This window comes from Macrosteles quadrilineatus, unplaced genomic scaffold, assembly GCF_028750875.1.
Source record: "Macrosteles quadrilineatus isolate MER2022 unplaced genomic scaffold, UCM_ALF_1.0 Scaffold_8__2_contigs__length_117827958, whole genome shotgun sequence".
Classification (NCBI taxonomy): domain Eukaryota; kingdom Metazoa; phylum Arthropoda; class Insecta; order Hemiptera; family Cicadellidae; genus Macrosteles; species Macrosteles quadrilineatus.
In genome coordinates, this window is record NW_026542601.1 from 69877520 (window position 1) to 70082832 (window position 205313).

At 34.6% G+C, this 205313-nt stretch overlaps 4 protein-coding genes across 7 annotated transcripts; 3 read left to right on the forward strand and 1 right to left on the reverse strand.

Moving 5' to 3' along the window:
- Positions 1–577: 577 nt before the first annotated feature.
- On the reverse strand, positions 578–32189 carry LOC129001669 (la protein homolog). 2 transcript variants are annotated; one of them, XM_054429047.1, is made up of 10 exons: positions 32151–32189; positions 27360–27439; positions 26998–27126; positions 26313–26483; positions 21055–21237; positions 13408–13553; positions 5567–5657; positions 5064–5252; positions 4013–4193; positions 578–1055 (listed from the first exon to the last, which is right to left on the reverse strand). In XM_054429047.1, exons 2-10 carry the CDS (start codon positions 27423–27425, stop codon positions 964–966), a joined length of 1248 nt encoding a protein of 415 aa, XP_054285022.1. In that variant the 5' UTR covers positions 27426–27439; positions 32151–32189; the 3' UTR covers positions 578–963. The 2 variants fall into 2 exon arrangements, with proteins under 2 accessions (XP_054285022.1, XP_054285021.1); XM_054429046.1 differs by having other exon boundaries at positions 32125–32161.
- On the forward strand, positions 17438–20013 carry LOC129001670 (zinc finger BED domain-containing protein 4-like). Its single transcript, XM_054429049.1, has 2 exons — positions 17438–17955; positions 19178–20013. The coding sequence occupies exons 1-2, from the start codon at positions 17602–17604 to the stop codon at positions 19811–19813; spliced, it is 990 nt and encodes a 329-aa protein (XP_054285024.1). The 5' UTR covers positions 17438–17601; the 3' UTR covers positions 19814–20013.
- Positions 32190–39444: 7255 nt separating the features above from the next.
- LOC129000455 (retinal-specific phospholipid-transporting ATPase ABCA4-like) lies at positions 39445–51330 on the forward strand. Its single transcript, XM_054427419.1, has 5 exons — positions 39445–39683; positions 41309–41420; positions 46501–46594; positions 48844–48979; positions 51171–51330. Exons 2-5 carry the CDS (start codon positions 41355–41357, stop codon positions 51328–51330), a joined length of 456 nt encoding a protein of 151 aa, XP_054283394.1. The 5' UTR covers positions 39445–39683; positions 41309–41354.
- Positions 51331–61932: 10602 nt separating this feature from the next.
- LOC128999487 (phospholipid-transporting ATPase ABCA1-like) lies at positions 61933–186748 on the forward strand. Of its 3 annotated transcripts, XM_054426039.1 has the most exons (44): positions 61933–61976; positions 62545–62724; positions 63693–63820; positions 65025–65192; positions 67793–67951; positions 69541–69718; positions 71090–71202; positions 73096–73183; positions 73824–73978; positions 76427–76648; positions 79419–79641; positions 82914–83135; positions 87678–87882; positions 88621–88737; positions 94943–95126; positions 95725–95856; positions 97529–97720; positions 98414–98499; positions 113711–113874; positions 121661–121694; positions 122275–122468; positions 125876–125924; positions 127255–127368; positions 128472–128516; positions 138056–138198; positions 140146–140363; positions 155133–155268; positions 155594–155682; positions 156461–156635; positions 157184–157347; positions 158061–158238; positions 164060–164175; positions 164601–164745; positions 167907–168030; positions 169311–169459; positions 170162–170272; positions 170475–170594; positions 172992–173189; positions 174922–175056; positions 180625–180700; positions 180992–181112; positions 181660–181888; positions 182048–182156; positions 185020–186748. In XM_054426039.1, the coding sequence occupies exons 4-44, from the start codon at positions 65029–65031 to the stop codon at positions 185040–185042; spliced, it is 5799 nt and encodes a 1932-aa protein (XP_054282014.1). In that variant the 5' UTR covers positions 61933–61976; positions 62545–62724; positions 63693–63820; positions 65025–65028; the 3' UTR covers positions 185043–186748. The 3 variants fall into 3 exon arrangements, with proteins under 3 accessions (XP_054282014.1, XP_054282016.1, XP_054282017.1); XM_054426041.1 differs by lacking the exon at positions 128472–128516; XM_054426042.1 differs by lacking the exons at positions 61933–61976; positions 62545–62724; positions 63693–63820; positions 65025–65192 and adding an exon at positions 66172–66204.
- Positions 186749–205313: the final 18565 nt, after the last annotated feature.

A 205313-nucleotide genomic window follows, 5' to 3' on the forward strand; every position in this document is an offset into this window, starting at 1 on the left:
ACGTAAAGATGTGCCAAATTCCCTAGTTTTAATGCAAGATGTTTACGCCACACTACACTATTTTGACAAACTTCCCATGCAAGGATTTAGTCTAGAAAACAGCAGTTTGCCACCAGCTTATTCAAATGGGGTTTCATTGCATACTACTGTACTGTAATGAGTTTTACCGGACACCAATCAGCTGATTATACTGTTTTTAGTAGGTGGCAATGAGTGGTTATAAACAAAAACATAACCTCTCTTAGAGGTTATGACTAGTGATTTTCAGCCCTTTAGTTGGTGGAAATATATAAGGATTTGTACGGATTTAGTAGTAAACTATCGTACGTAACTCGTCCAAAATGTGTGTACCGGACTCGTATGGTAGTCCCACTTAGTTTCAGGACTAGTAACATTATATACTATTCTTTATTTGACTTGATGAAACAAGATCCTTACCATGTTAGATTTGTAGCGAATTTTAAATGTAAAAGAATGAAATTAGTTGAATGGAATAAAAGGCTTTCCTTAAAAATATAACTAACGTACGAGTAAATGGTACACCATTGCATAGTCAAGGAAAGAAAAAAGTTAAACATCAAATAAATAAAAGATATTATTTCTTTGATAACTTTCAACATTATCAACATACATCTCTCATACAAACACCATTCCACAAATATTTACAGTAAACAGCACAAATACTAATTACTTGAAGTTGTTAAAAGCATTTAAAAAAAAATCAGTCATAACAATTTAAAAAAATTTACATCCAGTTTGTTTAGCTAACAAAAAGTTTTAACAAGGTTGGGTTCTTTTCTTAGAAACTAAAATATTCAACTACGAAATCATAGTAGGGCAAGCCAAATGTAACAATTTCTCATCTTAATGTGAGATCTGTAAACTAGTGGAGTTCTAATGCAAATAATTGACAAACTATAATTACTGGATATCATTAAAAACTGTTTCTGTTGGTCAGGTAGTTTAGTCATCATCATCAAACGTTGTTTTGACTCCTTTTGCCTGAGGTTCACCCGAACTATCATGTCTTCTTCCTCTGCCCCAACCACCTCGGCCTGTTAAACAAAAACAGCTTGGATAAAAACCTTGGCAATGCGATACATCGATATACAGTTCTGATCAGTATAGTATAACTGTTTTGTTAGAACAAATTTCGTTCGATACAAACTGCAATACACATAGTTATAGGCGACTGACGGGGTCCGCGGAATTGGCTAACTCTGGAACTCGCTAACCCCATGTTAAACGCCCTATCTTCAAATTTGGTCGATGAGAGGAACTCGCTAACTTGTTCGGTTTCGGAATTGGCTAACTCCGGAACTCGCTAACCCGCTCTAGAGCCGGGTATGCGAATTCCGTCCTCGCACGGAAGTCGCTAACTCGGTCCCTCGGCGGAACTCGCTAACTCCCAATCAGAAGCCTCGGGAGCCGTCCAATGGGAGCCAAACACGAATATTTTTGGCCAGTGTTGCCGAAAGTGTAGTACCTATATCGTATCGGTACCATAATGTCGTATCTATCTATTAATAGGCAATCCTACAATTAATTAGGAGTAAGAGCTACGTAGTCGATAAAATAAATATATTTAGAAGTATGTTTAACATTATTACTATGATTATTATTGTGGAAAATGCATTTTAATCTTACCATAGACTAACCAACACAAGTAAACTTTACATCCCATTGTAAACTTTGAAGCTCATTTTTCGTGTCTAGTTCATGTCCGGTGACACTGATCGCTAGTGTCGACAAAAGTGTGTCACTATTATTTTATAGTTAACTTCATGATTTGTTTTTTAATGTTTGGTTATATAACTAGGGGACGTGTTATTAGTTGTGATTAGAACGTTTTATTTGGTTAAACGAGGTTTTAAATTACTGAAAACAAGAAACAATTGTAAAGAAAACACGACCTCTAAAGACAGTGCACCGGACAGAACTAACAATAAAACTGTCTTCAGCTGATCCATTAGGATGAGAAATCTACTAAGGGAGTATGTTTTATCTATGATAGTAGCTTATTGGTATGCAAAAAGATAAAAATGCACATTTAATTTGGATCTATTACATGTTATGAAATATCTATTTTCGTAGTCCGCCATTTGTTTCTTTTATTCAAATAAATACCATTTTGTAAATTTCTGCAAATAAAATTATTGAGTTCGTATTTATATACTGGGCTTGTAACCTTGAATCATAAATCATAATAAAATTTACACGTTAAACGTAATTAAAGAATTACATTGTAGTGGTAATGTATTTTTAAATAGAGCTATTGAATTTAAATAAATATTTATCAATACTTTATAAAGTGGTAGGCCTAATGTATTCATGGATTGCATTAAAAGTTAGTCTATGCATAAATACAACTTGTAAATTTCTGTTATCGTAGGCTATTAGTTAGAAGTCGGGTCATCCTCTTAATTTTGTTGAATTAATATTAATTTTACGTCTTTCAGTAGGCTTACTTTTTAAAAGTCTGGAGTTTTTCTCTAGGCTGATGCTAAATGGATGCAGGCGTTCTTGTTTGTTACAATTCTATGAATTGGTGGTCATAGCTAAAATTACTTAATCTTATCCAAAAACAAAGCTATTGTCTATTGTGAAGCTCAGTACTGGGCAACGGTGAACCGAGCAATGGCTTGGTATAGTTTATATCGATTGTGAAAGCAATATAAAGGAAACCCAACACTCAAATCAGGAAAATCCGTCAATTCGTTTATTAAGAATCGTGAATTAAAATTACTGTGTCACGTTTTATTATATGAATATTATATCTTCTACTATTTTTTACTACTGGTGCTTAGGTGTACAATCCAAAAACGGTTTTATAACATGTAACATAAATCTGTTTTCCGTGTTTAAGAACTTGCGTGTATTTTAGCTTAGTTTCGTAAAGGTTTAACTATTTAGTACCAATTAAACTGAAATTTCAATATTTTTCATATTCTATTATTTTATTTTATACTGATGGCATTTATATTTAAGATCGAAATCATAAACATTTAACTAACCATTGTACAGTTTAATAAAAAAAACACTTTTTCATGATTTTTTAATTGTCTTTAAATTACTTTGGGCTAGTTATCTGTTAAAAGTGGAATTGATAACAAAAAACAATAACATTTACTGTATCTTTATTGACACTGACATTTTGAAATACGGCAGTGTACGATTATTTTGTCGTACAAGGTTGGCAACGCTCCGTGCAGTGGGCGCGGCCGGGTTAGCGACTTCCAGAGTTAGCGAATTCCGCCGCGAGACAAAATCGAGTTAGCGGGTTCCGGAGTAAGCCAATTCCTGACTGAGACGGTTAGCCAGTTCCAGAGTTAGCCAGTTCCGACACACGACCGAGTTAGCGAGTTCCTGAGTTAGCCAATTCCTACGTCTCGACTGACGCCTATTGGGTCTGATGATGACTGGAGTGTCCAACCAAAATCGATCACCATTTACCATCTTTTTTGTATATTTACCGTCTTGTGAGTAACAGTATAAGCGTGAATATATGTTTTAAGTGTTATAAGACGTTTCTTTTATTCACTTTCAGTTAAAAGCTGTAAACAAATGTTAATCTGTTAGTGTTCTAAAAATAGGAGGTAAATGTAATTTAAATTTGAATGTATACGCAAAATTTGGCCGCCATTTTAAAATTTTCAATTGGACCAAGGTAAAATGTTTTCTAACATGGGTCTTTTCTACTTTAACATAGATACCAGTATCATTAAGATTGGTTGAAACAATCCAAAGATAAAAATGTGTATGCAATAGATACAAAATGGCAGATATCAGGTTAACAAAGCAATAATAGGAAAAGTTTTTTTCTTGATTTTTCAAATTTTGACCCAAGGAATCGCTACATGTCCACACAATTTTAAATACCCTGTATATAAAGATATGAATGTTAAGTTTATGCAAAATATAACCCATGTTTTCCTAATTGTTCCCCCACCCCCTGATTTTTTATAGTCAACCATTGTTACTGATTGGTCTAAAGTGAATATTTCCAACCTACCCCTGCCTCTACCTCCCCCACGTCGTCCTCTGCCTGGCTTGTTATGTTTAGATCGACGGTCCAGGATGGATTTGCGGGCAGACTCTAAGAACTTCTCTTCCTCCTCCCCTTCCAGAGGTTTTAACGTCACTTCCTGTCCATCCTTGAGCTTCAAAATGCCATCCTCACACTCCTTCATAACCTACAGGATAAATTACATCTTATTAACTTTATAGCCATGTGACTGCTACCCTAACTTTTTGCAGGATAACAGATAAAACAAAATTAGAGAACATAACAATACCAAACATTTCCAAGATTATTGATCCAGAGTTTAGAACCTGGAAAAATCATATAAATATTTAAAATCCACACAATACACTTCAGTTTAATCTGAGTTTGGAGTGAGCTTAATCCCTACAAATCCCAGAAATATTTGTAGATAATTTGCACCAATGTAGGCCTAGAAATAAACTTTACAAAATTAAATGCGGTAAGCCTATCGAGAAAATTGTGTTAATGGTATTTCTTAATCAGTGTGTGTTCAAATATGACAAGACACCTAAAGTCACTACTATATGTTAAAAAATCATTTAATAATAAATAAGTAGATTATTTACTATTAACGTAACAACCTCCACGAGCTCATCGAGGGGGCCCCACAGAACTCATGAAAAATATGAAAAATTTTACCTGGTTTTCCAGACACCAATAGTGTACCTTTTACTGTCTATTGTTTAAGTATCACAGTTCTTTGTTCATAACAACAACAATGTAATTAGTTTTAAGTATAAAAATTGATAAAACCTCAGATTTAATGTCAATTTCTAAATCCCTAGTAACTTATGTAAAACCTGCTAAAATGGGGGTTTTCATGTGCTAACAGTGTTTCATATGCGATTACGAAAGCAGATACAGAACATTGCTCAGTGATTAAACCCTTCTTAATTCATCTTAGATCAATAATACAAAGAAATGGCATTTAAAAGTTTTCCCTGTACAATTTCAAAACTCGCCCATAATACCCGGTCTAAGGCTACTCTGATTATCTTATTTTGTTCAAGCAACCTACCTTCTCAGCACTGCCCTCCTCAAACAGTCTTATCCACCCCTCAGAATCGCCTTTGTTGTAGTCTATAAATGCCACAGATATGCCTAATCCCTCAAGTTGTTCTTTCACTGTCTCCCGAACCAGCCCCTCTGGGATCTTGGTCATATGCAGAGTCGCGTTCTTGGGAAGTCCCTTCTCATCTGCCTTATCCTGAATAATGACAGAGAATAATGGAATATTACACAATAATGACGCTGATTGTTCAGAAGCACAAAAGGATTAGGGTGATTAAAGAATAATTCTCAAAACTATTGGCATTCAAGATATTGGTATTATTAGAATTACACAGCATCTTAGCCTCTAGAATCCAAAAAGATCTAAACAATTATAGTTTATCTTGTTTCAAAGTAGTTCAATATTTGGTACAAAGTCAAAACAACAGTAACATACATTTTGATAATATCACTTTAAATAAATCAGAGACCTTAACTATAGGCTAAATCTTAAAAATATATATCTCTTACCTCCATTTCGGATTCTGGCCTCTTTCGCTTCAACATCTTTTGTTCTTTCTGTTCAAGTCGTTCTTTTCGTTTCTGTTCGATGTACTCTTCTCTATAAAGTAACATATTTCTTAAATATCTCAATTTTTTATGTATGAAATAAAAAAATAAGGAATATTTTGTCTAGAAACCAATTTTTTAGAGAAAAATAATTATAATTAATTGTTGACATTGCTAACAATAAACTTCAATACAGACATACCAAGTTATTTTAAGAAAACTTTGAAAATAAATTCAGGCAAACGGAATGGACCAACTTACCTAATAAATGAGTTCCACCTGACAGACAACCCTACAGTTATGCCCCTACAAGATACTTTAACTATTTTCTTAGGTAAGTTAGTTATGTATACCCACCTCTGACTAACTGTTCTAGCTTAGGTGAGGATAAAATCATTATATTGTAATCCTATACTGTAATACGAGCAAAGACTGTGTGTCTGTCTGTCTGTAACATATGTCTCAAAATATAGTGGAAGGATTTTGATTAAATTTTGGAATTAGGGACTTATACCCTTAAAAACGTGACAGCCACTAAAGAAAATTTGTATTCGTTACAAAACACATTTGAAAATTAAAAAATGTAACATTGGTCTTATGGGTTGCCTTTGCCTAGTAACTATGTTGGTTGAACAAAATAACAAGTAAAAAGTTAAATAAAAGACTTGTAACAACTTGTGTTTATAACAAGCCATCCACAGAAGACTAGCAAATTATTATACAATACAGTACAAAGTGATAAACGTCAGTTGTTGTAACTATTGAGCAAATATTATACCACTGAAGATAATTTGATATAAGGGAAAATAGAGCAAGTTTTCTTTATGAGTGTTTCGCGTTGGTGACGTTTGAGTGCAATGGTGTCAACTCAATGTTTCACTCTTATTTAAGGGTGGATTTTACAATTTGTATACTGACTTTTTTATAGTTTACATAATTTGGACAGCTGTATTCAGTTGAATTGAAGTAGTTAACTAGCAGAAAATCCCGGCTTTGCCCGGGTAAAATTATACAATGTGCAATAAGTGGTTATAGAATTAATGTTTTTTTTACTTTTTGCATGGATGTACACTTATCGTGATACTATTAAATCTAGAATTTTTCTTTTCCTACAGTCACCCGACAAAGTGGGCTTCCTTGCACTGATTATAGTGGATGCATTGCACGACATCCAAGTGCCACGACGTCCAATAATATTTATTCAGTGCCACGACGTCCAAAACATAATTTTTGAGTTGTTGCACGACGTCCAAGTGCCACGACGTCCAAAAGTACAGTAACTGCCAAAAATCTGTATTTATACAAGCTTTGGACTTCGTGACACTTGGACGACGTGAAACAGCGCACTATAGAATTGTAAAAAAGTATCATTTGCACGACATCCAAAGTCGCTGCCAGTTGCACGACGTCCAAGTGCCACGACGTCCAATAAATATTTGACTGTTGCACGACGTCCAATATAGCTCAGCGCTGTTGCACGACGTCCAAGCTCCTTCATGATAACCGGTTACGATGACCGGCTACTTGCCGAACAGTGTTCTCTCGTGTAAAATGCTTAATGGAACGTTTATTAGTTATATATACATGGGTATATGTTCTTGTTCAGAAATATATATACTATGAATATATGAACCATTAATTGAAACATCATAAAGTAAAAAAAAAAAAATTAAAAAGAAAAAATAAACAAGGCAACAGTTGGAAAACTATAAGGCTTACATGGTTTGAAAAGTGATGACATTTTGTTAACAACCGATAAACTTCATTATGTTTGGAGTAAGCTTTTAAATACTTATTTTTTCAAGACTAGATGAATGTACATTGATCAACATGATCTTTGAAAACTATTTTTTATACCCTCATTTTAATTTTTACTAGTATAAAGAATAGAATGCCTTTTTAGAACTGTTTTTTAGGCTTCAATTAAATGTTCTTATGTCGCAAATATGTTTATTAATAGTATTCACTTAACATTGACTTAGTTTTATTTCAATAAATTTTGTGTTTGTGTTTTGCTACACCACTTATTAAATTGCAACCAATGAGAATATCATATAAATAAGTTGTACACAGGATTCTTTTGTCTCCCCAACTCTAAAATACAACGCACATGAATTGAAAATGGCATTGTATTCTAATAATAAATACCTTTAATTTGATGTGCATATCAACCTATGCTTCCAGTCAAGATTTACTTCCGACTCCTTGTGGGCCGTCGCCCTGAAGAGTTATTTGGATCACTGAATGTGAAGTTATGGGGATCATTTTAAAGGGAATTTTAAGCAAAGAAGAATGCCGCAAACCGTACTTCAAAAGGACCATCCGTTTAAAAATGACAGTTGTTTAAAGATTTAAAAAAGTGTTTTAATTTAAAGAAATTGGCTAATTTTTAAAATCTTTGAACATCTGCCATTTTGCGCAGGATCAACCTTTTGAAGTGCGGTTTGCGGCATTGTTTTCAGTTGAAGTAGACCTTTAGAATGATGTACAACTCAACATAGGCTGTCATTAAAGATTTTCTTCTGACCCCCGACGGGCCGTCCCCCAAAGGTGATATCCGACCACCATGTACACAGAAAAGTAGCTTACAATTTCCAGTAACGGTATACCAAATGTGGTTGTGATATCGTTTGTCGTTTAAAAGTTATAAAGCCGACCTAAGACTTAACGGTCACCCTGTATATTAATAGGCAAGCATGTTTCTTTAAAACCTTTTTTCTCAGCTTGTGGGCATCGCAGGAAAAATCTTCGCATACTGTTAGAAAGATATTTTTCTGTAGGTGTGCAGAATCCCTTTAAAATTAAAATAGGCTCAGAAATAAGCACAAGACAAGAAATGAATTTGAAATTTGAAAAAAATTAACATGAGCTTTATGGGTTTCCATGCCGGTGACGAAATGACAACGAAATATAAACAGAAAATCAAAACAAATTGAAGAAACTCCAATCACATGTTTTATTTACAGTGTGGGGTGAAAATAGAGAAGTCTGTACATTACAAATTTTTGGTTGAGTTTCGACCACTGGACGACCTCTAGTACTAATGAAATTACATTAACATTTGGTTTGACAGCTACATTTAAGTAATGTAAAATAATGTTTACATTCGGACTATTAACATCATTATTTTAAATTTATAATCCTTTCCCTCTCTGTTCTGATATTCGAGCATTATTTAATACTAGTGTACCTGTTGCTCGAATTCGAGCAATTGCAAAGTATTGCAGGCGTTATTTTAAAACTAATAAAAGTCACAATTTCCGTTGACTTAAAAGAGTCAACTCAAAGATAATGTAATCAATCACTCCACTTCAGTTATCGAAACTGAAAACGAACTCACTCTGAAAACGAACGCTCACTCCACTATTATCGAAACTGAAATGACAACGAACTCACTCTGAAAACGAAAGCTCTTGAGTGTATAATGTGTTTACTATGAACAGCTGTTTTAGTATTATATGCACTTAAAACGAATTATTCGTCTGTTTAAGTAAACAAAATTTTTTCTTCATAAGAAATACATTGGGATTTTGATGGCCTGTGGGGCAAAGCCCGAGGACTTTTATAAACAGGAATTGGTGAAAGGGGGAGTCTACACAAAAAATACTTAATTTTGACACCTCGTTTGTAAAAATCCGTCCATTATTAACGGAGGAGTAGTGTTTCGTAGAAATCGCCTTCACGTATTATATATAAGGATGTTTGAACCAGCTGTGTGGAATTGTGAAATCAAAATTCATTTGACAGTTAGTTCTGGTTGTTTACATTTTTAAATTATGTAGGTTTGCTCTTGTTACCATGGATACCATCAATCAATATTTTAAAATCTCTCACCTCAAATTTTTGAAAGCCCACGGGGCAGAGCCCTAGGACAATAACGAAGAGGGAATAGTTGTATAATATGTATCCTCGGAGCTGTAGCTTCATTTACGTGCAATTTGAGCCCAGTCGGTTCAGTACTTTTTGAGATTAGGCTATCTCATACAAACACACAGACACACACACCCACACAGACACCACCTCTTCTTTATAATAGTATAGATAGATAGATAGATTACTATTATAGTATTATATATTGTCTGTGCTATGGCTAAAATTCGTTTTTATTACTGCATCAGCTGGAGACACTCTCTGAATATCTGCTTCAACCATTTGTTGTTAAACATTGATCTCGTAAAATAGTGAAATTATTTTTCGTATGCACTAATAGAGCAAGGTTTGTACTAAAAGAAACCCTTCTTTTAGTTTAAAAAATACATGTATCACATTTTTGACCATTGTAGTAACATCATTATAGCTTAAAAAGTTGATAAGTTATAGTTTACATAATATTTAGCACATTTGACGGATAAACCTTTTTTGAATTCGTCATATTATAAGTGTATGAAAATTCATATATCTGTGTATCAATATCTACTTATCTCATTTCTGTTCAATGGAAGTTATACAATTTCAATGATACCGGTACTTAAATGGGAAGTCTTACAGCTGTTATAAAACTGTGCATACATTTGATCTTACGAGTAAATTTGCTACCAATTGATATAGTATGACAATTCTATTCTCCTGAAGTACTTAGAACTCTACCACTACTCACATTAAACCTACCATATTTACTTTTGGGCTAGTGATTAATTTATTGTATTAATCATACAATATAGTGAATAGTGTAGTCTTTTATTTATTTCGCTTCTATGACATAGCTCTATTTTGTAGGAATCAATTATGCAATCATAACAACAGAAATACTGCATCATTACATTTTACGGTGACATAGTATTTATTTTACATATAAAAAATTTAAGCTAATGCAATAACTAGTTCAATTAGAACCATTGAATATTGAATAATTTAAACATTAATCGAAGACGAAGCGGTTGACAACTTTCAAACAGTTAACTAGGCCTAATCGCCTTCAAAACTAATATTTCAATAATTGCAATGCGAACTGTATGCACTGAGGTCGGCAAACAGTGTTCACTGTGTGCAGGCACTTTGGACGTCGTGGTACTTGGACGTCGTGCAACAGTCAAATATTGATTGGACGTCGTGGCATTTGGACGTCGTGCAACTGGCAGAGGCTTTGAACGTGGTGCAAATGATACTTTTTTACAATTCTATAATGCGCTGTTTCACGACGTCCAAGTGCCACGACGTCCAAAGCTTGTAGAAAGACTATATTTTTGGCAGTTACTGTACTTTTGGACGTCGTGGCACTTGGACGTCGTGCAACAACTAAAAAAATACTTTTTGGACGTCGTGGCACTGGAAAAATATTATTGGACGTCGTGGCACTTGGACGTCGTGCAACATTCCCATTATAGTACATTCTGCTGATTGCCGCTTTTGCCGCACACTTTTTACCGCACAACAAAAAAGTGTGCTTTTATTATGCACTATTCTTTGTAGCACATCTATATCTATCTATATATTAATATACTTATTTAATACGCAGGCAGGTTTTTTGTGACAATTACTCCTCCGAAACTACTGAACCGATTAACATGTTTTTGGTGTCATTGGAAAGAGCGTAATGTGAAGTTGAGTAGGAAATAATTAGAGAGTGAGTGCCTGGGGCCCTTTAAAGTTTTGTATTTCTCCATAAGATTAACATGGGAAACAAATATTGTTATGAAACTCCAGCTGTTGTCAGAAATTGAAATTACAGTGAGAAGAAGAACATATGTTAATTGTAAACAGTCAATAAGTTTGCTAATTTAACAGTTTGCTATAAACATTTATTGATTTGGCGAGAGAGGCTGGATAATTTGATAAACTAAAAAGAAAACTGAATTAACACTGTGCTGCATTTCTTAGTAGTCATTAAAAGAGCCGATTTGTAAAGTATAGAAACATAGGAAAGTCATAGAACAACATCAAGGAGAAGAAATAGAAATAATGTTTTTTTTTTAGAATTTACAATCGTTATTATGGACAACCCTAATGCGGCTATGAGTAAGGCTATTTGTAGAAAACACTAAAAAACAAGATCAGCTTTTAAAAAATGATAAGATATTTACAAGAAATGTTGATTTTATCGATCTGTTATGTACATCTTGAGTATTTTCATAATCTTTGAGTGGAATCTTTCAAAGTTATCAGAAGATATGACTGTTATTCGTTTTAAAATAACGCCTGTAATATTAGCAATTGCTCGAATTCGAGCAACAGGTACGCTAGTGCTTATTTAATACGCATTCAGGTTTTTTGTGACAGTTACTCCTCCGAAAATACTGAACGGATTGACATGTTTTTGGTGTCATTGGAAAAATCGTAATGTGAAGTTGTGCAGGAAACTTTCTTTATAGGGAAATAATTAGAGAGTGAGTGCCTGGGGCCCTTTAAAGCTTCGTATTTCTCCATAAGATTAACATGGGAAACAAACATTGTTATGAAACTCCAGCTGTAGTCAGAAATAAAAAGTGAGAAGAAGAACATATGTTATTTGTAAACAGTCGATAAGTTTGCTAATTTAACAGATTGCTACAAACATTTACTGACTTGGTTGAAATTAAATATTTTCTATTTGAATTTGGGTTGGCGTAAATATTACAATGGACAAAAGCGAGAGAGCCTGGATAATTCGATATACTAAAAAGAAAACTCAATTAACACTGTACTGCATTTCTTAGTAATCATTGATAGAGCCGATTAGCAAACTATGGAAACATAGGAAAGGCATAGAACACCACTAAAAGAAGAAATAGAATGTTTTTTTAGAATTTATAATCGTTATTGTGGACAACCTAATGCGGCTATGAGTAAGGCTATTTGTAGAAAACACTAAAAAAACAAGACCAGCTTTTGAAAAATGATAAGATATTTACAAGAAATGTTGATTATATCGATCTGTTATGTACATCTTGAGTATTGCCATAATCTTTGAGTCGAATCTTAAAGTCATCAGAAATTATAATTGTTAGGTATTCGTTTTAAAATAACGCCTGTAATACTTAGCAATTGCTTGAATTCGAGCAACAGGTACACTAGTGTTTCCTTAAATTGCAACTAAAATATTAACAGCAATCAAATTATCCAGCTGATCATAATGTAATCAAATATGTTCTTCATAAGGATAACATGGGAACTTTTAAAAGCCACTGGGGCAGAGCCCAAGGGACTTTTTCACAAATGTAAGGTCAGTTTACAAATCTACACACCTAGATGAACATTTTGGTAGGCCTACATAATATGTGGGGTTGAATCTTAAAACAAAAAAGCCTTATTGTTCACAAAGTTTCATGTAGTGCATTAATATTATAGATAGATAGATAGATTGTATTACAATAGTTAACAATATACGCTTGAAGCGGACTCATCTGTCTTCAGCTAAATCATTATACAGTAGAGTCCCGCAAACTCGGCACTCGATAACCCGGCAGTCTAAATAACTCGGCCATCACCTGGCTCAGAAAATTTGTGATTTTTAGTTAAATATGTATGTACAGTATACATTTTTTTATTTCCTAACGCACCAAGGACTTGTTTCACTATATCTGATGACTTAATACCGACTTGTAATATAAATATAAATAAAAAAGGCGGTTGAAAAGCTTCAAAACTGTATTGTTAAGCCTAGTTCCCGATAACCCGACATTTCGCAAACTCGGCACCCTTTCAGTCCACATTACGCCGAGTTTGCGGGACTCTACTGTACAAGAGTATTTTAGAGAGTATGCTCATTCTGAAGTTTTCCCTTAGATTGCTTTTACAATAAAAATAAACTATACCGAGCTATGGCTCGGCCGCCCGGTACTGTTTTTAGTACACTTAAAGACTGCATAGACAGGCATTGTACTTACTGGAACATCTTGATAAGCACCTCATCACCATATTTGACATCCTCTCTAGCTAAAAAAGCTGAAGCGGCCTCCCGAGATGGAAACTTAACAAACACCGACCCCTTGAACTTCCATGTCTTGGTGGCTTTGTCTTGCCAGAATCTCAACTGTAAACAAGAAAAAACTATATTTTTAAATTGTGGAATGGGTAGAAAGAACGATAGACAGAAATCCAACATTGATGTCTACTAAATAGTTCAGATTCTACCCTAACAGACAATGGGATTTTCGTAAGTGTAGGCCAGTAGAAACGAGGATACATAAGAGAAAAAGATAACCTGTTAGGAGACACTTAAAGTAGGCTATGGATATAGTGGCACATGTTGCTGGGACCAGTGCTCAATTTGAGATGAAACAACAAAAATGATGTACTGTTCACATGAGCAATTTAAAAATAGCCAATATTATTTTGTTAATAACTGTGATTCCGACGTAGGCATGATAATTTGAAATACCAACACTCGCAACACACAAGAGACAGTAAAATTTAGGTTTGCTACTACTGTAGTGATGTGCATATCGATATGTATCATTTCTAATATCAATACATGGACCGGAAAATTTTCCTCCCAGCTTCCTCCCCTTAAATGTAGTAGTGGAAATTTGATGTTTTACTCTACAATCCTCAAAAACACTGATAATACCCCCGCCGCAGCAAACCTGCAGACTAAGTGAATTTTGATTTGCCTGATTAGATTCTCAATTAAATCTATTCAAATAACATTAGGTTTAACGAGTACCTAGGTTTGCTGCCTACAGGGAGGGTAATAAAGAGTTTTTTAGTAAAATATTAATAGGTTAGTATAAAATAAATAGATTAGCCAGGTTTGATCCAAATATATCCATAAACAAGCAAACTACAACAGTTTAGTAATTCTCCATAAGAATAGAAAAACATTGGAATTTTTAATTTACAATTTTCTCCGTAACCAATAATCATACAGAAACACTTCAATATGGCCTACTAAATTATTTGTTTTTTAAAGGTCCTCAAAATGGTCTAGAGAAATTTGGGAGATTTTAAGTTTTGAGGGTCAAAAACAAGAAAAACCAATTTTTACCCCATAAAACCCCGTCCCCATGGTCCGATCATGCTGGTTCGCGAACTCGTTTGAATAAACGTAGGTTTACACAATTGTACCAAATTTCATCGTAATCGGATCATTTTTGCTCGAGTTATCGTGCTAACGGACACAAATATATTATACATTGTAAACATATTTAATTTGTATTTTATTTAGTCTGAAATCAGCCATAAGGAAACGAATTAATATATAAAAACAAAGTGATAATAGAAAGATTAAATACACATTTTACTGTACTACAAACGGTTACGATTATTAGGAATTCGTAAATACAAATAAATAATGAACTATTACAGCTGTGCAGTACGAGATCTCAGGGTCTCGTACAATGACGTCATATTCATTTCCTGGGCTGGCTGAAGATTGTCAACATTAGGGATGAGTCGAATCCGAATCTCGAATCCGCCGAATCTCAAGAAAAGATTCGGATTCGAGATTTGAATGATAGGATTCGAGAATCGAATCTCGAATCTACCAAGATTCGCAAGCTTAACGAGATCGAGATTCTAGGCCAAGAACGAAAACGAAACGTTTGAGTTGAGTGAGAGAGAACGGTTTCCGGTCCGGTTCAAACAAAGACCCTAACGGTAAACAATAAACATGCAGTCGTCTGCATTCTGCAATGTAACACAGCCCAAAATGATTGCCTTCTTAACTTCTTACTTTACTTCTTTTCTTATTAAAAGTCCAGTGTTGCCACAACCATTTGTTTCCTACACGAAAACGGTGCATTCGTTCCAATATTAGAAGAGTTCTGTTGGTTATTGGTTAACGCTGATCAGAGCGTATTGAGCGTAAGGAGAGCAGACTGACTAACTAGACTAGTTTAGTGGGGGTTGAGGGATGCGCGATTGCGAACTGCGAGGTTTCAGTTGGAATGAATTCCTTTATTGAAATGTTCGTTTTCGATTGTTTCGGATGATTAATTCGAATGGATTAATTGGAAAAATCCATTCGTTTTTGCTAATGCTATCAAGTACATAAGGATAATTAATAGCATAAGTTTCTTATGTTATTAAAATCCGTGTATATTTTGCAAACTGTTTAAGTCAGCTATATTGGCAAATTGAATGACTTTAAATTGCAATATTAATTTGTGCGGATAAAATGAACCATCGAACGGTAATTTTGAATGCAGCATAAGCCTTCGATCACTTTTCGAATGGATGAAACAATCGATTAATCGAAACGTTTGAGATCGCATCAATAGCAGACAGCAGACGCATTTTCCAATACCAAGCAATAATCATTCCAATTTCTTGACCCTAGTCTTGTCGTTGTTTGGATTGAGATTGAGAAGCTTCGTATTTTACAGTACTGTGTAATGTAACAAACTCTTTGTCAAATAAAGCAAGTTACTATTTTCCGTATTCTGTTCAGTTCAGTTAATCTTTTTCAACTTCAATCGGCAATATTTTGTTGCCAAATGACAATCGTAATCGTAATCGTTCTTGCTAGTGAGTGTTAGTTGAACTGAACTTTAAATTTGTTCGTCGTTCGTCTTCTGCTGTTCTGCACGACTGTAGCCTATTACCGTAGTAATTGGACATCAAGACTTTTAATGATGTTATTGCTGACTATAAACGAATAACTTACTTTGTTAGGTATTTTTCCAGTGAGTGAATATTGTGTGAAGGCTTAGGCTACAAGTTATTGTTTCTATTTGATTTGGAGCAATAGGCTAGGCTTAGGTTAGAGCCTACTGGATTTTCTTTTGAAATTTATTCGTCTTCTGCTGTTCTGCTCGAAGTGTATTATCGTAGTGTATTATATTAGGACATCAAGGCTTTTAATATTATTTCTGACAATGACCAAATACTTTGTTTAGGTTAGGTGTTTTAGTGAATATTGTATGCAGGCTTAGGATAGGCCTACAAGTTATTGCTCTGTTTGATTTCGAGTAAGTTAATAGGTTAGGCTTAGGATACTGGATTTTCTTTTTCTAACCATGAGTTCGGAGGTTTGGAAATATTTTAAAATTTGCTCAGACAATACTAATTTTGCTAAGTGCAGTTTGTGTTCAAAGGTGATATCTCGAGGTGGTACAAGTAAAACAACATCAAGTTTATCTAAACATCTCCGAACCATGCATGCAACAAAAGTCACCAAACCCAGCTCTAAAGTAACATTCTTTAAAGGTAAGAAACAAGAATCAAAGACATTGCCTCTATCTTCACCATCAACATCAGCTGTTAAAGAACCTGTGTTTGGGCCTACTGAAGAAGAGATAGCCGTGGACGATCCAATGGGACCCCAAACACCATGGAATGAACCTTTATCAATTGACATTGACACTAGTTCAAGTAGTATTGACAATGTGACAGGGGGAGATTGCTTGACTTCACCTGAATCAACAACCAATATTTCACTAACTCCAGATTCTGAAAGTTCTATCCATAGTTCAACTCCACTTCCATTTTCTCAACTGAGTCCTCCAGCAGTCCCAATCTATCCAAAAACAATAAAAATTCCGCAAAAGCAGACTACTATCAAAGGGATGTTTGAGAAAAAAACTAAATTCACACCAAATGATCCAAGGGCAACGCAAATAGACAAGTTAATTGCAGAAATGATATGTCTAGACCTGCAGCCAATTTCTGTTGTCGAAGATGTAGGTTTTCGGAGGTTGCTTAACCACTTTGAGCCAAGATACAATGTCCCATCTAGAAAGACATTTTCAAACAAAATACTTTCAAAAATGTTTGATAAAATTCAAACTGAAGTGAAAGTAAACCTTCTTCATGCCAAACACGTTGCAATTACAACTGATATGTGGACGTCGGTTGCTAATTGTGATTACATGGCCGTTACTGCCCACTACTTTAGTACAGATTCTAATACTATGGTCCACAAATGCTTGGAATGTGTGCCATTTCCAGACATCAGTCATACCGCTGTCAACATCCTAAACTTTTTAAACCAAGTATTCGAAAACTGGGGGATTCAGGACTCAATTGTTGGCATTGTTCGAGATAATGGTGCTGACATAACAGCTGCGTTAAATAAGAGCAAGTATGACGCTTATCCATGTGTTGCACATACACTTCAACTTGTAATAAAAGATGGATTTATGGAAAACGTGAAAATAGCAAATCTTGTGAAAAAGGCAAAAAAAGTAGTAGGTTGCTTCAAAAAGTCAGCGAAGAACACAAAATTATTGAAAGGACTTCAGAAACAGCTAAATATTCCAGAGCATCGTCTTATTCAAGATGAACCTACACGCTGGAATACAACGTTTTATATGCTAAAGCGGCTTGTAGAGCAAAAGGATGCTCTTACACTTATGTCAGGGAAGCCTGAAGTGAGTCTCCCTGTCGAGCTGACATCTGATGACTTCAGAACAATGCAAACTGCAGTTGAGATCCTTGAGATTTTTGAAACCGCTACACGGCAAGTCAGTAAAGAATCTTCATCAATTTCTGAAGTAAGTTTTAGGTTAAGAAGCTAATTAATGTTATATTATAATGTACAAATAATAATAAAGAATTCGATGTAGGTAATGTTTGGCAAAATACATACCGTACCGGTAGCCTATTTGAAATAGGCGCATCGGTGATCTTAATAAGGTAGGCCTATCTAAAAAATTAAACTGGTACAGTTTCTTAACTGGGCTACGCAGATATAGATTGAACGTAATCATTGATTAAAAATATCGAGTAGGCCTAATAATAGATATTTTTCGAGTAGGCCTAATAATAGATATTTTTCGAGTAGGCCTAATAATAGATATTTTTAACTATAGGCCTAAATTATAAAAAAATGAAACCAAACCTAACTAACCAAACTTGCTGTAAAAATAATCGAATGAAGGTTTACTAATCAAATCGATAGTTTTAATCGATATTAGCGTAATCATAGTCCAGTTAAGAAACTGTACCCAATTCAACTGACTTAAAAATTTAAGTTAGGGCCTACAAATAAGTTCAAACATAGCCAAAAGAAAAAACACTTGCTTCAAAAACATTTTGGCAGATTTTTTTACCATATATAGAAATCAATACTTTTCAAGTGAAGTCTAGAATTTTAAGCTTCACCTAACCTTTTATTACTAGATCAACTTTAAATACAAAATGTTACATTAAAAACATTAACACTGTACGGTACATTGTTTACTGTACACTAAAATTGTGGTTTTTCTTAGTGACATTAATAATAAATACAAAACCTACCTGCCCAGCGTAGGCCTACTATTTAGCTCTTTAGCTCCACATTTGTTAAATGTTAATAATAGGCTATTTACTTTCACCAAGGTAATATTAAATTTTTATTTTAACAAATTACTGATATAAAGTTTGTAGGCCCTATGTTTCACTGTCCGCTTGAATAAATACAGTACCGTAACAATTTAAGTGGAAATGCAATCTTACTCACAGTTGTCTAGGGAATAATATGTTTAATTGAGATAGGCTTAGTCTACTCAATGCACATGATCAAGCATTTTTTTTTTGTACTAGGGTTAGGCATAGGCCACTAATTTCCGTATAATACACAAGCAACTGAAGCAAAGCAACCATTTGGAAAGTTTGGTTAGTCTTGGTTGGGTTATAACAAAACAAAAAGAGTCTAAAATCAGTGGCCTAAGCCTGACACATAAGTAGGCCTAATGTTTTCCTTTCCTGATTTTAGGCTTATTTGTATTGTTTCAGATTATACCATTAATAAACACAATTGCCCATTTCTTGGAAAATTTGAATGTGGCTGGATCTGGATTAATGGGACTAAAAAATGACTTGGTATCGTCATTAAAACGCCGATATCCAAACGTAGAAGAAGATTCCAGCTTTGCCATTGCGACCATACTGGATCCACGGTTTAAATCAGCTCCTTTCCAAAATGAAAGGGCACTGGAGGCGGCCAAAATAAAAATCCTGGATGAGATGGGGAGATTGGAGGAGGTCTTGTCAGAACCTCCTGCCGAGGATGAGCAAAGCAGGAATGAAAACCAGAAGAACTTTTGGAGTCATTACTCATTATTCACAAAAGCAAGTCAAACTGTGTCAGTTCCTTCTTCTGAAAATTCAACTTTAAATGAACTGCAAATGTACTTGAGTGAAAAACTGGTTGAGCATACGGAGGACAAAAATGCAGTATACACCTACTGGAAGTGTACACATTTTTTAAAGTTAAAAAAAATTGCGACTAAGTATATGTGCATTCCCCCTGCAACCGTATTCAGTGAGAGACTGTTTAGTAGTGCTGGGCTAATTTGCGACAAGAAACGAAATCGGCTTGATCCTGAAAGAGTGAAACAGCTTGTATTCTTGCATAAAAACTTGCAATAGGTTTGGTTGCTGTTAGCATCACAGACTACAATCTATCTGACAATTAAATTGGTCCATAGTCTTTTTTAGCATCTAACGTTTCTCTACATACACATTTAAAGCACTGTATTTCAATTAAATGGTACTTGTTTTTTTTATTATAAAAGGTTGGTTTGTGTTTTGGGCAAGGTTAAAAAATAAATTAACTCATTTGTGTTGAATTATATGTTTTATTTCTTCTGTCTCCTTCCAATTTGTGGATCTTGATCATTTCATGTTTGTAGTTAGGAACATGGTAGCCTACTTATGTTAATTATCTAATAAAGGTACCTACTAACCATGTTATTTTTTGACCAAAACATAGTTTTACTTAAATAATACCAAACATAAGCCTATTAGAAACTGAAACAGTAGTTTGAGTTTGAGGAGTATTTTTATTATTCAAATTAGGATTTTTGAGAGGATTAGGTTAGGATTCGAAATTCAGGATTCGAGACTCGAGATTAGATTTTTTTAAGATTCGGATTCGGATTTGAGATTCGAAATTCCTGGATTCGACCATCACTAGTCAACATTGTACTGGTTCACTTAAACAAACACTCAGTGCTCTCTCTCTCTCTCTCATTTCTTTGCTAGGTTATGATGCGCAAAAGATTACTGCTCAACGTAATCTCGGGGTCTCGTATCGCGGGTCTCGTAATCATAGCGGACGAACCTATCGCTCGTAAAGCACCATTGGAATAATGCAGAAAAATATACAAGCGAATGTGTCAAATGAGCATATACCTAATTTCCTCCTTGAGTTAGCCAATTCTGAAATAGATAAGTAAGTGGGTTCTGCACCGAATTAGGAGATGGGACATACATTTTATTTTAAGTGTTTTGTGTTGTCTTTGTCTATACATGGCTTAGGCATTTTTATTTTTTAGAGTTTTTAAAATGTTACGGTCCAAACCCTGGCCTTGTTTCTATCTAACATCGACCTTTCATTAGATAGCACAGCTTCTTACATAGCTTAAGCCAAGTATTAATGGAGATGAGTGTATGATGATTGGCGCGATCTTGTAGTGTTGTTAGTGACTAAGACAGACTTTTTTCCTTAGACACGACTGTTAATTGATAGCCCATACAGCCAATGGAAGAGCGGAAGAGTCAAAGCTTCTTTCAAGCTATTGAATCCAGCATCTCAACTTAAATTAAATGAAAATTTGAAAACCATTGTATCTGATTCCATGTCACCAGGAGCCCCATTAAGAACTCACCACAACGTCATCAGTGGGTCCAAACTCCTCAAAGTAGTCGAGTGCGTTGTCAATGGTAAAACCCTCCTCTGGGAACCCCTTCACATAGACTGTTCGTTTCAATATCTCTTTGCGTCTAGCTTCACTTTCTTCTGGCAATGGCTTGTCAGGGTTTCGTCTCACCTCCGTCTTGTCCTCACTGATCTGAAAAAATATTGTTACAAACATAATATTGCATTCTACATTTCTTGGGAATGAGGGGAATAAATTAATGAATTCATGTTTGAAAATGAAAAAGAATGAAGTTTTAAATTTTTTGTAAAGGTAGCTTACAAATCTGGTTAACATAAGCCTATTCCTATTATAATATTCCTTTTGGGCTACGCTCCATGGGCTTCCAAAGTTTCAATGTTTACATTTTGGAAGAATGTAAATAATCAAATATCAATTGAAGTCAGCTGTAAATACTTTAATTTTACAGTTTAAAGAGCAGAGGTTAAGAGCTCAGAGAGTTATAACTGTATTCAGTGTTGGGGAAGCTACTTTTAAAATGTAGCTAGCTACAACTACTGCTACATTTCCAAAAAAGTAGCTTAGCTACAGCTACAGCTACAGTTCCGAAAAAGTAGCTAGCTACAACTACAGCTACAATGAAATGTAGCTACAGCTACAATTTTAGCTACTTTTCCAAAGACGTTACTTTTTATTCCACGCACATTTAGGTAAATGTAAAATTAATTGCAACTATATTTTTATTGAACAAACATTTAAACAAAAAATGTCAGTATTGTATCTAACATTACTTGGAAAACAAATTATTCCTAGATTGTATTTAATTTGTTGGCATTGTAAACCTAGCATTACAACAACAGAACCAAATAGTTGGGTGTCCCATCACATTTAGTACTTATTTTTAAATATTGCATTATTTTTAAGCATCTATGTAAATTTCATTAATTTCAAAGGACATAGCCTACAACAAAACTATATTTCAAAAGCTCATTTTATTTCTTTAATATAGATTCATTTATAGATGTCTAACAATTAGGACCAATAAAACTGTAAAACGATTATTTAAAAATACTTTTTTGTGTTACAGAGCCTAGCCTACTGAAATTGGAGTGTATTGCCTTTCTTTACTTTTAATGTTAAAAACGACATTGCTATAACTTTTAACCATAGTGATAAGTTACTTGTTCTATGAATAACACTTTTAAATGTCAAGAAATCGTCCTTTATTGTCATTATGCATAGGGTAAATTGTGCTTCAACCTAGTTGGTACAGAAAACAGTATTTTAGCAACTTATCCTGAAATCGGCTTTTAATTTAAACATGTTTGTAAAGTAAAAATAACATGTAACTTAGGCCTACTTGGTTATGTAACAAGTTGGCTATAGTAGGCTTGTTCTTGCAAGGACTAAACAGATATATTCCTAATAATTGAACTTGGGACTTGGTATTCGTCTTAAACCATAGCATAGCCTAGGAATAGTCCTATACAAGAGCTGCTAGCAGGAGCAAACTATGCTATTTTTTCAATGTAAGTTTCATGTTATATGGAGATTTTTTCGTTACAATTATCATGTAGTCTAGGCATTAATAAATCTCATCAGGTAATTTCCTCTTTGTTAATTTAGTAAACCTTTGAAAAATCTTCGTAATCTAACCAAGGAAGGGCTTGTGATGAACCACAATCAACAGCTGAAGCAAAGGTTGATAGACCAGCTTTCTCATTATTTTAAGGTTTGTGTTGGTTTCCATTAAAACCCAAGTTGAAACACTATCGATATAATAAAGAAACTAAATTGATTACTAATTTCACTGTCAATCACTTGCAAGCATTCAATAGCTTCTCTTGTCACCGGTAACGTTTAAACCGTCGTCTGCATCTAGCGATTTTATTTTATCTGACAATCATAGAGTAGTAAATTAAGGAAATGAGAGCCAAAATGTGGATAACACTCATTTAATGGCCTCCATGTCCACACGACGTTGTAATAGGGAATAAAACGGCTGCAACCAGCTGTATGAAGCCAAGAAAGTAGGCCTAATCGTTTTGAAAATCTCAGTTTGAAAGAGGTTGTTTCACGTAAGGTTGAGGTGGTTGAGGTTATGTTAAAAATCACTATCTCAAACAATGTTAATGTAGCGAGAAAAGTAGCTAAAATTCCGCTACAACTACATTAACAATGTAGCTAGCTACAGCTAAAGCTACACAATCTTAAAAGTAGCGTAGCTACAGCTAACGCTACAAAAAAAGTAGCGCGCTACTGTAGCGTCGCTACTTGTAGCGCGCTACTTCCCAACACTGACTGTATTAGCGTTTTCATACAATTTACCAACTAAATTTCAACTATACCACAGTTTTTTATGTCCAGAGGTAGCTACTAATTATATTTTCTTTTCTTATATTATATAATTTACTTAGGATACTAAAACTACTTGGAGTCTACACTTTTCATACTTTTATAAAATCAAAAGCCTTTTTTGACTATTTATTTCATGCGTGTTTACGATTGAGGCAAATTACTTTTATTTCACATAACAAAAAGTTTTGTGTTTTACTACAAAACTGCTTTAATAATTAAACTATGGCGAAAATCACAAAACCTCGCTGTATGTAACTAACTTTTGCTTCTAAAATCAATTAAATATTTGCAACTATGTTTCTTCACTCAATGGTTAGCGTGTACGTAATTAATGTTAATACAATTAACTATGAAACGAGTAAAAATAAGAACTGTTATGTATTATATGTTGTTATAGTAGTTTACGCAACGATTTTGTAAAGATAGCGTTAACGATATGAGTAGAAAATTAAAGGTACATGAGCCTTGGCAAGTGCCTTAAAAATTTCTAAGTGTGTTGCAATAACAATTTGTGCAAGTTGCGTTCACTACTTTACCTACAGTGTTTTAATTACTAAAAAATCACTACTCATAGCTTCTAAGAGAGCTTACGTTTTCATTTATAACCCCTCATTGCCACTGACAGTGATGCAATGAAACATTGTATCAAACACTAATTGCACCACTCAACAATTAAATTGGCTTGAACAGCTGATCAGTTGAAGTTCGAATCATAACAATTTTACTTCTTCTCTCTCAATCCTTTAATCTCATTGGTCTGTTACCCGTGCTGTTATGAGTAAAACTATGCTGTTATGTGAAACTTTTAAATTCTAAGAACTGAACTGAAACGGCTACTTAAAAAAAACCGCCGTAGGTTAAATTCTTATATACATTGATGAATTTTGGCCCAGATTAAAAATAATTAGTAGGGGTTGGTTTTCAAACAAAAGGTAATACAAGTAATACAATTAAATAGAAACTCTTTTTGTTTTACTTAAGTACGCTATGTTGTGCGATTCTTTTTTACCTAATGACTTTATATGTAAGATTTTCAACTAAATAAGCTAAGTATCATTTGAAAATTAAATCGTATGAGTACGGTATTTTCATACTTGCATCAGCAACACAGCACCTCATATAATAATTTGTACTTAAGTTCATTGTAGTTGTTAGCCTCCGGATTGCCAAATAATATTAAAAAAGGTTCAAATACCTGCTATTATTAAGCAATCCAAATTTGTTGTTAGAACAACTAGTTTCTGTGTCTGTGTGACACCATCATCAGGCTGCACAAGGACAGTTTTCTTTCTTCATACGAAGAGCGTCATATTTACACGAAAATAAATAAACATTTAAAGACGACACAAATACGAACACGAGACATTTATGGTAACTGATCAGTTAAGAAACAGACGACGTTAACCCGGCGGAGTTTGAGTCCAGACTGCGGGTGGTCAGTGCAGTGGTGTACGTCCGTTATCTTATCATCCCAGGTTGCGTCCTATCAATCACACCTCCCCTCTCCAGTAAACCGATGACACTGCCATCGGTTTACTGGAGAAGGGAGGTGTGATTGATAGGATGCAACCTGGGATGATAAGATAACGGACGTACACCACTGCACTGACCACCCGCAGTCTGGACTCAAACTCCGCCGGGTTAGCGTCGTCTGTTTGTTAACTGATCAGTTACCATAAATGTCTCGTGTTCGTATTTGTGTCGTCTTTAAATGCTTATTTATTTTCGTGTAAATATGACGCTCTTCGTATGAAGAAAGAAAACTGTCCTTGTGCAGCCTGATGATGGTGTCACACAGACACCGAAACTAGTTGTTCTAACAACAAATTTGGATTGCTTAATAGCAGGTATTTGAACCTTTTTTAATGTACTTAAGTCATTCAAGAAAGATTTTTTTTTTAATAAGAGGTCCAATTAAATTTTGTTTCTGAAGAAGGTAGATGTGTAGCTATTTTATATAACAGGTTTAAAGATTTTTTATCTTCAGTGTAATCTCCTTTGTGAAGCACGGGTACAGCAGCTAGTTTGCTAATGAAAACAAGCAGCTGTTTAGTAAGTAATTCAATCATTTTGTCTATTACGAATGTGTTAGTGTACATTATACTATTGATATGTCAAACTATTTACAATTAAACACCAATTAACTACAATCAATTAATCAATCTATACATACTTTTGATACATGCAATTTTGTTTACAATCGAAATTTACAACTGAGTTGACATCAGCCTATTATTACTCCATTACTCTATTTTTTGGCTAAAAACGCTGTTTAATCACTAGAGAGTAAAAATGATACTTTAGACCCACAAAACTTACATTAAAACCAGCTGTTCTTGCTGAAATATGACGAAAAGTTTTTAAATTGCATTAACAACCGTCAGAAAATACAAGTTCTTCCATAAGAAATTTTAAAATTAGCCGCCATATACAAAAACAGCAGCCTTTAGCCTTTTTTAAAAAGTGGAGTTCATATTTTTAAATAGTTTAGGTTCTCTATTACTGTGTATGTTTTATCTAGGCCTAAATGGAACCGTTTCTGAGAAACGAATTGTGACACAGTTGTTCACCCTGAGTTAAATTTTGCTGTAGACTAGGCCTACATGAAATTGTAAAAAAACTATAAATTTGTTATTTGTTTAGCCAATTTTTTGTACAATATTAATCAGTTGTTTTATTTATCCATTTGAATTTTATTTTTTTACTATTCCAAAAAAGCAATAAATAAAGTTTGTTCATAAATTAGGCCTATAGCTTGTTGACTAACAGTAAAAATAACTATATCATGGCTTCTGTTCAACACAACTGAATTATCTCATTACGATGCCACATCATCATAAACATAGACATAAGTTAAGGCAAAAAAACTAGGGACTCAATTTCTCAAATCTAAATATGATGATAGGTACCTGCACAAGTTCTGAACCAAGCAGAGCTTCCACAATGACAGCTGGATCTTGGGTAAGAGATGCCAACCTTTTGAACTTGAGCATCGTCTCAAGAGCTACCCAACCATCCTTCTGCTTCACCTCTTCTCTCAGAAATTTGTCAGAGGGAAGATTGAAGTCACCAAAATAATACTGCAATAATTATTTCAACATTAAATTGATTCATCTGAAAATGTTTAGATGAGGTCACAAAAAACGTGGGCAGCATTATGTGCCCTGCGTGTAACACTGTCTACATCAGACAAAAAGTAAAAACAAATTTAAATGTGACATCGAGTCCTGATCTAAAACCATAGCCTATTGTGTTCAATTGAAAAATGTTCATCGCCTATTATTCACGTTTTGGAAAAAGGGGGAAACTCACAAAGAAAAGAATGCTAGTTATCAGTTTAAAATCAACCCTTTATGAAAAAAGGTTAGATTTTCCAGCAAAGATCATCTTGTTTGGCTGGCCTGTTTTCCATTTGTTTTTTTTCTGTTTGTCGGAAACGGAACAAAATGTTACAAGAACTTAAAACTTAACTTATTACACATGTAGCTAAATAACTGATTTTAACTAACGGTTCATCATCTTAGCAAATCCTGCCTTGAAGAGAAGTAAATACTCCGTTTGGCAACAAAGTAAGTTATAAAATATCAAACCTACCTCGATTTGTCTTTTTATTTTTTTAGCCCGCAGTTCTGGATTTAGTATAACTTCTGCTTTAACATCTGCAGCACTTTCCTTTGCAGGGGTTCCTTCCTTGTTGGTATCACTCCCGTTTTCATTGACCTCCTGAAATTCAAATTTCAAATACGGTATAGGTTATTATAAAAAAAAAAATTGTATAGCCTAGTTAACTTTTAAAAAACCCAAGTTAGGGCCTACTTAAAAAGGAAGCTTAACTTTTTTAAAGACATATCAGTAAAAAATTAAATTGAAACAAATAATACCCAGGTTAGGCCCTAATGTGAAATAATTCAAACAATTTCCTGTATCACTTAATTTAATATCCAGTATTTACTTACCTCATTTACTTTTGTCTCTTCATTATTCTGACTGTCAGTGTTGGTAGAACCATTAACATTGGCCATCTTAAAATTAGGTTCTGCAACAACAAAAATTTCTAGAATCAATCAAGGCTAATATGAACAAAAAAATAAACTATCACACTATCTCAAAAAGGATAAATGACAAATACATAACAAATATTACTAGGTGAAATCCGTCAAAAAGTGCAGCTCATTAAACTAAAAATATTCATGTTTAGGTTAATGTTTCAAAGATGACACTTCCATCAAAATATCGAATGAGTCTCTTGACGAATCATTTCATTTCTATTTAAAGAAATAAAAAAAAAACTTCAATTGACGACCTACGAACGAGAAAATTCCTCGATTACAGTCACAGAAGATTTTACCTTATAAATGCTGTTAGGTTATGCAGAATTTCGTCTAGATCACATCTGTATTGGTTTTTTCTGTCCCTCTTAAAGGAAAGTGTGTTTTTTTTTACTTTTTTTGTAATAAGTTAGATTTCATGTTTAAAATTGCCATGTTTGACAGATGGAACTGTTTACATTTGCGATATTTGACAGATAGAACTATACGAAGTGCATTCTAGTGGATAGGCTATGGATACAACCAACCAGAAAAGTCAAGGCTATTCCAATTATTAAATTACCTCCCCATTTAACAACATATTTATCTCAACACTCCATGACGGCAGTCATGACAAGTCTGCCCGTGCCGCGTCTTGTGTGGAGCTAGTTCCCGAATTTATGTTAATCGTCTTTGTCTGTCAATATGTCTTGTGTTTTATTTATTTAAATGTTAGTGTTTTTGTGTGTTTATAAAACTCGACGATCTCACAAGAGTGACAAGAGCCCGATGATGAGGTTATAACCTTGAAACCGGTTGCTCAATACAACAAATTTAGGTTCACAGATGGAAACAGGTAATCTTATACCATTTTAATATTCAAGAAGTGATCCTGGACCAAAGAACATCAAGTTATGTATTTTTCTGAAATTAAAAAAATTATAGGCCTATTATGCATAACATATCTTAACTTATTCATCTTTTACAAGAAATAACTTATTACTTACATATTACTAAAAAGCTCGTGTTAAAGTACCTCCCAGATAGGGGGGTAACAAAACAATGGCTCAGTACCCTATGACTATGTTCATCTTGCCCATTGTCCTCATCAAGAACAAAGCAAAAGAGGTGACTGGGCTGCCAAATTCATATGTTGCGAATAATAAATGAAGATGAGGTAGAAAATAGTAGGTTATTCACAGCAATGTAGTAAAGTGTGATAAATGTGGTTAGGAATGTTTGTTCAATTACAAATTTAATTAATTATCTGGTGCAAGCGTGTGAGCATCCATCTGAAGAGACAGAAGCCTACGAGGTATAATGGGATAGGCTAAACGTACGTTCACACAAATCTTTTAGCCTTGAATCTTATTTTACAGTTTTATTTAAGTTTACCATAATTTTTAACGGAAATGAATATTTCCAGCTGATCAAATATAGGCTAACATATTTTATACATCTTTCAATCAAAAATAGCGTCACTTCACTAACTGCTAACATTCATTGATCTAAATCTAAATCTAAATTGATCTAAAATCTTCCCAGGATTTAATAATAGCCTATATCGTTGATTAAAATTATTGACTATAGAAACACTTCTTAAAGGTCCTGTCACACATAGCGAGTTTACTTGCTACTTTAGTCCCCACTCATACTCGCAGGCTTGAAAAACAATTCCAGTCACTCAGTCACACATGGCGAGTTGTAGCGGCTACTTCAGTCTGGTTGTGTAGAATAAATTAGGCCTACTGTGCTGAGGAAAATGTCATGCTTGGTATTTTAGATGGAGGCTTTAAGACGTCTGTTGCAGATTTGCCTAAGTGATCTGTGCAAAAATCAAGAAGATGAATAAACGCAAGTGGGTTCGGAAGTGGATAGCGAGACGAGAGGGTGCTTCATCAATACTTATGAAAGAATTAGCAAATGAAGGCCTCCAATCATATTTTAAAATAGGCCTAACGAGGATAGCTGTTCCAAAATTTGATGAGTTGTTGGATACCTATGGCATCACCACTGATGAAGAAAAAAAGATACATTTTGGAGGAAGGAAATTTCATGCAGGAAAAACTAAAAATAGCTTAAAGATACATGGCAAGTGGGGACAGCGTTGATTTCAAGGTCGGATACTAGCGACTAAGTTACTCGCCCCAAAAGTTGAACATGTCCAACTTTCCTAAGTTAGCGAGTGAAATTTGATTTGCCGGTGAATGCCTGCTGCCGCTACTTACCATGTCACATACCTAGGCCTACAGCGATTAGTAGCCGCTACTCTAGTCGTGGCGAGTAAACTCACCATGTGTGACAGAATCTTAAAAGTGATTCATTACCGGTAGTCAATGTTTCCTTTAAAGAAAATTTTGTCTCACTACGGAGATATAAATGGGATACAGACCACTTAGGTAGCCTACACCTAACGTGGGCTAGTCATTATTTTAGCATGTTAGGATGGGGGGTTGTTCTTTATGTTGATTCGGGGCTGTACTTAAAGTGTCTTGAAGTTAGGTTGGATTAGGAAGGTAAAGTTTAGGTTACAACGAATCAAGTTGTTAGTTCATGTTAACTTATATCCAGACTTTTTATGTCAAACTAAAACACTGGGTAAGACCCTGTAAAATAGTAGCCTATTTTGATGTGTTTTCCTACTGTTTAATTAGGCCTATTAAGTTAGACTAAGTTAAAAAGCCTGCAGTATGACATAAACTAACAGCACTGTTCTTTAACACGTTGACTGCGCGTGCCGACTTTAGTCAGCGTCACCAGCGCTCCCAGGTGGCGCGCGCCGACAAAAGTCGGCACCAGACCAACAGAAATATATTGAGTCAGTGTGAGCTTAGCCTTAGACGGAGACGTTATAATCGTTGCCAGCCTGCCAGCTTAGAATGCGAGCTTTACTTTGGTGTAGGTTGGTACTAAAATTTTCCGTAAAATCCTGTCTGGCAATGCTTTTGTCCCGGTTTCGGGGATTTTTTCTCTTCAACCCACATTACAAAGACACTGGATACGGATCCGTGAAGTGCTGCTACCTTTGGGTGTTTCAGTGAACTACATCCACTCTTGGGGTAACACAGCACAGTCACCACTGCTCTTTTGTGATTCGTCAGACTGAAATATTTGAATGCCAATTGCGTTCGCTGATTCGGTTGCGTGCCGGGGCTTCGCCTGCCACTGGGGAGCGCCTGTAAAGTCGGCGCGCGCAGTCAACGTGTTAACTTTACCGGTACCTTACCTAATCTAACCTACCTTCAAAGGACTTAACCCTCCAAGTGTCCATAGTTTAGGCCTTAATGTCCACTTATTTTTGGCGCATTTGCAAGGTTTTATTAAAATGGATCTGAGAAGCTTAAAACAATGTTAATTCTAATGTTCTGTATACCATTTTGTTTGGAAAATCACGGGCTTCAATATTATATATAAAACATAAGGAACATTTTTTCAAAAAAAATTTTTTTAGGTAAAAACAATATAATTTCAAAAATTTTCAAAAAAAAAATACTGCAAGTTCGCGCTTAATGAAATTGTATAAATTATAGGCCTATAAATATTTGAAAATAGCCACTTTGTTCTAAATTTTATGAGGATTACAAATATATAATAATATAAGGAAGTATATTTGCAAATAAATAAGTTATGGGCAAAAAACTGATTTCAGTACATAGCGTTTAGCTAAGAATGCATAGCCTAACCATAGCTAGGAATCTGGCTGATAATTTACATCAATATCACTACCTACTTCTTCAGGATCATCAACCAGCACTTCAAAACCACTTAAATCTTCTTATAATGCACCACGTATATCACTACTTTTGATTTTTAACACTAAAACAATGATAAACGTAATAAAACACATCAGTCATCGGTCCGGGGGAACCTAGCTGTTTACAAATACACGCACGTCAGCTGTCTGCTACAATATTTTCGGAACTAAAATGAATAGCGCTTAGAGACAGACCTCTGGAGAAAGCTTAGAATATTACGGAAAGAACGATACCTAACTCGATCCAGTTCAATCCGATTCAGTCAGTCATAGAGCCTTCGCCGTAAACGATGTCTGCGTGTCGAAAAATCGACAAGTAACACTACACATAGTGTGCTGCTTGTCGAATTTTCGTCAAGTAACACTGGGAGGGTTAATGCAGGCACGAATTAACATAAAGAAAGACCTTCCGTCCTAACATGCCTTTTCTGGCATCAAAGGGAATTTGCTGATTGTTATAGGCCTAAGTTTGGTTTTGCTAGGCCTAGGCTATGTTAGGTTAGGTTACATTAGATTAGGTTTGAACAAATTAGTAAGATTTTTTTTAGTGCAATAGGCCTACACGTTTTACCCCTTAAAAGAATTTTCCTCAGATTGTGTTTTCCCCCACCCAAAACCCCCGATTTCATAAGGCATAGGCCCTAAGTCCACCGGTCCCCTCGATGATAAGGGGTTAGGGTTGGTAGAATAAGATTTCCGATTTATTTTGGTTGCACTATGCATTTTTTACCTTATTTTAATCGAAATTACTTAAAATCTCATGTGGCTGTAATCTAGAAATTTACCCCTAGGACTACTGTAGGCCTACACGAAATGTTATAGGCCTAGGCATGGCCTAGGCCTGTTCATAAATTCAACCACATTCCTAAGATTACCCTAACTTCTATTAAATTACTTGCTTCAAGCTATCTTTCCAGCTTAATGTTATAGTAACTTTACCTATTTTTTAAAACAGATTAACTTACAATTCCACCACACACGTGTAGAGGCTATACACTTTTATACGAAAAAGTCAAGAAAACAACACACCGAACCACACCAACTCAGAGCAAAAACTAGAATGAAACGAGCGAGAACGAGAACGACAACGACAATGAGAATGAGAATGAGTTGAGGACTGAGGAGATTGAGAATGAACAATGAACGGACGAACAATATAATTTTGGGAGGGGATATAAACATTGATGTTTTAAAAAATAACCCTAATCATAAATTACTAAAAAGAACACTAAAAGTTCATAAAATGAGGTATCTGGTCAATTTCCCAACCAGAGTTACTGAGGAATCTGAATCAGCAATTGATAACTTTATAATTAAAAATTGTCATGATTGCAAGGTGACTGTTGAGGGAATTGTAACTTGTCTATCAGATCATGATGGGCAAAAATTGCTCCTTATAAAAAATAAAAACCTAAGTAATACAAAAGAGGTTCAATCAACTATAAAACGTACAACTCGTAACTTCAATATTCAAAATTAGAATTTATTTAAAAACCTCTTGGAAACTGAGATTTGGGAGAGTGTTTACATGGCTCCTGTTGAAAGAAAATATGATGAATTTTATAGTACATTTAAGCACTTTTTTGACATTTCGTTTCCCAAAATTACTGTAACTGAAAAGAAACGCAAAAAAAATTGGATCTCAGAAGACCTGAAAAATGAAAAAAAAGAACTACTACAATTGGCCTTAAAACTTCGTAGGAACAAAAATCCTGCCTTGAAATACGAGTTAAAACAAAACAAACTGAAATATAGGGCAAAATTAGTCAGAGCTAAAACAAATTATTTTGAAAATAAAATAAGAAAATCAGCCAATATACAAAAAACAGTATGGCAGATTATAAATTCTGAAGTTGGGAAAGGAAATGGAACAAAAAATAAAAATATTACTTTGAAAGAGGGAAATTGTAGCTTAAGTGATCCTAGAACTATTGCCAACATGTTCAACAATTATTTTACTAATGTTGATCAGGATGTCAGTGGCAACCAATGTGAGAGCAAGATTGAAAATCAAAGTCTTATTGAAAATGAGCAATGTATTAAAAGAGGTTTTGATTTTAAATTTATTGATGCGGGGGAGGTGGAAAAAGTAATTAACTCTTTAAAAAACAAACATTCTGTTGGACACGATGATGTCCCTATTAAAGTTATAAAGCATGCCAAAAAATGCCTGAGCCATATTTTAAGTCATTTAATAAATTCATCTTTTGTATCAGGAATTTTTCCAAATCAATTAAAAAAATCTAAAATAATACCAATTTATAAGAAAGACGACCTAGAAACTGTGTCAAATTACCGTCCTATTTCTCTCCTACCAGTAATATCAAAAATTTATGAAAAAATTGTTAACTGTCAGTTATTAAATTATTTAGAAGAATTTAAACTATTAAACAATACTCAGCATGGATTTAGGCCTGGAAAATCTGTAATTACAGCAGCAGTGTCATTCATAGAATCTATAATTGAATCGGTTGATAAAGGGGAGTTCACAATTGGAATTTTCATGGACCTAACTAAGGCATTTGATAGTGTCAACCACACCCAACTGATAGATAAATTACTCATTTTAGGGGTTACAAAAAAATCAATAAAATGGTTTCAGTCATACCTAAATAATCGTTGTCAGTTTGTAGAAATCACACATAATCATGATAACAGAATTACAGCATTTTCTTCTGAAACTGAAAGGGTTAAATGTGGTGTACCCCAGGGGTCAATCCTTGGCCCCCTGTTGTTTTTATGTTATATAAATGATGCTGGTGGTGCACTCTCATGTTTACCTCAGAACAATCTTTGTTTTTATGCAGACGATACAAATCTCAAAGTATCGGCTGAGTCAGTGCAACAAGTTGAAATTTTAAGTTTTGTTGAATTGGCAAACATTGGAAACTTTCTAGAGCAAAATAAATTGAAGCTTAATCCTAAAAAAACTAATTTTTTAACTTTTAAAACAAATCAAAATAAAAAGTTAATTAAACCAAATATCATGTATAATGCAGAAGAAATTGAACATAAACACAGTACACAGTTTCTAGGTCTAACTGTGGACCAAAATTTAAACTGGGATGAACATGTTGATAAACTCCTTTCAAAATTATGTTCAGGACTATATTCACTCTCTAGAATGTCTTATTTTTGTAACCATAAAACATTAAAAAACATATATTATGCTAATGTCCATTCGCATTTATCCTATGGTTTGTGCCTTTATGGTTCAACTACAATAGCAAATTTGGATAGGATACTTAAACTTCAAAAAATAGCAATAAGAATAATTTTGAAATTAGAACACAATGAAACAACCAAAAACAAATTCAAAGAACTGAAAATTTTAACGGTATATGGCCAATATATTTACGACACAATTATTCTAGTAAAAAACTGCTTGAGCACCTCTGAGACAAATTATCACCCATACAACACTCGGCATAAAAAATTCCTTATTTCAAGTAAACATAAATTAAAATTCTATGAAAAAAAACCATCCTATATAGGATTAAAATTTTTTAAGCATCTTCTTATGAAATCAGAAATGAACAAAGCAGGAAGAATTTCATGAGAAAGCTAAAGCTATATTTAGTAGAGAAAGCATTCTATTCCCTGGAAGAGTATTTTTCCACCTCCCCTCTTAGCGTTAGTACATAATTGATTCAGTTTTGATTATTTCCATTTCCTGATTCTTGGTTTTTTATTTAGATAATGATCCAAGATATGCAAATCTGTAAATTATTAATTTAAGATAGATTTAGTTGACACCATTCAATGTACAACACTGTACTTTATGAATAAAGCATATTTGATTTGATTTGATTTGAACGGTGGGGCACACGGAAGATTTCTCAGGTGCCGTTTGACGTCACTAACTACTGACGTCACTAACTGCTGCGTCTGAAGAAACAGACAATTTTATAATTTTTCTATATTATTAAATTAAACTGTCATAACCTAACCAAACTAACCAAACGTGCTGATAATGGAAAAATCGAATGAAGGTTTACTAATCTAAAAAATAGTTTTGTTCATAAAATAAAATTATAAATGCCTAAAATTCAATTTTATAATTTTTTTAATTATAAAATTAAACCGTCATAACCTAACCAAACCAACCAAACTTGCTGATATGAAAAAATTGTTGACAAAAAGTTAGTGCTACCGGCGGGATTCGAACCCGGTACATTAGGACTATTAGCCCGCCACGCCATCCACTACACCACCGAGGCCGATGGCTCTATATCGTATCGTTGCGGTATTGGTGTTCCCTCAAAGTGACGTCAGCAGTCAGTGGCGTCAAACGGCACCTGAGAAATCTTCCGTGTGCCGTTTCGACGAACGGTAGTAAAACCAGGAGGCCACTTCTTCACATGTACAGAAACCTTATAATGACGTCACATGACTATCGACTACTTTTCAGCTATCGGAATCGTGATGGTTTATGCAATCGATTATCGAAGGCCGAAGGGACACGGCTTTACAACGTCACTTATTCACTTTGCTGTGCCCGATGACCATGTTAATAGACTCGTTCTTTTCAGAAAATATCACAGATAATAAAGAGGAAAATATCAGACTCTGAAGAATTTGGTGATGCAACCCTTTGTATAACTAATTGCAACTAGTAATAGTAAATCAAATATATAAATTAATACACTCGATATATAACTCGTTAATTCAAGATTTCTTTTTTTAAGATTCTTAAACTTGCATTGGTTGATATTTTATAATCGACGTTTCCCCAGATCGTAAACAGATTTAATAATTTTAAGTATCTAATTAGTTAAATCTAAATTACGTTTAGTATTTTATAATATTTGTAAGTTAATGTATAAAAAAGCATTAATTGAGTTAGTTTAGGTATCGTTATAGTGTATTGTTATGCTTTTGTTCAGTTATCTACAATTGAACATTTTTATCCTGATAAATTTAAATATTTAGACCCTATTATATAAAATTCATTCAAATTTCAATTGTTTTTTTCCAATTTTCAAAACTCAAACTTTAAAAACATTTTTAAATTGAACTGATCAATTTATGCACTCTAATCTAATCAAGGTTTATTTCCACCAAAATACAAAATTAACAAATAATGCAAGAAAGCAATTATATATGAAGCATAATATATATATATATAAATAAAAGTAATTGAGTAATGTTACATATGAAAGGTCTTATGGTATATAACTAAAATGAGAAAATTTTGATTTATTACATTGAATTCATGTTGCATAATTAATAAAAAAAAATTAAAATGGTTCCTTAACGTAAAAATAAATTTGATAGGAAACGGAAACGAGACTATATGGGCACTAGTGGCCTGTGCGTAGGCTCGAGTTGAATAATATAGAATGTGGTACGATCAAAAAGTAATAAACTATCCTACAAATTAATCGGATTACTACTACTTAATGTTTCCTTACTTATATTATGTCCCAGTACTTTCATTTATAAATAACAAGATAAGGCTTAGTAAGTATAACGTTATTGTGAATTAAATGGAGCCAGAATAATATAATTGGGTAAAACTTATGGTGTTTTATTAAGATGTACTAAAGGGGAAAATGAGAAAAAAGCTCTACTTTTTTCTGTAAACCTAAACCATTGATTAATATGTACTCACAGTACTTAGTCAATGGTTAAACTGTAGGGCCTATTTTACGTGACTGTAAATTCCATAAAATAATATATCTAAAACAGTCCTCTTGGGCTTCTTAAATTGTCACCTTACACTGATGGGCAATATCTGTTAGTAAATCATTCCCAAACATTAACATAACGTTTACATGTCAAAGTTACAATTATTATTTCACTCTCTTCTAGAATCGATAATAATTCCTGTAATTCGTCTACTTTAATTACAGTTATTGTATTATTGTGGATGCTATGAAATAAATTCTTAGTATTCAACGTCCTGTGAACTCAAGTTTTTATTTTATAAGTCAGGTAAATACGAAAACAATTGCAAACATCTTGGATGTTCAATCCAAAGTATCAGTAATTATTTTATTCCCAGCCTGTAACGAATATTATTGTATTTCTACTATTTGATTTATAATGGAAAACTACCGAGAGTATTCAATTCGTCATATAAAGTGTTACAAAAAAAAACTCTTTACTTATTCGGTGCAACCGATACTTACATTCCGAAGAAAAACCCGTAACCACCCGGTACAATCGATATATACATTCGATATTTATGACGTCAGTATAAGGTTTCTGTACATGTGAACTTGTGCTCTCCGTAAAACCATAGAATAAATCACGAATCGTGGAATAAATAAACGTAAAACCGACGCGAGGGAGGAGGGAGACGGACAAACAAAACGCAAAAAGTGTTGCCAGCTTGTTTTTGCATTTTGATCTAGGAGGACCATTGATTATGTTTCTCCCTAGAGATGTATAATCCTTATATATAATACGTGAAGGCAATTTCTACGAAACAATACTCCTCCGTTAATAATGGACGATCTGTTCATAGTAAACACACAAGGGCGTATGTTTTCAGAGTGAGCTCGTTTTAAGTTTCGATAACTGGAGTGGAGTGCTTGATTACATTGTCTAAATGATGACTGTTATTCGTTTTGAAGGTACGCCTGTAATAATTTGCAATTGCTCGATTTCGAGCAACAGGTGCACTAGTCAGTTATATTAAGTAACCGAGGCGAGAAAGAGAGGTTCGGGTTTGTATTTGTGATGTGGTGGGGGGGGGGGGTTCAAATTTTAAAATCGTTACAGTGTGCTAAACATCTATTTTCAAAGTACCACAATGACAAAATTATCAAACAGTCTAGTTTGGTTAGCAGTTTACATTTGTCATTGTTTATTTTTGGTCTGTATAAAATATTAGTTCTTATTGAGGCTAATTTTTAACAAAGATTATATTACTTCATCTATGGTGTTAGTAGCCAAGAAGAAGATGTCGAGAATCATCACTAAAACACTGACACAAACACACTGCAAACTTATTTTTAAAGGAAAATTTAAACAGTAATCAATCTGTACATTTTGCATGCTTCTTACATAAAAATAAACACTTAAACACTCTCATTCTTTACAGAAACGTACACAACCATGTGACACAAGGTTAAAACAAAATCTGTAGACCCTCACAAGACTGACCAAAAGATTCCAACACGAAGCTAAAGGTATTGACCTTTTCAATTTGCTTTCCTTTGTACTCAGATGTGTCGTTTTTTCTAGCCTAGATAGTTTTAAAAATGTGATCTATGCATGGTTGATTAAGGCCCTCCTACAACCTTAAAGAATTTTTTGGAGCAGACTGCTTTAGCTCTAATTAATAATTTGTCATGATATTTAAAAAAAATAACTACTCTTATTTATAGTTTTGTAGAATGACCCCTTATTTAGCTTTAGTGTAGCATGTCTGTTGTATGACTGACTTGTAAATTTCAAATTTCCATGACAAGATCGATTGAATTGCCTAAAGATCAATATGTCTTATGTTATGCATGCCTTATTACCATAACAATATAGGCATGCCGTTGCGACGCTGTCACACGCCCCGAGGTCTTGTACTGAGTTTCATTTATTGAGTTTCATTTATTCTTTCAACGGTAACACCATTTTTACATTGGAATATACATTAAATAGGATTAATCACTTTATAAACATAGCATAATTAGGTAATAAATATGAGCAATAATAAGAATGAATTAGAAAGCAAACATGACATGATGACCATGATGTACTAGAGGTGGAATGGCTCATTTTGCGTTTGTTGTGTGACGCAAGCCTTGCATGTATATATGTTAACTGACAATAAAGGAATATTTGATTTGATTTGTTTTGGCAAGTAAAAAAAAAACTATTCTCATTTTCCTGTGCACTCGCCATTAATAAAACGTACCGTACCGTACCATGATGACTCCAATTTAGTAAATTAGGAAAATTGGCTGTGGGAATTGGGTGATTTCTGAATGACATTATACATTAAGAGATTATTTACTACGAGATTGTATATTATGAGATTATGGGCTACAATTTAACACTATACGAGATTAAAAGCAAAAAGACGTTAAAGAATTGTATGACATTACGAGATTATGATTATAAGTTACAAGAATACACGTTACGAGATTATACATAACAAGATAATATCATTGACTATAAGGTATATATAGTCAATGATTATATGTTATGAGATTACATGTGTATCAGGTAGTGTTATATAGTCAATGGTATCAGACATCAAATCAGCTGAGTTTGTTGACTGTCAATTGTCAAGTCAAGGTTGAGTGTAGCTGAGGTTATCATCATACTGTTGCTCTTTCAAAACAATTGATTATCTTTTGTTTTAAAGAAATTCGACGAGTGACAAACTGTAATTTGGCCTGATAAAAAATAATCTGCTTAATAAAGCCTTTAAACTTGAAATGAAATAAACATTTTTCTATAGGTCTTCAATCTTTTAAGGTTACATAAAAGTGACGTTTTTGGTAACAACCGGATTGATTGCACAAGACCATGGCCCCATAGATTGTTAGGTAAGCTACAACAGAGTTGATATTATATTAGAATACATTTAACGTAAGTTACTAGGCCTATTGCTCATTAGTCTTTTAACATTTATTAGGCTGTATAGGCCTAGTGTTATGTTTGGAAGGAAAGTAATAATTTATTGTACTAGACTAGTTTACTTGGTTTAACCCTACTTATTCGGCCTATTCATTACCGGTAGGTCTACATTTCCTTTTTTCGGCAATTACATATATCGATCTCCGGATCTCACCCAAAATTAAAATATTGTTTTTCAAAAATGATCGAAATTTCACGCTGGTTCCAAAAATGATTGTTGTTTTTCGCGGAAACGGCCTGTTTACCAGGAAAGTCTGAAAAATCTGAAAATTTTTTAAAATGAAAAAAGACACTGTGAGTCCTTACCTAATCAAATTGCCTACTCAAATTGTTTTGGATTTCATCCTGATTAAGATTATGTAATATTTTTATTTTGATTGGACCGCTACTAAGTTAAATATTACCGGAAAAGCGGGCTGTTGGCTACTAGTTCAGCTACCGCCTAACTTAGCGTTAGCGTGGAATGTAGGCATTGTTCTGTTAGGCTAGGTAAGGTTAAGTTAATATTAATAAGATAAACTTAATAATACCCATTTCATTGATAAACTAAGATAACCAAACCCATCCTAACAAAACGATACCTAAATTCCACAATGGTGTATTACTTATTACCTTATTACCTATTACCGGTTCTTTATCTCTTACCCCATGGGGGATTGATGGTGTCATTGAATAACATGAAAAACACTTGACTAAATTATATAAGTCTACATTATTTACAAATTTCAAAAAACATATTTTTAACACTGAGGCTGTGGACTGGACAGGTGTACTTCAGCCCAGGCGTAATAGAGGGTCATCAAAATACAACCTCAAATACATCAATAACATTTCGAATAACCACATCAACAGCATCGGTTGATGACCTTTCTGTGCGATAAACAAACTGTGAATTGCATAAAAGATCATGACAGTCTAAAAACTTACATAATTGGGATTTTACAATTAATTAAAAAACCTTATCTATAGTAGAAACTAATGATATTGACATGGAGTTTTGAGGCAACAGCCGTCTACCACTTTTGTGGTACCATATCTAGTCGGTTTGTTGTTTGCAAAGTGGCAATTAAAATGCTTCAATAACTTTTGATCTTTAATACAGTATGATTAGTAGGATTGGGAGGCCCCTAGCACTCAAAATCAGTAATACTGTAAATTAAAATAAGAAAAATCTTGATACTAGGACAGGCTGCATTTGTCAAAAAACTATCCCTTTAAATATAGCCTAAAAACTGCTGAACATTTTTCTACACCCAAGAACAATATTTGAGTTTGCTGGAGTTTCTTCAAAAATGTTAATGACATTGAATAGAGCTACCGGTACAGGTATTAATACCTATCTCCCTCAATGGCACCTGCTAAGAATAAATTACCTACCTAAATTATCACAACACCTTGCATATTTAATTTTATTTAATCAAGTTACTATGTAAAACTTGCCTCTAGACCTGTATTTTTCCTTCTTTGCCAATTTATGACCTCTCTATAAATTAACTGAATGCTTTACATTTGTCCATTGGTTTTTTTCAGATAGGTTTCATCTTTCTTGACATTAAAGCTGCAAACTAAGATCCAGGAAAATGGCTTTCATGCTCCAATTGCGCATGCTTATGTGGAAAAACTTCCTTCTTAGAAAGCGTCAAAAGGTAAATAACTTACTATTAATATTTGTTGTACCGTATCTAGTTGTTGCTCAAGTTTATTTATTTTGTTACCGTAGCTGCTCTTCATTTCATTTCACTTTTTGCTTCATCTGACAAATTGTCCAAGCACGGTTAAGGAGGCTCCAGACATGCATCATTCATCAAGCACCGAACGGCAAATCGTCGAATCGCGAGTAATGTGGATAGGTGTTTATCTATTTAGTATTTGGCAAGCAAACATTCATGCTTGTGTTTTCCTGTTCAATGTCAGTATTTTTGCGCACATCAAAGTGAACAAATATTTTTGCTATTTCCGAAACGAACATTTGCTCGGAAAACAACACATGTGTTTAGATGTCTACTCGTTAATTGGCGAATAGCAAGACAACTAGATCGGCGAACGTCAAATATTTCATGCTTTGCGAATGGCGCATGTCTGGAGCCGGCTTTAGGCTAACCATAAACCAATATGAATTAATGTACCACTGTTTATGTAATATGTAATTGGCCCCATTGTAATCGGCGTTTGCCATATGCATGAAATAAATAAATTAAAACAGATTCATTATGTAGGCTAATAGGGGAGTTGACTAAATTATAGATCTCTATTATAGCATTGACTACTGGATACTAAAATAGACGTCCCATCTATATGGACCAACTGTTGCCAATTTTTATTAAAAAGAACATGGTTGTGCAAACAGCCACAGTTAGTTTCTAAAATTATATTTTCTAGCTTAGTTAGTTGACGGATGATAACAGTTGCTATAGAGCTCATCATAAGTCATTCCATGAGTTTGACTTGGTAAAAAGGTTCATGTATTTGACAGAAATTAGTAATTTAGATCAGCACAATCTGTCGGTGGCTCATATAAACTACGACGATTTTGTATAAAAAACCGGCGACAACTTTAACATGGTGATGGAAGTCTAGTTGTATAAATAGTTAACGATTATAAGGCTAAGGATATTCATTCTGCATAAGGAATGAGAGACATTGTAGGCCTACTGCTTTTAGCCTGCCACTTTACTAGGAGTTTAAATTTTACAAAAAAAATATTGGGGGGGGGGGGGAGACACTATGACAGGGTTGCCACCAGCCATGAAAACCTTGAAAAGCTTGAATTGTGCATGAATTCTTGTGACCATGAAAAAAGGCATGAATTATGCATGAATTTCTCCATTGGACTATGAATTTTCAAAATCAGGAACAATTATTCAACCAATATAATTAAATTTGCCAAATATATATATTTTTTTTAAACAGTTCATAGAAACCAACACCAAGAGATTACTGTCTGGTCTGGAGATGATTATTTAACATTTTCCACGATCAGAAACAATTGCTTAGTTAGTTCATTCCAAGTCATTTGAGGTTATATGCTGATGTCAGCTGAGACTTTCCGAAGACTAATGGTTCAAAAAATCATTAGTAGGCCAACTCCCACGTAGTTTTTAACATCCACACACATTAAAAACTAAAAAGTAGAAAATAATTTATAAATAAAAAACTTTTTTAAAACAAAACGTTTTTAAATGCACTAAAAAGTAGAAAATAATTTATAAATATGTGGAGAGTATAAATACTTGTAAGATTTAAAACGAAAAACGTGGGGTGCATGCAATAGATAATTTACAATTACCTTCACCTATTGAACTAATGTATTATTATCAATTGCATGCACCCCACGTTTTTCGTTTTAAATCTGACAAGTATTTATACTCTCCACATATTTATAAATTATTTTCTACTTTTTAGTGCATTTAAAAACGTTTTGTTTTATAAAAGTTTTTTATTTATAAATTATTTTATACTTTTTAGTTTTTAATGTGTGTGGATGTTAAATCTATTTCATGCATCTATATCATATTAGGACAGAGGCATGTGGGAAATCTAAGGTTTATTTGAGTTTCTTTTCATATAATTATGTATTAGATTGAATGTATGACCTACCTACTAACTATAAATATATCAATCTATTTAATTTATTGTTTACTTTATAGAATCTATACATATAATACGCTAAGCCGATTTTTGTGAACAGAACTCCTCCCTCATTTTTGGACCGATTTTGATTATTAAAATGTCAAAAGAATTGCCCTGATCTGTAGTTTTGCAAAGTGTTTTTTGTTTTTTGATATCTTTATTAGTTTGGGCATGATCTTCCATCAAAGTTGGATTTTCTCCCATAAGATTAACATGGGGGAATCTAAAAATTTAATCGGAAACTTTGTCTCCACTAATTTGAGAGAACGGCTGGGCGTAGAAACTTGGTAGGGGTGTCAAAAGAAAGGTCTTGGTCTGTAGATGGGTTATCAAAAGAAAAACGATGTAAATTCCCTTAGGGCTCTGCCCCAGAAGCCTTTAAAGATCCCTCTACAGATTTGTTTACATTTTGGCCATGTGGATAATACTTTTTAATGAAACAGCTGTTAATTTGTAAATTGTATTTTAAACAAGACACATTAATTAATTGGGAGTTACTGAATTGTCCAAAAGAAGCATTTGCAATGTTATTTTCTGATTTTAAAATTAATTTTTTTCTGTATCATGTTATGTTTTGCAATATATACCATGACGAAATCAGTGGAAAATCCTTTTATCACAGTAATTCTTAAAATTATTTCTTATTGACCTTATATCTATTTTACGGGTTGATGACTGCCCTTTTCACCATTTTTGTCTTTATTTTTATCATATTGTTTTAGACAGATCATCATAGGTTCATGAGATTATTGTCATACATGTTTTCAATCATTGGAAAAATATTAAATTGTGTAATACAATACAAAATAATAGCCTACAAGTGCAGAAGGGCACGGTGCCTATTTGAGCCGTGTCCATATTTTGTTAATTTAATAGTAGTTTACAGCAACTGGATAAAACATTTTACAATATTTATGTAGAAATATTTGCATGATAAATAAAGTCATTAAGCTGGAAAACTGCAATATACTGCAGACTTTTCAGAGAGGTTACTTCGATGTATTCATTCAGCTTAGTGAAAACATAATATAGATATGTACCTATACAAATAAGAACTCGAATTCTTAGAGTGCCTTTGAATGTTATTAGACTAACGAAAAGGGTTGTGCATGTTTACTAGCGCTACTCTGCAACAAAAACCATTTAATTTATCTCCAAAATATATATTCTTAAAGTGCACTGATCAGCAGCAAAAAAAAATCTATGTAACTTACCCATATGTTATTGAAAATAACACAACATTTTGGCTGTAAATATGGCCCAATGAGTAAATAATATTTAAGCAGCTACTGTCATGACAGAAAGGTCATATTCCTTTTAAACTAGACCACATCATCCTTTATAAGATACGTTGATTAACAATGCATGTAAACGTCAATATTTACGTAACAGCAAATTTACAGTATTTTTGCTTTTTGGAATTGTCCCATTGCTATGTCATTTGCATTATTTGTTGTCAATGAAGCCGCATATAAATGAGGAGGCCCGTAACAGTTTAAGAATAAAAGCCAACTTCACTTCATGTATATTCCACTACACCTCACATTCCGTAGAGAGGTTATATTGACAACTTTATGTAATTGATATTGCTGAGACAACTAACTGACATCCCCTATGTCAAGGAATTCCAGCTTTAACAGTAACCCCACAACAAATTTCTCAAAACTGTGATAGAGGGTTATTCATTAGCACAGAAGTACGATATGAACTGACGCGACGTGACAAAGGAAAAATCAAACTTACACTGTAATGGATATCTCCCTTTGAAGTTAGAACGTATCTTCCCAACAAACAGATATTTTTTTCAAATAAAATCATAGATTAATCTGCATTACACTGATGAAATCACGGAAGTGTTTAACTACAAAAGATCCACCAATACGATTTTAATACTATTTAAAGTTTAATCCAAACGATGAGATACCAGATAATATACTAATAACTCCGATGACGTACAGTATGGGAGATATTTCATTCATTGAATGATCAACCATATTTGGTAACTATCATTATTGTTTTTACACTTATTAATCTTTAAACAATGCTAAATGCTTAAAATATGTACAATTTCACTCAATTTATCGCAGTTAGATGAATTAGCGTAATCCTTGAAAATAACCGTCAATTTCGACAGGTTTCACCTAGTACTAAATAACTAACAAAAATGACATTATTAACAAACACCTTTATATCTGCAATCAGTTTGTTTATCTGTATTTTGAAATGTTTGTTTATATAAATAATCACTTGGGAGCAGAACCTGAACCTCTTAACCTCTGCTTTTTGAGCTGTCAAATTTAAGTATTTACAGCTGACTTTAATTAATTGATATATTTACATTCTTTCAAAATGTAAACATGAAAATTTAGAAGCCAGTGGGGCGTAGCCCAAGGGAAATATGAAAATTAAATGCTATAATATTGCATTGTCATCCACTTGTGAGCTATGTTTCAAATTTCAAGTCTGTAGCTTATCGAGAACTTCGTTTAAAATTGATATCAAAATCTGTAGGAAAGTGAGCTAATAAAAACAAACCCATGGAGCGTAGTCCAAGGGAAATATGAAAATAAAATGATATAATATTGCATTGTTATCCATTTGTGAGCTATGTTTCAAGTTTCAAGTCTCTAGCTCATTGGGAAGTTAGTATAAAATTGATTGCAAAATTTGCACCGGACAAGAAAGCGAGCTAATAAAAACGTTTTAAAAAAGAATTGAATTGTGGTTTTGGCTTATGGGCTTTCTAGATATAAAAGTGGGCCTAAGTACAGTAGGCCAGAATTAAATATGTCTTACCTTAAATTTGACTAATAGAATAGATACTTCCATAATAAATAAATGATAAATAATAAATAAAAAATAAATAAATGGAAATTTGCTAAAAGAAAATAAAATTTTCAGATTTGTAAATATTTTTACTTCCCATAATTAACAAAATTACTTCTACAGTTACTGCAACTCTTTATACAGAGATAATAAATGTATGTTGCCCAGTACAGAGCTTGTTATTTGCAATCAATTCCAAAGTATAAAAATTAAAAATCAACATTAGGATATGAACTGCAATTTTGTGATGTTTACTTTGTTTTTTTTCAGTTCAGACTCCTGGTTGAGCTGGTATGGCCGTTATTTTTATTCCTCATTCTTATGTGGGTGCGCAGACGAGGACTTCGAGTTAACATTCAAGAATGTAAGTTATTTGTAGCTAAGTGAGGTGGTTTACATAAGCCTTCAAATCAAATGCTATTTATTTATATTTTTATAGTAAATACAGGGTGGTTACAAATTGCACAGCAATCTCTTGAAATACAATTCTTCAGTTAAAAATAAGAAAAAGGTCCACACACACACACCACACATAGGTCCATAACACTTTTATTATTTAGTTATTCCCATCCAACCATTGTGCTCAAAATTTGGTTCTTTTGATTAAAATGAGGGTTTGCCACAGAAAATTGCAAAGTGAATGTAAATAACACACAAGTTTACGATTTATACTAATTTTATTTAACCACATTTTTAAACTCAACATTTTACTCATTCATCTTCTACTCCAAAACTCATTATAACAAAATAATCCACATTATAACTCTTAACACATGAGCAGCGCTGTTATCAACTTAAATTAAATAGACCTAAAAAAAAAAAAACTAATAATGAACACAATATAAAAAATAAAAATAAAATCACATTTAACCCTTCCCAGGATGGCCCGGGATATGGATACAGGTATCAAAACTAATACAAAAAAAAAATATCTTTTTTACAACTGTAATTTATAGAATGTTGTAAATGTTGACCTATGGAACACTTTTGTCTAAAATATATTTTTTTATCTTAAAAAAAATATATATATTAAATTCTTTTATTCTTCTTGTAAAACATTCCTAGTACATTCTAGTACATTCCTAGCATTCCTAGTAACATTCCTAGTAGTAGGTTAAAGATGATATAATTGAATAAAAGACCGTTTTTACAAAGATTAATGTTGTTATATATAATCAATGATAACAATAGATGTCGTAATAATCGGCGGATATATCCGCCTACCGTCCACGGAGCCAAAATAGATGGGCAGATATATCCTATAGTCCGGGAAGGGTTAACAGCCAAGAGGCTCACAAACGCTTTCTTATCAAAAGATTTTTGGTATTTGCATTCTTTTAGTCGCTATTATGAGTATCTTTTTTGTAGGTTTTTTAATTAATCAATTACCGTGTGGGTAATCAGACAGATATTTTAGGCACATATATCTGAACCTTATTTTATTATTGGCCTTCAACCAAAATCCTTTTCTTTTTTTTCCCTTGTGGGGTTGGGGTAATAGCCTACCCCTATCTACTTTGGCCTGGAGACCTATTGTAGCACCCCTTGAATCATTCTGACAGCCCTAGGCTTCTCAAGTAGCCCAGGAGCTGAATCACACCCAGCTTCCTTATCTCTGTTGGTCCCAGAAATGACCTCCCCAGAGATGTAAGCCTTCTTTGGGCCAACGCTGGATAGTCCAGCCATAAGTGTTCTGAGGTTTCTACCTCGTTCTCGCAGAACCTGCAGAGGTCTGTCTGTGACCAACCTATGGTCCTGAGATGTTTCCTGATAGGACCGTGCCCTGTTAACACTCCTACTAGTAGACTAATGTCTTCTTAAGGCTCAGCAAGCCTTTCCAACCCTTATCAGTGGGGTCAATTAGTGTTTTAGACGTCCTCATTCCTGGGTAGTTCCTCCAGGCCAAAGCCTTTTGAGCCTTGACCCAGTCTTGGACTTTGGCTACTCCTGAGCTTATGGGGGTACCACAGTAGGGTTCTGGTCCTGACAGTTGGTCTTCCGCACCCTTCCTGGCCAATGCATCAGCTTTTTCGTTCCCCTCATGCCCCGAATGTCCAGGGACCCAAGACAGTTTGACTTGGTTCTGCTCTGCTAACATTTTGAGGGTGATTTTGCACCCTTTTACTGTTCGTGACTCTTAATGTTTTAAGTCTTAATGTTTATATGTCTTAATGTCTCATGTCTCTTAATGTTTCTTCGTGACTGTTCGTGTATTTTTTACTCGAAATACACAAATTAAATTGGTTTACAATATAATTGCCAGGTTCTTGAAGATTGTAGATTTCTATGTTCGATGTACATTATGCCACAAGTGTGGCATCTTCAAGAGCTCTCGTGCTCGGATTCCTACAGCCGCGCCGTAGATCATCCACCGTAGATAATGTAAATAGTAAAATAGTGTTTGTGTTTTAAGTAATGTGATAAACTTTGCTCTTGAAGATGCCACACTTGGGGCGAAATGTACATCGAGCACATACATATACAATCTTCAGGAACTTGGCAACCATAAGGTAAACCAATTTAATTAATCATTCATTCTTGAAACTGGGAATAACAAACAAATTATTGACGTACACCTTCCTTACATTGTTGAGTTCTGGATGATTTTTGTAGGCCATTTCACACCAAAAGCGATGCCGTCGGTCGGTCAGCTACCTTTTCTGCAGAGTTTCTTATGTTCCTTTAACAACACCTGCTACAAGTCAGATGAGGATGCTCAGATTGACGCCTCTAATCTGCGAAGTGCCAGGTGAGTCGATGGAGGCTGTGGGACTCGTTCCAAAACCAGTTGTATTTTTAGTTGGGTTTACAGAGGCTGCATAACTTATACAAAAGGCAGTACTACATGTTCAGTAGAACCTCGATAAGAAGTGCCTCAATGTGTTTAGTGAAACAGTTTTGTTATTGAAGTGCTCTTCTTATTGAAGGCATACAATCAAGGTAATTTCGGCTAGCAGTCGTGTAAAAAATGTAATGGAAGCACTGAACATCTTTATAATGAGTGCATTTCAGATCAACGCTTATGCTAACAAGTTTTTGAAATCAAAATTTCCTAGGGCAGTACTGCTGATATTGTGAAACAAACAAGTCAGGTCTTATTGGAGTTAACAAAAACCTTGCAAAACACGACTATTCTAGTTGCGCTGCCAGTTGGAGGGTTAATTTTTTTTTAATTTTGAATATTAATATAATTAATTGTTATTATTATTAATTTTTCTCTGCTTTGTGAGAATGCATGCATGCATCGGCATTTCACAGTGAGAGATTATGTTCGTTCAAACCAAACGACTTCAGTTTCAGGATTTTTCTTCTTTTTTTGTCAGTCTGCCATGCAAACAAACAGTTCAAACATGGTCTACAAACCATGAAAAACAAAGAGGACCAAATATGAGCAATCCAAAAAGTATTCCGTAGATTATAAAGCAATACTTATGTCATTACATTTTAGATTTTTTAGTGTGCTGCCAACTACTTTGTTTTAAGTTAAAGTGCCTGCTACAAACCGCCGTAGAAATATAGTATATTAAGAAAACTTTGTTCTAAAAAAAAAAGAAAAAAAATTCACACTATTTGTTTGTTAGCCTTATGCATCAATTTGAACCTCACCGACAAGTTTTAGCGAATTCCCCCTATAGGGAATAAGCTATTACTGTAGTACTCATGGTAAGACCTGGACCCGGGACCGATTTACATTTTCTTTTTGAGGTCCCTAGAGACCAAAAACACCATCCGTTCAAATTCATATATATATATATTTATATATGTGTCCGTTAGCGCGATAACTCGAGCAAAAATCTTCCGATTTTGATGAAATTTGGTACAAACGTGTAAACCTACGTTTATTCGAACGAGTTCGCAAACCAGCATGATCGGACTATGAGAACAGGGGTTTATGGGGGGTTTTATGGGGTAAAAATTTGTTTTTCCCATTTTTGACCATAAAAACTTAAAATTTTGCATTTTCTTTCCAAACCATTTTGTAGAGCTTAAAAAAAAAAATAATTTAGTATATTGAAGCGTTATTATGCGCCTAATGGTTACAGAGAAAATTGCAAAAAACTGTAAATTTAAAATTCCCATGTTATTCTTATGGAGAATAAAAAACTGTTGTAATTTGCTTGTTTATGATCATATTTTGATCAAATTTGGAAAATGCATTCATTTCATACTAAACTATTAAAATTTTACAAAAAAACACCTTTTTTACTCTCCCTGTTGCAGCAAACCTAAGTACTCGTTAAACTAATGTTATTTAAATAGGGAATAAATGTGATATTTTTAAGGAGACATTTTAGTGTAAATCCAATCAGGCAAATGGAAATTCGCTTAGCCTGCAGGTTTGCTGCGGCGGGGGTATTTTAAACTTGGTGAGGCCAAGCTGTTGTAATTTCCATAGTAAATATATTTGAATTTGAATTTGAATGGTGATTTTCCAATAACAACCCATAAAATAACGGAGAAATCAGGTTTTTACAAAAAACGGCCCAAACGATTTTGATAGACATTCAGTATGTTGTATTTTTTAAATTTTTAACAAAATGGTACAAACCCCATATCTGGAAAAATAAGGGTTCAAAAGTTATTGTAACTTATGTTATTTTTCTATTAAATAACTGTAAAATAACAAAATAATTAATCAGATTTTAGAAAAGAAAACCGTGTTTGATTAAAATTAGTATGTTATGGTCCTTTAAATCCTGAACAGGCTGTAACATTCCCTCCAGTAAACTGCTGAAGGATGTGCTCAGGCAGACTTCCCCCATGACCGGGTAAAGCTTACCCTTGTCAATCTTTTCAATTTAAATCTTCATATCATTAAAAGAATTAACTGAGCATTTTTTCACACTAGTGTAATATTCTAAAATGTTTTCATGAGCATCTTGGTAGAATGGATAAATATCAGCATATTGGATCTGTCTAAGGTATTCCATTGACTGCAGGTTGCCACAGTTGGTTGACGAGTACGCACAGCTGTTTGAGAGCAGGATGGACCAGGAAGTAGCCATTAATGTGGTGAAAGACCTGGACAGGTTATCTAACTTGGTGCAAAATGTTGCTTCTCGCAGAGTGCAGCCTACAGGTACCACATCAAACTGTTGAGGAGTAGAATAATATAAATATCTTTTATTAATTTGCAAATTCTTATCGTTATGTCATTTAATTTCCTTCCCTGAGTAGGGATGGGCCGGTGTTTAAAGTCTGTTGTCGGTTTCAATGGTTTTTAGCAAAAACCTAAACAAATAATTAGTGATGGGTCGATTCCAAAATTATTCGATTCCGATTCCGATTCCGATTCTGAAATTTGGGATTCGATTCTCGATTCCGGGTTCGATTCCGAATACCATGGTTCAGGATGACAAAAAGGTTTTTAGAAATTAATTATTAAATAAAACCCAAACATTATTAGAACGGAACACACAATTTTAATGAGGATAAACACAATAATAATAATAATACAATAACAGTGAAAGAAAACGAATGAACGTAAACCGTAAAATTAAACCTACAGCACATTTTTCAAACATTTTTAACAATGACTTTTACTTTTAAATATAGGCCTAGAGCTTATAGGCCTACAAGTTTACAATTACCACTCAACGTGAACAAAACTAACAATCACAATACGATAACTAAAAACAAGGCAAGTTCAATACGTATTACTTTTGGGGTTTAATTTGATCTTAAAAATTGACGACTCTGCCTATCGGCCATTAAAATACCCAGTGTTCGAAGATTTACCCGTTGATTGCAACACTAAACAAGTTTATTTACAATTTCACGCACTTGAACATTTATAGGTTGTTAAAACCTTCCAATTCACTGTACAAAATTATATTCCCAAGTCGCTTTTAGGCTAAATAAAAAGGACGATCGCTCTAGTCTCGTTCAGTAGTGACGTTTCGGGACCGACGGACCGACGAATACGAATAGAAGTGTTTTGTTAGACTTTGGTAATGAATGGTAGCTCAGCAGTCGGCTCTGTTTAGGGATGAGCATCGATAGTCGATGTTTTCGCATCACCGATTTTTTCTATCGATTTTCGTTGTTTTTCACATCGATGTTTTTGACCAAGTATATTGAGATATCGATGCTTTCCGTTACTGGAGAGTACAGAGACCAGACGAAAAATTGAAGAAAAAAATCTATGTCTTAGTCCCAAAGGCCAAAAACATCGATTTTTTCACAACGATGTTATCGGTTACTGATAACATCGTTGTACCGATGCAATGCTTCAGTTAGTAGCACGAATACTAGAAAAATACCGGTATGGATCATGAACATAAACAAATGACGTCGTTGGCCCGAATCCTATACGAATAGCATTGAACATATGTTTAGGGTTTGGCAGTTCCTTTTAAGCAATGTGAAATAATGTTTATTTTCGGGCCAAAAATGTCATTTGTTTATGTTTATGATCCATAACAGTATTTTTCTACTTTTCTAGTATTCGTGGTTAGTAGCCTTGGTACCGCTGGTTGATCTAAATCGATGCTCATCCTTTCCTTGTATGTCTTGTGAGCTGTGACGCAATGCTTACTCGCTCCAGTCCAGTTTGCCCGAATCTCCAATTCCCATCGGTTAACTGTTTCTCATTGTACTAAGCCTCTGTATTGAGTTCGCATCTATTATTTCATTTGCAATACGCTCGCTCTAGTCTCGCTGACTTAGTGCCGATACGACCAGAACTTGTTGTTTGCTCAGAGTTGCAAGCAAATCATTAGCAATCTGAATTTATTTTGTTTCTTTGTTGCTTTATATGACGTTTGTGGCTGATTTTAACCAATTTTATGAAAGAATCGAAGACAGTTAGAATCGATCCCAAACCCACGGAGATTCGAATCGAATGCTCGATTCGATTCCGGCGGAATCGAGAGTATTTTGGAATCGAGAATCGGAATCGGCCCATCACTACAAATAATATATGAAAAATATCTGTTTCGGTTTATTTGTTATTAGGCCCTGCTTTGTTCCTATAGCATGATTGCGATGTCTTTGTGATCAAGGGGAATGTAGGTAAATGATTTTGCTGTGATTACAGGCAGTAATGATGATCTAACAAAAAACCACTAAGTGGTAACACTTTCCCCGCCAAGTCAGCAATCCAAAAAAGATAATAAATCATTACTTTTTCCGCCAAGAAAAACAATGTAATGTATGTAAGTTTGGCAACTTGCTGGCAGACTTTTGCTCGATCACTTTAAAAATACCATAAAACTAGTTTCATTGAGCAAGTATCTCTCCCATTAGTACATTGCTAGGTGACAGCTTATTTTACAAAACTTGACCTTATTTGTGCCACATTTCATAAAATCATAATAGTGATGGTTTTATATTTACTGATTACCTCGAAATTATTATACTTAGTTGGACTAATTAATTAGAGAAGTTGATTTGTGAAATTATCCACGAACGTAACTTAAATGAAAAAAAAAAACCAAGCAAAAGTCTGCCGCCAAGTTGCCAAACTTACATACATTACATTGTTTTTCTTGGCGGAAAAAGTAATGATTTATTATCTTTTTTGGATTGCTGACTTGGCGGGGAAAGTGTTACCACTTAGTGGTTTTTTGTTAGATTTTATTTATTTTTGTAGAAAATTAACCGTTCAAATAAAAATACTCTTTTCTCTGAAAAAAAAAATAAATTTTAATGCTAAAGTTGACTGAACTCTCGATCTTCCGGTAGTCTTTGCAGAGGGTACCGGTTTTGTACTCTCATCCTGCACTTTTTCGACATTTTTGGTCTGGCACCACTTCCTGTCTCTCACATAAGGATCCGAAGAGGAGTCACAACTTGTGTTGTAAAGTGGAAGGTCAGACCGGTACTTCTGCCTTAGTCTGTTGTATTCGAGAATGGCGGATTTCTGAGGCTTCACATCTCTTGGGTTAAAGTTAATAAGATGAAGCCCTTCTAATGAAGTCACTCGTGACAAGGCAACATATGATTGGCCACATGTAAATATGGACTCCCCAATATCAATTATTACGCTATTTAATCTGAGGCCCTGGCATTTGTGAATTGTAACCGCGTAGGACATCGATATCGGGAATTGCTCTCGATACATAAATGCGTTATCCATAACTTGAAACTTGACGTTTACTCGCTGTAGGTGATGGGTAATGCCACAATCAAAGTTAATTGTCACTGAGTCTACGTCATCAGAATTGTCTGTATTAAACCTCAACCCCGTTACTGTTCCAATGGCGGAGTTAACTAGCCCCACAGTGACGTCAATGTTTCTAAGCAACATAACTTTAGCACCAACCTTAATAGGAATAATTTTCTCCATACCAGCCGTTCTGCTGCAGTCAGAGTTGTAAGAGGACAGTATCTTTTTAACTTTGTTTTGTTGACGAGGTAGACAGTAACTGAGTCTTTTGCAACCAAGTTAACGACAGGACCACTTATTCTATTGACCATTTCATCATTTATTATGGAGCATTGGTAACCAGTTGAACAAAGACACACAGAATTGTTGGGTAAAGCAGACAAGTAATCTCCTAATAGAGAAAGGTTTTCACAAGCAGTTTTTCCATTAAGATGTATTTTCTTGCTTTCAATTAGACGGATGTCCTCAACGGTCATATTGCCTACTCTGACTTTGCTTAACACATCAGCAAACTTAGAATCTTGAGCTTGTCGCATGTTTGTAGTAAGTTCATCATAAGAGAACTGTTCAGACCAGATGTTAACACAAGACAGAGAGCCAACAAAAGAACTAAGTTTGCTACTGTCAAGTTCAATGAATGGGGAGTCTTCGTGTACTGGTGGAAGTTGTAAAAGGTCTCCAAAGAGCAGTATATGTTTTTTACCAAACCAGCCGTTACTTTGGTCTGAGGTGTTGAATATTTCACACAATCTGAGATTTATGTACATCAATGTTAGATTGGAGACCATGGACACTTCGTCTATTATGAAGAGCACCACATCTTTCAGGTTGGATCTCAACATTTTTAAAACATCATCAGTAAGAGCTTTGTACTTTGGAGTTTTTCCATGCTCAACTGGCAGCTGAAACACTTTGTAGATCGTAGAACCATTGATGTTGTAAGCACTTAGTCCTGTGGGAGCTGATATTGATGTAGAGGCTTGAAGACATTTTTTAGTCCAAGAGCTGATAGTTTTTATGAGAAAACTCTTACCAGTACCTCCCACACCACTTACAAAATGTCTGAGAAATTTATCTGTCCCATCAGAGTTTGCAACAACTCGTTTGACATAATCAAACACTCTCTTTTGGTCGTCATTGAGTTTTTGGTATTTTTTCTCAAACGGCTCGTCATTCGGCGACCAATTGCTGTCCCTGACAGGCTGGGATGCGGGGACAGGTTCATTAAAGGGCTGAAAGGCTATATTGGATGGATCAGCAACCTCTCCTTCTTCTGCATTGATCTCTTCAACTCGGTTTTGAATTTTGTCTCTTGCATTCTCCGATGCCGCAATAATGTCTTTTAAACGTTTGTCATAGTTGAAGGCTTGAGTGAGAAGTGTCCGCTTGGCCATAAAAGCATCTGTGTATGTTTCATGAGACTCTTTCAGCTCATCAGTAGATCTCCAACAAAGAAACATAAGAAGTAATGCATGGTAGTATTTTTCAGGATCCTGAGTGGGGCTGTACTTATAGTGATTCAGTAAGCATGGTCTGACTCTTTTAGTGAGGAATTTGCCTGAATTCAACTTATGCACTTCACGGTCGCCTTTAGGTGGTTGAGCAGCTATATCGTACCATCTCACAAAGTCGTATAAGTTCATATCTTCTAGTTCGTCTGGTCTAGTTGGGTAGTGGTCATCAACCCACGACTCGTAGAATATGTTCGTTGAACTTGGGTCCATACTTCGTATCTTGTCGATTTTTTGTAGTCTTTTGCGTCTGGTCATGCCTACATCCAACCATCTTATTGTTGTCTCCGGGTCCGTGCCGTACAATGGAATGCCCAACAGTGTGTCACTAGCTTCTAAAGAACCACACTCACGGTTGTTTAAAGCTCTAAGGCCAACGTTAAACAGTCTACTAGCTAATGATTTTGTAGAATTAATCTCTGTAAAAACTTGGCCAGCATGACTTTGTTCACTTTTGGTAGTGTACTTTGTGACATACCAATGTAGGATAGAAGTGCTTTCGCCTACATACTGGATGTCCACGTTTCCATTCCAAGCTAGCAACACGGCCGGGTTGTAGTCATTGACAAAGCTCTCGCTTGGTGTTCTGGGTAGGTCATAAAGACGTGACTTAGACTTGAGAGCTTTTCTGCCAGCTACAGACTCGACAACGTCACGCAGAACAAGATTCCCTGTGATTGGCCGGGGGAACCCGAAACGACAAGCCTTACGAAACCCGGTTTTGGTTTTCTTTGTCCGCATACAATACGAGTTGTGGTGATGCATTTGGTAACTTTTAACTCTGTTGTTGAGAGTAGGTGAAACGGATGCATTTGGAACCTTGCAAGTAATGTACTTAAGGATAAAGTCGGCTACTTCTGCGTTGCTGGACGTCCCCATTACAGGAGCATTTTCTACCCACAGAAGAAGATGGAAATGTTGGAGACCTCTGCTTTGGTATTCTCGCCTGTAGAAGTAGTGACTTACTTTTCCTAAAGGAGCAGCATCAGAGACAATAAAATCCAACATTGCCTTGAACTTTATATGGATAAACCGTGACGCACTGATAGGATCCATATCCACAAGTTCACTAGTTTGTTTTTTTTCTGCGCCTGGAACACTCCGGTTAACTTCCCTAATGAACAATGCCATGTCATCCCAGTTCCAATCGCTTGGGCTTATGGTTAAAAACCATGTAGCTGGTCCATAATGCTGAGCCATGCAATTGACATCATTTCTAGGCTGTATCCAGTACTGGCTAGTGTTCCTGAGTTTGGAGAATACTGATGTCAGGTTCCCCTCTAATTCTCCCGATGCAAGGTTGTTCAAACAGTCTCTAGCACTAAGAGAGCCACTGAATCCAGTGACGTTGAGCTTGTGGAATACTCCTTGTCTTAACTGCCGAAGGTTTGCATCGTGCAGCAAATAAAAAAGGTACTGCTGATTCAGTCTGAACTGAGAATGCTTTGAAAGCAACCGACATTTGATAAATTCAGCAGAAGAGAGTTTAGTTTCTCTGGAATGAAACTGGCCAAATTTACCTTCGGGATACAAATCAGGGAAACAAAGCGCGTCAATCTCTTTGTTTTCATGACTAATCGGAGGTTCATTCACTTTCAGCATCTCATAGAGCTCGGTGTCATCACTATAAGATTTTGATTCATGAAGAGCGTGGATTGTATAGTGAGACTCTTCTGAATCCCATTCCTCGTGAGTTACCTGAGTTAATATAGCACGTCTATGTAGTATTTCCTGAGGTGGCAGTTCGTTTTGATGGGTAGATTGAAATAAATTTGTGTCATCATTAAGGTTGAAGAGTCCTTCTGGATCTGTAGGTAGTACGATGCTACCATAATGAGCGTTGTTTTTCTTTAAGAAACTTAAGGCTGCGTGTACCTTATCCACACTAACCAACATTTGCCAAACATTCTTTGCTTTGGTTGGTACCCCTCTGACCAAAACGTACAGCTCGTGGTTTGGATTCAGAGGGTCACTTGGTTTGGGCAATTTTTGCAGGGTTTCTTGAAGGGGTAGTGGCAAATGAAAACTTCTTCCCACGACTTTGGAAATTTGTTGCTGAGCTCGACTTGTTCTTTTTCCAACTGTGTTCATTTTTGTAACAACCTGAAATGCTTTGGCTCTCTGAATTAAGACTTTTTCATAACTTTTAAGGCAAGTTAGCTCTTTCGGCTGCGCACAAACATAGAGATCGTTAAGAATGCAAGTAGGAGGCATCTGACCTTTCCTTAGTTTTTCAAGGCAGCCTCGACAAATCCATCCCGTTTTGCACTCTTCTTTCTTTATGTCTTTTATTCTTTGCCATATGTGTCCTACAATTTGATTTTTTAGGTTTTTCAACAGGCTTACTTGCTGTTTACTGAACAACTTATCGCATGAGACACAGGGAAACACTGGCGTTTCAGAAGATCGCTTCTCCAATGCCTCAAATGCTTTGTGATATTTTGCAAACAACTGAGACTCAGATTCAGGGACCTTGCTTTCACTTGTGTCATCTGTAAGAAAGGCTTTTGTTTGCTCTTTAAATTCCCTTTCTATCGAAAACAACACGTTTGCCTGCACGTTAAGAATGCCATTTTTAATTAGCATAATCTTCTTAGCTATTTTCAACAGTCGGTAAATTTTGGAGACAAGACTACGAATTGCAGGAAAGTGAGGATAGATTGTTCTCAGAAAAGGAAGTTTCGAAACACATGCTCCTGAGTAACAGTCCAAAGAGTGAGGATGAACACCTACACGAGATGATACACCACTTTGATATGAGTGCTCTCCCATGCTGACAATAAGCTTAGAACCTTTAGTGAGAGAGCTTGAAACTATTTCATTGTAAAGAGATTTAAGTTTCTCTAAGTGGTCAGGCTCAATGAAGCATATATCTGAGTTGCATTTCCACTTTTTCTTTGGTGAACTATGAGCTGTGCTGGGCTCGTTACCAACAGTTATTTGTTTACCAGGAAACACTCTATAGGTAAACTCCCAGAAATAAGGCTCCGACGTGGAAACATGAAGACTGTGCCCACACAACGCATCAACATTGTCCTCAAACGTGCTTGTTGCAGATAGCTTAGCAAGAGACTCTTTAGCACGATTTTGCAGGCTAACAAATAGCTTAAGGAAATTGTTTTTGTAATTTTTATAAGCATGCAACACCCATTTCAAGAGCTCTTTAGCTCTTAGCAACCTTTTAGTATAACCTTGTTCAGGTATTTTCTTTGCTATAAGTCTGGCTATTTTCTCACAATTTATTTTCCCCAAGAAAATATGTGAAGCTGCAACACTTTTTTTGGTTTTCCTTTTTACATTTTTTACTGATTTTCTTTTCCCATCAGATCTATTTAAAAAGCGTCGGCTTTGATAGGCTGCACACTTTTGCACCCTTTCGTGAAAAACCTTAAGTTTATATCGCAAGCGAAAGTGGCCAGGGTATTTAGCACGAAGTACTTTGTAACGTCTCCTGCGATTAGATTGTTTCATTTCTTGTTTTGCACCGTAGTTTAAACGTTTTTTAGCTTTATAATATTCTGGATCAGTAGAGTATTTCTGACGCATTCTAGCCTTGTGTGGCTCAGGATTAGCAGAATATTGTTGCCGCAACCTAGCTCTGCGAGGTTCAGGATTAGCACTGTACTGCACACGTGTTCTTAACCTCTCAGTTTCAATATTAGCTAGATAACGTTTTCTCGCTTTGGATTTTTCTCCTTTAGCATGTTCAAGGTACCAAGCTTTAAAAGTAGAACTCTTATTAGTGGATTGTATGCTAGCTTCTTCTGTTTTTCTTTTTTTTATAGCAGGGGCGTTATCTAAATACCATTCTTGTTTTCTTTTTCTTGCCAGTCTTTCTTTAGAAGGCATACTGATGATAGATTAGATTGATAGATGGATTAGAAAGAAAGTTTAATGCAATTAAAACATAGCCATGGTATCTTACCAAATGGTCCTAAGAAATGTTCTCAATGTTCTTAAACTAGATCTCTTCACTACACATAAACGATGCTGCTCTTTTTGTAAACATGAAAAAGACAACAAACACGTTTTATTTACAGCTGTTAAAATTATTAATACAATTTTAAAAGACTTAAGTTAAATAATTTAGCTAGTATCCTAGTATATAATTATATAGAAACATATGTATAAAATGTGATTGCATCTGGTGGCCTACTTAGCACCAATTTATAGTTGACTTAAAATTCGGGCAGATGAATATATTTTATTCTTTGTACTTTATATTTCATTGCTAAGATTTAATTATGATTTAAATGCTTATTGTTGTGAGTTCAATTGTAAATAAAGGTGTTGAAAGTAATAGCCCTCTGTTTTAACGTTTTTAAAGCTTTTACCAACTTAAATAGAATTCAACCTAATATTGAAGTGAATTCCAACATTACTGGCAATGCGTTGGTGTTACATAAGTGTTCTGATAATTAAACCCGTATATCTAAAGACTAGTGTAAATTGAGCCCTTGGGTGACTTTCTACAGCCAGTGTTAACGTCTAGAACTGTGTGCAAAACCTCCCATTTCCCCATTTTTATTTGTCATGAATAAGTAGACATTTTAATACTAACTATGACGATTGCATTCATAAAATCTCAAAACATATTGTAGGCTACGGCAATATTGTCCTAAAAGCTGTTTACTGACTTTCTAAAGCCATATTAATGTATATAATTGTGTCCAACTAACTAACTTTCAATTGCCTAATATTGTTTTATTTGCTGTGCTATTGTCCACAAAGTTGATCTATGTGGAACTTAATACTACTCCTGCTATCGCTTATTAAGTTTAATAAAATCTACATTGATGTGTGTTTAAGACATTGCGTGTTTTAAGGACGAAATGAACGTTTAAATTTATTTTTCCAGGGTCCAAGGAGGGGGGGCTTTAGCCCCTGTAGCCCCCCCCCTTGGAACCGTCACGGGGGGAATATCTCTGCTCTAAGTAATTTTATATAGTAAGTAGTTCAAATCATTCGGTATACCTGAAAAAAATACTTTATAAAAGTTTTAAAATAATTATCAGCTGTTCCTATAAATTTCTCTAACATTTAAATTTATTGATATTTAATCGCAGCTGGTCCTTCTTTTTATTTTGATTTGTTTTGATTTTAATCCCATGTTATTTAAATGGGCCAAAATCGTACTTTGAGGGCTTGCCAAGGGTTTATGGGTCAACGTACCGACTTGAGACCCTCAAAAGGCACATCTACACGCTAAGGGCTTTCACACAACATAAAGAACATTAAAATTGAGCCAGTGGTTTGGGCTGTAGGTCCGTCAACATTTAAGGAGAAGAAGGAGAACACGGAAAATTTGTGAATTTTCAAACTAGTTTTTCTTTGCTCAAACACAACCGTTTTTTAAATTCTTTTTTTTATTTTGTTGAGAATGATTGCCCCTATCCAGTAGATGAACAATTATTTTAATAGCTTTTGTTTCTTCAGAGCTATAGACGAGTAAAAAAGCCACTTTGTCACGTCATGTATATATACACTGCAGCAGCTGTGTACCGCTGGGGGACTTGGCGGGGCGGAACGCTGCCGCGTTCCTTAATAGCTTTGCAAAAAATTCATGTCGCAGAAGACAGTGATGATGTCCTCAAGACTGCAGTTCATATTCATGATTTTAGAAATGTGACTGCATAAACATTTTTGTACAGCAACTTATCAATCGAAAACAAAATTTTACAATGAATTTTTATTTTTATTGATGGTTGTAAAATGACGTAATACGTTGAGTCATTTGTTATCATTACCATTATTATTAATATTATTGGTATTATTCCAATATAATCTGGGTTGTAGAAGTATTCTGGATTTTTAATTATTGATATTGAGACCATTTAAAAAATGTAAAATAAGGACGGGACAAAAATATTTGAACAGTGTTTAGTTAGAGGTCTTTAACCCAATAAACTATTATCCTGAGGCAAATTAAAAGAGGATTTACTGTATATAAATCAATATTTCTTATTACAGAACATTTATTATTTCCAGGCAGAGTAAGAATTCCAGAACTTCTCAATAACACTGGTTGGGTGAAGAGAGAAATATATCGACAAAACATATCCCTGCCTGAAGACTCTGTGGATTCGCTTCTTGGAGCTGACTTTGCTCCTCAAAATTTAACCTTGGTTAGTTTGAGTAAAATCCTCCAAAATAGTAAAATCTTTTAATTTCTAATTTCCAAAACAGTTTACTTTTGAGTTTTGATCATAATTGGTTGCGTATTATGTGGGCAAACAATGACCAAGTAATATTGTAGAAAGTAGATCTTAGATGTAAGATGCTGTTTTTTAATGCCGGATAAGACTAGTTCAAAACTCAGGGTGTCTACGCAACTGTAAATACGTAATCTGCGGCCATTATACAGGTTTTTTGTTCGGCGGCGTAAATTTCTAAAAATAATATTGGAATTTTGTTTAAAATGTGGATGTTTTATTTCCCTTTAATATCCATCATAAGTTTGTTGCTAATCTGAAGGAGAATTTCAATGCAGTAATTGTATATGGGTTTTACACAAGTAATAGCTTATAGAATCTACATACAAGTTTAGTTTAAGTTAAGCGGTGAGAAATATCTTATGGTAATTCTTTAAGTATCGGCAGGAAAATACAGGAATTGTACGTTGGATTGTATCTTTTAAATACACGATAAAATTAACCAGATACATGTATAGCAAAAATATTTTTCTAATTGCAGGGCCTTGTGGGTCTTCTACAAAGTAATGTTTCTCAGCTGCTTTGCGAAAGTCAGCTGAAATTAGTTGCAAATGTGCCGTCTGCTGTTTTTGATCAGCTGTGTAAATTGCCAACAGAACAAGCAGAAGCTTTATACTCCATCTTCAGGCAATCTCTCACTGCATCAGGAGTCTATGATGAGGTAAAACTGCATCAATAAGTAGGTACTCAATATTAGAAATCTTTGATTAGCTTCGATTCTAACTTAAAAATGATAAATTATAAAATAAACAATTTGGTATTCTTCTGTTATACTGACCACATCAAGTTAGGTTTTAAGCAACCAAAAATTTGAAATGAAACCTAACCTTATCCATCCTGGTGTGGTGGATATTTATTTAATTATTTATCCATATCAACAGATACACCATTTACAAAATATATGTGTTTTTAAGCACATGAGCAGAATGAATACATAAAAAAATAACAAGATAAGTTACATAATGACCATAAAGACCATAATGACTGTTGGTTATAACAGACAACCCCCGGTGTGTCACTATAACAAAATAGTAACAATAATTGTTTTAAACTTGTATAAGCCTAAGTTGCTTAATTGGTTTTACTTTGTTTTGGGAACATTCTCTAACTTATAATAGAATAGCTATTTCTTAACTATTGATATTTTGGGAGCTGTTTATCAAACTTTAAATCAATACTAAATACCAACCCACGATGGGCGACTAGACTAGTAACTTTAGAAGTCTAGTTAAGTTGAATTTTGAAACAGCCACTCGAGTATCGAGTTAAGTCGAGTAGTAGTGATTCTTGGTCATGCCTTACTTGACCAGCTTACAAGTTCTAATCTATCACTTACATATTTTTAAATACTATACTTAAATAACAGTTTTTATTATCATCTCTTTGTAATAAAGGGAAGAGAGAATTAATAAAACTTTAAAAAAGTCTGAGTTTATCAAATATTTTTACTCCCTACTCTACTCAACTGTCTTCAATAGTCTTATGTACTCGCCCAAACTTCTGAGTATATAAAAATGCCCTACATATACTAGGGTACTCACACACCCCCTACTACTAACCTTGTTGTTAAATCTTAAGAGAGTGATGATCATTAATTTAGGGTCAATTAATCAAGGCACATATTTTCAGATTGTTAAATATGTAGAAAGTAATCTTAACGGAAATTTATCCTGGAGCGATTGGTTGGAGCTAAGAAATATCTCAACCCAAGTGTTGCGAGAATTCATCACTGTAGAAAACTACACTCAAGCTGTTCGGTGAGTAGCAGACTTTTATCATCATGTAGCATACTGAGAAAGTGGATAAATATGGCAAGTGGAAATGTGCATAATGTATAAAGTCAGAAACTTAAAGGACTTTAAATTGTAACAATTTTTAGTCTTAAGACAATGAAGTGCTATTTTATGGTACAGTAGACTCCCCTTATCCAGATACCTTTTAACCGGACATCGGTTTAACCGGACTACACTCGGGGGAAATGAGATCTCTTTAACCGGACAATTTTTATCAGCACATCGGTTTAACCGGACTAGATCGGCAGGAAGTGGGCGGTAATGAAATGACTGCTCTCGTGGGAATGATTTGAGACTAGTGATCACATGTCTAAATACAATGCTCTCCTAAATTTAAGTCAACTACTGTATACAGTATGCATTTAAATGGTCCGTTTTAATGAGTCTTTGGGGATGTCGGTTTAACCGGAAAACCCGTTATACGGACTAGCCTCGGTCCCTAGGAGTCCGGATAAGAGGGAGTCTACTGTAGGACAAAAAATATTTTATTGCCTTCATATTTCGCCTTTATATTTTATGATAAAAGATTTTACCACAAATTACGTGAAACTGTTACAAAGTAATAAATCGATAAATGTTTATTTAAAAAAAAGTTATATGTCATATAAACTAATTAATCTTTGTTTTCATATTTTATAAGTACATTAGAGAGTTGATTATCCAAAAAAGTGTTAGATTGGGGTTTTTTTTGGATAACAGAATTTTTGGTATGGCTGGTAATTGAGGGTATAAATAAAATACAATATTTTTACTTTGATTGATAAAATTAAAACTTTTTTTACTTGGTTATATGTAATTTTTACTGACTTCAATTGTCTTTTGCGGTTGTAGCAACATCCATGAGATTTACTGTCTTGGTGACTCAAGTCATAAACTCTCATGATTGGGGCAACACCCATACGCATTTCTTGCGGTGATTAACCTTTTAGGTAACCAACGTCAGTCAACCATTGTTTCGGATGACTGAGCATCGGATTTTCATCGCTGTACTGAAAATGTATTTAATTATTTTACCAACCTGACGTACTTTTATTTAATTTCCATTTGTATATACAGTGTAATAAATGAAATGTGACATCATTCATTCTTGTAATATAATTGAATAAAGGGGGTTTTAATGAATATTTGCTTTAAAATTGTTCTAATTACGATTTATTGGTGTATCTAGGGAGATGTCAGCGTTGAGTATGGAGTTCACAGAACTAAGTAGTCAGATGACTGCAGCAAACATTTCACAGACGGACCAAGCAATTGTCATGTTCAACAGATTCTTCTGTGGAAACCATTCAGGCGACCTTATAGGCCAACTGCTCAGTGCCGCTAGTAAACCTACCCAGTGAGTATAGACCAACTGCTCAGTGCTGCTAGTAAACCTACCCAGTGAGTATAGACCAACTGCTCAGTGCCGCTAGTAAACCTACCCAGTGAGTATAGACCAACTGCTCAGTGCCGCTAGTAACCCTACCCAGTGAGTATAGACCAACTGCTCAGTGCCGCTAGTAAACCTACCCAGTGAGTATAGGCCAACTGCTCAGTGCCGCTAGTAAACCTACCCAGTGAGTATAGACCAACTGCTCAGTGCCGCTAGTAACCCTACCCAGTGAGTATAGACCAACTGCTCAGTGCCGCTAGTAACCCTACCCAGTGAGTATAGACCAACCGCTCAGTGCCGCTAGTAACCCTACCCAGTGAGTATAGACCAACTGCTCAGTGCTGCTAGTAAACCTACCCAGTGAGTATAGACCAACTGCTCAGTGCCGCTAGTAAACCTACCCAGTGAGTATAGACCAACTGCTCAGTGCCGCTAGTAACCCTACCCAGTGAGTATAGACCAACTGCTCAGTGCTGCTAGTAAACCTACCCAGTGAGTATAGACCAACTGCTCAGTGCCGCTAGTAAACCTACTCAGTGAGTGTAGACCAACTGCTCAGTGCCGCTAGTAAACCTACCCAGTGAGTGTAGACCAACTGCTCAGTGCCGCTAGTAACCCTACCCAGTGAGTATAGACCAACTGCTCAGTGCCGCTAGTAAACCTACCCAGTGAGTGTAGACCAACTGCTCAGTGCCGCTAGTAAACCTACCCAGTGAGTGTAGACCAACTGCTCAGTGCCGCTAGTAACCCTACCCAGTGAGTATAGACCAACTGCTCAGTGCCGCTAGTAAACCTACCCAGTGAGTGTAGACCAACTGCTCAGTGCCGCTAGTAACCCTACCCAGTGAGTATAGACCAACTGCTCAGTGCCGCTAGTAAACCTACCCAGTGAGTATAGGCCAACTGCTCAGTGCCGCTAGTAAACCTACCCAGTGAGTATAGGCCAACTGCTCAGTGCCGCTAGTAAACCTACCCAGTGAGTTTTTTGTTGTTTGATGTACAAAGCTATACTGTATACTAATGTCACAAAGAAATATATTATTTCTGGCAAGGCTCGTGAACAGGTCACGTTGTGTCATAATACTGGATCTGCTACTAAACTTCTAAATCAACGCTATTTTCAGTTACTTTAACAGAGAAGAAAGGTACAGAGAAAATGTACGTGCACGTTAGGGCAATGTGATTGTGATGAGTGAAGAAGAGCCCAAGTGGCGAGCACTGTTTGGAAGTTCCCATTGCACAGGATAGAGTAGATGGTCATCCTCCAGTATGAATGTTGTAGCGCGTGATGGCAGGGGGGGAAAGGAGTGTGAGAAGGGTTAGGAGAAGCGTGTGTTGGACAATGCCTTAGACACCAGCGACTAATGCTGCACACCACTTAAGTGCACCATTGAATGATTCCTCTCTACCTTCCTTCTCTGTGGTTACTTACACATAATTATTTACTTCTCATTAATGATCACTTGAAAAATCATTTTTGAGCTTTAAAACATTTAATGCAACATCCAATATCCAACTCTATCAGTACCTATAGATATATTGTTACAGGCCTGCATTTGTAGCGTTTGTGAAAGCATCAGGTAGCATTGATTTGATTTTACTGCTGATACTTGAAACACATATTGATTCAGACATGTCAAGATTCTGATTATGCATGTGCAATTTTGTTAAAGATTTACTCTTTTAACTTTTCTCAATCCTACCCACTTGATGTTTGAGTTTGAGATAATGCTTTAAACTGAGCAGTATTGATTGTAGATAACGGTGATGACAATTAAGTGTTTCAACTACTTTACAAGTGGTTCATCTTAAAAATTCTATTCAGCTTGCGTGACTAAATGTGATGACCCACTTTTTCTAGATTGTTATTATCTTGTTCTTTATTGGTAATTGCATTTAAAACATAGTTCTAAAAAAAAAATTAATTAATGATATTTATTGGCACATTATGTACAAGGTTCACATTTTGTTTGTAGAAGTGATTAATCATAATAATTCATTTAACTTTATAAGGAGGAATAAAATACAATAAACCAGATATAAAAGGATAGAAAAAGGCCTGGACGTCCTAAGGAGAGGTTGAAAGATGAAGTAACCTAAGCCAATGATGAGCAAATATTAATAACCAATTAATATATTCAACCTACTGTCGTGATATGCCTAATTGGTTTATAGTTTTAAAACATTAATGTTTCTTTTAAAATAAAATATGATAGCTGAGCTGTCGCCAAACAAAATGTTTTGGTTATTATGGACCACCCATTACTTGGAAATAAATTGACTTGGTTTTGTGAGAACTTAGTTTTGTTTAATGATCACATTTTCATTGGCTTTTCGATGACTTGTGGTTGTGAGAGGTTGTATTAAAAATATCTTGGTGTTATGATCACTTGGGCTCATATTTATTGGTTATTGGTTGATAAGCACTTGGAAATAAATTTACTTGGGGTTATAGGATGATCCTACCTGCAGTGACTCTGAGGGAAATTTTTGAGCCCACCATGGTTATGAAATAAATGGCCATTTGAGTAAAAGTAAAATTAAGGGTTGTAATTTGTCTTAAGGTTTGACGACTTGCGCGAACAGCTGCGTGACTCAACAATGACCCAGCAGCAATACGAGTACGACAACACCACAACACCGGCTTGCAACTGGCTGTTCCAACAGATAGAATCCTCCCCACCCATGCGGGCGTTGTGGCGCATGATCAAACCATACATAAGGTCAGTGTAAATCAAATGAATTTGAAGAGAAAAACTGCTTTGGAAGGGAACATCTAGTAAATTACAATTTCTAGGAAATATCATGAATGTGTTGAATTTCCGTTTCCATTTGATTTATTTATTCGTAGATAAAGTCTTGGCCTCTCCTCTTTTTAGAGTTTTGTTCTGAAAATCAATGGAGAGTTAATATTATAGTAGCCTATTTCTTATTGTAAAATTGTCTTTCTAAATAATTTATACTAGGTGAAACCCGTCGAAATTGACGGTTACTTTCAAGGCTTACGCTAATTCATCTAACCGCGATAAATTGAGTGAAATTATACATATTTTGAGCATTTAGCATTGTTTTTTTTTTTTTTTTTTAAAGAGTAATAAGTGTAAAAACAATAATGATATTAATTGCGTTAGTTACCAAAAATGGTTGATCATTCAACGAATAAAATATTTCCCACACCGTACGTCATCGGAGTTATTATTAGTATGTTATCTGGTATCTCTTCCTTTGGAAGAACCTTTAAATAGTATTAAAATTGTATTGGTGGATCTTTTGTATTTAAACACTTCCGTGATTTCATCAGTGTAATGCAGATTAATGTATGATTTTATAAAAAAAAAAATATCTGTTTGTTGGGAAGACACGCCCTAACTTCAAAGGGAGGTATATCCGTTACAGTATAAGTTTGATTTTTCCTTCGTCACGTCGGGTCAGTTCATATCGTACTTCTGTGCCAATGAACAACCCTCCATCATAGTTTTGAGAAATTGGTTGTGGGGTTACTGTTAACGCTAGAATTCAATGACATGGGGGATGTCAGTTAGTTGTCTCGAGCAGCCTTATCAATTACCTCCATAAAGTTGTCAATATAATCTCTCTAAGGAATGTTAGGTGTAGTAGAATATACTTGAAGTGAAGTTGGCTTTTATTCTTGAACTGGGGCCTCCTCGTTTATATGGTCGTGCGGCTTCATTGGCAGCAAATAATGTAAATAATATAGTATTGAGGCATTTCCAAAAAGCAAATATACTGTAAATTGGCTGTTACGTAAATATTGACGTTTACATGCATTTTTAATCAACATATCTTATAAAGGATGATGTAATCTAGTTTTAAAGGAATATGACCTTCCTGTCATGACAGTAGCTGCTTAAATAGTATTTTACTCATTGTGCTATTTTTTACAGCCAAAATGTCGTGTTATTTTCAATAATGTTACCAACCCAGTGGGCCACGGTCCGTAGTATAGGCCACTGCAAATAATTTGTCAAGATAGGTACCATTTTATAGGCGCCTATAGGTTATAGGCGATCGGTTTGTTTATTGATGTTACACCCATGTTGTTTTGTTATCTTTTGTAATAGTTGATTGAATGACGAGACAATTAAAAAAAGGAGCTATATAGTATTGAAAAAAACATTTACAACTTTCATTACATATAACACACAACAACAATTATATACAACTATACAACTACAATTATGACATACAATTATTTGTTGTACCCTTTACAAAAAGACCATCTACCCTGAAAATGTGTTACAAATTTATCTCACTCTATATGTTTCCTGTATTAACACATGTAAAATTTCAGAGGGAAAATTTTGTACACACCTGAAACAGTGGTTACCAAGAGGATTATGGAAAAGTTGAACTCAGCATTTGCAATCGTCAAAGAAGCTCATGATTTCAGTAACAACCTTGCAAACTTCACTCTACCCCAACTGAAGACATTGCTGTACAACAACACTGCACAGTTGGCAATAATTAAGGTTAGTCTTTTGGTTATCATCTATGTATGCAAATAGATTTTTTTCAATTTTTACTCTTAATTGCATACAATTTTTACTCTTGAATAATTTAGCATACTGTAGATACCACTGTGAAACAAATGGAAAATGTAAAATGAAATTTATTTGCTGAGTGATGTGCCATTCATTCTTACTTGAACCAGTTCCTGACTAAAATCGATTCTGGGCTCTAGACACTGGTGCAATCAGTACCTAACTAAATAGAACTCATTCTTCAAAAGTAAATTACATTTCGTTACATAATCATGTCATAAAAATATGTCAGTACAAAGAGTTATTATTTAGTGTTTTAATAGTTTTTGTGATAAAATTTAAGAATCAAATGCAGTTAATTTAAAAGTCGTGGATGCTAAATTTTGTTCAGGGACTAGTTTTACTGCCAGGAAATTAAGACTAGTAGCGTTTTTAAACAAATTTAAATAAGTAAATTAAAATGAAGAACTTTTTACTTAAATAAAATAACATATTGTTTGCTAGTATCCTTATATATAATACGAGAAAGCGATTTATACAAAACACTCCTTTTCTGTTAATAATTGACGGATTTTCACAAACAATGTGTCAAAATTAAGTATTTTTTGTGTATACGCCCCCTTTCACAAATTCCTGTAATAAAAGTCCTTGGGCTTTGTCCCACTGACCATCAAAATCCAAATGTATTTCTTATGAAAAAAAGATTTTGTTTACTTAAACAGCCGAGTAATTTGTGTTAACTGCATACTAAAACATATTTTATATATATATTTTCAATTTAATTTAAGTTAATTTCAAAACTACCTTTGACTTACAATTTTAAAAATGGGTTTGGTCCCTTTCATAAAGACTCTAGCCCTGAACATGCTAGAAAAAATATACGAAACTTTCTCAAAGAATTTCTAACTGTTTCAGGAACTGATTAAATGGTGAGTTTTGACATTGGTTTTTGGTTTTCTTCTTTTTGAGGGTTTGTAGATTGCTGTGTACTTTACCTTCTGGTGTTGGGATGATAATTTGATCTATGTAAATATCAAATATTATTTTTGTTTGTTATTGAAGAATATTTTAATATACTAGTGCTATTTTATGAACTACAAACTAAAAATATAATTATAGTTCATAGAGTCAAAAACCTCATGGATGTAAAAAAGTATAAATTTACGGTTTGATATATTTTTACATAGGTGGGTGTGACTGGTCTAATGGTTTCTTGCCTGAAGGCCATTGTTCAAATCCCACTGATCACCAATGACTTTCATGTTTAAATTTATTAGTTCATAGTACTGAAAGAGCTATGAATTGATATGTTACATATAATATTACAAACGTTTAATAGCAGATTTAAATTATTTTCAGTTGTTTTTCGACTCTCCTAGAGGTGAGGCCTTGTTGAACAACACTTTTCTTCACAGCTTCCTTGGGAAAAATTACAACAAAACCATAACAACTTTCAAAGAAGATCTGGATAGGTAAATATCTTTATTCTGTCTATAGGTTCCATTTTTTTTTAAATAAACTTCAATACTAATTAGTGATGGGCGGATCCAAGAAAATGTTGGTACCGCATCCGGATCTTGAAAAATTCAAGACAGATATGTACTGTCATAAGAGCTGATTAAAAAAAAATCTATTCTATATATATTTCAGTTTAGAAAATCTTTGTACAATTAAATCTAGAGTTCTACTGGACCAAATTTAATAACTATTGGGTAGTTGGAAAGCTTAATTCGTGTAGATTTGCAAATAATTATAAAAGTTTGTGTTTGTTATGATTTATGGCGGGAAAAAACATGTTTTCCATAAGAAATACATTGAAAACGGTGTTTTTCACACTTTTTATTTGGGTGAGACTTTTTGCGGCCTTTTTTGAGTATTTCCAAGAAGTGTATGGTATCAATTTGTAGGAAATTTTATTCTCTTTCAGAATATCACCTTCCACTTTGGTCGATTTCCTTACCATTTAAAAGTTATTTGCAAAAAAGCTAAGCAACCTCCGAATTTATAATAATGAGAAAATATTGAGTTTGGGATATTTTTGTTAAACTTTGTACAACTAAATCTAGACTTCTACCGGACCGATTTTGTTAATTAATGAGTCATTGGAAAGCCTTACTCATGTAGATTTGCAAATAATTATGAAAGTTTGATTTTATTTAATATTTGTGGTGGAAAAATAAAAATAACAAAAATGCATTAAAAACTGTTTTTTCAGGTTTTTATTTTCAAGTTTATATTTGTAGTCAGCTTTTGGCTGCCTTTATTAAATAATTTCAAGAATTACACAGAAGGTATTTGTAGGAAATTTTATCTTCTTTCAGAATATCACGTGCATTTTCTACGATTTACTCACCATTTAAAAGTGTTTGTCAAATTAGCTAAGTGACCTCCAAATTTTTAGTTGTTCAAAATACTGAATTAGGGATATTTTTGTTAAACTTTGTACAACTAAATCTAGACTTCTACTGGACCGATTTTGTTAACTAATGTATCGTTGGAAAGCCTTATTTGTGTAGATTTGCAAATAATTATGAAAGTTTGATTTTATTAAATATTTGTGGTGAAAAAAGAATAAAAAGCAAAGATACATTAAAAACTGTTTTTTTTATAGTTTATATTTTCAAATTTACATTTGTAGTTAACTTTAGGTGGCCTTTTTTGAATATTTTCAAAAAACGCCAAAGGGTACTTTGTAGCAAATTTTATTCTCTTTCAGAATATCACCTTCCACTTTGGTCGATTTCCTCACCGTTTAAGAGTTATTTGCAAAAAAGCTTAGCAACCTCCTAATTTATTGTGGTGAGAAAATATTGAATTGGAGAGATTTTTGTTAACTTTCTACAACTAAATCTACAATTCTACAGGACCGATTTTATTAATTAATAGGTCAATAAAATCTGTGTAGATTTCCAAATAGTTAGTAAAGATTTAGTTTCATTTATTTATGGTAGTAATACGTTTGCCGGTATGAATAATATAAATACATAATTGTAAATACATAAATTTCTCAGTTTCTCACCCCTATTGTTGCTGTTAAATAGGACTATGCTTATTTTCATAGCTGGTCCATTCCTACACATATAGGAAATCGTAATTCTTTTTTTAAATATTTTCTTCGTTTATTTGATTTACTAACTTGTAATTCAATGTGTTTATCTCCTTCTGCACACATGATTAGTCCCGATTGTATTTTTAAATAACAACAAGAACAGCAATTATTTTAAAATTGCGTTAATACGTTCCCTGAAATAAACAGATTCTAAGGGATTAATTCTATACACAGGTATTTACACTCTTTTTTTTATATTTACCAACAATCCAGAGGATATAATACTATTATGAAACAATTACTTGTTTTTTACTAGGTTTCTCGATCCCAACAACACTGTTTACCGGGAGGAAACTTTTGACCGCTTGATCAACATTACAACTAATACAACAGAATTTTTGGAGGTTAGTAACAGTAAGTTTGAAAGAAAGATTGTAGAGCTGGAATTGTAACTTAGATATAAACAAATCATTAAAAAGACAATTATTTTGCTTTGAAATTTGTGTATGATTCAAAAACAAATTGTATGGAATAAAGACAAATCTAGAAACAAGTTTTTTTTTCAAAATTTCACCACATTAATAATATAAAGATTATTATTTGGTAAAATGATGTTATTTTGTGAAAGTAAACCATCTTGTCAGAAAAGTAAAGTAAAACTCTTACATTTCTCTCCATGATTGACTATACTGGTACAGCACAATTTCTACCTTAAGCTACAATTGCTGGTCAACCTTGCTAATCTGAAGACACTGTAGTAGTATTAATGCCACAGTGAAGTGACCCTAAGTTAAAGGATAGACAAAAAGAATTAAATGTAGACCGTCAGCCATGCTGCGGCTACCATAGGTTACGGCGTACGCGCCACGTAACTTCACGGCGCTCCCAGTGGTGTGCGCCAGAATTAATGTTAACCATGGTAACCGTAGCACGGCTGAAGTCTATATTTAATTTTTTTGTCTATAGTTAAAGTGGCCAAATCATTGCCAGGAAACACTGACTGGCTCTATTGTACCATAGACTATTGAAACTTGCTGTCTGTAGTGTTTCGACTGGGACAAGGTGGTGCCGTATAACACTGAGACGGAGGCTATGGTTGCTGGTATGGAGCTGGTTGAGGACAACAAGTTGTGGGCTCTCGTCGTCTTTATAAACCCTGGAAACATCACTCTCAACCCCAACACGACGTACAAGATCAGGTAGGAGTCTCAACCCAGGGATTTTGTGTTTAGTTCTTAGATGGTAATAAGTAGAAATGGACGGGTCCTGAAATTTTAGGAAAATATTTATCCCGATTTTCGGGACGGGGTTTGTCCAATCGTTGACGATTTTGCCGTTTTACGAGTGACGATGACGCCGTTATCGTGAGAGATGTTCATGATAGTTCCGCGAACGCAGGAGGCGAAGTCAACGATCCCAATGTGACTATGAGTCATTACGACGATTGCGCCGTGACCGCGGAGTTATTTTGACAATCCCGCCGAGACTGCGAGTCATACCAATGATCACGCCATGACCACGAGTCAAAGCGACAATCACGCCAAGACCGTGAGTCATATCGACCATCACGCTGTTACAGTGAGTAATTTCGACGATCGTGCCCTGACCGCGAGTCATTTCCACGATCGTGCTGTGACCGCGAGTAATTTCAACCATCGCGCCATAATCGCGAGTCACCAGTTTCTATATCTGTACATTTTTACCAATTTCTAGTTGTTATAGATCAGTGCCACAAACGGTAAAAATTTATTTTATTTGTCTTTTTTGGTAACTGCAATACTCAATACTTTTTAAACATCCCTTTTTATGCACAGGATAAAATCCCATCCCGTCCCGTCGGGAACTAAAAATTCAATCCCGTCCATCCCTAGTAATAATTAGATCTTTAAGTTTAAAACCCATTAAGTATTAATTAAGGATATAACATGGTAATATGATAAACAAATTGTTTCTCCGTTTTTTTACCTAGACTGAGAATTCGATTATACAATGCATGTCAATGCATACAATGTTAGGGGTCTACGCTATAGGATTTTTTACTTTTGTTCTGGTCAGGGTGTGTAAAAAGTTTTAATCTTTGGGTCTTGCGTGAACATCGGGTTGGGTGGAAATCGTTTGCTTTATAAATTATTTATTTTAATATTATTATTTGTTTTATTTCAATTACTTATAAAATGTTATATATTATTAATATTGTAAGAGAGCCATTTGTTTAGTGGCCTCGGGTTGGTCACTTTCCAAGTATTGGAGTTGGCACAGCCATTCTTGTAGAGTTGTGAGTAGCAGGTCAGCTGTTGTTTTTTGAGGTTCAAGTAATCGTTTTTCAAGATATTGCAATGTCTAAAATTTGTGACATAATAGAAAATCCCACCAAGTGTGAGATGCAAGCTGTTATAAGATTTTTAAGTGAAAAAAGTATTCGATCACAGCTATTGATCAGAAATATGTGCATTGAATAGACCAAATTTGATTTTTTATTTTTGAAAGACATGTTTTTTAGGCGAGGTTTTTATACTGTATTGATCAGCTTGTGGGCTTCACTCACCTTAATTTGTTAATCCAGGACTCGTCAAATGTAACACAACGAAGACACAAACACACATACACGCACATAAAAATCGTCCTTGGATTAATTTACTCCGACGTTTCGCGGGACCAAGATAACGTCCCGCTTCCTCAGGGAATTAAAACTTTGTTTCTCTCGCGTACGCGAGCCGAACGCCTAACCACGACTCTGGTTAGGTCACGTCGTGGTTAGGCGTTCGGCTCGCGTACGCGAGAGAAACAAAGTTTTAATTCCCTGAGGAAGCGGGACGTTATCTTGGTCCCGCGAAACGTCGGAGTAAATTAATCCAAGGACGATTTTTATGTGCGTGTATGTGTGTTTGTGTCTTCGTTGTGTTACATTTGACGAGTCCTGGATTAACAAATTAAGGTGAGTGAAGCCCACAAGCTGATCAATACAGACCAAATTTGGTGAACAAATAAGTAGTTGGTAAATAGTTTCAGAAGTAAGAAGAACCATGTAAAAAGAGCCATGGTAAGCTGACCAGCAATGTCGGGATTTTTATTGCAATGTCAGATCTTACGCTGCTCAGATAACAACAGATATTCTGGGAAAGTTCAGTTGGGACATATTCCTACATCTTAGTAGCCTTTTAATGGTTCGAAACTGGATCCAGTTGTCCAGCTCAGTTTTAGCTCAATCATGGTGAAATCATGAATTTTCAATCACACAATCTTCGCAAAGGATTTGTGCAATCAACAATAAAACCTTTAAAACAAACGACCCAACGTGAAAACTATTTACACCCTGTAATGACCTCTCAAGCCAACTGTTGACTCGACCCAATATTTAAACTCAACCTCAGATGACAGTTCTATGTAATACTACCCGATCGTTCAGCTGACCTTGTTTTTTTTTCAATGGCCAGCTGCAATAATAGGAATTATGTTTTCAATAATTGTAGCTGATATATTGCCAACTTAAACTCTATAAAGTTGAATATTAATTGTCATGATAATTAAAACTAAATATAAAAAAATGTGGTTTTCAGTAAATTGATGTATATAATTAAGCTGTTAACTTTTCAGTTCACTCTAGAATGAAGTTATAGCGTCTAGTTCGTTTTCTGGTTTATTTGCAGGATGAGTGTAGAGCGAGTAGATAACACCGAGTTTCTACAGGACACTCTGCAGCGTCCTGGGGCCAGACTTCGGCCAGCCTTTGACCTCAAGTACATCACGTACGGGTTTGCCTACCTGCAAGACATGATAGACCACCTGGTGATACAGGAGCAAACGGGAGTTACGAATATACCCGGAACATTCCTGCAGCAGTTCCCCTACCCATGCTATGTTGAGGACAGGTAAAACCACAGTTATGTCTGTTGCACACGTTCTGCGTTGCCACTTTCTCTAAAAGTAGCTTATAAAAAAGAACATTCCAAACTGCTTGTCACAGCAACTAAACCAGTCTAAGGTCAGTAATTTTCACAAAAACTCTCAAACAATTAAAGGCCTACCCTTTTTTCTAAAAAAACAGTCTTTGGACATACAATGTGAATGTAAATATTATTAATTAGTTCTCTTAATAAGATTCAAATATTGATACACTTTTTTTATTGAGTTTAACACTAACATTTTAACCACTTAATATTTTTATTAGTGATGGGCGGATCCAAGAAAATCTCGGTACCGGATCCGGATCTTTAAAAATTCGGTTCCGGATCTTCGGATCTTCAGATCCGGATCCAGATACACACTGTCATAATGGCGGGTAAAAAAAAAATGTAATTTGATATCGCCAATATGCGTGATTCAATCAACTTGATATCACGGACGATCAGTTATTATAAAATATCAGAAATGACAAAAATAAATGTGAACAAAAACCAAACCATCCTCTTTATTTTTCCTTCATCAAACAACACACTAAAACTATTATTTGTTTTTAACCAAAAACAATTTAAAAACATCTGACTGTTTATTTATCTATAGGCCTATTAAGAAAACAGTCTTTTGGCAAACAAATACAAATATATTGAGGTGTTTTCTTTGTAAATGATTTATCATCGTACGCCAAATTAACAGAATGCCAATTTAAATCATACTGTTTAAAATTAAATTGATAATGTTTTAAGGTTAATATATCTTATATATAGAGTAATCTCCAGTTGAGCCCATAATCCCTCATCTTTTGGGGACACTAAAACTTTTCAAAATCATAAAATGAAACTTTGTGCTAAATTTGCATGACACCAAAAGGGTATCTGTGTATATTCTACTATAGTTCGATCTTGAGTATGCTATATCGTGGTTTTTGCATGCAGCATCCAATTTATTTATGCCTGGAATACCTCTTGTTGATCTCTTCCTTAAATTCGTTCCAGGTCCACAGTACTGATAGCCGGGTATGTGAAGTTCTACAGGTAAAATACCCTGTGTCTGTGTACAAGAAGACTATACTGTGTTCTAACTTAGAAAAATATTAGATGGGGGAGTCTTGACTTTTTATTCACCCTGTATGTAATAATATGTATGCAGATAATCTTCTTGTACACAGACACAGGGTATTTTATAGTGATGGACAAGACCGGAAACTTTGAGATTTTTTTATCTCGAAGCATCGGGCGGGATTGAAATACTAACGGGATATTTCCGAGACAAGATTATAGGCCGTTAGCTAATCATCACTAACGGTCCAAACTAAAAATTAGAGGTGTGCAAAAAATCGGGTCGGATTCGGTTCAGAAAGATACATGCCCTTGCCATATAAGTTATTTGCATCAAGAGACAAACACTGAGAGTAGGCCTTGCCATATAAGTTATTTGCATCAAGAGACAAACACTGAGACATGGCCATGCCATATAAGTTATTTGCATAAAAGAAAAACACTGAGACATAAATTGTTTGCATCAACATATAAATACAAATACATGGCCTTGCCATATAAATTGACATTGCTTTGCCATATAAGTTATTTGCATCAAGAGACAAACACTGAGACATGGCCATGCCATGTAAGTTATTTGCATAAAAGAAAAACACTGAGACATAAATTGTTTTCATCACCATATAAATACGAAGGCATGGCCTAGCCATATAAATTGTTTGCATCAACATTTAAATACGAAGACATGGCCTAGCCATATAAATTGTTTGCATCAAGATATAAGGTATACACTGAGACATTGCCTTGCCATATATGTTATTTGCATCAAAAGACAAACACTGAGACATGGCCTTGCTATATAAGTTATTTGCATCAAGAGACAAACACTGAGACATGGCCTTGCCATGTAATTTATTTGCATCAAAAGACGAACACTGAGACATGTTCTTGCCATATAAATTGACATTGCCTTGCCATATAAATTGTTTGCATCAAGATACAAATACGAAGGCATGGCCAGCCATATAAATTGTTTGCATCAAGATACAAATACGAAGGCATGGCCAGCCATATAAATTGTTTGCATCAACACATAAATACGAAGACATGGCCTAGCCATATAAATTGTTTGCATCAAGATATAAGGTATACATTGAGACATTGCCTTGCCATATATGTTATTTGCATCAAAAGACAAACACTGAGACATGGCCTTGCCATATAAATTCTTTGATATTAATTTTTGTGTAACAGCTTTGTGTTAGTAAAGAAATCGGGGAAAAATCTGTCTTGTACATGGATACAGACAGCTTAGTGTTAGTAAAAAAATCGGGAAAGAATTGGGAAAAAATCGGTCTTGTACATGGATACATATAGCATTGTGTTAGTAAAAAAATGGGAAAAAATTGGATCCATCAAAACCGGATCCAGCCCAAGATCCGGAATTTTTTGGATCCGATCCGGTGCCGGTTCTAGCTCGGATCCGGTAGTCCGATATCTGGATCCGACCATCACTAATTTTTATCCAGCTGGTCAATCTAGTTTTATATTTTTATTTTTATAAGGTAAAATTATGTTCATAAATCAGTAAAACCTATAAGGACCATGTTGTTATTTTCTAAATTTTTACTAATTATTAGTTTTTTTTAAGGAAAAAGTTAATTTGGTCAAAAAGACCGATGCGCCCCTTGGAGTGTTAAATAAAAGAAAACCATATTGATATTACTAATTCTTTTGTTTCCAGGTTCGTGATGGCCATATCCCGCACTTTCCCACTCTTCATGGTGTTGTCATGGGTTTACACGTGTGCTATGATCGTCAAATCTATCGTGTACGAAAAGGAACAACGACTGAAAGAGACTATGAGAGTGATGGGACTCGGCAACCTCGTACACTGGCTAGGATGGTTCATAGACAGTATTGTGCCCATGATGGTGACAATTACTATGCTTACTGCCATCTTGGTGGTGAGTGTGTAACATATATTGTGATGGTATTAGATTAGGGATGGTATTGAAAACTAGCACTAGGCCTATATATTAAATTTAAGAGAACACTACAAATCTATATATCTAATTCCGTAAGCCCAAAATTTTACAATGAAATTGTGAGCGAACTGGAGGCCGTAGAAAGCTGGGAGAGGTCTCATTTTAAAGGTCTGGGCATGAAATTTTGGGGAAAAATATTCATTTTTCTTAATTATGCACCAAAAGGTTATTACAGAATAAAATAATTTGCATTTAAATAGCATGGGAATCTAGGTCATCTCTGCTTTGTTTACTTTAAAACATGTGGTTTAACTTTATTTAAAGCATATGGTTTGTCCGCGAGAGTAAAGAAGTCCCCTGAGCTCCTGCCTATTCGTAGTTTGAAGGCGTTACGCTTGAACGTTTCGCGCAACAATTAGAGCCGTCTTCACTCTGCTTCGCTAGTGGTTAGGCTTAATTTTTGTATGTACTGTAATATCGGTATGATTTTTATAAATGTATGTCTGTCATAATATTGTTTGCATAGTCATACAATCGAAGGAAACCCATTTTCTAGTGTTACTAAGGCAAATTAATAACCTTTCTAGCCTACTTTATGATTTTTGTTTAGTTAAATGTAACAATACGTTAAACAATACTAATAAATGACTATGACTATGGCTATGACCAATGACTATGACTGAATTTGGCAGCAAATTTGGCGATACACATTGACTAATCCATTTTTCAAAGTTGAAAAAAATAATTTGGCCATGACAGTCTCCTTTGGCACTGTTTGCCTTATAAATAGGCCAACCCCCCTGCAAAAACCCTTCGTTTGACCCAATGTCTACGACAATCTTGCGGTTTGACGCGTTCATATCACACCATCGACGTCTACACTTTGCCAACATTTCTGGAACGTAAAATTACTGTCCATCCAAGTTTCGTCCAGATAGAAAATTTTCCTTTTTTGTACCCTTAGCTTTCTTATCTCTCTCAAATACTTAAACCTCCAATTAACAATGTCAGGCCTTCCAATCAAACATTTTCTTTTCTTTGGAACCCCATATCTTTTAAGAGTCGCCGAAGTGCCCATTTGCTCCATTTAAAATTAATTCTTCCTCTCAAAATAGGTAATAATTTTTACTTGTAGAGACAATTTGTTTGTTCGTGTAAAAATCGTGTATTACATCTACGATTACACACCTATCAAAGCTATCTATTTGTACTTTATAATTGTCAGCCTTTTTGCGTTTTTTCCCGGGTGTACAGAGTTTTGTATAGAAGCACCACGTTTTCTCCATAGCTACATGGACCATCCAAAACAAAACAGAACTCACACGAGACTGCAATGAATCAAATGACGTGACCGCATGATGATAATCCACTTACCAAAACAAAGATATGAGTATTTATGTTTACAACAGTTGTTTACAGACAGACATCGAGGCAAGGCGCCCAGATGCTTAGCGCCTGCAAATAGTGCGCGATACCCTCCGAACATAGCTGTGTATCGCTCTGGCTCAAGGGACTTCTTTACTCTCGCGGACAGTAATATCATTGACTATTGGCTACAGAAGTTGTATTAATAGTCAAAGGTAGTATAGTACATTTGAAAGTAAACATGCGTGCAAACTTCTACGCTTAGGCAATGGAACCTTAGAGAGCAATAGGGCAACACCGGTAATTGACATTCAAGATAACTTTTTTCTCCCTGATTGTGCAATTGTTTATGGCAACTCAATAAATCCAGAAAATATTCAAAACTACTCCAATGAAAAATAATTGTACGTCCTTTAAATGAACAATGTGATGATTTAAATGAAGAAGTATTAAAAATCATCGAAGGAGACTATAAGGAATACTACAGTAATGATGAAGTAGTTTCAGAAGACCCTACAGAGAGGTTGAACATACCAATTGAGTTTATAAATTCAATAACACCATCTGGAATGCCACCACACAAATTAGTTTTAAAAGTTGGTTCAATAGTGATGCTCATAAGAAATATGAACCTAGGGTCTGGATTAGTTAATGGAGTACGATTGGTTGTGTTGGGTATGTCTGAAAAAAGTGTAAAGTTAGAAGTAATTACTGGGAGTAGGCAAAGGGAACATATTTTTCATGCCAAAAATAAAACTAATATCTACAGATCCTAATATGCCCTTTAAATTTACAAGGATTCAATTCCCATTGCGATTAGCTTTCGCTATTACTATAAATAAAGCGCAAGGATTCAATTCCTGTTGCGATTAGCTTTTGCTATTACTATAAATAAAGCGCAAGGCCAAACCTTCTCAAAAGTTGGCATTTATTTGAAAAAAACCAGTGTTTACCCATGGTCAACTTTATGTTGCATTTAGCCGGGTAAAGCGGCCAGATGACGTTAAAATAGTAATAGAACCAAATAAAGACCAAGGAATGGACCAAAATTGATATTATACAACAAATGTTGTTTTCAGAGAGATTTTGTTACAGAATTAGTATTTTACAATTTGGAAGATGACATTATCTCTATGTGTTGTGTTTTTCTAAGTGAATTTGTCTATATTCAAAGAAATGTATATATATTTAATTAATAGTCATTAAATTTAAGAGAACACTACAAATTATTAATAAAAAAATGTTAATATAATTTTGTAACCTACAGTAAACTCTCGGTTATCCACAAATGGATTAACCTTGTTTCAGATTAATGGTGATTGCAAAAATATCAAAATATTATGCAACTAATATGCTACTAATAAGGAAAATATAAAGTGACGGTCAAATAGTTTAGCATGAGAAGGCCCAAAATATCGTGGACACTGGACAGACTATAGAGCTGCTGTTGTTTCCTTCACCGACCATCGATGAATCACCGATTACAACCAATGAGTTGATAAGTCACTTTTTGTATGTGTTAAAAAATTTGTATTACCAACCCTATAAATTGGCTCTCTAATATTATTTGTTTTTTTTTCAATAGATGTCTGTGAAACAAAGTTAATGTGTGAATACTGCATTTAAAATGTTTACCAAAACCTGTATTTATAGCTTATACATTCAAAGTCAATGTTGACTATTTCCCAGGTATTTTAGGCTATGTTTGCATTATTCACGATTTTGACCATTCACTATCACTCAGCCAAATTATGGTGGATAGTCGGAAATCTACTGTATTTGTGAATACCACAATGTTAAGGCCTATACTCAAATAGTTTTGAAAACTTTTCTTTACAAATTTAAAGCTGATAACTCTTAACTAATCATACAATTAACTTTTCCAGTACGGGAACATTCTAAAGAACGCAGACCCCATGCTGGTGTTCACCTTCCTCAGTGTGTATGGAGTGGCCACCATCGCTCAGGCGTTTCTTCTCTCCACCTTCTTCTCCAAGGCCAATCTCTCAGCCGCTTGTGGAGGAATTATCTTCTTCATCCTCTACCTCCCGTACAGCTTCCTCGTACGTTGGATCCTCTTCATGAGTCCGTGGATCAAAGCTTCCCTGGTGAGACTCTTTTGATTATTAATAATGATTGTCTATTGTAAGCATCAGGTACAACAGGTCAAGTCACGGTAATGTGCACAAACTGTCAAATATGTCAAATAATCTAAAACTAAGCTCACAACATTTGGGTCAATTACAGTAGAACCCCTCATATCCGGCCTACGTGGGACCGAGCCCCTGGCCTGATAACATTTTGGCTGGATAAAAAAAACCTATTATTTAAACTTGTGATTGGTTAACAGTATTGTTTAAGTCTCTTTTTGGAATCTACTAGTTCAAATATTTTTGGCATCGATTCGGGGAAGTGACTGGATAAACAGAGGACCGGAAACGGAGGCAGAATATTAGGTAGGGGTTCTACTGATTTCAAAATAAAAATAATCAAAAGTAATTACCAAACAACAATAACAGTAGTGGCTGCTGTTAATTATTTTACAAGAAAATTGAATGTCAAATTTAATTATAGTAGTCCACCCCCATTATCCACGAATCATTTCACCTTGATGCAAATTAACCACGAGCAATTAGTTGACAAGTTAAATTCTGTGTATGTTTTCATTTTAGCGAATTTCCCTATAGGGAAGTAGCTATTACCGTAGGTCTCATGGTAAGACTTAGGCCCGGGACCGATTTACTTTTTCATTTTGATGTCCCCAGAGGCCAAAAACACCATTCGTTCAAATTTTTATATATGTATATATATATATATATATATATATATATAGATATCTATACTATTATAAAGAAGAGGTGGTGTGTGTGTGTTTGTATGAGCTAATCTCAAAAACTACTGAACCTACTGGGCTCAAATTGCACACAAATGAAGCTACAGTTCCGAGGATACATATAGAACTATTCCCGCTTCGATATTGTCCTAGGGCTCTGCCCCATGGGCATTCAAAAATTTGAGGTGAGAGATTTAAAAGTAAATATTGATTGATGGTATCCATGGTAACAAAGAACAAACCTACAAAGTTTAAAAATGTAAACAAGCAGAACTAACTGTCAAATGAATTTTGATTTCACAATTCCACACAGCTGGTTCAAACATATTAAATACTGCACGAATATTAGAACTGAGAGGGTAAGGATCATAAATTTAAAAAAAATGATGTCACTAGCCCGAATGTAAACATTATTTAACATCACACTTAAATGAAGCTGTCAAACCATATGTTAATGTAATTTCATTAGTGTATGATTCTTTCAGTTACTTCATTTGTTTATGATTATGATCTATTATACTGAGTTTGTACTAATATTTGTGAAATGCTGTAATAATATTTTACAGGGAATAATTCGTTGTAAAATAAATCATTCATGGATATAAGAAATAATTAAGATTCTATAATCATTGCCAGGCCATTATCCTGAGTTTTATGAGGTTTATTTTTTTGATTTATTTCTGTGTAAACAGCAATATAATCCCCCTGCCGCAGCAAGTCTATAGACTGAGTGAATTTCCATTTTCCTGATTATAATTTCACTAAAATATTGTTGTAGAAAATTACCCTATTTTCCATATTTATTTATATTTTCCTATTTTTTTATATTTTTCGGTTTGTAACTGTTGTGATAGTTTTAGCGAATTTCCCATATAGGGAATAAGCTATTACCGTAGTACTCATGGTAAGACCTGGACGCGGGACCGATTTTTTTTTCGTTTTAAGGTCCCTAGAGGCCAAAAACACCATCCGTTCAAATTCATATATATATATATATATATTTATATATATATATATATATATGTGTGTCCGTCAGCACGATAACTCGAGCAAAAATGATCCGATTTTGATGAAATTTGGTACAAACGTGTAAACGTACGTTTATTCGAACGAGTTCGCGATCCAGCATGATCGGACCATGGGAACGGGGGTTTACGGGGGGTTTTATGGGGTAAAAATAGGTTTTTCCCATTTTTGACCCAAAAAACATAAAATTTAGCAATTTCTTTCCAAACCATTTTGTAGAGCTTAAAAAAACAAATAATTTAGTATATTAAAGCGTTATTATGCGCCTAATGGTTACGGAGAAAATTCCAAAAAATTGTAAATTTAAAATTCCCATGTTATTCTTATGGAGAATAAGTAAACTGTTGTAGTTTGCTTGTTTGTGAACATATTTTGATCAAATTTGGAAAATGTTTTTATTTCTTACTAACTATTCACATTTTACAAAAAAAAACAGTTTTACCCTCCCTGATGCAGCAAACCTAAGTACTTGTTAAACTAATTCTATTTAAATCAAGAATAAATGTTATATTTTTAAGTAGTCATTTCAGTGTAAATCCAATCAGTCAAATGGAAATTCGCTTAGTCTGCAGGTTTGCTGCGGCGGGGGTATTTTTGTTTACAGTGCAAACCATTAAACACGTTCTATTATTATACCTTAAAATCTATCATTGGTTTTGTATCGTAGGTAGCCTAAATAAGTATGAACGGTATTAGTTAACCAAAACGTACTATTATTGAGTTAAGTTATACAGTTATATTTTGTTTCTGAATTAAATGGTAGGAGTGATACCATTTGGCATTTTCAAAGAACCAACATTGTCTCTTTTGCATACTGACCCCGTTGCAAGGCACGGGTATAGCTGCTAGCAAATACGAATAGTAGCGCTGGTTTGCAGTAGCTGTTCAAATAACAAGCGACCGGCGCTACTAATTGTGACCAACGGGATTATTTAGTATCTTATATAAATTAGAGTTAATCTCTACGACCACAAATGTCTTCTTTCTACATAAATATAAATTCCATAATACCCCCACCGCAGCAAACCTGCAGCCTGAGCAAAATTCCATTTGTGTGACTTTATCTTCAATTAAATCTAACTCAATAACATTAGGTTTAACGATTACCTAGGTTTGCTGCCTGCAGGGAGGGTAAAAAAGTGTGATTTATAGGCAAATATTAAGTTTTAGCTTAGTATGAAAGAAAGAAATTTGCCAAGTTTGATAAAAATATATGCATAAACAAGCAATATCACAACAGTTTACTTATCCTAACTTACCTACTAATATTATAAGTAAAAAAGTTTGGATGTATGAATGTATGGATGGATTGATGGATTGATGGATAGATGGATGGATGTTTGTGACAAATACATTCTTAAGTAAATACTAAACCGATAAGGTTGAAATTTGGTGTGATGATAGCTGACATTCCCGATTAATATATAGATATATTCTTACCTCAAAAACACTTTCAGGATTTGCCCCAGTGGCTCTGGTTCTGGATTTTCTCATGTTAGCCTTATCAGTATTCGGGAATAAAAGAATTTTGTCAGCCGTTTCAACTGTAAAAGTTGGTTCTATGATATTAAATAGCATTAAAAGTAAGGCTTACCAACAGGGTGCAGCACTATTGTGTTTTTTGCATTTATTACAACAGCTAATTTGAACCCACTAGCAACAAAAAGTTGTGGTACACAATGAGAACTTTACTTTTTCCTTGGTTTAGGTGCAGTTGTAGAAAATTAGTGCTATGGTAGATGTGTGCTACACTAAAGGATACCGTATAAATTTAAAGACCAAATTTCCTTAAACCGTGTCCTCTCCCGTAACTGCAACAAGCATTTTATACTTCTATGCCAACCCCGTACGAAGGACGGGTACTCTGCTAGTATATATATATAGATTTATATATATATATATATATGTGTCCGTGAACACGATAACTTGAGTAATTTTTATCCGATTTTGATGAAATTTGGTTTGAAGGTGTAAGGCGGGATAAACTTGAATGAGTTCGCGATCCAGCATGATCGGACCATGGGAACAGGGTTTTATGGGGTAAAAATTGGTTTTTCTCACTTTTGACCCTCAAAACACAAAATTTCCCAATTTCTCTCTAAACCTTCTTAAAGAGCTTAAAAAAACAAACAATTCAGTATATCAAAGTGTTTTTGTACGGTTATTGGTTACGGAGAAAACTAAAAAAATTGTAAATTTAAAATCCCCATGTTATTCTTATAGAGAATATTGTAAAATGTTGTAGTTTGCTTGTTTATGGATATCTTTTGATCAAACTTGGCAAATATTTTATACTAAGCAATAATTATTTTACTTAAAACACACACTTTATTAGTTTCCTTGTAGCAGCAAACCTAGGTACTCGTTAAACCTAATTTTATTTAAATAGATCAATTGAAAAGCAATTCAGCTAAATGGAAATTCGCTTAGACAGCAGGTTAGCTGCGGCGGGGGTATTTTGTTATTACCAGACCTATACATTGGTTGTATATTTGTTTTTATGTATTTATAACCAATACCTAATATGGTCCAATATTATCTGTTGTACAAGTATGTGAAACAAAGTTAAAAGGTACCGGTATCTACAATGCATTTGAAAGATCTAATCATTAACTAAACCTGTATTAATGCTTAACTATACATTAAAAGTCTATTTTGTTATTCCCGAGGCACTTAGGTTAGTTTTGCACTATTCACATTTTTTTATCCACTTTCATTCAGCCACTCTAATGAGTTGTAATATTTTGTACTGTCCTTTGTCGTATGTCGTCAAACATTTTTTTTTTTGCAGGCTTTGTCGTCTAATGTTGCGTTTGGTCTGGGGGCAGGCTACTTATCCCTGCTGGAGGAGAGAGGAACTGGCGTGTCATGGCCAGACTTGTGGCAAAGTCCTCTCTACGGAGATGACTTCAACTTGGGCTTGGTGCTGGTTATGTTGATGGTGGACACTTTCTTGTACTTTTTACTCACTTGGTACATCGAGGCTGTGTTTCCAGGTAAAAATTCACTTGGTAATTTTCTGTAATTTTTTATTGTTTTGTTCCTAAATTGTACTATTCCAACTAATCCATGCAATTTATTTTGTCAACTAAAGTTTAACACGGGTAGCCGTGGATGGTTCCCACGAGGATAAACTTAAAACTCTTGCAGCAATAAACTTTGCTATCTATCGACTACTTCTTCCTTTGCTGCTTTGAAATTCTCTGTGGAAGGCCTCTATACTGATCTCATCCCCACAGTTGTGTATGTGTGCATAGTTGTGTATGCGTGCACAGTTAGGTATGCACACACAGTTAGGTATTCATGCACAGTTAGATATGTGTGCACAGTTAGGTATGTGTGCACAGTTTTGTATGCGTGCACAGTTGTGTATGCGTGCACAGTTAGGCATGTGTATACAGTTAGGTATGCATGCACAGTTAGGTATGTGTGCACAGTTAGGTATGCGTGTCCCTCTTAAGCAATGTGACCAGTTGTGTATCCAGAAATTTGCCAGTGAAGGATCAATCACTAGCATCGTATAAAAATATGGGTCTCCTATCAAAATAATTCTTTTTTTTAAATCAGAGTCGAGCTGTCCCCATACATTCCCACTCCACTACACCACTTAATTTGAAGGATATGCACTGGGTTTAGTATGCTAGAAACTAATGCTGTATTTAATTTATGAGACATTGGTAGAATAGGGTTGATATTTGTTGCTCTCTAGATGCTGTTTATTTTGTCGAATGTAGGTGAGTTTGGGATCCCCAAGTGTTGGTACTTCCTGGTCACCAAGTCCTACTGGTGTGGCACATCCTGCAAAACCGACTTTACTGACAGCTCAGATAAGCTGATTGAAAATGAAGTGTGTAAGTTATCACTCTTTATACAATTCTTCTCTTAATTTTTGCTACATTTGCCCGGGCTATAGGTGATGTTTCCACTGCTTTCTTTTCAATATATCTATCTATATACTCAATACAATAAACGTTTTACAATAAGAGAGTGTAGACTAAATCTTTAACATATGTTTTGAAATAAAAACAAAGCAGAAGTTTTCCATTTAAAATGAAGTGTGTAAGTTATCACTCTTTATACAATTCTTCTCTTAATTTTTGCTACATTTGCCCGGGCTATAGGTGATGTTTCCACTGCTTTCTTTTCAATATATCTATCTATATACTCAATACAATAAACGTTTTACAATAAGAGAGTGTAGACTAAATCTTTAACATATGTTTTGAAATAAAAACAAAGCAGAAGTTTTCCATTTAATCTTGAATTGTTTATTATTTAGTCAATGTGGTTATTCACATCCTTTCAATACAACAATAACCTTCAATCCTTTTTTTAAGCCTACTTCCATGATCATTCTACTTATCACACGCTTAACTAATCTATAATATTAAAAGGTAACAGGGTTTTTTTATTTCACGATTCTGAACCAACCACTTGACGGATTTTCATGATTTTTGTGTTGAAAGAAAGATAATTTTGAGAAGTTTTAGTTGACTTCTCAATCCCGTACGTAGGGCGGGCTAACAAAAATAGATGTAATAAATAAGTTTAGTATACAATACATTGCAGAATTGACCGGCAAATAAGTAATCCAAATGTTAATATTGCATACTGGCTTAATGATAAATCATGATCAGCTGTATTGAAGTAAACAAAAGTCTGCAGTAAATGGCTTCTAATGCTATTCTTATGGAGAACATTTTACGTTATATCTCGTTTACTGATAACTTTATGAGAATTCTGCTATTTTTCCCGAGTCCCTGTGGTCAAGACCTTTAATTTAAGACCCCTCCCACTTTTCTGCGACTTACCAGGCGTCCACAATTTTCCGGTAAAAATTTTGTCTTACAGAATTATATATAAGGATTGTAAAAATTGATTGTAAAAATGTGTTTATTTTATTGATAATTGTAACCTGATTGGGGTAGGTAAATCACTCTATCTTTTATGGATCTACAATCGAATGATTTTAAATGTTGTAAATTAGTAGTTTTATAAGTCTAATAACTCTCAAACAAATATATTACCATGATGTGTTTCTTTAATGTTATTTTTCAGTTACAGTTCTAAAAAAAAAAATATTGCATCATTCTTTTTACTTTGGAAACCAGTTTTGATCCGCATTAAAATGTACACGAGTCCCCTCTAGTGTGAATATATTGTATTTTAAATAGAGATGGGCCGATACCAAAAATTGTCGATACCGATGCCACCAAAGTACTCTCGATACCTATTGATACCGATACTTCCGATACCTATCTTTTTTGCACAGTTTCTTCCACTAATAATATTATAAACTGTTATACCATAAAAAAACAGAATATGTATGTGTATCAAACTTATATTTTGGTGTTAAAGGTTTATTATTAATTGCAAAAATATGGAACTAAGTGTTAATTTTAAAATAGGCCTACTGTAAATGTTTGAATTTGACTTAAGCATGAGATCTAATAAAGTTTTCTCTAATTTATAAATAGGCTTATATAAGTATTTATCTGTCATTTGTCAGTTTTTGTATTTATTTGAAATGACATCAATTGTCTTAGTTAACTCATTAAGCTATAAATAAAAAATAAAAAAAACGTACATCTTGGCCCACAAATACTCTGCAAGTTTTTTCCCTAAGAGAGTAAAAACGAACTTCCTATATAATGACAGTTTCTCACTAGTTGTATGAAAAACAGTTCTATATCTTCAAAGTTTGTTTAACTATGAAAAAGTCACCAAGTCTAGCTGAAAACACATTCATAAATGAGGATATTTTTGAAATACAGAATAACTAATCAAGCAACCTTTTTATTTTTAACACTTTTATTTCTTAACTTTTCTTCCTTGAAAATGTCAAAAGTTTTTCAATTATTTTTAATAAAGATTATCACTTATAATTTCTCGAAAGAAATCTACTTGTGAGCTATGAAGAGCAGACAAGAGACATACGTCACTGCCACAAAAACTATTCTCTACTGTGAATGAATGAACTGAGTGTTTATTAGTGTGAATCCCCGCCCACCGTCTAACGGGACATGGGGTAGGAAAAGAGAAAGTTTGCTCTAAAGCCTGGTTCACATGCCCTCCCTCACCCCTGGCCTCAGTCGCTTGCAGATTTCCATTACACAAAAGTTTCTGAGTGTTAATTATTTTAAAACACTGTAAATGTTTGAATTTGACTATGATGAGATCTAATAAAGATTCCTCTAATTTATAAATAGGCTTATAAGTATTAATCTAAGTTTTTTCTATTTATTTTTAAAAGCAATTACAGTTAACTTAAAAAAAAATTACATACATCTTGGCCTATAAATACTTTTTGTAAGGGGAGTCTTTTCTCTAGTGAGTAAAAACGATCGTGGCCAAGGAATGACTGTGCTAAAACAGCACATTGTCAATTTTTACAAAAGTATTTTGACTGAAACCTGGTATTTTTTAAAGACATTGTAGAACAAGTCGACGTCTGTGGAGAAAAGTATGGCAATAGATAGGTTTTACTTTTAGCCTACAATAAAGATTATGTTTTGGGACTAGAATCTCCAAAAGAATGCTTTTATAAAACATGCCATAGTTTTATTTAGTAACAAAAGTGTTTGACTATGTTCCCGATGATACCAAGAGTATAGGTTCGGCAGAGTGGATTCACTGTGAACCGGCCTGCCTGGCCCTTATGCACGACGTCACTAATAACCTCCGTGTAGTGGTGTCAACAATGGATCGGAACAATCGATGTTTTGAACCTGTCTGTAACCCAGTTTTTATACTTTAATACTCATTATTTATAAACGAAAACGTCCTACATATCGGATCTCGAATCACGATATTTATCGATACCCTTCCCAACCACAATAAGCACATAAAACGATGTATAAGCAATCGTCATTTGCTCCATTGAAACACAAAAGTCGATTGGCTGACATGGTAGTGCATTGATGCCTCCTGACCAATGAGAACTGTTGTTACATACTTTTATTGTCAACATTCACCATTCGTTATAAGATTACATAATCGACATGGACTAAGGCTTATGATATTTTTCAAATAATACATTATGTCATAGTAGCACTTAAAACTTCACTAAACTCTTAAATCAAGTAAATAGTACAGATAAATATGGACCTACTTTTTGGCGCAATATAATGCAAGCCTAACCATACGACGATGACGATGTTAAAGTTTAATAGTTGAATATAATTTTTCTAATCATGCGTATAACGGTATAATGCAGGGATGAAACTGAACATTTCGATGTGTTTAGGTTATTTATTTTGTACTAAAAATAAAAATAATACAAATCAAATCAAATCAATTTATTCATCACAAAAATTCATAGTACAGAGGCTAAATATCAGCAATGAATATGTGACATGTCAGTACAAATCATGCATTATAAATAGTTTACACATAATAAATACATACAAATATTAAGACTACAGTTGACAGGATAAAAATGAATTCATGTCATAAGGACAAAGTGCAATCAGTTTTTCTGAAAGTTTCTTTTTAAAATTATTAAGGCTCAATGACTGGTCTGTGAAATAAAAGGACAATTTGTTGTAGACTTGTATGCATTGATAATAGGGTCCATTGTGAAACAAAGCTAATCTGTGGCTTGGAATTTCCAAAAGTTGTTTGTAGTTTCATAACTATGAGTTTTTTTACAGTTTTCAAATAAATAAAGGTTGTTTTTAATGAAAAGTGCCAAGTGTAAAATATAAAGAGCAGGAAGGGACTTAGAGAGCCAGGATCTAAATGTCTGACTTATTGATACAGACATTGTTTGGTATAATTAATTTTGTGTTGGCAGGACATTCGCGCGCTGGTTGTCTCATGAGTTGAGTCTGACATCTTGAAATGTAGATTGTGTTGTGCAATGAGCTGAAGCTAAACAATGTCACCGGCACCGTCGCTGTTTTGAACTAGATAGTTTCTAAGTTGGCTATGAAAATTGTTAACCGTGATTACAAAACTAATACTGTAGCTATAAAGTAAATAAATGTTTAAATAAAATATTTATCCCTGTCGGGTGTCGGTATCATCGGAATCGACTTTTGACAACCGAGTCTTGGTACCGATACCAATGTCCAAGTGGTAACCAATAGATTGTGGTATCGATGACGATAATCGACACATCCCTTTTTTGAACTGCATCGTGACCAAATCGATGCATGCTGGATCGAATCGGGATTCGATGCATCGAATTGAAATTTCAATGCATCGCACTCGCTGCACACCACTACCTATCACTATCACCCAGTGTCAGCTGTCGCTGTCAGTGAAATGGATGATACAAGCGATGTCTAGGTTGCCGATTATTATTAGGCCTAGTATGTCAACATTGAAAGGGGTTAAGGGATTAAATAAAACTCAAACATTTTCCTTTCTTGTTATTTACTTGTCAAATATCAACGAAATCGGCTTAACCTCTACTACTTGACTCGAGTTGCGAGCATCGTTGTTTAAGTAGGCAAACAGCTAGGATTCGTAACGGCAATAGCAATTTACCCGCTCTGAACTGACTTAATCCGCACCGATTCGTAGCATTCAGTGGTTCAGTGTCAGTATCAGTATCAAACCCAAAACAGGCAAGTATCGAGTATTGACGATACCGGTATCAAGAATAGGTATCGGCCCACCTCTAATTTTAAATTAGACATTTGTCAAAAAGCATATGGTCATTCACTTTCCAATTTAATTCTAACAAACCTATATTTTTGTTCAACACCCAGCTCTAATCACTAATTTCTTGGGGTATAAAACTATTAATAACAACTCTCTGAGTAATTTTAGTTGACATTGCATTAAAGAGAGATACCAATACGTTCTTTAGATACGTCTACCAATACGTATTCTAATAGATATCAATACGTTGAAATTAAAAATTTGACAAATAACAGGGTAATCTCAAGATCTTCTCCTCTTACAGAGATTCACCATGGGGTACCACAACGATCTATTTTGGGACCGATCTTATTTCTCATTTATGTTAGGGATCTGTCAATTCCATTTTCAACTAGTTTGAACAGTAGTAATATCTGCCTGTATGCTGATGATGTTACTTTTAAAATCAGCAATTCATCTTTATCAAATTTAGAAAATCATTTTGATACTTTAAATATACAAAATATTTTTTTGAATTCTCATCACCTCTTGTTATATTTAAGCAAAAGTAATTTTAAGGTTTTTACAACAGGAAAAAAAACAAATTGTACAGGCTGTAATTCAATTACAAAATAATAAATTGGAAGAAATCACCACAACAAGATTTTTAGGATTAATTGTAGACAAAAATCTTACATGGAATAAGCATGTTGACCAGGTAGTCAACAAAATTACTTCTGGTATCCATGCTATTAATAGAATGTCAAAATTTTGCTCAATAGAAACATTAAAGATTCTTTATTTTCCTTTTATCGATTCATCAATATCTTTTGGCATAAGCATTTATGGCTGTACCTCTAAGCAAAACCTGGATAGAATTCTTACTCTTCAAAAAAGTGCAATCAGAATTTTGTTAAATTTAGAATGGGATACTTCCGCTCGTCAATATTTTTCAAAATTGGGAATAATGACTGTGTATAGTATTTATGTTTTTCATACAATTTTACACACAAAAAAACTTTCTAATGCTAATTTGGTCCCTAAACTTGGTGATAGTCATAATTATTTTACCCGTAACAGAAATGAAGTTGCTGTCAGTGTCCATAATTTGGAGCTCTTTAACAAAAAAACCACCTGTGCAGGGTAAAGGTTTTTGGACAAACTCCCAGCTGAGGTGAGGAATATTGATAATATATCCAAATTTAAAAATAAACTTAAACATTTCTTAACTGATAAAACACTTTACGGTTTCTATAAATTGTAGGTTAGTTTGATTTAGTTTTAAGCCTAGTGACGCCATTCAATGTATGCGACTGTATACCATATGAATAAAGATATTTTTTTCATTTCACCAATAAAAAAATTTCAAGGGATTGACATAATTATCAAACTTGTTCACTTAACAGGGCCAATTTACAGTAATGGTCTGTTTTTTTAAGGATACACCTATCAAATAATATTTTGCAGTCGTGGAGACTCATGACAACTTTGAGGCTGAGCCACGAGGTATGAGGAAAGGTGTGGCTGTTCATAACCTGGGAATGGTATACAGCAACGGCAAAGTAGCCGTCAACAATCTCAATATCAACTTCTACGAGAATCAGATCACATCCTTCCTCGGACACAATGGAGCAGGCAAAACCACCACCATGTAAGTAATTGATTGTTGAAGGGAAACAAGCAACTAGGCTTTAGAATTTGTTAAGGAGAAAGGAAGGATAAACAACTAACTCACCTGAATGAGGAATGAGGAAAGGTGAGTTATTCAGGTTGTTAGTTGTGTATCCTTCCTTTCTTATAAGTAGTAAGTAATTGGTGATTTGGAAAATGATTTAGTGAGTTAATTAAAACTTTAATAGAAAGATTTTGAGACTTATTAATTTACTTAATGGCATCACTTCAAAATCATCAAATAAAAAAGTTAGGCTCGAAAGATTCACTTGTACTTTCCACCAAAAGCTCAATTCATTAAAAAATCTTACACTCGCACACCTCTAAAAATAATAAATATGCCTCAGATTTGACAATAGGATGAAGGATACTCATAGTATCAAAAGTGAGTACGGTAATAAAAGAAAAGTAGCACCTCTGTGGGTAAAAGCCGTCAGAATCTGTGCTAGTAATTCCAAACTATATTTACACTAGTGCATAAAAACAAATGGTGTAATAGTTCTGTTTAGTAACAATCAATTATGATGATCTCTTAATATTATTGTTGTAATTAAAAACACTACATTGCATGTTCCCAGATCCATATTGACAGGAATGTTTCCTCCGACCAGTGGAACTGCTTACATCAACGGCCTGGACATCCGCAAACAGATGGATTCAATACGCAGCAGCCTGGGCATGTGTCCTCAGCACAATGTTTTGTTTAACTTGTAAGTAGGCCTAAACGTCAATTTTGTTATACAAATTGTATATTACGCTAGGATGCAGGAAAGTAGGTGTCTATGGATGGTTTTCACTAGGGATATCATGCAAATTACTGTAAACACCTTCAGTTTATCAGCCAGGTACGCTATCCACTACACCACCGAGGTCCTGAACAAGACATGAATGATACTGTACTGCCACACTACCAGCATCAAACATAGGTACAGGATGAGTCAAATGCAACCCATAAAAATAAACACAACACTGTTTAATTTATAGAACACCATTTTAAAACAACATTTTAACTTAATTATCAACTGTTTTTAAAAGTTAACATTTATAAACCATTATTCCATTATTTATTTCTGAAAGTGCAACTTGCCCGGCCAAACTTGTCTAGTACCGTTGTTGAGAGCCGATTGAAACAACTCATTATACCTTTTTGAAAAAGTTACATGTTCACGTGAGTGTGATCTGTAATAAATTTATTTGACTTTAGCTGACTCTACCGTACTTTAGCGGACTTTACAATAATCCAGAGCCCTTTTCCGTAAAAATTGACATTCTCTTGTCTACTGCTCACTACGTAGTGTGGCAATAAGTTAATTGTAAAAGATCCGCATAAGTATAATTCTAAATCAGATTTCAGATTCCGAATCCCTGAATTCTACCATGTTTAATTGTTACATAAATAAATCTTTATTGTCACATAACGTTTACATAATATAGCAATGCTATAAAACAGGTGACATTGTCAAAATACAAATACCTTAAGACTAAGGAGTTATAAAAGACTAAAATAAACAAACAAGTCATCCTTGATAACAAGTGTCATTTTTAAATCCCCTAGAATTTATTTTACCCTTAATCACATGTTATTGCAAACCTCGATAAGAAGTCAACCTTGATAACAAGTCTTATTTAATAATCCCCTTGAGAGTCTTGTTATCAAGGTTCTACTGTATAAACAAAATGTATCAGTTAAAAAATTTAGTTAAAACAAATTTATTTTTACACAAACTGATCAGTTAAGAACTCATCTATACTGTTATAAGTTTTTAGTGTAGTTTTCGTTCTTTAATTCTTGAGACAGTTTATTAAATTGTTTTTTACTCATGTATGTCAGGCTTTTTTCTACTAATGAAAGACGATGCCGTGGATATTGAAAGTTATTTTTGTTTTAAACCTAGTATCATACCTATGCTCAACATTTTCACTATATAATTTTTCAAAATTTCGATCTACCATCAAAAGTGTTTTAAAAATTGTTAAACTCGGAACAGTCATTACTCCTAATTCTTTAAAAATTGGCTTACATGACGTTCTCCATGGTGCAAATGTCATTATTCTTAAGCATTTTTCCGAATTAAAAAAATTAAATCGGTTTGATGCAAAGCCCCAGAGTTCAATTCCATATTGAAGAATTGAATAGAAGTATGCATAGTATAACATTAAACGAGTTTTTAAGTCAATTGTGTTTCTTAAACTTATCATTTGATAACAAGCCAAAATCAGTCTACTAATAAAACTTTCAATGCTTTTGTTCCAATTTAAATATGAATCTACATACAAACTGAGAAATTTTACATCATCATGAACAGCTAAATTTTGGTCTTTTAATCTCTTTTGCATGAGCAGTACAAAACTTTACCAGTTGGGTTATTTTTTCAATTACAGACTAACTGTGGAAGAAACACTGTGGTTCTTTGGGTTGTTGAGAGGAAAGGACACGGAGGTTGTCAGACCAGAGATAGAACACATGATACAAGACCTAGGATTGCCACATAAGGCTACCTCACTGACACAGGACCTATCTGGGGGAATGCAGCGTAAACTGTCTGTTGCTGTTGCCTTCATTGGTGGCTCCAAGTGAGTTTAATATATCACAGAGTCAGAATGTACCTTTGATCCTGTATTTGACTTAAAGGGAGGAGGCCTAATCAAATTATCTGTTATCTATAATATTTATTTGGTTATTAGTTGTACTGGCTGATTTTGATTTAATTTGTTATTATTTCATTCAGTACCTAATTTATAAAATTGTGAACAGTTAAATTTTCTTTTGTGAACTACAGTCTACCACAGTAATGGTGTATTCATATGAGAGCTAGTTTCACATGCATGGAAAAATATTAAATATGATACTAATAGAACATAAACCCACAATAATTTGACGTTAAATAGTGACAGAAATTTTGACAGTGTGAGTTGCGTGTTCATAATTACTGAATTCAATCAAAAAATTTGTTTTTTTGTATTTTTATATTTTGTAAAGGTCATTACAATATAACAAACTGCAATAAGTTTTATGTAATATACGAGGTCTGTCTGTAAATTAAGGTCTCCATCAAGCTCTTGTTGCAAGGGAGGCCTTAAATCTGATACCTGTGCCGTATTCAATTCAATTCGTACATTGATAAAGAAATCATTAAAAATTCCTTAGTCTAAGGGTTAAAAGAATTATTACCTTAGGCAGCATAGGGAATAATTCTTCTTAGAAGCTTTTTCATGAAAATTTTTTGTGGCTTTGACTTATTTGATTTCTTACAAATTTTTTTCCAGGACTGTAATTTTAGATGAGCCCACTTCTGGAGTGGATCCGTATTCTCGAAGGTCAATTTGGGAACTACTCATCAAGTATAAAAAAGGTAAATTGACAGTTTAATCGGGAATGTTGCTGGAAGTCAACAGTCCCGGAAGATCAAATAATTTATACCTGTGCCGCTAGGTCAAAAACTACAATGTTTGCAGTGTCTGTAGATCAAAAGTCCCAGTAAGTCAAATAATACAGTCCGAGCTAAAAACGTGGTCTATGTTAAAGCAATTGACTTATTGGGAATTTGACCTAATGCAACAGCAGTTTTAATATAACGAAATACGGTAAAATACAAGTTCAGTTTCGCTGAGTCAACAGTGCCGGAAGATCAAAAGCAATAAAAGTGAACGTCGATTCAGTGTAAAGTAGACCTCCTGCAACGCTTACTACACCAACAAAACTCGCTTTTAGTTACTTCGTGTTTTGTCATAATTAGAATAGAGCTTAAATTATCATATTTGGTACATAGCTTATCTATTAATGCTTCTTGCCAACTGTTTGGTCAACACTGTAAATAGGTATAGTTTATGTAATGAAAAGCCTTTCGTCAAAATTTGTGGCATGAAATACACGCAAGGACGATCTGAAAATTTCTGGTTATTATATAGGTTTGTAAAAGGAGACCCATTTAATTTTAGAACTATTTTATGAGTTATAATGTAGTCTACACATCAACTGTGTAAATGTATTACGCCTCGGAAGGGTTGAAACCTGTCCAAACTATCATATATATTATTAAAACGTAAATGGGGGTTTTTCACATTCTGAATCAACCAGTCGACGGATTTTCATTATTTTTGTGTTGAAAGAAAGATAATTTTGAGAACTAGGGAATGTCAAAGCCATAATTATAACTAAGGGTCCCAGTTTTTTAGAAATTAAGTTTTAATTTTTTAAAAGTCTAGCAGCCGACGCTAACCTTCTTAAGCTAGCTTTTAGTACAATATAATTTGCTTAACATAACAGCTGTAAACATTCAGCATTTGTGACACAAATTCAGCATTTGGAAACAAATTTAAAGACATATTTAAGAGTTGACCTATTTATACTATGTGTAATGCCAGTACGTTTTCTGTGGTAATGCTGACCATTGATACATTCAATTCTTAGGTATGAGGATGGCAGATTAATTAAATATGCATAGTAAAATAGTAGGATGTTCAAATGATTTTTTAAAGGAATCTTTGTTCTCATTGATTTGTTTTAGTCCCATATAATTTGTTTTAACTAACAGCTGGTTGAATGTAATATTGTTCTATATAACTATTAGGTTTTTGGCGAATTTCCCATATAGGGAATAAGCTATTACCGTAGTACTTATGGTAACACCTGGACCCGGGACCGATTAAATTTTTCGTTTTGAGGTCCCTAGAGGCCAAAAACACCATCCGTTCAAATTCATATATACAGGGTGATCAACTCAAGGAGGCCACCATTGGGAAATCGGAAACGGTAAGAATTTGAGAAAACTTTAAATGGGGGACATTCCTTTATTTTTTGTGGCAGTTAAAAATATGGTTTTAGTTTTTTTATCATGTTTTTGGATAGAATATGCAATTTAAAAACTTTTTTAGCCTTGACATTTTTTCGATAAACCCACTCGTTTAGGAGTACAGCCTATGGAAAAATGACTTCCGGTGTACATTTTACATCATGTAGCTCCTAAACGAGTAAGTTTAGAGCAAAATTGCAAAAAGTAAATTAGTCTTAGAATTGCATCTACATTCCTTAAAGACTAAAAAACAACAAGTTTTCCACTTTTCAAGTTTGCCGCCATTTTGTTAATAATATAATTCATATTTTTAATGAATTTTATGGTCTTTTTGGAATGTGGATGCAATTGTAAGACTTTTTTACTCTTCGCGTTTTTGCTATAAACTTACTTGTTTAGGAGCTACATGATGTAGATTTTCACCGGAAGTCATTTTTCCATAGGCTGTAACTCCTAAACGAGTGGGTTTATCGAAAAAATGTCAAGGATAAAAAAGTTTTTAAATTGCCTATTCTATCCGAAAACATGATAAAATATAGGGTGTTAAAATCATATTTTTAACTACCACAAAAAAAAGGAATGTCTCCCATTTTAAGTTTACTCTAATTCTTAACGTTTCCGATATCCCAATGGTGGCCTCCTTGAGTTGATCACCCTTTAACTTATAGCCTATATTTATTTATTTATATATTTTTCCCGGGGGAAACCCCAGGACCCCCCTCCTTTTTGGGGGGCATTCCATACCCCCAGGCCCACGGTGACCCCCCCCCCCCCAAATATATGTCTAGGACCGTCCTTGTCTTCTTAACCTATAAAACACGTGGGATACAGCCTTTCTTCACTGATCACGTAATGCGTGATTTTCTATAAAGTCTTGGGAAAATAAAAGGTAAAATAGATAGAATACAGGTGTACTGTATGTGGTTTACAGTTTACACACAAATATTCATCAAACTGTGTGATATTTTGTTATTGCAAAGAACAATTTGGGAGTATCGTATTGTTTAAGTCGATGGAAAATCTCTGTTGATCCTGTTTTACAAGCAAACCAAAAAGATACAGTAGTCACCACTCTATGCGACATATTCTAACCAGAAAATTGTAATCGTATGATTCTATAAGCATTGGTAGGATTGCAAAGTACTACACAAACATTATTTCAAGGGTAATAACAGTCACAATTTCCGCTGACTTTAAAAGAGTCAACTAAAATATTATACTAATGGACACACAACTAAATGGAACAACTAATGGAAATACTCACGATGTACATATAACAGTTCGATATAAGCATTGAGTATACACGTCAGTAGATACGTGTATACCCAATGATATAAGCAACGGTTCTTGCAATTTATTGTTTATTGTTTTTTAGAGTTGTTTCGGACTTACTCACACTCGTATAAGGTTGTCCACGTTTGTCAATGATAATGTAGACATGTTACACCCGTTGTCACGAATATGTTTACAAGTTTTCCGTCTGTTTTTGAATAGCGATACATTTTTTCACATACTTAAGAACCACCTGATTTCGTGCATTACATGTTTGTCTCAATTTTATTTGCTTTAGTAGGCATTCTTTTGGTTGATGAGGACTTAAATAGGTCCTTTGCTCATGAAATATATTACTTAATTAATTTGTATTGTTTGGTAAAATGAATTAAATTATCCAGCAAACCCAAATAGAAATAGTAAATATAGTATTTCAAAAAAATCAGTAACATGTTAATAATGTAGCCTACATTATTTCCTTGAATTGCATAACAGCAATTAATTGAGCTGATCCTTATATAAATAAATCAATATGTTCTTCATAGGCATAACATGGGTTCTTTAAGAGCCACTGGGGCTGAGCCAAAGGGATTTTAAAACGTAAGGTTGGTTTGCAAATGTACGTGACACGCTCTTTCTAATGAGTGGTCAAAATCGCCTAAGAAATGCGGAAGAGTTCAACGGAAAAATTTCGTGTTGGCGTTACAGTATGGTTGAAAAGTCCTAGATTGGCTATATTTTTTTAACAATATAGATAAAGTAGTGAGACTTGGTATATCAATAATAGCCATAAATATCTACTGTCTTAAGCTATTATCACTTTTTTATCCCTTAAGGGGGGTGGACCACAAAGACTAAGACAAAATTCTTATATAATTTTAATACTATTTTACCTGTTTTTGAAATGGCGACCATACAAATGTATGCATTTTAAGCCAAGTATGAATGGAGATGAGTGTGTGATGAGTGGGCTGTAGGCGGAAAAATACGAACAAACTAAACTATTTATTAACAAAACTTTTTTTGTGTTGAAATTCAAAGACAATGGTCTCAAACTCTACACCGGATAATGCTAATTCATAATGGTTATTATATCTATGATCGATAATGTAGCCATGTTGTTTTGAAATGGCGACCATACAAATGTATGCATTTTAAGCCAAGTATGAATGGAGATGAGTGTGGGATGAGTGGAGCGATCTTGTTGTCCTGTTTGTGACTAAGGCCGACATAATCCTTAGACACAGCTGTTAATTAATAGTGCATACAGTCAATTAATAGCAGCAGAGGTGAAGTTTGGTATCAAATTAAAGGTTTTATTCATAAAAATACATTGCCGCAAACCCAAACTCAAACGATGATGATGATAAGTCGCTAAAACGTATCGTTTGAAATTTAACAGCTGAAAATAAGTGAAATAGAAAAGGTTTTGGTTAAATCCATCAAATTGTAATTGGACACTAGTAAATACTAGTGAACTTGTTGCTACCTCCCCCCTTCGGTTTCATGTATTCCTCTCAATCAGTTCAAACCTAGGAGGATTAAACATTAATGTTAATTAATGTTAAATCCTCCTAGATTCAAACCTGAAACACCCAGATCGAAACTCGCCTGTCGTTATTTTACCATCGCCTTTTTTTAAATATATTTTTCAAAAAAGAAATATTATATTGATTTACTTTGGATTTTAAAAATGTTAACGTTTTATTTTGTTAAAGATTTATGGTGATACGTAAATATTGTGGTGTAGTAAAGTATATTATATTTTCAATTTCAATTTTCAATTTCTTTATTCATTGAGAAGTATACATAATACAGCATTTGAATAGTGTCAAAGATTACAATTATTAAAATATAAAATACAGATTAAAAATAAATCTTAAATTAAAAAATACATCTCCCCATACAGATGCATTCTTCTAGTATTCTTGAGGGAGGTGGAAAAATTCTTCTTGAGAATAAATTGCCATGTTTATTAAGAAATTTTTTAGTTTTGTTTTAAACTTTTTTGGATCTTTTTCATTTCTAATTCCTCCGGGGATATGTTTAAAAAAACTTTTACCAGCAAATGATGGCTTTTTTTCATAAAACTTTAATCTGTGCCTATTTTGCAAAATCTGATTTTTTTTTCTCGTTTCATATCGGTGAACCGGTAGATTGGATACATCGGATGAGGTTTTATTTTTAAAAATTAAAATTGAATCATAAATATACTGCCCATAAACAGTTAGTATGTTTAGCTGTTTAAAGTGCTCTTTTACCGAGACATCAGAATTTAGTCTGAGCATTACTCTCACTGCTCTTTTTTGATGTTTTAATATTTTATCTAGATTGATTTGAGTTGTTGCTCCATATAGACAGATACCAAAGGAAATATGTGAATGGATATATGCAAAGTAAATGTTTTTCAAAGTTTTGACATCACAGTATACAGACATTTTTGAAAGGGCAAAAATTCCAGAGTTGATTTTTGAAACTATTTTTTTTGTATGATCATTCCAATTCAAATTTTGATCTATTGTTAGACCCAAAAAGTTTGTGCTGGTCTTTTGCTCAATAAGTTGCGAGTCATACATCATTATTGGGTGATTGGAATTTTTATTTTGTGGTGTTTTAAATGTGATAAAATTAGTTTTTTTGTTATTTAATTTTAGGTTTTGGCACACCAGATAACTGCCCAAATTTCCAAGTTCTAGAAAAGCAGAAATTTCCGTTTGTTCCAGTGTAGGAGAGGAAATAATTAAATTAGCATCGTCAGCATACAGGCACAATTCACTTCTAGGTCTACATACTAGGACACTGCTTATGTCCTTTAAATAGCACAAAAATAGCAATGGTCCTAAAATAGACCCTTGAGGCACTCCATATTTTATTATTTTAATTTCTGAGGCAGTTTGAATAATTTTATTATTTTTTAATTGAGTAATTTCAACATATTGTGTTCTATTACTCAGATAGGAATTAAACCATTGCAATGCATTTTTAGTTATTCCAAGCAATTTCAATTTATTCAATAATATTGGATGTTTTACACTATCAAAAGCTTTAGATAGATCCATGAATATGCCAATTGTTGTTTCACCTCTATCAACCGATTCAATAACTGACTCTAAAAATGATACTGCTGCAGTGACTACCGACCTTCCAGGCCTAAAACCATGCTGGTAATCATCAAGTAAGTTAAACTTTTCAAGATAATCACTCAACTGATTGTAAACAATTTTTTTCATAAATTTTGGAAACAGTTGGAAGAAGTGAAATGGGTCTGTAGTTTATTACATCTGTCTCATCGTCTTTTTTATGCAGAGGGATAATTTTTGCCTTTTTTAATTGATCTGGAAACAAACCAGAAATGAAGGAAGAGTTTATCAGGTGAGCCAAAACTTTACTGATATTATGACCAACGATGTAAAAACTACTGGATTGCGCTCTCAGTAGCACTGCGGGCGCTGTTTTCGGTCTAGCTCCCCCCACCATCTACTGGCAGTAGCCGACGCATCCCATACACTCACCATTGTAAATCGCACTTTTTTAAGTTGCTGCTCTGTTTAAATATATAGATATAAAATATTGCTAATGCATGCCAAACACTTTTTACTATTCCAAACTTTATGTCTTCTTCTTTTCTTGCAGAAAATAGCACATTTGAACTCTTAAAAACCCTACTACATTTGTCCAGATATTACCGCAAATCTATGCTTGACATTAACGTGATAGGCATACTTTTTTAAGACCTATTTTGTAAGATACATTGTCATTAAACTTTGAAAGAAAAAAATATCGCGTTTACGTCAAACATAACATTACCACTGCGGCAAAAACTTACCAAAATTATTCTAAATGTTTATGTACTATTTTTTCGATTAATAAAATATAGTTTCAATTACAAATATTGTACTTTTCTATTTCTCCTTGTAATCACTTATTATTTTACCATGTAAAATTTGGAACTAGCAATATCAGTTGTCTAAAAACATGTACAAAACGGGTTTAGTGAATTTGTAGTTTTAAAGAATTCAGATGGGCTATTTTCTGCAAGAAACAAAACAGACATAAAAGGTTGAACTAGTAAAAAGAGTTTGACAAGCGTTAGTAATATTTTATCCCAATAAATTTCAACAGAGCAGCAAATAAAAAGTGTGTTTTATAATGGTGAATGTATGGGCTGCGTCGGCTTCTGCCAGTAGATGGTGGGGGAAGCTCGACCGCGCGGCCAACACTGAGCCAGCGATCCATGAGTTGTTTATATCGTTGATTATGACCTACTTTCTTAAGTAAATTAATAGGTACATCATCATGGCCGCTAGACTTTTTGTTCTTTAGCGATTTCAATATGTTTTCCACCTCCTTCTCACAAACACTCTTAAAACTAAACTTAGGTTTCAGAAAGACATCTTGTTGAAAACTGGATGGGATTTCATGTGTTACATTTGAATCCCATTGGCTGTTATTAGAATCTAGATCTTCCACCACATTTAAAAAATATTCATTGAAGATATTTGAAATTAATATGGGATCCTCAACAAGATGCGTGCCTCTTAACAGTTTTATTTTATTAAGGTGTTTTTGTTTTTTATTTCCAACTTCCGAGTTAATAATGTCCCATACAGTTTTTTGGATATTAGAAGAATTATTAATTTTTTTTGCAAAATAGTTAGATTTGGTTTGATTCAATATTTTCTTAAAGTCTTTTACTTCTGTTTTGAAAATATCCTTGTATTCATGTTTTTTGTTGTTTCTGATTTCCTTGCTGATTTCTATGAGTCTGTGACGTTTGATTTTTATTTCTTCTGTAAGCCAATTATTTTTTTTATTTTTTTTGTTATTAAAGTTTTTGGAAAAGCCAATTCAAAGTAATAACTAAATGTTTTTTGGAAGATGTCAAATTTATTTTCTACAGGAGCTAAATAAACATCAAGCCATTTTTCATCTTTTATAAGTTTAACAAAATATTCTATGTTTTCACAAGAAAACTTACGAATTTCTTGCTTAATAAATGGCGGATTGTAATGCTTTTCTAAGTTGGGAATTTTAATTTTTAAGATTTGCCCGTCATGATCTGATAAACATGTTATTATGCCTGTAATCGTCATATCACAAGATTTTGATGCATTTACAAGAAAGTTGTCAATGGCTGTTTTTGTGTTATTTGTTACTCTAGTTGGAAAATTGACCATATATTTCATGTCATGGCTTTTCAATAGGTCTTTCAGTAAATTATGTTTATAATCATCTTTAATAACATCAATGTTTAGATCTCCTCCTATTATAACATTGGTATACTTTTTTTTAAAACAATCAATCACAGTACTTAATCTGTCTAAAAAAGTTTTTATATTTGAATTTGGAGATCGATAAATGCCTATTACTAACAATTTAAAATTACCTTTGATAAAACAAGAGGCACACAGCTCAAACTGCTTTTCCTCCAAATACTTATCCTTTAGGGAATTAGGTAGAGCCACCTGCTTCCAGTTCAAACCCTCTTCAGACAGTATCATAACCCCGCCCTTCCTGGATTTCTTCCTACAAAAGAAAGCACGAACCGTGTAGTTGTTTAAATTGATCCGGGATATTTCATCTTCTTTTAAATCGTGTTCTGACAGGATAACAATGATTGGTTTTAATTCGTTAAGTGTTACTTCTAGTGAATTGGTTCTAGAGCCTAGGTGTTGAATATTTTGATGAAATATTTTTACTATTGCATTATCTATTTTATTGGAGGTGTTACACTGGCTGCCGAGTTTAAAGAAGAAGCAGGTGACTGATTTACAATCATTGACTCTTCACTGTTGTTGAGGCTGGGCTGACTGTTGTTGGTTGGATTGGTCTCAGAGGAAGGCTGAAGTTGGAGGGTTTGTAGATCAGATGTCTGCTTGTGATTTGGTAAGTCGTCTAAGCCAGTTCTTGATAACATCTGGATTGTAGAAGATGCCAGTAGAGGTGGAAAATGACTCAGGGACTTGATACATATGGATGGTATATTTTCATTTCTTGCTTGTGGTTTCTCAATACAATCCACGCCATGGTTTTCTTGTTCCAGCATTTTTGTTTTCATCAAGATGACTTCTTCGAGTTGTTTCATAAATTCTTTTCCAGATAAACCATTTTTCAGTTTTGTATATGGATCTTTGTAATAAATCACCACATTAATCTTGGCCTCTGTACATCTCTGGAAGGATAGCAAACTATCCACAAAATGTTCAACAGATATTCTATCATGAACACATCCCATAGGGGAGCATATCAGATTCTTCAGTTCCCTTTTTTTAAAGTCAACTGCCAGTTGTTGGAAAGCCAGATCGTAGTCCTTTTTCAGTGGTTTTTTGTAATACTGATCCTTTGTAAGGAGGGTGTACACAACAGGTCCTGAGTTAAGTTCTTGACATGCCAGATACTCATTGTAGCACTGTGACGGTGATGGTCTGCCGAATTCCCTTCTAAAAACGGTTGCAACTCCGGCGCTCATATTCTTCTCAACATCCAAATCCCGAGAGGCACAGTGAGCAAAGGCAACACTGGCATCATTTTTAAATTCATTAAACATGTTTTTCATGTGAGATTTAGTCACCCTGATCTGTTTCTCATTTATTTTGTCTTCTGTTACAGTTTTATCTTCTCGATCAGTTACCGTAACCAATCCTTGGATATCTTCTTTGTCCAGTGTTATTGGGCATATTTTCTCATTAATAGAAATCACCCTATCAATAACTTTTTTAAAGATTGAATTTCCCTTCCTGTTGAGGTGAACTCCATCTTTCCCTAGACAGGTGTTATTTATGTATTTATCAAGATCCAGGAAGATTGCTCCAATATCCTTACAAAGCCATCTTATATTACTATTGGCCTGTATTCTCAGATAGTTGGGTATGTTTCTTCGGTAGATGATACCATTTACTACTAGATTTGCCTTTGGAAATGATGACTTTGCTTTTTCAATAACATTTTTTACTGTGCCCATCACATCTTCTGGATTTCTCATCCTGTCAAGATCATTGGTTCCCACGTGAATGAACACCATCTGAGGCTTAACAGCTTCCTGAGCAATAGTATCTATTTTCTTTTGTAAGTATGCTGCACCTGCTCCTCTGAAGCATTTTACTTCTGCTTTAGGATGAGAGATGTATTTGACTAATGAATCTCCCATGACTAAAACTCGACTACATGTATTGTACTACATGTATTGTAGTTAAGTGTTAAATTTTGAAATTTTAGGGTGAATCGAGATTAATCTTTGTTTATAACATGCGTCTCTCCTACCTTAACATACATACCAAGTTTCATAAACATCGGTTGGAAAAGTGCAAAGATAAATATTTGTATGTAAAAAATACAAAATACTGGATATCTGGTTAACGAAATGATTTTGGAAAAAAATGTTAGCCTTGATTTTCTGTTTATTTTGACCCAAGGAATTACTAGGTAAAGTATCTCCCCGCTTATTTCAACACCCTGTTTATGATGTATTCTTATAAGTGAAAAATGTAAGCTGGTAATAAAGAAAGATGTTTTATAAATAATATGAATGTACTGGTGATCTGTATATTCATCTTTTTCTTGTCCTTAGAACTATAAATTAAAAGTCCACTCAGCAGTCGCATCGTACGATGTAGTTCTTTCCATGCGTTGCGAAATGCTAAATTTTGCCGTCCTCTTCAACCCAAGTTATCTACTGAAACACTGATTGTAAAAAATTCAAAAAAATATATTTTACGCATCACACTTTTGGCTACGACTTTGCCACAGACAAAACCTCTCTAACCCAAAAACAAAAAAAATCTCGCATGCTAACTTTTTCATGTTAGAAATCACGATTTAAAACTATTTCACAGTACAAATCAATTTTTATTAATTAGATCGGTAAATAGTTTAAAGTTCCAACAAAATAGTCATCGAGTAGGACTAACCAAGAAGCTCTGTGCCAAATTTCAAAATGTTAGCACAACTTTAAGTATACCAAAACACGAAATTATTGAAGTCATGCGTCGAGAGGACTATCGTTGTTTTTAACAGATTATACTTTTGACCTTCCGGCACTGTTGACTCAGCGAAACTGAACTTATATTTTATCTTATTTCGTTATATTAAAACTGCTGTTGCATTAGGTCAAATTCCCAATAAGTCAATTGCTTTAACATAGACTACGTTTTTAGCCCGGACTGTACTATTTGACTTACTGGGATTTTTGATCTACAGACACTGCAAACATTGTAGTTTTTGACCTAGCGGCACAGGTATAAATTATTTGACCTTCCGGGACTGTTGACTTTCTGCAACGCGTCCGTTTAATCATCAGTTTATTTTAACTCATTTCATTACAAATGATATCATTTTTAGTGTTGAAAATTTGTTTTTGATAGTTTTTTTAAAAGATATGTGAATTTATGGCACAATCGTTCCCCATCGGTCAAAGTAACGAACAGTATAAAATGGTATACTCCTGAGCTTGGAATAATTAAGAGTGATATGCTTAAGTACTTTACTGTCTATAAAAACCTAAGATCTATAGGTTCTGAGCTAACTCAGGTGGCTTATAATGTTTATATGAACCATAATAAATTCTATAGAAATAAAATGACTCTTGGCAAAAAGGACGCGGTTGAGCACTTCATCAGTAATGCTTCCAACCCATGTCGTGCTGCCTGGGCGGTAATTAAAGATGAGCATTCACCAACTCATAGTGAAGATGCCATACTTGACCCAGACGAAGTTAATTCATATTTTTTAGATTCAATACAAGAATTAAGTAAAGTAATACCACAAAGCCCTTACAAAGCAGAAGATTTTTTACAAAACAACTCAACAACCACAACATTTTCTTGGTCAGAGGTCTCATCGTCGGATATAATTAAAGTTGTTGCAAAATTAACAAATTCTAAAACAATGGATTATTATTGGATTTCTAATAATATTTTGAAAAAGACTATAGGTTTTATTAGCTATCCTCTAGCTTTTATATTAAATACCTGTTGTGAGGGAGGGATATTTTTCTCCATCCCTCAAAATATCAAAAGTAATCCCAATATTCAAAAAAGGTGATAAAAGCCTGGTTCAAAATTATCGGCCTATTTCAATTGTTCCTATTTTATCCAAAATATTTGAAGCAGTAATGTATTTAATCAATTAAATAATTACTTTGAAACAAATAACCTATTGTCCAACTCCCAATTCCGCTTTCGTCGAGGTAAATCCACAACCTCAGCAATTCTCACTATAGTTGACCATTCTCTTGAAGCTTTAGAAATGAAAGAATCTGTGTCATTAGTTTTATGTGATTTAAGTCAAGCTTTTGACACGGTTCCTTTTGATATCCCAACTAACAAACTACGTTTTTATGGCATCACTAATGATGCCATGCTTCTAAATTCTTTGTATTCATGTAATAGACTTCAATTTGTATAATTAAAAATAAATGTTCTAAAACTGAAAAAGTTGAAACCGGTGTTCCTCAGGGCTCTGTACTAGGGCCCGTATCCTTTAACATCTACATTAATGATCTCCCTATAAATATTAATACACAATCTGTTATATATGCGGATGAATTACAACTTTACTCGCTAACTCTTCTAATTTAACAACCCTGCACTTAATTAGTCAAGAGGCTGAACTGAGAGCATATGATTGGTTTTCTGCAAACAGACTATCTTGTAATTCTGATAAATCACAATATATTACAATCAGTCTCAAAACAAATTGCGCGGTAACCGCGGAGTCATACCGACGATCACCCCGTGACCACTAGTTATACCGACGAACACTCCGTGACCGCAAAAGTCATACCGACAATCGCGCTGTGACCGCGGAGTCATACCGATGATCGCGCCGTGACCGCGGAGTCATAACGACAATTGCGCGGTAACCGCGGAGTCATACCGACGATCACCCCGTGACCACTAGTTATATCAACGATCAACCCGAGACCGCAGGGTCGTAAGGACAATCGCGCCGTGACCGCGGAGTCATAACGACAATTGCGCGGTAACCGCGGAGTCATACCGACGATCACTCCGTGACCACTAGTTATATCAACGATCAACCCGAGACTGCAGGGTCGTAAGGACAATCGCGCCGTGACCGCGAAGTCATACCGACAATTGCGCCGTGACCACGGAGTCATACCGACGATCACCCCGTGACCACGAGTTATACCGACGAACACCCCGTGACTGCAAAAGTCATACCGACAATCGCGCTGTGACCGCGGAGTCATACCGATGATCGCGGAGTCATAACGACAATTGCGCGGTAACCGCGGAGTCATACCGACGATCACCCCGTGACCACTAGTTATATCAACGATCAACCCGAGACCGCAGGGTCGTAAGGACAATCGCGCCGTGACCGCGGAGTCATACCGACAATCGCGCTGTGACCACGGAATCATACCGACGATCACCCCGTGACCACGAGTTATACCGACGAACACCCCGTGACCGCAAAAGTCTTAGCTTTGCTATTATACAGACATAGTATTCACTGAAAAATTGCACCCAGCAAAGCCACAAACAACTTGTGTAAAAAGAAACAGGGTCCGGCACGTACCACGGCCACCTTTAACTACAGGCCGCGGCCTGGTAGAATTGGCAAAGTCGCAAGTGGTGTTGTTTAGTGACAGACGTCCCATAAGATAACATGGCGAACAGGTAGCATCTGCTCATTAATTCGCGATTTATTGCTGGCAAAGGTGGACAAAATACCTGTTTTAATATTTAGTTGTAGGTATCTGGTACAAAGTATTTCACGGTTTGTCAAAGTTTTAACCTTTGTGAATTTAAGCTAACCCATGAACAGTTAGTAGCCTACTTGGGAAGGTTAAGAAAATATAAATGAATAACGTACAAAGAAGTCTGTTAGGCCTCTCGCACTCGGAATGGCCCTAATTTGCAGTTTCTTAGAATATCCTTTCACAACAAGCAATTCATTAGGTGTCGGGTAACTTGGTTCAGTTCACTTTCGTGTGATTCCCCTCTAATATCCAACATAAATTTTGTTTTGATTTTACTTGGTAATCATAATAGACAAGCTCCTGGGTGAAATGGGGGGGTACAATTCCAGGGGGTACAATTCTGGGCCGTACATCTTCTTCTGCGGTCACCAGGGGGTACAATTCCAGGGGGGTACAATTCCGGTCCTATAAGAAGAGCTAGACTGCCGGGGGGTACAATTCCAGGGGGGTACAATTCCACCCCGTACACTGGCCAAATAAAAGTGAGTTCTAACTGAGGGGGTACAATTCCAGGGGGGTACAATTCCGGTCCGTACAGTTTTTTAGATGTCAGTGGATTTAATCAAACCACTCGTGCATAACAATATCAAAGTTTTATGAGGGGGGTACAATTCCAGCCCGAACACGCCGTTTTGGTCGAGAAAATGAGACGTCATCGTGACGTCACTAATCTGCAGGGAGTACAATTCCAGGGGGGTACAATTACGCCACCCCGTTAATATATCCAGTAAAATTTCCAGCTTATCTAAAAAAATATCATTGTATTTATAATTAGGTGATCTATACAAACAAATTAATACAAAAGAAAATGCATTTACTGTTACTTCAACCATACAACACTCAAACTCCTTCTCCAATGTTAATTCTCGAGCTCTTTTGATTAATAATTTTTTATAAATTTGCTTGTCAAAATCATGACACCTCCACCTGTGGTTGTTGACCTGGTCCAGTAGGATGATATGTTATAATTATTGAAATTTAAATTTGTATTTCTTCTTCATGCATATTTATTTCTGTCAAAACAACTACATCTGGTTTTATTTTATCAAGGTTAATTTCTAAAATGCCAATGCGTGTCAGTAAATTTTGAACATTTTGATAGAAAATTGAGAGGTTTTGAGTGCTGTATAAATTATAGCTCATGTTATCATCACATTTTTGAACACTTTCTCCAAAAAAGGTTTAATATGTTTGCATCAAAATGAGATAGTAAATTAGTACCGGGTCTAGGTCTTATTGTGCCACCTAGGGTAACAGCTTTTTTCTGGCTTATCTTACAGTAATGGCTGAAGCAAAGGCGAAGGGATCTGAAAATGGAATCCCTAAAACAAACAACATGGAAAAGTGATGCATAAACTGAAACAAACAAAGAACTTAATTTCCATAGAGTATTTACATATTTTCCTGGTTCTGATGTGCCTTGCTATTAGTTAACGCGGTATGTGAATTTTGAAGAGGTAGTTGGTCATTTTTCAATCTCTCAAACTGATTATCCTTTTCCTACAGTTGAATGAATGATACCAACGAATGAACTCAAGGATAGGGGAAAACAAGCATTTTGCATCATTTTGTTAAGACATTGTTTTTTACTAATCGTGATGGAAGATTTCCCCAATAATCTGTTGGATAATGTCAATTCGCTATTACCAACAAGAACTTGGAAACCTGACAGTGTTATAAATTATATTTATTATATTCTCAATTTACTCATGTTACATAAGTGCAATCTTGTGTGAATCATACAGCCTTGTTATATAAAATCTTATGCATTAGATCGCACTGTGCTACTGACAACCCACTACATGGACGAGGCAGATCTGCTCGGTGACCGGATAGCCATCATAGCTGATGGTCAGCTACAGTGTTGTGGATCCAGTGTGTTCCTCAAGTCTAGGTTTGGCACTGGCTACTATCTTACAGTGGAACTCACTGCAGTTGTGAGTATCAAACAATGCACAATTAGATAGAAACTACGCATCTGTTAAAAATATTATAGACAGACAAGACAAAAATGATAGACTTGACCAAAGATGTGTATTTATTTGGACTGTTTACAAAAATCATAATAATCAATAAAACATATGTTAGTTAAACTGTATATGAAAGAAGGCAGGCATAGATTAGGCATAGATTATTACATTCTCTCCCCCCCAAGAACTAACCATTCAAAAATTAGTTTCTTTTTCCATTTCATTAGTTTTTTCTTTGGAGCAATAGTAATTTTTGGCCGAGGCTTGCGAAGGCTAACTTTGGCACTCACCAGTTCTTTAGTGATTTTCACTTTGAGCATACTTTTTTTTCTTTGTTGTTTGATTTCTTTGAATATTTCAGAATACTTCTTATTCCTCTGGTTATCACTGCTGGGCTTAAAGTACTTGCCGTGGTACTGTGAGATGTCAAAGGTCTCGTCACTGACTAGGCTGACTGAATCGTCCACTAGTGACATTCTCCTCACAGACTCGTCTCTGGATATTTTCTTAGGTGACAAGTTGGGATTGTCCTCCACGCTGTCTCTTAGTACCTCCGCCATCTGCTCTTCAAGACACCATTGTGGCATTGTAGGTTCCTGTGAGCGACTACAGTTGTGTTTAAACAAGGCCATCAGACATGGGAACTTGCAGCCACACTGAGCACACTTGTTTGTTTGATTGTCATCGTTATTCTTGTGCTCCTTCCAGCACACACGTTTCTTCTTGTGTCTGTAGAAGGAGGTATTGTCAAACTGCACATCACATCCACCACAAATTATCAACTCTGAATTGTTCTCCGTTTTCTTCATTTCCCATAGAGGTTTGGCTTTAAGTTTTTTGTCTTCTGTTTTCACATTCTTCCTTTTGCCAGTTACCGCAAAGATCTTGTTCTTGATTTTGACACTGGATTCCAGCATGGCTTCCTTCAAGACTTCAAGTACTTTGGAATTTTCTATCAGCTCATCCGTTTTCTCTCCAACCACTCGGACTGTCTGGACACTGGTGAGAATGTCAGAATGTTTCTCAGAGTCTTGAATCATATTCTTAGCTTCCAGGGGTTGGCATTCCTTCTCTAACGCTTTTTCTTTTATTGGATCCCTGTTTAAATGTGCTGTTTTGATTTTCATATCTTTGTTTCGAGTCCTTTCCTCTTGGGAGATGTTTTCTGCACCGTAGTTGTCAATCTCAAATGATTCCTCTGCTGTTTTGTACAATTTATCATATTTAAAACATGTCAGAGCAAAGTTGTCATCGATACGTCCTCCACTGTATCCTGGACATTTTCCATGCAACGACCAGCCTAAGTAACTCCAGGATAAAACTGGCGAGTTAGGAGGCCCTTCCACAACTTTCCTTGTCAATATTAGGTTGCAATTATCTTGACCAATCAAGATGGTAGGTTTTGCATGAGATGTTGGTAGAGGTTGGTCGATTGAATTTAAATGAGACCATGTCTCACGAAGCTTTACTGAATCGATCGACTGTTGGGGTAAATCTAAGGGAAATTGAGTTCTTACATTAGTCAATGTGAAAACTTCGTCTTCATAGAGCCCTTTTATTTTAAGCTCAACTCGTCTGGACGTTGGGTCAAAATGTTTAGTTGCATTTGACCAACAAGTGGTAAGGGGTTCAATGCTACCACTGACGCCTAATTTATTGGCTGTAGTTGAATCTAGTAGAGATATAGTTGAACCGTCATCTAAAAGTGCATATGTGTCGATCTGACAGCTTGGACCATATAATGTCACTGGACATACTCTTAGTAAAACACGGTTATTTACTGAGTGATTGCTTATAAATTCTTCTTTTGATTTACCTTCCTGCCTGAAAGTGTTCTGTACTCTGTCCCAGCTGATCTCTTGGGCATTTTTAGTGGCACTGTTAGTATGCAGAAGGCGATGGTGGGATAGTTTGCACCCATTGATTCCACAAGGTTTCTTTAAATTGCAAAATTTGATGTGGTGACGACGAAAGCAAAAGAAACACAGTTTTTTCTCAATTATCATCTTCCACCGCTGCGAGACTTCTGCTTTTCTAAAAAGCTTACATTTATCGGTTTCATGACTCTCCGAGCAAAACATGCAAACGTTTTCATTGGGCGAATTAGTAAAAACTGGTTTAGGGTCACTTCTCTTCCGCGTTGTCTCCTCGGGTGGACGAAAATAAATACTCATAATGGAACACTGATTTTCAAGCCAGTTACAGAATACTTTCAGGTCGGTAGGTTTTTCTAAATGCATGCTATTTACATGTTCAGCCCACCTGTACTTCAGGGTATAGGGGAGCTTACTTAAAAGTTCATTCAACAAGAGGGGATTTATTAGGTACATTTCCAAATCCAACGACTCTGCGGTAGAGGTCAGGTTTAAAAGAGTTGTTGAAAACTCAATAAGGCTGACAGCGTCATCCTCCTTGACTGGTTGGAGCATGCGCGCCTTCTTCAACATTGACTCGACTATAAACTCTGGACGTCCAAAACGCATTTGTAAAGTTTTCATTACTGTACTCAAATTTTTACCTGATATAAATAGAGGTTTTACCATTTTAAAGGCATCTCCCTCCAGACAATTTCTTATTCTGTTAAGGTTTTCATCGTCATTAAAAAGGTGTTTAGTCTTATTGTAACAGGAATAGAACATGGGCCATTCGTCTGGTTTCCCGCTGAAGGATGGAAGACGCTGTCGGCAAGAGACAGGTTGGTTGGGGTTAGATAAATTGATAGCTTTTGAAAAGGAGTCTGCTAGTTTATCAATAGCCGTAGACACGATGGCTGACGATGTCAAAGGAACTGACGGTTCCTCATTCAGCCATCTATTGACTTTGACATTAGAGTCCTCCTCAACAGTAGCAATATTGAAGCTTACCTTGTCAGGGTCTTCATTATCTTCCAAATGACGACTGCCCAAGACTGAGGCGGACTGACTACTTCCCAAGACCGAAGCAGACTCAAGTTCGGTCCTTACTCTCAGCAGACGCTTCTGTCGTTCTAGTTCTTTTGCTTCAGCTTGACGTTGTCGTTCCATTTCCCTCTCCTCTCTTCGCCTCTGTTGTTCCTGCATTTGACGCTCCATCTCCTTTTCTTCAAATTCTTTCAGCCGTTGCATCTCCCTTTCTTCGTGTATTTTCTCAAGCCTGTTTATTTCTTCTATTTCTTCTAGTTGCAGTTGAACTAACCGGCGCTTGCTGGAACTTGAAGATTTGGTTTTTGACTTAGAAGGGAGTTTTGGAGGTTGACCATCTCTTTCTATGGGTTCCTCATTCTTGTCATTTACATTTTCTGGGGAATATCTATTTGCAGGGTGTTTCTCTCTCCCTGACTTTCGGATTGACATATTTCTTGACATAATTTATTAGTCGGGTTTCGGCACCAATGTTAAAAATATTATAGACAGACAAGACAAAAATGATAGACTTGACCAAAGATGTGTATTTATTTGGACTGTTTACAAAAATCATAATAATCAATAAAACATATGTTAGTTAAACTGTATATGAAAGAAGGCAGGCATAGATTAGGCATAGATTATTACAGCATCGTTTACAAAGTATTGACTTGGGTATAATAGAAGCCATAAACAAGTGTTTAAGATCACCCACGAGGAAAACCTTGCAATTATCTGATAAAATAAATATAAGGTTGAAAAGTCATTTGTCCTACTGTTGGTATTGCAAATACAAACTCATGTACATGTATGAAACAGTAATTTTCTGAGATTTGAAACGGTGTAATTTTGAAAACTGTCACTGGATTGGTAGTTTAATTTGCTTGTGCTTAAATTCAATTCTAAAAAGATAGTTTCAAAACAGAGAAGTATGGTACAGACTACAGAGGAAACATTCAATGGTACACTCAAATGTTATGTAGCATTAGTCGCTGGTGTCTTGGGCAAAGTCCAACACCACCTTCCTCACCCTCATGTACCTACTACAACGGTCACGGTGAAGGAATACCTTGTGCCCTGTGCGATAGGAATTTCTGCTCAGTGGTTGCTGCTCGGGCATTTCCTTGCTCGTCACAATTATATTTCTGGCACAACATACTAGAGCAGAAAGCGCATAAGTCTGTGAATGCGATAACTTGAGTAATTTTTGTGTGATGTTGATCAAATTTGGTTTGAAGGTGTAGGTGGGATGCATGATTGGACCATGGGAAATAAAAACAAAAAAGTTTCCCAATTTCTCTAAACCATTATAAAGAGCTTAAAAAAAACAAATAATTTAGTATGCTAAAGAGTTTTTGTACAGCTATTGGTAAAAAAAAAAAAAAACTGTAAATTTAAAATTCCCATGTTATTATTATGGAGAATTCTTATATATAATATGTGAAGGTGATTTCTACAAAACACTACTCCTCTCATAACAATGGACAGATTTTTACAAATGATGTGTCAAAATTAAGTATTTTTTGGTGTAGACCTTCCACCAATTTCTGTAATAAAAGTCCTCCAACTTTGCCCCACACAGGCCATCAAAATCCCAATGTATTTCTTATAAAGAAAAGATTTTGTTTAGGTACTTAACCAGACGAATAATTTGTATTAATTCCATACTAAAATAGCTGTTCAGTTCATTGTAAACACATGATACCCACAAGAGCGTTCGTTTTCAGAGTGAGTTCGTTTTCAGTTTTGATAACTGGAGTGGAGTGATTGATTACATTATCTTTGAGTTGACTCTTTTAAGTCATCGGACATTATGACTGTTAACTCCTGTAATACTTTGCAATTGTAAAATGTTTTAGTTTGCTTGTTTATGGGTATATTTTGGTCAATTAGCAAATTTATTTATTTTACTCTAAGCTATTAATATTTTACTAAAAAACTTACTTTATTAGCCTCCCAGTAGCAGCAAACCCAGGTACTCATTAAACCTACTGTTATTTAAAAAGATTTAATTTAAAATCAATTCAGGCAAATGGAAATTCACTTAGTCTGTACAGGGGTATTTAGCCATGGAGACCAAGAAAAATTTACTTTCAAAGCCTTATATTTGAACTTGAACATGTACTGGGTGCAGCCTACTGTGAGGGGAATTCAGGGTAGTGAATGTTAATATGCCTATGCCACTTCTAGGTATATATGACTTCTGTGTGCTGAATTTCAGCTGCATCATCAAGTATTTTAGCTGATGTCAGCCTGACAGACACTCACCACCTCATTTTGAAAATAGTATGGATATAGGATATAGGCTGAGCGTCATGCCGAGTAGGCTTACATACGTTTTTACAATCTTTTGATGTTATTGAATAATGACCCATCTATCATCTTTCAAATGCATCACATCAGTTTTATATACTTTTATATAAGAATAAGAATATGTTTATTGTCTTTCAGGCTACATAAGCATTGACAAAGTCAAATGTAAAACAGAAATGCCAAGTCTCTATACTAATTGGGCCTAAGGGTAATATCACATATCATAGGAATATACAAGTCATAGGAACTATACAAGAATCAAAAATTATACATAACAGATTTCAAACATTAAAGTTCTATCTGTTTTAATAAGAAAAACTCACTAAGTGAATAGAAAGGATTTTTAGATAACCACTAATAATTTTTTTTCTTAAAAACTTTAACAGTCTATTTTTTACTAAGATTAATTACTTTATTATATACCTTAAGGGATAGTACTACATGACTAGACAGTGATTTGCTGAGCCTATTGTACTCAATTGCTGCTTTATCCCTATTGTGAGTGTTGTAACTGTGCATATCCCCAGTGAGTAAAACAAGATCCTGATTTTTTAGTATATAAGATACAAGATCAAAATTTTAAAGGTTGATAATGGTTTGTATTTCCAACTGAATAAATAAAGGCCTGCAATGAGCACTTACATCTGACTTGGTCATAACTCTAATTGCCTTCTTCTGAAGGATAAGAATGACATCAATTTTAGCACAGTTGCCAAACGAAATCAGACCATATCTAAGAATAGATTGAAAATAGGCAAAGTAAGCTGTTTTTAGATAATGACTTGGAACGCACATTGTCAATCGTTTTAAAAGATAGATAACTCGTGAAAGTCTGCTTAATATGTGGTTGCCAATTTAACTTGTCATCAATATAAATTCCTAAAAACTTTGCATTTGAGGCCAAATCATCAGTAATTACACCATCTACAGTCCTTAATTTAAACAACATTTTTTTAGTTTTTTGATTATTAAGTAAAAATCCATTTGCTTTAAACCAAGTTGCAGCGTCTGTCAAAGTTGTCTGGGCAAGTAAATTGAGATGAACAAAGTCATCAGAAATGTCTACAAAAGTGCTATCAGCATATAACAGAGACTTCGTATGAACAGAGATAGGAAGATCATTAATACTAATTAAGAACAGCAGGGATCCTAAAACAGATCCTTGTGGGACTCCGTATTGAACCAAGATTTCCTTGGAATGTTCACCATTTAACTGAGACAGTTTGAAGTCTATTTTTAAGATAAGATTCAAAAAAAGTTAATGAATTACCAGAAAACCCATAGTAGTTAAGTTTAATAAAAGATCATCATGGTCAACACAATCAAAAGCCTTGCTCAGATCACACATAGTGACCCGAGCATAGGCTTTGTTCTCAAAAGTCATGAGCACTTCTCTTACGAGCCGATCCACGGCATCGATAGTGGATTTTCCTTTCCGAAAACCAAATTGAGAAAAATTGAGAAAGTTATTGTCTTCTAAAATATAACTAACTTGATCATAAACTAACATTTCAAAGAGTTTACCAACAATTGGAATCAGCGAAACAGGTCGATAGCTTTCAGGTTTGTCTTTTGCGCCTTTCTTATAAATTGGACATATTTTTGAGATTTTTAATTTACTAGGAAAAATACCTTCCTGCAGACATTGGTTAAAGCTAAATGATAACGGTTGAGCAATACCGTGAATTATATTTTTAACCAGATCATTAGATAAATTATAAATATCTTTACTTTTTGTGTTTTTCATCCTCTTTGCAGCATTAATAACATCACTGGGTGAGATTAACTTCCATTCAAAAACCTTAGATTAATATTTACCTTATGCACTAAGTCTCTTACACTAATACAGGGATTATCTATTTGTTTCTTAATATCTTTTACCGAATTGATAAAATATTCATTAAATACATGGGTATGTATATTGACTTCCTGATTCTTACTTAACAAACTACTATTAGGCCTATTAATGTTAATAGTCTTGTAAGAGACCCATATAATAGTCTTATTGTTATAGTCAGTTTGACTAAGATGGATAATTAAACAAGTATGAGAAATTATAACTGTTGATTAGATTTCAAAACTTGTTGCTCTTGTCTTTTATTGATTCACTGCCATTTTGTTCCATCACAAACTTAAAAGTCCTTGGAACCTAGACGTTCTTACTCGTAAAACAATTAAAGAACTACAAAGAAAACTTCTAATCCCACAGTATACTAGATATTTAACATTATAATCACTCTGGTGTTTAAAAAATATTTTGAGATGGTAAATAACTCTTCAGCGACTGTTTGAAATTAACAAAATTAACATTGCTCTTATGGCGGGCAAATCCAAGATGGCCGTTTAGCTTCCATGGACTCCCTTGGAGAACAATTCAAAACTAAAAAGAACATTTATAATCTCACAGTATACTAGATATTTAAACTATAATCACTTTGGCGACTGAAAAATATTTTTGGACAAAAAATAACTCTTCAGCAGCTGTTAGAAATCATCCAAGATGGCCACTAGCCTCCAAGGATTCTTAAGGTAGAAATAAAGAAATATTTCTGTTTCAGGTTGATGAAGAGGAGAACATTAAACAAATGCAAGGTAAGATTAGTTTATACTTATACTTGAGTTCCTCTGTTCCTAGTCCCACTGTTACTTGAGTAACAGTGGAGTCCTGCAAATAAAAAAAAAACACTTTTGCAAATATACAAATATGCAAATATAAATAAAATCAACCAAACAACCTTTATTCATAGAGTGATGATTTTCATTGTACAACTTTTAATTAACTTTCATTAATAATGTTATCTTAATTCTAATATAAAATACATTTATTATAACCTACATGGAAAATAGATTTCCCACAAGGCTTTGTGTTGTGGCTTTTTTCTAGCTTGGAGGCTTCAGACTGATAAGAATAGTTGTGTTTACTTTAATTTTTTTTTATATTATTTTTAAGTTATGTAAAATATGTGTGAAAAAATAGTTGAGTTAGGTTAGACAGGGAGATGAGGTAAATGTAGGCATTAAGGCCAATTAAAAACGGAAGGAGTTCATTTAACTCCAAAAACTTAGTGTAATCAAAACACTTAGCATTGGAAAAGTCCATTTAATTAAAATTAAAGTAATTATCTATTGCAAAATTGTGAACTTTGAAAGAACATATAATCCCATATTACAGTTTCTCAGCTGACAGAGGTAGTGAGTGAGTGTGTGTCGTCTGCTCGTGTGACGGAGAGTGTTGGAGATGAGGTGGTGTTCCTACTGCCTCAGGGCTGCCAACCTCAGCTGCCCAAACTGTTCCACAGCCTGGACGAGAGACGGACCAATCTGCACATAAACTCTTACGGGATATCTGACACCAGCCTTGAAGAGGTGAGGACGAGCATTATGTGACATTCCATTCCTCTAAATCTAAATTAATTAAACAGAACTAACGTTCATATTGCCTGTAGTTGATCCATAAGGATGAGAAATCTATAAAGGAGTGTTAAGGACTAAAGCACAAGAGCCTAGGTTTTCAGGATTTTTTTGTAAGGGTAGAAGGTTTACATAAATGGCAAAAGGTCCAAACGGGCACAAGAAAAATACAACTTTACAATATACACAAAACATATAAATATTTCCATGCCAATAACAGCATTTTTAACTAAGGAAGGTATGGCCATAGATAAAACATACTCCCATGATAGATTTGTCATCCTTATGGAACAGCTGAAGCCAATTCTATTGTTAGCTCTGTACGTACATCCTATTGTAGAGGTTTTGTTATGTTTAGAAGTTTTTTCTCGTTATTTCAGTCATTTAAAATCTCATTCAACCAAATAAAACGATCTAATCATAAACAATAACTGGTCTCCTATTGTCGGGACCACATAAGTTTGCAGTTGAGGGAGGAGCCTATTTACCATATGGTTTTGAATGAACCAATGAGAACAGTGCGGTGTTGCCAAATCTAATAATACCAGCTTATTTGAAAATATTGCTTTTATATTTTAATTAGTGTTGTCAATGGGTGATGTGGCAACGTCGCACTAGCCTTGTCTTGTGATTGGCTGCCACCAACTGCAAACTTACGTGGTCCCGACAATAGTTATATGACCAAACAGTAAAGCACAAATCATTAAAATAACCCTAAAATAATAGAAACAAAATTTCGTCTACACTAGCAATCAGTGCCGACGTACACGAACTAGACACAAAAAACAAGCTTCAAAATTTACAATGGGATGAGAAATGTACTTGTGTTGGATGACCTACTAAAAGTGGGTTTAATCTGTAATTTTACTCTGTAGAACCTCAATTCTAAATGTTGCTGAGGTTTTGTTAGGCAACTCTACACTACACCTTCAGATAGACTAGTTGTGCTATACATAACTCAAATTTTCATGTTTATTTAAAAAAATTTTAAGTTTTTATTTTTTGATCTACCCAATAGAACTTAACTAAAACATTGTTAGTGCTTTAACCAGATAAGTTTATTTTACCATTTTATAATTTTTTTGGGCTTATCAGCCTTGTTAAAAATGTTGTAAATTTTCACCAATTTAAACATTCAATACCGTTAACACAAGGCCCCTCATACAGGTGAGTCGTAGATAATGTGTTAACAAATAATATTATTTTTATGCTATTACACTTTTTAAGTCTGTTATGTTATTGGATGAACGTGTTGTTATTCAATCAAATGTCATAAATCTAAATTTGAAATCAAATGTATGAAGTATTCTGTGGCGACGCTTTACTTGAACAGTAGGGTGGGCCAGGGTAGGGCAGAGGGTAGCTTATCCTGTAAATTTACTATTTAAATCATGGTAAGAACTGCATTTTTAAATAATAACTCACAATTCTTGAGTGTGGCAGATTGCGTGAAAATATAATAATTAACTAGTGGCTTGTAGGGACATAAGTCCCTAAAAAGCTCAAATGGAAAAGAAATTATTGTAATATTTAAACAAACTCAGAATCAAATTATATATGTGTCAGGATAGATATCCCAGTACAACATATCTTTTGTGTAAAAAAAAAAACAGTTTGTTATTTGTCTTTGTTTGCTTTTGTTGATGTTATTTTAAATAAAGAATTTTAATGATTCCAGGGGTTTAACTGCTAAAGAATAAATATTGGTTTATTAAGGTATTGGTTTTTTGGTTAATGCTGATAAAAAGGCTTCCACAATTGAAATACAGTATTGGAAATTGTCTTCCTCAAATAAGAAAAGGCTAAAAATGGTGTGTTGACATAAACTTAGTTCTTGGTCAAAACCGCTAAATTAGCATCCCTGCCCTACCCAGTTATTATTTCTAAGTCTATGCTCATTTTGTAAAGGTTTAACAAAATTTGTCTTAAGTAAGGCATCCCATTGACAGAACTTAACCTTTTATACCGTGAATGCTAGGCTATATTATTTGAACCTTTTTTGCTTGGAGCAATTAACAAAGTATTTAAGTACTTAATGAACAAATACCTGTACGAACCTACTTCATCTTTATTCCCAAATTGCTTTCTAAGAGTAACCGTTGAGGTTATTCCACTTCATACAAAATATTGATTAAAGACTACAACAAATCTCAAATAGATATATATGGTTCTTACCGTCTACGCAATCAGGGGTGATATTCCACTACGGCTGTTTCGGAGATAACTCCATCGTCAGGTGCGTAGTGGTACACTAAAATATAGTCTTGTCACCTTCAACACGAAATGTCTTCATTTGCATTGTGTCAGGGGTTGAATAATAGTACACATATAAAAACAGGACGTACACACAAAAACACGAATATACGAAAACATTTAGAGCGTGTGCACGGCTTGAAAACTGATGACCGACTGTTCAATCCTGGTCAATGCAGGAATTATGTGGATGACTGGAACAGCTGATAACACGGTGTACCAACCTTATCTAGAATAATAAGAGAATAATAGAAATCAAACAGGAAAGAAATAATTTGATCATCACCCCTTTAAATTTATGATCACTAAAACCGTAATATGGCTACTCTAATAAATCTGTTAGAATAATACCACAAAACTAACTAAAAGTGTTAATAATTATTATTTAATGAAATATTACAACAACAACCCGTTTGTTTGCCAGTTGGTGTACAACATACAGGGCGGGATGTAAACAAAGCTACACTAGCGCTCAGCACTCTCAGCAAGAATATTGAGAATCAACATGGACCATTATTACCAAATGCATTGTTCCCTGATAGTCAAGTGCCGCCGGAAACATTGCCTTGTCCAGTATGTTCTTATGTTGGCTAGAAGGGCCCGAAATCCGTGGCCCTCCAATGTGTTACGAGATGATTGCATTGTATTTCAACAAAAGCTATGACCTGTTGAAAGTTCAAAACTAATTCATATTGCAGTTTATTGAATAATATCAACCAAATAACCTATAATGTATTTAAAAGTATACTCTACTGTTTATTTTGGGTGGGCCCGGCCCACTTGGCCCTCATGGAAGTATTTAATTAAGTATTAATTATTTAATGGAAGTATTAGCCACTGGAAGTATTTAATTAATGATTACTTATTGTAATCTTACAACACTTAAGGTGCTGTCAAAACTGTTTAAAAATCTCAAAAAAGTTTGAGAATAAAAAGTAACAGTACATTTGTATCTGCTCAAATAGAAAAAACAATACTTTTCCTACATTCCAACACAAAATGTACTAATAAAATATTTTACAACGGGCAAAAAAAATCGTAAAATCTTGCTTATAAATTTTTAAATAATCCTTTAAGGAAACAACTTGAAATATATTTTTTGCTTACAGATATTTTTAAGGGTGACTGAGGACCAACATCAACCTGCAGCAGTGAAAGGTGGGTTCACACCGACAATTTGATTTTAGATTTACACAAATAAAAGTCTGAAGCCAAACTTTGTGGTATATATAATATATATCATTCCTAGATTATTGTTAGGGATGGACGGGTCCCGAAATTTCGGGAATTTTTCGGGAAAAAAATATTCCCGATTATCGGGACGGGATTACATTTGACTCGGGAATTTTTCGGGACGGGATTTGGTCCGATCGTCGGCGATTTTTCCGCTTCGCGAGTGCCGATAACGCCGTTATTGCGAGCGATAGGTCCGCGAACGCAGGAGAGACGAAGTCATTTCGACGATTACGACGTGACCGCGGAGTCATAACGACGATCGCGCCGTGGCCGTGATTATTGGACCGACGATCGCACCGTGACCGCGAGTCATAACGACGATCGGGCTGTGACCGCGGAGTCATACCGACGATCACGCCGTGACCGCGAGTCATACCGACGATCGCGCCGTGACCACGGGTCATACCGACGATCACGCTGTGACCGCGAGTCATACCGACGATCGCCCTGTGACCGCGGAGTCCTACCGACGATCGCGCCGTTACCGCGGAGTCATACTGACGATCATGACGTGATGGCGAGTCATACCGACGATCGCACCGTGGCCGTGGAGTCCTACCGACGATCGCGCCGTGACCGCGAGTCATACCGCCGATCGCGCCATGACCGCGAGTAATACCGACGATCGCGCCGTGACCGCGGAGTCCTACCGACGATCGCGCCGTGACCGCGAGTCATACCGCCGATCGCGCCATGACCGCGAGTAATACCGACGATCGCGCCGTGACCGCGGAGTCCTACGGACGATCACGACGTGACCGTGGAGTCCTACCGAGGATCGCTCCGTGACCGTGGAGTCATGCTGACGATCGAGACGTGATCGCGAGTCATACCGACGATAACCCCGTGACCGCGGAGTCATACCGACGATCGCGCCGTGACCGCGAGTCATACCGACGATCGCACCGTGACCGCGAGTCATGACGACGATTGCGCCGTGACCGTGAGTCATACAGACGATCACCCCGTGACCCGCGAGTCACAACTTTCTATAGGTACCTGTAAATTGTTACCCATTTTTTTGTTTTTATAGATCAGTGCCACAAATGATAAAAATTGATTTCGTATGTCTTTTTTGGTAACTGCAATACAGTACTTTCTTTTTATGCACAGAAAAAAATCCCGTCCCGTCCCGTCCCGAAAATCGGGAAGGAAATAAAAATCCCGTCCCGTCCCGTCCCGAACTAAAAATTCAATCCCGTCCATCCCTAATTATTGTGTATCTATTGAATTCTTTGCTCTGAAATTTCAGGAAGTGAAACACTTAACTGGCTTCAAAAGTTGAGGAAGTATTTCTTGGGTGAAATAAAGACGAAACCTGAAGATTCGGAGCCTCAATTGGATATTAAAAAAATGGAAAATCCAAGTAAGTTTATCTTTTTTATGTACATGATGGTTACTATGTATGTGTACTTACATAATATATATATATATATATAGGATGTATTTCATGATGCAAAACATTATCATAAAATAACGTCCTTGTGGCACCCTCTGGCAACGATGAAAGATGAATATCATCTGATTAACTAATATGTATAGTGTCAAAAAAGATAATGTTTTTGTTTAGAAATGTTGATATGTGTTTTACCTACGACCGTTTTTTTAAGTAGCCATTTCAGTCCAGTTCTTAGAATTGAAAAGTTTCACTTTACAGCTGTTTACTTTCATATCCGCATAGTTTCATTTCATATCCGCATAGTTTTCTCATATCCACACAGGTAACGGACCAATGAGGTTCAAGTATTGAGAGAAAATAATTAAAATTGTAATGCTTCGAACGTCAACTTATCAGCTGATCAGCTGATCAGTTGACCAATTTAATTGTTGATCCGACTTGTTCATGTTGATACTCGCGTATTCTTAATTAAGTTGGTGGAAGTCCAAAAATAAATGAAATATTTGCCGAATTGTGCCTGATACAATATTATTTATGGTAAGAATGCTGCTAGCAATTTAATATTTAACGAAGTTTAACAAACACGTAATTACAGGAAATCAGCTGATTATACAACAAGTCGTTGCATCACTTTCAGTGGCAATGACAATACACGAAAACATAACCTCTCTAAAAAGTTATCAGTAGTTATTGTTAGTAATTAAATCCAGATTGATAGTAATTAAAAAACGGTCGTAGGTAAAGTAGTGTACGCAACTCGCGTTAATAGTCTTTACGACACTCGTAGAAGTTTTTAAGGCACTCGCCAAGGCTCGTGCCTTAAATTTTCTACTCGTGTCGAAAAAACTTACTTAACGCAATCGTTGCGTAAACTACTATTGTGTTACTATCCTTGCAAAAAAAAGATAATGTTTTTGTTTAGAAATGTTGATATGTGTTTTGTGTTACTATCCTTGCAAAAAAAAAGATAATGTTTTTGTTTAGAAATGTTGATATGTGTTTTGTGTTACTATCCTTGCAAAATATCTCAAACTATGTTATATGTTTCAATATTACTTTGTTATTTACAGCTGAGAAAGAAATTGTTATCCGTAGGAACGGCACAGCCGTCAAGTGTGAGTTAATTTTTTTAGGTTTGATTGCATGTAAAACTTTCTCTTACCAGTCTTCATCTTTAGTTGGAAATATGCAGGAATTGTGGTATTTTAATCTTTTGCCTACCTTTTCTATTATTTTATAGTTGTGTTTTTACAGGTGATGGTTCTAGGTTTATGCAGTGGTTCTAATGCTTTTGGCAAAGCTTTAGCTTTCTAACCCCCTTGTCTTTTATTTTTTTCTCCAAAATGTAGATCATAGTTCATTTAATTGCGTATGGCAACATTTTACTAACCAATTCACTCATAAACTTTGCACTCTTAAACCTCCTTAGAATGCATTTGTGTTAATTTTCTTTTGAAACATAATAATTCCGTTTAAAGTATAGCCTACTTTTTATGAAAATTAGTAGGCTATACTAGTTTAGTAAATAATTTTTTTTAGAGAGCATTAATTTTAATAGTATGTAACAGTAAAAATTTCACGAGATAAGAAAACGAGCGTTCGTACGAATTCAAATGGACCGCGCAGAGTCATTAGTTCTCCGAGCGGCCACGCACTGCGCAAGCGTCGCGACCTCTATAAAAGCGGCGCAGGACAAGGCCCAGTCGGACTTGAGTGCTGGGCGAATAGCTAGCAACATCTCCCTGGTAGGGCGAGGGCGGAATAGCCCGGTAAATAAACCAGTGGTGGAATAACCCTGGAAGCGTCGAATACTAGGGTTAGGCCGAGGGCGGAATAGCTCTCGGACCCGCGTATATTGCGAGACGATAGGTCGAGGGCGGAATAGCCCGGTAAATAAACCAGTGGTGAAACAACTCTGGTAACGTCGAACACTAGATGATAGGCCCAGGGGCGGAATAGCTCTTGGATCCGCGCATATACATCGCGAAACCGTAGGTCGAGGGCGGAATAGCCCGGTAATTATCCAGTGGTGAAATAACTCTGGCATCGTCGAATAGTAGGTGTTAGGCCAGGGCAAAATAGCTCGTGGACCCGCGACAATTGATTCGGTTAATTGTAAGTATAGTTGGTTTTAATTCCAAAAGTGAAACACGGTATATCCATTATTAAGAGAGGTTTATTTTATTTTCGAAGTTAAGATTTTAGTTAATTACGCCCAGTGTTTCATTCACGGAATTATTGTTTAAATTAAGGCCTAACCTGGGCAGTGATGAATTTGTCATCTACTGAAAGCTGATGCGTTAACGACCATATCTGAGCCCATATTTTAAAACTTAATACTATTATTATTACTACTAACCCTGGACATACTCAATTAGATTAGCTATCCGAGGCCGACAGTACAATTTTGTCCCAGGACGAAATTGCACAGTCACAAGTACAAATAATAAAATGTCTTAATATTTGTACTGATTTGGTTCTGATTTCTGATTTATTATCAACCTTAATTATTACTTTGACAATTAATTATGTTATATAGTTAGATATTCGTTGTTAAGTGTAGTGATGGTGAAAACAATTTAAAATCTCTTGCATGGAATAGTTGCCTTTATTTTAATATGAAACAAAACTTACCTCAACATAATATTATAATCTCACCATATGTGATTAATTTTGTGTACACTTTTTCTGCACGTTAAATTAGTGAAATTAAGTTTCATGGTTTATGTTCTGTATGTTATTAGAACAAAAACTCTCAAACTCAAACTCTTTATTTGCCATAAAAAACATTACAAATTTGAGCATAGCTCATGTAACAGATGGCATGTCAATTATAACTAGAGTGTAAATTAATTATTAAAAAATCAAATATAATGGATAATATATAGTCTAACAAAAATGATAATATATACAGTACAACCCCTGACTCAGACAGATGTGCTCATTTAAAAAAAAAAATCTTCCACTTTATAAGGACATGTTGCAGCTAGATGAGTTTCCAGGTTTTTTAAAATGTGTTGGTTTTTTTTTTCTTTTTTATCTTTGGTGGAAGGTGATTAAACAGTTTAATTGCCATGTAATATGGACCCTTCTCCAAAAGAGACAATCTATGTTTAGGGTACCGCAGAGTGTCTGTGTTTCTTGTACCCTGAGTCCCCAGACTGTTATTTGAAAAATATTGTTGACGTTTTTTAAAGAATTTCAGAACTTCAAAAATATAAAGAGCTGGTACAGTTAATAGTTTAGAGTTTTTGAAATATTGTTCACATGATTTTCTAAATTTTAGTTTAAACATTGCTCGAATGGCCTCTTTTTGTAAATTGAATATCTTGTCAATTACTGATGTCCCACCCCAAAGGATGATGCTGTACCTAACAATTGATAAAAAATAACCATGATAAACCTGAAGACATGTCTTTATATCTGAGATGTTGGCAATAGTTCTAATAGCATGAAGAGATATATTAAGTTGTTTTTGTATGGCCAGAATTTGATCATGCCATTTTAAGTTGTCCTTAAGTGTAAAACCTAGAAAGTTCACACTAAGGGAATTTTCACAAAGTTCATTTGGCATGAGGAATTCCTCATTTATTTGTTTGTTTCTATTGTTAGAAGTGAAAGCTAAGATTTTTGTTTTGGAGCAATTCAAACTAAAACAGTTTTTGGATAGCCAGTCAGATATTTCTTGGAGGGTATTTAAAAGCTTTACTTTTGTTATTTGTTTGTTTTGACCCATAAATATTGTTGTAGTGTCGTCTGCAAAAAGGTAAAGTGGAGTATTAATGTTGATTGGCAAATCATTAATGTACAACAGAAACAATACTGGCCCTAAAATAGATCCCTGCGGCACCCCACAGACAACCTCCCTCCAAGTTGAGAAGTGAGCAATTCTGTCATCATCGAACATTTTAACTCTTTGGAATCGTTTTGTCAGATAAGATTCAAACAGGTCATGTGCTATGCCTCTAAATCCATAATAACTCATTTTGGATAGCAGCAGTTCGTGGCTGACACAATCAAAAACAAATAAAATGTATTTATCAAAGTACAATTTTAACCAACTTTATTAAACACAAATTAAAAACAGAGTGAACAAGTAAATAGTTATAAAATAAATAGGCAATAAGTAAAGGTATAGATATTTATGATGTAACACCTCCCCTTCTTAGTGAGTTTCATAAAGTCTATCCCCAGGTTTATGTGTCCTTTTTTAAGTCTCACTGTCATAGCGGGAGCAGGTGCCACTGGAACATCTGATATGTTGTCACTGGTCTCTTGATCATCTGGTTATTAGCCCAGTCAATGAATGCAATAAAACAGCCTTTTTCGCAACTAAATGGTGGAAAGCTGGATTTTTTATATGTGATAGAACCACATGAGAGGTGTATTTTCCCAAAAGTCCCCACTTCTACCCCTTGAGCTTTCCCCCCCACCCCCCTCCAAACATAGAAATTGCAGTGATTTACTTATTTGATCATAATTCGAATGTTATGTAAGCTATCGAGCTGCAATTTGTTTTGTTTTATTTCTGATTAGTTTTCCTACAACTTTTATATTCATAACATTTTTCTAAAACCAATACTTAGGGAGATATAAAAATTAAACTTCGTTAAAAGCTTTGTTCCAGAGTGCAAAATCTTGTTTTTCTCTATGTATACTTTTAAATATAAATAATACGCAAATATGGTTCAAACAAAAGTTTTAGTACGTTTTTCAAGGTTTACAAATATATTATTGGTTAGTCATCTAGGTGACCGGGTGATGAGCTGAGCGTCGGCAAAGTGAGCGCGTGCGGGCTAGTTCAACACCTCTGCGCTGCGTCATCGCATCTAGCCCAGCCAATAAACGCACCAACTGCCTTTTTTCGTAGCTAAATAGTGGAAAGCTGAGATTGTTATATGTGATGGAACCACTTAAGACGTGTATTTTCTAAAAGTTCCCGATTCTCCCCCCCCCAACCCCCCTCCCAAACCCCCCTCAAAACCTGGAAATTACAGTCGCTCACTGTACTGGATATAATTCAAATTCTACGCATGCCATCGTAGTGTAATTTGGTTTGTATTTTTTATAATTAGTTTATCTACAGCTGTTGTACTAAAGATTTTCTTATAAAACTATATCCACAGAGATTTAACATTTTAACTTTTTTTACAATGTTCATGTTTAAGAGTACACAATTTTGTTTTACCCTCTATATATTTTTTCCCAAATAAAATACGCAAAATGTTTCAAACAAAAACTTTAGTATGTTTCTTAAGCTTTATAAATATATATTTGATTAGTTATCTGAAAAAAACTGATGTAGTGTGGGGCGTCGGCATTGTCGGCAAAGACACCGGGTGCAGGCTTCCGCGCAGCGCAGCACCGCCCGTCGATGAGTCGCGTCATAGGCACCGGAATCGCTAAAGTTCTCAAAGGTTTATTACAAATGCTATGGCCTTGTACTTTTTAGTTCACTACCAAAACAATCTGTATCCAAGCTTAACCGTTAACAGTAAAAACAATTATTATTTAGATGGAACCCAATAATTTTGTTATAACCAGTTTTGGTTCAGGTAAATTAATCTCTACCTACTTACTTGTTATACTTGCAATACTTTTAATACTTGATTTCTTCATATTTGACCAACGAAAGTTTGATAGATTGAGGTATGGAACACTAGACCTAATAAACACTTTAAAAATCACTATAAACATACTCTTTGCTCTTCCTTACGTTACAATGTGCTTTCCATTATCTACCACCAATGGGACTCGCTTTGTTCCCCGCAAGATTTATACTAACTGCGCCTCGCGGTCAGTAAAGATCTAAATAGTAAACTGAAAAAAATACTAATTAGATGAAACCTAATCATTTGTACATTGCTTAAATTTATTGTTGGTTTTAACTCGTTTATCATTTCAAATAATAATTTATTCAATAATTTCTGTCAATGGCTAAACTTATTGACAATAATATACATGGATACATATATTACATTGCATAAAGCTGGGTAAGAAACATACTGAACCCAATGATGAGATGATCCAATTCACCTATGGGTCTGAGGATGATTGGAGTGTCGAATCGAAATCGACGACCACTTACCATCTTTTATGTATATTTACAGTATTGTCTGTAACATTATAAGTGTAAATTTATGTTTTAAGTGTTAGACTATTAGACGTATTTTCTTTTATTTACTTTCCAATTAATTAATGTAATAAGGCATATATCCAAAATTTATAAATAAGTAAGTAAAAAACTATTTGTGTCCCCATACATGCAGGCAAGACTATTTACGGGATACATACAGGCAGATTATTCAAATTTCTTAACATATTGTGTAGATGTGTCAATCAAATTGAGGTTTTTTTCGTAAAAATTGACAGCAATGTATTACGAATCTGCTTTACGGCACTAATACGTGGTCCAGATCAATCATTTTTAGAGACTCTATACTGTGAATCTTGGTGAGGTTCTGTTCTCTAATATTTTATTGTTTTCATGTTATCTAAAAAATTAGTCAGCATAATAGTTCTTTATTGGTTTTTGGTAGACATTATGCAAACGTTTAACATCGCTAATAAAGATGAAGGCGCTTATCAAGTGTTTTAAAATCTCCTCTATATAGACTTAATAAAAAAGTTAGTTTTAACATTGACTGGTTTTAATTTGTGTTCCTTACCATGATTAAAAATGGCTTATAAATATTACCGACAGTTTTCTACGTTGTTCGTGATATTATTTAAACACAGGCTTACAACTCATGGCAGAGCAGCCATATTTTATTTGCTAGTGGGAAGCGTGAAGAGGGACATATCAACGATAGGACGCAGTTTTGTATCAAGGATTGAGTCGACGAAAAATTTTTACTGACCGTGAGGTGATTCATTTAGTCACGGTTTAGCTTTGAAACAGATTGTTTTGGTAGTAATGTAGGCTACAAATTAGGAAGTCTTAGGATTTATATAAAACAGTTGAGAACTTAGCGGTGCCGGTCCTTATTAGGCTATGTATCGACGGGCGGGGCTGCGCGGATGCTGATGACTAATCAAATATATATTTATAAAGCTTAAAAAACATACTAAAATTTTTGTTTGTAAAATTTTGCGTATTTTATTTGGAAAAAAATTTATAGAGGGTAAAACAAAATTGTGTACTCATAAACATAAACATTATTAAAAAAAATTTAATCATTAAATCTCTGTGGATATAGTTTTATAAGAAAATCTTTAGTACAACAGTTGTAGATAAACTAATTATAAAAAATACAAACTAATTATAAAATATATGTAGATAAACTAATTATAAAAAATACAAACCAAATTACACTACGATGGCATGCGTAGAATTTGAATTATATCCAGTACAGTGAGCGACTGTAATTTCCAGGTTTTTTTTAGGGGGTTGGGAGGGGTGGTTGGGGGGGGAGAATCGGGAACTTTTAGAAAATACACATCTTAAGTGGTTCCATCACATATAACAATCTCAGCTTTCCACTATTTAGCTACGAAAAAAGGCAGTTGGTGCGTTTATTGGCTGGGCTAGATGCGATGACGCAGCGCAGAGGTGTTGAACTAGCCCGCACGCGCTCACTTTGCCGACGCTCAGCTCATCACCCGGTCACCTAGGTGACTAACCAATAATATATTTGTAAACCTTAAAAAACGTACTAAAACTTTTGTTTGAACCATATTTGCGTATTATTTATATTTAAAAGTATACATAGAGAAAAACAAGATTTTGCACTCTGAAACAAAGTTTTTAACGAAGTTTAATTTTTATATCTCCCTAAGTATTGGTTTTAGAAAAATGCTATAAATACAAAAGTTGTAGGAAAACTAATCAGAAATAAAACAAAACAAATTGCAGCTCGATAGCTTACATAACATTCGAATTATGATCAATTAAGTAAATCATTGCAATTTCTATGTTTGGAGGGGGGTGGGGGGGAAAGCTCAAGAGGTAGAAGTGGGGACTTTTGGGAAAGTACACCTCTCATCTAGTTCTATCACATATAAAAAATCCAGCTTTCCACCATTTAGTTGCGATAAAAAACATTTATTGACTGGGCTATATGTTGTGAGCATTGGCCTCTAGATCATGTGATATCTTGTAATCATTTGTTTGTTACGTGGTTTTCGGTTGGTATGATGTGATCATTTGTTACGTGGTTTTCAGTTAGTTCCTCTCTGACTTCTCCAAAATTTGTTGGTATGAATACTTGGTCTATTCCTCAATGAAAACTCACACAAGTCCCGCCCTGAACGTCTAATTTGGTCTTGATGTCATCTGATTGGGCAAAAACTAAGCTAACTAAGTTAAGTTAACTACTTGTTGATATTTCTAATTTCTTGGTCCTTCTTTTATATTTATCTTTCCAAAACCCCAATTGTGCAGGTCCCATGGAGGCGGTAGACGACAGGGTCTTGAGCTTCAAATGATTTTTGCCTGTCACAGTATAATTCTGAGTCAAACTTTTGGTTCATTTTTTGTAAATAATAAAGGTTTATTGTTTTTGTATTTTTTGTATAATAAAGGTTTATTTATAAACTAGATTTTGAAATCCATAGTGATGGATTTCAATGACACCAGCCACAAAAGCCTACGCATGCATATTATATTTTATTTAAAACTGGCTATCGGTACATATTGATTGTAAATATAGATTTTTATATTTAAAGTCAACATTATTAAATAAATACAGCTTAAATGAGTCACAACAGGTTTTAAAATGTAATTAATCTTTGTATTGTTCATTTAAAGTATTAATGGAAAAATATCGGTAAAACAACTGCATTTTTGTTATTATTTTTATCACCCTATTTATTTAAAATTAAGTTTGTCAAGCAGCTTATTTATTTTCCGTTTGATTTTTTCTTTGAAGTGACAGACACAAAACAGCAAGATGATGTACATTAAAGTACCTTCTCGTTAAGAGGGTTCCACCCGCTGCGCCGGCTGTTAACCACATAACCATGGTCCTACAAAAAAGTACCTCCTGGCATTATTAAAGTGTTTATCGAGTTGAAATAAACTGTAAAATGTTCATAAAAAGATCCAAACTATGTACTGGTAGAACTGAAACTTTGTAATTGTTTCTTTAAGTATTTACAAAATCCGTTTGAAAATCCGTAAATTAGTCTTTTTCACATGCGGTTTTAACTTCTAAGTAATAGTTAGTTAAACATTATTATTTGCTCCACCCACTGCAAGCTCTGATATAAAGAGCACAAAAAACACACAATCATTGAGCTTGTACCGTAGAGGCATGTTTAGGAACATTAGAATGATTAGCCGTCATCTCAAACTGACCCCCCTTGAAGAACACTCTTAGTTCAATTCTAAAAAAAGAATGGTTTTGTGGTGGTCTTTGAATTATTCAAGTTATAATCAGATGTTTATTATTTTATTAGGTACTTTCCTGTTAAAGGGAACATTCATTATTATCGATGATTTTTTTCGATATATCGATATTTTTTTACCGATCCATTACATATTGACAACTGATCTTGTTTATGCCAAAATAGTCTATTATATGGATTAAGAAATGAAACTGTTCTAAGCTAACCTAACTTAACCAACCAAACTTGCCGTACTATTTAAAAAATTGCTTTTGATAACAGAAAAGGCAAGTTAAACATGGAATGTTACACAGCAAGTTTGGTTAGTTATGTTAGGTTATTTTTTTTAGAACAGTTTCATTTCATTATTGTTTGTTGATACTGAACAATATTTATCGTAGTTGTCAGCTGATATGTTTCAATTTGTTACTATCGATATATCGAGAAAAAAATCATCGATAATAATGAATGTTCCCTTTAACAGGAAAGTACCTTTTATTAAAATTAGATGTTCTGTTTCAATGTTTATTTAATTTCTGTCAATGTTTATGTTTGGTTTTCATCTGGATTGATGTTTTTACTAGATGAATAAAGCAATGTTATATGCCCTGCATTTTTAATAATTTCCAACAACAATACAGTACGTAGTATTTTTCTTTGTCTAGTATATTTCACACTGTCAACAATATTTTATAAACTTTATAAACCGAGTCAAGGCATGGATGAGTGTTCCATTTAACACGTAGCCACTCACTGGTGAGTGCGGGCATCGCCTACATTCCATTCAATTTCTGTGCAGCAGCACACCGAGAAAAACGGGTATTTTTATGTCTGCATTTTACTAGGAATGGGTGCTTTATTGTGGTGTAGGTTGGTAGTAAATTTCCCCGTAAAATTCCCTTCTGGCAAGCTTAGAAATCAACTTGTTGTCCCGTCTTTCTCCATCCATTTGGCAATTCAATGGGACTGGCTAGTTCCATGCAATGCTGCTATCTGTGGGTGTTTTAGCAAACTACGTCGACTCTTGTCGTATCATAACACAGCACATTACCACATGTCATTTACCATTCATCAGACCGAAATATTTGAAAGCCAAACGGGTTCGACGATGCGCTGCACTGGAGCGGCTACGCCTGCTATTTGGCGGGCCGCGGCAAACGTGTTAACTATAAACCCCCTTTTACTCAGTAGCTAAGCACAAGCTGCTCATTTAAGTAGGTAGTGACTAAAAAGTAAAAGCAATTTTTTTTATTAATTGTCATCAAATAATCGTGTCATAGTTAATTGGATTACATTACACTATACAGAAGTTCTGCCTATTTTACAGACCTGACTGTCCCTGTGCAGGAAGAGGGCCCAAAGGATGTAAATGTTGCTCAGCCTAGCAATAAACTTTGGAGGCAGTTCCTTGCATTGCATATCAAACGATACCATCACAACCGGCGAAACAAGAAGGCTCTGTTCTCAGAGGTCTGTCATAGTCTAGAAACTTTATGCATAATCGTACATTAACTTAATAACATTATACAGCTTGAATCAGACCACCTGTGCACATACTTTAACGGGAGCTTGTGTAACTCACTGACTCACTGATCAGTTAACTTATACAGATGTTTACCCACTTCTAGAATAGCTAGGGATCTGAAATTTTTTGTAGAGGTCTGTCTCGGTCCCAAACCACCCAGAAAATCCAAAAAAATATATATTCAAATTACAACCCGCCCAAAAAATTTCCTTAAATCCCCCTTTTTTTTAGAATAACACATTTTTTTCAAATGGCTATAGCTCGTAAACGGTAAGAACTAGCAAAGATTTGAAGGAATTTTCATAGTTAGGAATTAAATTTTCTACAGGGTGCGGCATAAAAACCTATCTATTTTATGCAGCAACTCAGCTGTTCAGCGACAGGTCGTCTGAGAGTATTGGGGTTAGGCTCGTTGGAAAGCCTACTCGATGCCATTATCTGTGGTCATAGAGATGTGGTCACCTGAGCAACGTGCGTTTGTTATCAAGTCAAATTTAAAAAGCAATGATTCAGTCATTGCAACTCAGCGGCAGTTCCGTGCATTCTTTTAATTAGGGCGACGTGGATTCCGTCAAGTAGCACAATCATGTGGTGGGTTATCATCCTTAGAACAACAGCTTCTGCCTTCAAAAAGAAGCTGACAAGCCGTCAAAAACAGATTGGACGCCAGACAACTAACATTCGATAAGAGTTCGTGTTGCTGTGGAAAACAGTCCTTGTAGGCCCGCCTGAAAACTAGTATCTGCTTTGAACATGTCTGACCGCTCGGTTACCCTAATTTTGATGCTCGATCTTAATTCTTATCCCTAAATATTAATTTGTTAATCTGTGTTTTGTTTATTATCCATACAGATAATCGCTATTGCGACTGAACCTCTTCATGTTGACCTAATTTAAAGAGTGCATGGAAATGCCGCTGTGTTGTATTGACTAAAACATTACTTTTTTAAAACGTCTCTATAACAAACACGCGTTACTCAGGTGGCAACTGATCTGACTACGGATAATGGCATCATGTAGGCTTTTCAACGAGCCTACCCCCACAAATCTCAGACGACCTGTCGTTGAACAGTGTGTTGCATAAAATAGATCGGTTTTTATGCCGCACCCTGTACAAGACACTGTTAGGAGTTTTTCAAAAATCACACTCCTTCACCTTAAAAAAATGCTCTACTTCTAAAATTTTTAATATATCTTGGATTTTTGATATGTTTTTAACCTTTATAATTACTTTTTGAACATATATTTGTTATGTACTTTTAATAATTACAACATTGAAAGAAAAGTGCCTAAAGTGAAATTTTAAAATTGTAACTCACTAAACAGGTTTTAAATGATGAATTTTCAATAAAAAAATGTAGTTTTTTAACGCTTGTTGGGCCAAATCGTTGTGCACAGGTGTTCTGATTCACACCATATAAACTAGTGCTAAAAGTAAGATATGTTACATCATTTTTACATGGGATTAAAAATCTACAACCATTTACCTAATTCATACGGAACTTTATCAAGAACAAATTTTACATCTAAAGTGTATATTGTTGCTTGTGCCGTAACTAGTTTAGACATCTCATGAAGCTATCATCAAGCGTTAAAGAATGCCATAATCTCTTCAACAAAAGGTTGTTGATGAACATGTACACATAGACAAACACACAAGAACACAAATATTAAAACAATTAAATGACATTAACAACGGTGATAGGAAAAGACATGACAATCGGATGTAGCGTTCTAGAGCTAGACTTCCTGTTTTTGTTTGTTTGTTTTTTTTTTACTTATTGTGATGGAACATGTGCCTAATAGCCTTTTAGACAATACAAACTCACCACCCCACCAAAATTGAACCTAAAACGTCAAGAAGAATCAGCTGTATATTTTCACTTGTACAGCTGATTATCCCAGCTGTGTTTGTCTGCATCACACTGCTGGTGACATCCATTCTGCCAGAACTGAGAGAGAGACCTCCCCTCCCTCTCAACCCGTGGATCTACCCTCCCCCTCACTACATGTTCCTATCTCTAGACTCCACTGATAACAACACTGCTCAGTATCACCAAGAGATACAGGGACCTCTCGGCTTGGGTGCGGAGTGTCTACCAGAACACAGGTAAACACTTGTATGACGATTGATATTAGTATTTATTTAGTATGGACAATTATTTTTTCAATGGTTACAGAAATTTAGACGTTACGCATGAAGGTGAATTCGTTACTTAAATTACCTGTAAATAAATCCATCTAACTACTTTAGTGTCGTTGATTATTTACAACATATTTTAGTAACCAAACATGTAAAATTCTTCTCACTCTTGAAATAACATCTTTTTAAATACTAGAGATGCGTCGATACCAAAATTTTATCTTTCCTGATACTGATGGAAACCTGAAAAATTGTTCTCAATTCTCGATATTAATACCATGATATACCCAACTTTCTTGTGTATGATAACATTTTCCTCGCTAGTTACCTCCAACATGTTGTTAACCCTTGCAATGATGATCTTTGTAGCCCATAATATTATGCTACTATTATGTGATGAGTCACTAAATATATGTAGTCGCTTGTGAGATTGCACCAATGTATTATATATTGATGCATATATGTGTTATCTATGATATATATGATGTATATATATGATATACATGATATATATGATGTATATGATATATATGATATATATCATATATATGATATATATGATATACATGATATACAGGGTGGAACGAAGTTAGTGTTAAAAAATTGTATGTGTTAAACTACTAAGTATTGGTGACAAAATGGCACCAATTTGGGAATGTTGCTGGAAGTCAACAGTCCCGGAAGATCAAATAATTTATTCCTGTGCCGCTAGGTCAAAAACTACAATGTTTGCAGTGTCTGTAGATCAAAAGTCCCAGTAAGTCAAATAATACAGTCCGAGCTAAAAACGTGGTCTATGTTAAAGCAATTGACTTATTGGGAATTTGACCTAATGCAACAGCAGTTTTAATATAACGAAATACGGTAAAATACAAGTTCAGTTTCGCTGAGTCAACAGTGCCGGAAGATCAAAAGCAATAAAAGTGAACCTCGATTCAGTGTAAAGTAGACCTCCTGCAACGCTTACTACACCAACAATACTCGCTTTTAGTTACTTCGTGTTTTGTCATAATTAGAATAGAGCTAAAATTATCATATTTGGTAAATAGCTTATCTATTAATGCTTCTTGCCAACTGTTTGGTCAACACTGTAAATAGGTATAGTTTATGTAATGAAAAGCCTTTCGTCAAAATTTGTGGCATGAAATACACGCAAGGACGATCTGAAAATTTCTGGTTATTATATACGTTTGTAAAAGGAGACCCATTTAATTTTAGAACTATTTTATGAGTTATAATGTAGTCTACACATCAACTGTGTAAATGTATTACGCCTCGGAAGGGTTGAAACCTGTCCAAACTGTCATATATATTATTAAAACGCAAATGGGGGTTTTTCACATTCTGAATCAACCAGTCGACGGATTTTCATTATTTTTGTGTTGAAAGAAAGATAATTTTGAGAACTAGGGAATGTCAAAGCCATAATTATAATTAAGGGTCCCAGTTTTTTAGAAGTTAAGTTTTATTTTTTAAAAAGTCTAGCAGCCGACGCTAACCTTCTTAAGCTAGCTTTTAGTAGGTATTTACTCAGGGGAGGTATAGAAGAGGCTACGACAGCTGTGGGCTTCTTATTAGCTGAGGGAACGCCATTACCGTAACAAAACGGTCGGTAGCCAACGGCCTCGGTGGTCTAATGGTCAGCGTGCCGGGCTGATATACAGTAGGTTCCGGGTTCGAATCCTGCTGGTAGCATTAACTTTTTGTCCAAGATTTTTTTATTATCAGCAAGTTTGGTTGGTTTGGTTCGGTTATTACAGTTTAATTTTATTATTAAGTCATTACAAAATTTTAATTGAGCAAATTCTAGTTTTATTTAATAAACAGAAATATTTTTCCGATTACTAAACTTTTGTTATATTATTTCTTCATCAGCAAGTTTGGTTAGTTCGGTTAGGTTATGATAGTTTAATTTTATAATTAAAAAATAATTATATTGAATTTGAGATATTTATAATTTTATTTTATGAACAGAACTATTTTTGCGATTAGTAAACCTTCATTGCCAAAGTGTTCTCTACTACAGCGCTGTTCACGGAGGAATTTTGAACTAAATGCCTCATTCGTACCTCCCCTTAGTCAGACCCCTTTTAGTACAATACTAGTGTTCCTGTTGCTCGAATTCGAGCAATTCCTAAGTATTACAGGCGTTATTTTAAAACGAATAACAGTCATAATTTCTCATGACTTTAAAAGATTCGACACACAGATTATGAAAATACTCAAGATGTACATAACAGATTATATCTCTCGCTTTTTTCCATTGTAATATTTACGCCAACTCGAATTCAAATAGTAAATATTTAATTTCAACCAAGTCAGTAAATGTTTATAGCAAACTGTTAAATTAGCAAACTTATTGAATGTTTCCAATTAACATTATGTTCTTCTTCTCACTTTTGATTTCTGACAACAGCTGGAGTTTCATAACAATTTTTGATTCCCATGTTAATCTAATGGAGAAATACGAAACTTTAAAGGGCCCCAGGGCCCCACTCTCTTATTATTTCCCTAAAAAGAAAGTTTCCTGCACAACTTCAAGTTTCGCTCTTTCCAATGACACCAAAAACATGTCAATCGGTTCAGTAGTTTCGGAGGAGTAGTTGTCACAAAAAACATGCTTGCGTATTAAATAAGTATAGATAATTTGCTTAACATAACAGCTGTAAACATTCAGCAAATGTGACACAAATTCAGCATTTGGAAACAAATTTAAAGACATATTTAGAGTTGACCTATTTATACTATGTGTAATGCTGACCATTGATACATTCAATTCTTAGGTATGAGGATGGCAGATTAATTAAATATGCATAGTAAAATAGTAGGATGTTCAAATGATTTTTTAAAGGAATCTTAGTTCTCATTGATTTGTTTTAGTCCCATATAATTTGTTTTAACTAACAGCTGGTTGAATGTAATATTGTTCTATATAACTATTAGGTTTTTGGCGAATTTCCCATATAGGGAATAAGCTATTACCGTAGTACTTATGGTAACACCTGGACCCGGGACCGATTAAATTTTTCGTTTTGAGGTCCCTAGAGGCCAAAAACACCATCCGTTAAAATTCATATATACAGGGTGATCAACTCAAGGAGGCCACCATTGGGAAATCGGAAACTGTAAGAATTAGAGAAAACTTTGAATGGGGGACATTCCTTTATTTTTTGTGGCAGTTAAAAATATGATTTTAGTTTTTTATCATGTTTTTGAATAGAATAGCAATTTAAAAACTTTTTTAACCTTGACATTTTTTCGATAAACCCACTCGTTTAGGAGTACAGCCTATGAAAAAATGACTTCCGGTGTACATTTTACATCATGTAGCTCCTAAACGAGTAAGTTTAGAGCAAAATTGCAAAAAGTAAATTAGTCTTAGAATTGCATCTACATTCCTTAGAGACTAAAAAACAACAAGATTTCCACTTTTCAAGTTTTCCGCCATTTTTTAAATAATATAATTCATATTTTTAATGAATTTTATGGTCTTTTAGGAATGTGGATGCAATTGTAAGACTTTTTTACTCTTCGCATTTTTGCTATAAACTTACTTGTTTAGGAGCTTCATGATGTAAAATGTACACCGGAAGTCATTTTTCCATATGCTGTAACTCCTAAACGAGTGGGTTTAACGAAAAAATGTCAAGGATAAAAAAGTTTTTAAATTGCCTATTCTATCCGAAAACATGATAAAATATAGGGTGTTAAAATCATATTTTTAACTACCACAAAAATAAAGGAATATCCCCCATTTTAAGTTTTCTCTAATTCTTAACGTTTCCGATATGATATCCCAATGGTGGCCTCCTTGAGTTGACCACCCTTTAACTTATAGCCTATATTTATTTATTTATATATTTTTCCCGGGGGAAACCTCAGGACCCCCCTCCTTTTTGGGGGGTATTCCATACCCCCAGGCCCCCGGTGACCCCCCCCCCCAAAATATATGTCTAGGACCGTCCTTGTCTTCTTAACCTATAAAACACGTGGGATACAGCCTTTCTTCACTGATCACGTAATGCGTGATTTTCTATAAAGTCTTGGGAAAATAAAAGGTAAAATAGATAGAATACAGGTGTACTGTATGTGGTTTACAGTTTACACACAAATATTCATCAAACTGTGTGATATTTTGTTATTGCAAAGAACAATTTGGGAGTATCGTATTGTTTAAGTCGATGGAAAATCTCTGTTGATCCTGTTTTACAAGCAAACCAAAAAGATACAGTAGTCACCACTCTATGCGACATATTCTAACCAGAAAATTGTAATCGTATGATTCTATAAGCATTGGTAGGATTGCAAAGTACTACACAAACATTATTTCAAGGGTAATAACTATTGTCTTTGTGAACTACCTCTCTTTAAATAAAACTCTGCATTTAACAAAAATAATTCCTTGTATTTTCACTGATAAAATCACAAACTTAATACATTACAACAAGTAAACAAAACATTATAAAAACAATAAACCATATGTTATGATTTACTTAAAAACCTTTTGTTCATTTGCAGACTAAATAAAAAATTATTTTAATATTCCCCCTTTTTGTTTAGGCTGAAAATCACAAACAGACACCAATCTTACTAAACAGTATTTTAAAACGTCCAGGTTTCAGAGGTTTTGTTAGTATGTCAGCTATTTGATTCTCTGACGATACTCTTGTAACTTTTATAGTTCCATCAAGTACTTTCTCACGAACAAAAAAATGCCTCACTTCAATGTGCTTTGTTCTTTTATGAAACTCAGGATTTTTCGATAAACGAACAGCTGCCTCGTTATCAACATAAATAATGGGCTTCTCATTCATGGTTGTCAAACTTTTGAATATTCTATAAAGCCATACTGCTTCTCTAGTTGCTTCACTAGCTGCAACTATCTCTGCCTCTGTTGTTGATATGGCAATGGATGATTGTTTTTTGACTCAGCCAAGTGACTGGCCCTCCCGCATAGAAGCTGATTACACCTGTAGTTGACCTTCTAGTTGCCATATCACCTGCAAAATCAGCATCGCTATATATGGTTAACTTTTGATTCTCAGGCTGCTTGTCATATTTTATTCTATAGTCCATTGTACCTTTTAAATAGCGCATAATTTGTTTCACCATATCCCAGTGTTCAGAAGTATGACAGTCCAAGAATCTTGAAACATATGAAATAGCAAATGCTATATCAGGTCTAGTTCCACAACATAAATACATTAATGCTCCAACAGCTTGCCTATAAGGAGCCTTTGTTGCCTCTGCCTTTAGTTCAACTTCTTTTCCTATCTGTAAGTTTTCCAAACCAATTGGAGTCCTTCCAGGGTTACAATCGTACATGTTGAATTTCTCTAACAGTCTCTTTGTGTAGCCTGCTTGACTAAGAGTAATTGAACCATCTTGTTCCTTCAAAATTTCAAGTCCCAAGAAGTGTGAAGCATTCATGGTTTTGATCTTGAATTCCTTACCTACCATTTTGAAAAAAACAACTATTTCACATTCCGAGGTAGCAGCTACTAAACCATCATCAACATATAAAATAACTATGACTTTTCTTTCACTCCCATTCTTATGAAAAAGGCATGGATCTTCTGTGCTACTATTAAAACCATTTTCTTTTAGACAATTGCTAAATTTTTCATTCCAACAACGTGACGCTTGTTTCAACCCATATAAACTTTTCTTCAACTTACAGTATTGACCAGACCCCATCTTCAAAACCCTCTGGCTGTTTTATGTAAATTTCTTCTTCCAAATCACCATAAAGAAATGCAGTTGTGACATCAAATTGTTTTATAAACATGTTCTCGTTTGCTGCAATGCTTAACACTGATCTCACTGTCCCCATTCTAGCTACTGGACTAAAAATTTCATTAAAATCTTCACCTTCCTTTTGGTTAAATCCTTTAGCTACAAGTCTGGCTTTGAACCGATCCACCGAACCATCTGCATGTAATTTTATCTTATATACCCATTTACACGGCAACACCGATTTTCCTTCGGGTAAGTCTGTCAATTCCCAGACATCTCTTTCTTTCAATGAGTCGATTTCATCTTGCATAGCACTTTTCCAATCAGAAGCATCAGAACTTGTAATTGCTTCTGTGAATGATTTTGGAGTAATATGATCGGAGCACATTACCTCTGCTAGTGCTACATAATCAGACAGTTTTAGTGGTTGTTTGATAGTACTCCTGTCCCTTAGACTAATGGAATAATCTTTTTGCGGTAACTCATTTTCTTCCCCAAAAGACTGATCCGACTTCTGCTGGATCTGAGAAGTTGAGCTGTCAATGTCTTTAATCTCTTCAGTCTGAGAACTTTTGTCACATGAGTTCCTTTCTTGATTGGAACAATTATCAATACCACGAGTGATTAAAGGAATCTCTTCAAAAACCACATCTCTTGGTCTTATAAGCTTTTCATTTTTACCCCAAATCCTGTAGCCATTATCTTCAAACCCAATTAGAACTCCTTCCACAGCTTTTGAGTCCATCTTCCTTCTGTTCTCTTTGGGTATACATGTACAAAACATTTGCAACCAACTATTCTCAACTGATTAATGTTTGGCTTCTTCCCATACCATAATTCATATGGTGACATCCCTTTTATCGTTGTTGGACCCGTTCTATTCAGAATGTAAACAGCTGTTGTGACTAACTCTGCTCACAGATTTTGAGGCATAGCTTCATGCTGTGAGTGGAACATACATCTAGCCATTTCTACTATTGTCCTGTTGTCCCGTTCACTCGAACCATTTTGTTGTGGTGTGTAAGGCATCGTGAATACTTGTCTTATACCTTTTTGATGGAATATGTTACTCACAGCCTTATTCTTAAATTCACCTCCATTGTCACAAGAAAATTGCTTAACAACATGCCCTGCAGCTTCAACTTCGGCCAAAAATCTTTTGATAGCTGAGGCAACATTAGATTTTTCTTTTATACAATAGATATACCTAAATCGTGAAAAATCGTCTTTAAACAAAACAAAATACTTCGAACCTTGATATGATGGAACTTGGAAAGGACCACACACATCAGAATGTATGATTTCTCCAGGTACGCTGGAACGATGTCTTTCCCCGAAAGGCAGTCTATGCAATTTCCCATTCATACATCCTTGACAAATCCTATCGTCCAATCCAACCGAGACACCTAAATTTTGCTGAATTACTTCACTAACATGTTTCTTGTTCTGATGCCCAAATCTTTCATGATACAACTGAAGCAAGTTAGATTTATTCGTGCCTACAGTATATACCTCATTACAAACTTGTTTCAATTTTAAGTTCAATTTAAATAGTCCACCATGCATCTCCCGGTAACCTCTCACAATCTCTTGTCCATTTACATAGAATTTACATTGATTTTCGTTGGACTCAAAAAAGCTATTAGAGTTTTTATCATGAGCAGACAACACTGAAAAAAGGGTTTTCCTAACATTTGGTACGTACCAAACATTCGTCAGTGTAAAATTTCTTGTAACTCCCATGATGGTTGACTCACAAGCTATGTCACCCTTACCAATTGCCTCTAATACTTGTCCTCCAGCACCAAGAATACCATGAGGCTCTGTAAACTTTTCAAACCTTAGGAAACTGTGCCCCATGTTCGTAACATGATTAGTTGCACCATTGTCAACAAACCAATCTTCACAGTTTTTCGAATGATTCAAAGATTTTTCTGAGAGCAAAAGACATTGATCATCTTCGACTGTCAAAGTTTGAAACTTCTGTTGACTTACTATACATCCTCTTTTCTTGTTTTTTACAATAGCTTGCTATGTGTCCAATTTCATTGCAGTTATAACAGATCAATTTCCTGCTGCCATCGGCTTTTCTTTGGTATCCTCTTGAACCCAAAGTTTCCACGGCAGGGGTTTCTTTTTTGTCATTTTTCTTATGATATCCTCTTGATACCAAAGCTTCCACTTCAGTATCTTCTTTTTCTTTTAAAGTTCTCTCAAAGGCACACAACTGCTCCGTTAAGTTTTCAATGTTCTTTTCTTGCTTGGACAGCAAAACCCAACTGGATCTAAAATTAAAATAATTATCGGGCAAAGTCCCTAAAACCTTACAGATGAGCAAAAATTCAGGCAAAGCAGTGATATGTTCATTCATAAGTTCTTTTTGCATATCATACCATATCTGTTTTAATTTACTCAGATGAGTAGATATATCATCACTTTCAAATTTCTTATACTGAAAGAACTGCAGACCAAGATCATATATTTTGTCTTCTGACCTCCCTTCAAAAATCTTATGAAGTTCAGCCCATACCTCTCTTGCTGTTTGGAATCGTAAAACCTTTTCTAGGTTAGTATCACTTAAGTTGGTTGTTATGATAATCAGAGCTGTACCATCTAACTTGTTATATTGAGCTAAATCTTCTTCATATTTTCGTTTTACCGCTACCGATGCTTCAGGCGGTACGATTAGGGGCTTGGTGATTTCACCTTCAACAACTTCCAATGCATTAGGTACAGTTCTTAACAATGCCTTTATTTTGTACTTCCATGCAGTCCAATTCTTCTTGCTTTCCAAAAGTGAAATATTTATCTTAGTAATATCCATTTTCCTTACAAGCAAATTTAATACATCATAAGATAAAGTGTGTCTGGGCCCATAACCAATGTCTTTGTGAACTACTTCTCTTTAAATAAAACTCTGCATTTAACAAAAATAATTCCTTGTATTTTCACTGATAAAATCACAAACTTAATACATTACAACAAGTAAACAAAACATTATAAAAACAATAAACCATATGTTATGATTTACTTAAAAACCTTTTGTTCATTTGCAGACTAAATAAAAAATTATTTCAATAATAACAGTCACAATTTCCGCTGACTTTAAAAGAGTCAACTAAAATATTATACTAATGGACACACAACTAAATGGAACAACTAATGGAAATACTCACGATGTACATATAACAGTTCGATATAAGCATTGAGTATACACGTCAGTAGATACATACGTGTATACCCAATGATATAAGCAACGGTTCTTGCAATTTATTGTTTATTGTTTTTTAGAGTTGTTTCGGACTTACTCACACTCTGTATAAGGTTGTCCACGTTTGTCAATGATAATGTAGACATGTTACACCCGTTGTCACGAATATGTTTACCTAACCCGCCATGTTAAACTTCCCTATCCCAAGCGTGGTGTATACAACTTCGTTACTTCTCGAGTGATGTAAAGTTGGAAAAAACTCACTCGGTGATGTAATGAAACCCATTTAAATAAAATTGAGCGATTAACTTAAAAAATATACCTCTATGGAGCCAACGACGTTCAACGCTAGAAATCAGCTGTGCGCTTGAATCTAATGTTATCAATAATGTTATATTTTGAAGAATTTTCCTAACCTAGCTTTTGTTTGTAAATGAACGTTACTGTTAGAAGATGAGTGAAATGGATAATGAAAAATATTGTTCGTAACCTCCTCTATATTGTCGGGTCAGGTAAAATCTTGTACGTTACACGTTACGCAAGAGCGTGTTTACATCACTTCGGTAAATTATGCAACTCGCTTCCGCTCGTTGCACAACATTCACCTGCGTGATGTAAAAACGCTCTTACTACACTTGTAAGGTAAATAGCTATTACAAGTTTTCCGTCTGTTTTTGAATAGCGATACATTTTTTCACATACTTAAGAACCACCTGATTTCGTGCATTACATGTTCGTCTCAATTTTATTTGCTTTAGTAGGCATTCTTTTGGTTGATGAGGACTTCAATAGGTCCTTTGCTCATGAAATATATTACTTAATTAATTTTTATTGTTTGGTAAAATGAATTAAATTATCCAGTAAACCCAAATAGAAATAGTAAATATAGTATTTCAAAAAAATCAGTAACATGTTAATAATGTAGCCTACATTATTTCCTTGAATTGCATAGCAGCAATTAATTGAGCTGATCCTTATATAAATAAATCAATATGTTCTTCATAGGCATAACATGGGTTCTTTAAGAACCACTGGGGCTGAGCCCAAGGGATTTTAAAACGTAAGGTTGGTTTGCAAATGAACGTGACACGCTCTTTCTAATGAGACACGAATGGTCAAAATCGCCTAAGAAATGCGGAAGAGTTCAACGGAAAAATTTCGTGTTGGCGTTACAGTATGGTTGAAAAGTCCTGGATTGGCTATATTTTTTTAACAATATAGATAAAGTAGTGAGACTTGGTATATCAATAATAGCCATAAATATCTACTGTCTTAAGCTATTATCACTTTTTTATCCCTTAAGGGGGGTGGACCACAAAGACTAAGACAAAATTCTTATATAATTTTAATACTATTTTACCTGTTTTTGAAATGGCGACCATACAAATGTATGCATTTTAAGCCAAGTATGAATGGAGATGAGTGTGTGATGAGTGGGCTGAAGCCGGAAAAATACGAACAAACTAAACTATTTATTAACAAAACTTTTTTTGTGTTGAAATTTGAAGACAATGGTCTCAAACTCTACACCGAATAATGCTAATTCATAATGGTTCATCTATGATCGATAATGTAGCCATGTTGCTTTGAAATGGCGACCATACAAATGTATGCATTTTAAGCCAAGTATGAATGGAGATGAGTGTGGGATGAGTGGAGCGATCTTGTTGTCCTGTTTGTGACTAAGGCCGACATAATCCTTATACACAGCTGTTAATTAATAGTGCATACAGTCAATTAATAGCAGCAGAGGTCAAGTTTGGTATCATTAAAGGTTTTATTCATAAAAATACATTGCCGCAAACCCAAACTCAAACTATGATGATGATAAGTCGCTAAAACGTATCGTTTGAAATTTAACAGCTGAAAATAAGTGAAATAGAAAAGGTTTTGGTTAAATCCATCAAATTGTAATTGGACACTAGTAAATACTAGTGAACTTGTTGCTACCTCCCCCCTTCGGTTTCATGTATTCCTCTCAATCAGTTCAAACCTAGGAGGATTAAACATTAATGTTAATTAATGTTAAATCCTCCTAGATTCAAACCTGAAACACCCAGAACGAAACTCGCCTGTCGTTATTTTACCATCGCCTTTTTTTTAAATATAATTTTCAAAAAAGAAATATTATATTAATTTACTTTGGATTTTAAAAATGTTAACGTTTTATTTTGTTAAAGATTTATGGTGATACGTAAATATTGTGGTGTAGTAAAGTATATTATAATGTAGTTAAGTGTTAAATTTTGAAATTTTAGGGTGAATCGAGATGAATCTTTGTTTATAACATGCGTCTCTCCTACCTTAACATACATACCAAGTTTCATAAACAGCGGTTGGAAAAGTGCAAAGATAAATATTTGTATGTAAAAAATACAAAATGGTGGATATCTGGTTAACGAAATGATTTTGGAAAAAATGTTAGCCTTGATTTTCTGTTTATTTTGACCCAAGGAATTACTAGGTAAAGTATCTCCCCGCTTATTTTAACACCCTGTTTATGATGTATTCTTATAAGTGAAAAATGTAAGCTGGTAATAAAGAAAGATGTTTTATAAATAATGTGAATGTACTGGTGATCTGTATATTTATCTTTTTCTTGTCCTTAGAACTATAAATTAAAAGTCCACTCAGCAGTCGCATCGTACGATGTAGTTCTTTCCGTGCGTTACGAAATGCTAAATTTGCCGTCCTCTTCATCCCAAGTTATCTACTGAACCACTGATTGTAAAAAATTCAAAAAAATATATTTTACGCATCACACTTTTGGCTACAACTTTGCCACAGACAAAACCTCTCTAACCCAAAAACAAAAAAAATCTCGCATGCTAACTTTTTCATGTTAGAAATCACGATTTAAAACTATTTCACCATACAAATCAATTTTTATTAATTAGATCGGTAAATAGTTTAAAGTTCCAACAAAATAGTCATCGAGTAGGACTAACCAAGAAGCTCTGTGCCAAATTTCAAAATTTTAGCACAACTTTAAGTACACCAAAACACGAAATTATTGAAGTCATGCGTCGAGAGGACTATCGTTGTTTTTAACAGATTATACTTTTGACCTTCCGGCACTGTTGACTCAGCGAAACTGAACTTATACTTTATCTTAATTCGTTATAATAAAACTGCTGTTGCATTAGGTCAAATTCCCAATAAGTCAATTGCTTTAACATAGACTACGTTTTTAGCCCGGACTGTACTATTTGACTTACTGGGATTTTTGATCTACAGACACTGCAAACATTGTAGTTTTTGACCTAGCGGCACAGGTATAAATTATTTGACCTTCCGGGACTGTTGACTTTCTGCAACGCGTCCACCAATTTAAGTTTCCATACCCTCACAGGTAGGGAATAACAGACAATTTAAGATTTTTTCAAAATATTTGTACTTACTCACATAAAATGGACATAAGTGCATTAAACATTGTTTTTATTCCAAATTCATTGTCATTTTCAGAATCCTCGTTAAATTTCCAATAGTGGTAGTACAAATTCATTGAGATTAAACATCTGCATAAGCGCTTATTTGGCCATAGAAGTTTGAATTTATGATTTTTTATAAAAAAGTAATAACTTTTTCCAAAGTTTTTCTATACTACACTGGATTGTAGAGAGTGTCAAATATTACTAAAAAACTTCTGCAGTTAATAACCTTTAAAATGATGTATAAACATCTACTGTTCCTTTGATTTGTCGTTCTCAAATTTAAGAATTTCATATGAAAACACGGAACGGCTAATGTTTAATTTCCTTTAAAATAACATGTATTTGCTTAAATAATATGGCAATGGCTGCAATAACAGTTATATTTGAATAGGGTCTATTGTAATTTTTAGAATCCTTGTGAGATTTATCGTAAGACTATTAAAGATCTATTAGGATTAACATCCATATAAACGTATGTTTTGTAAAAACGTGTTAAATTAGTTTTATTTTTATTTTTTGAATACATTGAATATTGTTTAAAGTTACACATGGTACATTTAACTAAAGAATTTTTTTTTTTAAGCATAAGCAAATACTTCCAATGGAGTAGCCTATAAAATTATGTAGATACTACACTTTACAATGTTGTCAATATGTTCACCGAAAACCCAAAATTAACCTATGTATAGTATACCAATTAATTGATTGTATTGCTTAGACACATGCTAATGGAAATAACTCAGCCAAATGATATATTTCTTAACTAAAATAATTGTTAACACCTCAAAAATACTTAGTTTTAGTTATTTATACAAAAACTAAAAGTTAATTCTAAAACACAAAATATTCTAAACTTAAATAACTGTTCCTTACTTCCTTGACGTTTTAATAGTTGCCTTCTATTTGATGCCAACTACTTGAGTTTTTTTTTTCAAAATCTCCATTTTCCCAGATACACAGCCAAGCTTTTTTTGCACGTGGCACCAACAGTAACATTAAAATACAACGTTCCTCTGACTAGCACATCTGCATTCATTATCCAGTTGTTAATTTCCTGATTATCTTCCACTAAAGATGAGTAGACCAAGTACTCCACCTAACACACAAAGCAAGTCCAGTGGACTTAGGTCTGGCGACCTGGTGTGCCAGCAAACCACACCATATGACCCATCATTATCATTCTTATCATTCAAGTTGTGTATTTTGCTTTAAGTCAATCTCGCACATCGGTTGAATGTGCCATAGAACTAACACCGTAAACGATATTTAATTCATTCCAATAAATAAGAAGAAAACCCCCTAAATGAAAATTCATCACAAGACATAGGTTCATAAAGTGTTAATCCTAACAATTCCTCAATATTCTTATTAGGAATTTTACAAGGATTCTGAAAATTGCAATAATACCCATTTAAAAATGATTTTTAAAGCAGCTGCTGTCATATCATTAAAGCCAATACATGTTTTTTTAAAGGAAATTAAACATTAGCCGTTCCGTGTTTTTCATGAGAAACTCTTAAATTTGAGAACTACAAATCAAAGGAACAGTAGATGTTTATACGTCATTTTAAAGGTTATTAACTGCAGAATTTTTTAGTAATATTTGACACTCTCTACAGTCCAGTGTAGTATAGAAAAACTTTGGAAAAAGTTATTACTTTTTTATAAAAAATCACAAATTCAAACTTCCATGGCCAAATAAGGGCTTATGCAGATGTTTAATCTCAATGAATTTGTACTATTACTATTGGAAATTTAACGAGGATTCTGAAAATGACAATGAATTTGGAATAAAAACAATTTTTAATGCACTTATGGCCATTTTATGTAAGTAAGTACAAATATTTTGAAAAAATCTTAAATTGTCTGTTATTCCTCACCTGTGAGGGTATGGAAACTTAAATTGGTGCCATTTTGTCACCAATACTTAGTAGTTTAACTCATAAAAATTTTTAACACTAACTTCGTTCCACCCTGTATATGACATATGATGATACATAATATATTTTTATTTTGTCAATGAAACTCAATTTTACAGCACAACAGATTGGTTTGTCATATAAGAGCTTCCTTTTCTTCTTTGGTGGTTGGTTTTTTTCTAGAATCGTCATCTGCTTTCTAGAGTTGTTTTCGATTTGTTGCTGGTGTTTTGTTTCAAACTGTTAAATTCCCTCACAGTTTTTATCTTAGTATTTTAGCTATACAACAGTTCCACAACAGCTTACATTTAATTTTTAATGACCGGCAAACATATCTATTTTATAGTTTTGACAAGGTTTTGAGGTTCAGTTAAGTATGCTTTATTGTATTATGTTCACGTATCTTGTCAAGAGTTTAGCTTGTGCTGTGTTGCAGAGCTGATGAGTGTCGAGTTCCAACCATCGCCCCACCTCCTCGCAACATCTCCATGTTTGGCCCCAGTTGTTCCTGTGACAGTGGCGCACAAGTTTGTCCGGTGACTGCGGGACTGCCTGACCCACCATATTTCATGGTAAGCTATGGTTGTGAAAAGTCCAAGTTAACATTTTATTTAACTACAGCTTGGGTCTTATTTGGGAAATCTATGATTTAGTGACAAGTGACACTCAACAGATGAGAAACCCACCCATCTTTGTTTTTTTAATTAATCCATTAGAGGGTTGTTTTTAAACAGGCAGATAATGATACTAGGATTGCTTTCATAACAGGTATCAGTGAGATTATCCTGGCTTTAAGCCACTTTACCCTAAAAGTATAAAAAACATTTTTTAGAAACATAATCACAAACATTTGTCTACTTTTTTTGAAAAAAATCTTTATGTGATGTTGATTTTCAGACTGCTTCTGATGACACAATGTACGATCTAACAGGATCAAACATCTCTGATTGGATACTGAAAACTCAGAAACGATACGACCGTACAAGGTAAATAAGATGACATTTTTACCATAAAATAAAGCTCATGAGCTTCGATATTTATTTTTATAAAACGTTCTTTTTTACCAGTGCAGTGTTAGTACCACTTTTCAAATTAGGTACTGGCATCACTAATAATAACTAACTAAATAGAAGCCTACTCTTTCTTCTAAAGAAAGTTGCTGAGATTGACATTTTATATTATTCATAATTTAAAACCATAAAAGAGTTCAAATTAAGGGCACATTAAATCTTTGATAATTATTATGTTGTTTGAAGGTTCTGCAGTTTATATTGGTAAAGTAAATATATTTTTTCACAAGTTACAAGACACAAGATTTTTTTACATCCAGGATGTCCAGCTGACTAGAAAATTGAGATACCGTACGTTAATTTTGACTGCCAAGAAAAAAATGGAGTTGAATGCATCTTTTTATAGGAGCAGGTAGTTCTAGTTTTTTAATAATCGTCGCCAATGGCCTATGGTCCATTCATTGATGATGTTCCATTGATTCTCTCCTGTTCAAACGTCAAGTATGAATATTGTAATTGCAAGAAATTATGATGATGTTGCCTAAATAACGGAGATGAGCACAGATGTTAGGGAGTGTAAGTACTCATATTCCCACTGGCTCTCCTGACCTAGTACTGTCATATTATCACCTGTTAATCTATATTTCCTTAAATTTTATGCTTATATAACATGTTATTGTTTTGTATTGTAAATAAATTTAAAATGTTCAATAAGCACGAGATAATTGCTAACACACCATTAAAACCTTTTTAGGATCGGTGGGTTCAGTTTGGGCGTGGTGTCTCCTGTGCCTGATTGGGACTTGACGTCGATGTTAGGGAGGTTGGTGCAGGCTGTGAACAACACAGGACTATTGTGGAGACCTCTGGCTGTGGCTACCAGCAACTCTGCTAACACAAGCAACAACACGCAGCAGAGACATGTCATGGTGAGAGAACATGTGTCAAATATACAGTTTTTTGTTTGGTTCTTAAGAAATAATTAATTAAATAATAATAATTAATAAATAATTAATTAAGAATTAATTGAATAAAATGAGCTTTTCCTACAACATATCCTCAACTAAGCTGTACAAAACTTTGCTTTGTAGAATGCGCGTAAAGCATATGTTTTAGTTGGTTTTGGAAAGTTTACAAAAAGTTGTTCAAAACGAGTCAATATGCGTTTTTACCGATGTAAACATTTATTGCTATAATCTAAGGCATACCTTACTATCCAATTGATTTACTGTGGAGACCTAAGTTTCTACGCCAGAGCGTTATCGTGAGTCCTAGGTTAAGCTAAAGTTTTTGTTTTTCATCTCTTACTCTACTTTTGTAAACCAATAGGTTGGTAAGGTAAGCCGTATATTATAAAAATGTTTAAATAACGATCCAGAGGCTATTTCTCCAAATGTAAACATTTAAAAACTTAATTTGTCAAAGTCACTGTTAGGCATGTGTTATCCTCGTACTACAAAGGGACGTATTTTGGCAGGTGTGGTACTTCAACAAAGCGTGGGCATCTTCGGTCGGGTACATGAATGCTCTCAACAACGTAGTCCTGCGATCGTTTGTACCTAACAATCAGTCACAATACAGCATCAATACTATCAACCACCCGATGAACTTTACTCGCAAACAGCTCGGTATTGAGATTATGTGAGTATTTATTTAGCAGGAAAATGATATTTTCATTTTGCTTGACACTGTATTAAGAAAGATTATACTTGTTTTTTTATTAACTACATGCTCATCCTCAATATACTGTTAGGTCTGTTAAATACTGGTGTAAAGCCATCTCAAAGACACTAATGAGTGCATCGATCTTTTTGACCAAATGATCATTTCCTTAGAAAAACAGATAATTGCTCAAAATAAAGGGAAATAAGTACATGACATGCTATCTTGGAAATGGTTTTACTGATGTTAAACATAATTTTGCATTATAAAAATACAAAATACAAATGAGTAACTGGATGGAAATATTAACTAGTACAAATGTTTCTGTTGAACTTAGAAAAACCTATTGATATATTTGAATCTTATGAAATAAAGGTTAATAACCTTAATCTACATTTGTATCATATGTCCATGATGGATATCACTTTTAGGAAAAAGATTAGGCCTAAAAGTGTTTGGCGCTCTGGTGAAAATTACCGATCTTGGACTGCTTTAATTACTGAGACGAGCAGATTGGAACTAACTCCTCCCCACCACTGCAATTTCATGGCCTAACCCTTCCCTTAAGTTTAACTGCTTGAGCGGAAAAAAGCCTGCTTTCTGCTTCCAATAATGACCAAAATAGTGTGTTTCAGTGTTTTTATTGCCACCTATGTTCGTCCCATCGAGGGTTAAACACTTGTTGTTGACAGAAGCACAAGTGGAGTTTCACTGCTCCATGCTATCGCAGTGTTGTTTGCTCTGAGCTTTGTACCTGCGTCGTTCACATTGTACCTGATAGAAGAGAGAGTTACCAACTCTAAGCATCTGCAGATGGTGTCTGGCGTCAACAGACTCATCTACTGGCTACAAACCTACACCTGGGACTTGGTATGTTACATACATCACTGTTATATAGATTATTGTCGTCTTGCAAATATTTTCAAGTTTTGGCATAGGTGTTCCCTAACTCTGGAAAAAGTAGTTTAAGCATTGACACCTGTTTCTATGTATTAATTTGCATGTAACCAAGTTGAATGACAAAGAGCTAAGAACTGGATATAGATTTACAAAGTTAATATGTAGCTAAAAGCATTGGATATGAATAGAACAAGACGTTCTGTTCCCGTGTCAAAGTTGAAGTCAGTTTTAAAATTTAACTTTTAAAGAATGAGTTTTGTGTGAAAATATTTGTTTTGTGCCCCCCTGAATCCAAAAAAGTGGTTTTCAAAATGATATGTGTGTCTACATGTACACAGCGGTTTTATGGTTCATTAATAATAACAAGTGTGTATTCGTATTAGTTTATTGGTAAAATAATATTGAGTTAGAACAGAAATAGTTAAATATTTGGTAGGGATGGACGGGATTGAATTTTTAGTTCGGGACGGGACGGGACGGGATTTTTATTTCCTTCCCGATTTTCGGGACGGGACGGGACGGGATTTTTTTCTGTGCATAAAAAGAAAGTACTGTATTGCAGTTACCAAAAAAGACATACAAAATCAATTTTTACCATTTGTGGCACTGATCTATAAGCACCAAAAGTGGGTAACAATTTACAGGTACCTATAGAAACTTGTGACTCGCGGGTCACGGGGTGATCGTCTGTATGACTCACGGTCAACGGTCATGGCGCGATCATCGTCATGACTCGCGGTCACGGCGCGATCGTCGGTATGACTTCGCGGTCACGGGGTTATCGTCGGTATGACTCCACGGTCACGGCGCGATCGTCGTCATGACTCGCGGTCACGACGCGACCGTCGGTATGACTCGCGGTCACGGCGCGATCGTCGTCATGACTCGCGGTCACGGCGCGATCGTCGTCATGACTCGCGGTCACGGCGCGATCGTCGTCATGACTCGCGGTCACGGGGTTATCGTCGGTATGACTCCACGGTCACGGCGCGATCGTCGTCATGACTCGCGGTCACGGCGCTATCGTCGGTATGACTCGCGGTCACGGCGCGATCGTCGGTATGACTTGCGGTCACGGCGCGATCGTCGGTATGACTCCGTGGTCACGGGGTTATCGTCGGTATGACTCGCGGTCACGGCATGACTCGCGATCACGGCTCGATCGTCAGCATGACTCCGCCATCACGGCATGATCGTCAGTATGACTCCGCGGTCATGGCGCGATCGTCGGTAGGACTCCGCGGTCACGGCGCGATCGTCGGTAGGACTCCGCGGTCACGGCGCGATCGTCGGTAGGACTCCGCGGTCACGGCGCGATCGTCGGTATGACTCGTGGTCACGGCGCGATCGTCGGTAGGACTCCGCGGTCACGGCGCGATCGTCGGTATGACTCGCGGTCACGGCGCGATCGTCGGTAGGACTCCGCGGTCACGGCGCGATCGTCGGTAGGACTCCGTGGTCACGGCGCGATCGTCGGTATGACTCGCGGTCACGGCGCGGTCGTCGGTAGGACTTCGTCTCCTGCGTTCGCGGACCTATCGCTCGCAATAACGGCGTTATCGGCACTCGCGAAGCGGAAAAATCGCCGATGATCGGACCAAATCCCGTCCCGAAAAATTCCCGAGTCAAATGTAATCCCGTCCCGATAATCGGGAATATTTTTTTCCCGAAAAATTCCCGAAATTTCGGGACCCGTCCATCCCTAATATTTGGCCATATTATTGAGTGGGAACCGAGAGAGAGTTGGAGCGGAAGGGGTTGTGGAGATACAAAGAGGAATACAGAATGTTAGGGTGTAGATTATAACTGAATATTATTTTATAAACATTGTTGACCATACATGGTTAACAAAATAAATAAAAGGAATACATTATCTCAAAAATATAAATGCACTAGCGGAATACCCATGCTTCGCTGCGGAAACTTTCAGATTGGTTGATATTTTTAATAAATTAGTGTTTAAGTTCAAGCAGCCTTCAGTCAACAATTCAGCTACAACCTGTTTTGCTCCAATTGATGTCATATTAAAGCAGCTACCTATTATAATGTCTCACCCTGTCCATAAAGTGTGTATTCTCAGGGTGGTTGCCCATGACCAGACTGCATAAAGGTTCAGGTAGGTGCTGCAAAGGTAGTAGCTGCACTTGATTTCAGCTAACACCACCATTGATTACAGTACATGCCTGTTGTTTCTTCTTTCCATTTTAAGGCTTCGCAGTACTTACATTTGAACCACCGAGCTATCTCCTTCATAGTCTGTTTTCGGATTATATGTCATTGTTGATAGATGTTTCACCATCCATTGAATCTTTGGCAAATTGATTTCAGGATGAGTTTGTTCATACCTTTTGCTTGCGTTCTTCACCTGTGCTGATTTTTCTTTGTGTGTCTGTGCACCTGCTACTTCGTTTACGCCTTAGTAGTTTGTTGAGATTCCGGAATCGGCTGACGATTGGGAGAAACGGGCTCTTTTTGTGGCTCTTAAACGTCCAAGTGCCCGCTAGACAGGGATTGTGTGAATCTGAGTCTTTTCACGGGATTACGTTCATCACCAAACTTGACATATAATTCACTATTCCGATAAACCTCAAAAACAAATTTGAATAGTTGTGAAGCTACAACCAGCTCACACAACCCACCAAAGGTAACCGGCTTAGACATTAATAGAAGTATTCCCTAGAATTGAGGTAATTATTCCCGTCACTGTCGTAGAATATAAATGAGAAGTAATCCCAGTTCCTAACATTTTTAACAATTGCTTCGCGCACAGTTAGTGTGTGCATGTGTGTACGGTGATATAAATGAAGTGAAAATTATAAATGAGAGTGAAGTAAATAAACACGCTTCATCTCCTCTGATGTGAATGATAGGCCTATTGTATGGAACGAACTTGCCATAAAACCTCCATACTATGAAACAGTTTAAACAACTACAAAAAATGTTAACAGAACTATATATCACAAGTTCTCACTTAAAAAGGTAAAATGCAATAAAAAAACTAAGTTCAATTCTACTTTCGCCAACACTAATCACACATATTAGAAGTTGATAAAACTAAAATGCCACAATAAATTAGTTTAATTTCACTGACACACAACTATGATGTTTATATGGTCTGAAATAACCTTAGTAAACTTAATTTTTATTCTAACAGCTGATGATTAAATAAATTGCAGACAAATGTAAACAAAAGCTCAAAACAAATTATTCTTCCTATACAAACTCCATGCTAACTTTGACCTTCTGTGGGGCGGGGCTCATTGGGAATTTTGTAAAATCGCTTCTTATTGTCTGCCTACACTATGAGAGGAATATGTATGCAAAATCTCGTGCTTCTAGGTGCTATGGTTTGGCCTGTGCGTTGATCGGAATTTCACATTTGTATATAGAGATTATAATATTAGTAAGATAATTTAAAATAAAGTAATGGTCGAGAACATAGTATAATTTCACTTGTTCTACACTTGATAAAGAAGGCGCTGATTCTGTTTCACCTTTTTTACTTGTTTTTGAAGATAATGGGAGTTCTTCTGAGTCTAGTCTAGAGTGGAAATCAACTTTGCCCGTTCAATAGTATCTTAGAAGAAATTGTTCACATTAATTTAGTTACTGTACTTCTGTTGTTCAAGTTGTATTTAAAAGCAAGCTATTGTGATTTTGTAACCAAGAAGCCTAACCTTTTTTTTAATCAAAATTAGTAATAAAGAAACTTTTTAAGGGAGCAGTTATTATTATTTGATACTCTTAAAGGCAACAAGACAAGAAACACAGAAACATACAATCCTTATATACAGGGTGAGTTTTAAATGTCCCCCCCCCCAACTTTTTTCTACATTGTTTTAAATATAAATCCCAGACCACTTCCAAACATTGTTGGGTAGTAAGTACTTCATTTTGACAAGGTGGTCATTTCCGGCCGCCATCTTGGATCCGCCATATTGGATGCAAATTTTTTTTTTTCAAATGTAAAGGTGGGGTTGTGACCCATTATTTCAAATTAGATTTTTACCCTGATTACAATGCCACAAACCGTTTCAAAAAATCTTGATTCATTCAAAAGTTATGAGGGCTTTTAAAACTTTATTTTTAGCCCATTTTAACATTGTGCATTTACAAACTAAGGACCATAATCTTAAAATAGTGCCAGATAAAGATAAATATACAGTACCAGTCATTGTCGACTTATTTTCACTTGGTTATGACTGATGTATTTTTTTCGGCCGCCATCTTGGATCCGCCATTTTGAAATATGATAAATTATTCTAAATATGAAGGGGGTGTTGTGACCCATCATTTCGGATTACTTTTTTAAGTTGAACTCAATTCTATGATCCGTTTTTCATTTTCATATTTTGATTTTGAAATATTCACATTTTTAACCAAAAAAATGCAATATCTCATAAATAAAACTTGATAACAAAAAAATGATTGCGGCATTGAGTTAAGCTTAAAAAAGTAGTTCGAAATGATGGGTCACAACACACCCTTCATATTTAAAATAATATATCACATTTCAAAATGGCGGATCCAAGATGGCGGCCAAAAAAATCATCAGTCTTAACAAAGAGAAAATATGTTGACAATGACTGGTAGTGTATACTTACCTTTATCTAGCACTATTTTGAGATTATGGTCTTAGTTTGTAAATGCACAATGTTAAAATGGGCTGAAAATCAAGTTTTAAAAAGCCCTCCTAATTTTTGAATGAATCAAGATTTTTAAAAACGGTTTGTGGCATTGTAATCAGGGTAAAAATCTAATTTGAAATAATGGGTCACAACCCCACCTTTACATTTGAAAAAAAAAATTTGCATCCAATATGGCGGATCCAAGATGGCGGCCGGAAATGACCACCTTGTCAAAATGAAGTACTTACTACCCAACAATGTTTGGAAGTGGTCTGGGATTGATATTAAAAAAAATGTAGAAAAAAGTTGGGGGGGGGGACAATTAAAACTCACCCTGTATAATACGTGAAGGTGATTTCTACGAAACACTACTCCTCCGTTAATAACTGACGGATTTTTACAAACAAGGTGTCAAAATTAAGTATTTTTTTGTGTAGACGCCCCCTTTCACAAATTCCTGTAATAAAAGTCTTCGGGCTTTGCCCCACAGGCCATCAAAATCCCAATGTATTTCTTATGAAGAAAAGATTTTGTTTACTTAAACAGACGAATAATTTGTATTAATTACAGCTGTTTATAGTAAACACATGATACACACAAGAGTGTTCGTTTTCAGAGTGAGTTCGTTTTCAGTTTCGATAACTGGAGTGGAGTGATTGATTACATTATCTTTGAGTTGACTCTTTTAAGTCAACGGAAATTGTGACTGTTATTCGTAAAAAAAAAAAAACACCTTTAATATTTTGCAGTTGCTCGAATTTAAGCAACAGGTGCACTAGTATAGTATAAAGAGAGCTACAGACTACACCTCTGGACCGATTTTTATTAAATTTACTATTTGGGTACATGTAGAATGTACATGGATCCCTGGTGTTTTTTACATTTATTTGAAACCTAAATTTTCAAATACAAATCCAGAAAAATATGATTTTTACAAAAACAGCTTGAACGATTTTGATTTAAATTTAGAGGACCTTTAAACACTAAATAAAATGGCACAACAAGCAATTATATCAAATTTTCTGTTTGAAAGTTATTGCAATTTTTGTGATTTTATCTTTAGAAATACACTACCATAGTTACCCATTATGAGGGTTGATGACAAGCTAATGGGAGAAAGTATGTGTCAGTTTGCTGATATCATTTGTTTCTCTTGGTTTCAGGCCTGCTACTTGCTTGCAGCTGCATTGTGTGTGTTTGTATTTCTTGCCTTTGACGAAAAATCTTACATTTCACCCACCAACTTCCCAGGATTAGTTGCGCTGTTGCTGTTGTATGGGTAATATTTTAGTTTTTAGCAACTCTAAGCTTATTTTCTTAGATAAGAGTAATAATCATTAGTTATTGTATTAAGTTAATAAATTAAGAAAAATCTGTTTTTTTCATTATCATCAAGTTTACTTTTAACCTCTGCAACTTTCAACTCTTCAACTTTCAACTGAAATTAAATTTGAACTGAGAAAATCATGGGCAAATTTTTATTGTAATCAAAATTACATTAGATTTGAAATTGAAAATGTTTTTTAAACTGTTACATTTTTTCATTTTTATTTCATGCACATTAGCACAAAAACCATACTTAGATGATAACACTAATATTTTATGTAAAATTTCAGTGGAGTCCTGACTCCTACTTTCCGTTTATCCACTAAACACTGTTGTTAGTAAATAGCAAGTTGGGTTGAAGTAACACTTGTCTTACAGGTGGTCTTGTACAGCTCTAATGTATCCATTCAGCTTCTATTTCGATGTTCCAAGCTCGTCATTTGTTGCTCTGGCGTGTTGTAACATGTTCATAGGCATCATCACAACTGTCACCACCTTTGTACTCAGCGTCTTTGATGATGAGGTAACTAAAAATTCAAACTCATGCCAACCAGTAGAACCTGGTTATTTCTAAAACCTCTATAACTAAAACTTGAAAACAAAAAGAGATGTGGATTTCAAGTTTAAACTAAAAAGTTGCTTGGAATTGTATTACCTTTGACATTTTATGCAATTTGACATTATGCTAATATATAAAACAGGTTTGAGTTTTGACTGTATAACTATTATCTAAAAGGAATATGTTTTTAAATTTTTGTTTTTGTAATACTATTGTAGTATGACATATCCATTTCAAGCTTAGTTTATAAGGAATGAAAACTTTTAAATCAGAATAGAGTTAAAACTGTTAAAAGCAAATCAAATCAAATCAACTTATTGTTGTAGACATTTCACAATGCATTAACAATCGTCACAAAGACAAAATACATAATGCTGTTATTAATACAGCAAATGAATACTTACATGTAATCTTCTATCTTCTACTATACTATTCTTATATACTATTATAAAGAAGAGGTGGTGTCTGTGTGTTTGTATGAGATAATCTCAAAAACTACTGAACCGACTGGGCTAAAATTGCACACAAATGAAGCTACAGCTCCGAGGATACATATAGAACTATTCCCGCTTCGATATTGTCCTAGGGCTCTGCCCCATGGGCTTTCAAAAATTTGAGGTGAGAGATTTAAAAGTAAATTTTGATTGATGGTATCCATGGTAACAAAGAAGAAACCTACAAAGTTTAAAAATGTAAACAAGCAGATCTAACTGTCAAATTAATTTTGATTTCACAATTCCACACAGCTGGTTCATTTAGAACAGAGAGGGTAAGGATTATAAATTTAAAATAATGATGTCATTAACCCGAATGTAAACATTATTTAACATTACCTAAAGGAGCTGTCAAACCATGGTAATGTAATTTCATTAGTATAGGGTTCTTTTAGTTACTTCATTTGTTTATGATCTAACTATACTGAGTCTGTTATAATATTAAAGAGTAAAAATGCTACTTTAGCCCCGCAACGCATGCATTAAAAACGACTGTTTTTACTGCAGTATGACAAAAACAATATAATATGAACCCTTGATGACTCCGCTCAATTTTGTGGATGCATCTGCGAACGCCACCTATTATTTATTTATTTTTATAATAATTAATTGTAAAAGAAATCATTCATGGATATAGGAAATAATTAATATTCTATATTGCCTTATCCTGAGTTATGAGGTATATTCTTTTGATTTATTTGTTTGTAAACAGTAATATAATCCCCCTGCCGCAGCAAACCTATAGACTGATTAAATTCCCATTTGCCTGATTATAATTTCACTAAAATATGTTAGAAAATTACCCTACTAACAGGTTTGGAACTATTGTGATAGGTTTTCGTTTACAGTGCAAACCATTAAACACGTTCTTTTATTATAGGTGCCTTAAAATCTATCATTGGTTTTGTATCCTTGGTAGCCTAAATAAGTATTCACAGTATGAGTTAACAAAAACATACTGTTATAAAGTTAAGTAATAGAGTTAAATTTCGCTTCTAAATTAAACCGTAGGAGTGAAACCGTTTGTAATTTTCAGAGAACCAACATTGTCTCTTTTGCATACTGACCCTGTTGCAAGGCACGAGTATAGCTGCTAGCAAATACGAATAGTAGCGCTGGTTGCAGTAGCGCCATTCAAATAACAAGCGACCGGCGCAACTAATTGTGACCAACGGGATTGATTTATTTATTATCTTATATAAATTAGAGTTGATCATGTATCACCACAAAGTCTTCTTTCTAAATCAATTACAATTCCATAATACCCTCGCCGCAGCAAACCTGCAGCCAAAGCAAATGTCCATTTGTGTGATTTTAGTTTCAATTAAATCTAATTCAATAACATTAGGTTTAACGAGTACCTAGGTTTGCTGCTACAGGGAGGGGAACAAAGTGTGATTTTTAGGAAAATATTATTAGCTTTGTATAAAATTTTAAAAATTGCCAATTTTTTAAAAAATATTTCCATAAACAAGCAATATTACAACAGTTTACTTATCCTACTAATTTAATAAGTAAGAAAGTTTGGATGTATGGATGGATGAATGGATGTTTGTGACAAGTAAACGCAAAAAATACTAAACCGACAAGGTTGAAGTTTGGTATGATGATAGCTGACATTCCCGATTAACATATAGGCCCTAGACACTCTTACCTAAAAAATCGTTCCGGGCTCCGCCCCAGTACAGTGGCTCTGGAGTTTCTCATGTTAACCTTATGAGTATTCATATTTAAAGGAATTCAAGAATTTTGTCAGCCGTTTCAACTGCACAAGTTGGTTCTATGATATTACATAGCATTAAAACGTTATAAGGCTTACCAACAGGGTGCAGCCCTATTATGTTTTTTGCATTTATGACAACGCCTAATTTGAACCAACTAGCAACAAAAAGTTGTGGTACACAATGAAAACTTTACTTTTTTCATTGGTAGAGTGCAGTGGTAGAGCATTAGGGCTATGGTATATGTGTGCTACACTATAGGATACCGTATAAATTAAAAGACCAAATTTTCTTAAACCGTCTCCTCTCCCATCACTGCAATGATCATTTTGTACTTATATGCCAACACCGTACGAACGACGGGTATTCTGCTAGTCAATCAATATAATAAGACCTAGTACAAAAAAATATATATAAAATACAGGCACAATTAAATATAAATATTTTGACATCATTCTACACAGTTGAGGAGTTCATAAACTGGAGAACATCACCGATGTTCCAGTGAGAACTATAACATCCCTCATAGTAATAACCATCACTACCGACAGTGCCTCAAAGCCCAACAACTTTATGCTGTTTTATATTTAAATCTCTGTAATGTTTGACGCCTATTCTGTACTCTATGTTCAAGAACAAAGTATTCTGATTCTGATTACAGTAACATCCTATAGATTTTTGGGTATGGTTCACATCACTGAGTGTGGGAGCGGAAATACCGATATTCATAGAAAGTGGCTGTCAAACCGAGCTACTCTCAAAACAAGGTCGGTTAAAATAAACAGGAATATTTCACAAGTGAGAGCGGATAGTCCGATTATCGGTTAATGCGAGTTGGGTTAAGAGGGTACACCTGTAGTGGACACCGTACAAGATTCAACTTGTATAACGGTTTCATCCTTGTTTTCAGGAACTGAAGGAGGTCTCAGATGTGTTGAAAGTGTTGTTCCTTGTGTTCCCCCACTACTGCTTGGGTTCAGGACTTCTTAAACTAGCCAGCAGTCAGATTGCCAAGGACTCCCTGGCTGCCTTTGGTCAGTTAGAACATTCACAAAACTATATTAAATTATTCAATAATATTTTATTATTAGACTCTCATTAGAAGACCTGCCTATAAATATCTGCTTTTTGGTTAAGGCTTATGCGTTAAAGGTTAAAAAAATTTCACATAAATTATACAAACTTTCATAAATTTGTCTCCATTTTAGTGAGTTTAACACTGCCAATGCCAATCATCACCACAAGCATGAGTAGAAGAGCAGGAGGGGGGCGGGGCTGTTTTAATTAATCATGCGGTGCTACAACCAACTATAAGCAGCTGTTGGCTGTAAACCTGCATTTTGTAGCAATCTGGAAGAATAACACTGAATAAAATTTAAACCTTGCCATGTCTACAAGTTGGTTTGTGATATTTTACATAATTATGCATTAAAGAAGTAAATTAAAATAATGTAAATATTATTTACATATACAGTATTTTCTCAAAAAGGGGGGCTTCAGCCCCTCTGGATCCGACTATGATAATATGTTAAATAAGTACCCCCGCCACAGCAAACCTGCAGACTAAGCGAAATTCCATTTGCCTGATTGGATTTTCAATTAAATCTACTTGAATAACATTACGGTTTAACAAGTACCTTGGTTTGCTGCTACAGGAAGGGTAATAAAGTGGGATTTTTAGTAGAATATCAGTTATTGTATCTTATGTTATTTTCACATAAAAATCCATTAATAACGGAAATCGGATTTTAAAAAAACTGGTATTGATTCAAAATAGTATGTTATGGTCCTTATAATTCTAGAAAAAGTTCAACCTCCCATTGCTGTAAAAATTACAGTTTAAAAGTTATTGGAACTTTGTGGTTTTTCGTATAAAATATCATAGTTACTCCCACCGCTTACTAATGAAAAAGGTTGTTGACAAGCTAATGGAGGAAAGTATGTGTCAAATTGCTGATACCGTTTATTTTACTGCATTTAATAGTGCATACACATTGCGTAAAATCAGTCGCACTAAATTCCTTGTCATCTATTCAGGGAACGTCGAACGTCAAGCAGAGGTTGTTCACGCTCGCTGCGTACAAAAATTGGTGTGGAGGGGCAACCTCACCTCTAATATCACCCCCCTCGATCTAAAGCTGTATCTGCCACTGCCTAGAAGTGCTTAGCAATTTTTCAAAATATTTCATTTGAAATTTTTTTTAATATTCAATTTTGAATTTCTTTATTACTATATTAGACATAAGATATATAGAATCTGTTTGTTTAAAATCTTATTTTTAAACAATTAAAGGTTGTGGTTTACACTTTACAGATATAGTTCTCAGTCCCAGCATCTTTGCCTGGGGTTTCCTCGGTCAGCCACTACTGTGTATGTTCCTCACTGGTATTTTGTTCTTCTTCATCACTTTAGTAGTGGAATTTAAACTCTACAAAACGCTTTTCTCAATTTTTAGGGAGAAAGTAAGTCAACATTTTTTATTGTTGTATTGTTATTACTTTTTATAATATGTTTAAACCTTTAAATAGTTAAGCAAATTTTAACCTTAAAATAATTAATACTTATTAACGGTAATGTTATTTTAAGGTTACAAATAAACTTAATGTATTTAAGCCCAAGTATTTGAACAAAGTCAATGAAATATGGTATACCAAATGTGTTGGGTCAGATGAATGAAATATTATTGTGTTTGTATGGTTTGCTTAAGATACTGAAAATGGGAGCAATACTGTCTTAAGGTGTAAATATTTAAAACTTAAATGTTAATATAAAACCTGTTTAAATGAAGCAAAGTTACATACAAGTTAGTTACAAATGGAAAGACACAAAAAAAAATAACTGTAAAATAAAATACAATAAAAGCGAATGTTTAAATTGAGTCAAAAACTTTTGATAATTTTTTGTTAACAGGTAGATAAGATCACACTTAGTATTAAAGGTCCAGGTGTAATCACTTCTTGCCATCAATAATTATTAAAAAAAATATTAAATTGATGGTACAGTAGTGATAAATTATGAATTCAATTTGTACAAACCATCATTCATGTTACCATAGACTTCAATATCAGATAAATATCCATTAAAAAACTACTTTAACTAGATAATCTCTTAAATTGTAAGTTGCCAGACAGCAACCGTTTTCAAAATCGTCTAACTTTGTGCAGAACATGAAGCTACCAGCGCCGCAGGATGAGGAGGATGTAGCTACTGAGAGAAACAGGATACGTTCTGGAGACACGAGACAAGATATCCTGCTGGTCAAGGACTTAGCCAAGGTGGGTGGTCACAGCTAATATTAGAGCCTAATAATAAAAACTACCTTAATTTAAAAAAGAGAATGTAAGTCTTCTGTTATTTGCCTGTTGTTTGAAATTGTTTCGATTTAATAGTAAATTTGTTGTAATTGATTTCTATAATCTTGATTGTGATAACCGTAAAATTGTGTATTCATCATGGATAAAAGTGTTCCCTTTGCAGGTTTACAAAACTAGTGGAAGTGTGAAGCCTGCAGTGAACCAGGTGTGCTTTGGAGTGCGGCCGGGCGAATGTTTTGGTCTACTAGGTCTCAACGGTGCCGGCAAAACATCCACTTTCAAAGTACGTTAACTGTTTTCTTTCATACAGAAGACTGAGTTGGCTTAAATCAAAAAAATTCTATGATTATGCTTGTGGTTAAAAAAGTGATATTTATGTTTATCCTGTATTTCCATGTTAAATAACTAAACTAAAAGTATAAATGTTTTCAATAGTGCTGCATAAATGAGTAAACAGTTTTTACTCCTATTTATCAATTTATAATCTACACTAATTTGTTTGTAAGCTTTTATTCCCTTCATTTTACTTTTACTTTGATAAGAATCCAATCTGCTTTTATTAGCTGAGTATAAATGCAGGAGGAATTCATCCCTGTTACTGAGTAAGACTAAGGGCAGGGTTTGGAGCTTGGGACTAATGCTATTCTCGGACTAAAATCTAATTTTTATTTTTTTTTACATCTTAACTAGTCCTGGACTTACTTTCATGGGCTTTGGAGTCACAGGTTATATAATCCTTGAATTAAGTTTAATTCAACCAGGTTTCAGACCCAAATATATTTAATCCACAACTAGAATACTAACTCGAGGAATAAATATTAGCAATTTTTAGGTATGGGGGAGGACAGGACTAAGGTTAACTTATTTTTTTGTTATAAGTACTCAATTTGTGAAGTTTTATCTATATATTTGTCAAATTCGTAATCGGCACAAAAATACTATAAATTTTATACCTCTTAATTTTTTGTCCTTAACTTTTATTTTTCTCTTAAGTATGAGAAAAAAACAGCTTTCAATGAATACTGTTATAATACAAGTTATGCTAAAGACTATAATAGGCCAAATGGACCCTAAAGTTAATATTAATAAGGTAATTAAACGTAGATTTTAAATAATATAATGATAAAAGAAAAACTAATATGAAAAAATAATTCTTTAGCATTTATTATTTTTATTGATCTCGTGCAGTTCAATTTCTTTTTACGTGGTGATGGTGATTGCAAGCTTCTGTGAGGGTACACACAAATATGCTGTGTCGTGAAAAGTAAATAGTTAAGCTCAAAATCTTTACTATTGTATGTACAAATTTAGCAGTTGGAGGGGCAGGCTCATCCGGGGGTCACCATATTTATTGGAAGCAGCGTCATCCACGGAAAAGGGATTTACCTATTTTTCTTAGTTTTGATATGTGTTATTGAGTAACTTTCATTTTCTTTGCTTTTTATTTATGACTTTTTACTAAGTAATTTTCAAACACAACACTCCTGATTATCCGAGGTATACGGGACCGAGGCTGCCACGGATACCGGGAATCTCGGATAAAATGGAGGTCACTTTTATTTTAAAGTTAGTCTATAGCAAGACGACTTTAATAATGTAATACTGTATTTGTATAAAGAATACTTTTAATCAAAGCGAACAGTATATCTAGCATAAAACATAACTATATTAGTATTGTTTTCAATTAAAATTCATGTTAAGTATAATGATTTGGAATTTGGGTCAAAAATAAAAACAAATATTTCAGCCTACACCTAACTCGGATAACCTGGGGTCTTGGATAACCGGGGCTCAGATGATTGGGAGGTAACTGTAGTTGCTTGGACACCTACTTATTCTCTACTACTCTATATAGTACTTCCAGAAATCATTAAATGATCAAAATAAAATTATTGTTAGGTTATTGTACTCATTTTGATGTGTTTTACAGATGTTAACTGGAGCTACTGCCATGACCAGAGGATCGGCCTCAGTACAAGGCCATGATGTTGCCTCGGAGCTGGATACTTTCAGGTCTCTCCTCGGTTATTGTACTCATATTGTTGTGTTTTACAGATGTTAACTGGTGCTACTGCCATGACCAGAGGATCGGCCTCAGTACAAGGTCATGATGTTGCCTCGGAGCTGGATACTTTCAGGTCTCTCCTCGGTTATTGTACTCATTTTGTTGTGTTTTACAGATGTTAACTGGAGCTACTGCCATGACCAGAGGATCGGCCTCAGTACAAGGTCATGATGTTGCCTCGGAGCTGGATACTTTCAGGTCTCTCCTCGGTTATTGTACTCATATTGTTGTGTTTTACAGATGTTAACTGGTGCTACTGCCATGACCAGAGGATCGGCCTCAGTACAAGGTCATGATGTTGCCTCGGAGCTGGATACTTTCAGGTCTCTCCTCGGTTATTGTACTCATTTTGTTGTGTTTTACAGATGTTAACTGGAGCTACTGCCATGACCAGAGGATCGGCCTCAGTACAAGGTCATGATGTTGCCTCGGAGCTGGATACTGTCAGGTCTCTCCTCGGTTATTGTACTCATTTTGATGTGTTTTACAGATGTTAACTGGAGCTACTGCCATGACCAGAGGATCGGCCTCAGTACAGGTTCATGATGTTGCCTAGGAGCTGGATACTGTCAGGTCTCTCCTCGGTTATTGTATTCATTTTGATGTGTTTTACAGATGTTAACTGGAGCTACTGCCATGACCAGAGGATCGGCCTCAGTACAAGGTCACGATGTTGCCTCGGAGTTGGATACTGTCAGGTCTCTCCTCGGTTATTGTCCTCAGTTTGATGCTCTCGACCCTCTCCTCACTCCAAGAGAACACCTTGAGTTATACGCTCGACTCAGGAATATTCCAAGAGCTAAGATGCAACAAGTAATGTGTTAACAATTTTCTTTTTGTATAACATTTTTTTGCAATAATATAGGGGAAGTTTGGGAGCTCGAGCCCAGCTAGTAGGCGCCTAGTGTTAGACGCGCCTAACTTCTAACTTTAGTACCCGGTTCAAATACCAGGCTTGGGAGCTTGCGCCTAAGTTGTAATGGTCATAGAGCAAGTATAGTCGGGACTAAGTCACAGTGCGGCTAGATAGGCAGGGAATCACGGGGAATTTAGGTTTTGAGGTTGGCAACGGCCACTGCAGAACTTGTTACCGTCGACAACAACAAAAGATGAACAATTATTGAAGATGAATAAAATTTAATCTTCATATATCAATGGTATCAATAGTAGACTATGGTGTAAGTTTCTGCATTGTACCATTGCAAAAATGTAGTTTTGTAAGATCATTTTACATCTCAATGACTGAAGAACCATAACATTTTATAGAATCTTTTAAGAGTTAACTTTATTTTCACTTTACTTTTTAAAATTATTTAATCAGTTGTCTTTAAGTACCGGTACTACAACTTATAAATACGTACAGACCAACATAGGTTTCTGAAAATCAATATATCTTATACTAATCCAATATTTTCTTTTTCTTCTAGGGATCAGAATCATTAATCATTTAACAAATTTCACCCCATGTGTGGAACGGTAACAGCTGAAACTCGGTGTCATGCAATTGAAATCTTCAAAATTAAACAGCAATTACCCTGTATAATATAGGGGCATTGAAGGAAATAAAAAAAATAAAAAATATTTGAATTAATTTCGGAGGTAATTATTGTGCGAAGCCAAGGTAATTGTAAAATATACCTTTTAATACTTAAAAAATTAAAAAAAAATGTGTCCAAGTTTTAAAGCATTAAACATGACACTCTTTTAGCGAATTTCCCTTTAGGGAAGTAGCTATTACCGTAGGTGGCATTTAGTTTTGGGACCGATATACTTTTACATTTTGATGTCCCTAGAGGCCAAACTTGTCAGATAATGAACATCAACTGTAGACAATGTTTTGACACTTGAGATAAACCAATTGTTGTATCAATCGCCAAACAAAAATTCCCCCTTCCCACCCATCAGTGCTTGGGGTGTTGATAATGGCCATTTGATAACAGGCCCACTGCATTCCAAAGCAACTGGACTTTTGACTTCCTCATTCACCACCCCCCTCGTTGTTTGTGTTGCGCTGACCTTTCACTGCCGCACGCAACCCTCACTGATCACGTGAAATAAATAACCCATATTTAGATGCTTCCGCATAATTGGTAAAGTTAGTTAAAAATTCTAACTAGTTAGAAGTTATTAGTTAATACCGTAAAAATTAACTAATAGATATTATTAGTTTTAAAACTAAAGAATGAAATAGAAGTTAGCCAAAAAAACTAACCAATATTGCTATTTGTTAGAATTTCTATTAGTTATTCCCAAGTATGCCTACAAGCCACTAGTAGTGATATTGAATTTATAACTGCTGTCACTTACAGCTGCATTGGTCACAAAGAGTCTTAGTAAATTTAACAAATAACAGTTTTTTTGTTTAGTTACTAATTTCATTCTTATAGTTGTGTAGTAACATGGCTATAGTAATCAATAAAACAATCTGCATATATCATCCCTTATGTATTAGTAAAACAATTTAGTGAGTCGGGGTCTCCTTTGGTGATTTGACACTCTTGTATATGATGTTCCATTATGATGATGACACTGTTGTTGTACACAGGAAGTAGACCTCAGTCTCAAGTATCTGAGACTTGGTCACTACAGTGATAGACTCGCAGGAACTCTATCTGGAGGCAACAAGAGGAAACTCTCCACTGCCATAGCTCTGCTAGGCAACCCTCCAATAGTTTACTTGGTAAGTTAACAATACTACACGTACTGACAACTCAAACGCCATCCCTCAATCAGGTCAATGGCATTGATGTGTGTCTTGAATAAAACACAACTTAAGTTTTAAGACTATCTATCTATCTATCTATCTATCTATACTATTATAAAAAAGAGGTGGTTGCTGTATGTGTGTATGGGAAAAGTAAACTCGAAAAATACTGGTCGGATTGGGCTGAAATTTGGCATGATGATAGCTCACATTCCCGATTAACATATAGGCATATTCTTATTTCAAAAATCCTTTCGGGCTCCGCCCCAGTGGCTCTGGAGTTTCCCATGTTAACCTTAGGAGAAATGGAATTATTGAATCTTAACAGCTGTTTCAATTAAACAAGTTGGTTCTGTTCTATGATGTTCAATAGCATTAAAGTTACAAGGATTACCAACAGGGTGCAGCACTATTATTTCTTTTACATTTATGACAACAGCTAATTTGCAACCAAAAGGTGAGTGAGCGTAGCGAACGAACTTCAACCTGGAGGCGAGTTAGCGTAGCGAACGAGCTAACCCGAAGGCAAGTGAGCGCAGCGAACGAGCTCCAACCTAAAGGTGAGTGAGCGTAGCAAACGAGCTCCAACCTAAAGGTGAGTGAGCGTAGCGAACGAGCTCCAACCTAAAGGTGAGTGAGCGTAGCGAACAAACTTCAACCAGGACGTGATTGAGCCATGCGAACGAGATAATCTTGAAAATTAAGAAGTTAAACGGGGCAAAGCCCGCGGGTTACAGCTAGTTTATTATAAATTGAAATCAACAAAGACTGAAATACAATAGACTGCAGTAATTGAGCCGAGCTTTGAGCCGACATCTTGAATTCTGTATGGGAAATGCAAACCCACTTAAAAGACAATACACAAAGCACAATTAGTAATACCTCTGTAAACATGGGCATCAACTATACATATACATACTAAAACTACTACTTTAAATATATAATCCAGCTACTAGGAGGTAACGAATTGTGGATATTTATAGGCATGCACTGTGAATGCGATATTCCCTGGTGTGGATTAACCATAATTCGCACTGGATTTTAATTGTCAGAGCATTGCTTGGGGATACAAAGAGACAAGTGAAAATGGGACAAAACTTGAAACCTGGGCTGAGGCAAATGACCTGCAGCTCATACACGATCCTTAGCTCCCTTGCTCCTTTAACAGCGGTAGATGGAAGAGGGGTTATAACCCTGACAACATCTTTGTGAGCAGCAGGATTGCCTCCCAGTATGAAAAGTCTGTAGGTGATCCGATTCCCGAACTCAACACAGACCTATAGTATGCACCGTTAGTGCTGTTGTTAAACCTGAAGGTGTTCCTCTAAGGCGCAGGATTAATTTCAAAAAGGCCAACTGGACAGGTTTTAGGGAGATCATTGACAGAGAATTCGCCAGTATCCCTCCACAACCTGATATGTATGAATCCTTCGTTAAGCTTGTCCAGCAGGTATCGAGAAAAATGATACCTAGAGGCTGTCGAACCCATTACATCGCAGGACTCTCTGAAGAGGCAAAGCCACTGCTAGAACGATACCAAGGTCTCTTTGACAATGATCCCTTTGCTGAGGACACACTTCTAGCAGGTGAAGAGCTTATGTCAGTCATTGCCGAAAATCGCAAAACTAAGTGGTGTGATCTTGTGGAGAGTTTAGATCTGCAGGTGAACAGCAGACAGGCCTGGAAGTTCCTCAAGAACATAAATGGAGATGCGACAAAACCAAAAGACAACTTTATAACAGTTACTGCCGATCAAGTCGCTACCAACCTTCTTTTAAATGGCAAAACCTATGGAAGGAAATACCAGGAGTCTGTTGTGCGTGATGTGGCAAGTGAGAATCACTTCCTGGAAGATCCATTCACCACGTCCGAGCTAACTACAGTCATTACCAGCTTAAAGACTAATAGAGCTCCAGGTATTGACGAGATCAGAGTCGAACAACTAAAGAACCTAGGTAAAAATGCCATGCAATGGTTGTTGAGCCTCATGAACATGTGCGTACGCCAAATGCATATACCAAAGGCATGGAGGAAAGCTCGTGTGGCTGCACTGCTCAAACCTGGGAAAGATCCAAACGATCCTAAGAACTTTCGACCTGTTTCCCTCTTATGCCACACACATAAAATATTAGAACGTCTGATACTCAATCGAATCGGCGATTTTCTGGAACAAAAGATCATTCCACAACAGGCAGGCTTTCGATCAGGCAAGTCTTGTTGTGTCCAAGTTTTAAACCTGACCCAGCACATTGAGGATGGGTTTGAGAGAAAACAGATCACAGGTGTCGCTTTTGTAGATTTAACAGCTGCCTACGATACCGTAAACCATCAAAGACTCTTGGGAAAAGTGTACAGTATTACCAAAGACTATCAGCTGACTTCAATGATAGGCACTTTTCTTCATAACAGGCAGTTTTTCGTGTCCCTTCAAGGCAAGAAAAGTAGATGGAATGCAAGGAATCCAAGAAATGGATTGCCTCAGGGTAGCGTCTTAGCCCCAGCTCTTTATAACATTTACACTAACGACCAACCGTTGCCAAACGCTACACGTCAGTATATATATGCCGATTATACGGCGGTGGCGGCACAAGGTAGGAGGTTTCAAGAGGTGGAACAGAAGCTGACTATGACTCTAAATGAACTTTCCCAGTACTATGACGCAAATCTCCTCAAGCCGAACCCTGCAAAGACCCAAGTTTGTGCCTTTCACCTAAACAATAGAGAAGCAGGCCGTGAGTTGAATGTGAGGTGGCGGGGAGACCGTCTTCAGCATTGTCCTACACCCAAATATCTTGGCGTCATACTGGACCACACACTGACATTTAAGGCGCATTGTATTGCGACAAGAGGTAAAGTCTCAGCGAGGAATAATACCACCAGGAAGCTCACCAGCAGATGCTGGGGTGGTAACCCCAATGTCCTTAGAACCTCAGCTTTAGCGCTCAGTGTGTCGGCTGCGGAGTACGCTGCACCAGTATGGAATGCATCGTCACATGCAAAAAAGGTTGACATTGCAGTCAATGGCATGGCTCGGATTGTAACTGGGTGTTTGAAACCCCCAGTATACAAACTCTATCCTATCATAAGGATCGCCCCTCCATCAATCCGACGTGATGTCGCTGCCGACGTAGAAAGGACTAAGCAAGAGACAGACCCTCGTCACCCATTACACGGCCACCAACCTGCAGAGCGACGGCTTCGGTCCAGAAAGAGCTTTTTATCACGGACACGAGTCCTGGATGGATCACTCTCAAGCAATTGGGTGTCAAGGTGGGAGGCCACGTTGACTAACCCTCCCATACCAGTCAGGGAGGAACTGGCTCCTGGTGGAGGCCTTCATTACACGGTGTGGAAGACCCTAAATCGAATTAGGGTCGAGGTACCAAAATGCAAGACAAACATGCAGAAATGGGGTCTCTTACCAGACGAAGAAAACATCTTGTGCGCGTGTGGTGCTGTTCAGGATCCTGGCCATCTGCTGAGCTGCCCACGCCTAGACCAGTCTTACACATTAGATGATCTTTTACATGCGAATGACAAAGCCATATCGGTAGCTAATTTATGGAAAAGCGAAGTCTGATTTCCGGACACGGAAAGTAAGTAACATCCGCACTAGTGAGTACTACGACTATCCGCAGTACTATCCTGATAATTAGACCAATATCCTCAACTCAACCTGAAAAACCTATGCTCGCAAATCTCTACAAACTACATAATGTGTATGTCTTCAAAATACAGGGTGTCCCGGAACTCCCTACCAATATTTTAGGGCATTGTTCCTGGGTAGTTAACATACCTAAATATCATATTTAAATTGTCCGGAAGTCCTTAGTTACTCACACAGCCGCCATTTTGTTTTTTTAAGTTATTAATTATTTTCTAAGGAATGGTTAAACATACGAAATTGAAACTTTGCACAAACATTTATGACAACTAGACAAAGCTACCAAAAAATTAAGACGGTTTTTAAAATTCATAAAACAAAATGGCCACCATTTTAAATTTTGTTTCTTAAATTGTTTCTTAAATAAAATTGCCTTAAAAAAGTTATTCTTGTAAAACTTTTGTAAAATGAACGGTTTTCGAGTTAGCCTATATAAGAAACAAAATTTAAAATTGCCGCTATTTTGTTTTATGAATTTTAAAAATCGTCATAATTTTTTGGTAGCTTTGTCTAGTTGTCATAAATGTTTGTGCAAAGTTTCAATTTCGTATGTTTAACCATTCCTTAGAAAATAATTAATAACTTAAAATAATACCCCCGCCGCAGCAAACCTGCAGACTTAGCGAATTTCCATTTGCCTGATTGGATTTAAACTAAAATGTCTCCTTCAAAATATCACATTTATTCCTTATATAAACAGAATTAGTTTAATGAGTACTTAGGTTTGCTGCAACAGGGAGGGTAAACAAGTTTTTTTATGTAGAATATTAAAAGGTACTGTGGTTTAGTAAGAAATTAATGTATTTTCCAACTTTTATCAAAATATGTTCATAAACAAGCAAACTACAACAGTTGACTTATTCTCCATAAGAATAACATGGGAATTTTAAAATTACAATTTTTTTGAATTTTCTCCGTAACAATTAGGTGCATAATAATGCTTCAATATACTAAATTATTTGTTTTTTTAAGTTCTACAAAATGGTTTAAAAAGAAATTGTGAAATTTTGTGTTTTTAGGGTCAAAAATGGGAAAAACCTATTTTTACCCCATAAAACCCCCCATAAACCTCTGTTCCCATAGTCCGATCATGCTGGTTCGTGAACTCATTCAAATTTATCCCGCCTTACACCTTCAAACCAAATTTTATCAAAATCGGACAAAAATTACTCAAGTTATCGTGCGGATGGACACATATATATATCTCTATATATAGATATATAAAAATTTGAACGAATGGTGTTTTTGGCCTCTGGGGACATCAAAATGAAAAAGTAAATCGGTCCCGGGCTTAGGTCTTACCATGAGACCTACGGTAATAGCTACTTCCCTATAGGGAAATTCGCTAAAAACAAAATGGCGGCTGTGTGAGTAACTAAGGACTTCCGGACAATTTAAATATGATATTTAGGTATGTTAACTACCCAGGAACAATGCCCTAAAATATTGGTAGAGAGTTCCGGGACACCCTGTATAATGACAACACTGTTAAAGCCACATTAAAACCATAGACTAACCAACCCAAGTAGACTTCTCATCCCATTGTAAATTTTGAAGCTCGTTTTTCTTTTTCATGCCTAGGTCATGTCTGGTGATACTGAGCGCTAGTTTCGACAAAATTTTTTTTCCATTGTTTTACGGTCAATTTCATGATTTATGCTTGACTGTTTGGTTATATAACTAGGGAACGAATTATTGTTTATAATTAGATTGTTTTATTTGATTGAACAAGGTTTTAAATTACTGAAATAGCAAGAAACAAATTGTAAATAAAACACAACCTCTACAGTGAACTAACAAGTATTATGAAATAACTTAATGTAACTGACACTGTGCAATTATCTTGTTTGTTTGTAAAATAAAATAAAATATATTTTAAGGACGAACCCACCACTGGAATGGATCCTAAGTCCAGAAGGTTCTTATGGAGTTGCATACAAGATGTGAATCGTCAAGGTATGAAAACAAATATATGTAAATAATAGAAGGTATATTTTAGTCCTATAATTGGAAGAATCTCAGTTTTATGCCATGTAACTGTTTAAAACTACTATGGAAGCTAACTGAACTCTATCGTTTAAAATATTTAAAATCTACCTAAATTCTAAGTGTAATAATAATTTTGTTTTGGAAATGTAAACACTTCTTTGCTATAACATTATATTGACTTCATTTATAAAATATTTTTCATATTTGATATATTTGATATGGTTGTTGAGTGAAATACAGGCATTACATATGTTACAGGACGTTCTGTTATCCTCACCAGTCACAGTATGGAGGAGTGCCAAGCCCTATGTACCAGACTCACCATCATGGTCAATGGAGAGTTCAAGTGCCTGGGAAGCTCACAGCACCTCAAGTCCAAGTCAGTCTTAGTTACTTTATTATGATGAGCAGTACTCGATTTTGTTAAGCATTAAGTTTCAAAGAACCCATCAAGTATTAATAAGGATTTAACTGAGTAAATTTTAACGGTTGGAAGCATTATTGAAGGTGAAATTTTAAGACCTGTGGCCAGTGACTATTTTGAGTTCCAGATGAAAAAAAAAACTGTAAATTTATAATATTTTATGCTTCCTGGTTCTTACCTTCAGAATTTACAACACCCTACAATATAAATAAAGTTGGTATTGTAACTCATATTACATATTACAACTCATAGTATCACAATTGCATTTTAGATACAGTAACCAATCACACTGACTGACAATAACACAATGTCCAGTTTAGGACTTTTTGTTGGAACATTTATGGTCCAGCCTTTTCCTAAATCCAGCCAGCTGCCTGCTTTAACCAGATTATCGAGAGACTATTGTGTCTAAATAAAATAAGGGGATTCAAAACCAATTGAATGGCTAGAGGCAAAGAGGAAGGGTCAGGTATCATCACTACAGTTTATATTGTTGCTGCAGGTACGGTGGCGGGTACAGCTTGATAATGAGATGTCAGACAGGCAAGGCAGAGCAAGTTGAGGAGTTAGTCAGAGACAACTTGTCGTCTGCAAGCCTGGTAGAGGCCCACTATAATCAGATGAGATATCAGCTGACTGCTCCGTTAGACCTGGTATTCCAAACCATGGAGGAGGCCAAGCAGTCTGGACTAATCCTGGACTTCTCCGTATCACAAACAACTCTAGAAGAAGTAAGACAATATATATTAAATTCAATGTTTATCTAAACTTAATGATGCTATTGACTTAATATATCTTGTAAAGTCCATTTAAGTCACATAACTTCCACCCAAAACGTCTAAATGTTGTGAACAAACTATTAAGTGAAATTATTTGTTGTTTATGTTTAGGTCTTTCTGCGGTTTGCTAGTGAACAATCGGATGCCATGAAATCAAAATCAAATGTTTTTAGGAATGTACGACGAGCCATTGTACTTCAGTGTAATAAGTGCTGTAAAGGTGAGTTGATGAAACATGTTCAGCATTGTTTAGTAATCTCTTGTTATGTAACTAAATGTGCCTCATAAAATGAAAAGTTCAACCCTTTTTTTTCAAAAGGGTGTGTAGCCTCAAGATTACTTTGTCATACATAAAATGGTCTGTCTCAATACCATAGGTATTTTTTGTTGTTGTAGTAGTAACTAGTTTTGGTTCTTATCTTATATTATAAAGATAGTTTTATGAAAATATGATGATATTTATTGATTCAAATCTCTTTAGATAATCAAGCTAGCTCTACAAAAAAAGTCTGTTTAGATGCATTTAATCTAATCAAAATTCAACCTAATGAAAAACTCCAGTGAAGAACAGAGATTTTAAAAACAAATCTATTTCGCTGTTGCATTAGGTCAAATTTTCATTACGTCAAAAAGGATACTCCATTCAAAGTAGTCTGTCCTCAACGCATGCCAACAAAGGTGGGAAACAGGAAACAGCTAGGTGACATAGTCATGGACGTTTGTGACGGCATTTAGACAATTTAGACAAATAAGATATAATATTGTTGTTATTCGTTTCTACGTGATAGTTTTGTGTTGCCAAAACAGTCACACCTTAATTTTCTTTAGATAACCCAGCCAACAACAAGTTATTAGTCCAGGAATCATGAACAAGTTTGTAACTTGGTTATTGTTTCATGATTATTGGCTCTAAATATTAATTACAGTAATTCCTACAGATTTATTAATTAATATTCAGGGGGTCATCATCATTGCCACTCAAGATTGGAGCCAAATTTAGAACAGAATTTCACTTAAATGAATTAATGATGAACGATTTATTTAACATAACGTAAAATAAAAAATAAAAACTAGATTTTGGCCCTTCCTACTTACGGCAATTATTAAGCATTTGATTAAAACTAAATATAGTTCAGAACAGCTAGTTTACACACATAATTAGGGAAAATCATCTTGTAAACAAATACCACAAGACCACATATTTCTTTCGTCCATTTATAGGCCTGTACGATGTGTATTTTAAATCCAATACTTTTACAATAAATCTGTAATTTTGTTGATATGAAAAGCCTTGAAGTAGATTAGCGGTCGATTCTCACACACTGGTTTAAAGTACTGTAGCTACACCACCTTCCATAGCATACTATCACTTACATTTACGTTATTTTACCTCAGTGGCCACTGAAACCTTAAGAGAATTTTGGCCTCCCATTATCTTCTATCCCTTGCCTCTTTCAAATGTTGATCCCAGTCTGGAGAAGTCTTTCATTGCTTTGTCCTCCAAGTGGTCGTCCTACTTGTGGTACTCCTTGGAATACATTTTTAGCGAATTTCCCATATAGAGAATAAGTTATTACCGTAGTACTCATAGTGAGACCTGGACCCGGGACCTATTTACTTTTTCGTTCTGAGGTCCCTAGAAGCTGATAACACCATCCTTTAAATTCATATATATATTTATATACTAGCAGAGTACCCGTCCTTCGTACGGGGTTGGAATATAAGTATAAAATGCTTATTGCAGTTATACTCAAGCTTTGCGATTGCAATGGGTGGAGGACACAGTTTGATAAAATTTGCTTTTTTAAATTTACAGTATTCTATAGTATTACACATCTACCATAGCCATAATGTTCTACCATTTTACCTAAACAATAGAGAAAAATAAATTATCAATTCGCAAAATATCATAAATTATTCGTGAAATGAAAAACATATTCATAACTGTAAACAATCCTACTTTGACAGTTCTCATTGTGAATCACAGTTTTTCGTTGCTGCTTAGTTCAAATTAGCTGTTTTCATAAATGCAAAAAAAAAATATAGTGCTGCACCCTGTTGGTAAATCTTATAACTTTTTAATGCTTTTCCATATCATAGAACCAACTTTTTTAGTTGAAACAGCTGACTAAATTCTTTAATTCCCTTTAAATATGAATACTCATAAGGTTAACATGGGGAATTACAGAGCCACTGGGGCGGAGCCCGAAAGGATTTTTGAGATAAGAATATGCCTATATGTTAATCGGGAATGTAAGCTACCATCATGCCAAATTTCAGCCCAATCCGTCCAGTGGTTTATGCGTGATTGAACTTCAAACAAACAAACAAACAAACAAACAAACAAACACACAAACTTTCACATTTATAATATTAGTAAGATGTGTACGTTAGCGTGATAACTCGAGCAAATATTTCCCAATTTTGATGAAATTTGGTACAACATGTAAACCAACGTTTATTCGAACGAGTTCGCTAACCAGCATGATCGGACTATGGGAACAGGGGTTTATGGGGGGTTTTATGGGGTAAAAATTGGTTTTTACAGTTTTTGACCCTAAAAACATAATTTAGCAACTTTTTTCAAACCATTTTGTAGATCTTAAAAAAAATAATAATTAAGATTATTGAAGCGTTATTATGCGCCTAATGGCTACATAGAAAATTCCAAAAAATTGTAAATTTAAAATTCCCATGTTATTCTTATGGAGAAAATTGTAAACTACTGTAGTTTGATTGTTTGTGAGCATATTTTTATAAAATTTTTAAAAACGCATTCATTTTATACTAAACTATTAACATTTTACAAGTTAGGATGTGAGTAAAATACTGTACCGAAGCGATGACGGTAATTAGACCAGAGCCATACCTTATTGACGTTTTTGGTGCACCACAGACCCTTACTTATCAGTGTATAGTTGTAGTGTTAATACACTAATATTGTGTGTATGACTAATTTTAAATTGTTTTGTTTTGAAAATGTATATGTCCAGTTACAAAGGCCCCAAGGTAATACAATTTGTTTAGCATTTTTAAGGCTGACATCTTCCTGTCTCAATTTAATACTTAGTATATGTTTACAGGTACCCAAGAGCAAGAAGTATGAAGTGGATCTTTGGCATTTGTTTGGTGCAATACTCACATCTTACATGACTGTGTCGTGTCTCTCTAGTATAGCTTGTATACTACTTACTCTTGCTGTGATTTTTATTTTTAGAACATATTGTTATGTTTGTAATTTACTTTATGCATACTTTTGTTTTTATACATATAAAAACTTTTCTTTTGTTTTTATAACTGGGACTGGTGGCGTGGTCCTGTATTTCAGCTACTAGGAGGTTACGAATTGTGGATTTAGGTATGCACTGTGGATGCGATACTCCCTGGTATGGATTAACGTCCGCACTAGTGGGTACTACGACTATCCGCAGTAATATCCTAAAAATTAGACCAATTCGTATATACCAAGGCAAAAATGTGGTTCGGATTCCACTATAAATTGTAGGTCCCTTAGTTGCCATTAGCTGTATGGGCTATTAATTAACAGATGTGTCTAAGGAATAAGTCGGCCATAGTCACTAACAAGACTACAAGATCAGGCCACTCATCCTACACTCGTCTCCATTCATACTTGGCTTAAAATACTTACTTTGTTTGGTCGCCATTTCATTAAAAAGTATAAAAGTATAAAGTATAAGTATTTATTTTTTAAACTTATTTTACCAGCTCAAGCAATATGGATAGTTTTAACATCAAAACTGGCAGCTATAAATGTTATCAAAACTGAACATAAATAACAATTAATTTTCAAAGAATACTCTATAATTAATTACTAACCAACTCGAGAACTTACAGGTTTCAATGTTTTATAAAAATATGCATAATATGTCAGTGGTATATGGTCTTGTAAATAACTTATGTTTAGATAAGAGTGGAAGTCTTAAATAACTTTATCAGTTAGTTCTATACTGCAGCTAAAAAGTAGGTTTGGGGTCTAATATGTGAATTTTATTTAGGGTCATGTCATGCCCATTTTTTACTTTCTATAATTTTAGCTGTAAAGCTCTGAATTTGTCTCATGTTACAGAGTAAGAGTAAATACTTTGTACTGTATTCCAACTGTACCTGCCATAATCTTAATACCATTGTCAAATTTTAGTTCGTTTGGGTATCAAGTGACAATTTTGTTATCATTAAAAACTCAACATAAATAATCAACTTATTGGCTTGCATAAAAAATAGATAAAAAATACCCCGCTGCAGCAAATCTGCAGACTATGCAAATTTCCGTTTGCCTGATTTGATTAACAATTAATTCAATTCCATTTAAAAACATTAGGTTTAACAAGTGCTTAGGTCTGCTGCTACAGGGAGGCTAATAAAGTGTGTTTTTAGTAGAATATCAATAGCTTAGGACAAGATAAATAAATTTACCAAGTTTGATCAAAATTTATCCATAAACAAACAAACTAAAAGACTTATAATATTCTTCGTAAGAATAACATGGGAATTTAAAATTTAAAATTTTTTGAGTTTTCTCTGTAAACAATAAGGGTACAAAAAAACTTAAACATAATAAATTATTTGTTTTTTTAAGCTCTTCAAAATGATCTAGAGAGAAATTGGGGAGTTTTTTGTTTTGAGGGTTAAAAATGAGAAAACTCCCATACCCCATAAAAATCCCCCCTAAAACCACGTTCCCATGGTCCAATCATGCTGGTTTGCGAACTCATTTAAGTTTCTCCCGCCCTACACCATCAAGCTAAATTTCATCAAAATCGGACAAAAATTAATAAATCAAGTTATTGTGTTCACGGACATACATCTCTCTCTCTCTCTCTCTCTCTCTCTCTATACAGGGTGCGGCAAAAGTCAGCGTACCGAAAGTGCAGCTAAAGTACAGCTAGTATTAAACATAACTATAACAGTATTATTGTAAGTACCTGTTAGAGAAGCTGCTCAAAGTGACCACCTCCATTGTCTATACACATGTAGTACTTTTTCAACACTGAATTGCAAATTCTTTTACATAGTTGTGGTTGTGAATATAACATAAAAATGTTCTGTAATCAATTATTTTAAATATTCTAAACTTTGAGGTTTCTCCGAAAACATGTAAGGAGGTTGCGTTCCAGGAAACTGTTGTTCGTATGCTGCAAGAGCAAGAACATCCGGATGATTACGATCAAATTTACACCGATTTTTAAAAGAAATACTCGTTGGTCTATAGATAGTTTGTGATTCATAATAATAAACACTGATGTATAGAAGTTAATAGAACAATCACTACACTAACCAACTTCACTTCACGGTCACAGACGGAATATTGACAAAACAAAAAATCCTCGTTAAAGAATAAACTAAGGCAAAACAAAACATAACTTGACGTTAGATTAAATAAGGAGTGAAAGTAAGAGATAAAAATAGCGCGAGAGATAAACAATGACGCTTACTGGTCTGCAGCGGTACGCTGACTTTTGCCGCACCCGGCATATATATATATATTATATGGACCGTGAGAGATCTACCAACTGTCCTCCTTCAATCATCTTGTTGATATTATTACTAACATCTCTTATATGCTAATTGTCTTTAAGTTTACCAAACTGAGTGTTATTATATGACACTCTAAATGAAAAAAAAAACAAAAAACAAAACTGTTTGCTGAATGGTTGAATGATGGTAAATTTCCTGAAAATTGACAGATTTTAGTGATGTATTTGGATAACCTTTGTTGATGTCTAAATTGATAAAAATGCAAAGATGAATCATGCTATTTGAGATGATTCGTTGACTAACATATACTGCGACTCCTGTTTACCTCTTTATTGTTATCTCGCAAATAATGTCATGGCGACCAACTAACCCAAAAGACCCATGTTAAATTTCTAAAAGATTAAATTCACGTAGGGAAAAGCCCTATGGTCCGATTTGTACAATTTCAGATTTATACCTTCCCATGGTTGGACTGTGCTAAATTTTGTGCAGATCGCTTTAGCCGTTCAGGAGGAGTACAGTATTTGTAAAACAAAAGCAGGATTGTAGTATAAGTGCTTCGCTCCGCTCAATTACACACTAATACAGAGTCAAGCCTAATTATTAACTATAGGCTAATTTGTTGAATATAAAAATTAAAATTGACTATTTTACATGCTGCAAAATTACACCTGTATATGCTCATAGATACATGCCCAGAAAACAACTTTCTTACAAACAGCTGATAGTAACAGTTCACAGTTAGATTTAAACTTTACATACTCTTATTTGAAAATAACTTTGCACTTTTAAAGAGTGGTAGGGCAGAGCCCTGTAGTCTGATGTGTACTTTTCTGATTAATACTTTCCCATAGTTGGTCACTTTGACCATGCAAAAATCCGTGTGAATTGCTTCAGCCGTTCAGGAATAGTGTGCGGAAACTAATTTGAAGTGTGTAGTAAAAGAGCTTCCCTCGCTCCGATCAATAAATACCAAACATCTGGCTATGTGTAAGCACACACGTTTCTGCTCGTAAAACTTAATTCTTGAGATTTCAAACTACTTAAAAAAAGGTTTATGCCTTTGCAAAAACTTGCATTTACTAAGAGTGTTTTTATAACAAGTGCCTAGGACCCAATTCCAAACAATCATTTGTGATTGTTTTATTGTTGGAAAATTAGATTTATTTATTTTGTTAAGTTTTTATGGTAATTAACTTGTAATTGAAACTATCATCTTGTGAGTTTGTTAACTTATCCAAGCATCACACAGATTATCAGAAATATTGTGTGTTTATATCATTAGTTTTATTTTCATCAGTTCAAATTTACCCTTCAATCTTTAATATGTAAAACCAAACATACTTGAGCTACATAACCTGAATTTGCTTTTATTTTGATTTTTTAATGTTTTTTGTCTGTATTTTTATTTTCACCCATATTTTAGGAAACTTTTTTTTTTTTTGTCGGAATGAGATGTTTATGAATTGCATGAATTTTAAATGTGCCTTGTTGCTTAGCTAGCATAAAAACAAGTAATGATTGATAAACTATTATTTTAAGAGTAGTGTTGATTCGTTAATGTAGGCTATCTGTGTTGGTAATTTCCTTATTTTTTTTAACTAAGGTATACGTGTAGATTTTTCATCACCAAAGTCGAGCCAGTATTATTTTATTTATTATATTTAACTTTACTGTAACTTAAATTGTAGTATTTTAGTTAGGGTTATTGTTGTATCTTATTATACTTTAAAAATGATTATGTTGTTAAAACAAAAATGATTTATTTAGATGTTATTATTACTATTGTCACTATATTAGTTTTAATTTGTTCATTACATTTTTAAAGATATAGCAATAATAGTGATAAGTAAAAATCAAACTTTCCACCAGAGTTCAAGTTTTGTTATCTGAATCTACACAAACAAAACCTGTTCTATCTTATCATCATATAAAAATAAATTTGGCTTAAATAAAATGACAAGCATTCAAAACTGTGAATACAAGTTTGTAATCATTTCTTGTAACTATATACATTTTGTTGGAAGAAATTTAAAAAATAACAACAATGGTAGGTAACAAGTGTGATAATAGTTAGAGAACTTTGAATGAAATGTGATATTGTATCTAAAGTTTGTTGTTTCTGGGAATAAATTATTTCATTTTAATTATTTCATTTCTCGCTATACCCTTGATAACAGCAGTTTCTAAGCCAAAAACATCTGTTTACATTAAAACATGGTGTGATAGTTAACAGTCAGGGCCGCCGTGAGGACCAGGGATGCGGTTTCATGTGATGCACTATGGGTGATAATATAATCTTGCCCCTTTCCCCGGCCCTGTCCTTCTTAGGATATTTATTCCTTTGTTTCACCCACAAAAATCTTAAACCTCTTGCGCCCCCCAAATCTAGGTTTTACTAAATCAGCCCTGCATGGGGCGCCACAAGGGAGAGGGCACCGGTTAGAGCCAGTTCTAGGCTTAAGCAAAAATTGCAGCCGTACAGGGCCCCGCACCTAGGGGGGGGCCTGAGCACAGAAAACTTACTACTATAACCCAGAATGCCAACCACATGGTAAAAAGCATTAAGCGGTTTGAGAGAGCTTTGCCTGTCAATCCGTAGGCAGCGCCACCAGCGTTGCTATGCTATTGCATAGCTATTGCATGGCAACGCTGGTGGCGCTGCCTACGGATTGACAGGCAAAGCTCTCTCAAACCGCTTAATGCTTTTTACCATGCGGTTGGCATTCTGGGTTATAGTAGTACGTTTTCTGTGGCCTGAGCTTGAAAATTGGAAATTGTTAGTAAATTAACTATTAAAAAAAAGGGGAAAAAAGGGTTGTGAATAAATGTTTTAAGTGTGTTGGTACACCTGCGAGTTTACAGCTTTTGGTCTTCTTCACATTATCTGCTCTCTCTAGAAACATGGCTCTCCTTGAATGTAATTTATTGAAACAAACTAACTTTCTCACTGTCTATTTACAATCACATGGTTTATGATTAATTTAATCATGTGTACGATTGTTTTACCTTAAAACATGTTTCTGTAAACACTGTTAATAATAAAGTTTAACAACTATTAATCTATTACTAGTGCACCTGTTGCTCGAATTCGAGCAATTACAAAGTATAACAGGCGTTATTTCAAAACGAATACTGTAACAGTCATAATTTCCGGTGACTTAAAAGAGTCAACTCAAAGATAATGTAATCAATCACTCCACTCCAGTTATTGAAACTGAAAACGAACGCTCTTGTGTGTATCATGTGTTTACTATGAACAGCTGTAAATAATACAAATTATTCGTCTGTTAAGTAAACAAAATCTTTTCTTCATAAGAAATACATTAGGATATTGATGGCCTGTGGGGCAAAGCCCGAGGACTTTTATTACAGGAATTGGTGAAAGGTGGCGTCTACACAAAAAATACTTAATTTTGACACATCGTTTGTAACAATCCGTCCAGGGCCGAACTTACCTAAGTTAACTTACCCCCTGGCCCTTGCGGGGCCCCCTTGCACAGTAGTTTTTATTAACTTCGAAAATTAATCAGACACTTACTGAATGTCCTTCTTTTTCAATAGCTTTATTGTCGTTATCCTATATTTAAGGTTATTTTTAGGTGAATTTTAATGTACTAGGAACAAAATTCTTGACTCTAAGGGACTTTTCCTCAGGATTGCACTGGGCTCCGCGCTAAGGCCTGGTTTACACGAGTATAGCTGCTAGGCTGTGATGGACCAGTTTCAGTTTCAATGAAGCCGTTCACACGACGATTGAGTTAAAGGGGGCCCTTTCGCTTGGGGCAAAAAATACAATAAATAATATAAAAACTCTTGTCCTAACGTAGAACGTAACTTGTACAATGTACAATTGTGTTAATTGTGTAGGGTTAAGTACAGATTCAATGGGGTTTTAATACTTTTGAAAAAGTAAAACATTGCTCGGTTAATGTTTTATTAAATGTCATTCTTTTACCTCTAAGTATATACCAAGGGAAACGGACTTTCGGCCTGCGCTGCCCCTGACTCGGCCTGGGCTGCCCCTATTGTGTGTTGTGGAGGGTAAGTTTCTAGGGACCAGGTATCTGATCTCAGCTTGCACTTTACCCATTAATTCCCAGGAATCTCCCAGAAGTGGGGTAGTAGTCAGGGTCGTTGACACAGGAAGCATGGGCCAAACCTCATAAGAAATGCATTACTAATGTACTAGAATACTACTGTAATCTTGGCATTACAGATTCAGGACGTGATGGTGTCTACGGGTGGTGAATATCCACCCCAAATAAACCTCGTTTTGTTTCAAATTTTAAAATACAAAAATATGCAAATGTCTACTACATATAGTTCATCAGTTATGCTTTTTTTATAGAATATTTTGATAGTGATTTTCTAAAAAAAAAAATAATTTTAATAAATAATTGTTCCTGGAGAAATACAACTTTTTAACTATGCTTCGCAAACAAGTGAACCACCCTAGGTAAAAAATATTTGAGGAAAAAAATAGTTTAAAGTCGAATACATCAACTGTTTTTGCTTTGAATTGTACATTATGAAATATTGTACCTTGTAGTACCGTAATTGTTAGAACTTGAGTTCTTTATTTCGTTGTCCGTGCACGCTAAAATATAAAAATAACAGATGTTCGTGTACAGTAGTAAAACAATACTAAATAGTGCATTTCATCACTAGAGGGTGCCTGTTTAACTGTATTGCGAACAATTTAGGCCTAAATGTAAAGTAACTGTAGTCATTTGAACTTGAATTCTTTATTTTGTTGGCCGCGTACGCTAAATATAAAAGTAATTGTGTAAAGTAGTACAGTAGAACTCCAATTATCCGAACTCCAATTAACCGAATCTCCAATTATCCGAATCGCTTATTTCAACAATTTTAAAAACGTAAAGCTAGGCTACAGTAATAAGTTTTGCAAAATATCAAAGAATTGTTATTAAACACATTTAGCCAATTTTGGACTTTGATGGAACACTATTGACTTAATAACATGTATAGAACACTTGTACTATGAGCATTGTAAACTGTAAAAATGTTCAAATTTAAATTATCATTAATTAAAAGTTCACTTAGTACCAAAAATGAGGATTTTTCTTTAAAATTCCCGGAATTCCGGTAAAACTCCGATTGTCCGAATTTTTGATTATCCGAATGGGGTCTGGTCCCTATTGATTCGGATAATCGGAGTTCTACTGTAAAAGAATATAAAATTGTGCATTTCATCACTAGAGGGTGCCAATTTAACTGTATTTAATAGAATTGGAAATTGTGACTATTGGATTACTAGAAGCAGGTATTTAAACCAGTTTATATATTCAATGTAACCCGGAGGCTAACATCAAAAATGTATTACAAAAGATTTAAATTGAAAATACTTGTAGTAATTGGAACTTGAATTCTTTATTTTGTTGGCCACATACGCTAAAAATATAAAAGTGTTCAGTAAAATTTAATTTTGACACATTTCCTCTGATATTTCACCTAATAAAACATTAAATTTTATCCAAATCTATCCAACTGATTTTTTTTTGGAAATACGTTAATGTTGAATTATGTGTTACAATTATTATATTGCAAATTGCATTAATTATTGAATGAAATTTACAGATTCATATTTGATTAGATATATTATTATATCTGAATATATCAAAAGATGAAAATGTTTGCGAGACCAATGTGTCACGCACCCCTTTCTCCCCTTCCCTACTTCCTTTTACCCACAACACCTTTTAAATTAACCTATAGGGAATCTTTCTCGGACAACAGACTACCCATGGTCTCTATTGTTTGTTGTAGAGGGTAAGTTCCTCATAATCACCCCAGGCCGAAAGTCCTACACTCATATACCAATCATGATTTTAAGAGGCAGAAGTATTATATTAACCATTCAATTAAAAGGTTTTGTAAAATAGTAATTAAGTTATTCGTCGAAATTTGGATCTCCAATTTAGTCGTTAGAGTCAAAATCATACAGCGCCAGTACGATAAAAAAAATCTATAGCCATATAGACATTTTATAACAACTAGCGTCGATAAAAAAAAATCTATATAGACATTTTATAACAACTAGGGTCGTCTGATGTTAAAAAATTACATAAAAAATTACATTTGGAGCGGCGAGCGTTGTCGACTGAAATCGTAAACAAGCAATAAGCAGAAGCAGCTGCAACAATAAATGATAATAAGCTGATAAGGGATCCTGTCTAGTCCTGTCTGTCTCACGCACATACATACAATGCCTTATCGCCTATCCAAATCAATTTAAATCACTTTACTTCCAGTGTGTTTTTGGTTGACATTGTACTTTTGTGTTGTATTTTATTAATAATCCTGCAAACACTACAAAGCTACAAACACTACACAAAGCTGAAGTGAGTAATGTTGTATTGAATCATTGAATGTTATGTTTGTGTTGTATTAATCGATGATATTGGATACATTTAAACATCTTTCAGTTACTCATATAAATGGTTTAGCTTGTGATTGCGGTTATTAGAATGTATTGAAACATTTTACTCGTCAAGAAAAAACTCAAACTTGTTAAAGTTCTTAATGGTACTTTTCATGCTAGGACTTGAACATATTATACAATCGAGAATTCCATACCAAAACCATTATGAAAATAAACATAAGTCATAGTTTATGATAGTTTAGTGCAGCCAAGAAATGTAGGAAAAGGGGATTTTAATTGCCAGGTCAACTCTGGGCTATCAGAGTGGGAAGTGACATTTATAGAGGAAATAACTATCTTCTAAACCTTATAATGATCAATCTATAAAAAGTAAACTTTAAAACTGTTTTGACTTGTATCTTATAAACGTAGGTAGGTTTATTATTTAAATTAAGGTTTGTTATTTAAATTATAGTAGTAAATTATAAAATAAATTAAAGCTTTGAAAGTTTATATGTATTGTCTCTGACTTACAGCATGTGTTTAAATATAACTTATTCCATTATAATGTTAGTTATTTTTTATTTGTGTTTTCATTCAAGCACCAAATAGAATGTGTATTACAATAACAAATAAATTTAAATTAAACCTTTTACAAGTACCTATGTGTTATTTTATTTTTATTTTATATATAGATTTCATTATTTGTTGCAAAGGATATTACATTTTAATGTATTGCAAAAAAAAATATAAGGTACCTGATAGGTATATTAAATTTTTATAAATACAGTTACAGCAAGATCAAATCATAACATCGTACATTGTAGCTATTTTCAGACTCAAAATATTACATAAAATTAGTTTATGCAAAATACAGCATACTATTCCAACAGGTTTACATATAAATTCACCTTTACATTCCCTAATTAAAATTAGTGTGCATGCGTTATATTGTGTACCCTATATTCTCCTATAATCATTCTGGTGGCTCCATTGGCAAATTGGCCCGGGGCCTCTGAAGTCCTAAGTCCGGCCCTGAATCCGCCCATTATTAACGGAGGAGTAGTGTTTCATAGAAATCGTCTTCACGTATTATATATAAGGATATTTTATTTCATTATTCAAAAGGTCATGGGCCCAGGTACGTTTAATTTCGTGTAAACTCTGAAAATAAATCTAAAATGGATGTAAAAGGTACAAATATCAAAGCTTGATGGGTCTCAGTCCTGGGGTAGGTGGAAGAGGCAAATGGAATTGATGTTGAAGAATCATGGGGCCCTAGACATTGCAAAGGGCCAAAGAACTTTGCCCAGAATCACTGTAGATGACGTGACTGTTAGAACAGTCACATTGTCAGTCCTGAGGAAAAATCAAGAAAAGAACAGGCACACAATGAGGCAGTAAGAGCATATGAGAAACATGATTCTCTAGCCCAGGTCCTGATGGTAAGTGCTGTAGATGATGCTCATGTCGAATTTACAGCACCTTGTAACTCAGCAAAAGAAATTTGGCAAACATTGTGAAGTTTATGAACAGTCCTCAAGTCAAAGGTTGGATAGGACTTTGGAACATTTTTTTCTGCTAAAGTAACCGAGGATGAGGAGTTTGTTCAATACATATCTCGTTTGCAATTAATGTTCAGGGAAATAAATGAGGAGTTGCAAAAGCATAATACCAATGTATTGCCTGATATTGTACTAATGTCCAGAAATATGAGTACATTACCAAGTGAATTCTTTAAATTTAAAAATGTTTTTAATATTAATAATACATATATAATATTATTACAAGCTGCTATACCCGTGCTTTGCAACGGGAAGAAAATGTGACCTAGAGAGCTATTCAAGTGGTGCTGATGTGTGTTTTAAAATACAGCAACTCTATGATTTAGTTTGAAAATATAAACTGATTTAAAAGTATAATCCTACTTTCAAACCCCTACTTTTGATGTTAATAGACCCAAAAGAACATACCTCCATACGGACACATACCTTAGCATCAATTTCTTCATATTGCTGCTTCATGAATGACATGTTTTACCATAATTCTTCAATTTCAGTCAAGCCTCTTTCCATGTAGCTTACTATATAAATTACAAAATAAAAACTTTGAGCAATACTTAAACAAAACTTATACAACCTTTCTTTAAAACCAAACATAACCCTCCTCAATCTTCATTTTTCTAGTAAATAAACAAACACCAATTCATTGCACTGACCAGCTGTTTCATGAACTAAATTGAATTATATAATTTGAACTTTGGAAATATGCCAGGCGTAGCCCTTTGGAAATTAGCCTGTGGGGCAGAGCCCTTAGGAAATTCGTCCACATCAATACTATTCGGCAAATCTACACACTCTAAGCTTCATTTTGATGTGCCATATGCCTATATTTTTATTTGGTAAATGACCTTAACCGTTTACATAAAATTTGATTGTATTACTTTAATAATATAATAGATAGGAAGGATAATATCCAAATAAATGTATATACATTTTTTGACCATAATATAAATACATATTATAAATTTTTTATAATTATATATGAATGAATACATTTTTATAATTATTTTAATATTAATAATATATATATAATGAGATTATAATAAAGAAAATATACAAATACACAAATATACACAATTGTTCTAAACTTGTTTTAAGCTTGTTTTAAGCTTGGTCTTATCTGGTTTAAAGCTTGATTTTAGCTTGTTTTAAGCCTGGTTTTAGCTAGGATTAAGCTTGTTTTAAGCTTGGTTATAGCTTGTTTTAAGCTTGGTTATAGCTTGTTTTAAGCTTGGTTTTAGCTGGTTTTAAGCTAGGTTTAAGCTTGTTTTTAGTTTGGTGTACTATATATTTAAATAATAAATTAAAACTAACACAATAGAAAATAATTTTTTTTCTAAGTCCATCAAAACACACAAACACAAACAAATAATCCAGTTGATAAACAATAAAATCTACATTATCAGTTTACAGACAGTACACTTGGTTTTAACTTGGTTTTCGCTTGGTTTTAGTTTGGTTTGAGTTTGTTTTTAGAAATCTTTTAGTTTGGTTTTAGTTTTGTTATTTTAGCGAATTTCCCTATAGGGAAGTAGCTATTACCGTAGGTCTCATGGTAAGACTTAGGCCCGGGACCGATTTACTTTTTCATTTTAATGTCCCCAGAGGCCAAAAACACCATTCGTTCAAATTTTTATATATGTATATATATATATATATATATATATGTGTCCGTGAACACGATAACTTGAGTAATTTTTATCCGATTTTGATGAAATTTGGTTTGAAGGTGTAAGGCAGGATAAACTTGAATGAGTTCGCGATCCAGCATGATCGGACCATGGGAACAGGGTTTTATGGGGGGTTTTATGGGGTAAAAATTGGTTTTTCTCACTTCTTACCCTCAAAACACAAAATTTCCCAATTTTTCTCTAAACCTTCTTAAAGAGCTTAAAAAAACACACAATTCAGTATATCAAAGTGTTTTTGTACGGTTATTGGTTACGGAGAAAACTAAAAAAATGGTAAATTTAAAATTCCCATGTTATTCTTATGGAGAATATTGTAAAATGTTGTAGTTTGCTTGTTTATGGATATATTTTGATCAAACTTGGCAAATTTATTTATTTTATAGTAAGCTATCAATATTTTACTAAAAACTACTTTATTAGTTTCCTTGTAGCAGCAAACCTAGGTACTCGTTAAACCTAATGTTATTTAAATAGATCAATTGAAAATCAATTCGACCAAATGGAAATTCGCTTAGACGGCAGGTTTGCTGCGGCGGGGGTATTTTGTTTTAGCTTGGTATTAGCTTGTTTTAAGCTTGGCTTTAGCTTGTTTTAAGCTTGGTTTTAGATTGTCTTAAGCTTGGTTTTAGCTTGTTTTAAGCTTGGTTTAAGCTACTTTTAAGCTTGGTTTAAGATGGAGTTTTGCTTCGTTTTAGCTTGTTTTAAACTTGGTTTTAGCTTGTTTTAAGCTTGATTTTAGCTAGGATTAAGCTTGGTCTTAGCTTGGTTTTAGCTTGGTTTAAGCTTGGTTTTAGCTCGTTTTAAGCTTGTTTTAGCTTGTTTTAAGCTTGGTTTAAGCTTTTTTTAATATTGGTTTCAGCTTGTTTTAGGCTTGGTTTTAGCTAGGATTAAGCTTGGAAGAAACTTGGTTTTCGTTTGGTTTAAGCTTGGTCGTAGCTTGGTTTTACGCCTGTTTTTAGCTTGTTTTAAGCTTGGTTTTAGCTTGTTTTAAGCTTGGTTTTCAAAAATAATTTGAAGATAGCTAAAATTGGTTTTTGGAAATTCAAGGCCCACCAAAAATACTTGATTTAGTAATTGTCTTAACATATTCAATTACATACTCGTTACACTCGTCTTGAAGAGCACTATCGATTGTATCGGGTCCGGAAAGAATTTGGCGATAGTCGAAAATTGGTTTTTGAGAGACTCGTCTTGAAGAGCACTATCAATTGTATAAGCTAAGGTTATTTTTAAGCTTGTTTTAAGCTTGTTTTAAGCATGGTTTTAGCTTGGTTTAAGCTTGTTTTATGCTTGGTTTAAGCTTGTTTTAAGCTAAGTTTTAGCTGGTTCAAGCTTGTTTTACGCTTGGTTTTAACTGGTTTAAAGCTAGTTTTAAGCTTGTTCTAAGCTTGTTTTTTGTTTGGTGTACTATATATTTAAATGATAAATTAAAATAACACAATAAAAAATAATTGTTTTTCTAAGTCCATCAAAACACACAAACACAAACAAATAATCCAGCTGATGAACAAGAAGATCTACATTATCAGTTTACAGACAGTACACTTTTTGGTTTTAACTTGGTTTTAACTTGGTTTTCGCTTAGTTTTAGTTTGGTTTTAGTTTGTTTTTAGAAAGCTTTTAGTTTGGTTTTAGCTTTGTATTAGCTTGTTTAAAGCTTGGCTTTAGCTTGTTTTAAGCTTGGTTTAAGCTTGTTTTAGCTTGTTTTAAGCTTGATTTTAGCTAGGATTAAGCTTGGTTTTAGCTTAGTTTAAGCTCGTTTTAATCTTGGTTTTAGCTTGTTTTAAGCTTGGTTTAAGCTTGTTTTAAGCTTGGTTTTAGCTGGTTTTAAGCTAGGTTTAAGCTTGTTATAATTTTTTTTTAGTTCGGTGTACTATATATTTAAATAATAAATTAAAACTAGCACAATAGAAAATAAATTTTTTTCTTGTCCATCAAAACACACAAACACAAACAAATAATCCAGCTGATGAACAATAAAATCTACATTATCAGTTTACAGACAGTACACTTGGTTTTAACTTGGTTTTCGCTTGGTTTAGTTTGGTTTGAGTTTGTTTTTAGAAAGTTTTAGTTTAGTTTTAGCTTTGTTTTTTTTTGTTTTAGCTTGGAATTAGCTTGTTTTAAGCTTGGCTTTAACTTGTTTTAAGCTTGGCTTTAGCTAGTTTTAAGCTTGGTTTTAGCTTGTTTAAAGCTTGGTTTAAAGCTAGTTTTAAGCTTGTTCTAAGCTTGTTTTTTGTTTGGTTTACTATATATTAAAATGATAAATTAAAATAACACAATAAAAAATAATTGTTTTTCTAAGTCCATCAAAACACACAAACACAAACAAATAATCCAGCTGATGAACAATAAAATCTACATTATCAGTTTACAGACAGTACACTTTTTGGTTTTAACTTGGTTTTCGCTTGGTTTTAGTTTGGTTTTAGTTTGTTTTTAGAAAGCTTTTAGTTTGGTTTTAGCTTTGTTATTTTTTGTTTTAGCTTGGTATTAGCTTGTTTAAAGCTTGGCTTAAGCTTGTTTTAAGCTTGGTTTAAGCTTGTTCTAAGCTTGCTCTAAGCTCGTTTTAAGCTTGTTTTAAGCTTGTTTTAGACTTGGTATAAGCTTGTTTTAAGCTTGGTTTTAGCTGGTTTAAAGCTTGGTTTAAGCTTGTTTTAAGCTTGGTTTTAGCTGGTTTTAAGCTAGGTTTAAGCTTGTTATAAGCTTGTTTTTAGTTTGGCGTACTATAAATAATAATATAAAACAAACACAATAGAAAATAATTTTTTTTCTTGTCCATCAAAACACACAAACACATACAAATAATCCAGCTGATGAACAATAAAATCTACATTATCAGTTTACAGGCAGTACACTTGGTTTTAACTTGGTTTTCGCTTGGTTTAGTTTGGTTTTAGTTTGTTTTTAGAAAGCTTTTAATTTAGTTTTAGCTTTGTTATTCTTTTTTTAGCTTGGAATTAGCTTGTTTTAAGCTTGGCTTTAGCTTGTTTTAAGCTTGACTTAAGCTTGTTTTAAGCTTGGCTTTAGCTTGTTTTAAGCTTGGTTTTAGCTGTTTTAAGCTTGGTTTTAGCTGTTTTAAGCTTGGTTTTAGCTGGTTTTAAGCTAGGTTCAAGCTTGTTAAAATTTTTTTTTAGTTCGGTGTACTATATATTTAAATAATAAATTAAAACTAGCACAATAGAAAATAGTTTTTTTTCTTGTCCATCAATACACACAAACACAAACAAATAATCCAGCTGATGAACAATAAAATCTACATTATCAGTTTACAGACAGTACACTTGGTTTTAACTTGGTTTTCGCTTGGTTTAGTTTGGTTTGAGTTTGTTTTTAGAAAGTTTTAGTTTGGTTTTAGCTTTGTTATTTTTTGTTTTTGCTTGGCATTAGCTTGTTTTAAGCTTGGCTTTAACTTGTTTTAAGCTTGGCTTTAGCTAGTTTTAAGCTTGGTTTTAGCTTGGTTTTAGCTTGTTTAAAGCTTGGTTTAAAGCTAGTTTTAAGCTTGGTTTAAGCTTGGTTTAAGCTGTTTTTTTAGCTTGTTTTAAGCTTGGTTTAAGCTTGTTCTAAGCTTGCTCTAAGCTCGTTTTAAGCTTGTTTTAGACTTGGTTTAAACTTGTTTTAAGCTTGGTTTTAGCTGGTTTAAAGCTTGTTTTTAGCTAGGATTAAGCTTGGTTGTAGCTTGGTTTAAGCTTGGTTTTAGCTCGTTTTAAGCTTGGTTTTAGCTTGGTTTAAGCTTGGTTTTAGCTCGTTTTAATCTTGGTTTTAGCTTGTTTTAAGCTTGGTTTAAGCTTGTTTTAAGCTGTGTTTTAGCTTGTTTTAAGCTTGTTCTAAGCTTGCTCAAAGCTCGTTTTAAGCTTGTTTTGAGCTTGTTTTAGACTTGGTTTAAGCTTTTTTATGCTTGGTTTTAGCTGGTTTAAAGCTTGGTTTAAGCTTGGTTTAAGCTTGGTTTTAGCTGGTTTTAAGCTAGGTATAAGCTTGTTATAAGCTTGTTTTTAGTTTGGTGTACTATAAATAATAATATAAAACAAACACAATAGAAAATAATCTTTTTTCTTGTCCATCAAAACACACAAACACATACAAATAATCCAGCTGATGAACAATAAAATCTACATTATCAGTTTACAGACAGTACACTTGGTTTTAACTTGGTTTTCGCTTGGTTTAGTTTGGTTTGAGTTTGTTTTTAGAAAGTTTTAGTTTGGTTTTAGCTTTGTTATTTTTTGTTTTTGCTTGGCATTAGCTTGTTTTAAGCTTGGCATTAACTTGTTTTAAGCTTGGCTTTAGCTTGTTTTAAGCTTGGTTTTAGCTTGTTTAAAGCTTGGTTTAAAGCTAGTTTTAAGCTTGGTTTAAGCTTGTTTTAAGCTGTTTTTTTAGCTTCTTTTAAGCTTGCTTTAAGCTTGTTCTAAGCTTGCTCTAAGCTCGTTTTAAGCTTGTTTTAGACTTGGTTTAAGCTTGTTTTAAGCTTGGTTTTAGCTGGTTTAAAGCTTGTTTTTAGCTAGGATTAAGCTTGGTTTTAGCTTGGTTTAAGCTTGCTCTAAGCTCGTTTTAAGCTTGTTTTATGCTTGTTTTAGACTTAGTTTAAGCTTGTTTTAAGCTTGGTTTTAGCTGGTTTAAAGCTTAGTTTAAGCTTTATTATCAGTTTACAGACAGTACACTTTTTGGTTTTAACTTGGTTTTCGCTTGGTTTTAGTTTGGTTTTAGTTTGTTTTTAGAAAGCTTTTAGTTTGGTTTTAGCTTTGTTATTTTTTGTTTTAGCTTGGTATTAGCTTGTTTAAAGCTTGGCTTTAGCTTGTTTTAAGCTTGTTTTTAGCTAGGATTAAGCTTGGTTTTAGCTTGGTTTAATCTTGGTTTTAGCTTGTTTTAAGCTTGGTTTAAGCTTGTTTTAAGCTGTGTTTTAGCTTGTTTTAAGCTTGGTTTAAGCTTGTTCTAAGCTTGCTCTAATCTCGTTTTAAGCTTGTTTTAAGCTTGTTTTAGACTTGGTTTAAGCTTTTTTATGCTTGGTTTTAGCTGGTTTAAAGCTTGGTTTTAGCTTGTTTTAAGCTTGGTTTTAGCTGGTTTTAAGCTAGGTATAAGCTTGTTATAAGCTTGTTTTTAGTTTGGTGTACTATAAATAATAATATAAAACAAACACAATAGAAAATAATTTTTTTTCATGTCCATCAAAACACACAAACACATACAAATAATCCAGCTGATGAACAATAAAATCTACATTATCAGTTTACAGACAGTACACTTGGTTTTAACTTGGTTTTCGCTTGGTTTAGTTTGGTTTGAGTTTGATTTTAGAAAGTTTTAGTTTGGTTTTAGCTTTGTTATTTTTTGTTTTTGCTTGGCATTAGCTTGTTTTAAGCTTGGCTTTAACTTGTTTTAATCTTGGCTTTAGCTAGTTTTAAGCTTGGTTTTACCTTGTTTAAAGCAGTTTTAAGCTTGGTTTAAGCTTGTTTTAAGCTGTTTTTTAGCTTGTTTTAAGCTTGGTTTAAGCTTGTTCTAAGCTTGCTCTAAGCTCGTTTTAAGCTTGTTTTAAGCTTGTTTTAGACTTGGTTTAAGCTTGTTTTAAGCTTGGTTTTAGCTGGTTTAAAGCTTGTTTTTAGCTTGTTTTTAGCTAGGATTAAGCTTGGTTGTAGCTTGGTTTTAGCTTGGTTTAAGCTTGGTTTTAGCTCGTTTTAATCTTGGTTTTAGCTTTTTTTAGCTTGGTTTAAGCTTGCTCTAAGCTCGTTTTAAGCTTGTTTTAGACTTGGTTTAAGCTTTTTTATGCTTGGTTTTAGCTGGTTCAAAGCTTGGTTTAAGCTTGTTTTAAGCTTGGTTTTAGCTGGTTTTAAGCTAGGTATAAGCTTGTTATAAGCTTGTTTTTAGTTTGGTTTTAAACTTGGTTTAAGCTTGTTTCAAGCTTGGTTTTAGCTGGTTTAAAGCTTGGTTTAAGCTTGTTCTAAGCTTTTTTTTGTTTGGTGTACTATATATTTAAATGATAAATTAAAATAACACAATAAAAAATAATTGTTTTTCTAAGTCCATCAAAACACACAAACACAAACAAATAATTCAGCTGATCTAGTTTGGCTTAGTTTTGTTTTAGTTTGTTTTTAGAAAGCTTTTAGTTCGGTTTTAGCTTTGTTATTTTTTTTTTAGCTTGGAATTAGCTTGTTTTAAGCTTGGCTTTAGCTTGTTTTAAGCTTGACTTTAGCTTGTTTTAAGCTTGGCTTTAGCTTGTTTTAAGTTTGGTTTTAGCTTGTTTTAAGCTTGATTTAAGCTAGGATTAAGCTTGGTCATAGCTTGGTTTTAGCTTGGTTTAAGCTTGGTCTTAGCTTGTTTTAAGCTTGGTTTAAGCTTGTTTTAAGCTATATTTTAGCTTGCTTAAAGCTTGTTTTTAGCTAGGATTAAGCTTGGTTGTAGCTTGGTTTAAAGCTTGGTTTAAGCTTGTTCTAAGCTTTTTTTTTGTTTGGTGTACTATATATTTAAATGATAAATTAAAATAACACAATAAAAAATAATTGTTTTTCTAAGTCCATCAAAACACACAAACACAAACAAATAATCCAGCTGATCTAGTTTGGCTTAGTTTTGTTTTAGTTTGTTTTTAGAAAGCTTTTAGTTCGGTTTTAGCTTTGTTATTTTTTTTTTAGCTTGGAATTAGCTTGTTTTAAGCTTGGTTTTAGCTGGTTTTAAGCTTGGTCTTAGCTTGTTTTAAGCTTGGTTTAAGCTTGTTTTAAGCTATATTTTAGCTTGCTTAAAGCTTGTTTTTAGCTAGGATTAAGCTTGGTTGTAGCTTGGTTTTAGCTTGGTTTAAGCTTGGTTTTAGCTCGTTTTAAGCTTGGTTTTAGCTTGTTTTACGCTTGGTTTTAGCTGGTTTTAAGCTCGGTCTTAGCTTGTTTTAAGCTTGGTTTAAGCTTGTTTTAAGCTTGTTTTAGCTTGTTTTAAGCTTGGTTTAAGCTTGTTTTTAGCTTGTTTTAATCTTGGTTTAAGCTTGTTTTAAGCTGTGTTTAGCTTGGTCTTAGCTTGGTTTTAGCTCGTTTTAAGCTTAGTTTTAGCTTGTTTTAAGCTTGGTTTTAGCTTGTTTTAATCTTGGTTTTAGCTTGTTTTAAGCTCGTTTTAAGCTTGTTTTTAGTTTGGTGTACTATAAATAATAAATTAAAACTAACACAATAGAAAATAATTTTTTTTCTAAGTCCATCAAAACACACAAACACAAACAAATAATCCAGCTGATGAACAATAAAATCTACATTATCAGTTTACAGACAGTACACTTGGTTTCAACTTGGTTTTCGCTTGGTTTAGTTTGGTTTTAGTTTGTTTTTAGAGAGCTTTTCGTTTGGTTTTAGCTTGTTTTAAACTTGGTTTTAGATTGTCTTAAGCTTTGTTTTAGCTTGTTTTAAGCTTGGTTTTAGCTCGTTTAAAGCTTGGTTTTAGCTCGTTTAAGATGGTTTTAAGTTTGGTCTTAGCTTGGTTTTAGATTGGATTTTACTAGGTTTAAGCTTAGTTTAAGCCTGGTTTTAGCTTGTTTTAAGCTTGGTTTTAGCTTGTTTTAGGCTTGGTTTTATTTTGTTTTAAGCTTGGTTTAAACTTGTTATTTGGTTGGTTTTAGCTTTGTTTTTTTGTTTTTTAGCTTGGCCTTACCTTGTTTTAAGCTTGGTTTAAGATGGTTTTAAGCTTGGTTTAAGTTTGGATTCAACTAGGATTAAGCTTGTTTAAAGATTGGTTTAAGCTTGTTTTAAGCTTGGTTTAAGATGGGTTTAACCTTGGTTTTAGCTTGTATTAAACTTGATTTTAGCTTGTTTGGAACTTGGTTTAAGCTTGTTTTAAGCTTAGTTTAAACTTGATTTTTAAATTGTTTTAAACTTGGTTTAGCTTGTTTTATGCTTGGTTTTAGCTTGTTTAAGGCTTGTTTTAAGCTTGGTTTCAGCTTGTTTTAGGTTTGGTTTTATTTTGTTTAAAGCTTAATTTAAGCTTGTTATAAGCTTGGTTTAAACTTGTTTTAAGGTTCGTTTTAGCTTTGTTTTTTTTTTAGCTAGGTCTTATCTTGTTTTAAGCTTGGTTTAAGATGGTTTTAAGCTTGGTTGTAGCTTGGTTTTAGTTTGGATTTAACTAGGATTAAGCTTGTTTTAAGATTGTTTTAAGCTTGTATTAGGATTGTTTCAAGCTTGGTTTAAACTTGTTTAAGCTTGGTCTTAGCTTGTTTTAGGCTTGGTTTAAGGTGGTTTTAAGCTTGGTCGTAGCCTAGTTTTAGTTTGGATTTAACT

Excerpts from the sequence above, each read along its gene's own strand:
- LOC128999487 (XM_054426039.1), top strand. The coding sequence starts at position 65,029 with ATGTCAGCGTTGAGTATGGAGTTCACAGAACTAAGTAGTCAGATGACT. Across the intron at positions 76,649-79,418 it reads CCATGCTATGTTGAGGACAG|GTTCGTGATGGCCATATCCC; the intron begins GTAAAACCACAG and ends TTTTGTTTCCAG. Across the intron at positions 156,636-157,183 it reads CGCAGCAGAGACATGTCATG|GTGTGGTACTTCAACAAAGC; the intron begins GTGAGAGAACAT and ends GTATTTTGGCAG.
- LOC129001669 (XM_054429047.1), bottom strand. The coding sequence starts at position 27,425 with ATGGCCAATGTTAATGGTTCTACCAACACTGACAGTCAGAATAATGAA. Across the intron at positions 21,238-26,312 it reads TTGGTTCAGAACTTGTGCAG|ATCAGTGAGGACAAGACGGA; the intron begins GTACCTATCATC and ends ATATTTTTTCAG. Across the intron at positions 1,056-4,012 it reads TGGGGGAGGTAGAGGCAGGG|GCCGAGGTGGTTGGGGCAGA; the intron begins GTAGGTTGGAAA and ends TTTGTTTAACAG.
- LOC129000455 (XM_054427419.1), top strand. The coding sequence starts at position 41,355 with ATGGCTTTCATGCTCCAATTGCGCATGCTTATGTGGAAAAACTTCCTT. Across the intron at positions 41,421-46,500 it reads TTCTTAGAAAGCGTCAAAAG|TTCAGACTCCTGGTTGAGCT; the intron begins GTAAATAACTTA and ends GTTTTTTTTCAG. Across the intron at positions 46,595-48,843 it reads TCGAGTTAACATTCAAGAAT|GCCATTTCACACCAAAAGCG; the intron begins GTAAGTTATTTG and ends TGATTTTTGTAG.
- LOC129001670 (XM_054429049.1), top strand. The coding sequence starts at position 17,602 with ATGGAAAACGTGAAAATAGCAAATCTTGTGAAAAAGGCAAAAAAAGTA. Across the intron at positions 17,956-19,177 it reads AATCTTCATCAATTTCTGAA|ATTATACCATTAATAAACAC; the intron begins GTAAGTTTTAGG and ends GTATTGTTTCAG.